Source organism: Moschus berezovskii, chromosome 1 (assembly GCF_049115385.1).
Source record: "Moschus berezovskii isolate FMDL1 chromosome 1, NW_MosBer_1.0, whole genome shotgun sequence".
NCBI classification, from domain to species: domain Eukaryota; kingdom Metazoa; phylum Chordata; class Mammalia; order Artiodactyla; family Moschidae; genus Moschus; species Moschus berezovskii.
The window spans coordinates 55,361,625-55,649,982 of NC_142460.1; positions in this window are offsets into that span (position 1 = coordinate 55,361,625).

The window sequence follows — 288,358 nt, forward strand, 5'->3', positions numbered from 1 at the left end:
ATGAGGTCATATGTGTAGGCCCTGATTTAATGGGACTGGTATCCTTATAAGAGGAGGAAGGAACATTTAGGTCACTCTCTGTGCATCTGTTGAGAAAGAGGCCACGTGAGCTCACAGAGAAAAGGTGGAAAAGCTACCAGCCAAGAAGAGAGGCTTTACCAGAAACTGATCATTCTAGCAATCCAACTGATCCTGGATTTCTAGCCTTCAGAACTGTGAGAAAGTGAATTTATGCTGTTTAAGCCATCCATTCTGTGGTTTTCATAAAGGAAACCTGAGGAGACAATTCCAGTGCTTCTCAAACTTCAGGTGTGTCAGTCTGTATCACTCAGAAGACATGCAAGAGTACAGAATGCTGAGATCCAGCCCACGCAGTTTATAATCCAGTAGAATCTGCCTTTCCAGCAAGTTCCCAAGTGATGCTGATGCTACTGGTAATCTTCTAGGATGCCATAGCAAAAAACACAGACTGGGAAAATTAAACTGCATTAATTTATATTCCCAGTAATTTCCAGGGTTTAGAAGTGCAAGATCAAGATGTTAGCAGCTGTGATTTCTCCTAAGGCCTCTTTCTTTTACTTGCACCTGGCTCTGCCCTCACGCGTTTCTTTCTGCATGCATGCACACTTGTGGTGTCTCTTCCTTTTGTAAGTCTTATTAGATGAGCATTCCACCCATATGACTTGGCTTGAAGATCTTTAATTTCTTCTTTGGAGGCCTTACCTCTAAATACAATCACATTCCATCAACAGCAGTCCAGACTTTCACCTAAATATCAACTAAATCATGTATGTGTGAAACTTAAAACATGATTCATCCCAGGACAAAATTCCTCTTTGACTGTGAACCTGTGAAACCAGACAAGTTATGTGCTTATAAAATTGGCTGATTCATGTCAATGTACGGCAAAACCACCCCAATGCTGCAAAGTAATTAGCCTCCGATTATAATAAATAAATTAATCTAAAAAAAACAGAAAAAAAATACAATGGTGAAACAAGCATAGGACAGACTTTCTCATTCCAAAGGGAGAATCAGAAAGAAAAAAGGGCATATGCCAAGCAAATCCAAAACCAAGCAAGGCAAATTCCAATAGACTTTTTTTTAATTTTAAGAAAGTTCTTTGTGGTAAAAAATGTGTAATACAAAATTTGTGATTTTAGCCATTTAAGTGTACAGTTCAGTAGCATTAATAACATTCACAATGTAGTACTGCCATCTTCACTACCTGTTTCTAAAACTTTAACATGATCTGAATCTTTAATATTTTTTGAATCTATATGTTTTGCTTTCCCTTTCTGTTCCCTTTTTGTTTTTCCTTAAAATTTATCTCTTGAAGAAAATCAAGTCATTTCTATTATATAGTTACCCACATTTTGGATTTTGATATTTTCCTAACCGTTTCATAAGCTTCCATGAGAAGGCATATAATGTCTGATTTTTTTCTCTTTTTGTAGTGTTAACAGTCATTTACGATCACTGTTTAGAACCTTTCATTTTTAGGAGTGCGAAATGGTGATGTTTGAATTCTATTATTGCTTTTTAATAACTGTAATACTTCAACAGAGGAACAGCTGCATAGTACTCCATTGTATGTTTTTTTTTTTTTTATTAGAGGATAATTGTTTTATAATGTTGTGCTGGTTGCTGCTATACAACAACGTGAATCAGCTATCCTACACATTTATCCTCTCCCCTTTGAGCCTCCCTCCCATCCTCTAGGTCATCACAGAGCACCAGGCTGGGTTCCCTGGTTAACATGGTAGTGTGTATATGTCAATTCTCTCCATTCATTCCACCCTCTCCTCCCCCTCTGTCTTTAAAGCGCTGGAATTATCCTCTTTGGCACAATTATCTGACCTCTGGGCCCACTGAGTTGATAGCCCCTTCTTGAATCCCTTTGGCCTCAGGTTCTGACTTTGCCTCTGATCCCTGCATTGCAGCCTTGTCACTTGTCACTGGGTGGCAAGTGTCTGACGCACTGAAACCGAGATGGGAAGAGCCTTGTCCCCTGGACCTGTAGCCTTTGGACCAGTGGTGGGAGTAGCATCTCTGCCTATCTCTTCAGGCTTCAGGGTCATTCTTCCCTTTTCCTCTTCAGAAAATACATGCTGGCCACCAGACAGCTCTAGTGTCCCACAAGTGCAGTGGTCTCCAATTTGCAATGTCACTGTTCCCAAGTTGGCAATATTCCTGCCAGTGTAACCTCACCTCTATTCCTGGCTTCTGCTGAGATGTCTCCTTACATCTGTGAATCATACCCATAATCTCTTTATCAAATGGGTTTCCAGCCACACCCTGGGTGTTCTCTCCAGAGCATTTCCTCTGTTTTAATATTGATAAGCTGGTCATTTTCCAAATCTTCAAGTTCCATTTTTTTTTTTTTTACCAAACAAGTTTCCTTAATGTATCTCTTCTCTTGCATTTTATAATGAGCTGCAAGAATGGTTTACTAAGAAATCTCCTCAGATAAATAACCAAATTCATCACTTTTGACTTCTACTTCAATAGAACACCAATTAGCCAAGTTTTTGCATTTTATAGCAATGATTCCCTTTCCTCCACTTTCCAATAATACGTTCCTCATCTCTGAGATCTCACCAACATCTCACCATATTTCTAACAATAGTCTCTTCAAGGCAGTGTAGGCTTTTTTTAGCCTGCACCTCAAAACTCTTTCAGCCTGCAACCATTACCCAGTTCCAAAGCCACTTTCAAATTTTCTTTATATTTGTTACAGCCGTACCTCACTTCACACTCCCAAAATCTGTGGTAGAGTTCTCCAGAGAAACAGAACACCAATTTGATACATAAAGAGAGAGAAAAAGATTTAATTTAGGGAATCAGTTCAAATCATAATTGAAGCTTGAGAGTATAAAATCTGCATGGTGAGTTGGCAGGCTGGAGAGCCAGGAAAGAGCCATTACTGCAATTCAAGTCTATAGACCAAAGAGCCAGTCTGATAGTTCAAGTTTGAAGACTGCTTCCTGCAGGATTTTCTCTTGCTTAGGGTAGATTAGACTTTTGTGCTACTCAGGCCTTCAACTGACTGGATAAGACTCATCTTCATCACAAAGGGGAATCTGCTTTGCTCCACGTCCAATTATTTAAATGTTGACATCATCTAAAAACACCCTCACAGAAACATCCAGAATGTTTTATAACATATCTGGACAACATGGGCTAATCAAGCTGACATATAAAACTAATCATCGTCATACACAAACATATCAAAATAAGGAAAGAATACTCATAACTCTTAGTCTTTGTTTCTGCAGCTGACCATGTGGTTGTAGTTGGTATTTAAAACTGTGTTCTCCCAACACCCATAACACCAATCAAATAAAAGGTTTTAGGAAGGAAATAAAAAAAAGACAGGACATATGTATACATGTAGCTGATTCACTTTGCTGTACAGTAGAAACTAACATTTTAAAGCAACTGTACTCCAATAAAAGTTTATTTTAAAAAATTAAAGTAAAAAATAGTTTTGGGGGAGGGTGACTTTGGTGCTGATTCATAAATATTTTTAAAATCTTATCCAGGTTATTTAGATGTATAACCAGGTTGAGAACCACTGAGAAAGAAGAGATTCATGGCATAGCCATTAACTGCTACCATTAATATTTGGCTTTACTTTGGGGAGATTATGGTAAAGAATTTATAAAGACTTATCTTCTCTTAAGGAAAAGTAGAATTTTCCTTCATTGCAAGAGGTAGGGAGGAATATGTCATTTTGAATAGGGTTATGTGTAGACAAAGATCACTTACTAAGGGTAGGGAGCAGGATGCTCAAACCTATAGCTTGGAGTGAAGGACATGCCTACAGGAGGCCCTCTCCTTGGGGATAGACTTCTGAGGCACAAGGGAAAGTCCTGGAGGCTGAATATATACCATCTTTCCTCCTACAGGTAAAAACCTCCTTTGTCTTCAGTCAAAAACATACGTGTGCCTGAAAAGTTGGTATTAATTCTGGCAATGGAGGGAGGAGGTTGGTTTTACGAAATGAGAGGTTCCAAGTAGTGTGCAGACGATGCCTTTAAACACCTTGTAACAATCAAGAGAACCAAAGTTTCCCGAGAAAGACCCGCGAAGCTATGGGTAAGTCTCCCTCCTTGAAAATGAAAGAAAGAAGAGAGAGAATAAAAGTAACACCAAATCCGTCTGTTGTTCTAGTCTAGATTACAGATATTGTCTGTTAGAAGGGGAAAGGGCACTGAAAATATATGTTATATTTTAGATTTGTTCAAATGCTTTTGTCCATAAAACTAAAAATATGTGATGAATCAGATATTAATTTTAAAATGATACTAAGTCAAAAAGGATTGTATATCATTTACTTTCCCAAGCTCATTTAAATTTTCACACTTTTTTTTTAATAAATTCACTCAGTGAGTTCACATTTTTAAATTCCATATATAAATACCATATGGTCTGTGTCTTTCTCTGTCTGACTTATTTCACATAACATATTGCCCTCGAGATTCATCCATGTTGTCACAAAAAGCGGTATTCCTTTCATTCCTATAACTGAAAATATTCCATTGTGTATACATATGTGTGTGTATGTGCTAAGTCCCTTCAGTCAGGTCCACTGTCCAGGCAAGAATACTGGAGTGAGTTGCTATGCCCTCCTCCAGGGGATCTTCCTGACCCAGGGATTGAACCTGTGTCTCTTATGTCTCATGCATTGCCAGGAGGGTTCTTTACCACTAGTGCTACCTGGGAAGTCCACATATACATCTTTTTTATCCTTTCATCCATTGACAGCTGCTTAGGTTGTTTGCTTATCTTGGCGATTATCAGTAACATGGAAGTGCAGATTTCTCATTGATGTCCTGTTTTTGTTTCTTCTGGATATATATCCGGAAGTGGGGTTGCTGGATCATATAGTTTTAATTTTAGTTTTAGTTAATTTCTAGTTTTAATTTTTTGAGGAATCTCTATATTGCCTTCTGTAATGGCTCTACCAATTTACATTTCCACCAAAAGTGTACTGAGTAGAATAGTGACCACCAGGCACTGAAGGGTGGGAGAAATGGTCAAGGATACAAACTTCCATTTAGGAGAATCAGTGATCTTGTGCACCTTATTGTGATTATAGTTAATATGTACTATATACTCCAAAGTTGCTAACAGAGTAGAACTGAAATGTTCTCACTGCATCAAAGAATTGGTAATTATGCGATATGATAGAGGTGTTGACTAATACCGCCATGGTGGCAACCACATGATAATGTATTGTTGATGTTTTTGTGGTTCAGTCGCTCAGTCGTGTCCAACTCTTTACAACCCTATGGATTGCAGCATGCAGACTTCCTTGTCCTTCACCATCTCCCAGAGTGCAATGTGTAAGTGGATCGAATCAATGTGTTGTAAGTGTTAAATTTACACAAGGTTATATATCATTTATAGCTCAATAAAGCCGTGGGAAAGAATTGGAGTGATGCATTTAACACTATATCATCATAATGAATGAAGCTGATGCATTACTTTCAATGGATTAGTAATTCTGAAGCTACTTTCTAAAGAATAGGTAAACAAAGAACACATATTTCCCTACTCTTCCTCTTTCCCTTCCTTATTCTTGAAGGTAATGTCCAAAAGTGACATTATTTCTAGGAGAGGTCTTTAGGGGAAACATATCAATTCAAACGCACTTAAACCTACAGTTTTTTAAGATTAAACATTTTTCATTGAACATGTGCAACTATCTTATCTCTATCATTCACAAAATTAAGTCCATATACATCCTAAGGCACCTTGAAATCTCTTTTCTCTTCAATACTGAAGGACACTTCTCCACTATTGTTTTTTGTCATTAATCTAACTAGACCAAGCTAAGAGGATGCTCAGTTCAGTCGTTCAGTCATATCCGACTCTTTGAGACCCCATGAATCACAGCACACCAGGCCTCCCTGTCCATCACCAATTCCCGGAGTTCACTCAAACTCATGTCCATTGAGTCGGTGATGCCATCCAGCCATCTCATTCTCTGTCATCCCCTTCTCCTCCTGCCCTCAATCCCTCCCAGCATCAGAGTCTTTTCCAGTGAGTCAACTCGTCGCATGAGGTGGCCAAAGTATTGGAGTTTCAGCTTTAGCATCAGTCCTTCCAATGAACACCCAGGATCAGTCTCTTTGAGAATGGACTGGTTGGATCTCCTTGCAGTCCAAGGGACTCTCAAGAGTCTTCTCTAGCACCACAGTTCAAAAGCATCAATTCTTTGGCACTCAGCTCAACACATATTCAAATTTTCATGATGAGTTTCACTACCATCCATCAGATTAAATGTTGGAAGAAGTTATTTGTCTCCATAATAATCACCCATTGTGCTTGGTTATTTTAATTTATTTAGAGATGGATTTATTAACCTGTCTTGAAATAAACTGTAGTTTATTTAGTGGCAAAGCATTCCCTGGTACAAGTACTCACGGGAGGGTTTCCTCAGCAGCAATGAGGTTATTAATAGCTTCTTGTGATTCCAGTCTCATAGTCATGGTAACCATCTGACAGTGCCACTCCTGGGCATGATTATAAAGTTCCAGTTGTTTCAGTGTGACAGTGGCTCAGTCATGTCTGACTCTTTGCGACCCCATGGGCTATACAGTCCGTGGGATTCTCCAGGCCAGAATATTGGAGTGTGTAACCTTTCCCTTCTCCAGGGGATCTTCCCAATCCAGGGATTGAACCCGGGTCTCCCACATTACAGTCAGGTCCTTTACCAGCTAAGCCACAAGGGAAGTCCAGAATTCAAGCAGAACTGGTATGAATTATGTTTCAATAAGAAAGGGTAACTCTAAGAATTAGCTTACGACTCACTTATCAGCTATTATGTGATGCTCACTTCCATGTTTCATTTTCTGAAACATAAATATCTTCCTGAAATCTTCACCACCTCAGTTCATTCTCTGGTAAAGACTCTTCACATTTTTGCATTGGATTAATATTTCATTCTTCTAATATTTTAATATGTATTTTATTAAATTGGCTGGATGGCATCACCGACTCGATGGACATGAGTTTGAGTGAACTCTGGGAGTTGGTGATGGACAGGGAGGCCTGGCGTGCTGTGATTCATGGGGTCACAAAGAGTTGGACACGACTGAGCGACTGAATTGAACTGAACTGAACATGAATTTTCATTTCCAGTGTTATTAGAGATGCTGTAGCAGCTGTAAAATATGAGTTTCATCTAGAGAAAATATTGTTTTAGTCATCTTTCAGTGAACTAATGTGGACTCTAAAAGCCAATATTAGTTTATAGAGATTGAAAGTTTTTCACACTCCTTTATCTCTGGAAATTAAGACTAACTGATGAATCTCTTGTTTATAGTTCAGTACATGCCAAAGTTTCTAAATTTATCTTTGAATCATATGAAGATCTTGAAGGCAAAAGAGCATTTTTACTCTGCTAATCTCTAAAAACATCATATTGCCAAGAAAATAGAATACAAATTTAGAGTAGTTGGGATTTTAACAGCTCTCCAAACCAATATAAATCATTCATTGATGCCCATGATTTTGCTATTAGCAGTTAAGCCTTGGGTCATTTCTTTTCTAAGGTGTGCCTTTTCAAAGACTAATGATGATTAGAGAGCAAATTAAGACTCTAACATCATAGACAGCATGTGTTTAGTCAGATACTATGCCCTCATAATCTAGGACCTAGACTAATTGTGCTCTTTGAGTCTCTGAAAAAAAAGAGAAAATGGGATTAGAAAGGGAAGATTGAAAATTGTCCATTCACAATTATCCCTGTATGTAAATATTGCCAAAAGTTAGCCTTTATCTTGGTCATATTTTCTCCCTCATGTATCATAAAACTATTTTCCTTTAAACAGTGTCATTCTCTTTATAGTTTTCAAAGTTCAGTGCAAGTAGTGTATGGGGTAACGATGGCCTGGAAGTCTGGGAAATGCAAATGACAACAGGAAAAATAAGTTGCCAGTTTCCTGGTCAAAGTGGAATCAAGAATGAGCTGATTTTTTCCATTAGAGATATAAGACTTATTTAGGCACACTAGGCCTGCACCTGTTTTCCATGGGTTGGTAACACTGGCTCAAAATTAGCCTTCCTAAGGCACATTATATGATTTATGTTGGTATGATGCATCTGTTTAAGTATAGTTTTAATTACCGAACACAACACACACAAACTTGACAAGTTCAAATTCACGTTGATGTGATCCAGGAAATTGAAGTATTACTTGTGTTTGAGAAGAAATTCTATTATTAGCCATTTTAAAGATATTGATCTATATTCCAGGCAGCAGTGAGTGTCTGTGGATATTATATGATACCTTAGATTCATTCTTATAAATTGTTGCCCCAGGAGAGCAAACAGAGACGAAAAAGGAAAACTGAAAGGGAAACAAAAATACAGCAAATAACTGATGTGTAGAGAGACTGCAGAGATTTTGATTAAACACAAGGAAGTGATGGGTATAGTGAAGAGGTGACCTTGTAACCACAATGTAGATAAATAACTGTTAGAATACAGACTACAAATTGAGTCCCCAAAGTCTGGAAGGTAAAAGACTATCTTCACCATGGGAACCTCTAACCTTACCATTGAAAAATAAGATCACATTAGGGCATTTAGGTTGTCTAAAATTGAGGATATTAAAATAAAAATTCCAAAACTCTTACTTTTTTTTTAAATTTCAATAAATAGAAGTAAAGTTGTATAACTTTAAACACTTCTCCATGATCACAGCCTGTTAATCAACACAACTTGAGGATGTTTTGAGGCGTCCCCAGGGCAGAGCAAGTGGACATTCATTTTAGTAAATTACAAGTTAATCAACAATGTAAGAATTCAGGTTTTCAAAAGGTATTGTGCTTTGCCAGTATTAGGGGATTAATACTTAATGTAACCATTTATTTTTTAATTGGAGTATCATTGCTTTACAATGTTGTGTTAGTTTCTGCTGTACAGTTAAGTGAATCAGGTATATGTGTGCATACATCCTTTCCCTCTTGGGTCTCTCTCCCCTACCGTCCCACCCATCTAGGCCATCACAAAGCACGAAGTTGAGCTTCCTTTGCTACAGCAGATTCCTGCTGTCTATTTTTCAGATGGTACTGAATGTTTGTCAGTCCTAACCTCCCAACTCGTCCCACCCTCCCCTTCCACCCGCTGCATCCACATGTCTGTTCTTTCTAAGGCTGTGTCTCTATTCCTGCCCTGGAAATAGGTTCATCTGTGCCATTTTTCTAGATTCCACATATATGAGTGAAGTCAGTCAGAAAGAGAAACACAAATATTGCATATTGATGCATATTGTAACCATTTTTGATTCTATGAAACTGTTATCCTGTACTTCAGGTCAGGTTCCCTGGAAAACACTCTTGTTCTGAGTTTAGTTGTGGAAAGCTTATGGCAGAGTGCTCTTCGGATTAACATCTGTGGAAGAAAAAGGATGGGAATGGAGTGCAGCCTACATGGATAAGCGGGAACTTGAATTCTGAAGCAGTTTTTTTTTTTTAATTGGAGTATAGTAGATGTTCAATGTTGTGTTAGTTTCTGCTGTACAGTTAAGTGAATCAGTTATACATATACCTATAACCACTCTTTTTTAGATCTTTTTTCCCATGTAGGTCATTATAGAGTATTGAGAAGAGTTCCCTGTGCTATACAATAGGTCCTTATTAGTTATCTGTTTTATATAAAGTAGTGTGTAGTCTTAACAGAAGCCTCCTGAAACCAATAGCGGGGTCTGAATCTAAGATGATCCTTCAGAGTTGATCTAAGTTCGAGCACGGGGGCCAGCACTTTAAGTGCATGCATGCTCAGTCTTTCAGTCATGTCTGACTCTTTGCCATGCCATGGACTGCAGCCTGCCAGGCTCCTCTGTCCATGGGGTATCCCAGGCAAGAATACTGGAGTGGGTTGCCATCTCCTTCTCTAGGGGATCATCCTGACCCATGGATCAAACCTGTGTCTCTTACATTGGCAGGCAGATTCTTTACCACTGCGACACTGGGAAGGTCAGCACTTACATCCTCATCTTAGTCAATTATTACATAATGGCTGTCCTGAAAGAGGGCATAACTAGAGAGAAGTGGATCTTCTGAGGTGAGGGAATCCCCTAGGGAACTGCAAGGAGCACTCTCAGCACAGAGAGTGTGGATAGGGAGGGAAAACCTCATTCCTGAAGGGGATTCCGTGTGATGGATCAAATCATCTACCAGATGTGGAATATGAAATGTGATTATGAAATAATTGTATTTGAGAGTAGATTTATTACACAAGTTCTCTACAGGAATTTCAATCACATTGAAATACCTAAAATACATATTTACTGTTGATTTAGCTTGAAATGCAATTAGGAGACAGGAGTAATCAGTATAAAATTGACTGCAGGTAACAAAACAGCCAACTGAAACTGGCTCAAACACTAAGGAACCGCAATAACTTGCACAACTGGAAATATAAATAAAGAGGGAGGTTCAGGACCAATGTAATCCAACAGCCCAATTCCATCTCCTGTTCTTCCCTTGGCTCTATTCTTCTTGGTGGAAGAGTTGTTTTTTGTTGTTGCTATGGCTTTGTCTTTTGATCTCTGTAGTAGTCTTGGCTTCACATTTATGAATAAAATCATCCCATGGGAGACTGTCTCATATCAAAGTTTATGGTTCATAGTGAAGGGTTTGGGCTTCTCTGGTGGCTCATTGGTAAATATTCTGCCTGCCAATGCAGAAGACACGAGTTTGATCCCTGGTCTGGGAAGATCCCCTGGAGAAGGAAATGGCAAGCCACTCCAGCATTCTTGCCTGGGAAATCCCATGGACAGAGGAGCCTGACAGTTTATAATCCATAGGCTGACAAAAGAGTCAGGCATGACTTGGCAACTAAATGACAACAGCAAAAGTGAACAGTTTGTGTTTGGATTTAGGCTAAATACAATGAGAGCCATCAAAGAGTCTTCTCCTTTAAAATAAACTTATTTAAGTGACTATATTAGCTTAATAACTAAATTAGTACACAGATAGGGATTTTAAATTTCAAACGTCCTCAAATAAGAACTGCACTGTGCTATGCTTAGTCACTCAGTCATGTCTGACTCTTAGTAGTAGCCTGCCAGACTCCTCTGTCCGTGGGGATTCTCCAGGCAAGAATACTAGAGTGGTTTGCCGTGCCCTCCTCCAGGGGATCTTCCCAAACCCAGGTACTCTGCATTGCAGGCAAATTCTTTACTGTCTGAGCCACCGGGGAAGCCCGAGAACTGCACTACGACTTGTTTTTCTTGCCTTCTCCTTCCTTGAGGTGAGGAAGCATATGGTTTTGACTTCATGATGGAAAAGCTAAACAGAAACATAGTTTATAGGGGAATTTAAAGAATACAGGTTAAATATTTTGGAAATGTTATCTCTATAACAGTTTCATTATCCCTAGTAAGAAAAAGTACATTCTACCTCAATGAAATATAAGAAATGTATACAAATTTTATGTATTTTGAATTTTTAAGAACTAAACATATGATTTATGTACATATTCCTATGGTTCCTAAACTTTTAAATTTTAAAGTATGAAATGTCTTGAATGTCTTAGAAATGTCAGAAAGTAAAATAATGAAAGTTAAGGTAAAGAAGCACTTGTTTAACAAGGTTATATAACAAGGTTATATTGTAAAAATTGCTATGAAAAATATTTTATTCACTAAAATAACCGGCAAATATACTATAAATATTATTCACTGTAGATATATTTTTCAAATGCAGTAATTAATATCCGTGGTTAAGTAAACCTCCAGAAATGATGGAAACCTATTTTTTATGCCAAAAAGTTACAAATGAAAGGAAAACTGTTTTGATATTGATATTGCCATATCCAGATCACAGTTTAAAGTCACTGTTCCTCCCTAAACACTTCCAACGAGGGCAATTACTGAGCAGAAGTTTAGAACACTTTTTCATTCCAATTCAGTTTCTTCAATGCCTTTGTAATGATCTTTCCAAATCATCACTCTGATCATGCCCTCATGCCTTTCCTTAGCGTGGCATTTTGTCTTTTTATAATTGTCTCAAACCCACATATCTCATTTTCATCTATTCCCACTTGCATCTATGCATCCTTACTTCATATACATCAATCTAGTTATATTAGATAACTACAAACCTTTTAGTTCCTTTCTTGAGCTGCCTCCCATAAGGCAGAGATCACCAAAGTACATTTCAGATACAATAACAAAGTTTAGATTTATATCATGGGTCATCTTACACTGGTTTAGTATAGGGGTATAAAGCTAAATGGGATTAATCAGGTGCTATCTTCTAGAAATTTGGATTGAGATTAAAAAAGACTAACTCCAGAATGTAGAAGGCATAAACCTGAGAATGATAGCATAAGCAACTTGCAACATCCTATGGGCCAAGAAGTTGAGATTGGGTCTTCAGCAAAAAAAAGGTGACAGAGATGCACTGAAAGCTTTAGAGATAAGAGAGCAATAAACCTTCAAAATTTATCTATCCCTGGTCCCAGTGTCTTTCCCACATTACTACATTTCTGAGCTTTGGTTTTGAAATACACTCTTAAACTCTCAAAAGTAAGCCTTGTTTTAAAGCTAACTTTAGATGATTTCTATTGCTTATAACCCTAAAATCTTCACAAACATATACCCTGATGAGGAATTAAATATGAAGACATTGACAATTTTGAAAGATAAGTTTTACATGTGTCTCAGGATTATCTCATTAATACATTTTCATAATTTATTTCCAATATGTTCCACAACTGTTTCTATTTTTCAAATCACACAGTCTAATCCTTACCACTACATTGTTGTTGCTATTGTTCAGTCACTCAGTCATGTCCAACTCTTTGCAACCTCATGGACTGCACACACCAGGCTACCCTGTCCTTCATCAACTCCCAGAGCTTGCTCAAACTCATGTCCATTTAATCAGTGATGCCATCCAACCATCGCATCCTCTGTGGTCCACTTCTCCTCCTGCCTTCAATCTTTCCCAACATCAGGGTCTTTTCTAATGAGTCAGTTCTTCACATTAGGTGGCCAAAGTATGGGAGCTTCAGTTTTAGCATCAGTTCTTCTAATGAATATTCAGGATTGATTTCCTTTAGTGTTGACTAGTTTGATCTCCTTGTAGTCCAAGGGACTCTGAAGAGTCTTCTCCAACATCACAGTTCAAAAGCATCAATTCTTTGCATTCAGCCTTCTTTATGGTCCAGCTCTCACATCCACTACATTGACATCTGTTTATGACTAGCCATTTTTCTGAGGTGAGTTGTGACAAGTTGATTTCTTATTTCCCAGAATCCCAGGATGAAGCTGCTTTTGCAAATAAATGTGAACAGAAATAACATGCATCACTTCCAGGATAGGAGCTATACGCAGCTAATAGAACTTTTCTATGTACTTTTCTATGTTTCTTTAATCTGCCTGACTACATGCAAAGGACCTCCTAGACATAAGGACTGGCAGAGTCACAAATTGCAAATGCCATGTGGTAGACCACTTGCCAAACCAGAAGTTTATGGGCAATACGTGAAAAGTGTGTCTATTATGTGAAGTATGTTAGTAGCTCAGTCATGTCTGACTCTTTTCGACCCCCACCCCGACTCCGCACCGCGCACTCCCCATCATGGACTGTAGCCTGCCAGGCTCTTCTGTCCATGGAATTTCTCCAGGCAAGAATATCAGAAAGAGTAGTCATTCCCTTCTCTAGAGGATCTTTCTGATCCAGAGATCGAACCCGTGTCTCCTGCACTGCAGGAGGATTCTTTACTGTCCTAGCCACCAAGTAAGCCCTATATGAAGTATAAGATAAATGAAACGTGAGAAGTCATATGCTATCATGAAATTCACTAGATTGTAGGCTTCACAGAGACTAGAATGCTGCAAGTCCATCAATTAGATCTTGGTCAAAGGATCTAATGACAAGCAGGTTATCATTAAATTTGATACTTGTTTTGAGAAAAACCCACCAAATGAACAAAAGTGGTTGGATACAAGTATTTTCTTTTGGATATATAGTGCAAGCTATACATAGATATGATCAAATTATTTTTCTGTGTATTCTTTATTGGGTATTGGGAACTGATATCCATGTTATTAATTATTCCCTCCTCATCAAAATACCATAAATTTTTACATGTATCTTGTTCCTGGTTTGGAAAAATAAAATGGAAGTAAATTTACATATTCTCCCTCTTAGCAATTTCATTTCTCAGTAAAGGGTTATAATCTTGATCTTGACATAGAAGCCATTAATAAATACTTTGAAAAGAATAGGAAATTAAATAGCAAAATTGGGATTACCAGATTAGCTCCATCATGGATTTTCTTTATGACAGGAGTCAAGGAATTTAATCTTTCTGATTCTCAGATTTTCCACCTGAAAATGGAGATAAATTTTCTATCACATATTAGGAATTATTATTAATATAAAACTAAAAAGACATATAAAAGCATTTTGAATATAACTATTGTTTATTCATTATGTTTCAAGATTTGGAGTAGATAAAATTTTCATTTGCTTCTCTTTATGAAAATGTCTCAGGAGTATAGATGAAGAAAAACAAAGAACAAGAGGCTCATAACTCCCATAAAGTCACCCCTTCATCAGAAGAGGGGGAAATACCTCCTGAAACACAACGTGCTGAAAGACTCTTTCTAAAGCTCTGTTTAGAATACCATCTGGTCCCAACATGCTTCATAAAACACAGACAGGATGATGGGGTTTGGCACATCTATAACTCTCTCCCAGAGTGAAGGAATGTTTGCTGTGATACCCTCTAATGGATGAAGGCAAAACACAGTACAGCAAGGGGGGCCCAGTCCATCCGCAATACCACCTAAATATAAATGATAAATAGCACATCAAAGACCAACCCTGTTTATGATCATCAGCATGCAGGCAATATCCCAAGGACCCACTAATGGGGTCTGAATAACAGATGCAAAGAAAAACAACAGTCCTGGAAGAGTGAACAGATTGCTGGGCTGCATTACCGTAGTGAGAGCCAAAAGTAAAATGCCAAAAATTCTTGGAACAGTCAGGAGTGTTGTGTTACCTGAGTTAACAGGGAGATGATACCAATATGCCCAAGTACATTTTCTGGAACTGGAATGACATTTTGGTTAGGAACAATTTTAAAAAATAGGTAAAATTAATTATCCTAAAGAATGATGTTAGTTTAATCTTCTCTTTAAGGAGATACTTTCTATAGAAGAATACCTCATCGTGCTAATCAGCTAGTACTGCTTCACTACTCAAAACCCTCCAACTGGACACATAGCAGATCATAATGGGACTGCCAGACTGCTTTATATTTGTATATGTGTTTCTCATCTTATTTTATTACTTCTTGTCAGTACCTTTACAAAATGAATTTCACTCTTTAGTAGAATTCTAGATTGCTAGTTTCCTAAATCCTTAGAGAAAATCTTCTGTCTTTCCACTCACTGTCATATCCAGGGTTAATCATATGTAGGAATACACGTATGTGTTGATCCACACTTGTACAGTATAGCTCAGGACAACCTAGGAAAAATTCTCACCGTCAGAGGCTATTGTGACACTTAGGAGGAAGGTGGAAAGTTTGTATGTTATAGGTTGTAGAATCTTTTGATGTCCCCAAAACAGTACTTTTCCATGATTTATTCTGTAATTAAAAGCAATTGAAAGGATATATGAGAAAATTAGAATATTTGGTAGAATACCCAGATGCAGCATTGAAAGCAAGATGTAGGAAGAGGAAGGACATAGTAATGATGCATATCTTCACTTACAGGAAAACTCACAGAGCAAAAATTTGCTGATAAAGGAAATGCAGTGAGTTATTACTTTTTTTGTTTTTGACAATGTACAAGTAATCAAAAGAATCCAAACTATGAGAGAGTCAAAATGTCAGATAGCTGCCTCATTAGACCTGAATAAGGAACTGTCTTTAACAACTACATCAAGTTATTTCTTCATGAGCTGGAGAGAGCAAGAAGAAATATATTTAAGTTTATTCTAACTATAAAAAACATGATGGATATTTGTAGTCCCTTAAATGGTCTTGGGTATTTTATTAACATCTTATTTGGCTCCATTCCACTCACTTTCTCCCTCCTCTCTTTTTCTTTTCCAACTCTCCTTTGGAGATACTAACCCAGGGAAAAAGGTAATTATGTGTCCTTTAGATTCAAAGGACACTCTGAATGTTATATGGTCAAGATAGGATAGGTTGTGCTCAATGAAAAATAATCTCCAAAGCTCAGTGACTCAACACATCTAACGTTTATTTATTCACACAAAGTCAGCAGCAGGTCTGGACAGACTCAGGATAGCAGCCCTCATGCAGCAACATTGACTCAGGGTACTTCCATGTTATGGACCCATCATCTTCACAATCACCACTGCCGAAAAAGACACGGGCAAACTGTTCATGAGTTCTTCACTGTTCCAGCAAAGGAGTGACAAACAGCCTGCACTTATTTCATAGCCCAGAATTAGTCAGGTCCTGTCTACCTACCACCCGGAGCTACCACCTACCAGGATGATACCAGAGAAGGGCTACCTTTTCTGTTCATGGAAGCAGAGGAGAACCAGATATTAGAAAAACCTCAAAATGGTTTACACACTATGGTTGCATGTTTTAAGACAGTGACATTGTTTTGTGAAATAACATTTATAACCTTAAAGAAGATGTGAACAAATAGAAAATAAAAGAAGGAATTGGCTCTTTTTCTATACCGTGAAGGACCCAAGGAAAACTTCAGAATTTTTGAGGGCAATTTGGCTAAATTTATAAATGATAACCAGAAAATTCAGACTGCAAAGATGCTTTCTAAATGCAATGGGGTCTATCAAATGACAAAAACAGTGGAAGGTAAATCAAAAAGTGTTTATTTCTTTAAACCTTATTTACCAAAATCTCTAATAATTTTTGCTCTCCTCTTGCAAATTTTCTATCCACTTTTATACATATTGCATAGACAAGGGCATACATTCTATATCATTTCTAAAATGTCTTCTCTGCTTAAACAAGCAGTTTATCTCTTGCTTTCTCACATTCCAAAATCAACTAAATAATATTATGAATAAAATTATTTTATTATTTGTACCTGGATTTTGCATTTTATGTATACTTTGCATTTTATAACCTGGTATTTATGCAACTAATAATGTCTTTATTTTCTTCTATATCAATTTAAAGTATGCTTTTGTAATACTCTTTACACATTTCTTATAAGGCTAACTCAGCAAATATGAACCATGAGTGAATTACTACATCCTTAATCTTTACACTTTGTGTATATTCAGCATATTAAACATCATTATTGAAGTCATACCAGTCTTGGACAGTTAATAAAAATAAACACCACATATTTAAGGGGTATCTAAAGTAAAGTACTTTATCACTTAAACTTTTACAAATGAGCTGATTCTATTATAAATATGGCAAATAGAAAATTAGAGAAATATTTGGGAAGACTGCTATATTGTTTCATAGTAAAATTCATATGAAAATACATAGTCCATTAACATGAAAATATTTAGTTCATAAGATGAAAACGGTTGTGACTATTATAAAGTTGAGTTCAGGGGCTCTAGTAAAGTCTCCTTCCAGAACCTATTCTACACAAAAGAGCTTCCTATCCTTAAGCACATTTCTGTCTTAGCCAACGGTCTTGAAAATACAGTATTAGTTTTCCTCATTTCCAATTCATTCCTGACACACTCGAATCTTTAATTGAAACTCCTCAGGCAATTGTCACCACTAACCTTCATATTTTTGTATCTACTGGACATTTTTCAGTCTTTCTCCTACAGTGATCTCATTAATTATTTCACAGTATTGATCATTTCTGACTTCTGGAAAACTACTGCCTTTTCTTCTGTGACATGCCATTTTCCTGGTTCTTCTCAAAATTCCTTGGATCTTTTTTCTTGTTTTCTTTGTGAACTTCTTTCTTCACTCTCTCATTATGTATTACTGATTTCTATGACTAATTTTTATTCATTGAATTTTCATATTTTAATCTACCTTTATTTTCTAGGTGATTGTATTTGCTATCATATTTTAATAAGGATTATATCTAGTAATGTTCATACCTACATATGTATAATTCTAATTCGGCACCTGGATTTTGTATTTTATATATACTTTGTATTTTATAAACTGATAGATATATATTTCTGGACATTGTCCAGATCTCTCCTTTTGAAAGAGTTCACCTCATCTGAACTGCCAGAATTTTACATCCTAAACCTCACCTCACATATTGGCACTACTCTCCACACTATTATGCAATGTAAGTAAGTCATCCTAGATGTGTTCCTTATTGTACAAAACAATAAATTCCTAAGGTCATATAATTCCACTTCCAGAACATTTCTCAAATCCAATATGTCTTCATTATTCAAAGTAAGAAGACCTTAGTTCTGGTCCTTATTTTTATCTTGCTTACTCCAATATCTCCTCACTAAATTCCCCAACTCCAGAATTGTTTCCTTCAGATGTATTCTCTCATTATTCTACTATTTTTGTTCAGTCACTAAGTCATGTCCAACTCTTTGTGACCCCATGGACTGCAGCCTGCCAGTCTCCTCTGTCCTCCACTATGTTCTGGAGTTTGCTCAAATTCATGTCCATTCAGTTAGTCTACCACAGTTCTAATAGTTGTTAGACAGTTCTAACTGCTGTTTCTTGACTTGCAAACAGGTTTCTCAAGAGACAGGAAAGGTGGCTTGGTACTCCCATCTCTTTAAGAATTTTCCACAGTTTGTAGTGATCCATACAGTCAAAGGCTTTAGTGTAGTCAATGAAGCAGAAGTTTTTTTCTGGAACTTTCTTGCTTTCTCCATGATCCAACAAAAGTTGTATATCTGATCTCTGGTTCTTTTGCCCTTTCTAAATCCAACTTGTACATCTGGAAGTTATCAGCTGACATACTGCTGAAGACTAGCTTGAAGGATTTTGATAATAACCTTGCTAGCATGCGAAATGCGAGGGATGTATGGTAGTTTGAACATGACTTGGCATTGCCCATCTTTTTTTTTTTTTATTTCTAAAAAAGAATTTTATTAAAAAAGCACAAATGCAAAGAAATGAACAGAGGAAAATTTATGCGTCGAACCTGGACTGGTCACTTATGATAATATACATGCTACAATTCCATTCTCTCCAATCATTCCACCTTCACCCTCTCCCACAGAGTCCCAAAGACTGTTCTAAATGCCTATGTCTCTTTTGCAGTCTCTTATACAGGTTTTAGGTTACCATTTTTCTAAATTCCATATATATGCGTTAATATACGGTATTGATGTTCTTCTTTCTGGCTTACTTCACTCTGTATAATTGGCTCCAATTTCATCCACCTCATTAAAACTGATTCAAATGCATTGCCCATCTTATGGGTTGAAATGAAACCTGACATTTTCCAGTGCTATGGCCATTGCTGATTTTTCCAAATTTTCTGACAAATTGAGTGTGGCAGTTTAACAGCATAATCTTTTAAGAATTTAAATAGTACAGCTAGAACCCCATTACCTCCACTAGCTTTTTTTGTAGTGATGCTTCCTAAGGTCCACTTGATGTCACACTCTAGGATGTTGGGCTCTGGGTGAATGACCACACCAACGTGGTTATCTGGATCATTAACACCTTTATTGTATAGTTCTGTGTATCCTTGCCACCTCTTCTTAATCTCTTCTGCTTTTGTTAGGTCCTCACCATTTCTATCCTTTATCATGCCCATCTTTGCATGAAATTATCCCTTGACATTTTTCTTGAAGAGATCTCTGCTGCTGCTGCTGCTGCTGCTAAGTCACTTCAGTCGTGTCCGACTCTGTGTGACCCCATAGACGGAAGCCCACCAGGCTCCCTCGTCCCTGGGATTCTCCAGGCAAGAACACTGGAGTGGGTTGCCATTTCCTTCTCCAATGTGTGAAAGTGGAAAGTGAAAGTGAAGTCGCTCAGTTGTGTCCGACCCTTAGCGACCCCATGGACTGCAGCCTACCAGGCTCCTCCATCCATGGGATTTTCTAGGCAAGAGTACTGGAGTGGCTTGCTATTGCCTTCTCCATCAAGAGATCTCTAGTCTTTCCCAAATCTAATGTTTTCCTCTATTTATTTGCATCAGGGGACGTTTAACTTTAAGGAATCCAATATGTTGCACTTTTCTTCCTTTGTGGGCCATTTCTCAAGGAGTCTCTGTTCCTTAGCAGTTCCTCTTCCAGAACGAGTAGAGCTGCATGCAATTCTCAGGATTGAGATCATGGGAAAGGGTACCTGCTTGGATTCGTTTCAGTGACTCCCTTCAGTGACTCTTTTCAGCGTCAGTGACTTTTTATGTATTAGACTATCCATTTTGTTGCAGCTGATGGAATTTCATTCTTTGTAATAGATGACCAATCATTTTACCAAAGATATATAAGCCTGCATTTCTGCTAATAAAATACCCTTGCTCCACTAGAGACCTGGGTCCCCCACAACCTTTCTGTCCTCATTCTCGTCAGAGCATGGAAACCTACCGAACTCACTTTCACGCCCGGGCTTTCAAGACCTACTTGAGAGGACGTCCTGTGCCTTCATGAGCAGTACAAGTCCTGTGATAGACTTCATTGGTTTTCCACGTAACCTGAGAGATACTGCTCTTTCTCTCGCTCTCCTTTTCCCTCTTTCTTTTCATCTACTCTGGTCCACCAGGCCCAGTCGGTAAAGAAGACCACAAGTGGCAACTGAACAGGGACCTGTAATTCATGGTATTCAGGATGGAGTGACTGGGACCTACTAAGGTCAGGTAAGTGCGGGGTTATGGGACAAATGGCTGGAAAGTCCCACCATTTTTCTACTTTATTTCATCAATTATTTAAAGTTCAAAGACCTTCGGTTTCACATCAGCAAATAGAGGCTTATCTCCAAATGGTGGGAAACTATCTTGACTGTAATAATTGTAGTCATCTTATTCCTGCTGTTTGCTTTTTATATCTGTAACTATATAATGAATTTTATATCTAAGAGGTTTGAGGCATTTAAGTTACAAATGATTAGTCAAGCTCCTATGATTGCCACAGGCTCTTCCAACTATTACTTGGGACCCCTAGATCAAAGATCTTCAATATGAGGATAAAGAAAATATATTGCCTTAACAAGTTAGGGTCTATACCCCTTTCCAACAGGAAAAAGTTATGGAATGATTTCTCCACCCCTTTCCCAGACAACCATATTCTCCTAAAAGCAGGAGGAAATGAAAGAGTTAAAGCTTAAGCAGACAGTTCAGTTCAGTTCAGTCGCTCAGTCAGTACAAAGCCCTATAAAGAGAAAGCAAACACTCTCACTCATGCTTTCCTTAAGCCTTGTGCAACAATGTATCTTGCTGGAAAACTGACCTTTCTTTCAGTTCAGTTCAGTTCAGTCGCTCAGTCATGTCCGACTCTTTGTGAATCCATGAATCACAGCACACCAGGCCTCCCTGTCCATCAACCAGCTCCCAGAGTTCACCCAAACTCATGTCCATTGCGTCGGTGATGCCATCCAGCCATCTCATTCTCTGTCGTCCCCTTCTCCTCCCGCCCCCAATCCCTTCCAGCATCAGAGTCTTTTCCAGTGAATCAGCTCTTCGCATGAGGTGGCCAAAGTATTGGAGTTTCAGCTTTAGTATCCAGAACTAATGATTGCACAGCACAATGTCTTACTAATAGAAATGCTTTTCTTAAGATCTATGTTAATGATTATAATTGTAACAAACCTTGCCTGAGTTATATCTCAAACCTTGTATCTCAAGATTTGTACCTATGATTACACAGCAACAGATTATCTTGCTCAGAGATGTTGTCTAGAACCTGTCCTCCCTGGCTAATCTTCTGCCAAAGTTATCTCAAAATATATGTCTTGGGAAAGGGCCTAATAAGCCTATGCAAATTTTCTAGCTAGACTAGAAACTGCTATTTCCCATAGTGTAATTAGAAAGGAAACTAGAACAACTGCTTACATATGAGAATGCAAATCAAGAATGTCAAAGGGCTATAACTCGAATACGTGAGACCAGGACTGTTATTGATTATTTGAAGGCTTGACACAATCTAGGGTCTCAGACACAGAAAATACAAATGTTAACTAAAACAATGGCTGCTGCTTTTAAAAAGGGAAATGAAGGGCACTTTGCTTATGGGGATTCAGTTCAGTTCAGTTCAGTCTGTCAGTCTTGTCCGACTCTTTGCGACCCCATGAATCACAGCACGCCAGGCCTCCCTGTCCATCACCAACTCCTGGAGTTCACTCAAACTCATGTCCATCGAGTCAAACTCATGTCCATCGAGTTGGTGATGCCATCCAGCCATCTCATTCTCTGTTGTCCCCTTCTCCTCCCACCCTCAATCCCTCCCAGCATCAGAATCTTTTCCAGTGAGTCAACTCGTCACATGAGGTGGCCAAAGTATTGGAATTTCAGTTTTAGCATCAGTCCTTCCAATGAACACCCAGGGTTGATCTCCTCTAGAATGGACTGGTTGGATCTCCTTGCAGTCCAAGGGACTCTGATTAGACCCATTTAAAAAAGGATTGCCCTAAGAAACAAGGAAAAAAATATTAAAACTAATAAAAAATTTCCAAAAATCTACCCTCGCTGTCATAAGGGGATACATTGGGTCAAAGACTGTCAATCTAAATCTGATAAGAGAGAAAACTTATTTTGAAAAACTTCAAACAAGGAACTCCCCAGGTCCCCTTCAACAAAGAACAGGGGCAAACTCCATATTTTCCCTCAAACAATCCCTGCTAGAATACCTGCTGGAATTTTTGAACCCCTACCTCCACAACAGAATAGTAAAGACTAGAGATCTCTTCAAGAAAATTAGAGATACCAAGGGAACATTTCATGCAAAGATGGGCTCGATAAAGGACAGAAATGGTATGGACCTAACAGAAGCAGAAGATATTAAAAACAGGTGCAAGAATACACAGAAGAACTATACAAAAAAGATCTTCACGACCAAGATAATCACAATGGTGTGATCACTCACCTAGAGCCAGACATCTTGGAATGTGAAGTCAAGTGGGCCTTAGAAAGCATCACTACGAACAAAGCTAGTGGAGGTGATGGAATTCCAGTTGAGCTATTTCACATCCTGAAAGATGATTCTGTAAAAGTGCTGCACTCAATATGCCAGCAAATTTGGAAAGCTCAGCAGTGGTCACAGGACTGGAAAAAGTCAGTTTTCATTCCAATCACAAGGAAAGGCAATGCCAAAGAATGCTCAAACTACTGCATAATTGCACTCATCTCACACACTAGTAGTCATGCTCAAAATTCTCCAAGCCAGACTTCAGCAATATGTGAACTGTGAACTTCCAGATGTTCAAGCTGGTTTTAGAAAAGGCAGAGGCACCAGAGATCAAATTGCCAACATCCACTGGATCATGGAGAAAGCAAGAGAGTTCCAGAAAAACATCTATTTCTGCTTCATTGCCTATGCCAAAGCCTTTGACTGTGAGGATCACAATAAATTGTGGAAAGTTCTGAAAGAGATGGGAATACCATACCACCTGACATGCCTCTTGAGAAACCTATATGCAGGTCAGGAAGCAACAGATAGAACTGGACATGGAACAACAGACTGGTTCCAGATAGGAAAAGGAACATGTCAAGACTGTATATTGTCACCCTGCTTATTTAACTTCTATGCAGAGTACATCAAGAGAAATGCTGGGCTGGAAGAAGCACAAGCTGGAATCAAGATTGCCAGGAGAAATATCAGTAACCTCAGATATGCAGATGACACCACCCTTATTTCAGAAAGTAAAGAGGAACTAAAAAGCCTCTTGATGAAAGTGAAAGAGGAGAGTGAAAAAGCTGGCTTGAAGCTCAACATTCAGAAAACTAAGATAATGGCATCTGGTCCCATCACTTCATGTGAAATAGATGGAGAAACAATGGAAACTGTGTCAGACTTTATTTTTTTGGGCTCCGAAATCACTGTGGATGCTGATTGCTGCCATGAAATTGAAAGACGCTTACTCCTTGGAAGGAAAGTTATGACCAACCTAGACAGCATATTAAAGAGCAGAGACATCTACGAAGGTCCGTCTAGTCAAGGCTATGGTTTTTCCAGTGGTCATGTATGGATCTGAGAGTTGGACTGTGAAGAAAGCTGAGTGCCGAAGAATTGATGCTTTTAAACTGTGGTGTTGGAGAAGACTCTTAAGAGTCCCTTGGACTTCAAGGAGATCCAACCAGTCCACTCTAAAGGAGATCAGTCCTGGTGTTCATTGGAAGGACTGATGCTAAAGCTGAAACTCCAACACTTTGGCCACCTCATGCAAAGAGCTGACTCACTGGAAAAGACTCTGTTGCTGGGAGGGATTGGGGGCAGGAGGAGAAGGAAATGACAGATAATGAGATGGCTGGATGGCATCACTGACTCAATGGAAGTGAGTTTGGGTGAACTCCGGGAGTTGGTGATGGACAGAGAGGCCTGGCGTGCTATGATTCATGGGGTCTCAAAGAGTCGGACACGACTGAGCGACTGAACTGAACCTCCACAAACCTTTAGCCTTTTATTTGGCTGATCTAGATTGACTTCTAAGGAAATTACTGTTCACCCTGGAATAATTGATTCAGATTATAAGGGAGAAATTCAAATTATCATGTCATCTGAGATACTATGGCAATTCAAGCAAAGAGACAAAATTGCCCAATTACTTCTTTTACTTTATATTTCTATTAACTCCTCTAATGATATACAGAGAAATGAATTAGAAATACAGATCAAAAACAATCCTTATGGACATCATTGGTTTCTGAATATGCCCAACCAAAATTAAATATCAAAATTAATGATAAAAGATTTTCTAATATCCTCGATACTGGATCAAATATCACTATTATTTCCAAACACTTATGGCCTAAATCTTGGCATATACTGAAAATTTCTTACCAAATTACAGAAATTTCTCAAACAAAAATATAAGAAGTCTATTGAAACATTCAAATTTATCCTTGTGATAGACCAGAAGGCCAGCCTACCACATTACAACCTTATATGATAGATGCACCCCTTAATCTAATAGGAAGGTATTTACTTATACTATGGCAAACTCAAATATACATTCCACATTTTTTTAGGGGCCACTGCTCATTTAACAAACAAAACAATTATTAAAATGATGAGCCTATTTGGACAGAGGAGTGGCCCCTTACTAAATGGCAACCCACTCCAGTATTCTTGCCTGGATAATCCCATGGATGGAGGAGCCTTGTGGGCTACAGTCCATGGGGTCACAAAGAGTCAGACACGACTGAGCAACTTCACTTTCACAAAGAACTTATAGATACACAATTAGAATTAAAACATATTGAGGAATCTTATTCCCCTTAAAACTCTCCCATTTTTGTTATAAAAAAAAATCTAACAAATGACATCTCTTAACAGACCTTTAAAAAGTTAATACATCTATGAAACCTATAAATACATTGCCACCAAGAATCCCATCACCTACTACTATTCCTCAAAACTGACATATTATTTTTATAGATTTACAGGATTGCTTTTTTAATATACCCTTGCACCCTCTAGATGGAGAGAAATTTGCTTTCTCTCTTCCTTATCTTAATCACACCGGGCCTCATAAATGATACCAATGGACTATACTACCTCAAAAAATGATAAATTATCCTACCATATGTCAATATTATGTAGCCAAAGCCCTTAAACCTATAAGAAAACAATTTCCTGACTTTCTTGTTATTCATTATATGGATGATGTATTGTTGTCAGATCCATCTGTTTTAGAAACTCAAAACATGTTTAATATAGCTCAACAATGCTTGAAAGACTCTGGATTAATCATTGTCCCTAAAAAAATCTAATCCTCTAAACCTTACCATTACTTAGGGTTTCTTATTAATAGACAACACATTACTCCTCAACTAACACAGATTCATACTGACAAATTATCAACCTTGAATAACTTTCAAAAACTTTTAGGAGATATAAATTAGATTAGATCTTCCTTAGACATTACGAATTATCAACTGACTAATTTATTTAATACTTTAAAAGGAGATCCCGATTTAAATAGCCCTCATTCATTTTCACAAGAGAAACAAGAACTCTGTTTAATACAAAATAAATTAAAACAGCAGTTTCTTACACAAATTAAACTTGATTTACCTCTAAAATTAATCATACTCCCCTCTCTCCATTCCCCCTTAGGACTTCTTGCCCTACTAGAACACCCAATAAAATAGATCTATACCCATTTTAGACGGACAAAATCACTTACACCCTATCTTGATTTAATCACTTTAATTGTTATCAATAGAAGAAATAGAACTAAGACTGGCTCTGATTCTCATAAAATTCTTATATCTGTTAATAAATCTCAATTCAAAAACACATTACAAAGATCTATCAATTTCCAAATAGCCTTTCTAAAATATTTTGGAGAAATTTCATTTCATTATCCTTCTAACAAGCTCTAAAATTTATTCAAAACTACTGAATTTATTATCTCCTACATCATCAGCTCACAACCTATACCTCAAACTGATGTTTTCTATATAGAGGGGACCCAAAACACCAAAGCCTCATTCTGGTCTCTTAAAGAATATAAAATTTTTTATTCTAGATTTCACTCTGCTCAACAAAACGAATTATATGCTCCCATTCAAGTTATTTACTTTCATCTTTACCCCATTAATATAGTCTCTGATTCCTTATATTCAGTTTTTGTATTAAAAAATATAGAAATCTCCACTTTAAACTCCAACCTGTTATTCAACAACTTTTTTCCGAACTACAATCTGTTATTAGAAAACGCACTTCTCCCATTTATATTACTCATATTTGAACACATTCTTTCCTTGCCGGCCCTATGACTCATGGTAATGAACAAGCTGATACTCTTGATTCTTTTTCTACTCCCAAAAAACAACATACTTTATTACACAATAATGCTGGTTCCTTACACCATATATAAAAAAATCCCATACCGCCAAGCTAAAGAAATCATTAATAATTGCTCTACTTGTAAACCCTTACACCTTCCACACATTGCACAAGGTACCAATCCTCTAGGATCACAACTTAACAAATTATGCAAATGGATGTGACTCATTTCCCTGAACTCTCTCCATCTTCTTTCTTACATGTCTGTATGGACACAAGCTCTTCTTTTATCTGGGCCACACGTCTTCAAGGTGAAACTACACAACACGTTATAAGTCGTCTATTAACTTGTTTTGCTATAATGAGAACTCCTAGTTCTATAAAAACAGACAATGGCCCTGCCATGCTGCTGCTGCTGCTGCGTTGCATCAGTTGTGCCCGACTCTGTGTGACCTCATAGACGGCAGCCCACCAGGCTCCCTCGTCCCTGGGATTCTCCAGGCAAGAACACTGGAGTGGGTTGCCATTTCCTTCTCCAATGCATGAAAGTGAAAAGTGAAAGTGAATTCACTCAGTCATGTCCGATTCTTCGCCACCCCATGGACTGCAGCCTACCAGGCTCCTCCGTCCATGGGATTTTCCAGGCAAGAGTACTGGAGTGGGTTGCCATTGCCTTCTCCACTGCCATACTTCTAGACAATTCAAACAATTTTTACAGTGTTTTTCTATTAAACATATTACAGACATTCCTTACAATCCACAAGCACAAGACATAATTAAACAAGCACATCACACACTTAAACTACAAATGAAAAAATAAAAAAGGGGGAATACATAGGAACACTTTTATCTTTCTTATCCAGAGCAGACTTCACTAGATTCCAACGCAATATATTCTTTAATCCTATAACTATTGTTAATACAGCTTTATTTGCTTTAAATTTTTTAAACTTACCACAAAAATATATTTTGACAAAAGCAGAAAAACATTTCCAGGCACCGAAGGATACCTCCCTTCCTCTGCCCATTTGGTATTAAGACAAGTTGACTAAACAATGGAAATCTGGGAAATTAATATTTCAGAGAAAGAAGTATGCTTGTATTTCTCCAGATTAATCCAGTGAACTCACTTGGCTTCCTCTTTGGAAGATCCTCCCAAGGGGAGTCACGGGCATTCAAGATAGAGAAGAAAGAGTGAAATCTCCAGGAGGAGGAGATTCCAGTACAAGCCACAGAGGCTTTAAAATTTTCCAAAAAATGCCACACTTGACATCATTGACCTTATGATCTCCTTACTTGGGGACAGATAAAAACTCTTACTAATCAAGCTGAAAATCTGGTTTCTCAACAGGGAATGCCTCGGAATCCAGAAAATATTTTTTTTTGCTATGCTTGCTTTGCTTGCTTTTGCTTCCCCTGCTCAAGCTAAATTAATGAATCATACTTACTGGGCTTGTATATCCAACGCCCCTTTACTGAAGATTGTAGAATGGAAAGAGAGAAGACCAATCATATGTACCAATGACTCAATACATATGCCTCCTCCTTCGAGCCTGGAGGGGCCCTCACACCCTGAGGAAGAAGGGAGACTAATTAATATTTTTCTAGGTTATGAAATCCTTCCTTTATGAATGGGCCCAGCAGAATTATGCATAAACGTTAGCCGACAAACTTGGGCCTTCATCCTGCCTCCAAAAAAGGACTTTCAGACATTGCTTAGATTATTTACTGCCCCCCCTTTTTTTTATGAGAACCATATCAACACAACTAAAACTCTAGGAAAAGGACAAGAAACATTATGCAAAGGGTTTACTTATAAGAACTTTAACTATACTCCTGTTCGTTGAGGCAGATGTCAAGCCAAATCAGGAAAATTAATGTTTGTGGCCAATTACACCATTGTCGATTGGGGATCCCATGGTATGTGGTTATCTGACTGTTCAGATGATATTAATAGTACTATATGTGATTATGCTACTCAAGTAGCATAGAAGATTACCAATATTATGATGGAAAATTACCGTGACAATGGACTTCTTGGCTGGCTTGATGGTGAAATGGCACCCCTTCGCCCTCAAATCATCCTCAATAAACTGATTGGGCCTGAACAATGGGACATTTGGAAGCTTCCCATGAGCACCGAAGAACTTGTATCTTGGGCTGGATATTTCACAAAGACTAGTCATGGTTCTAGTCATTATTCCTTTCATTATAATCATTCATATTTCAAACAAGCTTGTATTCCCCTTCATTTTGTTGTAGTTATAAAAAATTTGCAATTTAATAAGACTTTACATTCTATAACTTGTGTAAATTGCAAATTGTATACTTGTCTTAACTCCTCCATGTCTATAAAAAATGAATCCCTTCTGATTCTTCAATCTCAACGTAACCTATGGTTGCCAATAGATCTCCAACGACCCTGGGAGGAAGGTCCCATGGCCTGACTTGCTTCCTGGTTGCTTACTAAATTACTCCAAAGATCTAAACAATTCATTGGATGGCTAATTCTTGACATTTTGGGATTAACAGTCATTTGCACTACTGCTGCTGTTGCCAGCATTGCTTTACAAACCTCAATTTCAAACACACAATTTTATCCAAAATTGGACTAAAGATGCTCATACTATGTGGACCACTAGGGCTCAGATAAATGAAGAAGTTCAAGATAAAATACAGGAAATAAACATAGCCATCCAATGGGTCAGAGATCAATTAACAGATTTACAAAAATAAGTTATACTAAATGAGACTGAAATTCTACTCAATTTTATATTACCCCTGTTCAGTTCAACTATAGTGCCTACAATTAGAAACAAATCAAATTTCATTTACAAGACTTACAAGATAATGCTTCCTTAAATGTACAATTATTACAAAAAGAAATCTTTGAAGCCTTCTATAAGAATCTACCCTCTTCCAACAATCTGGAAACCTTAGTTGAACAACTAGCTGATCAATTATCCAGGCTAGCCCCTCAAAGATGGTTGCAAAGCATTGTACATAGTATTGGATCTGAAATTGTAACACTAATAATTCTCCTAATGTTTTTATGCATATTATACCGATGCTTTTCAACTCAAATTGTTCAAACTAAACAAACTCATTTGGTCAGGACCTTTTTCACTAAAATATCTATAGTCACTCCCAATTATAAAAAAGGGGGAATTATCAGGGGAGGTTTAACTTTAAGCAATCCAATATGTTGCACTTTTCTTCCTTTGTGGGCCATTTCTCAAGGAGTCTCTGTTCCTTATCAGTTCCTATTCTGGAACGAGTAGAGTTGCACGCAGTTCTCAGTACTGAGATCATGGGAAAGGGTACCTGCTTGGATTCCTTTCAGTAACTCCCTTCAGTGACTCTTTTCAGTGTCAGTGACCTTGTATGTATTAGACTATCCATTTTGTTGCAACTGATGGAATTTTATTCTTTGTAATAGCTGAGTAATCATTTTACTAAAGATATATAAGCCTGCATTTCTGCTGATAAAATACCCCTGCTCCACTAGAGACCTGGGTCCCTCGCATCCTTCTTTCTGTCTTTATTCTTGTCGGACCGTGGAAACCCACTTAGCTCACTTTCTCGCCAGGGCTTTCAAGACCTCCTTGAGAGGACACCCTGTGCCTTTGTGAGTGGTACAAGTCCTGTGCATGGGCTTTATTTGTTTTCCACATAACCCGAGAGATACTGCTCTCTGTCTCTCTCTCTCCTTTTCCCTCTTTCTTTTCGTTGACTCTGGTCCACCAGGCCCGGTCTGTAAAGAAGACCACACTTTGCATTGTTCATTTAAGAAGGCCCTCTTATCTCTCTTTACTGTTCTTTGGAACTCTGCATTCAGTTGAGTATATCTTTCCCTTTCTTCCCTTCCTTTCACTTCTTTTTTCTTCTCAGTTATTTATATTACTCTGCCTGAAACATCCTTTCCCCCTTTCTTTCCAAATTCTTTTCCATTGACTAGTACTCTTCCATTAAGATTCAGCCAGGTTATTCCCTGTCAGGGAAAATTTTTTGAATCACTTTTGTGTACACACAGGAAATCCTGTGTACACCAGTTCTGTTTATATATTCATTCCTTCAGTTCTCATGATGCTTACATTTTTGTATTTAACGTTTTTATAAAAAAAACTATCTCTCTCCTTTTAACTCAACTCATAACTCCTTGAGGGCAGAAATCGTTGGAGTACTAGTACTAGAACAGTATCATTCCGGTCTAGGTATTCAGAAAGTGTTAGTTGAACTGAAATAGCATCATTTCCAGTTTTTCTATTTTTGCTTCATCTCACTGTCTCTTTACTAACAAGTCTTTTGTTTCTTTATTTTTTCCTCTGGAGTGCTTCATTAACAATTATTAATTATTGCTTAAAGGAAGGAAGAAAACATACTAGAACTCATAGAAATCTGACATATCTCTGGTGGTAGCCATGCCTACAATTTTATCAACTTCAATTAGCCTACAGGTAAAAATGAGGTCAATAGGTATGAAATGTTGTAGAGAAAGAATGAGAAAGACCAGACTGGGTAGAAACAGTAGTACAGAAATAGTGAAGAAATTAGAATTAAATGTGCTTAATTAATAGGAGAAATGGAGGCTAAGTCCAAGTCCACATTCTTTAATTTTATAATGCATTTCCCCATACATGCTATTACTTTGATAATAGATTTTTTTCTCTAGGTACAAAATTTTGCCCTCCTCCTCCGGAGTTGGTGATGGACAGGGAAGCCTGGTGTGCTGTGATTCATGGGGTCGCAAAGAGTTGGACACTACTGAGCGACTGAAATGAACTGAACTGAACTGAAGATTAAAATTGGCCAATCCTATCTTCATGTCAACCACAGTTTCTACTATGTCCATTGTTCTGGGTCTTTTCATACCTATTAGGAATTGACAATTTTCATTTTTCTCTATGAGAACATAAAAATTCATGAGATATACTAACAGGAAAAATATATTTTATTTCTTTGAGGTTGTTTTCACTCCTCTTAAGTACTTTGTCAAAGTGCCTGCCTACCAATTTCTACTCAAGACTAACCTAGACAGCATATTAAAAAGTGAGATATTACTTTGCCTACAAAGGTCCATCTCTTCAAAGCTATAGTTTTTCCAGTAGTCATGTATGGATGTGAGAGTTGGACTATAAAAAAACCTGAGCACTGAAGAACTGATGCTTTTGAACTGTGATGTTGCAGAAGACTCTTGAGAGTCCCTTGGACTGCAAGGAGATAAAACCAGTCCATCCTAAAGGAAATCAGTCCTGAATATTCATTGGAAGAACTGATGCTGAAGTTGAAACTCCAATACTTTGGCCACCTGATGCAAAGAACTGACTTATTGGAAAAGACCCTGATGCTGGGAAAGATTGAAGGCAGGAGGAGAACGGAATGGCCGACTCAATGGACATGAGTTTGAGTAAACTCTAGGAGTTGGTGATGGACAGGGAAGCCTGGCATGTTGCAGTCCACGGGGTCGCAAGAGTTGGTCACGACTAAGTGACTGAACTGAACAACTGATAGTATGTCCTTTCTTTTAAAACGGTAATTAAAGTCTCATTTCGTCTGCAAGTCTCTTTGGTAATTTATGGGCTTTCCTCATAGCTCTGTTGGTAAAGAATTCACCTGCAATGTAGGAGACCCCAGCTCAATTCCTGGGTCGTGAAGATCCGCTGGAGAAGGGATAGGCTACCCACTCAGTATTCTTGGACCTCCCTTGTGGCTCAGATGGCAAAGAATCCTCCTGCAATGTGGGAGACCTGGATTTCATCCCTGGGTTGAGAGGATCCCCTGGAGAAGGAAAAGTCTACCCACTCCAGTATTCTGGCCTGGAGAATTCCATGGGGTCTCAACAAGTCAGACACGACTAAACGACTTTACCTCCCCTTCCCTTGGTGATTTATATTTCAATGGCAATTATATCCATAGCTCATCAGAGCTCTCAATACCAATACCAGGTTAATGTATTATTTCTTTTTCAAATCTATTATAGTGAATAGATAGCTAAATATTTATTACAACAAATGGTGTATACTTCTAGATTAAACAACAAAATATTCTAAATAATACAGCTTTATTCATGACATATTGATAAGTACATTGAAGCAATCGATATTCTATCTGTAGATATGGAATTTACACCTTCCACAAGATTCAAATCTGATCCTAAACATGAAACATATTTCTTTGACCAAGAAAAGGAGAAAGATTTTCTTAGAGAAATATTGCTTGAGAGTAATAAGAAATATTTATAAGATGGTATGTTTCTCATGAAACTCTAAAAATAATATTTAGGAATGTTCCATACAAGCTTTTTTTCTGTATATCATGCTCAAATATTGTTACCACTGCTCAGATACTCAGTCCTGTGTGTTCACATTTTATTTTATGAAGAAGGCTAACAGATGGAGCTGCTACTTTGTCCTAACAGAGATTTTTGTGATTTCACAAGAGGTAGCCAGAAAATATAGAGTGGAAAAATGTCTTTCTATACTCCCACTCAATGGTAGTTGTAAAATGCCAAAGTAAAAAAAAAAAAAAAAGCAATTCAAAAATGTTAACTTCTTGAATTCAAGCCCCATTTACCAAACGACTAACTTCACTTTTGGAGAAGGAAATGGCTACCCACTTCAGTATTCTTGCCAGTATAATCTCATGGACAGAGGAGCCTGGTGGGCCACACTCCATGGCAGACACAAAGAGTCAGACACAACTGAGGGACTAAAGAGCAACAACTTCACTTTGTTGCTACTCTTTAACTTTCTTTATCCCTGTTTATAAATATTAACTGATCAATTCATAAACTAAACAAAATTTCCAAAATATCTGCTCTGCAGACTCTCTCCTGTTTTGTTTTCATCTAACATTGATGACCTAATGCTCTAAATGAGAAGAATCTGTTTTTCTTTCTTCTGACTTGATGTTAGTGGTTATCTTACAGTTGGCTTCAGTTTTAACTTAATTCTTTATTAAAATTGTCTTAATTTCATAAGTACAAATTTCAAAATATAAAACTTAAAGTTAATTATTAAGTTTTCCTCTTTGTGAGAATACAGTATAATAACCATCTTCCCTGAATCTTGGGAAATTCATGTATGGAATGAAAATTATAGAACTAACTATTGGTAAGCAACTATTTCAAGTGGAATAGTGTATCATTTAAATCACTGTATGTGATATATATGATATATATATATAATTAAATCACTGTATGTGTCAATATCTTTAAAAAGCAAAAATAAATATTTCCCTTAAGAATATTGGAATAATTAATTGCATTGTTAAAAAAATAAACATAAGTAACGGTATCAATAAATGCAAATTTTATTTAGTGTAGTTTTTAACAATATAAGTAAAACAAAAATTACTTTGTAGGTAGCTAAGTGCACAAAATAATGAAATGAAATATTCAAGATAAAAATAAGATATATAAAAAGATTAAAACAGATAAAAAGTAGATAAGAGTTAATATCATACACCTGCTGAATTACCTAAAATAAGGAAAGAGTAGACATAATTTAAATTATAGCAGTGCTTTAATTACAGAAGTTCCTTTCTCCCTTAAATAAGTAATATTCTATCATAATGTAAGCATTTTAGAACCCGTAAGTCAACCCTTTTTTCAAAGCATTTGTCTCCTTCCAGTTCAAGTTTCCTCATTCCTATCAGGGTGGCCTTTGTTCCTATGACCCAAGTTGGTGGTTTCTGGATCCTTAAAGTAAGAGAGAACAAGGGAAGAAAAAACTGCCACAGTTATATGTGGCTTCCTTTTAAAGAAGGTTCCTACTACAGTCTGTTATACAGAGTGAAGTAAGTCAGAAAGAGAAAAGTATCATATATTAATGCATATATACAGAATCTAGAAATACAGTACTGATGAACCTATTTACAGGGAAGAAATGGAGACGCAGAGAACAGACTTGTGGACACAGCAGAGGAAGGAGACGGTAATCGAGAAAGTGGCATTGACATGTATACACTATCATGTGTAAAACAGATAGCTAGTGGGAAGCTGCTATATAACACAGGGAGTCCAGCCTGGAGCCCTGTGACAACCTAGAGGGGTGGGTGGGAGGGAGGCTCAGGAGGGGGTTATATATATATATATAATTATGGCTAATTCACATTGCTGTACAGTAGAAACAAACACAACATTATAAAGCAATTATCCTCTAATTTTTTAAAAAAAATTTTAATTAAAAATAAAGAAGGTTCCTAGAGATACCACATAAAACTTCTCTTTCAATCCCAACAGCTAGAAATCTGTCACATGGTCTGCTCTGGAAATGAAAGGAGTCTGAGAATGGTGTCTTTACACTGAGTGTCCATGACCTCAGATACAAACCACTAATTTCTACTACCCGTGGAGAGGAAAGAAGGAATAGTGGACATAATTTTTAAAGTTTATATTCTAGAATTTTCTCTCAGGCAATTTTTAACATTTCATGTTTCAGAAACTATGGAGGTAAAGAAAATATTTATCAAAATTACAGTTAAGAAATTTTTCACCAAGGTAAAGAAGCTTTTAAAGTGCACAGTTATATTCTGTGTGACAAACATCATGCTGTTTATTATTTGGTAAATGTATTGCCTGATATATATTATAGGGAAAACTTTAATGGAAAATCAACTTGGATGTTGATTAATGAAGTTTTCATCATTAAACATCTTGGGAGGGGAACATGAGATTATACCATGTTGTACCTTAATTTTGTGGAGTTAAAGATAATATAGGAGAATAAATTCCTCATTTTCCACTGGATATCAATTAGCAAAAGACTGCCTTATAGTCATTAGGGAATATTTAAGCTTCATTTATGAGTTCTGTAAAATATGAGTTTCACTGGGTTCACGTTAGTACTTTCTGTGACCATTTTGTTCAAGTGAAATATAGGGATATTCGACAATTTCACAATAACAGCAAACCTATGAACTACAGCAGGCCAGGCCTCCCTGTTGATCACCAACCCCTGGAGTCCACCCAAACCCATGTCCATTGAGTCAGTGATGCCATCCAACCATCTCATCCTCTGTCGTCCCCTTCTCCTCCTGCCCTCAATCTTTCCAGCATCAGGGTCTTTTCAAATGAGTCAGCTCTCTGCATTAGGTGGCCAAAGTATTGGAGTTTCAGCTTCAGCATCAGTCCTTCCAATGAACACTCAGGACTGATCTCCTTTAGGATGGACTGGATGGATCTCCTTGCAGCCCAAAGGACTCTCAAGAGTCTTCTCTAACACCATAGTTCAAAAGCATCCTTTCTTCCGCACTCAGCTTTCTTTATAGTCCAACTCTCACATACATACATGACAACTGGAAAAACCATAGCCTTGACCTGATGGACCTTTGTTAACAAAGTAATGTCTCTGCTTCTAAATATGCTGTCTAGGTTGGTCATAACTTCCCTTCCAAAGAGTAAGCATCTTCTAATTTCATGGCAGCAATCACCATCTGCAGTGACTTTGGAGCCCCAAAAAATAAAGTCAGCCACTGTTTCCACTGTTTCCCCATCTATTTGCCATGAATATAACCATTAGTAAGAGCTTAAGCAAAAAACATACCCTTAAGCAAGATGAGTTATTTTCTTGTTAATCAATAGGGCTTAAAGAAAGTTAGTCTTGGGCAAAATAGATTGCTGTCATAACAACTCAGAACTTAGGGGGAAAATGTATTATGTACTAATATGAAGGAATGTAGAAAAAAAAATTGTCCTTTTCTCCTCCTTGTGAGCCCTGGACCACTTTCTCTTCCTTGTGGGCCCTGGACTCGTTATCAACCTAACTAAGAATTAACTCTCTCACTAATACCTGTACTCTCCACCAAACCTGTCTCATGGCAACCACTACTATATTTTCTGCTTCTGTGAGTCTATTTTAGATATTCATATAAAGAGTATTTGTACTATTTGTCTTTCTGTAACTGTTTATTTCACTTAGCATAAATATTTCCCATGTTTATCTACATTTTCACATATGTCATGATCTCCTTCTTTTTAAAGGCTGCTGCTGCTAAGTCACTTCAGTTGTGTCCAACTCTGTGAGACCCCATAGACAGCAGCCCACCAGGCTCCTTCGTCCCTGGGATTCTCCAGGCAAGAACACTGGAGTGGGTTGCCATTTCCTTCTCCAATGCATGAAAGTGAAAAGTGAAAGTGAAGTCACTCAGTCGTGTCCAATTCTTAGCAACCCCATGGACTGCAGCCTACCAGGTTCCTCCATCCCTGGGATTTTCCAGGCAAAAGTACTGGAGTGGGGTTTAAAGACTGAATAACATTCTATTATATATATATATATGTTGGACTTCCTGGCTGCTCAGATGGTAAAGAATCTGCCTACAATGCAGGAGACAAAAGAGATGCTGGTTCCATCCCTGGGTCAGGAAGATCCCCTGGAGGAGAGCATGGCAACCCACTCTAGTATTCTTGCCTGGAGAATTCCATGGACAGATGATCCTGGCAAGCTACAGTCCATGGGGTCATAAAGAGTCAGACATGACTGAGTGACTAACACACACATATGTACATGCCACATTTTTAAAATCCATTATTTCTGGCAATGGATGAGTGGGTTATTTCCAATTCTTTATGTCCTAAAAAGTTGAATAACCTAGAAGAAATGGAAAAATCCCTAGATGCATACAATCTACCAAGACTGATTAATGAAGAAATTGAAAACCTGAGAAGACTAGTTACTAGTAAGAATATTAAATCAATAATCAAAAACTTTCTAACAAAAAAAGCCCAGGACCAAATGGCTTCACTACTAAATTCTACCAAAAATTAAAATAATTAATTCCAATTCGCAAATTCCTGCAAAAAAATGAAGAGGAAGGAAAGCTTTCAACTTATTTTATGAGGCCAACATCACACTGAATTCAAAGCCAGACAAAGATAATAGAGGGAAAAAAATTATAGACTAATATTCCTGATGAGCATAGAAACAAAAACCCTCAATAAAATACTAGCAAATTAAATTCGAAAGTACATTTAAAGAATCATTTTTTCACCAAGCTGAATCATTTTTTGACGTGCACAATTATACTCTATGGGGCAAATACCATATTGTTCATTATTTAGTAAATTTACTGCCTGTGAGTTCTGTACAAATGTTTCAATATATTAGTGCTTTCTGCTCAAGTGAAAAATAGGGATTTTCATCAACTTCATGACAATATCACTAAAATGTTTATGATTTAATTTGTTGTATACTTACAGCCACCGTTCTGCTGCTGCTGCTAAGTCACTTCAGTCGTGTCCGACTCTGTGTGACCCCATAGACGGCAGCCCACCAGGCTCCCCCATCCCTATATCCATTTTACAGAGAGGAACCTGAGGCTCAGCTCTGTTAAACAGTTAAATAATACATTGCAAGACCTAACTTGAAATCATGAACTGATGGGCCCCAAAGATGTTTTGCCAGTGTTGCTTCCAAAAGATATGAGTTTCTTTCACACTTCTATAGACTTCATCTACACTAGAACCAGAGTAAATTTTAACTCTGAGGAGTACTTTAACAAACTGTCTTATCTAACTTAGTGTCAAGTTATAGTTATGGTCTAAAGCATGACCAAGTGAGATTTATCCCTGGAATGTAAGGATGGCTCAACATACACAAATCCATAAGTGTGGTACATTATAGAAACATAAAGAAGGATAAAGATCTCATAATCACCTCAATACATGCAGAAAAAGTGTTTGAAAAAATTCAATACATTTTAATAACAAAAACACTTTAAAACATTCAACAAACTAGGTATAGAAGAACTGGACCCACAAAACGTCAGACATGACTTAGCAACTGAACAACAACAACTGCAAGAACAAGTCCACAGGAAACAAGACATTCAACAATGAAAAATTGAAAACTGTTCTCCAAAGATTAAGAACAAGACAAAGAATGTGCCTTTCACCAGTTCTATTCAATATGGTACTTGTATAGTGAAAACCACAAAATGTTAGTGAAAGAAATGAAAAGAGACACAGACAAATGTAAAGCCATCCCATGTTCATGAATTTTAAGACTTAATATTGTTAAATGTCCATACCACCCAAAGCAATCAAAATTTCAGTGTCAGTTTTTATATGAATATGAAAAACAATCCTCAAATTCATACGGAATCACAAAAGACCCAGAAGAGCTAAACTGATCATGAGAAATAAGAACAAAGCTGGAGGCAACACACTTACTGATTTTGAAAGAAGTTAGGGCTACAGTAATTAAGCAGTATGGTACCAGCATAAAACAGATAAATAGACCAAGGAAATAGGATGGAAAATCCAGAAATTAAGCTGTGCATATATGGTCAACTGATTTTTGACAAGAGTGCAAAGAACATACAATGGAGGAAAAATCAACTCAAAATCAACTAAAGTCTTAAACATGGGACATGAAACTATAAAATTCCTAGAAGAAAACATATGCAAAAATCTTCTTGACATCACTCTTGGCAATGATTTTTTAGATATGACACTAAATACATACATAAGCATACACATAAATACAAACATGAACAAGTGAGACTACATCAAACTAAAGAGCTTCTTTTCAGCAAAGGAAATAATCAACAGAAGGAAAAGGCAATGTAGAGAATGGGAGAAAATATATGCAAAGCATATATCTGATAAAATGAATTCTTATAACTCAGTAGCCAAAAAAGAAAAACCCAGTCTTATCTTTAAAAACTTGAAATGATGTTTCTCCAAAGATGCATAAATGGTCAACACTATTATTCAACAGTAAAATGCAAATTAGTACTACAATAAGATATTGCCTCAAAAAAAAAAAAAGATATTGCCTCATATATGTTAGGATGGTTGTTATCAAAGAAACAGAAGATGGTAAGTGTTGGTGAAGATATGCAGAAATTAGAATCTTTGTACACTGTTCGTGGGAATGTAAAATGGTACAATCTCTATGGAAAATAGTAATGGAGTTTCCCCTAAAAATTCAAAACAGAGCTATCATATTATCCAGCAATTCCACTTCTGGGTATATATTTCAAAAGAATTATAATCAGTATTTGTAGGAGATATTTGTGTTTCCATATTCACTGCAGCATTTACATTTCTTTAAACATCTCTTTCCTCTTGTGATTCAAAGCAAGTGGTGTGCCAGAACTGATTTGTACTGGTTTGCAAGAGACGATGGTTAAATTCTCAGAAAACTTGCAAACTGTTGGTTGTTAAAAATCAAACTCTATAAGTCTGCATCTAAATAAATTATATTAAAAACAAGGTAATGAGTACTCAAAACTTCTCCTTCTTAATTACTTTACTACATTTTACTCATATTTATGCTCTGAAGTGTATTGACTATGACTATATCTTTATGGTACAAATATTTATGAGATTTCTCATCTCTTTTCATCTCTGGCTTAATAATCATCTCATGTCAACTCAGCAGGGAAGCATGGTTTTGAAGCAACAGAAATAGGCAATTGCTACAAATCAACACAATCCCCCATGCCAAAAAAAAAAAAAAAGCGCAAGTTGTTAACTATCAGCACACCACTGTCCAGATGCATCTATTTACCTCAGAGAAGACTGAGATTTTTAAATTAGAATGCAAAGAGAAAGGAGGATTATCACAATGGTTTTTTGAATCCCCATCAAGTCAGGTGTTTTTGAGAGAAAAATGTATTTCCTCAATTCCTTACAGTCATATAAGCAAGTAAAAATCCAGGACTTGTGACCCTGAAGGTCCATCAGACCACACTGGAGGAGAGAATTCAGAATGTGATGGAAAGGAGCCCCTGTGATGCCAGGAAGGAAATGAGAAGATTTCTGTGTTGGTGGAGACAGAGATCTGGGTAAAGGAAGAGAAAAATTGAGGGAGTCAGGCTCAGTGTCCCAAATATGTTGATGGAACAGGCAGGGTGTAATTTCTATCAAAGCATTAAGTGAAGTGAAAGTGAAGTCGCTCAGTCGTGTCCGACTCGTAGTGACCCCATGGACTGCAGCCTACCAGGCTCCTCCGTCCATGGAATTTCCAGGCGAGTACTAAAGTGGGTTGCCATTTCCTTCTCCAGGGGATCTTCCCGACTCAGGGATCGAACCCGGGTCTCCCACATTGTAGACAGACGCTTTACCGTGTGAGCCACCAGGGAAGCATTAAGTAGGTATAAAATACTTCAAGACATCAGGGATAGTGGCCCATTGTCCCAGTGAACAGGCCATACAGTCCATGAATCCATCATGATACAAGAGCGATATAGCTGCCTGTTTGGGAGAGGTGTTTAAATATGCAGTATCAATTATGGTAATCACTAACATATGGCTTTTAAATTAAAATTAGGCAGACTAATCTGGGCTATAATTGTGAAATATATACTGTGTTAGGAATACTTAGTAAGAAAATATAAAGTGAGATATCTCATTATTAATCTTCTATATTGATTAGTATTGGTTTGATTGTATACACTAGAAAAAATAAAATATTTAACATTACCCGTTACTTTATAGTTTTTCTTATTGTGGCTACTAGAAAATTTAAAATACCATGTTAGTTTGTATTTGTGGGCTGCATTAAACTTTAATGACAAATGCTGATCTAGACAGTTAACCCAGAATGAGGAATCCCTCTCACAGGTGCTCTGTGTTTTTGTTGTTCAGTCACTCAGTCATGTCCGATTCTTTGCGATCCCATGGACTGCAGTCCACCAGGCTTCCCGGTCCTTCACAAGTTCCCAGAGTTTGCACAAACTCATGTCCACTGAGTCAGTGATGCCATCCCTCCATCTCATCCTCTGCTGTCCGCTTCTCCTGCCTTCAATCATAGGGGTCCAAAAATTCCTTCCAGGATTACACATTAATGAAACAGTTCAGTCCACTTCAGTCGCTCAGTCATGTCTAACTCTTTGTGAACCCATGGACGGCAGCACACCAGTTTCCCTGTCCATCAGAAACTCTCAGAGCTTGCTCAAACTCATGTCCGTCAAGTCAGTGATGCCATCCAACCATCTCATCCTCTGTTGTCCCCTTCTTCTCCCACCTTCAATCTTCCCTAGCATCAGGGTCTTCTCCAATGAATCAATTCTTTGCATCAAGTAGCCAAAGTATTGGAGTTTCGGCTTCAGCATCAGTCCTTCCAATGAATATTCAAGATTGCTTTCCTTTAGAATTGACTGGTTTGATCTCCTTGCAGTCCAAGAGACTCTCAAGAGTCTTCTCCAACACCACAGTTCAAAAGCATCAATTCTTCAACTCTCAGTTTTCTTTATAGTCCAACTCGCAAATCCATACCATACTATCAGAAAAAACATGGCTTTCACAAGATAGACATTTGTTGCCAAAGTAATGCCTCTGCTTTTTATTATGCTGTCTAGATTGGTCATACCTTTTCTTCCAAGGAGCAAGTGTCTTTTAACTTCATGGTTGCAGTCACCAACTGCAGTGATTTCGGAGCCCAAAAAAGTAAAGTCCGTCACTGCTTCCACTGATTCCCCAACCATTTGCCATGAAGTGATGGGACCAGATTCCATGATCTTAGTTTTCTGAATGTTGAGCTTTCAGCCAACTTTTTGACGCTCCTCTTTCACTTTCATCAGAGGATCTTTAGTTCTTCACTTTCTGCCATAAGGGTGGTGTCATCTGCATATCTGAGGTTATTGATATTTCTCCCAGCAACCTTGATTCCAGCTTGTGCTTCATCCAGCCTGGCATTTCGCATGATGTACTCTGCATATAAGTTTAAAAAGCAGGGTGACAATATACAGTCTTGATGTACTTCTTTCCTGATTTGGAAACAGTCTGTTCTTCCATGTCCAGTTCTAACTGTTGTTTCTTGACTGGCATACAGATTTCTCAAGAGGCAGGTCAGGTGGTCTGGTATTCCCATCTCTTTCAGAATTTTCCACAGTTTATTGTGATCCACACAGTCAAAGGCTTTGGCATAGTCAATGAGGCAGAAATAGATGTTTCTCTGGAACTCTCTTGCTTTTTTATGATCCAGCAGATGCTGACAATGTGATCTTTGGTTCCTCTGCCTTTTCTAAAACCAGCTTGAACATCTGGAAGTTCACAGTTCACGTACTGTTGAAGCCTGGCTTGGAGAATTTTCAGCATTACTTTACTAGCATGTGAGATGAGTACAATTGTGGAGTAGCTTAAACATTCTTTGGCATTGCCCTTCTTTGGGATTGGAATGAAAACTGATCATTTCCAGTCCTGCGGCCACTGCTAAGTTTTCCAAATTTGCTGACACATTGGGTGCAGCACTTTCACAGCATCACCTTTCAGGATTTGAAATAGCTCAACTAGAATTCTCTCACCTCCACTAGCTTTGCTTGCACTGATGCTTCCTAAGGTCCTTTAGACTCTGCATTCCAGGATGTCTGGCTTTAGGTGAGTGATCACACCATTGTGGTTATCTGGGTTATGAAGATCTTTTTGGTATAGTTCTTCTGTATATTCTTGCCACTTCTTCTTAATATCTTTTGCTTCTGTTAGGCCCATACCATTTCTGTCCTTTATTGTGCCCATCTTTGCATGAAATATTCCCTTGGTATCTCTAATTTTCTTGAAGAGTTCTCTAGCCTTTCCCATTCTGTGGTTTTCCTCTATTTCTTTGCATTGATCACTGAGGAATGCTTTCTTATTTCTCCTTGCTATTTTTTGGCACTCTGCATGCAAATGGGTATATCTTTCCTTTTCTCCTTTGCCTTTAGCTTCTCTTCTTTTCTCAGCTATTTGTAAGGCCTCCTCAGACAACCATTTTGCCTTTTTTGCATTACTTTTTCTTGAGGATGGTCTTGATCCCTGCCTCCTGTACAATGTCATGAAACTCCACCCATAGTTCTTTAGGCACTCTGTCTATCATATCTAATCCTTTGATACTATTGGTCACTTCCACTGTATAATCATAAAGGATTTGATTTGGGTCATACATGAATGGTCTAGTGGTTTACCCTACTTTCTTCAATTTAAGTCTGAATCTGGCAATAAGGGGTTCATGATCTGAGCCACAGTCAGCTCTTGGTCTTGTTTTTGCTGACTGTATAGAGCTTCTCCATCTTTGGCTGCAAAGAATATAATCAATCCGATTTTGGTGTTGGCCATCTGAGGATGTCCATATGTAGAGTCTTCTCTTGTGTCATTGGAAGAGGGTGATTCCTACGACCAGTGCATTCTCTTGGCAAAACTCTATTAGCCTTTGCTCTGCTTCATTCTGTACTCCAAGGCCAGATTTGCCTGTTACTCCAGGTAGCTCTTGACTTCCTACTTTTGCATTCCAGTCCCCTATAGTGAAAAGGAAATCGTTTTTCGGTGTTAGTTGTAGATGATCTTGTAGGTGTTCATAGAACCATTCAACTTCAACTTCTTCAGTATTACTGCTCAGAGCATATACTTGGATTACTGTGATATTGAATAGTTTGCTTTAGAAATGAACAGAGATCATTCTGTCGTTTTTGAAATTGCATCCAAGTGGGAAGGACTTATGCTAAAGCTGAAACTCCAATACTTTGGCCACCTCATGCGACGAGTTGACTCACTGGAAAAGACTCTGATGCTGGGAGTGATTGGGGGTAGGCGGAGACGGGGACGACAGAGAATGAGGTGGCTGGATGGCATCACCGACTCGATGGACATGAGTTTGAGTGAACTCCGGGTGTTGGTGATGGACAGGGAGGCCTGGCGTGCTGTGGTTCATGGGGTCACTAAGAGTCAGACATGACTGAGCGACTGAACTGAACTGAACTGAACTGCATTTCAGACTCTTCTGTTGACTATGATGGCTTACCATTTCTTCTAAGCTATTCTTGCCCACAGTAGAAGATATAATGTTCATCTGAATTTAACTCACCCATTCCAGTCCATTTTAGTTCACTGATTCCTAAAATGTCTATGTTCACTCTTGCCATCTCCTGTTTGACCATTTCCATTTTGCCTGATTCATGGACCTAAATTTCCTGGTTCATATGCAAAATTGCTCTTTACTTCCATCACCAGTCACATCCACAACTGGGTGTTGTTTTTGCTTTGGCTCCGTCTCTTTATTGTTTCTGGAATTATTTCTCAACTGATCTCCAGTGGCATACTTGGCACCTACCGACCTGGGGAGTTCATCTTTCAGTGTCCTATCTTTTTGCTATTTCATGCTGTTCATGGGTTTTCAAGGCAAGAATACTGAAGTGGTTTGCCATCCTTCTTCAGTGGACCATGTTTTGTCAGGACTCTCCACCATGACCTGTCGATCCTGGGTGACCCTACACGGCATGGCTCATAGTTCCATTGAGTTAGACAAGGCTGTGGTCCATGTAATCAGTTTGGTTAGTTTTCTGTGATTGTGGTTTTCATTCTGTCTGCCCTCTGATGGATATGCTTAAGAGGCTTATGAATGCTTCCTGATGGGACAGAATGAGGGGGGAACTGGGTCTTGTTCTGATGGGTGGGGCCATGCTCAGTAAATATTTAATCCAATTTTCTGTTGAAATAGTAATTGTATAATATTTGTGACCAAAGTTCAAGCATTGATTTGTATTTTGATGATTTCCACATATAAATTAATCATTTTATTACTAGAAATATCTTTATCTTTGAAAGAGAATATCTTTTTCTACACCTGACAAATATTAAATTTGTATCTCTATGCATTTTTTAAATCATCTGACAGAGAGGAGATTAATATACAATACTTAAAGCATAGTATTTTTTTTTCTTTTACCTGTTGAAGAAGGACATGATCTCTGAGCTTTGTTTCTTGTTTTTGAATAACAATACTGTTATTTTATATCCAAATGTATTGAAAATATATTAAAAAAAACAAAAATTAAGTTTATTTTAATCACCAACAAATGTGTCTTTGTCATGTAAATTTTAAAATAAAACAAATTGAGATATGAACCAAAGTAATTTAAATGACTCTGTGTAAAAATTCATACAGTTAATAAAGAAACCAAGTACCAGAGAGAGCAGTAAGTCATGAAATGGGGATTTTGTTAACTAGTTCGATCCCTGGGCTGGGAAGATCCTCTGGAGATCTGAAAGGCTACCCACTGCAGCATTCTCACCAAGAGAATTCCATGAACTGGATAGTTCAGGCGGTTGCAAAGAGTCGGATGCAACTGAGTGAGTTTCACTTTCACTTTCAATCTAAGTTTAATGGGGAAAAGATGACAGCATGAGCCAAATCAAAGTCATTTCATGGCAGCGTATTTAGCATTTATTCATGCAAATGTATTCTGCGTCATTTTGGCAAGGAATGAAATGTTTTGATGCCCTCGGCAAGGGACTACATTACTTATTATTCCTTGTATTTCTTCTACTGAATATCTATCACAAAACTTAAGGTACATTTTGGAGAAAGGAAATAGTAATTGATAAATCTTTGAAAATTTCATAAAGACTCCAAATTACTAATTAAAGTTTCAGAAGTGTATTCTGTAAAAATAAAAATTTAATGACAAAAAAATACTTCTCTTGTCATTGACTGAAATATTGTTTTAGTGAATAAGTGGGATTGTCAAACTACTGTCACAGGAATCAGGTCCCAGTGCTAACAACAGTGAGTACTTTTATATCACGGTTCTTGAATCCTAAATTTTGGGAGCAAATCTAAAATTTCATATTTAGAAGCTATGAATATATGAATACTATTTAAAATAATTTTAAGGCACTCTATCCTCACCAGCTCCCAACAAAGAAACATTTGATATAGGAATTTTTAATTTCTATTCCAATATATGTTGATATAAAATAAGCATACTAAGCTTTGGGAAGATAAAGTACTTCAAATTATTCCAAATTACAAATTATAAAGTGTTACATAGGTACTGTTCAATAATGCTCAGCAAATAGCTTCAGAAAACAAAGTTTTGAATTTTTTTTTTAATGAAAAATAATTGATATATAACATTAAGTTTAAGGTGTGCAATGTTTTGATTTGATACATTTATATATTGCAATATGACTACTATTATAGCATTGGTTAACATCTCTATTATGTCACATAATTATTTTTTGTGTATGATGGGAACAATTAAGGTTTGTTCTTTTAGAAACTCTGACATTTATAGTACGGCATTGTTGTCTATAGTCTATAGTCACTCTGCTGTGTATTAGGCCTCTAGAATATATTTATCTACTAGTTGCAAATTTGTGCCTTGAGCTTTTCCAATGTGGTATGGTCATGAGTAATTTGCTAAATAGTTTCTCTGAACCTAGATTCCTTCTAACCAATCTACTTCAATCTGTTGTGAATTACAAATGAGTAAACATATGTGGAAGATATTATAAATTTTATATTGTACCAATATTTGGTTATTGTTGCATCATGAACTTATATTGGTTTTTAAAGTTTTAACTGTTAGTGAGATTTTCAGGAAATAATCTCTGAAGGACTTAAGCCAGACCTTCCATGTGCCTAGGAACCTGGGATACATTAAGATGTGTTTCTCTCTTTTTTTTTTTTTCTTTTACTTTTTGGAAAGGAAACAGAACACAAGCAAATTTACTCAAATAGCAAATGTCATAAGGGGATTTCCTATATTGAAGGCATAATCTGAGTATGGCAAAATCATAAGAGAAATTAAAGAAAAGGTTGAATATTTGAAAAAAGATACAGATGTAGGAATAAACATGTTGTTCAAAAAGAGGAAGAAACACATTTAATGTAGAAAATAAAGAGAACTGATATTCTGGAAAAGACTAAATGAAAGATGCTACCCATCAGATTCTGTAAAATGACTCTGCTTTGGCTACTATGAGGAAATACAGACATTTCTTACTTAGCAAACAAACTGATATATAAAATTAATCACAAATGTCTAGACTTATCCTTTGGAATCAAAAGGTATCTAAGTTTGGAACTCTCAACAAACAAATTTAGGAGTAAATGGAAACTTTTATCTTTAAATTTTCTGGAAGTTAATTGTGCTATTAATTTATCTGTTCACTGGGTGGCAAAAAGTCAGATGTGACTGAAGCAACACGGCAAACATGCACACACTTTGTATTTACTTAGCATTGCTAGTTGCTCAGTCCTGTCCAACTCTTTGGGACCCCATGAACTGTAGCCCACTAGACTCCTCTGCCCATGGGGTTTCCCAGGCAAGAATACTGAAATGGGTTACCATTCCTTTTTCCAGGGAATCTTCCCGATCCAAGGATTGAACCCAGATCTCCCTCATTGCAGGATGTGAGCCACCAGGGAAGCCCCTTTAACTTAGGGTTAGACATCCATTTTCTCAAGATTACTATTTCTAGAATTAAATTGATCTCCTCTGCCTTTGCTACCCACTCCAATAAAACTCCAATTCCCTTTTCTGATTTCATATTCTTAAACTATAGTTTAGTTCCTTTAAGAATTCATGAATTAAAACTCAGAAGCATTGGTGATACTTTGCTCCCACACTTCCTTAACACAACCATTACATTGTCATGGGCTGATTTCTCTTTAACATATTTTAGTAGAGATTTTATTCCCTCATGCTTAGATTACGCAGTAGCCTGTGCTAATTATACTCTACATCTGTTTATTTCTCCAACTTCATGAACATCATTTTCAAACTATCATTTGCAAATCACATTTTCCACCTCACTCTCCCACTTGAAAAACTTCAGATTCTCATTGCCCATGAAATAGGACTTAAGCTCTATAACTCGATCCTTCCCAATTATGATAGATCTTTCTCCTTTTCAACATTCTGGTACACATTTTTTCATTCTAGTCTATTTTTTCTTTATATAAATACTATAGACTCATCTGGCACTTTCCTATTTTCATCTTTTATGATGTTCCCAAAGTTGTCTACTTTTTCTCCTTACCATGTTCCTCTTATTTTTCTGTTTAAACCATACCTCCTGATCAATGTGTCATTTAAAGAGCACTGACCTGGGAGTCAGAAGCTCTTTAATGTCGGCATTGCAGAAATTTTAAGAGGTAGCCATAGACCAGTAAAAGCAAAGAACTGGCTTCAAAGACAAGGTCAAATGTCCTCTGTGTGTGACATATTACTTGATGATACATTACATGATTTGGTCCTGTTTTGCTCATCTGTAAAATGTGAAAGTCAAATTAGACCATATCTGTCTTTGGCCTTATGTCTAATATTTTCTTAATCTGTGAATTAGATTCTCCTATAAGAATTTTTTTGATAATCCAACAGAATTAATGCTATCTTTACCAATATCTGCAAAACATTTAAATTCTTATAATAATGCCATAACGCCTTGTTCTAGCCACTTGTTTCAAACTTATGATGTACTTTTCTGAATTACTGTTCTTCAAGTTTGTCAGAGGACTGGTATAATGGCTACTACTAGTACCTGCACATATGCTAAGTCACTTCAGTTATGTCTGACTCTTCGCCAACCTATGGACTGTAGCCTGCAAACCTCCTTTGTCCACGGAATTCTCCAGGCAAGAATATAGGAGTGGGTTGCCATGCCCTCCTCCAGCATCTTGGGTTGGATCTTCCCAACCCAGGGATTGATCAAACCGTGTCTCCCGGGTCTCCTTTATTGCAGGTGTATTTTTTACTGCTAAGCTACCAGGGAAGTCCTACTATTAGCACATATATAGAGATTTTATACACACACACACACACACCACATAAATTTTAGAACTGTATCAGAAACTCAAAATCATGTTTTGTTTTGCTGGTATAATGTTTAGGGAAAGCAAGATGTCACTGATACTTTTTAAAAATATTCCTATGATGGAAAAAACAAAATGTCCGTGATATACTTTGAAGTCATTTCTATATGATTTAAAGAAGCATTGGAAAAGCTGGCTTGGCCAGTACTACAATTTCACCTTCTTGGTTTATGTCTCAAAACAACTACTGGTAATAGCAGAGCCGAGAATTTGTACATGGCATATTGTGTAGGAAATAGTGATGATTCTTTCTAACTTCAAAAAGCCACATGGTGTGGAAGGAAACGTAAGTTATAGATTGCCTTGGAATAATCTTTGTGAACTTAAAATCTTACATTGTAAAGGTGCCATAAATAGCAACAAGGGACAAACCAGTGTTGGCCATGGAGCATGACTGCACAATGATTTGCAAAATTAATGTTTAATAAAACTGGTTGGGAACAGGTTCATGGTCATACGTGCATGCTAAGTTGCTTCAGTTGTATCTCTTTGCCCGCTCTGGTCTGTAGCATGCCAGGCTCCTCTGTCCTTGGGGTTCTCCAGGCAAGAATACTGCAGTGGCTTGCTATGCCCTCCACGGGGGGATCTTCCTGACCCAGGAATCAAACCAGCATCTCTTATGTCTCCAGCATTGGCAGACTTGTTCTTTACCATTAGTGCCACCTGGGAAGTTACTGAGCATTTTAAATTTCTGAAAATGCTGTCTTATATTCTAACTTACTATGCTGTTACTATACTAATATTTACTATATTAGTTTCAGTTCAGTCACTCAGTCGTGTCTGACTCTTTGTGACCCCATGGGCTGCAGCATTCAAGGCTTCCCTGTCCATCACCAACTCCCAGACCTTGCTCAAACTCATGTTCATCGAGTTGGTGATGTCATCCAACCATCTCATCCTCTGTTGTTCCCTTCTCCTCCCGCCTTCAATCTTTCCCAGCATCAGGGTCTTTTCAAATAAGTCAGTTCTTCACATCAGGTGGCCAAAGTATTGGAGTTTCAGTTTCAGCATCAGTCCTTCCAATGAATATTCAGGGTTGACTTTCTTGAGGACTGACTGGTTTGATCTCCTTGCAGTGGAAGGGACTTTCAAGAGTTTTCTCCAACACAAAAGTTCAAAAGCATCAGTTTTTCGGTGCTCAGGTTTCTTCATAGTCCAACTGTCACATCCATACATGACTACTGGAAAAACCATAACTTTGACTATATGGACCTTTGTTGGCAGAGTAATGCCTCTGTTTTTTAGGTTAGGCATAATGTCTCTGCTGTCTAGGTTAGTCATAACTTTTCTTCCAAGGAGCAAGCATCTTTTAATGTCATGGCTGCTACTAATAAACTAATATACTCTTTTGCTATATTAGTATAGCAAAACATAAATCCCACATTATTCAGATGAGAGTGAAAAATGCCTAGGACATATGAAAGTGATTTTATCAGCAATTATTTATCAATAATTTAGAAGTCACTACTTACTTTTGTTGAATAACTTGCTCACCTTATCAGAATAATTTTCTACGGAAAATTAAGTACTGGCAAACGTGTAACACAGACATGAGAAACAACTCTAAACTTTAATAAATGCTGACCCAGTTTTATTTTCATGAACCTACAGAATACCTACAAAGAGTTAACAGAAATTCTGTAGAACAGCCACTCTGCATCACATGTTTTTAATTTTAGGAATATCCATAACCATTTAGGTCAATTTCAAATTATGGCAAAAGAGAATCCAAATGCATGACTGCTAGACTGAACTGTAATGATTAAATTTTGAAGACTTTCTTTGTTATTGTTATGTTTTAAAACAACTGTTTAATATAAGTATTCCCGTGATTCTTTCTTTTGCAATTTGAATAAAGATCATCATATGATTTAGAAACAAAGGCAAATTAATAATATTTCCACTTTCTCTGATAAGCGGTGTGAGCATAAAACACAAAGCATACAGATACATTATACTTTCATAAGGAACTTTTTATAGGTATGAAACTCTATCCAGATGTCTAACCCACCAAAATTGATGTGATAATAGGCTTTCCTCTATATATTCTTGAAATTACATATTGCAAGGTATTTTTCTATTTAACACAGCCCAGTTTTAAAACGTAAAATACCTGTTGAAGAAACAAATCAACAAAGGAAAAGTTAATAAGAAGATCAGGGTCTACAAATCTTGAGTGACTATGGAGTATGAAGACAAGAGCGGCTCCAGTAATGACTGTCAAATTGAAGGCTGAGGAAAAGGTTGGGTGCTTTAAAGAATGAAATAGTTCAAGACAAAAAGAGATAATGGTTCAGAATTATCCACAAGTTTAAGATGGGTGTGGGAATTATAATCATATAAGGGCGTCATTATTCCCCTTAACTAGCCTTATTTTAGATGTCATTTTTCTCCTCACAGCACTAAGGATTTAGTATATTCTCAACAAATGTTAACCAAATTGGATTTAACTAAAAACAGGTATTTTTACAAATGTCACTAGGAATGAAATCTTCAAGTGGAAAAGTAAGTCTGCAATTTGCAAAAGATTTAAATCTGTGGATCATTATTGTTTGGTTTTCTCTTATCACAAATTTGGTTTGCATCTCACTGAAAGGGTGTGAGGCTGAAGGTTCACAAAGGGAACTTGGACAAGATACATTTTCAGTACCTCAATATGCTTGATATGTCATTTATCTACCCAAGTTTCACTTCAGTAGAAATACATTAAAATCACAAAGTGCTCCAGATCAATATTGTTCACCCCCAAATTTAAAAGTAAACCAAGTCACTAAATTATTACTTAAAATTGAAATCTTATTATGATTTATTAAATAATGTTCATATAGCCTATCTTGTTAACATCCTTTCCAAAATACTATCTTTAAAGAACCAGTAAGTCTGCAGATAGGCTCTTCTCTCTTTAGGTAAAGTTCAAACATATATAACCAGAAGGGTTGTGGATTCATCATATAAGAAGTTACTGCTTATAGGATGCAGTGTATATGACAAATTCAAGGGAGACCATGCACTACTACATGTATCTATGGAAACAGATAACAGGGCTTTGTGATAGAAATTCCACTTTTGGCTATTAAATTGTTAAACATAATTTTAATACTAATGTTAAAATATTAAGCTTTAAGAGTAATGATTTTAGTTTGAGTCATTTTGTCTAAGCTTTGGTGTAATCCCATGGTTGAATTTATTCCAAATGATATAATGTAGCACAGATCTATGCCCTAAATATGCTAGGGAATTAAATAGATTTTTTGACTATTAGGTTTACTTTGTAAATTAAAAAAAAAAAAACTTTTGTGCAAATTAGAAGAATGTATGTCAGAAGAGCCAACAATAGGGCTGTATAACTAAGAGTAGCATCCTAGACTTTTCTTTTATAAAAGATTCACAGGGCATTAGAAATTCAAAATATTTAGTTTGTGATTCATTCTACAGGAGACTGAAAGCAAGTTTAAAGTCCTAACTAAATTTTAGAAGTAGCTTGTATCTTTAAATGATTATGCTTCCTCATAAAAAAAGAACTAATCAATATATTATTAAAATTTTAAAATATTCATATCCAGAGCTTATTTAAATATATATTCCAAATTTAAATTACTTTATGACATGAATATTATTTTATTAAAATATAAATTATACAAAACACTTCAAAGTAAAATGCTGTTCCACATACTCTTTCCATTTAAAAAGTATGTACTCATAGAAAATTAATTCAGGTAATTCTGCTTGATAAATTATTAACTGATTTTTAAATTAAAATTTAAAATTAACCACCATATTAAGATATTTGAGGTTATAATCACTAAGATACATTATTACTTTACTTCACATTAACAGAACATTGTAACTCCCAAGTGGCTTTCATACCTGTAGCCCATTTGAAGATAAACACTGAGTTTATTCCTTCTTATTATTTCTATTGCCGAGTCCATAACTTGGCAAATTATTCAGAAAATAATTATTGGATTCACATAAAAGAAAAAATGTGAAAACAACAAGCAATTCTTTGGCACAATATCTTGAGAGAAGGTCATTATTGGGTTGGCCAAAAAGTTAGTTTGGATTTTCCTAAAACATCTTATGGAAAAACCTGAAAGAACTCTTTTGGTCTATCCTATACTTGAATTCCTGTTTTACAGAAGGGAAATGGAAATACTGAGAAGCTGACTGATCTATTAAGTGTTTTAGTTTGAGGATGTAAATGGATTCCTTTCCAAGGTTCTATTGTCCAGCGAAAAAGATATCTGGTGATCTACTTGCATAAAGACAAGGAGGAGTCTTAGAAGGAAGTTATCCCAGGGAAATGGAGAATACATATCCATAAGTTGTGTACAAGAAAAATACGACCAACAATGACATAGCAATAGTGTATAAATTATTATATACTAGAGAAGGACAGTACTCTTGCCTGGAGAATCCCATGGACTGAGAAGCCTGGTAGGCTACAGTCCATGGGGTCACAAAGAGTCGGACACGACTGAGTGACTTCACTTCACTTCAGGCACAAGAATAATTACGAATTTCTCTTCATTCATTACGTACTTGGCACAAAATTATTTCTAAAGTGTATCCCTATAGAATCTTCATTACAGTTCTGTCAACTAGATCCCTACTGTACTTTGGGATGAAGTTAAAGAGATGTTTAAGACTAAAATCTGCCTTTCATTTCTTCCTCTACTAAAAGAATTTCAATTCTCTAGGATTTTCTCTCTCATTTCGGAGTTCAAATAGGTCTACTAGGCTGAAGTAATATATGTAGAGAATATATGTGATCAAAATAACTTGAAGGAATAAATGTGACATAAAATCTTAACATTGTTGAGTTAAAAGCCATTCTCCAATAGAGGATAAGGAAGAAAAGAAGTTTTGAAAAATTACCATTAAATCTTACAAGTAAAAGAAGAGATATTTTTGATGAAGTCTCCAGAAATGATCACATGTCTTTACTTAAGGTAACACTCTATAAATTCTTATTTTATTATAATATACTTTTATGGCAGGAACTGAACACTACACGTTACACAAATAAATTTATATATAGATGTAGAGATACAGATTTTCAAAAATTTTGATTGCTCTCCAAGAGCTTTAATACTACAATAATTAGAAAAATTTTATTGTACTTGGTAACTTTATGACATTCAGTTCAGTTCTCAGTCGTGTCCGACTCTTTGCGACCCCATGAATCACAGCACACCAGTCCATCACCAACTCCCGGAGTTCACTCAAACTCATGTCCATCGAGTTGGTGATGCCATCCAGCCATCTCATTCTCTGTCATCCCCTTCTCCTCTTGCCCCTAATCCCTCCCAGCATCAGAGTCTTTTCCAGTGAGTCAACTCATCTCATGTGGTGGCCAAAGTATTGGGAGTTTCAGCTTGCTGCTGCTGCTTCTGCCAAGTCGCTTCAGTCGTGTCCGACTCTGTGCGACCCCATAGACGGCAGCTGATCAGGCTCCGCCGTCCCTGGGATTCTCCAGGCAAGAACACTGGAGTGGGTTGCCATTTCCTTCTCCAATGTGTGAAAGTGAAAAGTGAAAGTGAAGCCGCTCAGTCGTGTCCGACTAGTCGACCCCATGAACTGCAGCCCACCAGGCTCCTCTGTCCATGCGATTTTCTAGGCAAGAGTACTGGAGTGGCTTGTCATTGCCTTCTCCGGGAGTTTCAGCTTCAGTTCAGTTCAGTTCAGTTGCTCAGTCGTGTCCGACTCTTTGCGATCCCATGAATCACAGCATGCCAGGCCTCCCTGTCCATCACCAACTCCCGGAGTTCACTCAAACTCGTGTCCACAGAGTCAGTGATGCCATCCAGCCATCTCATTCTCTGTCGTCCCCTTCTCCTCCCGCCCCCAACCTTTCCCAGCATCAGAGTCTTTTCCAGTGAGTCAACTCCTCGCATGAGGTGTCAGCTTCAGTTCAGTTCAGTTCAGTTCAGTCGCTCAGTCGTGTCCTCCAAAGTGGGCCTTCTCAATGGCACCAGCGGTAAAAAAAATTCTGCCTGCCAATGCAAGAGACATAAGAGACAGGGTTTCAATCACTGGGTCAGGAAGATCCCCTGGAGGAGGGCACGGCAACCCACTCCAATATTCTTGCCTGAAAAATCCCATGGACAGAGGAGCCTGGTAGGCTACAGTCTATGGGGTCACACAAAGTCACGACTAAAGCAACTTAGTTCAACAGCACAATGTGGCTGATAAAATGAGGAGCACTATTAGATAATGATAAATTTTGGTGGAAGACTCCAGGACCAAAAGTGTATTTTGTGGGAAGAAAAAACCCTTGTTTGATCTCTGTAGGGCAGAGTTTTAGGGAGGTGAATTGGGACTCTTTTTCTTCAAAGTGGGAAACTCTCTCAATTGGATTCCAGTTAGTTTTTATCTTCTTCAATATAAAATCTATGGTGTATCCAAATGATAATGATGTTTTCTTTACAGTTCAGTGCCAAAAGAATGACATGCATATTTACAAACTAAGATTAATCAGCTAAGTATATGACACAAAGAAAGCTTATAATTTTGGAACAAACAGACACTACTGGTGATGTAACACTATAAAGTGATAGTCACAATAATTAAATCACTTGTGCTGTGTTCATCTTCAATGAAAGAACGCGTAATCCTTTCTTCCAACTCATATAACATTGCAAGGAACACTTAAGCTGGCTAAGGATTGGTGGTAACACTGAACTCCTAGAGTGAGGAATAATTAAACTTTAGTAAATCACTCTAAAAGCTTATAAAAGCAAACACCAAAGGCTTACAACTTAGGACTGTGTACTACAAAAAGCAGGAAGTTTCTGGGGTTGATTTAAGAGCTGCTGAATTTCAATTAGAAGACTTATGATGGACATTTTATCTACTTTCTTAGTATTATTTTATCATGTAATTCCTTTAATCATTTTCAATTAATGTAAGTGTGTTGTGCTCCTCAAAGCAAATTTACTCACATAGGTTAATGTCTTTTTTAATGTGCACTAAAAACCTAAAAGCTTGCCTAAGAGACACCTTAAAATACCCAAAAAGGATGTTACTGGCACATCCAGAACTTCCTCAAAGTCTTCGTGCTTACTTCAGTACCTTCTGAGACATGTCCTTCCCCAAATTTTTGGAAATGAAATTACAGAGCAGGAGGGTGTGGGGTATTATATTCAGCTCAATCTGATCATTGACTTGAATATTCTTTGCTTGTTTTCAGCTTTGTAAGAATCATCTGTTAAGTATATTGAGAGTATTTATTTTTGGTAGTGAAATTTGGTTGAGGGGAACTGGAAAATTAATCATTTACATCTTAAAAGGTTTTGTATTATTTTAAAGTATACATTATTTCACAGTTGCCAATTTCAATAAAAAGGAAAACAAAAATAAGAAAGCAAAATATAGGTTAAATTTTGCGTTACATTAGTTCCTGGCTGGAGAGTGTGATGAACAGATGCTGAAGGACCTCCTCAGTGGTGAAGTAGATGCAGCTGAAATGGTACTTCACTCATCAGTGTAACTTATTCAAGTAGCTTTTCAGGTTAGTGTCAGAGCTTCAAGCTGAGTGGCACATGGAGGCATGAGTATCATCGATACTCACTACTTATGTTTTAGAAATCAAAAGATTAACTCAGAAGAGCAAATCATCAATCATAAACTTTTTGTATAGGTCAATTGAGCCTTGGTTTGGGGTCATGTCCTTACGTCTTCCTGAATTACAACACTCAACAACCTAATATAACATTAAAACATCTCACAGCAAAAGACAGTTTTGTAACCCTAAGAAATTTAGTATACCATAAAATTATGCCATTGCCTTAAAGGCAAAATTGGCTGTAGTCAGTTAGGTGTTAAATAGCATTTTCTTTCATCTGATGACTGGATAAAGTGTTACACAAGAAAGGACTTTGGATAAAAATCTGCCATATACCTATTACAATGTGCCCATACCCTCACATCCCAAAGACCCTACAGAAAGCAAAGAAAATATAGCTATTGGAAAGGTGATAGAAATTAAAATTAAAAATACATTAAACCAGCTTCCAAAACTCTGAAGTCTTTTTGGATCTATTTTTTTAAGTGTAATGTCACATTTTTTCATGAATAAAAATAAAAACAAAACATAATCAAAATCTGTACATTGCATGCCATGAAGAGAACTACCACAATAACAACAAATGGCAATACCTTTGAACCTCAAAATATTGTGTATTCAAACATTAACAGGCAAACATTTAAAGAATATAAAATCCATTCCACCTTGGTGATACAGAAGCACAGATCCCTTTCCTTCTCTCTGCTCCTCCCTGCTAGAAGCAAAGTGATAAAGGTTTAACAATAAGGATAAATAAATACACACACCTAAAACTATTTTCTTTAGCAACAGCCTTTCTTGCTTACCCAACCTCCTTTCTCCACATAGAGTCCATTTTTGTTAAACAGAAATTTTGATGAAACATAAAGTGTGATATCAGAGATCCAAAACACATGTTTAAATGACAATTGATGCTCCCTGGAAAAGTGATAATTGATGATTCCTGAGTGGGGCAAGGATCCTAAAAGCATATGACTTAACTGAGTATACAATGTAAGGGGAGAGCAAATCAGAAAGACTGAGGACCAGAGAAATGATCTTAGACTGGGACTGAGAGAAAGAAAGGAGACATGAGGTGGCTGGTGAACTTGAGAGAAAAATCCATGATCCTGAGAGAGCCTATTAAGTTTTGATAGTGGCACTATTTCCGATAACCAACCTAGATGTCCACTGACAGCTGAATGGATAAAGAAGCTGTGGTACATGTACACAAGGGAATATTCAGTTCAGTTCAGTTCAGTCGCTCAGTCATGTCCGACTCTTTGTGACCCCATGAATCGCAGCACGCCAGGCCTCCCTGTCCATCACTAACTCCTGGAGTTCACTCAGACTCATATGCATCGAGTCAGTGATGCCATTCAGTCATCTCATCCTCTGTACATGTTCATAGCACTATTTGAAAATTGTATTGGACTTATTTTGGCTTTTATATTCAGAAGGATATTCTTTTTATATTTATTTTTAATTAATTAATGATTGGTTTACAATATTGGTTTGATTTGTCATACATCAACATGAATTAACCATAGGTGTGCATTTGTCCCCTCTCTCTTGAATCTCCCTCTCACCTGTGAACTAGAATTTAGCCTCAATTCATTGACAGATTAATGCTGAAAAATCATGAAATTACATGATTTCAGTCTGAGTTTTCTCTTAATGGATTATTAAGTATCTATACTGAAACAAAGAATATGTGTGTATATATATATGCATACATATATACACACATATAGATGTATGTATATAGATATAAAGAGAGAATTAATTTCTTATAGACTTTGAAAATTATGTCCAAGATATTTTCATTACAGAAAATGTTGACACCTTTATACACTAAAATTCAACTCTGACTTAATATTTACTTCAGAAGCTCAAGAATAAAAATACACCATGTATGTAAATTTCATGGTTCTTTAAAATACACTTATGCTAAAAACATGATACAGAGTCAGTTTCCATTTCATTAGAAACTCCATGTTTTCAAGGACACTGCATTGAAACATAAGGTTGTTTATGTCAAGTATATATTCAAATCAAATGAAAGCTATGTTTTAACAGAAACTGACAACACCAAACGTCTGTGATTTGCATTCTATATTTATTTTAATTACTTTAAATGAGATTATCAAAAAATGCTTCACAAGATCGAAACTTAAAAGTTCAAAATCATAGAGGCTGGTGCAGTCCACCCACTATCATTCTGAAGCCAAGAAACATTAAATATCTTCCACAAGTTCACACAGAAAGAATGGAAATGCTGAGAACAAAAACTAAGTTTTCTGGTTTATAATCAGCTGCCTTTTTTTTTTTACCACATAAATTATCATATTAACCCACACATTTTTCCTGATGAGACAACTAATAATAAGCAATGTGGTATAAATTTAGTACACATCATAGCATCAGAACAGAAGTTAATCAGCACACTGTGGTGAGGGGTTTCAGGAGGTAGAGAAAATCTGAGTGTTCTCTAGAATCCAAGGGCAAGAGAGATTTAACTTTGAGATAAAGAAGATAGAGAAGATTCATGCTCAAATGTTTGCTTTTTTAAAAGGAAAAGAATTAAGGCTGGCTCTAGGCAATATTTTAAAGTATAATTCACCACTTAAGGTCATTTCTTATCTCACATAATTTGTTCTCATATTCTGTGATCTCTCTTATCAACACTTTTGCCAGCATCTTCTTTTAATGTTTCCTTGCCCCTCTTTATTAAACCTCCCATTTTTCAGAGTGAGTTTTTTTTTTCATAAAAAATCAATATTTATTTCATAAAAAATCAACATAGTTATGATATAACTGGTATCACTAGTTATAGTGATACCAGCTTTTCTTAAAACTTTTGGGACTTTTTTGTCCCAGTGAATCTCTATATGATGGTTTCTAAAGCAGTACTGGAGACAAAGAATAGGACATAATTTCTTTACTCAAATCATAATACCTGGTGTGTAAATACATGTAAATGTATATAAAATGGATCCAAGGCAAATAGAAAAATATGAAGAGTTGATAAGTCCTCTTCCCAGAGATAAACATATTGGTTACAAATATTTAAAGAACCATTTATAATATATGATTGCCATGAAGAATAAACTTCTCAGTATATTACTCTTTTTCTCATTTATTCGTTTAGAAAATATTTATTGAGTACTCAAAATGGCAAGAACTCTGCTAAATGCTCAAACAAATGGATGTCTGAGAGGAAGGCTGAGAGACTAACTTAAATGATTAACATTAAATCAAAATAATTATATATTTTAAATACAAAAGTAAACTGTGTTCATATATGTATCTGGTGTCTACTGATTTTTGTTCTCTGATGTCCTATGGTCATATTTATATAAATAACAATATAAACCATATCTCACAACTTTAAGGACTTTTAATTTTTCAAATGTTCTCCAAAAATAATTGATTAAAATTTTTGTGTTGAAACTCTAGGAAAATATTTGATACAAGTGTGTGAGTAGGGGGAATCTTTAGTCACCTAAGGCCCTGCTCTTTAAAGTGCTGGTTTTTCAACTAGTAACAACATCATCATCTGGGAACTTATTAGAAATTCAGAAATCCATCCTAGACTTACTGAATCAGAAACAAGATTTTATCCAAATTCCTCAGGTGACTAGTATCACATTCAAGTTGGAGAAGCACTCACTGATCTAAGACCAGATCTGGAATGGCCATATTTATCCCATATTTGCAAACATTTCCATGCAAGGTGCAAAACACACAAAATCAAGATTTATACTTTATTTATAACTTTATGAAAAAGTTATACTTTATTTTAATGTTAATAAAAATGTACCCTGAATTTCTACTAATTCAGTATAGTACATCCATTAATACTAAGACAGAATTTCAAGGGGCATTCAGGGTATTCTGGGAATTTAGACTTTATGACAGCCATCCATTTATGACTCCACACATTCATAAGTTTCCACATTTATCTTTGAATTAAAGACAACTGACCAGCCATTAAATTTACCACTTGTAGGTTTCAATTTCAGAAGTAAACCCTGATCTAGCCTAGATATATTCCTCAAAATTTCCTTACAAATATCCCTTATCATTTTTTCTTTTTTTTTCATATTTCAACGAAGGTCAATGTGTCATTTCTACACATACTCCTATGTTTTTGGTATAATTTTGTTTTTTCATCACCAGGAACTCAAACAGAAGAAAGAAAATTTTGGTAATGTTCTTCCCACTCATCTTCTCTATAAGATCTGAGTTTAAATATATAGATTCCTATATGCACTTCTCCAGATCACTTTTTGCCCCACCTAAACTACTGAATATGACTTTTCAGGGCAAGACCTTTTTTTCATTCCCCCAACCTTCTCTCCTCTTTCCATGTTTATCTTTTACTTTATTGCTGGCCAGGAAAAAAATGTAATAATATTGCTCATCTCTTCTGGCCACACGTAAGTCAGCAGTCACTTATCCTTGGAGGAAGAGGATGCAGTCACAGTATTAACACAATAAATGATCTTAATGAAGAACATTCAAACCAGCATGTAATTCTGTCATCTCTGCTTTTCTTAGACAGCATCTTTCTCCATCTGTTCTTAGTTTAGAGACAAAATGTGCTCTAGATAAATTTAGAATCTGTGGGAATGGATGTGTAGGAGTTCAAAGACCAGCCTCCTGGATGGATTGTCAGAAACTAGGAAATATGAAAAGCTCCTTCTTTTACACACCATAAGGGAAAACAAAGCAGAATCAAAAACTCTCATCTATGGGAACCCCATATGTGGCATCACAGAGTATATCACTCCAGAATTTCCTCTTCTTATCTTCTCTGAATCAAAGAGTGAGCCCCCAAATTTTACATCTTATTTTACTTCTCAAGAGCTTAGATCTCTCATTTCTCTTAAAATATAGCTGGGGAATCAGTTGCACTTTCCAAAGCACTCTTTCCATCACATTCCAACTCTGTTAATTGCTATTTCCAAAGACGCAGACTTTTTCAAATTAACGATTTTGCTATAAGTATCTATATGGAAATAGGAAATTCCAAATAAAAAAACATAAGAATGCTGTACTTTTTTTGTGTGTGTGTGATTCCTGGTCTATAGCTTCCTGTTCTTGTTGTTGCTATTGTTGTTCAGTTGCTAAGTCACGTCTGACTCTTTGAAACCCCATGGACTGCAGCACATCAGGCTTCCCTGTCCTTCACTATCTTCCAGAGTTTGCTCAAATTCATGTCCATCGAGTTGATGATGCCATCTAACTATCTCATCCTCTGCCACCCTCTTCTTCTTTTGCCTTCAATCTTTCCTAGCATCAGGTTCTTTTCCAACTCTTTGCAGCAGTTGGCCAAAGTACTGGAACTTCAGCTTCAGCGTTAGTCCTTCCAATGAATATTCAGGGTTGATTTCTTACAGGATTTACTGGTTTGATCTCCTCGTAATCCAAGGGGCTCTCAAGGGTTTTATACAACACCACAGTTCAAAAGCCTCAATCTTCAGTGCTCAGCCTTCCTTATGATCCAACTCTCACATCTGCACATCTACTGGAAGAACTGTAGCTTTGATTATATGGACCTTTGTCAGCAAAGTGATATCTTTGCTTCTTAATACACTCTCTAGGTTTATCATAGTTTTCCTACCAAAGAGCAAGCATCTTTTAATTCTATGGCTGCAGTTATCCTCCACAGTGATTTTGGAGCCCAAGAAAAGAAAATTGGTCACTACTTCCACTTTTTCCCCCTTCTATTTGCCATGAAGGATGGGACCGGATGCCATGATCTGAGTTGTTTAAAGGTTGAGTATAAATTCTTAGTCTCACCTAAACAGAAAATAAAGTCCTGCAGTATTTTACCCACCATTTTTATTCTCCTAACATAGATTCTTGATAAATGTTCCATTTCCTTATATGTTTACTCCATATTACATACATTACACATCCATAGTACTCTCTACCCATTCTAAGAATGCTATTGAAACAGGAAAATTGTCTTTCTATTATTTCCAATAAATAACCATTTGTGTTCTCTATAAACTAATTAGATTGAGTTTGCTAATCTCTGTCTTCAGTGTTGTTTTTGTCTGCCTACCTATCATGTCAAAGATGCATGAAATATGCTAAACACGACAATCATTAAAATTGCACCATGAGTTTTGAAGGATTTTGGTGGTAAATCCTCTTTTAATAAAGTTGAAAATATTAGGAAAATGCTAACAGATTGGAGTAAAAAATATAACCAATCTTTTTACATCATTAAGTCTTAAACAGACAACAAAGCATATTTAGTATCCACCATACACAAGACATTGCACTATGTAATGCAGGGATTTCAAAACAAATAAGACTGAGTTCTATAAAACATAATATGAAAAAAGAAATAAGGCACACAACAATTTTGATAGAAGACATCATTTGATAAAAGTACTAATAGGGTGTGACAAAAAAAAAAAAAAGACAAATGGAGGCCAAGGGCAGAGATCACTTCTAGCCAGATGGATTAAAAATGTCCCCAAAGACACAGTGAAGTCTTGAAGGGTGAGTAAAATTATGACAGAGAAAAATAGAGAGAATATATTTTATGAGTGACAAGGCAATAAAACATTGGCTTGTTCAGGAAAAGAGTTTTATAATTTGTTTGGTATATAGTTGTTCATAGTGTGTTTGGGTGATGATTACTTTCAAGTAAACGGATCACCATGGGCTTGACTGTGTCCCTCTAAAATTCTGTGAAGTCCAAACCCCAATACCTCAGAGTGTGATTATGCATTTTTGGAGACAGGACCTTAAAACAATAAGTTAAAACCGGCCCATTTAGACTTGATTTTAAGATCTAACTCAAACTTGCTGTGCTGTGCTTAGTCACTCAGTTGTGTCCGACACTTTGTGACCCCATGGACTGTCGCCTGCCAGGTTCCTCTGTACAGGGAATCTTCCAGGCAAGAATACTGGAGTGGTTGCCACTTCCTACTCCAGGAGATCTTCCCTACCCAGGAACTGAAACCCCATATCTCATGTCGTAATAAGTAAACGAAATACAAGCACACAGAAGAGACATTAGGGGTGCACGAGAACAGAGAAAAGTCTGAGTGAAGAAGTAAGAAGAAGGCGCCATCCTCAAGCCAAGGAAGGGGCCTCAGGAGAAAACAAACTTGCTGACACCTTATCTTGGACTTCCAGCCTCTAAAACTGGAAAAAAATAAATTTCTGTTGTTTAAGCCTCACAATCTGGGGCATTTTGTTATGGCAGTCCTAGAAGACTAATGTAGGAATGTAATGGAATAATAAAAATTGATGCACCTTTGATTCACCTTTGAAAATCATCACATATGTATACACTTTCTTTTAAAGCATTTGCCGTTACTGTATGTCTCAGCTGGTTATTACCATGAAAACCCCCAACACTGGCCCCTTGTCCTATCTGTAATTCATCACCTAATTTTCACCAAAACACTCCAAATATTCAGTTCAGTTCAGTGAAGTTCAGTTCAGTCGCTCAGTTGTATCCGACTCTTTGTGACCCATGAATCGCAGCACGCCAGGCCTCCCTGTCCATCACCAAATCCCAGAGTTCACTCAAACTCATGTCCATCGAGTCAGTGATGCCATCCAGCCATCTCATTCTCTCATTCTCTGTCGTTCCCTTCTCCTCCCGCCCCCAGTCCCTCCCAGCATCAGAGTCTTTTCCAGTGAGTCAACTCGTCGCATGAGGTGGCCAAAGTGTTGGAGCTTCAGCTTTAGCATCAGTACTTCCAATAAACACCCAGGACTGATCTCCTTTAGAATGGACTGGTTGGATCTCCTTGCTGTCCAAGAGACTCTCAAGAGTCTTCTCCAACACCACAGTTCAAAAGCATCGATTCTTCGGCGATCAGCTTTCTTCACAGTCCAACTCTCACATCCATACATGACCATGGGAAAAACCATAGACTTGACTAGACAGACCTTGGTTGGCAAATAATGTCTCTGCTTTTTAATATGCTATCTAGGTTGGTCATAACTTTCCTTCCAAGGAGTAAGCGTCTTTTAATTTCAAGGCTGCAAACACCATCTGTAGTGCTTTTAGAGCCCCTAAAGCACAAAATAAAGTCTGACACTGTTTCCACTGTTTCCCCATCTATTTCCCATGAAGTGATGGGACCAGATGCCATGATCTTTGTTTTCTGAATGTTGAGCTTCAAGCCAACTTTTTCACTCTCCTCTTTCACTTTCATCAAGAGGCTTTTGAGTTCCTCTTCACTTTCTGCCATAAGGGTGATGTCATCTGCATATCTGAGGTTATTGATATTTCTCCTGGCAATCTTGATTCCAGCTTGTGCTTCTTCCAGCCCAGCATATCTCATGATGTACTCTGCATAGAAGTTAAATAAGCAGGGTGACAATATACAGCCTTGACATACTCCTTTTCCTATTTGGAACCAGTCTGTTGTTCCATGTCCAGTTCTATCTGTTGCTTCCAGATCTACATATAGATTTCTCAAGAAGCTGGTCAGGTGGTCTGGTATTCCCATCTCTTTCATGGTTGGGAATTGGAATGAAAACTGACCTTTTCCAGTCCTGTGGCCACTGCTGAGTTTTCCAAATTTGCTGGCATATTGAGTGCAGCACTTTCACAGCATCATCTTTCAGGATTTGAAATAGCTCAATTGGAATTCCATCACCTCCACTAGCTTTGTTCATAGTGATGCTCTCTAAGGCCCACTTGACTTCACATTCCAAGATGTCTGGCTCCAGGTGAGTGATCATGCCATCGTGATTATCTTGGTCGTGAAGATTTTTTTTATACAGTTCTTCTGTGTATTCCTGCCACCTCTTCTTAATATCTTCTGCTTCTGTTAGGTCCATACAATTTTTGTCCTTTATCGAGCCCATTTTTGCATGAAATGTTCCCTTAGTATCTCCAATTTTCATGAAGAGATCTCTAGTCTTTCCCATTCTCTTGTTTTCTTCTATTTCTTTGCATTGATCACTGAGGAAGGCTTTCTTATCTCTCCTTGCTATTCTTTGGAACTCTGCATTCAGATGCTTATATCTTTCCTTTTCTCCTTTGCTTTTTGCTTCTCTTCTTTTCACAGCTGTTTGTAAGGCCTCCTCAGACAGCCATTTTGCCTTTTTGCATTTCTTTTCCATGAGGATGGTCTTGATCCCTGTCTCCTGTACAATGTCACAAACCTCCTTCCATAGTTCATCAGGCACTCTGTCTATCAGATCTAAAACCATCTAAACCTAGCATCATTCCAACCTCATCAGATCTACCATAAAAAGAGAAAAATAAATATCATAAAATAACACATGTAAAAGATTCTGCCTGCAATGTGGGAGACCTGGGTTTGATCCCTGGGTTGGGAAGATTACCCAGAGAAGGGAATGGCTACCCACTCCAGTATTCTTGCCTGGAGAATTCCATGGACAGCAGAGTCTGACAAGCTACAGTCCATGGGTCACAAAGAGTTGCACATTACTGAGCAACTTTCACTTTCATGGAATCTAGGAGGATACTGTAGATGTGAGAGTTGGAACATAAATAAGGCAGAGCAAGAAGAACGGATGCTTCTGAACTGTGGTGTTGGAGAAGAATCTTGAGAGTCCCTTGGACTGCAAGAAGATCAAATCAGTCAATAGTAAAGGAACTCAATCCTGAATGTGGATTTGAAGGACCGATGCTGAAGCTGAAGTCCCAAGCCAACTCATTAGAAAAAACTCTGATGCTGGGAAAGAATGAAGGCAGGAGGAGAAGGGGACGACAGAAGACAAGATGATTAGATGGCATCACCAACTCAATGGACATGAGTTTGAGCCAGCTCTGGGAGTTGGTGATGGACAGAGAAGTCTGGTGTGCTGCAGTCCATGGGGTTGCAAAGAGTCAGACACAACAACAAGAAAGATGGTACTGAAGAATCTGTTCACAGAGCAGCAGTGGAGACACAGACATAGAGGACAGACTTGTGGACAACGGTGGGGAGGAAGAAGGAGAGTGGGAGATAAATGCAGAGAGTAGCATGGATGTATATACATTAATATTTGTAAATAGATAGCCAGTGGGAATTTGCTGTATGACTCAGGAAACTCAAACTGGTGCTCTGTAATAATCTAGAGGGGTGGGAATGGGCAGGAGGTGGGAGGCAGATTCAAGAGGGAGGGGACACATGTACACCTATGGTTAATTCATGTTGATGTATGACAGAAATCAAACCAATATTGTAAAACAATCATAAAAAATATCTTCTAGCTCAAGAAAAGCTCACAATTATCTATACATAATGAGGATGACTTAATGGGACATATACAAAAATAAGAACAGACAATCTATTTATAGAATTATAACACAAAGCTTAATCCTAGAAGGGAAGATGAGGTCATAAGAACTCTTTACAATGTACTTGTTTGAAGGAGATTTATTAATAGTTTTGTTCTTGTTCTAGCTCCCCTACCTGCTATACCAGTTAAAGTTTCTAAAGAATAATCTGTACATTCAGCATACCTGGGGATAAGAGAGCAGCAGGGTATTAATCTATTAATACTATTCTTCTGTTGGCTTGAATTTATGTGCCATCTATTAAAAGCACATCATGCTAAAGTACAAAGAGTAGAGCATCCATGACATACAATTTAGTTTAGCCTTGGTTTCCAAAAACTCATCTGCTAATTTAATGTTCTTCTAACCTTCTAGTAGTTCTAATTTGCAAAAGCAATAACTGTATCAGAGTTGCCATGCTGACAAATATTCTTTATAAGAATTTTTTCTTTAATGGTGAGTGCATCCTTTCCCTATAAAAGGCTCCAAGTCACTTACTAAAGCTAGACCTCCTGTTTCGGTTTCATCTTCCATAGTAGCTTGGTATTCTACAAAGAGTGATATTGTATAAATATGAAAAATATAAACTATAGCCAGAAAGTATCAGAGATGTTCATTATACCATTATAAAAGCAAATGAAGAAGGAATAATTTAAAAAGGTCAAACATGGATCAATGATGAGAATGTGTCAGGGGGATGTTTCAAGCATACTTATAAACTGATGAGACTTAAACTCCTTATGATTCTAATAAAACAGCAAAGGAAGTATTTCAAGCTGTTGAATAGCAAGATGAGTGATGTTTCAAATTAGATATCAATTCTATCATATCATCTCTCATTCTTATATGTTACAGAATAAAGAAAAGTTTAAACAGTAAATCTTTTTTTTAAATGTAGATATACAAGACTGAAGACAAAGAAGACTTGGAGCACTGAATTGATAAAAGAACATTTTTATACTTCATATTACTCAATTTTCTTTCTTTTTACTGTGCAATGATTTGATGAAATCCATAAATTTTGCCTTTTATAGAAACGAAACTGACAGATATATTTGGCTACAGAAATGTTTCTGAACTAGTTCCAAAAGAGATATAGAAAAGAAAGATTTGGCTTATATATATATTTATCCTTACAGGGGTTTCAGAAACCAAATTTCTTGGCAAAGTTAAGTTTTCAAGTTAGAATTTTAAAATATCCCTCATGATACATGAATCTTCTTTTTACTAACAATATAGATATCTACTGTATTTAAGTACAGAATATTTACATTCTTACAGAGAAAAATTAAAAAGGTAAACACAAATTTTAAGCAATAAAGCTCATTAAATCATATTTTGGCAAATGCTGTTATAGTCATCAACAAACGTTTTTCAAAGAGTCACTGTAAGTGAAGCTAAGTATAAGTTTCTGGGTATATGAAGGCATCAGATTTAATATTTTAGAGTAAGACACATGAAGGAATTCCCTGTCAATCCAGTGGTTAGGACTCAGATTTCACTGCTGAGGGCGTAGGTTCTGTCCTGGTCAGGGAACTAAGATCCCCCAAGCCGCATAGCACAGCCAAAACAGAAGAGGAAAAAAAAATTTTTGAAAAAATAAGACATGTGTTCCCTATTTGCAGACAAGAGAATAATCAATTCTATCTAATTTGAGTACCAATGAATTTATTAAAGGCTGTTTAAAACCTCACAGTACTGTAGGAAGACTAACAGGTGAAATTCTAGAAATAATTTCCCAAACATCATTGCATAATCGGCCTGCTAAGAGAGAGAAGGCTGCTGCGGAGCACAGAGGTTCCCAGCTCCTGCCTCCACCCATGCCAGCAGCAAGAAGCAAGTCACACTAATGCCCCATGAATCTCAACTTCAATTCCAACTCTTGGATGCTTATGTCTGTTTTGTAAGACCTGAGTTATGCATCTTTCATTTTGTGTTATTATCTTGGGAAGGGTAATTAACTGTGAGAATATGAGGAACAATCAAAATATGGAAAAAAAAAACCCATTCGAAAAATTCTGAGTAGCCATTAATGGCAAGTGTCTACTTGTATACACAACCAACTTCCATTTCATCAGCATTGCTAGATTTTCTAAATATTTTCACTATGGTTTTATATATACATACACATATATACCCATCTAAAATTCTATAATAATTATCCATTCTGGTTTTAAGAAAACATGGGGGTTTTGAAACAGTTTAAAAAACTGGGGTACTAGGGAATGGTAGTAGAAGCCCTCATCTAGGGAAGGTCAAAATCACTTTTTCTATTAACTCTAGCTACAGTACATTATACAACCTTCCTCTCACCAACCAGTGTTAATAATGATTCCAAATATCTTAAGCTAAATAAGAGAATAATTTACTGAGTATTTTTTTAAGTAATCATTTCTATAATTTTCAATCCAGTAATAAAATATCTATGTAAATATGGCCAGTATCTGCTTTCTTACAAGTGAAGTGGCCATAATCTTTTCTTGTAAATTTTTAAATGCCTTTACCACCCACTTCTCTTGTCTACTTGTAATGATATGTACTCTGAGTCAGCTGAGATACAAATATTGATTTCAGTGGAGGAATCATTTGGAATATACTAAGAAACAAGATATGCTGGGTAATGAAAGGCAAATTTCAACTCTTCTCCCTGGACGTTGCTCTCCTAACAATATTGGTAGAGAATTATGGGAAAGTTTAAAAGATGACCACCTGCAGAAGTAGAGGATCGGCACACAGGAAATGCTCCCTAACTGCTTCTGCTTTAACTTTTCTCCTACTCAGTCCAATTCAGAAAATATTCATTGCCAGATTTTTCCTGTCAGGTGTTTGCTGGTGGTTGTGATGAGGAACCTCAGATCACTGCTCAAAAGCCATTTATGGAGGTAGAGTAAACATTTCCAAAACAGATGCTATTAGCCATGAAAGGATATATAAGCCCAGAAGTCCACTTACTGAAGAAGGAAGCAATCTTTTGCCTTCATGGAGGAGAGGGTACCTCAGCAGTGGCTTAAAGGTTAAGTAAGAGCTCAACAATTCAGAAACACATATTATATCAGGAAAATGTGATCTACTAATGTATTGTCCCTTCTAGGTAATAAAGCATAGAAAGCTTAGTAAAACATCCTGTCAACTACTGTCAACTATATAAATGCAAATCATTTTACATAGCTTTGGGCATTTCCAGCTCCTTTCCAAACACATCACACTGACTGAGATACTATTTGAGAAGCAGAAGCATAGTACTCTTAAACTACCATCAATGGGGAAAAAAGTCCTGCTTTTATCATTTATTAATAATGTGGTGGTGGCGGTTTAGTCCCTAAGTCAGGTTCAACTCTTGCGACCCCATGGACAGTAGCCAGCCAGGCTCCTCTATCCACAGGATTGCTCAGGCAAGAATACTGGAATGGGCTGTCATTTCCTTCTCCAAGGATCTTCCTGATCTAGGGATCTTCTGGACCCCAGTTGCCTGCATTTCAGGCAGTGTCCTGCATCGCAGGTGGATTCTTTACCAACTGAGCTACCAGAGAAGCCCATTTAATGTGGAAGAGAGTAAAATTTACATTGAAGAGATAACCACTCAGGGAAGAGTGACTTTCCTGCCATTCCTAGTGGTAAGTGGATAATAAGTAGATATTAAAAGTATATATTTCCTTATGCATTTTTATGATAATATATTTTCTGTATTTAATGTGATTAAAGTATGGGATGACATACAACACTGACTTGCAGGAGGCTCAGCCGTGAGGGTATAAGAATGGAAAGGTAAGAATTATTTCAAGGGAACAGTAAAAGAAATATACTACAGAAACCCAGAGACAGCAGGAAAAGTAACAGATTTTTTAATTAAGGGAATGAGAAATATAGATCATTTCTGAATGCAAAATGACAAGGTAAGCATACAGGGTTGCTTAGTATGCTTAGCATACTTAGTTGCTATGATAAGAGCAAAGTTGGGATTCCCTGGTGACTCAGTGGTAAATAATCTGCCTGCCAATGCAGGAGGCATGGGTTTGAGCCCTGGGTCAGGAAGACCCCCTGGAAAAGGGAAGGGCTACCCACTCCAGCATTTTTGCCTGGGAAACCCCATGGACCAGGGAACCTGGCGGACCAGTCCATGGGTTCACAAAAGAATCGGCACAACTGAGCAAATAACAAGTTCTTAGTGAGACTTCTTTTAAAACTAAAAAGTTGTCTCACCACTCTGAAATTTCTAGTGGTTCTGTGGTTCTGTCCTTTCTTTTACTACCCAAATTAAATATTTCAGACCCTTATCATACATGAAGTCATGTAATTCTCACAAATATTTTTTTTAGGATTTTCTTGAGTTGCTTTTGCTACTTGCCATGTCCAGTACTACCATATGTAATCCTGGGGATCCTATACTGTACAGGCCACAGGGCAGTACACACAAAGATCAGATGCTGGGCAATACCGGGAATAAATGCACACAATGGCCCTGCAGCCCCCATCTGGAAACTGCTCTGCCTGCTTCACTGTGACTCCCTGTGTGTATTGGCATGCAGCATCGCCGCACCTTCGGGTTTCTCTGGCCTACTTCCCTCCCAGACATGGACGTTCTACCTCCCCTCAGTCCTCTGGGTTCCACTAACCATTGCTGCAATCTTTAAAAATCTTGAATTTCATAGTATCCAAAGAGATCCCCCCTCCCTCCCTCTCCCACCACCCCACACACACTCATGCACACAAATACACAAAACTTAAAACTCCATACTGATAGCATGTCCAACCCCCAATGTTCCTATTGTTAACTTTTTGTTTGCTTTCCAAATAAGATTATGAAACTAACATTACAAATAAGCAAAAAAAAAAAAATTACAAATAAGCAAACTAAACAATTACAACATTATCCATAATAATGTAATAAATAATTCATGGTAGACATTGTTCCCAGAAAAGTACCTGGGCAACTCCAAAGCTACAAATTCAAGGGTTAGAATTATGTGCTATGAGTCCGTCATGATTCCATAAGATGCCAACAATATTTATTTATCCAGAATTCTAAGCCCACTGTCGTGTCCAAGATGGCATGTCAGATGATGAAATTGAGTTTCTGGGAGAAACCCAGCAATCCTGGGTAATCTCACCTTCAGTTCAGTTCAGTTCAATCACTCAGTCGTGTCCGACTCTTTGCGACCCCATGAATCACAGCACGCCAGGCCTCCCTGTCCATCACCAACTCCCGGAGTTCACTCAAACTCATGTCCAGTGAGTCGGTGATGCCATCCAGCCATCTCATTCTCTGCCGTCCCCTTCTCCTCCTGCCCACAAGCCCTCCCAGCATCAGAGTCTTTTCCAGTGAGTCAACTCATCGCATGAGGTGGCCAAAGTATAGAAGTTTCAGCTTTAGCATCAACCTTGGAGAAAACTCCAACAATTGGAGAAACAAAGGCATGTGGATACCAGCAGCCCCACTTATCTGGGTGGGCTTAACCATGAGCTTAGACTTCTGAAAAAATAAATATCGGGTGAATTTGCCAGCTTTTCTCCTTGAACTGAAGAAGACAAAGTCAAGGACACAGCCACAGTTCAGCTGGAGTGGCACAGTTGTGAGGGTGTCAACATTATGTTTGCATCTCCAGCTTGTCTGAGGCTAAGCTCAGATTTGGAAGCTGCCTGCCAAGGAGTCTGTGGTTCTAGATTCCAAACTCAATAGGAATAGATATCCTTAATTGATACTTGATAAGACTGCACTGGAGTAATTTATCAGTGTATAAAATACATAATGTACATTCATATGCTGCTCCTAAAATATTTACTGCCTCCATCAGATTTAACTAAAGAAATGCAAGTTGAAGGAATAAATGCCTACAGAAGAGAGAAGACTAAAACGATGGGTAAAGATGATCCTGGGAAGACGCCAAACCAATTCCCAAGTCAATTTGTACTTTCCAGTTGTAAATGGACACCCTTATCAGCCACCCTCACTGTGAAGGGGTCTGCTTCCCTCTGCTGGAAGCATCCAACAGCTGCACTTGCTCCAGAAATTTCTTTTCAATCACATCACCAAGGATAGTAACAGCTAACTTTAATTGAGTGCTCGCCCCATAAATCGATTTAGTACATGAAAGTGATAATAAAATGTCACTTTCCTCATGAGCATGACTAAATCTTGTTTATGACTCCTGCAGATGTGGCTTCAGTTCTGCCTGGGGTTCTCTTTGATCACAGCACATGTAATAACACACTCAAGCCAATGGAATAATAGGGTTGGATATTTAAAAAGAACTCTGTTGGCCTCTGGCCTATCTCAAATATGTGTCCACATGTTCCACTTACTCTCAAAACTTGCAATCATATGCAGAATCTCTACTTTATCAAAGGAGAAATTCTTACATTTTTTCCTTTAAATATCATATCATTTTTCTTCTTCCCATACCAATGCTTCAATAATTATTTTCTTCCATACAGAAAGGCCTTCAGGGTCTTATGGAGACCTCTTTCTTAACCAATCATATAATTACTTCCTTATAATACCTCCTATAATAATTGAAACATTGTAGCCTGATTCCTTCCATGTCTCTATGTATATATGTTTTATGTATAGATTAATTATTCACACAGATTATAAGCCAATAATAAAACATTTTTCCAAAACAAAATAATCTTATGGAGCCATCAAAATCAATTCATCGAGTTTCACATATATGATATACTATAATATTTTATGGGCCAGATTATGTAAATGTCACAATTTGAAACACAAGTTAATAAACATTCAGTGACCATGAACAGTTACTAAAGTTTCTGAATAAGTAACATATCATAATTAAGTCTGGTAGTCATTTGGATGTCTTCCACTTGTCATCAGGAAGTGAGGTGTATCCTCAGGAAGATAATTAAAAGGAAATTGTAGCACAATTTCCTAGTACAGTAATAAACACAGATAATGAATATCCAAGACAAATTGGTGCTTTGCAATTAATTTTGTTTTCCAAATAGAGACTGTGTGTCACTGAAAGCGGGTTCATTTTGGAGAGTGAAATTTCTAAGATGGAATCGATCTCTGTTGATTCACAGCAGATGGGAAAAACATGACCTTCTCAGTTATAAGATTTTCAAAGATTAATATCACATGGGGAACAGTTGATTAAAAACACAACGGTTTCAAATTTGAGAGGCCTGCCTGAGATAAATATGTGTGTGTTTGTACTCAGCCATGTCCAACTGTGTGTGACCCTATGGACTATAGCCTGCCAGACTCCTCTGGCAATTTTCCAGGCAAGAGTACTGGAGTGGGTTGTCATTTCCTTCTCCAGAAATGAATATGGACAATCTAAATAAAGCTGTGGTCCAACTTACAGAAAAGTTATGAGAATATTGTTTTGTCTCACCTGACTATTTCTTTGTCAAAACAAGCTGTTACCATTTTCTGTAAGTAACAATGCCTATTGGTGACCTTGAACTTGACTTCATTATTTTCATATTGGAACATATCAAATTTCATAGTCCACCAGGATTCAAAACAGACAAGGATTGAACCCTGGGAGATCAAAATTCAAAATGAAAAGATATCTAAAATTACTCTTACAGTCCCATCCAGAAGGCATGTGTTCTCCCTGTGAAATTTTCAGTTCTGCTATTATCTTAAAAAAGAACTATTACAACTGTAATCAAATCTTTATGTAAATAAACATAAATCATTTATAGGCTTTATACTGGCATAACTTGGCTGTTAAAATTGGCCCATGTATGCTGATACAAATAATTCTTAGAGAATCTAGAACTAAATTCTCTGAAGGAAGTTCTTTTTATTTATGATGATGGTAGTGATGGTTTAGTCACTAAGTCATGTCTGATTCTTGTGACCCCACGGACTCTAGCTAGTCAGGCTCCTCTGCCCATGGGATTCTCCAGGCAAGAATACTGGAGTGGGTTGCCATTTCCTTCTCCAATTTATGACCGTAGTATGTTATTGTTTTTCTTCTGAAGCAGTGAACTCAAGGACTATGATCTCAATATCTGGGAAATATTTAGAAATTTTTTTTCATTTTTGACAAATCTTTTAAACTTTTAATAAACTGGATTATGACAATTAAAAATGGTTTTAAAACAGCTAATAGGGAATGGAGGTTTAATATATGCACTATAGATAAATGAAGAAAAATGCATTTGGTATCTCTATTTGGAAAAATACATAACTCTTTTCTTCAACTATTTAAAATAAAAATAGAAATGCTATGAAAGAGTACATTTCTCCACTAAGTCAGTATTATTTATTTTTAAACTCAGGCTTTATTTGACTATTCGATGAATTTAAATGATGAAACCTCTTTATAAAAAGAAGTTATATATCTAGCACATTATGCACATTGTTAATGGCAAAGGAATATCTGTGTCCATAATTAAGTATCATTGTTAAAGGAAAACAGTAAGAAGAAGACTCAAATTAATACACAGTGTCTCACTTTCCAATTTGAAGTATTTTTAATAGGCTGAGATTAACAATGACTATAACCACATATGGCAGTTTGTTTGGTAAAGACTACCACAAATTGTGGCTGAATGAAAATTGTATAATTATATTCTCCTTACATTTGAGAATTAATTGAATTTTAATTAATATAACCATTTATGAAACAATCTCAAATATATGCTGCTTCTATTGCTCACTCCGCACACTCAATTAAGTGTGGGTTTCTTAAATATCCAGAAAACTTGACCCCTACTAAAATTTGACTATATTTCTTATCTATGCATGTTGCATAAATGCAGTACAAGTCTAATTATTTTAGAAAATTAAGAAATATTTCAAACATACAATGATTTTAAACAATAAGTTTCCCTTATCATCAAGAGTTAATGTGTGCTTCTATTTTGTCATTCTTTGCTTTAAATCACTTTTCTTTTTTTGGTTAAAGAAAGTAAAATTTTACCAATGTGGTTAAAAGTCATACCTAATATACCCATTACTGTCACCCTCTCTGTAGAAAGACCTAATACCTTGAAGTTATGTATAATCTACTGGTCTTTTTATAAACGTCCCATATATATGTATGTGTATCAGCTCAGTTCAGTTCAGTTCACTTGCTCAATCGTGTCCAACTCTTTGCGACCCCATGAATCACAGCACACCAGGCCTCCCTGTTCTATCACCAACTCCTGGAGTTCACTCAGACTCATGTCCATCAAGTTGGCGATGCCATCCAGCCATCTCATTCTCTGTCGTCCCCTTCTCCTCCTGCCCCCAATCCCTCCCAGCATCAGAGTCTTCTCCAGTGAGTCAACTCTTCACATGAGGTGGCCAAAGTATTGGAGTTTATATCTGTGTTTATAACAGCATGCAATATTAATTAACATATTTTATATTATAACATTCATATGAATAACACCTTACTGTACATGTCCCTTTTTTGCTTTCAATATTTCTATATTTCCAACTTGATATATGAAGGCCACATATTACAAGTTTCATTATATTCTACTTAATGTAAGTGCCATAATTTATTTCCTGAAAATGATTTCACAACATGGTCTTGTTGTAGCCTCTTACACATCCTTCAGTCTTATCTCCTTTACTTTCTGCATCTTGAGATAGTGCTAATTAATCTCTCTTTCTTGAAACACTTTTAATTTTCTGTATACCACTAGCTCCTGGGTTTCACCAGTCCCCGCTACTTTTTGTCTTAGGGCAAAGCTTTCTCCTGAACTTCAAACCTATAACTGGACATCCCACCTAGCTATCCCACTGACAGTCCAGCTGAAGACTGGATGTTCCTTGTCCAGACTCGAACCTTGTCTTGTGTTACCTGTGCCATGAACCTTGACTCTTCCATCATCCATACAACTATTCCATCACAAAATCGGTGTAAATACTTCCTATGTAAAACTTTCTATATAAAATCACTTTTCCGGCCTTTAGTCATCAAACTTTATCACCTATTTTCCACAATGAATTCTAAATGATCTTTCCAGATATCAATATGCAATTGCCTTGCCTAACGTAAGTGTTTCCATGTGACTCTTTGAATCAAGTAATCAAATCTTAACATAACTCACCAGGCCTACTAGCCTTTCAATTTCTTTACATATCTCATATTCATATTGACACAATTCTTCTCCCTCCATCAAAATATTTAAAGACGTAGAAAGTTGAAAATGGTAACTAAATATATTTGTCTTGATCTCTTAAATGTCTTTATTGAGGCCTTGGCATTCTATAACACATACAATAAAAAAAAATCTTAAAATGAGATAACCAAGTTGAATCTCATAAGCACTTAAAATGATAATGAAAGAAGATATTGAGAAATTTAATATAGCTTTTATTTTTAAATTACATTTTGTAAATTACAGAGTAAAAATCTTACTTAGAAACAAAACAGACAGGAAACACAGCATTACATGATTAATGTGTTTATGTATAACTTGTATTAATATATAAAAATCCTGCTTATTAAGTAGGTTCCTATTATATTCCTAAGAGGAACAGTGATTTTATATCACTAGAGAAAGAATTAGTGAACTGGCAGATAAAACTAAGAAAAATATCCAGAAAAGAAGCAAAAAAAGAAAGAATATGTGAAAGAGCTAGTGAGTCACTTGGAAGATAGGAGAATTCCAAAGTATATTTTATTGATCTTCTAGAAGAAGAATAAAGAAAAGTATGTAGAAAATAATACTTAGAGAGTTTTCTAGAAGTGAAAAAAACAAATATTTAGCTTGCAAAAGAACAAGTCCTGGGTAGAAAAATAAAAACAAATCCATACTACATGAATGTAGTTGAAATGCAGGATCAAAGATACAGGAAAACCTTACAATCTATGTGCGGAGGAGAGAGAAATCACCAAAATAGAAACAGCAGCTTGACAACTGGTAAAGAATCTGCCTGCAATGTAGGTGATATAGGTTCAGTCCCTGGGTCCAGAAGATCCCCTGGAGAAGGAACTGGCAACCCACTCCAGTATTCTTACCTGGAGAATTCCATGGACAGAGGAGCCTGGCAGGCTACAGTCCATGGGGTTGCAAACAGTCAGACACAACTGAGGGGCTAACACACACACACACACACACACACAGACACAGAAGATAATGAAATAATACCTTCAAAGTATATAGGAAAAATAATTCAGCAAAATAGTCTATATTCAGCTTAAATATGATTAAAGAATAATGGAAAGAAGGTAATTTTTAACATTTTAATTGCACTAATCTCTACTACAGGAACTATGAAGTGAACTGAAGTGCAGTCGCTCAATCGTGTCCGACTCTTTGCAACCCTGTGGACTGTAGCCCGCCAGGCTCCTCTGTCCATGGGATTTTCCAAGCAAGAGTACTGGAGTGGGCTGCCATTTCCTTCCCCAGGGGATCTTCCTAACCCAGGGATCGAACCGAGTTCTCCCGCATTGTAGGCAGACGCTTTATCGTCTGAGTCACTATAAAGGTATATATTAATATTTCATCATGGAATAAATTTCCTGAAGAAAACAGTGATAGTTAAGAAATGATGATGATAAAGAAATGAATAAAATTTGTGTATACCCAGTTGGACTGTGAAGAAAGCTGATCGCCGAAGAATTGATGGTTTTGAACTGTGGTGCTGGAGAAGACTCTTGAGAGTCCCTTGGACTGCAAGGAGATCCAACCAGTCCATTCTAGAGGAGATCAATCCTGGGTGTTCATTGGAAGGACTGATGCTAAAGCTGAAACTCCAATACTTTGGCCACCTCATGCGAAGAGCTGACTCAACTGGAAAAGACTCTGATGCTGGGAAGGATTGGGGGTGGGAGGAAACGGGGACGACAGAGAATGAGATGGCTGGATGGCATCACCAACTCGATGGACTTGAGTTTGAGTGAACTCCGGGAATTGGTGATGGACAGGGAGGCCTGGCGTGCTGTGATTCATGGGGTCGCAAAGAGTCAGACACAACTGAGTGACTGAACTGAAATAAGCATTGACAATAAAAGTAATAACAGTAATTTAAAATGGCAATGATAATAACAATACTAATGATGATTTACGTGCCTAATTAAATATCAAGGTGAAAGAAAAATACTCAAAATGATGAGGAATATGAAATAATAACAAAATATGAGAGCATCACAATAGAGGGTTTTAAAATACCTGGGGAGGAATATAAAGACTGATAAATTTGACCATATTTAAATTTAAAATTGCTCCAAACTCAACTCTTATATAAATAATTATATATGATATTAAGCACAACAAATATAGTTTTGGCATCATTTAAATGACGTTGCTCAATAGATGTTAAGCAGCATGAAATTTTACTTAACTTAGATGAATTTAAAATAAATCACAGTTTTCTGAATTATGATTAGAACAGTGCTTTGCTCATAGCATATAGTCAGTAAATATTTTAAGTGAATGAATATTTTAAAATGCCTTAAACAATCCATTTAATAGCAAAAATAATGAATAAAAAGTTATATCTTAAAATATAGATAACATTATCATTTTACTTTTTGTTTTTGTCCTTGATCCTTTTACTAACACTAATTATAAATATTACTTTTTGGAGCTTTCATTTTATACCAAATTTGTACATGCCATATTTTTTTATTGAAAACTGAGATATCTAAGTTTCACTTTAAGGAACTCTAGCTATTTTCAATTCCAGTGATAATTTCTGGCACCGGTTAAAACCAAAAATATTAATAAAAGAGATTCTGGTGATATTAGAGTAATGAATTATATTATGATTTTTAAAAGCAGTGGAATAAATCTGATGATACAATTGAAAAATTTTCAGCAAACAAAGCATACTGAAATGAAAAATGTGTGAATAAAATAAACAACAATATTATTACTCATTGCTGCTCAGTTTTCTAATAATGCTAAGCTAGATACCAAGTAATGAAACTTTACCTTTTTGGGAATCTAATAACTCTTACTGATCTAAAGCACAGATTTTTAAATGATCTCCATCATTTTTTATTGGCGTGATGAATTATGAAATAACTTTATTATAATGAGTTATTCTACTTCATCAGCATTTCTATCTTGAAGATAAAATTAAATATCTGCTTCTAGTATAGAGACATGGATTTATCAATCCTTTGCTTTTCAAATTAGTAAAGGTTTCTCTAAGTTAAATCTATTGCTATATTTTTCATTTACTTTCTTAATTTTTGTTATTTTTAAAGAGAAAATATGAATAAAATACTGGTAAAATGTTTGTGAATTACTAAATCCTATAAAATAAAATAGGAATTGACTTGATAAGGATGCATTCTTTCCTGCTCCTGTTTTATGGGCTGGAATATGTTAGATATCCCTCCAGAAATCATATATGCCTCACAAAATATTTGATTTTAAAACGCTATAGTTTAAAAACTTGAATGATTTTGAAAACTTTGTTTGAACCTAGTGACAGTTTCTTTGCTGGAAAACAGTCTCTCCTAAAATAATGCTGAATTCTTTAAATGTATGCTGCTACTACTGCTAAGTCGCTTCAGTTGTGTCCGATTCTGTGCGACCCAATAGACAGCAGCCCACCAGGCTCCCCAGTTCCTGGGATTCTCCAGACAAGAACACTGGAGTGGGTTGCCATTTCCTTCACCAATGCATGAAAGTGAAAAGTGAAAGTGAAGTCACTTTAAATGTATAGCTGTTCTAAAATTGGATCAAGGCTTCCCAGGTGGGCTAATGGTAAAGAACCTGCCTGCCAGTGCAGGAGGCACTAGAAATGGGGGTTCAAACCCTGGCTCAGGAAGATCCCCTTTAGGAGGGCATGGCAATCCACTCTAGTATTCTTGCCTGGAGAATCCCATGGTCAGAGGAGACTGGTAGGCTACAATCTATAGAGTTGCAAAGATTCAGACACGACTGAAGTGACTTAGCACACATGCAAATTGTATCAGAACTGGATTTCTGGCAAAACTAAGAAGTGTCTCTATAGATTTATTTTCACTTTTCAAAGAAAATGCAAACTTTTAGTCACTCACAAAGCAAATCATGTTAAAATGTACAACTATCAAAAAATATGGATGCAAATTCATCTGAGCTGGCATTCAAATCATATTAGCAGCAGCGCTTGATTCCTTTTATTGCTTTAGTTATCATTTTACTGGTCTAAAAAACTATTCATTAATTTGTCAAAACTTATGAAGTCTTAAAACATAAAATAACTTTAAATCTTTTTAAATAGGCAGAAAGTTATGACCAATCTAGACAACATATTAAAAAGCAGAGATATTGCCAACAAAGGTCCATCTAGTCAAGGCTATGGTTTTTCCAGTGGTCATGTATGGATGTGAGAGTTGTACTATAAAGAAAGCTGATCGCTGAAGAATTGATGCTTTTGAACTGTGGTGCTGGAGAAGACTCTTGAGAGTCCCTTGGACTGCAAGGAGATCCAATCAGTCCATCCTAAAGGAGATCAGTCCTGGATGTTCATTGGAAGGAATGATGTTGAAGCTGAAACTCCAATACTTTGGCCACCTGATCCAAAGAGCTGGCTCATTGGAAAAGACCCTGATACTGGGAAAGATTGAGAGCAGGAGAAGGGGACAACAGAGGATGAGATGGTTGGATGGCATCACCGACTCAATGGACATGGGTTTGGGTGGACTCTGGGAGTTGGTGATGGACAGAGAGTCCTGGCGTGCTGCGGTTCATAGGGTCATAAAATGTCGACATGACTGAGCAAGTGAACCAAACTGAAATAGGCAGATTCTTTACCGTCTGAACCACCAGGGAAGCCCAAAATAAACCTGAATGGTTAAAATCAGTTTTAAGTGATGCTTATTTTTTCCTTAGCTGTTCACTCAATAACCAGAAAGTTAATAAAAGAAAAATTACTTACTAAGTGCAATTTCTCTGATCTCTTTTAGCAAACATTTACAAAGAAAATGTGGCTGAAGCTTTCAGTATATGAACTGATTAAGTCAGTGTCTTGGCTTCCTCTATTAAGACTTAAGCTTCTTTCATAAAAAACATGTTTTATCTCATGAAAGATGAGTCAGATAAACTTTCTGAAGTTGATATTATCAGAAACCTCACATAGAGAAGCCAAAACATTAAAGGAAATCAAAAAACATCAGTTCAACAGTATTTATCTAAGACATATAGGAATATTTTCCAATCATAAATCACAGATTAAACCAGGATGATACTTTGCTAATTATCTCATAATTTCAAGTGTCTTTAAGCAGGAGAACAACTTTTATTTGAAATCTCAATCTATAAAGTAGTTACAAGTTCTGGAGCCCAATTGTGTCAGCCCATTTCATCCTTCACCCCTCCCCAAAGAACTGCCAAATTCTATGGCTTTCATGAATTCAGTTTGAAAACCACAGAATCCCATCATTTTATGAAGACATCAAAGTCACGGAATTAAATAATAGCAGGCTTAAGACTTGTACACCATCCTAAAACTTCATTCTCCTTCTTTCCAGTTATGAGACTGTCTCAGCTCAAAGAAGCAGTACATACAATATCAATGGCTGTAAGTATTGGCTTCAGAGGGGCTTCCCAATGGCTCAGCAGTAAAGAATCCACCTGCAATCCAGAAGCTGCAGGATGCACGTGTTGGATCCCTGAGTCGGGAAGATCCTCTGGAGGAGGGCATGGCAACCCACTCCAGTATTCTTGCCTGGAGAATTTCATGGACAGAGGAGCCTGGTGGGCTAAATCCATAGGGTTGCAAAGAGTCTGACATTACTGAAGTGACTTAGCATGCACTCACATATGTGTTTAAGAATTGAACAAATCTTAGTTCTCATTCTACCACTAATATTGCTAAAAGCAAGTTCTTAAACACTCTAAGTTTTATCTTCTCCATTTTGACGAGAATTAAATGAGATGGGTTATATGAAGGATTCACCACAGTAATTCTACATACCAAGTACTCAATAAATATTATCTCTGTGATTCATGGGGTCGCAAAGAGTCGGACACGACTGAGTGACTGAACTGAACTGAACTTACAACCATTAATTAAAAGTTTAACACACTGTACATAGGTACTCATAATTTTAAGTTACACAAATCTTTAAACAATTAAAAGGAAAGGAATAGGCCAGTGTATTATATAGACTAAATCAAAATGAAATGACTTCCTTACTCAAAAAAAAAAAAGTAAGGTAATGGAAGCCTTCCTAGGTTGCGCAATGGTAAGGGACCCGCCTGCCAGTGCAGAAGACGTAAGAGGTGCGAGTTCAATCCCTGGGTCGGTAAGATCTCTGGGAGTAGGAAATAGCAATCCACTCCAATATTCTTGCCTAGACAACTCCAGGGACAGAGGAACCTGGCAGGCTACAGTCCATGAGGTTCCAAAGAGTTGAACACATTTGAAGTGACTGAGCAAGCACCCACGCTAGTAGAAACACAGAGCAAAAGAAGAGAACTAGAACTTACAAGTATTTAAACAAATCAGGGCTCTTGATAATTTCAGGGCAAAATACACATCTTGGTCAGATCTAGGGCTCTCACTCTCTGGTATTCCTGTAAGTCTTATTCAACTTCACCAAAGTTCATTTCTAACCTTCATTTTATGTGTTAAAGCCATCCTGCCTTATCTCTCCTTACAGTTACCAAAGATCAAGAAAGGGAGAAATGTCTACCTGATGTGGTTCTATTTCAGGGATGAGGCTGTTCTTTTTGCTGAAGCAGTTCTTGACCCATTGCTCAAATGGTAATCCTGGTCTAATGATAGCATACACAATGGTGTTGACAATTCTGCAACAGGGGCATGTGGGGGGGTGCTCATTTTGGTAAAAAGTGATCCTGAAAAGGAGACCAGGGAGGCCTGACCTCTCAAAATCATTTTCTCAGTTCCTTTATCCAGATCCAGGTGTAATAGAGATATCCTGCTAGATATCAAAGCAATCCTCCTACATGAAGGAGCCTTAGATATCACAACTTTCAGAGATGACTAAATCACTACAAAATTCACAAACACTGCTATTTTCCAGGGCATAAAGTAAACTCAGGAGAGCTGAAGAATAATGTTAGGTATCTGCTCCCACACAAACCCTAACCCACTGTTCATCTCATTTTCTCTCTAGTTCAACACCATAGTTAGCAAATTGATTTGGATTTGTTTTACTTTTGTGGTTACAGATGTTTAATGTTCCACAGCCTTTTCCTACCAATGCACTTTGGAGGAGACCCTAGAGTTGAGGGGCCCTAGAGTTGAGTGATCCCAGCCAAAGCCCATTCAGGTAAAGGAAGGGTCCTCATCACTGACCTGCCCCCTGCCCATCTCCCATATCTAAGCAGTGCCTGCTGCAATTGCTGCGATGGGATCTTCTCACTCTTACAGAATCAAAAGCACTTGGCACCTTCTTATTAAAGCACTTCCAGCATCAGGCTGCTCATATACCTACATATCCATGTATAAAAATGGACAGGTACAAATATAGGGAAATATAAGGAAGGAATAATTATGATTGAATGTTGTTAATAATTCCAAAGAGAATTGATCATTAACCTGAATTTTGGCAACTTAGCATGGCATTATCAAGTAAATGATGAAATTATCATGCAAATAAAATAAAATAATTATTTTATTTTTTTGGAAAGCAACAAAGGTTGTTAACTATTTCAGAAAATCATAACATAAACTGTAATGCTGCACAGGGTATTTGAATCATTAATAACAAAAACAAACACCTGTTCATGTTTCACTTCTGGTGTAAACATCTGACTGCTTCTCTACATCTTCTACTGAAGTCTTGCTAAGACATTTAAATATTGAAACATTTATTACTTTATTACAAGTTAATAAAATTATTATAAATTAATCTTACTAATTAGATGATTCTAAAGACATGATATTGTATAATTTTGGTACAGAAAATATTGGAATAAAATAATTGGTATTTTATGAATTTATGTAGGTGGATTATATTATCTATATTTTTATTTCAGGATAGTAAAAGCGAGTGAGATTTGCTCTTATAAAATAATCTGATAAAGCTAAGGACTATTTTTCCAAAGCAAACCAGATACAATTACTGCTAAACAAACCTGATTGTAAAAGTGATAAAGGTTTTGTATTAGTTTTCTAGGGTTGCTGTAAAAAAGTACAACAAACTAGTACTTACACAAAAGAAATTTATTCTCAGACTTCTGGAGGTTAAAAGTCCTATTTCTATCCCCCTAGAAAACCCAGACTAACACAGAAGGCTAGGCAGCAGAAAAGTCAGTCAACATTATACCACAAGAACAGTGTGATTAAGGCACACTTTAAGAATTCTGAGCCTTAGGTGCGCACTTCCTGACCCACTGCTGACACCACATCAGCATTGACGTGTGCCATCCTCATCCCTGTGTTGTGACTCTGCCGTGGCCACAGTGAGTAATCCTCAGCTGTCATGACATCTTGATTTTATTCACTACAAATGCAAAGTCTCATGTGGAAGCATCCAGTTAACCAGTGCCAGCGGGTGGGGAGAAGAAATGCCCAACCCCCTATGCTGTTCATAGAGGAGTCAGGCTCAGCATCCCACCGAAGACTGCACACAGGACATCCCCTCAAATTATCAGGGAATTCAAATAGTCAGCAGAATAAATGCCAATGCCAACTACTATGACATTCAGAGCACCTGGTTAAGTTTTTTCATACTTGTTCTATATGCATATATATGGGGCTTCCCTGGTAGCACAGATGGTAAAGAATCTGCCTGCAATGCTGGAGACGCAGGTTCAATCCCTAGGTCAGAAAGATCCCCTAGAGAAAGGAATGGTAACCCATTCCATGCCACACACACTTACGGTATGTTTCAAATATGTGTTTAAAATATCTAGGTCACCAAGAAGCATCTGAAAGAATTCTTACATCAGCTTTGCTAAAAATAACATTTTAAGAACTAAAACTTGTCTGCCTTTGCTTCCCTTGTCTATTTTGGCTAATTATATCCTACCTGGAAGACCATATATATTCTAAGGATGTCATCATGAGTTTTATTTCCTACTAATTGAACTATATTGTGACTCTAGCATAAGCCCTTTTTCCTATTCTTTTGGAAATACTAACAATGAAAATTTTTTCCAATACTCAAGAGAAATCAGTTATGAACAAGTTTAAAAGAGAAAAGCAAGTAACCAAAGTCCTAGCAAAAATAATCAGTGTCACCAGTGTATAATATTGAAAGCTGTTATTTATAGGAAGTTGAATATTACAACAAAATGGAAAGTGTTACTGGGAAAATTCCAAGATTTAAAATAGTTTCTTCAATAAATGTCATAATAAACAAGGAAGGAAAAGTCAGATGTTTTTCATTCACACACTCCTTTCAGATTGCTAAGAGAAAAGTGACCTTCTCTATTGCTAAATTCAGGAAGTTATCTATCTGTAATAATATCTATGCTTCAAAAATGTTAAGAACTAAAAACAGAATTTAGTGAAAAGTCAAGAAATACACCCTTCAAAATAATATGTTCTATCAATTAGCTTAAAATATTTTACATTGTTATCTTTTAATACCTCCGAAGGTAAAAACAGAGGAGAGATTTCCTTCTCTATGAAGAAATAATAATTGTGGAGAATTCTCTATGTGCCAGGAACCATGGGCGATGTCTGCATCCATGCTATTTCATGTAATCAGCATAAGCCTATGGTCCAAGTATTGCAACTGATTAATTTTCTTCTATCTAGTGTCATATTTTCCATCTTTCCTGCTACGTGAAATTTATGTGTTGAAGAGAGAGGAATGTGCCCATAGTCTGGATTTCATTGACTGCATCAAATTTGCCTCGGTTTTTATTTTCTTTATTTTTACGAGACTACTTAAAAGGTAATGTAATTGTCTTTCACTCTGAGATACATAATATCTGGTTTTCTCTCTTTCTATGATGTTAGCAGCCATTCAGACATATTTGATTCTCCTTGTGCCAGTTTTCAAAGTAATGGATTAGTAATGGATTAGTTCACTGACATGGTCTAATTAGTTCACTGATATGGTCTAACTGTGAGCTATATTTTCAGAGAAGGCAACGGGCATCCCACTCCAGTACTCTTGCCTGGAAAATTACATGCACAGACAAACCTGGTAGGCTGCAGTCTGTGGGGTCACAAAGGGTCAGACATGACTGAGCGACTTCCCTTTCACTTTTCACTTTCATGCATTCGAGAAGGAAATGTCAACCCACTGCAGCGTTCTTGCCTGGAGAATCAAAGGGACGGAGAAGCCTGGTGGGCTGCCCTCTATGGGGTCGCACGGAGTTGGAAACAACTGAAGTGACTTAGCAGCAGCAGCAGTTAATATTTTAGTACCATTATAAACCCACCGATCTAAATATATTTGAAGTGATACAATCTTTTGTGGTCATTATCTATTTTGATGATATAATTGTCTGATTTTTAGTCAGTGAGAGCGTCTTCACATGAGCGTTTTGAGCAGTCCCTTTCTATTTGGTGTGACGTATTACCATCTCCTCTTGCACGTGTCCTGCCCAGCCCGAAAATCAGCACTTTCTCCAAAGGAAAGCTGGTTCCTCTTATTGAGATATTGTACTTAGGCTCAACATGGGCACTTGATGGCTTTGCTTTTTATGAACTGTAAAACAGCCCAAGCTTCTTTGATCAGGAATTTGACAAAGTGGAAAGCGTTTGCTTGTCATCAAAACTGTAGGATTATCAATCAAAGCTATTTTCAGATGATTTCCTTGTTAGTTTGTTAGATAATACAAGACTAAGTAAGGAATGCAATAAAATATGTTAGAAGCACTGTCAGCCAAGAAAGTGACCAACTCCCATAGTCTTTTTTTTCCTTCATATTATATATCAGCTTCTAAATGTATATAAAAACAGGTATTTGAAAGCTTTGGAATAATTACACACCTTTTTCAAGTACTATTACCTGCTGTATCTACATAGTGCTTTACTGGCATTCTGCCTCCCACTCCAGTGCTTTTTGTCACAGGGCTGTGCTGCCTACTGATGGCAGAAGAGATCTGCTTCAAATAGGCTCTACACTGGGTGAAAAGTCAGTCATATAGCAGAAAAGCCGCCTTCTTCTCAAGAAATAGAGCTTTTACATTGGAATTTCTCTTTTCAGATCTAACAAGAGGGACTACTTCACACTTGATGTGTCAACTACTTTAGTAGCAACATTTCCACGTGGAGTATTCCATTGCTAACATGGGATACATTTCTAAAATCCTTATGCGATTAAAATACTTCAGATCTTGTTTTAAAAAAAAAGACTTGGAATCTGAGGAGTGAAGCAATTAGAAAATTACATTTTTAAAAACTTTAACAAAAATAAAACAATGACCATAGCACACTGAATAAAGGAATCATCAACATATCCTAAAGTAGCCACTTCAATTCCTTTGAGGAATAGATGAGCTATAAATAAATAAGCAAATTAATAAAATATGTACTTTATAATAATGGAATTCTTATTTACTGAACACCTAAATTTTCCCATTTGTCATGAGATGTTTATAGTGGTTCTTGTTTTGTTGCTGATGGTAGAAATATTAAGAGGTATGTAATTATTTGTGTGTATGAGAGAAAGCCAAGAGAGTGAAGTTGGGAAAGAGAGATATGGAGATCTCTGGCCACATTCTCAATGCTTTCCTAATACAATGATTTGAGATTTCTTTTACCTAACTCTATGGCAGAAAGTGAAGAGGAACTAAAAAGCCTCTTGATGAAAGTAAAAGAGGAGAGTGAAAAGGTTGGTTTGAAGCTCAACATTCAGAAAACAAAGATCATGGCATCTGGTCCCATCACTTCTTGGGAAATAGATGGGGAAACAGTAGAATCAGTGTCACACTATTTTTTTGGGCTCCAAAATCACTGCATATGCTGATTGCAGCCATGAAATTAAAAGACGCTTACTCTTTGGAAGGAAAGTTATGACCAACCTTGATAGTATATTAAAAAGCAGAGACATTACTTTGCCAACAAAGGTCTGTCTAGTCAAGGCTATGGTTTTTCCCGTGGTCATGTATGGATGTGAGAGCTGAACTGTGAAGAAAGCTGATCGCCAAATAATTGATGCTTTTGAACTGTGGTGCTGAAGAAGACTCTTGAGAATCCCTTGGACTGCAAGGAGATCTAACCAGTCCATTCTAAAGGAGATCAATCCTGGGTGTTCATTGGAAGGACTGATGCTAAAGCTGAAACTCCAATACTTTCGCCACCTCATGTGACAAGTTGACTCACTGGAAAAGACTCTGATGCTGGGAAGGATTGGGGGCGGGAGGAGAAGGGGACGACAGAGAATGAGATGGCTGGATGGCATCACCAACTCGATGGTCATGAGTTTGAGTGAACTCCGGGAGTTGGTGATGGACAGGGAGGCCTGGCGTGCTGTGATTCATGGGGTCACAAAGAGTCGGACACGACTGAGCAACTGAACTGAACTGAACATTCAACCATCATCTCTAGAGGTAAATAATAATTGGAGTGCTTCAAAGGGCAAAAGCTCTGAGCAATCTTCATGGCACCCAGTCAGATAGACATTATTACATATAGACTTTCAAAATTGCATTTCCATTCACCACATCACCCACAAGGACTTCTTACCAACATGCTCCAAGCCCTTGGGAACTTTGGTCTGACTCTGTCACTCTCTCCTACATGTTGTCCTGCTTCTCTCCTAATAGCTACATGAGTACAGTTCTAAGGATCATGTTCATATGTTTTTCAGCATCTTTTATTCTCTCAAGATTGTATCAGTGGAACATCCTGTAATTTTACTCATTCTTCAGTTTTACCGGTTTTTTTAATTCCTGGTTCTATTTTTCTCTTTTAGATTGCAACTAATGAGTCATGACTGTAAACTTGTTTGCTTGCCAATAAATATTTTCATAGTTGAGTAAAAGATACACAGAAGGGAAATTAGAATATACTACAGTAAACCTGAAAAGTGAAGTCGTTCAGTCGTGTCCGACTCTTTATGACCCCATGGACTGTAGCCTGCCAGGCTCCTCGTCCATGAGATTTTCCAGGCAAGGATATTGGAGTGGTTGCCATTTACTTCTCCAGTAAAGCTGAAAAGTTGAGGGAAATTCACTGTTTATGAGAAGTATTAGTGTAATTAAACACCAAGTTATTCTGATGGTTCAGAGTATATAGGACATTAAGATTCTTAATGAGAAACCAGGAATTCTGACTCCTAATTAAATGCTTTTTACTGCCACCATTCTGTCTATCTTAAGGTTCTAAAGGATTTAAATAGATGTCTCCTAAACTTGTCACTCTTAGCGACATATGATGTCTCTGAATGTTAAAAAAGAAAATGAGGGCAATAAGTTGGGAGAGATTAATGTAGTCAATTTGCTACATTGTTGGGTTTTGTTAACTTTAATTGCATAACACAATAAAATTTCTTAATGTTATTGTTACAAGTAATTTTTTCTTTTCCATAATAATGTATTTTCCTTTATTTTGTCACATGAGGTTTTTGTTCCATGACCCACAAATTATTGTTATACATATGGAAGGTATTACTAGTTTTCTGAAATGCAAATAAAAAATGAAGATTGTGAAGTCAAGATATCCTTGCCTTCACAAGTTTCATAACACTTCTTAAATATTTCTTCAAACTTTTCTCTAACTTAGTAGTAAAACAAATTCTCTTCGTCCTACTCTACTTTCAGGTCAGATTCTTTCCTTCACTTTCAACGTGAAAGAAAGAATTAATTGCTCAGTCCTGTTGGACTCTTTGGGATCCAATGGACTATAGCCCACCAGTCTCCTCTGTCTATGGAATTCTCCAGGCAAGAATATTAGAGTGAAATGACATTCCCTTCTCCAGGGGATCTTCCTGACCTAGGGATCGAACCCAGGTCTCCTCCAATGCAGACAGATTCTTTACCAACTGAGCCACCAGGGAAGCCTCCCTCACTTTAGTATCACGTAATTAGGCAATATTATGATATATAGTGTTGTAGTTTTCTTTCTTGAGTCCAGCTAATGTTTGGTTCTCTTTGAGAGCTTGTAGTTATGTTTCAAAGAGAGTAGTCATGATCATAATATAGTTTGAACCAGTATTTTTAAAAGAAATTTTTTGTTTTTTCAAAAAACTTGGTGAATGCTTGTCCTCTACAGAGTTGCTTATAAATGAGAATTTATTTAAAAACAAAAAGGAATAACTTAGCTTGAACTGTATTATCGATATTTTAGTAAAGAATTTATAAGTTGAAGGTTGATTTGATGAGCTGGAATCAGTTTTGACTTATAGTTCATCAACATTAATGAAATTGTGATTCTCAATTTAATTTCTACTTTACAATGCTCTGATTTACTGAGACCTGTGAGTTCCACTTTTGGAGATGAAGAGTGAGGATAGGGATGTGGGCTTACATGGTTGATTTCATAAGTTCACCATACATACTTCATAGGAACATTGCAATGCCCATTATTTGAGTGATAATAGTGGCAACCCACTCCAGTATTCTTGCCCGGAGAATCCCAGGGATGGAGGAGCCTGTTGGGCTGCCGTCTATGGGGTCGCACAGAGTCGGACATGACAGCAGCAGCAGTCCCTTTTAAATGCAAAGACTTAAATGAATGAGTTCATCTTATTTTAGATTGATTTAGAGAGTTGAACTAGAATTAAGTTCTACTCTAATCACATATGTAAGTGGGCTTGAGGAGACAAAAGAAAATTCAGTGTGAGAGGATAGATCTAGATAGGGTTGGAGAAAATTAGCAAAACACTAAATGTTAGTGTGTTGAATGCTGGTTGAGATTGAAGGTGGGTCAGTGAAAATGGAAAAAAGAAAAAAGTAGAAATGAGGGACAAATTCAGAAAGAGGTAGGAGGAAGATAATAAGGAAATATATTAGCTCAAGATCTTGAAAACAATCAAAGTGGCAATGAGTGGCCTAGATAGATTCTAACTGAGGCTAGAGAGAGTACCTGCTGTGGGATGAACCTGCATTTTTGGTTGAAAGAAGAATAAGCAGATAAAACAGCTTTGCATCTTCATTACTTTCATAATGTTTCACTGTTTGACTTCCGTTTTAACTGAATGTTCACACTGCTTCCTTGAAGATTTTTTTAGCCACAGGTTTAAATCTCAACAGTACATAATTTCTAAACACTTTTTAAAGGGACCATAATTGAAGAACATGTTCAGGGAGGGCTATGCTGTCTATACTATGATCTGCTCCACACCTACACACCACATAGTTCAGCCAAGTTTTTGTGCCAATTTTTAAGATAAGATATCAGAATTGAACTTGTTCCTTTCAAGTCCAGGCTAAGATCCAAATTTTCCACTGCATCCTCAACTTTCCAGTGTAGGGAAGAAAAGAGCAAAAGAGAACAATTTCATCTCCTCAGCCTCTGTACCCTGCTTCTTAAACTCTAGCACCCTCCATTTGTCTCAGGATGGAACTAGCTGTTTTCCACCTTTTGATTTGTTCACAGGTAGCATTTTGGAGAGAACATGCAATACTTTTAAAATATATAAAAATCAATCAATTCTCCTGTATATTAAAAGGATACCACCCTTATGGCAGAAAACAAAGAAGAACTAAAGACTCTCTCGATGAAAGTGAAAGAAGAGAGTGAAAAAGGTGGCTTAAAGCTCAACATTCAGAAAACTAAGATCATGGCATCCAGTCCCATCACTTCATGGCAAATAGATTGGGAAACAATGGAAACAGTGAGAGACTTTATTTTGGGGGGGCTCCAAAATCAGTGTAGATGGTGACTGCAGCCATGAAATTAAAAGACACTGCTCCTTAGAAGAAAAGCTATGACCAACATAGACAGCGTATTAAAAAGCAGAGATGTTATTTTCCCAACAAATGTCCATCTCCTCAAAGCTTTGGTTTTTCCAGTAGTCACGTATGGATGTGCAAGTTGGACTGTAAAGAAAGCTGAGCACCGAAGAATTGATGCTTTTGAACTGTGGTGTTGGAGAAGACTCTGAGGAAAGACTGAAGGTGGGAGGAGAAGGGGACTACAGAGGATGAGATGGTTGAATGGCATCACCAACTCAATGGACATGAGTTTGAGCAAGCTCTGGGAGTTGGTGATGGACAAGGAAGCCTGGTGTACTGCAGTCCATGGGGCCACAAAAAGTCAGACACAACTGAGTAACTGAACTGACTGACTGATATTAAAAGACGAACCACCAAACCTATCATCCCATCTCCCCCAAAATTGATATTTTTCTATCAATCAATCAAGACTGTTGATTCTAGATTTAGTTCCATCTCTCACAAAATAGAATATATCTTAGGATAGACAGCATACATTTTTGTATTTTGCTCTCATAAGCTTTCAGCCTTTCATTTTAAAAATACACAATGCCATCACCCTAGTTCTGATGTGAGAGAAAAAATCTAATGTTGTTATAACTGATGATAAACCTGCCAAGTATCACTTTTAGGTGTTTTCATATTGAGGTTATTTCTGCCTGTCTCATGGGTATATTTTTATTGCAACCTAAGTGCCATGAACATTTTTGTTTTTTGTTAAAATATTTTTAAGTATCTGTATGACTGTAAATAGCAACATGGTTTTTACCCTTTGAAAATAAATTTTTGTAAAAAATACAATTGTTTAGTTGAAAGTCATATTTTTCTCACTTATAAAGGCAAATCTCCCCCTTGTCTAATTTTTAAGCAACCATTCTTAATGCATATTGACAACTCTGAGTTTGAGAAATAGGTAGTCTCACTCGAGCATTGTTTTCTATAAAAGCATGTCTTCAAACACATTTACCAAACTTTCCTGACTATCACCTGTCATGTCTCTGGGGAGTCAGAAAATTCTCAGGAAGGTAAGGATGATACTCTTTTTTCTTTTTATTCCCTCATTCATTTATTCAATCACCTCTTTACTTTTTTAAATTTATTTTAATTGGAGGCTAATTACTTTACAATATTGTGGTGGTTTTTTGCCATACATTGACATTCTAGCGTTGGTTTCTGTGGACTTCCAAAAAGAATTTAATTTTGCTTCGAGGACCTTCTCTGTTTCAAAAACAGAAGTTATAGATTAAATATTTTAAAGTATATGTATGCACATGAATGTGTGTTTTAGAACAAAGTATGAAACCATGAGTTTGAGCAAACTCAGAGAGATAGTGAAGGAAGGGAAGTCTGGCATGCTGCAGTCCATGGGGTCACAAGGAGTTGGACAAGACTGAGTGACAAATGACAATGTCATCATGGGAAAGAAAAAGGCAAAAAGGCAAAGACAGGATATTGAAGTGGATAAATGGTCTCGAAGCAGGAGGGGACAGCTAGAGGTTCTCTTCTCAGTGGCCCTATGCAAATCTATTTTTAAAATATTGCAAGTACTCTCCAAAATGCTACCTATGGATGAATAAAAAGGTTGAAAAATAGCTCATTCCATCCTGAGATAAACTGAGGGTGCTCGAGTTTGAGAAGCAGAGTACAGTTCAAGGTGCTGCTCAGACATCCCTTCACTTAGTCCTCAGAACAACCGTGTGAGGCCATTACTTTTTATGCACATTTTCAGAAGAGAGAACAGTACACACAGCCGATAATTAGCTTGCCTATGTTCTCAGGTTTAGTAAGTATAGGGATGGACTGAACACAGCAGTGTGGTGCCAGGGCCCAGCCTCTGCTCCCCTACGCCATGGAGCCTTCCATGTTAGGTATTTTATTGGTAAAAAGAAAACCCTAAAAGGAAATCACAGAATGTTTGAAATTAAATGACAATGAATAGCAAACTTGAAGTTTTAATTAAAACAAACTTGAACAAAATTAAAATTGTACTTAAAAATAAGTGGTATTCGGGGTATTAAAATGCAAGAAATGTTTGAAATAAAAGGACATATAATATATAATAGAGTTATATTATAAATCAATAATGGAATAAATTCCATCTTTGAGAGTAGAAAGGAGGAAATAATAAAAAATAAAAGCAGAAATTATTGAGTGAGAAATTAAGATCAGAGAATCTCAACAACACAGTTGAAGAAAAACTTTTTTATTTAAATTGGAGGCTAATTACTTTACAATATTGTGGTGGTTATTGCCATATACTAACATGAAACAGCCGTGGGTGTACATGTGTCCTCCCCATCCGGAACTCTCCTCCCACCTCCCTCTCCACACCATCCCTCCGGGTTGTCCCAGAGCACCGGCTTTGAGTGCCCTGTTTCATGCATCAAACTTGCACTGGTCATCTATTTTACATATGGCAAATTGTTTTCAAAGAGGCTAATAATAGAATTAACTAATCTCTAAAAAACAAAAAAGATCTTTTTATAATTAAAAAGACAAGAGGCTCAACAGTAGGATAAAAAAGGGACACAGTTAAAAAATAAATATTTTAATCTTTTATGTAGTTAAAATTTTATATCAATAAATTCAAACAATTATTTCAATGGACAATTTTCTAGAAAAACAAATTGCTACCACTGACCCAGGGTAAAATTTTAAAAATAAAAAGAGCAATAAGAGAAATTTAATTGTTAGCTAAAAGCCGTCTGTCTCCAAAGTCATGATAGTTCACTTTCTTATTGTGAAAGTTTTTAATGAGCAAAAACTCAGCATTTACACTTTGGTAGATCTTCTGGGGTGGCCACACATTTAAGGCAGAAAAAAGTGTGGAGACTGGAAAAACAGACCTCACTCATGCTCTCACTTCCCTCCAGGTCTTCCAGTACTGTAGTATTAAATATTCTCTCAGTTCAGTTCAATCACTCAGTCATGTCTGACTCTTTGTGACACCATGGACTGCAGCATGCCAGTTTTCCCCGTCCATCACCAACTCCCAGAGTTGACTCAAACTCATGTCCATTGATTCAGTGATGCCATCCAACCATTACATCCTCTGTCGTCCCCTTCTCCTCCCACCTTCAACCTTTCCCAGGATCAGGGTCTTTTCTAATGAGTCAGTTCTTCGCAGCAGGTGGCCAAAGTATTGGAGTTTCAGCTTCAGCATCAGTCCTTCCAATGAATATTCTGTACGTAGTGTTAAATGTTGTTATTGAATTTCCCCATTCACTTATTAAAAGCTATAAAATAAATGCACCATCATGGTAAGGATTTTTTTATATTTTTCCTCATAAAAACATTTTAGACCAAAAGAGTAACAGAATCATTTTTGAAGGATTTTTAATGCTATTATTTAAAACCATACATGTATTTAACTTTTATTTACTTTGGCTTATTATTATAATTCAAATACATTTATTTATTTATTATATCTTCAAATTAGCATGGCTATTAATTATATTTCTATGAATATGTAATTTAAATAAATGTCTCAATGTATATAATGAATTGGAAGAAATACATAAGTAGGGATAGGGATGAAAAAGGAGCAAAGACATTTCTTTGTTATTATATAACAATATTACAAGGAACAGAATTCGTCTAGTTGTAGTAGGGAGTGCAAGAAAAGAGTGAATGGTAGAAATGTGCTGACACAACTGATAAAATTATACAATGGATTCTCTGTGGTGAGATATGAAAGAAGAAAAGGGAGAAGTCAAAACATCCATTTGTAGAGGAAGGAGCAAAGAATATGAAATAATAAATTGATGCTCCTAGTTTAGACATGTTGAGCCTGAAATGATAGCTAGACTTCTTTAACTATCCATTTGGTTGAATACAATGGATATAAGACATTAGAACTCAGAAGTATGATCTAAATATAGTCTCAAGAGTTATCCTTATAAAGTTGACCATCTACCTAAAAGTTATGTGTGAAAGAGCAAAGACAAAGAGCAGGGAGCCAATTTTGACCAGTAGAATATACATTAGTCATATAGTATATCTAGACTATCCAGAAATGTGTACACACACACACATCCACTATTTCTCCAGTTTCTCCTTATTGCATCAGGCATCTGTTTAAAGTAGAAGAGACCAGGTCAACAGAACCAGGAGATATTTGTGTTGAAGTATATTTAAGTCTCAAAGATTCCAACTGTCTATCATGCTATTCCAGCTCAAAAGAGGGTGCATATGGCTTGAAGTATCTTTCATGGATCAATAAGATAGAATTCTTTAAAAGATTCTTTATAGGCGGGTGGCTTCATTGGCACTGTCCTCTAAGTGAAAAAAAAAAATTATTTGGAACTAATAGCCATTTAAATGGAAAGGCAAAATATTACTAACCCAGAATCTTACCAATACAGCCACAGGCTATGACTTACTCTACATTTTCTATCTTTCTGCTTCTGCTGCTGCTGCTGCTGCTAAGTCGCATCAGTCATGTCTGACTCTGTGCAATCCCATCGATGGCAGCCCAACAGGCTCCTCTGTCCCTGGGATTCTCCAGGCGAGAATACTGGAGTGGGTTGCCATTTCCTTCTCCAATGCATGAAAGTGAAAAGTGAAAGCCAAGTCACTCAGTCATGCTAATGTCCTATAATACAGTTTTCTCCAAAATGAAAAAAAAGTAATCTTAAAAACTATACTACCAACTTCAATTGATATACATTTATTCATTCCCTCAGGATTTTTGGAAAACTGTGAAGAAATTAAGATTAAATGTAAGAAGTAGTTCATTTTAATTTTATGCTTTATTATTTACATGTTAATTTGAATTTCTCATAATACTTTGTTTGATACAAGCATACAATTTGCATCTACATTTTCACTTTAGAACAGAGCTCCGGCAGTTGACCATAATAATGACTAATATGCCATAAAACAAGTCATAGACATAACCTCACCAATAACTAGACACACACTATTCAAGTTACCCCCCAAGTTCAGTGTGCAATTTCATGTCTAATTTCCTTTCCTCTTGCTTTTCCATTGTTTCCTGACAGTCTCTTTCAATGTGTTTTTAAAATTCATTTTTTAAATTTATGTCAGGAATATTCACTTTTTTTGTGCCCAATTCTATGAGTTTTGATACATGGATATAATTGTGTGATGAACATTGAACTCAACATCTAGAACAAGCCTATCACGCCCAGTTATTTTTCTCATGTTCTGGATTAATTTCCTACGGATTTCAAATGACCATAAATTACAAAAAAAAATTGCCATAAATTTGGTAGCTTAGAACAACAGAAATTTATTTTCCTACAGTCCTGGAGGATAGAAGTCCAAAACGAAGTGTCAATAAAACTGGTTCCTTCTGAAGAAATTGTTTCATGCTTCTCTTCTAGCTTCTGTTAGCAATCCCCGGCACTCTAGCTTGTGGGTACATCACTATAATCTTTACCTTTATCTTCACATGTGATTCTCCCTGTGCATCTGTGTATCAAAAATTTCTCACTCTCTCATAAAGACACCAGTCTTTGGAGTTAGGACCTACTGTAACCCAGAATGATCGAATCTGAAATAGATGACATCTGCAAAGACTGTGTTTCCAAATAAGGTCCCTTTCATAGACATTAGAGGGTAGAACTTGAACATATTTTTTGGAGAACACAGTTCAACCAACAGTGGTCTACTCTCTGGTCCCCCCAAATTCTTTTCTTTCTCACATGCAAAATGCATTCACCCACTCCTAACATTCCCCAAAATCTAACCTCATTCTAGCATCAACTCTAAATCCAAAATCTAATCTAAATATGATAAACTCAGTAAGTCCAAAGTCTTATCTTCTAACTCATCTAAATCAAGTATAGATGAGATTCTGCATGTGGTCCAACCTGGGGTAAACTTCTCTCCAGGGCAAACTCCTCATCTTTAACAATATGGGTAGGCTGAGAATTTTCCAAATCAATTGTTGGCTCCTTTTAGTTTAACAGTTCCTTCCTTACTTTACCTCCATTTCTCTTTAATTCTACCATAAGCAGCAAGGAAAAATTGGGCCATGCCTTCAACCCTTTGCTTAGGTACCTTCTTATCTAAGTATCCAAATTCATCACTTCACAAATTCTAATTAACAAAGTCAGAACACAATTTAGTATTCTGTCACTTAATAACAAAAATCATCTTATTTTTCCCCATGTATAATAACACATTCCTCATTTCCAACTGAGAAATTCACCAAAAGCACTTATAACATTAACATGTTTTAAGTAACCTAGTATATGGTATGGATGTGAGAGTTGGACTGTGAAGAAAGCTGATCACCGAAGAATTGATGCTTTTGAATTGTGGTGCTGGAGAAGACTCTTGAGAGTCCCTTGGACTGCAAGGAGATCCAACCAGTCCATTCTAAAGGAGATCAATCCTGGGTGTTCATTGGAAGGACTGATGCTAAAGCTGAAACTCCAATACTTTGGCCATCTCATGTGACGAGTTGACTCACTGGAAAAGACTCTGATGCTGGGAGCGATTGGGGGTAGGAGGAGACGGGGATGACAGAGAATGAGATGGCTGGATGGCATCACCGACTCGATGGACATGCGTTGAGTGAACTCCGGGAGTTGGTGATGGACAGGGAGGCCTGGCGTGCTGTGGTTCATGGGGTCGCTAAGAGTCGGACACGACTGAGCGACTGAACTGAACTGAACTGAAGCATATGGTAAGTTGTTACAGCAGCCCTAGGAAATGAATTACTCACCCCTTTGAAATCCATTCTTCTCTCCAGCCCTTGCTAACCCAACCACAAATCTGATTTCTGTCACAATAGTTTTGTCTCTTTCCCAAATGTCACACATAGAAGCCTACAGTATGTAGCCTTTTGAATATGGTTGCTTTCACTCCATAAAAACCTGTACCCAAATATCCCTCAACTAGTGAATATATAAACAATCTCTGATACATCTATACATTTGAATACTAATAAGAAGGGATGAACTACTGATACTCATAATAACATGAATGAATGAATTTCAAAAGCATTGTCCAATCTGTTTTTTCCTTTTATTTTTGGCCATACCACAAGGCTTATGACATCTTAGTTCCCCAACCAGGAATGATTGAACCTTAGCCCTCAGTTGGGAAAGATTGAAGGCAGGAGAAGAAGGGGACGACAGAGGATGAGAGGGTTAGATCGCATCACTGACTCAATGGCCATGAGTTTGAACAAGCTCTGGAGTTGGTGATGGACAAGGAAGCCTGGGGTTCTGCGCTCCATGGTGTCACAAAGAGTCGGACATGATTGAGTGACTGAACTGAACTGAGTATTCAGCAGTGAAAGCCCAGAGTCCTACCCACTGGACTGCCAGAGAATTCCCAATGTTCAATCTGTTTCCAACAAATGATTTTTCAAGAAATGCAATAGATAGACATTCTACTTTATACTGCTATATTTGATATCACTTCAGAATTTTTTGGTTTTCCCTAGTTTCAATAATTATTTTATGAGAAACTTCAGAATATTGTTTTATTTAAATTTACCGGCTCATTTCTACTATTCTGGATAAAAATAATTAAATAGAAATAAGAAATTAAGAAGTGTTCTCTTAGCTGAAATGAAAGATTATATTGCGATGAAAATCCCCCATCAAATATTATTTTTCTTTTTGAAATTATATTACTAACTAACAGCTAAACTTACTATTCATTCAACTGTATGTCTGTTTATGGTTCATATTATCTATCTGCTATCATATTGCTTTCCAAAAGACAGTGTCAACTATAATAGCATTACCACTATAAATTATAATCATTAATTGCAAACTGGACTTGTATTGGTAATAGGTTTCTTCTAAGAAAATATTTCATGTAATTTAGTGAGATTAAAATTATAATTAAACTCGTTATTTAATTACTATAAGAATGAATATTTCCTATCTGTTTCTTTAATTTTTCTTCTACAAATCTTTTTCAGTGCATAGTAGCATAAAAATTGGAAGTACATAAAACTGATTTGTTTTGTGTTTTCTTCTGTATAAATTTCTTTTTACAACTTTGGCTCCCTCATTTATTAGAATCTTGCCTTTTTTCTTATAAATCTTATTTAGCTCTTTATTTGTTGAAGCCACTTAGCCATTACGTGGAAATGGAAATACAACTTTTTCTAAGCTATTACAGTATTTCAATTTTTAGTGTTATATATGAATGTATATGTTTATGTCTATCATTTTTTTCCTTGCCATTTCTACTTTCTTCAAATAAACAAAGATATTCATCAACTGGTGAAATAAAATATTCTGTTTGACTTTTTATAGTTTTAAGATATCACATCTATTTAACATATCTGGAATTTATTTCAGTATACACTGTAAGAGATGTAGTAAAATAGTTTATGATAAACACTTCCATAATTGTTAAATATTTGTTCATGATCCTTTATTGTCACCTTGTTTTGAAGAGCTTGCTTTATAATGTTTTAGGTTAGTTACTGTAGAAGTCAGTATTTCTTCATTTTTATTTATTTGTTTATTCTATTTGATCTTATTTGTTTTTATCATTATATAGTGTGGTATGAATCAGCACAATTAAACCAGTGTCTTTGGAAATAATATACATATTTAGCTTGGGTAACTGCTGATCTTTTTTTCTTAATTTCCTAACTTTCTTAGGCAAAGACAAACTAATTGTGTTGAGAATATCACTGAGTATTTGTAGGTAGATGTACAGGGAGGCCTGGCATGCTGTGATTCATGGGGTCGCAAAGAGTCGGACACGACTGAGCGACTGAACTGAACTGAAGTGAATGCGCTTCCCTGGTGGCTCAGACAGTGAAAAATCCACCTGCAATGCAAGAGATCCCAGTTTGATTCCTGGGTCAGGAAGATCCCCTGGAGAAGGAAATGACTACCCACTCCAGTATTCTTTCTTGGAAAATTTCTTGGACAGAGGAACCTAGCAGGTTACAGTCCATAGCATCACTAAGAATCAGAGATGAGTGAACGACTTTCACTTTCAGTACATAGATAAATTAATCCTTAGTCACTTTGACAGAAACAAATTTAATAGCTTTAATTAACCAAGATGCTAATACATACAAAATTTTAGAAACTAATGTTAAAATCAAGTAATCTAAACAAAGAAGAATGAACAGCTTTTCCCTCCCTGCCATTCACACTTAGGGATTTGAGTTTAAGGCCTGACTGCCCAAAGACCTACATACAGACCTTCCTTTTGTTTCTTCTGCTGCTGCTAAGCCACTTCAGTCATGTCCAACTCTCTGGGACCCCATAGACGGCAGCCCACCAGGCTCCCCTGTCCCTGGGATTCTCTAGGCAAGAATACTGGAGTGGGTTGCCATTTCCTTCTCCAATGCATGAAAGTGAAAAGTGAAAGTGAAGTCGCTCAGTCATGTCCGACTCTTCGCGATCCCATGGACTGCAGCCTACCAGGCTCTTCCAGGGATTTTCCAGGCAAGAGTACTGGAGTGGATTGCCATTGCCTTCTCCGTTGTTCCTTCTACTAGTCTTATTCAGGGGAACTCAAATTTCAGTGTGCTTTAGGATCATCAGAAGAGCTTGTTAAACATGAATATCTGGCCCATCACAGAGTTACTGAAATAGAATCTCAACAGATGGAGTCCTGTCATCTGTATTTTAACAAGTTTTCCCAAGCGATTCAGGCGCATCCCAGGTCTGATTCTAACTAATTATTTTAGGGCATTTCTGCAATTTTCCTGCCCTTTTCCTTTTCTCCTGTATTACTTACATGTTATGGCTTTGGAAGGAAGCTAGATTGTTGAATATATGACATCAAGTAATTTATGATTTTCAAGAAACAAAATGCTGTCTTTGTTCCTAAAAGTATTAATCAATGAGAAAATATCCAGAGGTGCTCTCTACCATGGGTGCCACAAAAATGTGAGATGCCAAAATCCTCCTATATTGTTGAGCACTAATAAGAAATGGCTCCTGTAGGCTATTCAAATACAGGTTGAAGTGTACTTTTACAATGACTTTGGGACTTTGGGACTCTCTCCTATGAAAGTACTTGCCCTCATGAAAACATTTCTCTGAAAAAAGATTTATGTTTATATTTTCTGCTTTCCCAGCACTTTCAGAGTCTACTTTAAAAGGATCACAGACCTTTTAAATATGTTTATTTATAGTACTCTTGCCTGGAAAATCCCATGGGTGGAGGAGCCTGGTAGGCTGCAGTCCATGGGGTCACTAAGAGTTGGACACGACTGAGCAACTTCACTTTCACTTTTCACTTTCATGCATTGGAGAAGGAAATGGCAACCCACTACAGTGTTCTTCCTGGAGAATCCCAGGGATGGAGGAGCCTGGTGGGCTGCCATTTATGGGGTTGCACAGAGTTGGAAACGACTGAAGCGACTTAGCAGCAGCAGCAGCAGCATTTTATATATACACAGAGAGATACAGATACAGATATGGATATATATGCATATATATATATACATACATACATATACATGATTTAGGATTGCCTGGTAATTCTTAAAAGACAGAATCAAATTCTTGCTTCACTTTATTTCTCAACTCCTAGCACATTTTTCATCCAAAACGGGGTGATCATCTTTGTCTTAATACTTTACCTCGTTTGGATGGAATGGGACTAATTCTGGATTGTATGTGGTTGTTTCTGTGAGGACAGAACTCACTAGTTTTGATCATCAGGATCATCTATAGTAAGCAGTCTTCTGTGATGGGCAGCTGTATTAGCATGGTAAGTATAAAGTGGAATTTGCTGATATATGGATAATTTGAATATTTGTGGAAATAGGTTCAAGATGAGAGAATACTCATGAAATAATTGCAACATCAAGCATATTTTAAATTTAGAGATTTTTATGTCTCTAATACATGAAATTAATAAAGCCACAATGTATTAAAAGACTGATACCTTGTTCTGAGTTTATTTCATATATTCAGTTCAGTTCAGTCGCTCAGTCATGTCTGACTCTTTGCGACCCCATGAATCACAGCACGCCAGACTTCCCTGTCCATCACCAACTCCCGGAGTCCACCCAAACCAATGTCCATGAGTCGGTGATGCCATCCAACCATCTCATCCTCTGTTGTCCCCTTCTCCTCCTGCCCTCAATCTTTCCCAGCATCAGGGTCTTTTCAAATGAGTCATATATTTCATATATTAACTAATTTCATATATTTCATATATTTTCATATATTAACTTGCTTATTTTTCACAATAACCTTATTAAGGACCATTATCATATCCATTTTACAGATAAAGAAAGGAAATTACCAAAATTCATGTAATGTGGCCTAAGTTACATAGCTGGTAAGAAGTAGTGTTTATATTCAACATGTCTAAACAGAACTTATATGTTATGAAGGTTGACATTAATTTTAAGAGTATTATGGAAATGCAAAATGGAACTATCTATATAGTGTGGCTCAGGAAAACCATCAGTATTCCTCTTTGGAGAGTAATGTTTCTTTGGTGGGGTGTTAATAAATTGATGAGTGTCAGGCTAGTGAGTGGCATGCTGAGGTTACTTTGTAGGGAAAGCCAAAAGAATAGAAAAAAAAAATAATTGGGATCTTTTACATGATAACATAAAAGAAATACTGGGTAATATTTTTCACCCTCTGATTTTTTTTCTCTTAGGAGGTTTTATTGAGGAAAAAGGAAAGGAAGGAAATGATTGAAGAACAAGTGAAAAGTCAGAAAAATAATAGAAAGTTGGATTATTCCAAAGATAATGGGCTGAATAAAAAATCCCAGCAACAAGTGGCTTGAGACTTTTAAAAGTATGAAAATTAAATATGCCATTTTCTGTTTTACATTTGATCTGTTATTTTGTCTCTCTATATAACTTCTAAGTTTCAGTAAAGACTTGAACCTGATGCTGGGATAGATTGAAAGCAGGAGGTGAAGGGGACGACAGAGGATAAAATGTTTGGATGGTATCACCGACTCAATAGACATGGGTTTGGACATGGGACGTGGACTCAGGAGTTGGTGATGGACAAGGAGGCCTACTGTGCTACAGTCCATGGGGTTGCAAAGAGTCAGACATGACTGAGTGACTGGACTGATTATGCTTATAAATATTTGAATGAGAAAATGGTAGTATGACAAAACAGACTGATACAGTATAAAGCACAGGATATTTGTGTGGAGACAGGTGATAGAATGAGGTTGATAACTAATTATCTGAGTCAGGACAAAATCTTCAGGGCTGGTTTAGCCTCAAAAAAAGTGACCACTGATAAGTTAATACACTTTTTTTTGCATTCATTTTCTTACCTGCACATAAATTACATAGCGAATTTCACCAGTTTGTTTTACAGAGTAGATTTAAATTTTTGAATTAATTACTTTATTTTCTAGAGCAGTTTTATACTCAATAAAAATTTATCAGAAAGGACAGAGAATTCCAAAGTAACATACAGCATTGCCACTAGCAATAAATGAGAGTTCCTGTTGCTCTAGATTCTTGTCAGCGTTTGGTGGTGTTGGTGTATGGGATTTTCGCCATTCTAATAGGTAAGTCCAGTATCATAAGGTTGCTTAACTTGCAATCCCCTAATAACATTCTTGCCTAGAGAATCCCATGGATGGAGGAGCATGGTGGGCTACAGTCCATGGGGTCGCAAAGAGTTGGACACGACTGAGCGACACCCTATACCCCTATATAATAACATATGATGTGGACTATCTTTTCATTTGCTTATCTTCCATCTATATACCTTCTCTGGCAAAGATTCAGATCTGTTGTCAATTTTAAATCGGGTTGCTTATTTTCTTATTGTTCAGTATTAAGAGTTCTTTGTATATTCTGGTCCTTCATCAAATACGTCTTTTGCAAGTATTTTCTCCCAATCTGTGGCTTATCTTTTTATTCTCTGAGCAGTATCTTTTACAGATCAGAAGATTTCAATTTTGATGAAGTATAACCTTCAGTTTTTTCTTGCATAGACTGTGCTTTCACTTCAGTTCAGTTCAGTCGCTCAGTCATGTCTGACTCTTTGCGACCCCATGAATCACAGCACGCCAGACTTCCCTGTCCATCACCAACTCCCGGAGTTCATTCAAACTCATGTCCATCGAGTTGGTGATGCTATCCAGCCATCTCATTCTCTGTCGTCCCCTTCTCCTCCTGCGCTCAATCCCTCCCAGCATCAGAGTCTTTTCCAGTGAGTCAACTCGTCACATGAGATAGCCGAAGTATTGGAGTTTCAGCTTTAGCATCAGTCCTTCCAATGAACACCCAGGATTGATCTCCTTTAGAATGGACTGGTTGGATCTCCTTGCAGTCCAAGGGACTCTCAAGAGTCTTCTCCAGCACAACAGTTTAAAAGCATCAATTCTTCGGTGATCAGCTTTCTTCACAGTCCAACTCTCACATCCATACATGACCACGGGAAAAACCATAGCCTTGACTAGACCGATCTTGGTTGGCAAAGTAATGTCTCTGCTTTTTAATATGCTATCTAGGTTGGTCATAACTTTCCTTCCAAGGAGTAAGCGTCTTTTAATTTCATGGCTGCAATCAGCATCAGCAGTGATTTTGGAGCCCAAAAAAATAAAGTCTGACACTGTTTCCACTGTTTTTCCATCTATTTCCCATGAAGTGATGGGACCAGATGCCATGATCTTTGTTTTCTGAATGTTGAGCTTCAAGCCAACCTTTTCACTCTCCTCTTTCACTTTCATCAAGAGGCTTTTGAGTTCCTCTTCACTTTCTGCCATAAGGGTGGTGTCATCTGCATATCTGAGGTTATTGATATTTCTCCCGGCAATCTTGATTCCAGCTTGTGCTTCTTCCAGCCCAGCGTTCCTCATGATGTACTCTGCATATAAGTTAAATAAGCAGGGTGACAATATATAACCTTGACATACTCCTTTTCCTATTTGGAACCAGTCTGTTGTATCATGTCCAGTTCTAACTATTGCTTCCTGACCTGCATAAGTGTATCTAAAAACTCATTGCCAAACTCAAGACCACCTTGGTTTTTCCCTAAGTTATTGTCTGTAAGCTGTATAGTTTAGTGTTTTACACTTAAGTCTATGATCTATTTTGAGTTAGTTTTTGTGAAAGGTTTGTGTTTAGATTTACTTTTTATATAAGGACATCTACTTCTTCTAACACTATTCATTGAAACTATCCTTTCTCCATTGCATCACCTTTGCATTTTGTCAAAGATTAGTTGACTATCTTCTTGGATGTCTATATCTGGAAGCTTTGTTCTCCTCCATTTATCTATTTGTTTATTCTTTCAACAAGACCACGGTTTCCCCAGCAGGAGGAAGGAAGATTTTTATCTTTGCCCATCAACAGCCCAGCTAATTAGAAATCGCCAAAAGTGCCAAAGAGAAACTCTCACTTTCCTGCAATGGACTTTCCTTCAAAGTAGCCCCTCCCAACTCCTTCCTCATTCCTCTCCTGTGTTTTGCAGGTCAGTGGTCTGCCATGTCCAAGTAATTCCTCTGCCATTCCCAAATAAATACATTTGCTGGTAAAAATAACTTTAATTATAAGGTCAACTGTAAGACCCATTTCCCCATTTCCTTATTTCTAAGGCAGAATGTTTTACCACTGGGGAAAATCCAAGAATTTTATAAGGCTTCAGTTATCCAAAACAAGAATCACAGTCAGTGCCAATCACATCTTGGAAAGAAAATGGAAAAGTCTGGGCAGATTTGGCAGGCCTGTTGCTGCTCTGTTGTGGCTTTTGTTGCCACAAGCTAAATCACTTCAGTCGTGTTCAACTCTTTGTGACCTTCTGGACTGTAGCCTGCCAGGCTCCAATGTCCATGGGATTCTCCAGGCAAGAATACTGGAGTGGGTTGCCATGCCCTGCTCCAGGGGATCTTCCTGACCCAGGAATTGAACCCGTGTCTCTTATGTCTCCTGCATTGGCAGGCAGGTTCTTTGCCACTAGCGCCACCTGGGAAGCATGTTGATTCAATTCCACAGTCTCTATTGTCTACTGTTGTGACATGCCTTCACACTAGTGTAAGGTAGGAAAAGAGGAATTCTATCTTCTTGGGCTATTATGTTTAATATTATGTTTAATAATTGCTGAGTCCTAATAAGCTTGGCCTTGAGCCCCAGGTGACACAGATTATATTTTTATACACACAGGAATCTATGTAACACTTCCTGCTAAACTTTCACTTCAAAACACACACAGATTAAGCCAGGATAAGCTCCCTAGATCAGGAACATACAAGCTGTAAATAAATTCTCTTTTAGGTCACCTAGACCCTTGTACTGTACCCATGTGCCTGGTGAATTTCCCCTCTCATGGAGCTGGGTGGATGGGAGTTGTATTGAATCAGTCAGGGGGTACATCAAATCATCATAATTGTTCCTATTTCAGTAAATTTCAGAGGAAAATGAATAAAGGCTTTAATTTTGCACCTCTGACCTCCTAGATGTAAATTTACCTCCTCTGTAAATTTGTTTCTTTTTCTCTCCAACAAAAATTAAAACACAAAACAAGGAGAAACATGTAGAGAAACCAACACTTGTCCTATTATACATAACTTTTCCCCATTATAATGAATACACACTTGCCAGAAACTAACAATTTTCACCTTGCCCAAAGCTTATCTAACCAACCTCTGTTCTATGAATGTCCTCAGTTTCTTACTAAAAGAAAAACATACTTTTGAGCCTTTCACAGTAATTAATTTAATACTACTGCTAGAAAAATGAATACAAACTAAAGCTCACAGCAGGTGAAACATCCCAAGGGAAAATTTACTATATATTTCAAAAGTAACCTGACTGAAGTATCACATTCTATTAGTATAACATACTATAGCATTTGGAAATTTGGCAATTGATCACATAAATATTACACTAACGTGGTTTTATAATACACTAACATGGCTTTATAATATTTTGAAATAGTTTCCCTATTTTCTCCTGGTTTGGGGGGCAGTGGTTGTTATTATTGTTTTTGTTTGGGTCTCACTCAAGCAAGCAGCCCAACCCTTATTTCAGTGCCTTGGGAAATTTGTAGGAGAATATAATGTAGAAGTGGTCTAAAGTGTTTGTTTTTACCTGCCCTAAACCCTAAGAAGAATTTGGGGTAAAAAATAATAATAATGAAAAATGAAAGGGATCTCTGGGCAAAGATTGTGTTTCCTGGCAAAACAGGAAAGTAAGTGGGATTATTACTCTAAAGATTAAAACAAAAACTTCAATCGGTGAAGCCAAGAGATGTCCCGATACTATCAGAGCAAGGGAACCTGTGCTCTGTTTGCCATCAACACCTCAAGGAAGATAAGTAGACAAATATCAAAGAGAAATGTTTGCATTGTGTATACATAGATGGGAACAAAGGTAAGAAACCTCACTGATCATTTCTGTTCTAAAAAATCAAAAGAAATATGTGAAGAGTCATGAGGACTGGAATCAGGCATTTTATCAACTTAAACGAACCTGATACTGAGAATAAGATACACTTGATGCAATTGCATGTGTTATACAAAGAAAGTACAATTTTACAGAGAAGAACAGTGTCAGGAATAATTGAGGGGAAGTTTTATCCTGGCTGAGGAATGGGTATTAGAGTTAGAAAGTAATTTGATTTATGGAAAAGGAAGTAAAGTTTGTTGTTTACATAGGTCTGTTAATGGAGACTTTTACAACTTATATCTTACAAAAATAATCAATGACATAGGAATTTGACAACATCTAAAATGGCACCCCACTCCAGTCCTCTTGCCTGGAAAAATCCCTCGGGCGGAAGAGCCTGATGGGCTGCAGTCCATGGGGTCGGGAAGAGTCGGACACGACTGAGCGACTTCACTTTCACTTTTCACTTTCATGCATTGGAGAAGGAAATGGCAACACACTCCAGTGTTCTTGCCTGGAGAATCCCAGGGACGGGGGAGCCTGGTAAGCTGCCGTCTATGGGGTCACACAGAGTCAGACACGACTGAAGTGACTTAGCAGCAGCAGCAGCAGCAAAGTTGCATGTGGCAAATTTGCAACCACCTAAAAATTGAAGGTGAAAAAATTCCTTGGAAGGAAAGTTATGACCAACCTTGATAGTATATTAAAAAGCAGAGACATTACTTTGCCAACAAAGGTCCGTCTAGTCAAGGCTATGGTTTTTCCAGTGGTCATGTATGGATGTGAGAGTTGGACTATGAAGAAAGCTGATCGCCGAAGAATTGATGCTTTTGAACCGTGGTGTTGGAGAAGACTCTTGAGAGTCCCTTGGACTGCAAGGAGATCCAACCAGTCCATTCGAAAGGAGATCAATCCTGGGGGTTCATTGGAAGGACTGATGCTAAAGCTGAAACTTCAATATTTTGGCCACCTCATGCGACGAGTTGACTCACTGGAAAAGACTCTGATGCTAGGAAAGGTTGGGGGCGGGAGAAGAAGGGGGCGACAGAGAATGAGATGGCTGGATGGCATCACCGACTCTGTGGACATGAGTTTGAGTGAACTCCGGGAGTTGGTGATGAACAGGGAGGCCTGGCGTGCTGTGATTCATGGGGTTGCGGAGAGTCGGACACGACTGAGCAACTGAACTGAACTGAACTGAACTGAAAAACTGAAGAAAAATCTAATCTTTTGGCATACATTTGTCAGACTGAGCTAGGAATCTTGGACTTGGTGCAATAATGAGCTTAAAGAAAGTTTCCGATAGCAGAAACATGAGCAATAAAATGTGATCAAGAGAGTTGATAGATTTCCAGTTTCCTTGAAACAATTACACAAAAATAATATATTTTATGAAAATAATTGTAGTTAAATTAAAATGGGAAAAAATGGGGAGTAATTTAAATTGACCACACAGGAAATGAAGCAATTAAATTTGTTAAATATAGCCTATTTTAGAAAATGCTTTCCAGATGAAAAAGTATTAATATTAGCATAGTCCTGATATTAAAATGTTTATTTATTAATTCAATAAAAATATCATTAGGATCAAAGCTAAATTCAAGATGAGATCATCCAGAGATACTTTGCTCTGAATTGCCTATATAAACTCTTCAAATTATTGTTTTAAAAAGGAAGATATAGCCCATGATGATTTTCTATTTCTATTTTTGAATACAAACTTATTATTGGTTGTTTATAAACACTGAAAAATCAGACAGGAAAAATAGGAAAAGAGAAGGCGGAGAGGAACTTTGGAGCTTCAAATTATGAATATTCAAATAATAAATTTCCCCCCATTTTTTTTCTCTTCTCTACAGTCATTTTCATTGATTTCAAGTATTTATATGTCAGTGTTTATAATATGCACTTTTGGTTGGCCTTTGCTACATTTTTAATCAAGAATTGTCAATCCCACTTTGTTTCATAAGTTGAGCTGCTAGTTTATTCTAAATAATCTTTAAATGGAATTCTTGAGTTTTAAATAAAATTTCCTCTTAGGTGTCTTTCAATTTCTAGCATAATTTGAAAATTACCAATTAAACAAATTTGAGTCTGCACATCAAGAATAGTTCAGTTGCCAACAAAAGATGTGAAGGCAACCAGAAATGAAGGTACTTTGTACTTATATTTCATTTTGTTTCCCTGGAAAGAAATAAGATTTTAATGGGAATCAGTATAATGTAATAATTAAGATCATAGACTCGGGAAACAGACTTTTTTTCAAAATCTGGGCTCAGTAATAATTAGATGTGTAATTCTGGACAAATTACTTAATATCTTTCAGACTCAGTTTCCTAATATATAAAATAAAGATAACAGTACCCACCTGATATAGTATCTGTGAGAATTAAATGAGGTTAAATATATTTAAATGCTTAAGTTGGTTCCTGTTATAAATATGCATTATATCAGGCTTTTTTTTATTATTATTTCCCTTCTTCAGTTCAGTTCAGTCCAGTTCAGTTCCGTTGCTCAGTCGTGTCTGACTCTTTGCGACCCCATGAATCACAGCACGCCAGGCCTCCCTGTCCATCACCAACTCCCAGAGTTCACTCAAACTCATGTCCATCAAGTCGGTGATGCCATCCAGCCATCTCATTCTCTGTCATCTCCTTCTCCTCCCTCCCCCAACCTTTCCCAGCATCAGAGTCTTTTCCAGTGAGTCAGCTCTTCACATGAGGTGGCCAAAGTATTGGAGTTTCAGCTTTAGCATCAGTCCTTCCAATGAACACCCAGGATTGATCCCCTTTAGAATGGACTGGTTGGATCTCCTTTCAGTCCAAGGAACTCTCAAGAGTCTTCTCCAGCACCACAGTTCAAAAGCATCAATTCTTCAGCGATCAGCTTTCTTCACAGTCCAACTCTCACATCCATACATGACCACTGGAAAAACCATAGCTTTAACTAGATGGACCTTTGTTGGCAAAGTAATGTCTCTGCTTTTTAATATACTATCTAGGTTGGTCATAACTTTCCTTCCAAGGAGTAAGCGCCTTTTTATTTCATGGCTGCAATATTGTGCTTTGGGAAAATCAGAAAAAGAGAAAACCGTGTGTTTCTGGGATTTGGGGTTTTCTTGTATCATATGTGATGCTGAATGTGACTGTTACTGCTTTAGTCAAGTTTGGGCTGATCCCCAAAAGACTGAAAGCAATATACAGAATCCCAAATATCCTAAAATCTAAGACATTACAGAGATTATGAAGCAAATTCTGCCACTGCATTACTCATTTCTAAGTTACATTAAGTGAAAGAACTGCAAGTCTGGGGCTCGAGTCTGATAGAGAATTTTCTTTGGGCAAAGTTGTTGGGATAGAATTTTGGTGTCTCTTCACCACAGGTGAAAATGAAAGGAACCAGCCAATAACTGGAGTAAAACAGTTGCCATGATAAATCTAAAGAAAAAAAAAAAAAACTGACCGAAATCTGGACACAAAGAAAGGGCTGCTTTGGGAATTCCCTACATATTCATCAACATAAAAATATGTGATGCTGTGAGACTAGTCATGAACTCATCGAGAAACCCACTTTGAGTCATCTTAAAAAGCAGACGATCTAATATAATCACTTGGTAAGGCAAAGGGCCCCCAACAGTGGGTTGATTGGAGGAATCCCAGAGACTGGATTGGAGTAAAAAGTAGCCAAGCAAAGACAGCATGGCACTCATCAAAGAAGCTATACCCACAGATTCCCAGTAGGCAGATCTCTGGGGAAACCCACAAAAATATCCTATAAGTGAAAGAGTGAGTGTTGGCACTGTCACACTTAACAGACGTCAGGGAAAGATTCAAGTGGCACAACGAAGGTAAGATTTTCCTGTTCTTTGTCTTGTCTGTGTTTCTCTATCCCAGTTCTAGAATAACCAGATGCAATTTAAGGGCTGATTAAAAAGGAGTAAAAAATAAAGTTGGGTGATTTCCAGAGCAGAGAAGCTCCTACCAATAGAAGGGACAGTTTAAACTGAGTGATATGTTCAGTTGGTTATTAGACTCTATACTTACATGCAGCTTAATTAAGTAAATACAAATGATTCAAACTTATAAAGAAAAACTGAACCTCACTCAGATTAACACCCTTGCAAATTAAGACCATAAAAGACTTTATTTTCACTTATTAAGTTAGCAAAGACAAAAAATATTTGACAGTATGCTAGAAGTGATGTGTGAAGGAGATACAGCTACATATGAACGGTGGGTGGGTAACTGGAACAGGTATGTGTATAAAGAAATTAATGTAGAAATATCTTCACGGCAACATGATTTGTTATATAAAGTATCGGAAATCACCTTAATGTCCAATTGGCTAAAACCCTGGGTAAAGATATTTAATGTAACCTCATATAAAGGAACACTATGTCATCATTAAAAGTATTAAAGAAAATCTACATGGATAAATATGAAAAATAATCCAAGATACATCATTAAATAAAGTAAGGCAAGGTGCAGAACAGCATACATACTACTCAATCACTGGTGAAAAAATATATCTATATCTATTTTATATGTATGAATCCATTTATGTACAAATGCTTTTAATATCTTTAGATATTACAGAAAAGTAGTGGTTATATCTGCTGAAAATTGAGTGTGAGGGACAGGGGAAAGAGAGAAGCTGTAATATTCAGTATACATACTTTAAAATTCTGTACCTTGATTATTTGCTACCTATTTATATAATAATACCACAAAAACTACCAAAAAGATATTATCTGAATGGAAAAAAATTGGATACTTTACTTAAAATATTAAGTAAAGTATCAACTGCAATACAAATCAGATTTCTGTAGTATTCTTAACAACTCACCAAATAAAAATAACATCAAAGACAATATTTTTTATCTGAAAAAGTACATGCACAATAAGGCATATTTGGAGACATCTGGGATTGCCAACCTATACCTTTAGAACATCTAGAACTAAACAAATATAATCATAGTTCTGATATATTTTGTCCAAAAAAGATGACATGACAACAACAACAAATAAAAACTGTGACATTATTTCATTTCATGCTATTCATAAATATTTTTAGTTTATTGACAGCCTAATAGACCAACTCATTATAATAATCCCAGAGTGGATAAAGAACAAGTTCACCCACTTCTTTATGGGAGAAACACTTCATTGTAGGAGGGAAACAACTCCTTTTACATCTTCAAATCTTGTGATGATCTGATCTCGAGCTGGTCATGAACCACTTCAGGAATCACCAAGCTGAGAGCTTTAAATGAATCAGAAATGTACACACAGTACACAGTGGATAAGAAAGGTCAATAAATAAAGCTGAAAAAATAGGGAAAGGGAGAGAAGGGAAAATTAGGAATATGGGATTAAGAAATACAAACTACTGTGTATAAAATAAACAACAGGATATACTGTATAGTGCAGAGAATTAAAGCTATTATATTGTAATTTTAATGGGCATAATCTGTAAAAAAAAAATTGAATTACAATGTTGTACATCTGAGACTAATATTTTTTAAATATAGGTAAAAATACATTAAGTCAATTGTAAATACAACATAAGGGGCTTTACTAATAGTTGATACAAAAATCCTCCACATCTTCAAATTTGAAATTATCTGTGTATTTTGATATAATTTATAAATTTTCCAAGAATTTCTTTTAGGTATAGTAGGAAGCAGTCAGAAATGGAATTGATGAAGGTGAAAGAGGACAGTGAAAATGCTGGCTTAAAACTCAACATTCAAAAAACTAAGACCATGATATACAGTCCTAACATTTTATGATACACAGATGGTGAAAAAATGGAAACAGTGGCAGATTTTATTTTCTCGTGCTCCAAAATCACTGAGGACAGTGACAGTAGCCGTGAAATTATAAGACATTTGCTGTTCAGAAGAAAAGCTACGACAAACATAGATAGTGTATTAAAAAGCAGAGATATCGCTTTGCCAAAAAGGTTCATATAGTCAAAGTTATGGTTTTTCCAGTAGTCATGTATGGATGTGAGAGGTGGACCATAAGAAGGCTGAGTGCCGAAGAACTGATACTTGTGAACTGTGGTGTTGGAGAAGACTCTTGAGAGTCTCTTGGACTGCAAGGAGATCAAACCAGTCAATCCTAAAGGAAAGCAATCTTGAATATTCATTGGAAGGACTGGAGTTCCTTCCAATGCTGGATGTTGAAGTTGAAGCTCCAACATGCTGAAGCTGAAGCTCCAGAGATGCTGAAGTTGAAGCTCTGATACTTTGGCCACCTGATGCAAAGAGCCAACTCATTGGAAAAGACCCTAATGCTGGGAAAGATTGAGGGCAGGAGGAGAAGGGGCAACACAGGATTAGATGTTTGGATGGCATCACTAACTCAATGGACATGAGTTTGAGCAAGTTCCTGGTGATAGTGAAGGACAGGAAGCCTGGCATGTTGTAGTCCATAAGGTTGCAAAGAATCAGACGCAACTGAACAACAACAGGCTATTTCTTACTATTCAGGAATCACTTAAATATTCTTTGTAGAATCTGGTTTTTTTTTTAAGTCGTGATTTCAAAAACTCCCACCTCTTATAAGATTGATAAGAATGTGTTTGTCTCAATACATTTTTTTCCACAATGAAGCTTATATTATTGAGAGGCTTGACACAGACTCCTTTGAAAAAATGTTTCTTATGTATTAAAAACAACTTTAATACTAACTGAAGAAAATTGGAAGTGGTTATCTTTAGCAAAGGGTGGGAAGCAAGATGAAAATCCTCTATCACCAAGAAAGACCATAAACAAATATAAAATTATCAACAATGCTCCAGCTTGTTCACTTGGTAACAACACCCTGCACTGAGGCGTCTCCCTAACTGTCTCTCACAGATGGGCAGTAGTGACTCTGCTCTAGAAAACATATGCCCTTCACTTCCACCCACCTGAGGGACTTCTCTCAAGCACCATAAGGTTGAAAACTACCATGCTCAGGATAATGAGACATTTTATCTTTGCTGAAACTATATTCTCTCTTTTTGCTTCACAGATTGTTATTGATGTTTTATTTTTACTACTTTGATGTCAGGGAAGGTTGGCAAATTTAGTACCACTTTCCAATGACTAAAGAACATAAAATCACTTTCTTACTGATATTTTTAAAAGCTCTGTTTAGATTCAAATAATTGGAATAGGTCACATTGGTATTTTAAAATAATTTGTCACACAAAATAGTAGACTTTTCAACCTGTCTAGTGTGGAGATTTGAACAAGCCAGCTTAATTATTATGAAAGCTAATACTAAGCCATATTTTAGTTAAAATAGACTATTTGGTTTCAAAATTTATATAACTAAGGGTAAAGAATGGCCAAGACAATCTTAAATAATAAAATTGAGGGCTTATCCTATCATGGCTCAGTAGTAAAGAATCTGCCTGCAATGCAGGAGACCTGGGTTCCATCCCTGGGTTGAGAAGATCCCCTGGAGAGGGAATGGCTACCTACTCTAGTATTCTTGCCTGGAAAATTTCATGGACAGAGGAGCCTGGCAGGCAACAGTCCATGGGGTCGCAAAGAGTTGGACATGACCAAGCAACTAACACTTTATCCTATCAGATGTCAAAGGTTTTATATAAGCTGCAATTAAAACAAGGATTAAAAAAATAGAAAACTTAAACAGAACTGAGACTCCAGAATGATCCACAGAGATATGTTTACCTAATTCATGACAAATGTGCAACTACACACAAGTGAGAAAAAGAGGGCTTAAGAATAAATTCTGTTTGTACTAACGGATATCCATACGGAGGAAAAATGAATGTTGACACCTAAATGATACAGAGAGCAACTGTACATAGATTTTACACATACATGTAAAAGTAAATGATAAAGCTTTGAAAAATAAAAGGACATATTCTTAACTCTAGGTTGTGCAGAGAATTCTAAACAGATCAAAAAAAGCACTAAATACAAAGAAGACAAGTGATAAACTGAACTTTACTAAAATGAGGAACTCACTCATCAAAAGACATCATTAAAATAGTGAAAAATCAGGACAGAGTTAAATATTTTCATACATTCAGTGAAAGATTTATATTCATAATATATAAAGAATTTCTACAAAGTAATAAGAGATGAAGAATGAAGACACAAAATGAAATAAGCACTTTCAAAAAGAAGATATCCACACAAATATGGCCAATTTATTTCCATAAAAGTGCCTAGGTAATTGAAGGAAAAGGATAGTCTTTCCAAAAATAGTGCTAAAACAAATGAACATTTATATTTCACAAACTCATTTATTTTATTTCTTCATAATTCAACTGAGGTCAGTTCAACTAAAAAAACAATTTTGAACCCTCACTACATACCAGTGACTGCTTATGAGGTGCAACTAAGGCGGAAATTTTTTAAATGACTTCTGAAAATTACTAAGTGAAAAAATTCTCAATAAAGCTTAACTTTGTGAAATCATCTTAACAAGGTGCATTATTCAAATATACAAGTCAGTTGAGATATGAAATGAAAATATAATTGTAAGTATTGAGAGGAAATGAAGACTGGAGACCTATAAAGGGCTGTTCTTCAAAGGGGGAGGATTCTAGCAAGCCTTCTGCAAGAATGGCATTCTATTCAAAAACAATATAAAGCCTCTGTCCAGAAGAACCTAAAACAAGGACTCTGATATTAGTATCATAATATATAGCCCAAGCATCAGCTTTTAATCAAATGAGCATGACACAATCTGGCAAGAAGTATTTCCCTCTCATTTAAAAAAGGAAAAATATAAAATCCCTATTTCAAAACAAGAACTGCAATAGCAGACAGGGTCACCATGATTTAAAAAAACACAAGGAAAACCATACATAAAATGAATACATAGATTTTTAGAGCTTTAAGATCTTTGAGCTTCAGTTAGTGTAAATCTCTTATTTTACAGTTAAAAAAATGAGATCTGCAATGATTTTTCAGCTTCAGATGTAAGCCGGGAATCTATAGTTTCTGACTGCCAGTCTATGTTGAAAGGATGCCTTTTAAAGCAAAATACGTCAAATAAGTTAAACAATTTTTCTAGCCTCAATGATGTGATGCTTATATATTTTCATAGATGATTATGAAGAAACAATGCAAACAGCATATACTATCAGTGTTGGTGTACCTAAGCTTAAAAAAAGAAAAACGGTAGATTTCCTAGAGCATTCTAGCAAGACAAAGCAATTTAGTAAAATAACAGGAAGAAATTTCCTCTAAAAGCTTCATTATTCTTTCAAAGATACTAGAGAGCATGCCTAAAACCACAGAGCACAGACTATGGAGCAATTCTGATTTCTCCAACATATTTTATTGACAACCAAAATAGAATAAAAATACATGTGAAAAACCCTTTTGGCTTAAAAATACCATTTTTTAAAAACTTATTCTCATAATAAGATGCTAGTTTTACTATGAACAAATTCAGTGCATTACAAACAATAAGTTCTGGAATATAATACTAAATTTATAAAAGGATCTTATTTTAAAGCTATATTCTAAATTATATAAAATATTTAATATACTCTAATAAATATGATTTATTTAAATCCTGAAATTACCATTCTGCTTTGAAAATAATAGAATTCATGCTTTAAATACATGCTTACCATTTATAGAGAGACAAGAGAGCTTTGGATCTATAGCTAGAAAAGATAGATTTAATTTACACATATGTTATTAAATTGCTATGAACTTTAGCAAATTAAATCTCTATAAAATCTGGGTTTTTGTTTCCTTTTCTAGCAAAAGAAAATAATATCATCTTCAGGGGCATTGTTAAGTTTAAATTAAATATGTATATAAAAGTTTATCAAAAATTTGTATTTGTTTAAATCCCTATTCTATTAACATGTACATTCTTAGTTTATATTGTCTATAAAGAGAGGGGATTAATGAATGAGGCTCTCTAGGCCATTTGAATAAAACAGTCCAGTTTGGCATATGTACCAGGATAAGAGTCACAAACTATTATATCACCATATCGCTGAAAATTTTCACAAAAGAAATTCAGTGATTATTATTACAGATGCATAAAGAGAAAATAAAATAGTACAATTTAAATACGGTAAAATATTTAATTATTTAATGCTTCTGCTTTATTGATTACACCAAAGCATTTGACTGTGTGGATCACAACAAACTGGAAAATTCTGAAAGAGATGGGAATACCAGACCAACTGAACTGCCTTCTGAGAAATCTGTGTGCAGGTCAAGAAGCAACAGTAAGACCTGGACATGGAACAACAGACTGGTTCAAAATTGGGAAAGGAGTACATCAAGGCTAAGTATTGTCACCCTGTTTATTTAATTTATATGCAGAGTACACCATGAGAAATGCTGGGCTAGATGAAGCACAAGCTGGAATCAAGATTGCCGGGAGAAATATCAATAACCTCAGATATGCAGATGACACCACCCTTATGGCAGAAAGCGTGGAAGAACTAAAGAGCCTCTTGATGAAAGTGAACGAGGAGAGTGAAAAAATTGGCTTAAAACTCAGAATTCAGAAAACTAAGATCATGGCATCCAGTCCAATCACTTCATGGCAACTAGATGGGGAAACAGTGGAAAAAGTGAAATACTTTATTTTGGGATGTGAGAGTTGGACTGTGCAGAAAGCTGAGTGCAGAATTGATGCTTTTGAACTGTGGTGTTGGAGAAGACTCTTGAGAGTCCCTTGTACTGCAAGGAGATCCAACCAGTCCATTCTAAAGGAGATCAATCCTGGGTGTTCATCGGAAGGACTGATGCTAAAGCTGAAACTCCAATACTTTGGCCACCTCATGCGAAGAGTTGACTCATTGGAAAAGACTCTGATGCTGGGAGGGATTGGGGGCAGGAGGAGAAGGGGACGACAGAGAATGAGATGGCTGGATGGCATCACCAACTCAATGGACATGAGTTTGAGTGAACTCCGGGAGTTCGTGATGGACAGGGAGGCCTGGCGTGCTGCAATTCATGAGGTCACAAAGAGTCAGACATGACTGAGCAACTGACCTGAACTGAACTGAACTGGAAATCACTGCAGATGGTGACTGCAGTCTTGAAATTAAAAGACACTTGCTTCCTGGAAGCAAAGCTATGACCAACCTAGACAGCATATTAAAAAGCAGAGACATTACTTAGGTAACAAAGGTTCGTCTAGTCAAAGCTATGGCTTTTCCAGTAGTCATGTACAGATGTGAGAATTGAACTATAAAGAAAGCTGAGTGCCGAAGAATTGATGCTTTTGAACTCTGGTGCTGGAGAAGACTCTTGAGAGTCCCTTGGACTTCAAGGAGATCCAACCAGTCCATCCTAAAGAAAATCCTTAATATTCATTGGAAGGACTGATGCTGAAGCTGAATCTCCAATACTGTGACCACCTGATGCAAGGAACTGACTCATTTGAAAAGACCCTGATGCTGGGAAAGATTGAGGGCAGGAGGAGAAGGGGACAACAGAGGGCAAGATGGTTGGATGGCCTCACCGACTCAATGGGCATGAATTTGAGCAAACTCTGGGAGATGGTGAAGGACGCGGAAGCCTGGCGTGCTGCAGTCCATAGGGTCACAAAGAGTCAGAGAGGAATGAGCGACTGAACAACAGCAAGTATATCTCTCAGAGAAATAAGGACAAAATTTTGTCAAAAATAAGTTGAAAAGTCATCATAGAAATTATAACAGCCCCAAGCTAAAAACACACTAAATGTTCATCATAAACATGAGTAATTGAGGTTATACAGTAAGATACTACAGTGTAATAAAGGATCAAAAATAAGTTCACATGTGAAAAAATTGGATGAATCTCACAGATACTACATTGAGCAAAACAAGTCAGTCACTATAGTATTCATACTGTATCATCACATTTATATGTAGTTTCAAAAAAAAATGGGTAAAACTCTATTTAGTGATTAAGCTAAAATCACTACTGCAAGCATAATTCTGATATACAAGAAAACTAAGACACGTCATGGTTTTTGACACTGGGTATGGAGAAGGAAATGGCAACCCACTCCAGTATTCTTGCCTGGAGAATCCCAGGGACCGGGGAGCCTGGTGGGCTGCCGTCTATGGGGTCGCACAGAGTCGGACACGACTGAAGTGACTTAGCAGCAGCAGCAGCAGCAGCAGACAGAAGCAGAAAGGTCTAGAAGAGAGTATTAGCAAAAGCTGGAAAGAAAGAGGAAAATTTTATTGGAATTGGGAGAAAATGTGATTCAATGTAATGTACTTGGAAAGGACATGGAAAGCTCTCTAGGATGAACATTCTATATCTTTGTAGAGCCATGGTTGCTTTGGTATAAACATTTGTTAAAACTGTACTCTTATAGTCAGTACTTTGTGTTGTAAATAAATTAGACCTAAATCTTTTTAAACTAAAAAAAGATACCTTAAAAATTTATTAAAGAATACATTTTAAAAGATTTTTAAAATTATTTTCCAATATAAAATACTGCTATGTGTTGTAGTTTACAAGTTGTGAAAAACACAAATCACTATGGATTTACCATATGTTATGGTTTTTCAAATAGCATGAGGCCCTCACAGCTCTAGTTTATAAAAATCACACTGAGATTTTTCACTTTTCTCAGTGCTGGCCATCAACCTCCTTGAATCATCCATGTTTTTCTATAGTTTCTAATGTCAGAATGCTAAGAAAGTTCATGCACACATCTGTAACAAATGTACATGAATCATGTTAGTAAAGCATAATCCTAAAAAGCTTCTCAAATTTTGTTGCTTTGTTTTAAGCTGTGTATTTAATTTTTTATTTCATTTTTAATTGGAATATAATTTCTTTACAAGATTGTGCTGATTTGTGCCATACGACAGCATGAATCAGCTATATGTGTACATATATCCCCTCCCTCTTGAACCTCTCTCCTACCCCCTACCTCAGCTCACCCCTCTAGGTTGTCACAGAGCTCCAGGTTGAGCACGCTGTGTAATATAACAACTTCCCACCAGCTATCTGCTTTCCACATGGTAATGTACATATTTCAATGCTACTCTCTCAGTTTCTCCCACATTTTCCTTCCCCAACTGTATCCACAAGTCTGTTCTCTATGCTTGCATCCCTATTCCTGCCCTGCAAATAGGTTCATTGATACTTTCTGTTTTTTAGTTTGGGCTATTGAGTTAACACTGTTGAGTTTTCACATAGAATGAAGAGGCTGGTTAGTCAAAAACATCCAGTGAAAAACTTTCAAGTGTCAGGATATATACTGAATTGACAGACAATTATCTAGACTTGGAAATACATTTTGACACACATTTGTGTGAGTACTGCTTCTCAAGCAGAAAGATGACACAATTATCCTATGTTAACAATGCCAATCACCTTGAAGTTGTTTTTTTTTTTGACCCTTCTGTGATCCAAATGTACATTCCAGATATAGCAAATAGCAGTGTTCTGTGTTTTAAACAGCAGACATTTGAGTGTGCTTGAATAGTGTTCTTTCCACATATTATAGACTGAACTGTGTCCTCCTCAGATTCATATGTTGAAGTACTAACTAATTCCCTGTACCTCCCAATAGGACTGTGCTTAGACAGGGTCTTTAAAGAGGTAGCTAAAATGAGGTCCTTAGGGTGGGACCTAGCCCAATCTCACTGGTGTCCTTGTAAGAAATTAGGACACAGCTGTGCACATGTACAGAGACCATGTGAAGATACAGGGAGAAGGTGGTAAACCAGAAGCCAAGAGAGAGACATCAACACCTTGACAACACCCTGTCCTAAGATTTCTAGCCTCCTTAGGGTTGTGAGAAAATCAATTTCTCTTGTTTAAGTCACCATTTCATTGTACATTTTTACACCAGCCCTACAAAACTAATACACCACCACATTACAAAAGAATATATTTGAAAGTAAAAGACTGACTCTCTCTGTCTCTCTTTTGGTAAATCTGTCATTTCATGTATCATATAATTTGGGATGAACCAGACTGATGTGACGGAAATCTTAGATGACTGAACCAACAGATGACTCTCCACAGTGCAATATTTAGAAAAGGACCCAGAGACCTCCTCTTCCTATAGGTTCACTCAAAATTCCACTCATCTGGCAAGTACTTGAACACCCTCACATACTCAGCTCAAAAATATTTTTAACTTTGTCAAAGGCTTAGTAAATAATCTCAGGTCTTCTACTTTAATGGTCTATTCTTGTCTGGAGAATCTCATGGACAGAGGAGCTTGTCCATGGAAGTCTCCAGGCAAGAATACTGGAGTGGGTGGCCATTCCCTTCTCCAGGGGATCTTCCTGACTCAGGAATGGAACCCGGGTCTCTTGCATTAGCAGGCAGATTCTTTACCACTGTGCCACCTGGGAAGACCCCTAAAAATATTGGCATAATATATTTTATAATATTGGTAGAATTTAGAAACTGTGTAAGGTAGGTGGAATGGGAAGAACACTGGACCCAGAAATCAGACTTCCTAGTCCTTCTTAAGACTAAGTGCCTCGGGTTAGACAATTTGCTTGTTTGGGATAGTTATTCTTTTCCTTATTTATTTTTTGTTTTAGGCCATGGAATCTTAGTTTCCTGACCAAGAACCAACCCTGGTCCCCTGGAATGGAAGCACAGAGTCTTAACCACTGGACCACCAGGGAAATCCTGGGGTAGTTCTTCACAGCAGTGATTCACAAGATGACCTGAATTCAGTATGCTCTGGAGGGCTTAGTAAAGAGCCCAACTGCCAATTCAGGAGACACAAGAGATGCAGGTTTGATTCCTGATTTGGGAAGATCCCTTAGAGAAGGAAACGGCAACTGACTCCAGTATTCTTGCCTGGAGAATCCCATGGATGTAGGAGCCTGATGGGCTACAGTCCATGGGGTTGCAAAGAGTCAGACATGACTGAAACAGCCTAGTACATAGCATAGAGGTCTTTTTAAACAGTCAAATATATGGGACCTACACCTACACCACACTCTCTGACTTGTCTGGATATTGGAATTATCTGGAAGACTAAAAATTATTATATCTAAATTCTGTCCTTCAGAGATTCTGATTTAATTGGTTTAACTGGTTTGAAATGTGGCCCTGGCACTGGGATTTTTAAAAGCTCCCTCCTTCAAACATGGCATCCACTGCTCTGGCAAGTGTGACTTAATCGGTCTGGGGAGAGCCTGGGAACTGGTATGCTTTAATTCACCAGGTGATTGCAGTGCACATGAACTCCTTTGATGTTTTCCAATCACAAGCATGTGATGCCAAGACAAAATAATGCTTCTTTCACTTTAAATTTAGCAATTTTTTTGACTTTTTATGAGATGCATGGTACTAATGAGACATTTCAAAGCAAACTTTTTTAAAAAAAAAAAATTTAAGCATAGTTGTTTACTCAGAGGCTCATTAACAAAGTGTGTAATTAGAGAGTATGAAGTTTTAGATCTCCTATGAGTCAAACACCTTTTGAGTGTTTCCCAAATGTGCTTATGTCAGGAAAGAGGCTCTGTAAGAAATCAGGATGGAAACTGTGTTACCATCCCAATCCCAGCTGTGTAATGGATGCAGTTATTTCAGGAAGGAACATGTGCAAAGATGAAGGCACAGAACATAATTGCTTCCATGACAGTAGTTTCCTAGGGTAGCGATTCAAACCAGCATCTCCCATTAGTCTGAGAACGATTATATAGTTTTCCTTTTCATTCATTTCTTTTAGGCTTTTCCTGTATTTGAAGCTTTCCAAAGGGTATTTGAATGATCTAACATTAACCACCTTCATACTGTATTTACCATTATTATTAGCACAGCGGACGATCTTTACAACTTAGCAAGACTCCAAGAAGCATTATTACTGATTTTCTTTAAAAGTGGTTCTAAATCATTTGCCATTTCTTTTTATTTATATCCCAGTCAGAATTATTTTCAAGTGATTTTTTAGGGTCTTCAACCTTAAGTTTAAAAATGACTACAACTAATGACATGATGAAAGCGAATCCTGAACTTTTGAAGTGTTACATTTCAGTTTGCACAATAGAAAGATTAAAAGACAGATTAATCAGAAAGATTAAAATACTGTGACAAGGCCAAAGATAACCGTGGAATAAGACCCCACTTTGAGGTCCCGCAAACAACTATGTGAGTATCAGAAGGGAATTAAGTGGAGGAAGAGGAGGGGACTGGTTTATAAGTATTAATGAGAAAAGTTGTTAGTTTTTGATTGAATGAAGGATATGTAAATGTCCATATATAACCTCTATAAGAGTGAATTTGGTTTTAGCCTGTCTTAAGAGAAATGTCCAGAACTGAGGCAGTAATTATTCTGCTCAATATATTACTTACCAAATCAATCTTATAGTATTACATTAAATTCTAAAAAAGACTTCACCATGTTATTAAACACACATCATTATGTTAGATAATAGTAACCAAACAAAACAAATCAAGAGAGGAGTAACCAACCACACCACATGTGGAAAAGTTGAAAGAAAAGTAGACAGAGAAGTATGCTGTGTGATCAAAATGACAAACAAAAAGACCTAAATGTAATTAGTAGAAGGCATGCTGCTCCTAAGTCACTTCAGTCATGTCCGACTCTGTGTGACCCCATAGATGGCAGCCCACCAGGCTCCCCCATCCCTGGGATTCTCTAGGCAAGAACACTGGAGTGGGTTGCCATTTCCTTCTCCAATGCATGAACATGAAAAGTGAAAGTGAAGTCACTCAGTCGTGTCTGACTCTTCACGACCCCATGGACTGCAGCCTACCAGGCTTCTCTGTCCATGGGATTTTCCAGGCAAGAGGACTGGAGTGGGGTGCCATCACCTTCTCCAAGTAGAAGGCATACTGTGAACCAAAATAAAGGGAAGCTTCTAAGAGTCTGCATTTGAGAATTCAAGAAGGCCCCAGCACTAATCACTGGAGTTATTTATGCACAGGCTGAAAGACATATGACAGGGAAAACACAGAAGAGATATATGGAGACACAGGGTTAGGCTAGTGACAGGTATATAAACATTATCAAACTTCTGCGATTTTACAATCTAATGAAAAAGCAATTCTGTTTTTTAAATTATCAGGATAAAAAAAACCACATGCTACCCTAGAATCTCTTTCTGAGTGCTCAGAATTCTCAAAATATAAATATTTAAGTTTCCTTTATAACATTAAAATATCTGCTCTTGCTTTTTTTAAGGCCCTTGAAATGTAACTGACCAAGTGATTTTTGTGAGAAAGGAATCATTTTAATATCAACCCTGCTATTAGCAGTAGAATGTTGTTAAAATAACTTGTTTAACGTATCACCTCATTTTAAAGACAAAGGGTTTCTCCTCCTAAACTTCAAAGAACGATTATTCAGAAGGTGAAAAAATACTGTTTACTGTGACAGATCTTCTAGAACATACAATGGGGAAATATTGAATTTTCCTATACCAATTCATTAGATAGATTTTAGCACCTTTAAGTATGCATAAGACTAGACGCCTTCCTACTTTCCCCAAATCTCCAGACCTGGAGAGAGAAAATTAAAACAATACAGATTTCTAAAGAATTAGTCCTAAGCTCTATTCCTCTTTTACTTTAGAAAAATCATGGCTTTTTTTTTTTTTTTTAACAGTTCTGGTTTACCATGTATTGATAGCAGTTGCTTCATATTATTATTCTTCCCTCTATAGGAAGATACTTCATCTCTTCAGAGGAATTCTGCAATCTTCCTATGCCAATCTAGGTGTCTTGAGAAAAAAGATCAGAAGAAATTAAAACAGCCTTTTCTCACCCTGCCTTCCTCAAACAATCAATCTTTCTCAGGTTTTTTGACATGTCTAGACATACTGGATGAAAAAATAAGAGTTTTGGGGACAAATTTCCCTCTATGATTAAAACCTAAGTAAACAGGGGAAAGAGAAAAAAAATGAAAATATTTTAATAAAATAATATGCCACCTGTCCTCATTCCTACTTAATTCAGTGGTTATATATTTAAATTATGTTTTAAAGATTTTAACTGAGATTATGTTAATATGTGGAAGTTAAGCACTCCATGGCTTAACCTTTTAGAATATGACAGAAGTTCTGTAGACTATTTTTAAAAATATGATCAACTTAGGGCCATTTTTATGTATGTGATCATTTGCTTTTCATTGACCAGCCCTGTCTAACTAATTCCCTACAACACCCCTTTCCATCCCCTAAGTCTCTTTGTCACTCCTGCTTTTGTTTTCCCATTTACAGAACCACTGCTGCCACAGTAATTTTTCTAAAATATATATCATAATGGGAGTAGGAGAAAAACAGCCTGGTACAAATGAAGTCAGATTTCTTTGTCATCAAAATCTGTTCCTCATGTATATCCATATATTTCTAGTCTTTTCAATGTGTACCCTAGCCAAAGAAATTACTTGTTATTTTTGGAGTATATGTCATTTATATCAATCTCTCTGTCCAAAAGGACTTCCTCAAAGTCTTTGTCTAGAGAATTCTTCTTCGAAGGCACAGAATAGCTTAAATACCTCTAATCTTTCTCATTTTATTCACTGAAAACAAAAGGTTACATTTCTCCCTTCTGTTCTCACAGCACTTTCTACATGTCTCTAAAACTTGCATTACTTTATCATAGTATCGATACATTGCATCTTAATCCCAGGCAATAGGGCAATTATTAATATTTCATAGCCTATCACCACCTTTCCTTAATTCCGCCCATCCTCTTAACCCCAACAGTATTATCACCGAGGCTCTTTTAGTCCCAGGACTTTGTTGAGTGTCTATTACACATTAGCTATTTGCTGAATGTTAATGTAAATTCATAATTTATTTTGATATTGATAAGATCATAATGAGTGACATATTTTTATTAAAACTAATTGTCATAAAATGTTAGAAAAGTCCTGAGAGATTATTTTATCCAATTTTTATATTGTGTAGAAAAGTTCAACTAATTTAACAAATATTTATTGTATAGACACTATTCTAAGCCTAGTTTATGTGCCAGAGATAAGTTATTTGTTTTAACAAGTATTTAAATTAATTGTATTTGTGCAGCCTACATTTTGTGAGGGCTTCCCTAGTGGCTCAGCTGGTAAAGAATCCACCTGCAATGTGGGAGGCCTGGGTTTGATTGCTGGGTTGGGAAGATCCCCTGGAGAAGGTAATGGCTACCCACTCCAGTATTCTGACCTGGAGAATTCCATGGACTATAGACAATAAACAAACAAGTAAATGCTTGGTATGTTACTATGTAATATTTGATAGTGATAATTATCATAAATAAGATTAGCTAAATCATTTGCTCAAGTTCACACTGGTTGCAAACCTGAACTTGAGACATGGTCTCCTGTGTCTTAGTCTAGTGTTGTGTTAACCAACAGTTACATTCTATCTCTAAATCAAGCACAGTTTTTATAGGACTAAATTGAAATTATTATCCAAAGTAGCAATTGAGCAACAGTCTGTATGTGTGCGTGTTCAGTTGTTTCAGTCATGTTGGACACTTTGCAACCTTATGTACTATAGCCTGCCAGGCTCCTCTGTCCATGAAATTCTCCAGGCAAGAATACTGGAGTCAACTGCCATGCGCTCCTCAAGGGGATCTTTCTGACCCAGGGATTGAATCTGTGTCTCTTGTGTTTACTGCATTGGCAGACAGGTTCTTTACCACTAGCACCACCTGGGAAGTGTATACAGTCTGTATACGTGAAGGTAAATTGTTCGTTGTTGTAAAAAAGGTATCCCCAAATGACAGTAACTTGAGATAGAAATTTATTTCTCACAAATAGTACCAAAGTTAAGAGTCTATGTTTCTGGGGAGGCTTACATGTGCCTCTGTGTGCTCTTCCACCTCTTTCCTCAATATTTTGAGGACAAGAACTGGAAATGGTCACAATGGTTTGTGCTCACTTTCCACTGGCTTTCAACTTGATAAAGCACACCAGGATGCAAGAAAATCTGGAAAACAAGAGTCTTCAGCTGGACAACTCAGCTCAAACTCTGGAGAGACCAGTGGTAGTTCTAGCAGTTCAGGAAGAAGAGAAACATTTAGTCACCTCTGTCTCACTGGGCCACTATTATTTACTTCTGCTTGGTCTTAGAAAAGAAACCAAGAACATAGGTAAATAATGAGGTCAGAACTGTTACCCCAAGGACAAAGTTATCAAAAACAATGAAGCATTTGATGTAAAGAACCTGTTGACATTATTTTGGTGAGTAGTGGCCCAGCTCCTACTGCCTGAGAAACTCAATGCTAAGTTTAAAGAATATCCTTACTTAACTCCCCAAGAAAGATGTATGAAAAGAGTGAAAAGAAAACAAACATACACATTATAAATAGCATGTGTTTGGGCAGCCAAATTGATTTAGGTGAGTAATACAGCCCAAAGATAACCTATAACTATAATTTAAACTGCCTGTTCCATGCAGCACTCTAACTCACTTTATAGACCCAGAAGATTGCTTGCAATAACTGAGGTTACATTTTATCTTGCCACGGAATCGGCAGGGAGGGCAACTGCGTAAAACTGGTAATTTAACACTCCTCTAGCCATTCAAACAAAGTTGCTGAATCACAGAGATGTGAATGGTAATTGCCTGGGGTCAACTGATTCAACTTCCCTTGTTTGTCAGAAGGAAGTGCATTTAGTGCTTTCAACAGACACTTCTTTATAAAGAACTTCCTGACACAGCTGTCCATCTTTGAGCCACATCTGAGAAAACACTTAACTCAGGTAGTAACTATTCAAATAGACAATGATATTCACAACATCACATCTCTTTATTTCTCTTCCCATTTTCTCCTCTGGTAAATTCACTCTTAGATGAAGGAAGGAATTAGTCAAATTCTGTCTCCTCTAATGGGAAAAGATCATTATAAGGCTCATGACAGATCTGATGACATTAGAGCTGAGGCTAGAAGTTCAACCAGATCATGAACTATCTTAGGAAAGAATAAAGAGTTCTCTCATCTTAGCCAAAAAAAAAAAAATTGCAATGCAGGGAATGTTCAAGGTTAGTAAAGATATTTCAAGGCTACAAGAAAAGCACATAGCTGGAAAATAGCCTGAATATTTTATAATAGAATTAGTTAATAGGTGAAGCACTCAGAATTCAGAGAAGCATGATCAAGACTCAATAAATACTACCTAGAATTAGATACTTAGAGCTAGGAAGAGGACAAAGAAAAATCTAATAAGACAGTTAAATTCTCTTGACAAAAATAAATTTTCATGCCAAGGAGGTCAAACATTATATTTTTATTGAGTGTTGATTAAGTACTTGTATATACCCCAGGAACTGCTATGAACATCCTTTCAAGCTGAATAAGATATAGCTCATGCACCCCAGTTTACAGGGTAGTTTATTTCAATATAGGCATTTCTCCCATAATGCAATAAACTAGGGGATACAATATTTTTATTTATGGACTTCTATTGGTGGTCTTGCAACAGAGCAGCTTTGTGAAGATTAATAATCTATCATAGCAACAGGAAATAGAGACAATAAGGATGTCTAAAATACAAAAGAGCTGGAGAGGACTTGAAAGATAGGTCATTTATTTGAAACAGTAACTACAAATAAACACATGAGTTTTTCTCATACAAGTAGGTTTTAGGGATACGTATCTATGAAAGAAAGTGGAAGTTGCTCAGTCATGTCCAAATCTTTGTGACCCCATGGACTGTAGCCTGCCAGGCTCCTGCGTCCATGAAATTCTCCAGGTCAGAATACTGGAGTGGGTAGACATTCCTTTCTCCAGGGGGATCTTCCCAACCCAGGGATTGAACCCAGGTCTCCCACATTGCAGGCAAATTCTTTACCCTCTGAGGCACCAGGGAAGCCCAATACATTTATATCTAATAGCCCGCCTTTTGTACAGAAGTACCATTAATTGAAACAGTAATAAACTTTGTTTCTGTTAGTCTATAATTCTAATTGATTCCCTACCCATTTAATTCATATAATAACTTTATGAGGTAGGTTCCATTAACATTCACAGTCTCAGATAAGAAAGATATGTCACAGAGAGGTTAGGTGACTTGCCAAGGCTCAAAGCAATATAGATGTAATAGTCCAGAAATCTCTTCTAGTAGTTCTGATAAAATCACATAATTTTCCAAGATCAATAAAACAATTGTACTATTTCTTTGGAATCTAAAAATCTTTTAATTTTAAGCTTTTAAAAAAGTTTTAAGCTTTTTTTAATGAAATAGTATAGCTAAAAATTTTTTTAAAATCTTCCCAAGTGAAAGTTGCTCTAGCTATCTTGAAATAAAGCATAATTCTTCCTGGAAAATACTTTTTTTCTTCACTTCAAAATCCTCTTTTTAAAATTATAGGGAAGGCAAACCGTTTCATATGATCAGTAGTATACATTATAGATAATAATTTTATATAAACAAATACTGAGGATTGTCTTTTCTTTCTTTTGTGTTACTCTTTACTTCTTTGTTCACCAGTCTGTTAAAAAACAAAACTCAACTGGATGAATTTCAGACAAACTGTTCTATTAAATAAGTCATGAATCGGACAGCACCCCATCTAGCAAAAATAAAGGAGCTCTGAGGAGCTGTACAAAATGGGAGACTTTGTAGACAGAATGGGGCAGTAACAGGAAGGAGCGAAGTGTCTGTATTCAGGAGATGAAAGGGGTAATCAGATGGATTACATCGCTGGTGCTGTCCGGGAAATTCCAGATGGACTGATTTAAGATTACATTCCTGAGAGTGGTTGAAACTACAATCAGGTTAGGCATTAAATCTTGGTTTGCTGACCTCCAGCTTAGCACGAGTGACTTCAATTTGATCCTTCTGTCCGTCTTCAACAAGTTTAACAACTTGGTTTCTTTTAACAACTTAATTTTCTGTTGCTATCATAGCAAATTTCCACATATTTAGGTTTTAAACCAACTCCTGTAACTCACAATTCTGTTCATCAGCAATCTAAGTACAATGTAATTTAACTGTGTCTTCTGTTTAAAGTATCACAAAGCCTAAGAATTGATGCTTTCAAATTGTGGTGCTGGAGAAGACTCTTGAGCGTCCCTTGGACAGCAAGGAGATCAAATCAGTCAGTCCTGAAGGAAATGAACCTTGAATATTCACTGGAAGGACTGATGCTGAAGCTCCAATACTGTGGCAACCTGATGCAAAGCACCAATTTTTTGGAAAAGACCCTGATGCTGGAAAAGACTGAAGACAAAACGAGAAGAGGGCAGCAGAGGATGAGATGGTTAGATAGCACCACCGATTCAGTGCACGTGAATCTGAGCAAACTCTGGGAAATAGTGGAGGACTGAAAAGCTTGGCATGTTAAAATCCATGGGGTAGCAGAGTTGTACAACACAACAATTCACCAACAATAACAACAAAGGCGAAATGAAGATGTCAGCAATACTGCTGAAGGCTCTAGGAATACATCTACCTCCAAGTTCATTCAAGTTGTTCCCTAGATTTAGTTACTTGTGTTTATATCACTGAGGCCCTGCTTCCCGGCTGGTTGTCTGCTGGATACAGGGGTGCAGGGGGGGCAGTCTTCTCTTCCAGAGTTTGCCTGAAGTCCTCTCTTGCTTCCCATGTGGCCACCCCACTAACAATGGTGAGTTCAGTCCCTTCCATACTTCAAATCCCTCTGACTCCAGCCAAAAGAAATACAGCGCTTTATAGTTTCTGCCTTTTTGTTTCCATTCCGTTCCGTCGCTCAGTCGTGTCCGACTCTTTGCGACCCCTTGGACTGTAGCCTTTTTGTTTATTGGCTTTCTATTTAAAATTAGGAAACGTTCATTTGTTTGTTTTATTGGGGAAGAAGGCTATTTTTAATTTTTTTAATTATGAGAAAGCTCATAAAGATGTGATAAAACATTGAATATTAGGCTGACAGATTTTATAATAATCTTTTAAAAATTCAACACTAAAGTTATATTTCTACTTCATATTCCTATTTCTCACTACACTTCAAACAATTTTTCACATGTTACCCAAATAACTAAGGCAAACATTTCCTGAGCAGTATAGATCAACCAAAAATATCCTTCATCGTCTTCACTTTCCAAGGAGATGGGAATGCAGTCTAGAATGCCAATAAATGAAGATGCATTTGCTGGAGAAAGTCACTCAAAATACTAAGAATATATTAAACCAAACATTTCAGGGCTTTCTTAGAATGTAGAATTTCTGCATTAAAATGTTAAACTCATAATAACTTGGTTGGTTCCTTCTTGGTTTGAAGTTGTTTTTCTCTGTCTGCACATTATTATTAATATATCCTTACTTATAGTCTAAATAATCTATTCTACTTAGTCAAGAAAGAAAATATGAGTCCACTTCTTTGTTTGCTAAGACAAACTCTAATGTCATTATTATTTCTCTTTTTTGTTCATACCTTCCATCCAATTCATCCTGTTGCCTCTAACTGGAAAAAATTATCCTAAATCCCACCTTATTAGTAATCTCAGTGCAAAATCCTAGCTCAAGTTAACCTCACTCCCCATAGAAGTACTGACAACTACTTCAATCATCTCCTGTCTGTTCTGCTAGCTTTAATTCTTGCTGCCCTAAATCCAACCCCCTCTGAGTCAGGAAGACATTTCTAAAATGTGATCTGGGTCATGTCACTTTCTTGCTTAAATCTTTCAGTGACAAAATCAACAAGTGTATTGATTTCTTAATCAATAATTCCTCAACAATTCCTTAATGATGATGGTCTCCAAAATTTTCTATGACACATCCCCACCTACTGATCATTATGTGTCTTTCATGACTCCCTCACCTTCTTTTCTAATCAAAGAGGCAACATTCCAAATGTCTTTAAATCATTTCTGCAGGTAATTTTTATTTTTTCAAGAAAGTGCCCTTCAAGGGAAGGAGTTCATTATTGCTCTGAGTTTATCCCATATTGTTTCAGTCATGCAGCTCATTTTTGTTCTTCTCCCCTTTCTCTTAAAAGTGATGCCAAAACTGTGTTAGTGGCTTGGATACTGAAACAGTTGTCATCCTGACTTGCTGTAGAAAAGCATTTATGAAAGATTTGGTCTTCATCTAAGATATTGCAACATCTTAAGCATAGAGAAAAAATAGCATTTAAAAAAAGATGTAGGTTCTCTTGTCAAACATAAATCTAAAGAATCTAAAGCAATGACATTTAATATTCAAAAGTCAAAACTATTTATATGCTTGCCCTTTAACAGATTTATGACAAAACATATGTAGAGCTGATAGCAGAGGGTGGTATGAAAGGGGGAAAAAACTAAATTAAATAAGCTTTATCAGCAGGTAATTGCTTAACAGGACAACATAAGAAAATAAAACTATGAAAAGGATTATTCAAGAACATCTAGCTTTTTTTCCCAAGAAAATGGCATGTCATTTTTTGAATATTAAAACTTTGTTTTATCTCTTATACATTCTAAGAAATCTCCCTAAAAAGTAGTATTAAAAGAGACAACAGGCCCAAAACGGATTCAAATGCTAAATCCATATCATCAGACCCAAGGCAATACCTAAACTAACTGCCCTGTTAGCTTGCCCCAGGGATGTAATCTTGTCAGTCCGGAATTTTCTGGTCAGCACCAGTGAAGTAATATACTGATACTTTTTGTCCCCTAAAGGAAGGTGACCTTGCCTGAAACAATCCACTTTTTCCTTGTCCTTCACCCATTTCTGCCTATCAAAATCTTCCACTTGGACAGTTCTTTGGAGCTCCTTTCTATTTGCTAGAAGGGATAATACTCAATTTATGAATCATTGAATAAAGCCAATTAGATCTTTAAATTTATTCCACTGAATTTGGCATTTTCACAGTAGCTTTCATAAAAAATACAACTGATGTATTTTAATGGATATCTATTTATATTAACCTGAATGAAAACATGAAATTCCTACATCAAGGCATATTTTTTTTACTTACTTACAGCAATAACAACACAATAGTCCTCATACCCCAGTTATTCCCCTTCTGGAGTAAAGCTACTTAAGCACATGCACAATAGTGGGGTTCTTGTACCACAAGGTTAAGAATTGGAACTGTATTTCCCCAAACTCATACATTGTAGTTCTAAACTTCAGTGTTTTAAAATGTGACCCTATTTGAAAATACCATCATTGCAGATGTAATTAGTTAGGTGAAGATGAAGTTTTCACTGGAAGAGAGTAGGTCTCTAGTCCAATCTAACAAGTGAAGTGAAAGTCTGATTTTTTGCAAACCCATGGACTGTAGCCTGCCAGGCTTCTCTGTCCATGGAATTCTCCAGGCAAGAATACAGGAGTGGGTATCCATTCCCTTCTCCAGGGGATCTTTCCAATCAGGCAAATTTTTTACTATCTGAGCCACCAGGGAAGCTCAATCTAACAAAATTCCTTACAAAAATGGGAAAATTTGGAGACACATCCATAGAGGGAAGACTCTGTGTGTACTAAGTTGCTCAGTCACGTCTGACTCTTTGTGGCCCATAGACTGTAGCCCATTCAGTTCAGTTCAGTTCAGTTCAGTCACTCAGTCATGTCCAACTCTTTGCGACCCCATGAATCACAGCACGCCAGGCCTCCCTGTCCATCACCAACTCCAGGAGTTCACTCAAACTCATGTCCATCGAGTCGGTGATGCCATCCAACCATCTCATTCTCTGTTGACCCCTTCTCCTCCTGCCCCCAATCCTTCCCAGCATCAGAGTCTTTTCCAGTGAGTCAATTTGTCACATGAGGTGGCCAAAGTATTGGAGTTTCAGCTTTAGCATCAGTCCTTCCGATGAACACCCAGGATTGATCTCCTTTATAATGGACTGGTTGGATCTCCTTGCAGTCCAAGGGACTCTCAAGAGTCTTCTCCAGCACCACAGTTTAAAAGCATCAATTCTTTGGCGATCAACCTTCTTCACATTCCAACTCTCACATCCATACATGACCACTTTAGGCTCCTCTGTCCATGAAATTCCCAAACAAGAATACTGGAGCAGGTTACCGTCTCCAATTCCAGGGGGGTCTTGCCAACCACTGCAATGACAGGTTGAGTTCTTTACCACTAGCACCACCTGAGAAGCCCCAGGGGGAAGACTAGGTGAAGAGGAACAGGGAGATGGCCAATTATAAGCCAAAGAAAGAGGTCTGAAACAGATCCTTCACTCAGAGAGTTTATCAGAAGGAATCAACCCTGTCAACACCCTCATTTTGGGCTTCTAGGTTCTGGAACTATGAGACAAAAAGTTTCTGTTGTATAAGCCACCCAGTCTGTGATACTTTGATAATGCAGCCCTAGAAAACAAATGCAACAATTATCTATAATAGAAATCAATGATGAGTACACTATAAATAAAACCGTAAAAGAATATTGCCGAAGTAGCACCAAGAGTCCTTAGTCTAGAGTTCATGTATGTAAAGATATGGATTTTGTAATTACTGTATTTATTAGAAAGATTGAGGGGAAAGGAATCAAGTTTTTAAAATCCAGAGAAAAAGCAAAAAAAAATTTTTTTAAGAAATATAGAGGAATTTTTCAGCAGAAAATAAAATAGCAATTTAAAAAGTAAATTTTAATGAAATTTTTAAAAATATTTATTTATTTAGCTGCACTGGGTCTTAGTCGTGGCATGTAGGATCTTTAGTTGCAGCATTCTGGATATATCAGTTGTAGAGAGATGCTACAAAGTCTAGAGATAGACTGCAAGATCTCAGTGGTGACTTGTGGGATCTAGTTCTCTGACCAGGGATGGAGCCCTGTCCCTCTGCACTGGGAACTCGGAGTCTAAGCCACTGGACCACTAGGAAAATCTTAAAAAGTAAATTTTAAAATCTGGATCTTTACCAGTATCCCAAGGCAAAAGAAATAAAAGCAAAAATTTTTTAAATGAGACCTAATCAAACTTAAAGGCTTAAACACAGCAAAGAAAACCATAAACAAAATGAAAAGACAAATACAGACTGAGAGGAAATATTTGCAACTGATGCAACTGATAAGGGATTAATTTCTAAAATATACAAACAGCTCATACAACTCAATATTTTTAAAAAAATTCAAAAAATGGGCAGAAGGCCAAAATAGATACTTTTCCAAAGAAAATATATAGATGGCCTCCCTGGTGGCTCAGACGGTAAAGCGTCTGCCTGCAGTGCGGGAGACCTGGGTTCGATCCCTGGGTCAGGAAGATCTCTTGGAGAAGGAAATGACAACCCGCTCCAGTACTCTTGCCTGGAAGATCCCATGGATGGAGGAGCCTGGTGGGCTACAGTCGATGGTGTCCCAGAGTCAGACACAACTGAGCGACTTCACTTTCACTTTCGTTTAACAGGTAAATGGAAAGATGTTCAACATCACTAGTTATTAGAGAAATGCAAATCAAAACTAAAATGAGTTATCACCTCACACCAGTCAGAATGTCCATCATCAAAATGTCTACAAAAAGAAATACTGGAAAGGGTGTGGAGAAAAGGGAACCCTCCTACACTGACAGTGGGGATGTAAATTGGTGCAGCCACTATGGAAAACAATATAGTTACCACATGATTGTTACCAGCAATCCCACTCCTGGGTGTATATCTGGAAAACTTCCTTCTAAAAGAAAAATTAAATATATATATATATATATATATATATATATATATATATATATATATAAGTCCTGGCTCAGGAATCTTCCTTAACTCCTTCTACAAATGTCCTCATATTATGAACATTATAAAACTCAATAAGGTGCCTGGGTGGGAAAAAACATTTTTGTTTAGATTCATTTGCATCAGTCACTTAAAGATTATTTTTAAGTCTCTGGGTAAATTATAATAAGTAGTGCTTTCCTAAGACTAAATCCAAGACTATTATAACAACTTTTCTGAGAAACATTAGAGAAATATAAGAGAGACTAAACAGGTGATGCATACTGAAGCTTAAAAATTGATGGTAATTTTTAAGGCCTATTTATATTTAAAGGGCCATAAGAAAAAAATCATCATTGGAAAATAAAATAAAAAGCAACTGAGTTGTGCAGGAAACTCTGAGAAGAAAGGATGAAGAGGTAGCTAATTAGTTTTCTAGTCAACTCATGTAAACGAGCGTTTACTCAGTTCAGTTCAGTTAAGTTCAGTCGCTCAGTTGTGTCCGACTCTCTGCGACCCCATGAAACACAGCACGCCAGGCCTCCCTGTCCATCACCAACTCCCGGAGTTCACTCAAACTCATGTCCACAGAGTCAGTGATGCCATCCAGCCATCTTATTCTCGGTCGTCCCCTTCTCCTCCCGCCCCCAACCTTTCCCAGCATCAGAGTCTTTTCCAGTGAGTCAACTCATTGCATGAGGTGGCCAAAGTATTGGAGTTTCAGCTTTAGCATCAGTCCTTCCAATGAACACCCAGGATTGATCTCCTTTAGAATGGACTGGTTGGATCTCTTTGCAGTCCAAGGGACTCTCAAGAGTCTTCTCCAACACCACAGTTCAAAACATCAATTCTTCGGCAAACAGCTTTCTTCAATACAAGAAGAATATCCAGTAATATTCTTCTTTAGCCCCTGAATTAGGAAACTACAAGCCCCACAGTTCAGAAATCCACTCAGATCATCATGGTTACTGTAAGTCTTATGTCCTTCTGTGGCATTGTAAGCTTCTTATCCTGTATGATAATGATGGAACTGTGTATATTTCATGGTCATGGTGCTACTTACTGAGCATGAGTCACCAGGAGCTCACTGCCAAAAGTAACTTGAGACTATGACAGCAATATAATTATTCATTTACTCTTGATTTGTAGGATATTATAAAACTGGCAAAAAAAAAAAAGATGAAGAATAGAAATCTGTTCTAGAACTGTCACTTCTCAAGGGCATGGTAGGGCAGGGACAATAAAAATATCAATCAAGATAATAAGGAATTATTAGAAAATCATACTGAGAAGCTCCCGTATGAGAAATGGTTGAAAAATTAGGACATAAGGGATATTCCAAAGCTGATAACATAAGTAGGGAATGGGAAATATTGGAAATGGCTTGAGAAGACAGTGTGGAATTGTCACTTCATCTGAAGTTTCAGAGCATAAACAGAGTTGACTCTTCTTAATAAGAGGTTAGATATGAAAACTGTAGATGTTAAATATGATTCCATGTATGTTTGATGTAAATTATTTAATAAAATTACTGGGCTGCTGTGGACAATTTAAATTAGAGATAAGTAGGTGCTGATTGCAGCCATGAAATTAAAAGACGCTTACTCCTTGGAAGGAAAGTTATGACCAACCTGGATAGCATATTAAAAAGCAGAGGCATTACTTTGCCAACCAAGGTCCGTCTAGTCAAGGCTATGGTTTTTCCAGTGGTCATGTATGGATGTGACAGTTGGACTGTAAAGAAAGCTGATCACCGAAGAATTGATGCTTTTGAACTGTGGTGTTGGAGAAGACTCTTGAGAGTCCCTTGGACTGCAAAGAGATCCAACCAGTCCATTCTAAAGGAGATCAATCCTGGGTGTTCATTGGAAGGACTGATGCTAAAGCTGAAACTGCAATACTTTGGCCACCTCATGCAATGAGTTGACTCACTGGAAAAGAGTCTGATGCTAGGAGGGATTGGGGGTGGGAGGAGACGGGGACGATGGAGAATGAGATGGCTGGATGGCATCACCGACTCTGTGGACATGAGTTTGAGTGAACTCTGGGAGTTGGTGATGGACAGGGTGGCCTGGCGTGCTGTGATTCATGGGGTCGCAAAGAGTCGGACACGACAGCGACTGAACTGAATGATATACAATTCTTTTAAAAATATTAAGATATACCACTAAATATGTATTCTAATTAAGGATTATATGTCTAATTATATGATAAATATATTGAAATTTAGACAGAAATAAATATTTAAATCATATGTGTGTTAGTCGCTCAGCTGTGTTCAACTCTTTGCAACCCCATGGACTGTAGCCTGCCAGGCTCCTCTGTCCGTGGAATTCTCCATGCAAGAATACTGGAGTGGGTTGCCATTCCCCTCTGCATGGGATCTTCTCAACCCAGAGATGGAACAGGAGTATCCTACTTCTTTTGCACTCAGATTTTTTTACTGAGCCAACAGCATGAGCCCAAAGGGTGTGTTGCCTCCCTGTCTGGAAATCAAATCCCAGTCTCCAGGGTGACAGGCAGGAATAGTCACCACTATACTAACAAGGATGGCTTAAATAGTATAGGACGACAAAAAAAAGGAGGCACCACATACAAAACAGATTACAAGGAACATAAACTCTGATGGAGTTCAGAAGAAGAAATCATTTACTTCTACACAAGCAGACAACAGTGCTGTTGTTTTTCAGTCACCAAGTTGTGTCCGACTCTTTGTGACCCCATGGACTGCATGCAGTATGCCAGACTTCCCTGTCCTTCACTATCTCCCAGAGTTTGTTCAAATTCATGTCCATTAAGTCAGTGATGCCATCCAACCATCTCAACCTCTGCTGCCCTCCTCTCTTCTTGCCTTCAATCTTTCCCAGAATCAGGGTCTTTTCCAATGAGTAGATCCTTCCATCTTGGGTGGCCCTAAATGGCATGGCTCATAGTTTCATTGAGTTAGACAAGGTTGTAGTCCATGTGATAAGTTAGGTTAGTTTTCTGTGATTGTGGTTTTCATTCTGTCTGCCCTTCTGATGGATAAATATAAGAGGCTGATGGAAGTTTCCTGATGGGAGAGACTACAGGGGAAACTGCATCTTATTCTGATGGGTGGGGCCATGCTCAGTAATCTTTAATCTAGTTTTCTGTTGATGGGCATGGCTGTGTTCCCTCCCAGTTGTTTGGCCTGAGGCCAAACTCTGCACCCATGCCTCCCCCTAGATTCCTGCACACTCACTGGCAAGTCTGGGTCAGTCTCTTGTGGGGTCACTGCTCTTTTCTCCGCTCCTGGTGTGCACAAGGTTTTGTTTGGACCCTCCAAGAGTCTGTTTCCCAGTCCTTTGAAAATTCTGGGACAAGGGCTTCCCTTGAGGCTCATCTGGTAAAGAATCCATCAGCAATGCAGGACACCTGGGTTTGATCCCTGGGTTGAGAAGATCCCCTGGAAAAGGGAAAGGCTACCCACCCCAGTATTCTGGCCTGGAGAATTCCATGGACTATACAGTCCATGGGGTCACAAAGAGTCAGACATGACTGAGAGACTTACACTTTCACTTTAACTTGGAAGTTCTGTAATCAAATCCCACCAGCCTCCAAAGTCAAATTCTCTGGCGGTTTTTCAGTCCCTTTGCTGGATCCTCAGGTTAGGAAATAGGTTGTGGGTCCTAGAACGTTCTTAACAGTGAAAGAATCTCTTTGGTGTAATTGTTCTGCAGTTTGTGGGTCATCTGCACAGCAGCCTATGGTGGGGTTAATGTTGACCTCCTGGAAGAGGGCTTATGCCACACATTGGGTGATCCAGGTCTGCTGTGGCCAGAGTCCCTATCCCCATGGGATAGTCCCTATGGCACTCTAGGAGACAGTCACACACTCAAAAGCAGGTCTGACTCAGGTGTGACTACACCAAAGCTTTTGACTGTGTGGATCACAAAAAACTGTTCAGTTCAGTTGCTCAGTTGTGTCCAACTCTTTGTGACCCCATGGACTGCAGCACGCCAGGCTTCCCTGTCCATCACCAACTCCCAGACCTTGCTCAAATTCATGTACATCAAGTTAGTGATGCCATCCAACCATCTCATCCACTGTTGTCCCCTTCTCCTCTCCCCTTCAATCTTTCCCAGCATCAGGGTCTTCTCTAATGAGTCAGCTCTTCACACAAGGTGGCCAAAGTATTGGAGCTTCAGCTTCAGCATCAGTCCTTCCAATGAATATTCAGGATTGATTTCCTTTAGGATGGACTGGCTTGATCTTCTTGCAGCCCAAGGGACTCTCAAAAGTCTTCTCCAACACCACAGTTCAAAAGCATCAATTCTTTGGCGCTCAGCTTTCTTTATAGTCCAACTCTCACATCCATACATGACTACTGGAAAAACCATAGCTTTGACTAGATGGACCTTTGTTGACAAAGGTCATAGCTTTTCTTCCAAGGGACAAGTATCTTTTAATTTTTTAAGATTTATTTTAGCCAATGGGAGTTTGCTCTATGACTCAGGGAACTCAAACCAGGACTCTGTAACAACCTAGAGGGGTGGGAATTGATGGGAGGTAGGAGAGATGTTCAAGAGGGAGGGATATATGTACACCTATTACTGATTCATGTTGAAGTATGGCAGAAACCAATGCAATATTGTAAAGTAATTATCTTTCAATTAAAAATAAATTTTAAAAAATAATCAAAGAACAAAAATAGAAAAAGATTAGAACTATTTTATAACTATATCAGTAGTCACAGAGCTTAATCAACAAAATTCCAAATTAGACCCAATTTTATGACTCCAGCGTATTACATCTCTGACAAGAGACACTCAAGGAATTGAATGTGTTGTCCTAACTAGATCATATCTGACTATGTCAAAACTCTATAACCAGTTTTTTGTATAGATTTTCTCTTTCTACCTTCATCTAAAGGACATTTCATTTGGGCTTCTACCTTTCAGGTATCTTAACCAATATTGGTAAAAAGCAATGCTCTTACAGAAAGCCAAATAACACTAAGAGTTTTCCACTCTCCACATAAATCTCTGTGCAACATTATGTATGGAGGTACAACAAGCGTGGGATAATTGTAAGTTGTGCATACAATGTCAGAAGACTATTATTGTCACATTCTGAAGCAAGTGTTTTCAAAGCATTTTTTTTTATAAAGTCAGTACAAGTTAAAATAGAACTCCAGCTTGGTTCCACATAAATTATGGAGTTGGTCAGTCATGGAGATAAAATTACATTTAGAGTTCCCACTGGCATGTAAGAAGTGAAACTGAAAAGGTATTTTCATATTGAATAACAGGTGTTCCAGATTCTTAATGTTGTTTTCTGAATTCAACCCAAGTCATGAGTTTAAAATAAGCCCTCTCAGAAGCCTGAGAGAGTTACTGCAGTTGGTTAATAAGCTTCATATTTTCTACTAGGGAGCAACCATGGTTTGACAGAATCTGGCTCATTAAGGAATAATTATATTTTCTGTGATCTAATTTTAGCTCTAAACTCATGTCTGCATTTGGTTTCAATATTTTTTATCTTAATTTAATACATCTTGCATCCATACTGGCTGTGAGGTGAATTTGCATCATATTTGGCATTTTCTTTAATTTTCTCTCAAGATATATATACCTTCAACCAGAAATCATACACATACTGAAAATAATGTCTTTTTAACCATGAAGCTTCTAATTTATTCGAGCTAGGTTCAGATCTCACTCAGGCATTACCAACTTTTAAGAAAATTAAAGAATTATTCAGTTATTACTGGAGATGCTGACATCAACCGTTGACTTACAGTGTGGAGATCAGTTTTTCTTATAATCAAAACAAATTACAACAAAATTACAGGGCAACATTTATCCACACTGCAAAGAGAAATTACCAGAAAAGTAATTAACTTCGAACCAGAACCAAGAAGAATCATGTGGTTATAGTCTAAAATGTGTCTTAAGAAATATTAATTTTATACCATTTCTGCTCTCATTATGTCACTTTATCAAAAGGAAATACTTTAAATAGAAGATTAAAGTTTACCTCCAAAGCATTACAAATCTATAACTCTTTTTCACAGGAAAGAGCAGATAAAATTCATTGACCTATTCCAAGAATAAAAGAAGAAAGGAGTAAGAATTAGAAAAGGAATTTCTGATTCTCAACTAACAAGTGAAAAATCTGCCATTTGTTTCTAAAGTTATTTTTTCTTGTTAGAATAAGCAATCACATCAAAAATGATTATTAAAATAGACAGGAAGAAGAAAATATAGAAAGTATAAAGAATAAGATTGTAGGGCAGGTAAAGTGCCATTTTAATGACTAACACAAAAGTCAGTTCATCTACTTCAACAGGTAATTGGTGATCAGAATGTTTTTCATTCAAAATCTTAAGCAGGCAGCACATTTATTCATTTTCCTAGGCAAAGACTTTGAACACAACTGAATTTATTATAGGTATACATTTAATCTATCTATCTTCTTAATTAACCTTCAGAGCAGAGATAATGTTTCCAAACAAAACATTAAACGTTAACAGTCCCTAAAATCAAATCCAGAAAATGCCAATTCTTCAAATGGAATTAAAGCAATACTAACTAGGAGTAGAAAGGAACAATAAGAGTTGCAGAGACGGTTCAACTTCCTTGATGCCTAATCACTAGAAAGAGAGTGCAAGAATATCCTCTTTCCTGTACATATTTGCACAGTCTAGAGAATTATCTTCACATCATCCAGAAGAGCTGTACTTTGTGTTACAAAACCAAGATCACATATTCTAACATGCATGTGGCCATTAGATACAGCAGCAGTAAATATTTTTATTTATTTCACAGATCCTTTAGAGCTGTTATTAGAATATTATATTCTCTCCCCATTTTTTCCTTATTCCAGAAAGACTATACCTGGGTTTACCTCTGTTTTGGGGTTGTTTTTTTAAGTACCTGACAACTGCAGAAGAAATTAAAAGAGAGAAACAAATTCTCTAATCATCCTCCCTTATGAGACAATCTACCTAGGCTCTGGAAGCCAATAAAATTGCCTGTAAAGTTGTTTTTCTACTCTCAATCTTAAAAAGGGTGGTTAAGAAAGAGTACCAAGGTCTTTGTCATGCTTAATCTAACTAAAATACTTAGCACAAAGATATCTAAAGTATTTCAACCTGTAACTTACAAATCTGATTGGCCCACGTCCTGCTCAATGTATTAATCTCTCCAGCATTCCTGTCTTGAGACCTACGAAAACATTTCTCATGACACAGAAAGGTTAATGGAGTAAGATTACACTACTGTTTCCAAATATTCATATCCCATCTTGTATTTGCATAAATTTCCCCTACCCACTGTCAAACTGCTTTGACCAATAAAATGTGATCAAGAAATATATGCCACATCCTTTCAAACAGAGGTTTTGCAAATAATTTCATGTTCAGTTCAATCTCTTTAGCTTCTGTCTTCTTCCATGACAACAGCTTAACCAAAAAAGAGAGCTGCTGCTGTAGCATGGACTTTTGAATGAGAAGATATGTGGAGCTGACCTCTGTCCTCATATAGGGAAAGCAAGAAAGAAATGTTCATGTTTAAAAGACCTTGAGATTTTGGAGTTGGTTCTCACCACAGCAAAAACCATAGAACTGATATGTAACATTGGAATTTTGCTATTAAATGCACACATACACACACACCTGGTATGGGTTGCAGGCTGTATTTGGAGTGTATGAGAAAAATGGCTTCCCTGGTGGCTCAGATTAAGAATCTGTCTGCAATGCAGGAGACCTGGGTTTGATCCCTGGGTCAGGAAGATCCCCTGGAGAAAGGAATGGCTACCTACTCCAGTATTCTTGCCTGGAGAATCCTACGGACAGAGGAGCCTGGCAGACTACAGTCCATAGGGTCACACAGAGTTAGACATGACTGAAGTGACTAACACTTTCACTATAATAAAGTATGAGTCTTCCCTATCCCAGTTTGGAAGGCAGAAGATGCACTTGATAAAATTTTGACTTTGGGCAAAGAAGTTAAAAATAGAATATTACTAGTATGGATTGCTATTTTCACAACTGACAAACACAGAACGGAATCACCCATTATCAAGTAGACATGAAAGCAAAAATAAGTAGGACAGTTTCTCATCTACTGTCAGAGAGAAATGTAAAACAGAGACATGCTTTGGGCTGTTAAAACTGGTTCAGACTTATCCCAAGTAAAACACAGGCTCAGGGAAAAAATTTTTTTGTCAAAAATATCTGATTGCTTTAAGGTGGCCCCAGGGAAGTTTTCAGTTGGATAAAGTATTTCAGGGGGGAAAGATGAAGGGCCTGGTCCCCCAGAAATCCACAGTTAGAAGCTGGGTAATTTCATAGTATATCTCATAAAAAGAAAATAATAATATTGGATTATTCTTGGGTTTTGGTTCCCTTGTGCACATACAACTTTATATATCATATTGTACTTTTGTCTACCATCCCTTTTTAAATTTTTACCATTCTTATGGATAAACTTTTGCCTATTCACATCAGTATAGTTCAGTTCAGTTCAGTCGCTCAGTCGTGTCCGACTCTCCGCGACCCCATGAATCACAGCACGCCAGGCCTCCCTGTCCATCACCAACTCCCGGAGTTCACTCAAACTCATATCCACAGAGTCGGTGATGCCATCCAGCCATCTCATCCTCTGTCGTCCCCTTCTCCTCCCGCCCCCAACCTTTCCCAGCATCAGAGTCTTTTCCAGTGAGTCAACTCGTCGCATGAGGTGGCCAAAGTATTGCAGTTATAGTTAGTTAATTTTAACTTACTTCACAAATTTTTCCTTCCTGATGTTGATATGTATGATATGCAATATAATTAATGAAGAAAATAGCATGTTAGCTTTTACATTCCATACATATTATTTAAATATTAAAATTAATATTTGATTTTAATAAAGAAGATACAAAATACAGTAAACATTTTTGTATATAAAGTTCTCAATTTAGACCCAATCAGATGTGAGAAAATTTAAATTGTGTGGAAAGATGTCTTGAGCCTTGCAAACAAGGAACTAGAGAACAAAGTTTTTAGCTGAAATCTTTGTAAGCTCTTGTCTCCAGGTCCCGTAAACTGTGAGGGTTTCACTCAATAGGCACAGTATAGTGAGGCCTTAATCACTAGTGAGAATGAAAGTCGCTCAGTCACGTCTCACTCTTTGAGACCCATGCCAGAATACAGGAGTAGGTAGCCTTTCCCTTCTCCAGGGGATTTTCCAACTCAGGGATTGAACCCAGGTCTCCCACATTGGAGGAAGATTCTTTACCAGCTGAGCCACCAGGGAAGCCCAATACTGGAGTAGGTAGCCTATCCCTTCTCCAGTGGATCTTCCTGACCCAGGAATGAAACCAGGATCTCCTGCATTGCAGACGGATTCTTTACCAACTGATTGAGCTATCAGGGAATCATTAGGTTTAGCTGTATAAAAGAATTTTTCTTATAAACTTTATAATTATAAATAAAATACTTATGGAATAGTCACTATATACCAGGCACTGTGCCATGAAGAACACATAAATTTTTTATTCCTCAAATCAATCTTATTATAATATAGCTACTATGATTAAACCATTTTACAACACATATGGGGAAAACGTGACTTTTAAAAGATTCAGCATCTTGCCCAACTGCAGAGACTAGAAGAGGCAAAATTGAGAGCACAGTAGTCTCTTCAGCATAGTAATTTTGATTCAAATATTAAAAAATAAAATTTTAAGAAAGGACCGTATATTTCTAAAATCACACCAAGTATGAAGGCACCTGTAGTCCACATCAAGGTTTTCTCCTCCACTGTTTACTCTGATTCTATTAATAGTTCTTTCTTAGGGACCACTTTCAGTTCAGTTCAGTTTAGTTCAGTTGTTCAGTCATGTCCGACTCTTTGCGACCCCATGAATCACAGCATGCCAGGCCTCCCTGTCCATCACCAACTCCCGGAGTTCACTCAAACTCACGTCCATCGAGTCGGTGATGCCATCCAGCCATCTCATTCTCTGTCATCCCCGTCTCCTCCTGCCCCCAATCCCTCCCAGCATCAGAGTCTTTTCCAGTGGGTCAGCTCTTTGCATGAGGTGGCCACTGAAGCTTTAGCATCAGTCCTTCCAATGAACACCCAGGACTGATCTCCTTTAGCGTGGAGGTTTTCTCCTCCACTGTTTACTCTGATTCTATTAATAGCACTTTCTTAGGGACCACTTTAGGGCACCCTAATTTTTCTGTGAAAACGTCCTGTTTATTTGCCAGCAGTTTTCAAAGCCTCTCTTCCTAGGAGCAGTCATCCCCATTTTTCTCTTGGAAGCTGTTTCTCATCCTCTCACTCTTCAGGAGGTCAGTTTCTGGTGTGCTTTTATTTGTTAATGCCTTTCAATGAGGCAATAAGAGTTAAAAGTAGGAAACATTAAAGGCATCAAGATAAAGAACGTAGTCCTTGGGAAGGGGTGGGTGTCAACAAAAATGAATTAAAGAAAGGGACTGACAGACTGATAGAGGACAGAAAGCGATCACAAACAAAACCGTACTTTAATTATTGGTTTAGTGTTGGTTAGTTTAAGTTAGTCTAGTATTGGTTAGTTTAAGCCAATGATGCTTAAAATTAGTTTTATGCTTTCATCTGTTGATCCCTGAATCACACACAGAATACAATTCTTTATGTGGCTGAATCTGAGGTTACCAGAGGCTTTTAAACCTGAAGCTCAAACGAGTTTTCTTTCCCTCAGGCTTACTGCCTGGAAGATTGTCTTTGTTTGTTTAGCTTAACATTCTTTAATGTTTTACAGTATTTTACTAACTTATTTATATCTTTTGTGTTTAATGTAAAATTATGAAAGCATTTGAAGCTCGTTATTCTTTGCAACCAAAGATGGAGAAGCTGTATACAGTTAGCGAAAACAAGACCAGGAGCTGACTGTGGCTCAGATCATGAACTCCTTATTGCAAAATTCAGACTTAAATTGAAGAAAGTAGGAAAAACCACTAGACCATTCAGATATGACCTCAATCAAATCCCTTATGATTATACAGTGGAAGTAAGAAATAGATTTAAGGGACTAGATCTGATTGATAGAGTGCCTGATGAACTCTGGACGGAGGTTCGTGACCTTGTACAGGAGACAGGGACCAAGACCATCCCCATGGAAAAGAAATGCAAAAGAGCGAAATGGCTGTCTGAGGAGGCCTTACAAATAGCTGTGAAAAGAAGAGAGGCGAAAAGCAAAGGAGAAAAAGAAAGATATAAACATCTGAATGCAGAGTTCCAAAGAATAGCAAGGAGAGATAAGAAAGACTTCCTCAGTGATCAATGCAAAGAAATAGAGGAAAACAACAGAATAGAAAAACAAGAGACCTCTTCAAGAAAATTAGAGATTCCAAGGGAACATTTCATGCAAAGATGGGCTCGATAAAGGACAGAAATGGTATGGACCTAACAGAAGCAGAAGATATTAAGAAGAGGTGGCAGGAATACACAGAAGAACTGTACAAAAAAGATCTTCACGACCAAGATAGTCACGATAACGTGATCACTGACCTAGAGCCAGACATCTTAGAATGTGAAGTCAAGTGGGCCTTAGAAAGCATCACTACTAACAAAGCTAGTGGAGGTGATGGAATTCCAGTTGAGCTATTACAAGTCTTGAAAGATGATGCTGTGAAAGTGCTGCACTCAATAGCCAGCAGATTTGGAAAACTCAGCGCTGGCCACAGGACTGGAAGAGGTCAGTCTTCATTCCAATCCCAAAGAAAGGCAATGCCAAAGAATGCTCAAACTACCACACAATTGCACTCATCTCACATGCTAGTAAAGTCATGCTCAAAATTCTCCAAGCCAGGCTTCAGCAGTATATAAACCGTGAAATCCCAGATGTTCAAGCAGGTTTTAGAAAAAGCAGAGGCACCAGAGATCAAATTGCCAACATCCGCTGGATCATGGAGAAAGCAAGAGAGTTTCAGAAAAACATCTATTTCTGCTTCATTGACTATGCCAAAGCCTTTGACTGTGTCGATCACAATAAACTGTGGAACATTCTGAAAGAGATGGGAATCCCAGACCACCTGACCTGCCTCTTGAGAAACCTGTATGCAGGTCAGGAAGCAACAGTTAGAACTGGACATGGAACAACAGACTGGTTCCAAATAGGAAAAGGTGTACTTCAAGGTTGTATATTGTCACCTTGCTTATTTAACTTATATGCAGAGTACATCATGAGGAACGCTGGGCTGGAAGAAGCACAAGCTGGAATCAAGATTGCTGGAAGAAATATCAATAACCTCAGATATGCAGATGACACTACCCTTATGGCAGAAAGTGAAGAGGAACTAAAGAGCCTCTTGATGAAAGTGAAAGAGGAGAGTGAAAAGGTTGGCTTGAAGCTCAACATTCAGAAAACAAAGATCATGGCATCTGGTCCCATCACTTCATGGGAAATAGATGGAAAAATAGTGGAAACAGTGTCAGACTTTATTTTTTTGGGCTCCAAAATCACTGCTGATGCTGATTGCAGCCATGAAATGAAAAGATGCTTACTCCTTGGAAGGAAAGTTATGACCAACCTTGATAGTATTTTAAAAAGCAGAGACATTACTTTGCCAACCAAGGTCCGTCTAGTCAAGGCAATGGTTTTTCCCGTGGTCATGTATGGATGTGAGAGTTGGACTGTGAAGAAAGCTGATTGCCGAAGAATTGATGCTTTTGAACTGTGGTGTTGGAGAAGACTCTTGAGAGTCCCTTATACTGCAAGGAGATCCAACCAGTCCATTCTACAGGAGATCAATCCTGGGTGTTCATTGGAGGGACTGATGCTAAAGCTGAAACTGCAATACTTTGGCCACCTCATGCGACGAGTTGACTCACTGGAAAAGACTCTGATGCTGGGAAAGGTTGGGGGCGGGAGGAGAAGGGGACGACGGAGAATGAGATGGCTGGATGGCATCACCGACTCTGTGGACATGAGTTTGAGTGTACTCCGGGAGTTGGTGATGGATAGGGAGGCCTGGCGTGCTGTAATTCATGGGGTCACAGAGAGTCGGACACGACTGAGCGACTGAACTGAACTGAACTTGAAGCTCGTTACTTGAAAATGCAAGCCCTTGCAGAAGAATTCTATAACTAACTACACGTTGATCTTCCTATTTTAAAAGAACAGGTAAATATTACAAAAATCTTTTTTTTTGGTCATTTCAATCTAACTTCATTCATTTCATCAAGGATGGAGTCTCAATTGTTTCTTAATATTTTATATTTCACTTTGTTTATTGTCTTAATTAGGCTTCCAGGTGGCGCTAATGGTAAGGAGCCTGACTGCCAATGCAGGAGACTTAAGAGACATGGGTTCAAACTCTGGGTCAGGAGGATCCCCTAGAGGAAGAAATGGTAACCCACTCCAGTGTTCTTGCCTGGAAAATTCCATGAACAGAGGAGCCTGGCAGGCTATAGTCCATAGGGTCGCACAGAGTTGGGCACAGCTGAAGTGACTTAGCACGCATGCACAGTTTTAACTATTAACTTATTTTTCCATGCCTTCAATATTACAAAATAAGGTAGATTTGAATTGCTATAGTATACAATGTGCATGTGGGAGCAGCAGAGGTTTTAGCATCCCAGAACCATGAGAAGGAGTTACTAAACCCTGTGATTTATGGAGGTGGCTCAGTGGTAATGAAGCCACCTGCCAATGTAGGAGACACAGGTTTGATCTCAGGATCAGAAAGATCCCCTCGAGGAGGAAATGGTAATCCATTCCAGTATTCCGCCTGGAAAATTCCATGGACAGAGCAGCCTGGCAGGCTACAGTCCATGGGGTTGTAAAGAGTCAGACAGGACTGAACATGCACACATGCACGCATATGGTATTCAGAGATATCTAGCTAGCTAAAGGTTCAGTTCAGTCGCTCAGTCGTGTCCGACTCTTTGCGACCCCATGAATCACAGCACACCAGACTTCCCTGTCCATCACCAACTCCCGGAGTTCACCCAAACTCATGTGCATTGAGTCGGTGATGCCATCCAAAAAATGTTTATGATTGATATTCTCTAGGCATCAGAATTTTAGTGATTTTTAGAATGTCAGGTAATTGAGCAGTAACCATGAGCTGTTAAACATGTGGGATTGTTCTTTCAATTAAAAATTTAAGGAACCCTTTATTCCAGATGCTGAACCAGTGGAGAAATAGAGATGACTAAGAAATTATTCTTATCCACAAAGTCTAATGTAGACAACATCAACAAGTTTAGTCCAATTTGGTAATTGCATTGAGTACATTCCAAGATGCCTTGGGATCAAGGACAAAAGATCCCTAATCCAGTATGCATGTTTTAGGGGGAGGTGAGGTTGGACAGGGTCCACTGTGAGTAATGTATGTGTACCCAACAATACAAGTAAATTTGATTGTAAGCTTCATGTGTATAATACCTGGTAAGTTTTTGTTTTGTTTTGTTTGGTCTGTTTTGTTTGCTACTTTATCAGCAGTACACATACAGTGTCTACCTGTAATAATACTTAGCATGTATCAGTTGCTCAAAAATATATTTGGTGGGGAAAATTACTTTTCTCCTTGATACTACACTAGTTATTCATTTATATAACTTATAAACTTTGGGATCTAATATAGTTGTTTATTTCGATGGGGGATGCTGGGAAAGGTTGGGGGCGGGAGGAGAAGGGGACGACGGAGAATGAGATGGCTGGATGGCATCACCGACTCTGTGGACATGAGTTTGAGTGAACTCCGGGAGTTGGTGATGGACAGGGAGGCCTGGCGTGCTGTGATTCATGGGGTCGCAAAGAGTCGGACACGACTGAGCGACTGAACTGAACTGAACTGAAGCAACCATAACTTTTAGAAATATTATCTCATCAAGTAGAAAATATACTCGAGCTATTATTACTTTAGTCACATATAAGAATAGACTAATAAATTATTAATTCAAAGCTAGAACTGCATAGGTTCATTGGTATTTATAGATAACAGATTAACTAGAATTAGGACAAAAACAACCAAGAGCTCCCCTTGCAACTAAAAGGATTCCCTTGCAACTAAGTGACTGCTTGTCACTTCAGTCGTGTCTAACTCTGAGACCCCATGGACTGTACACCTTTCAGGCTCCTCTGTCCATGGGATTATCTCAGCAAGAAAACTGGAGTCAGCTGCCACACCTTCCTCCAAGGGATCTACCTGTCCCAGGGATCAAAGCTGGATTGTCTGCATCTCCTTCATTCATGCAGATTCTTTACCTCTGAGCCACTGGGGAAGCCGTATAGAGGATCAGAGAGGTTTTGAAAGCAAAAGAAAGGAATAGGCTTTAGCCACTCAATTTGCTGCTGCGTAGTAGTTGTTGTTGAATTGTTTAGTTGGTTGTTTCTTTGTTAGGTGTTAGTATACATTACAATAGAAAAGGTATTTTTGAAAATTTGCAAGAACTTTTCCCCTAATGTTGCCAAACTCAGGTCTGGCTGATCAAAATCAATACATGAGATGTACTGTTGGGAGAAAGGAAAGTTTCTTTTTATCAGAATGCTGGAAATCTGGGGAGATTGTGAACTCAGAATCCCCAGAAATAGCAACTCCCAAGATTCTGCTCAGTCATGAAATCTTTTAAAGGAAAAAATAGTAAATAATTTCAGTTAATCATTGAGATAATTCAGAGTCATCACCATCCCCTCACCGTGTGCAGGCTTGTGGACTTCTTGTGGTTTTTCTTTACATGCTATCTTGTTCACACAGTTTCTTCATGAGATTATTAAAAGGGAAGCTTTAGTAAAAGAGGTATGGTTATCTGTAAATTACTTATTCTTCATTTCTACTTCTTTGATCTATGGAAAGAACAAGCAAATCAAGCAGGGTATTGTGTGATCAAAAGATGTGAAAGGTGTGCTAGATCCATGAGTAGGGCATAAGAGTGCCTGGTTTAAGGTTAGTTGCAATATAACTCTCTGCTAAAGGAACCAGAGATCAAATTGCCAACATCCATTGGATGATAGAAAAAGCAAGAGAGTTTCAGAAAAACATCTACCTTTGCTTTACTGACTACACCACAGCCTTTGACTGTGTGGGTCACAACAAAATGTGGAAAATTCTTCAAGAGATGGGAATACCAGACCACCTGACATGCCTCCTGAGAAATCTGTATGCAGGTCAAGAAGCAACAGTTAGAACCAGACATGGGACAACAGACTGGTTTCAAATCAGGAAAGGAGTATGTCAGGGCTGTATACTGTCACCGTGCTTATTTAATTTATATGCAGAGTGCATCATGCAAAATGCCAGGCTGGATGAATCACATGCTGCAGTCAAGATTGCCAGGAGAAATATCAATAACCTCAGATATGTAGATGACACCATCTTTATGGCAGAAAGTGAAGAAGAAAGAACTAAAGAGCTTCATGATGAAAGTGAAAGAGGAGAGTTAAAAAGTTGGCTTAAAATTCAACATTCAGAAAAATAAGATCAAGGCATCCAGTCCCATCACTTCATCACAAATAGATGGGGAAACAGTGAGAGACTTTATTTTTCTGGGCTCCAAAATCACTACAGATGGTGAAATTATTATTATTATTTTTTAATGGAGTAACTTTGGTTTCACGAGCAGCAAGCAAAATACAGAAGCAAAAATGCATTACAGGAGCATTAGGTTCTACATTAGGTCACAGCGTCTAATCTGAACTCACACCCATAATATCATTTTTCAGGATGAAAGATACTTGCTCTTGAAAGAAAAGCTATGACCAACCTAGACAGCATATTAAAAAGCAGAGACATTACTTTGCCAACAAAGGTCTGTCTAATCAAAGCTATGGTTTTTCCAGTAGTCATGTATGGATGTGAGAGTTGGACTATAAAGAAAGCTGAGCGCCAAAGAATTGATGCTTTTGAACTGTGGTGTTGGAGAAGACTTTTGAGAGTCCCTTGGGCTGCAAGAAGATCAAGCCAGTCCATCCTAAAGGAAATCAGTCCTGAATATTCATTGGAAGGACTGATGCTGAAGGTGAAGCTCCAATACTTTGGCCACCTTGTGTGAAGAGCTGACTCATTAGAGAAGACCCTGATGCTGGGAAAGATTGAAGGCGGGAGAAGAAGGGGATGACAGAGGATGAGATGGTTGGATGGTATCACTCAATGTATATTAGTTTGAGCAAGGTCTGGGAGTTGGTGATGAACAGGGAAGCTTGGTGTGCTGCACTCCATGGGGTCGCAGAGTCAGACACAACTGAGCGACTGAACTGAACTGAAAGTGCCAAGACAAAGAGGTTTCCTGCTGAGGGCAGCTTCCTGCAAACAGCTGCTTATGCTAAATGATAGGACAATAAATGATTACTGGATACTCTTCTGGTCCTTACTGAAACTAAACTTTCCTAACTGAAATATAGGAGCCGTCAGTCAAGCTGAGGTTGCAGAAATAAAAAGAAATATGAAATTGTTGGAAAGCAGGAAAAGGCAACATGATCAAATAGCCTTTTCCCTAATAGATTCCTTGTATTTAGTTTCAGTGGAAAATAATATGTTTTAAGACTCGATTCCTGTCTTAGCTGTCATCGTGGCCTTATAAAAACTGATTTTTTTTTTTTTGAGTTTAGAAATTTCTAAAGTTCCTCCTTGACTACTTATGAATTCACCTATCATTTTCCCTGACTACCCCATTTTTATTCAAGACTTAAACATTCACTTTAGAAAGTATCACACAAAACTGATAGCTGCCTTTTAGATAATATTTTCTAATTAAATGTTGAAATAGAATCTAAGGTAAAAGATATTTATCCAACTTGCTTAGATATTGTGTATGCTCTTGGCACTTTTAAAATCGAAGCTAAAATAACTGCAGTAGCTTATCAGTCTTGTGCTTGGTAGCACTGTCTAGTATGCTAATTTAAAGAAAATGAGCATAATAAAATCTCTTTAACATGTGCATATATTGCTCTCCACATGGAGGAAAAACTTTCATATTTGCATATGTTACACTAAACCACTGGTTCATTACATGACATCCTAAGGGGTATAAAAGCATGATGAATGAAATTTGGGTTCACATTTTATTACATTAAAATTCAGCTTTCCTGATTGCAAAGATGTCAATAATTATTGCTTTAAAAGAAAATCCTGGAGTTAAAGAATCATATATTTCATCTTAACCAAAAAAACAAAAATTACACTATACATGTTATGACCTTAGTCAACCTGTAATTCTGTCCTAAAAATTCTTCAGTGAGTCATTTAAATCCTTTCCTCTCAGATTCCATTTCACCATCTAATTAGGGAAGTCCTAATAGGGGATCCCACCCAGGACAATAAAAATGGTTTTCAGCCTTCTGCGGTTTGCAAAGACATTTTTTCAGTCCTTTATTAAACCACATTTTCTAAGCAAGCAAACAATTTGTGTTGATTCTAAGGTTGCTAATGAGTTTCCATTTGTATCAAAAGTTGTAAGTGTACAGAATGAACTTTCTCTTAAAGCATGCAAACTTTCCAATCAAGAATACGGCTGGTCTTGATCTTATAGCCCATAGAAAAAGCTCTCTGTTGGGTTTCAGGTTAGGCCAGAGTAACCTCAAAAGGAATGAGGTTGTCGAGAGCTAAATCCTTGAAACAGCTCCTGGCCTTTGACTTGTCTTTGATTCTTTTATACCCAAAGAACACATTTTTTTTATAACCAAGTCAGCTGGGAATTAGAATTGATGAAGGGTTACTTTTATCGTCACCTGCCTCCAAGTTTCTATGCATTTCTCCTATGTATCTCTCTGACTCACTGGGTCAGGGTGACCCCTAGCAACTCTAGCTAAAGCAAGGTTTTTTGCTCTGAGTACTGTCTTCTTACATGATTTGATAATTCATACCTAGATAAGTATGTTATTAAAAGTACAAGTTAAAAAAATATTCACTTTCTCCACAAATTTTACATTTTTTTTTCTGTCTTATATGTGGAAACTGACAAAGTTATAACTTTAAGGCAGAAGCAGACACATGAATCATGATTAAACTTATTAATCCATTTAACTTACTAGTATATGGCAATATTTGTTCTGGAAAAGAGTTTGTTTAGAAATAAAATACTTTATTGAATCACCACTTTTATTAAAGAAAAATAGAATTTGGAATCAAAGCACCCTATCCCAGTTCAGTTGAGTTGCTCAGTCGTGTCTGACTCGTTCCGACCCTTAGACTGCAGCTTCCCTGTCCATCACCAACTCCCAGACCTTGCTCAAACTCATGTCCATTGAGTCAGTGATACCATCCAACCATATCATCTTCTATTATCCCCTTCTCCTCCTGCCATCAATCTTTCCCAACATCAGGGTCTTTTCTAATGAGTCAGCTCTTTGCATCTGGTAGCCAAAAGTATTGGAGCTTCAGCTTCAGCATCAGTCCTTACAATGAATATTCAGGACTGATTTCCTTTAGGATTGACTGGTTTGATCTAGTTGTAGGCCAAGGGACTCTCAAGAGTCTTCTCCAACACCACAGTTCAAAGGCATCAATTCTTCGACACTAAGCTTTCTTTATAGTCCAACTCTCACATCCATATATGACTACTGGAAACACCATAGCCTTAAATAGACGGACTTTGTTAGCAAAGTAATGTCTCTGCTTTTTAACATGCTGTCTAGGTTGGTCATACCTTTTCTTCCAAGGAGCAAGCATCTTTTAATTTCATGGCTGCAGTGATTTTGGAGCCCCCAAAAATAAAGTCTCTCAGTATTTCCACTGTTTCCCAATCTATTTGCCATGAAGTGATGGGACCAGATTCCATGATCTTAGTTTTCTGAATGATGAGCTTTAAGCCAACTTTTTAACTCTCCTCTTTCACTTTCATCAAGATCCTCTTTAGTCCTTCGCTTTCTGCCATAAGGGTGGTGTCATCTACATATCTGAGGTTATTGATATTTCTCCCAGCAATCTTGATTCCAGCTTGTGCTTCATCCAGCCCAGTATTTCACATGATATACTCTGCATAGACGTTAAATAAGCAGGGTGATGATATACAGCCTTGATGTACTCCTTTCCCAGTTTGGTACCAGTCTGTTGTTCCATGTCCGATTCTACCTGTTGCTTCTTGACCTGCATAGAGATTTCTCAGTGGGTAGGTCAGGTGGTCTGGTATTCCTATCTCTTTAAGAACTCTCCACAATTTTTTGTGATCCACACAGTCAAATGCTTTGGCGTAGTCAACAAAGCAGAAGTAGATGTTTTTCTGGACCTCTTGCTTTTTCAATGATCCAGCAGATGTTGGCAGTTTGATCTCTGGTTCCTCTGTCTTTTCTAAAACCAGCTTGAACATCCAGAAGTTCTCGAGTCAAGTAGCTTTGAACACTGGATTGGAGAATTTTGAGCATTACTTTGCTAGTGTGTGAGATGAGTACAACTGTGCAAGAGTTTGAACATTCTTTGGTATTTCCTTTCTTTGGTATTGGAAAGAAAACTGACCTTTTCGAGTCCTGTGGCCAGTGCTGAAAATTGTGCTATAATATGCATAGACATTTAACACACAGTGAGAGAGAAAGTGTCTTAACCTGTGGAAATACTGACATGGAAAATGTAACCTTTAAGGAACAAGTATACTGGAATCATCATTTAGGAGATTAAGCTGAAATAAATTAAAAAGAACTAATAACTCATGTATTTCTCTCCATAGCAGGAGTTAAATGCTGATTCCATAGTCTTCCTACAGTAGAGATTGTAGTCTACACTTCTCTGTTTCTCATACCTTCAACACATATATATCAGAACAACAACCTCTAACAATGTGATTACCTTCTATTCATCTACTACAAGAAGACAGGAGTTCATATAATTTGCTCACCTATTGATTTAATTTTGTTAGGAAGCTTTCTTTGTAAGACTGTTTAAGAAATAGGAATAAAAAATTTAAGGAAAATATTAAGGTTCATTTGAACTTTCCCAAATTCAGATTTTCCGTTATTTGACTCTTAATTATAGTGTTAGTAACTCACTGCCTCTCATATTCATTTTAAAATCTAATAAGAAATTCATGTAAAGACCATAGTGCTTTATTACCATGATTCTTTTATCTACTGTGGTATGCCACTTGATAGAATAGTGCCCAGCGAATTTTTGTCTATCTATTGAATTAAATAATTTATCAGATTTGACAGACATTCCTTTAGAGGAATCCAGTGATTATACCGTAATTTCACATTATTTTTATAACAAGTTATACCTGTTCATTTTATCATGCTATATTTAAAAAGCACTATTGTCAATGTCTTAGATATAGAAATGTGAAGTCTGAGTGGATCCATTTTAAGCAACTAAAGAAATGACACATATAAAGCAAGTTTTCCAGCAAGAAGGGACATAAGAGTATTTAGTTTTTATTTTAGAAGAACATATATATATATATATATATATATACACACATTTTTAACATTCAAGCAGACCTTGAGGAAAGATCAGAACATTTTGCACAGGGTGGGCATTTTGAGGTAATTCTCTGATGTTTGTGGAGGCAGCCTATGCTGTGAGCACCACTGACTAAGATGGATGAGGCCTGGGAGACTCTGCTTCATCTACTTAATCTTTCATCCAAACAGTTAAATCTCAAAAGTGATAATATTGTACTTCTGAAACAGAAACTAAAATTGAAAAACTTATAAAGGATTTTAAACTTAAAACTTACATTTAAAATATTTTCAAGGTGCTATGATCAATAAGGGCTTAACCCAATGGTTTTACATGGATTTAAAAGCTGAAATCAAATTTATTTTACAAATAGAAAGTAGACTTTGTGAAAGTGAAAGTCACTCAGTCTTGTCTGACTCTTTGGGATCCCTTGAACTATACAGTCCATGGAATTCTCCAGGCCAGAATACTGGAATAGGTAGTCTTTCCCTTCTCCAGGGGATCTTCAAAATTCAGGGATCGAACCCAGGTCTCCTACATTGCAGGCAAACTCTTTACCAGCTGAGCTACAAGGGAAGCCTAAGAATACTAGAGTGGGTAGCCTATCCCTTCTCCAGAGGATCTTCCTGACCTAGGAATTGAGCCAGAGTCTCCTGCATTGCAGGCAGATTCTTTACTAACTGAGCTATCAGGGAAGCCCAACTTTATATAAGTACTGCTGCTGCTGCTAAGTCACTTCAGTCGTGTCCGACTCTGTGTGACCCCATAGACGGAAGCCCACCAGGCTCCCCCATCCCTGGGATTCTCCAGGCACGAACACTGGAGTGGGTTGCCATTTCCTTCTCCAGTGTGTGAAAGTGAAAAGTGAAAGTGAAGTCGCTCAGTCGTGTCCGACCCTTAGTGACCCCATGGACTGCAGCCTACCAGGCTCCTCCATCCATGGGATTCTCCAGTCAAGAGTACTAGAGTGGCTTGCCATTGCCTTCTCCATGTACTTATATAAGTACATGGGCTCTCAATTCAAAAGTTCAAATAAAGCTCACTATCTGAAAAACAGATACAAATTTCACAAGAATTCCTTTGGTAAAAACATTTGCCCTCTTCTATTTGTAAATGTGCATTCATTTGCCCTCTGTTCTTAAAGATTTTTCCTTGAGAATCATATGTTTTTATCTCTTCAAAAGTCACTTCCTTCCTAATCAGTCTCAGTCAATTTACTGATCTAAATTGCAGTTTTGGAGATGTAAATGCTAAATATTCTGTTCTGCTTTTTCCATTTGACTCCTCATTATCTCAAATGCAGGCCATCTAAAATTGTCATCTACTCCCTTTTCTAATGTTTTTCTCCATAGAGGCCTCGTAAGCACTCTCTCGTAATGTTAGCGCCATTTGTAAATCAAATCACCGCTCAGTACCCAATCTACAAACCATTTCTGGTGATTCCTCTTTCAAAAGTTCTCGCAATCAGTTCTTCAACTTCCTGACTTAGGCTGATGTTCCCAGAAGCAGAAGCTGAGAGAGATTTGGGCACACGTGATTTATGGTAGCAGTGCTCTCAGGAGAAAGGGAACAAAGGAAGCAGACACAGCTGGGTAAGGAGCTAAGCAAGGATGAATTTCAGCTGGTGGCCAGCTTCAGGCTGATCCCCTGCAGCCTCTGGCACATAAATTATGACACAGAATTGACTCCACCTCGAGGCAAGGGACCTACCATCTATATCTCCATGCCAGTCATTGGTTGTATGAAAGGGCACATAACCTTCTGGGCAAGTAAGCGCCCATTCTGCCAAGAGGAATTCTCTAGAGAGGGCAGCAGCTGTGAGTCATTAGCAACCAACACTTCTAACAAGCTGGTGGACGGGTGTTCCCTGGATAGGGCACCAACACGGCCCCCTACCACACTAAAGGAAAATTGGGGGATATAACATAATAAACTTGATGCAAAACTTTGTCATTTATTAACACTGAAGAAATTCTAAAAAATAGTCATCATTTTAGAGTCCTAATATTCTTCCATATTCAAAGTTCATTTCAACGAATATTTATAAAATCTATTTTCCCACTATGTTATATACGTCTCCTTGTAACTCTTCTAAGAAAGTGCTGTGGACCAACCATATCCCTTCAGCGCTCCTTGTGAACAGTGCCAAATGGCCTGATATCTCATGGTTACATTGCTTACATTGCTTCTTTCTTTGCCTCACTTCCCTTTCACCCTATCCTCACTGCCCCGGATGTCCTTTTCCCAAACAAAGTATGAAAATTTTATCCTTGCTGCAACTTCTGCTTCTTTTTTCCCTACTATTCCAAGTTAGTCCATTTAAGTATTAGAATGGAAGTAAATGCACTGTTTCCTTCTTTGAGAAACTCATACTATATTTTTTAAATAACTGAAATAAATAATGTCTATGATATGATTGATTTACATTGACACAAGTGCCTTATCCCACTGCAGATTGGTAACACATACCAACTGTTAACAGTCTGTGGGTTACCTTTGGAGAAGTACTGATTCAGAGGATGAAGGCTGACACACACAGCGTATGAGATGACCCCAAACATGCCAAAATCTTGTCAAACTTCCAAACCAGAAATAGCTTTATTGGAAAACTCACATATTATATGTACCTTTCAAACAGAATCCAAAGAGGTTAACATATTTCATGCTTCTAATAACTAAAGAATCACAACTAAAGAATACAAGCTGCTGCTTATTATCCCATATAATCTTTCTTTATTTTCCTGATTCATTTTTCTTATCTGTGTCTACCATGATGCTTCAGGGACAAGTTTATTCTATACCTTTTATTGTAGAATTGTAAAGTACAGAGCTTTGACATACAGTTACATAGAAATTATTCAGATAGCAAATTAAGAAAATAAAGTGGTGCTAGTTTACCTATTTTCCAATTTTTAAAAAAACAGACATAAAACAGTAATTTAAAAATTATCAATACCGTTAAAAAAGGACTGAAATTTATCATATCAAAAGAAAGTTCTTCAGCTGGAGTTACAAGGACGCCTAATTTTTAAGATATCAGTGGTTGTAGCATAATTTTCCCCCTGAGTCAATACCACTTTTCACTTTTAAAACAGAAAATTATAATAGATAATATAACAATATTGGTGTGCTAGCCAGACAGAATAAAGTACCTTTTGTCAGACTAATCAAAATGTTTTTACAATTACTGGTGCAGTTGTAACTTCAATTTTTTCTATATAGTCTATTCCTTCTCTTTCTTCTATATGAACATTAACAAAATTTAGATTTCCATACAAAGAGGTTTGTACATCTGTGTTACATGTTTACTTCCATAGTAACAAATACTGTTGTATCATATATAAGGCAAAAATTAGGTAATTTATTTACTGTAAATATTTTTCCACAAATAGCCTTTTATATTCAATCTCTGTTTTAAATACTCATCACACATTTATCAAATGTATTTGTTTTAAAATCTAGGTTAACATCTCATCAAATGAAGAGACTAATTTTTTAATATACTCCCTCATTGATAAGGCATTGAATTATTTTCATTTTTTCCCTATTGTAAACAAATACAGTATAAAGCATCCCTACCTGTGTTCCTTGCAAGATTCATTTAAGATATATCTTGCTTCACTTTAAAACTAATCAAATATTGCCAAATTGCTTTATGAAGTCAACCTCCATTTAAAACTTATCCTAGTCAAAGGTCAATTCATTAATTCACAATATTTAAGCTTTTATTTGTGTAATGTAGTAATATAAATTGTTTTCAGTCATTAATCTTAGTTCTTTCAATCAGTTCATACATATAACTTATTAACTTTTATAAAGATTATACCATTTTATTTTTAATGTTCTCATGTGAAAAAGACCTGATCGCTATCAAAGGAACAAATAACTGATTAGTTTGAGAGCCCCCTTCATTTTACATGTTATGTCCACAAATTCCACGTTAAGTTTATTATGACAAGTTTTTCCAATGGTCAAACTGCCACGCGTTGCTTTTGGAATGTCCCTTGTCAAAATGTGAAGCTGCTCTAATAATTGTAGAGATTATCAGTCAGTTCAGTTGTTCAGTCGTGTCCGACTCTTTGCGACCCCATGGACTGAAACATGCCAGGCTTCCCAGTCCATCACCAACTCCCAGAGGTTACTCAAACTCATGTCCATTGAGTCGGTGATGCCATCCAACCATCTCATACTTTGTCATCCCTTTCTCCTCCCATATTCAATCTTTCCCAGCATTGGGGTCTTTTCAAATGAGTCAGCTCTTCACATCAGGTGGCCAAAGTATTGGAGTTTCAGCTTCAACATCAGTCCTTCCAATGAACATTCAGGACTGATTTCCTTTAGGATGGACTGGTTGGATCTCCTTGCAGTCCAAGGGACTCTCAAGAGTCTCTCCAACACCACAGTTCAAAAGCATCAGTTCTATGGTGCTCAGCTTTCTTTACAGTCCAACTCTCACATCATACATGACTACTGGAAAAAACATAGCCTTGACTAAACAGACCTTTGTTGACAAAGTAATGTCTCTGCTTTTTAATATGCTGTCTTTTCAATTCACTTCAGTTCAGTTCAGTTCAGTCTCTCAGTCGTGTCCGATTCTTTGCGACCCCATGAATCACAGCACGCCAGGCCTCCCTGTCCATCACCAACTCCCGGAGTTCACTCAAACTCATGTCCACAGAGTCGGGATACCATCCAGCCATCTCATTCTCGGTCGTCCCCTACTCCTCCCTCCCCCAAACTTTCCCAGCATCAGAGTCTTTTCCAGTGAGTCAACTCGTCGCATGAGGTGGCCAAAGTATTGCAGTTTCAGCTTTAGCATCAGTCCCTCCAATGAACATCCAGGATTGATCTCCTTTAGAATGGACTGGTTGGATCTCCTTGCAGTATAAGGGACTCTCAAGAGTCTTCTCCAACACCACAGTTCAAAAGCATCAATTCTTCAGCGATCAGCTTTCTTCACAGTCCAACTCTCACATCCATACATGACCATGGGAAAGACCATAGCCTTGACTAGACGGACCTTGGTTGGCAAAGTAATGTCTCTGCTTTTTAATATATTATCAAGGTTGGTCATAACTTTCCTTCCAAGGAGTAAGCGTCTTTTAATTTCATGGCTGCAATCAGCATCTGCAGTGATTTTGGAGCCCCAAAAAATAAAGTCTGACACTGTTTCCACTGTTTTTCCATCTATTTCCCATGAAGTGATGGGACCAGATGCCATGATCTTTGTTTTCTGAATGTTGAGCTTCAAACCAACCTTTTCACTCTCCTCTTTCACTTTCATCAAGAGGCTTTTGAGTTCCTCTTCACTTTCTGCCATAAGGGTAGTGTCATCTGCATATCTGAGATTATTGATATTTCTCCCATCAATCTTGATTCCAGCTTGTGCTTCTTCCAGCCCAGCGTTCCTCATGATGTACTCCACATATAAGTTAAATAAGCAGGGTGACAATATACAGCCTTGACGCACTCCTTTTCCTATTTGGAACCAGTCGGTTGTTCCATGTACAGTTTTGACTGTTGCTTCCTGACCTGCATACAGGTTTCTCAAGAGGCAGGTCAGGTGGTATGGTATTCCCATCTCTTTCAGAATTTTCCAGTTTATTGTGATCCACACAGTCAAAGGCTTTGGCATAGTCAATGAAGCAGAAATAGATGTTTTTCTGGAACTCTCTTGCTTTCTCCATGATCCAGCGGATGTTGGCAATTTGATCTCTGGTGCCTCTGCCTTTTCTAAAACCTGCTTGAACATCTGGGAGTTCATGGTTCACATATTGCTGAAGCCTGGCTTGGAGAATTTTGAGCATGACTTTACTAGCGTGTGAGATGAGTGCAATTGTGCGGTAGTTTGAGCATTCTTTGTCATTGCCTTTCTTTGGGATTGGAATGAAGACTGACCTTTTCCAGTCCTGTGGCCACTTCTGAGTTTTCCAAATTTCCTGGCATATTGAGTGCAACACTTTCACAGCATCATCTTTCAAGATTTGAAATAGCTCAACTGGAATTCCATCACCACCACTAGCTTTGTTCGTAGCGATGCTTTCTAAGGCCCACTTGACCTCACATTCCAAGATGTCTGGCTCTAGGTCAGTGATCACATTATCGTGACTATCTTGCTCGTGAAGATCTTTTTTGTACAGTTCTTCTGTGTATTCTTGCCACCTCTTCTTAATATCTTCTGCTTCTGTTAGATCCATACCATTTCTGTCCTTTATCAAGCCCATCTTTGCATGAAATGTTCCCTTGATATCTCTAATTTTCTTGAAGATATCTCTTGTTTTTCCTATTCTGTTGTTTTCCTCTATTTCTTTGCATTGATCACTGAGGAAGGCTTTCTTATCTCTCCTTGCTATTCTTTGGAACTCTGTATTCAGATGCTTATATCTTTCCTTTTCTCCTTTGCTTTTCGCTTCTCTTCTTTTCACAGCTATTTGTAAGGCCTCCTCAGACAGCCATTTTGCTTGTTTGCATTTCTTTTCCATGGGGATGGTCTTGGTCCCTGTCTCCTGTACAATGTCACGAACCTCCATCCAGAGTTCATCAGGCACTCTATCTATCAGATCTAGACCCTTAAATCTATTCCTCACTTCCACTGTATAATCATAAGGGATTTGATTTAGGTCATACCTGAATGGTCTAGTGGTTTTCCCTACTTTCTTCAATTTAAGTCTGAACTTGGCAATAAGGAGTTCATGATCTGAGCCACAGTCAGCTCCTGGTCTCGTTTTTGCTAACTGTATAGAGCTTCTCCATCTTTGGCTGCAAAGAATATAATCAATCTGATTTCGGTGTTGACCATCTGGTGATGTCCACGTGTAGAGTCTTCTCTTGTGTTGTTGGAAGAGGGTGTTTGCTATGACCAGTGCATTCTCTTGACAAAACTCTATTAGCCGTTGCCCTGCTTCATTCTGTGCTGCAAGGCCAAATTTGCCTGTTACTCCAGGTGTTTCTTGACTTCCTACTTTTGCATTCCAGTCCCCTATAATGAAAAGGACATCTTTTTTGGGTGTTAGTTCTAAAAGGTCTTGTAGGTCTTCATAGAACCGTTCAACTTCGGCTTCTTCAGCATTACTGGTTGGGGCATAGACTTGGATTACTGTAATATTGAATGGTTTGCCTTGGAAACGAACAGAAATCATTCTGTCGTTTTTAAGATTGCATCCGAGTACTGCATTTCGGACTCTTTTGTTGACCATGATGGCTACTCCATTTCTTCTAAGGGATTCCTGCCCACAGTAGTAGATATAATGGCCATCTGAGTTAAATTCACCCATTCCAGTCCATTTTAATTCACTGATTCCTAGAATGTTGACTAGAATGCTGTCTAGGTAGGTCATAACTTTCCTTCCAAGGAGTAAGCATCTTTTAATTTCAAGGCTACAATCACCATCTGCAGTGATTTTGGAGCCCAGAAATAAAGTCTGCCATTCTTTCCACTGTTTCCCCCTCTATTTGCCATGAAGTGATGCGACCAGATGCCATGATCTTAGTTTTCTGAATGTTTAAATTTAAACCAACTTTTTCACTTTCCTCTTTCACTTTAATCAAGAGGCTCTTTAGTTCTTCTTCACTTTCTGCTTTAAGGATGGTATCATCTGCATATCTGAGGTTACTGATATTTCTCCCATTAATCTTGATTCCAGCTTATGTTTCATCCATAATTAAGTCTAATTATTACATTTCAATAAATAGATTAAATTTTCTCACCAATTGAAAACACAAATTATTTAAACTTCCTTCTGGAATCTGAGAGTTTTTTTTTTTTACATTAAAAGTTCTTATTATAACAATTGACATGAATAATTAAAAAGTTCAAGTTGGACTATAGTCCAAAATATACTAAAGAATATTTTATAACTACTATTATCTTGAAATACTAATGATAATTTTCATTGAGGGCTTCTTACATTTTAAAAACCCTGTGCTAAATATTCTGTAAATCAGATTGCCTTTTCTTCAGATAGCAATCATATTATCTCCCTTCCCATATTCCCTTATGCCCTTTTACAATACACTGTAAATCCCCTACCAACTGTTAGTGTCTACTTGCCTTCCCCTTCCCCTTGAATCTGGAAAGATTTATAATGGTGTAGACAAATATAGTTGGGAAGAGGTGATGCTATGCAGCTTTCCAAGTCTGGCTCATATAAGCTCTTGCCTTGCTTGGAAGTCATGTGCTCTGGATTATCAAAACAATGCCGTAGTGAGCATCCCTACACATGGATTCTTCAAAAAATTATTCAAGATACAGTTGAAATGGGATCCCTATGGCATAGGGTATATGCATTTTTAACTTAAACACTGCCTAGACTTCCAGTCTAGACGATAGTCCTAGATAACCAGTCACCCAGCTCAGGTGCTAATTTTGTAATTGAACAAGTCTTCGGATGATTCCACCTTTTGTCATAGAGTCATCCCCAGACTGGGTCTCCCCAGCCCCAGTCATTGTGAAGCAAATACCAGTCTTTCCAGCAATGCCCTGTTCAAATTCCTGACCATGGAATCTGTGAGCCTAACAACAATGTTGTTTTAAGCTATTAAATTGTAGCTTGTTGTATTACAATGATAACTGAAACACATGTGAGAACTTTTCAAAGTTCTAACCATTTTTTACTGAGATTACTAATCCTATTATATCAATGCATAAAGAAAGGTTATCAGTGGTCTCTATTAACAAGTAAACTAAAAATTATACAAGTTAATAGTCTCAAGGAAATAAGGCTATAAACGTTTCCATTATATTCATGGCCCTCTACTAGGGGTTGGCTGGTGGGAGGGATGGGAGAAAGATTTACTTACTCAAAAATGTTAATGAAAAGTACCCCACAGCTAATTTTATATTCTACTGAGAAATTCATAATTCTATCAGTTTCTCTCAGAGAAAACTGATAAAAAAACACAAAAAGGACATTTGGGAAAGGTCAATATTTTCTGAACTAATTAACACCTTCATATCTCAAACAATTTACATTCAACTTACTGGACCATGTCTTGGATTAGATGATTCTTGTTCAAACTGACACTTAAGAAGATAAAATCATTATTCTAAGTCTGTCCTTTAGGGTAAATTACACATTTTATTACTTTTTTTTCCTATTAGAAAAACAGATTAAAATCTACTTTTAGTCAAATCTAAAATATTGGTAAATGACATTTAATCTCCAGACACTGATATACAAATGATCACCCCCAACCACAGGTATACTTTTATCTTGTCAATAGGTGAAGTAAAGTCTATAAATGGTACTGCAAAAAGATTTACAGTTGACATATCATTAAGTGCATGGAGAGTTCACTATGGGAAAAAGACCTACCTTCACGTACCCTTGGGCTGAGTCCCTTGGACTGCGAGGAGATCCAACCAGTCCATCTTAAAGGAAATCAGTCCTGAATATTCATTGGAAGGACTGATGCTGAGGCTGAAACTCCAATACTTTGGCCACCTGATGTGAAGAACTGACTCATTTGAAAAGACCCTGATGCTAGAAAGATTGAAGGTGGGAGGAGAAGGGGACAACAGAGGATGAGATGGCTGGATGGCATCACCAACTCAATGGACACGAGTTTGAGTAAACTCCAGGATTTGGTGATGGACAGGGAGGCCTGGCGTGCTGCAGTCCATGGCGTCACAAGGAGTCAGACATGACTAGAGTGACTGAACTGAACTTCACCTACCAAGATCTGAGAAGTTCTTAACATTTCTATTGTAATCACCATATTTCAAACCATTGGCACATTCCTGAATTAATTAAACAACCTTTGAATTAATCTTCCTGTCTCAATTATTGCCTCCTTAATATTATCCCATCAAAAGACTAGGATTTTTAAAGCATATTGCTTTAAACTTCCCAATAAAACTCTAAGAAAATAGAAAAATTTCAACTTTTACCCTTTTCCTAAGTCTTGATCTCAGAATTCTCCCCTTCTCTCACTACGTCCCAGGCACACTTGCTGTTCTTCTGTCTCATGTGCTTACCAAGCTTATGCTGTCTTCAGGACTTTTCCAGTGTTGGTCCTTCTATCCAAAGATACTGTCCCAAACATTCAGGTCAGTGGCTCCTTCCTGTCAAATCATTTTTCTATTGAAATGTCAGTTTTCATTTCAGAGAAGCTTTCCCAGGTATCACAATCTAATATTGCTGTATGCACTCCCACCTCAATTCATTCTCTATCAACCCTCACTTTTTATTCTTCCCTGGTTCTAAATTGCTATCTCCAATAACATTATCAATTAGTTTATTTCCTGTTTATTTTTATCACAAGAGCAAGGTCCATATATGCCTTTCCTTTCCCCAGTAGCAAATAATCATTAGTTCAATGAATGAAAATACAAAATAAACAAATAAATAAATAAAAACCTGATCACAGATAAAAGCAGTGTGGATATCACTATGCAGAAAATGGCTGAATTATAAGCCAAACAGGGTTGTAATGATGACACGGACATAGCAAGAGAATATTTTCTTCCCATGAAAAGAACTAAAACTTGATTGTATATCAGTCTAAAATAATCAGAACATTTAAATTGTCTTTTGTAAATTCAGGACTTTTACACATGCTTTAGTCTTATTCCTATATTTCCAACTATAAAGAAGAAGCAGTATTGTGCAAAAAAGAAAATATTTAAGAAAGTTATTAAAATTACATATATATGTACAAAAGTATTATGGGTTGAATTCTGGCCCCCCAAAAGATATAGGTAAGTCACAACTCTTAGAACTATGAATATGACTTTAACAGTTAATTTTATATGGCAAGTTCACTAGATCACAGCCTTAGATATGCAGTTAAACATTATTCTGGATATTCCTTGAGAGAGTATTTTTGGATGAGGGTATCATTTAAATTAGTAGAGTTTAAGTAGATACCCTTGAGATTTAGGGTGGGTCTCATCTAATCAGTTGACAGCTAGAATTTTTTTTTTTTTTTACAGAGAGTCTGAACTCTCCCCAAATAAGAGGAAATTCTGTCAACAAACAACTTTATAACTACAGCATCAGCTTCTGGTCTGCAACCTGCTGACCCACCCTGTAACTTTTGGACTTACCAGGCATAATCACATGGGCTGACTCTTTAAAATAAACATACACATATAAGTCCCATTGGCTCTGCTTCTCTGGAAAACTCTGATCAATATATTTATAAATAGAGTCTTTGCAGATATAATCAAGTTAATAAGAAGTCATACTGGATTAAGGTATAAGTTCTTAATCTAAGAACTGATGTCTTGATTTAAAAAAAAAAGAGGAAAATTTGAACATAGAGACACAGGGAAAACATCATGCAACAATGGAGGCAGAGTTTGCAGTGATGCATGTACATACCAGTAACACAAAGGATCGTTGGCAACCGCCAGAAACTAGGAGAGAGATGGATAATTTCTCCATCAGAACTTTCAGAAAAACACAGCCTTGCCAACACCGTAATTTCAGATCTGTAGCTCCCAGACTGTGGAAGAACACATTTCTGTTGTTTTAAGCCAATCATTTCATGGTCATTTGTTATAGCAGCCCTAGGAAACTAATACAATAATTTTTAAAATGTCTCAAAAGAAAGATTTATGAGATACTGTCTGAACAGCACCAAAAAAATAAACAAATCATACTGAATTTAGAACTGAAAAGATCAGGTCCAATAGTAACAACTCATTAGGCTCTATTCTCTGTGTTATTGTTTGGCAAAGATGATTTCACGAAAATGAAACCCAATGTAAAATGCATTTTTATTTGCTTTGAATGTTAGACCTATTTTCATAACCTGACTATTCACGTGCTTTTTCATGCCAAACTTTCATAACTACTTCAGCATAATCTTTGTTTTAGAGAATTCCTGTTCCTGAAAATTCCCTCATGACCCCTCAGCCCATCTCTCAGCAATACAGGAACCACAGTTAGGACATAAAAGGAAAATCCCCAGTAGCAGAAACTGTCTTTCACTCACAACCAGCTTAAGTGAGATCATAACACAATTACACATTTGTCATAGTAATTCTTTAGATAATATGTGAATGATTCTTATTTGTTCAAATCGCTCTGGTTTTTCTACTGCCCATGTGATACTTTTTCAACTGCTATCTTGGCCACAGATACTTAAACATTTGTCTGAAGAGCTTAGTGCATTATTTTTTATGGCTGCTGTAATGAATTACTACAAACTTGGTCACTTTAAAAACACAAACTTATTTTCTCACAGCTGTGGAAGCCAAAAGTGTGAAATAAAGGTGTTGGCAGGACTTCACTCCCTTGGGGGATATAGGGGAAATTCTTTCCTTGTCTCTCTCAATTTCTAGTGGCGGTTCATATCCCTTGATGTGCGGGCAAATCATTTCAGTGTTTGTCTCTGCGATCACATGGCCTCCTCCTCCAAATACACCTCTTATAAGAATCCTTATCATTGGATTGAGGGCTCATCTTCATAGAACAGGAGTTATGCACTCTTTGGTGTAAGGAGTTATACCCTCAACTCAAAATCCTTAATTGTATGTACAAAGATCTCTTTTTCATTCACAGGTTCCAGGAAATAGAACACAGATAGGGGCTTTCCTCGTGGCCCAGATGGTAAAGAATCCACCTTCCAATACAGGAGACTCAGGTTCAATCCCTGGGTCAGAAAGATCCCCTGGAGAAGGAAATGGCTACCCACTCTTGCCTGGAGAATTCCATGGACAGAGGAGGCTGGCAGGCTACAGTCCATGGGGCTGCAAAGAGTAGGACATGACCTAGAGACAAACATTTTCTTTCACTTCTCATGGTTGTGGGAAGGTCACCACTCAGCCGAAAAGTTTTACTCATGAATTTCTCTTTAATTTGTCAGCCAGACCTGGTAATATTTATTCATTTTACTAATATGTTATTTCTTGAACAAAAATATTTTGCACCTGTATCATTTTTATATGCTCAATTAGCAACAGCTGTTTTGTTTTTCAACCCTAATTAGGAAATGGTCAGAAACAGATATTATCAATGAAATCAGTAGTGAAGACAATACCCGAAATAAAATACCTTCAGCATAGCAGTTACTATCTCAATGTTATTTTACACAGAGAGTCTGTGAGCAACTGAGATTCCCAATATAAAAATTTACATAGGAACACACACCTCCATTATAGTTGACCATTGAACAATTCTGGGGTTGGGGCGTCCACCTTCTGAACAGTGGGAAACCCATATGTAATTTATACCTGGCCCTCCATATCCACAGTTCTACATCCACAGATACAACAAACTCCAAACTGTGAAGTATTGTAGTATTTAATATTGGGGAAAAAATCTGCTTTACTGAACACTTTTCAAAACACAAATCCACCCATGTCATCCTGACTTTGTCTAAAATTCCTAGAGTTCCATACTCATAGGTGGAAGTCCAAATTATTCTTTATTACATATTCATCTGTCCATAATGTGTTCCAGTAATTTCCAACAGTCTCTGATTCCCATTGTTTCCACGTAAACGGAAATTTACACTGATTCTCAAGAATCATAGACTCTGACTCATGGGTTTTCAACTTGGAATAAAACAGCACTATCTGCTATTCTTTTTCCTTGTTTAATGGCCTAGTCCTATTCATCTTTCAATAAACCAAATATCTCTCATACCTCTATGTCTGCCTCCATCAGTTCTTAGTGAATTTTTACAGAACAAAAATAGAATTGAGGACAACTTGAAATTACAATGGAGTAATAAAAGTTCAGACAAACAAAAATGGAGTTGAGTGGCCATTGAGGATCTGGTCTCAGACACACCCTTGCACCATTGAGAACCTGAACTTTGTATAAACCATACCAGACCCAATGACACCACCAGTTATATTCAGAAAATCACCTGCCAGCTGCTACCTTATGGTATCAAGGTCTTATAGGTCTTATAACCTGTAACTATGCAAACATCTTGGACCCCAAATAATACTTTCTTAACAACCATCCTTATTTCTTGCCGGCTCCAAACAATTCTTCATGAACAACCCTTGTAACTAACTGTGGCCTTGCCGCTTTTCTGCCATCATAAGCCCTTTCATTTTGTAGTCCATCAGAAGACAATTCAAGTGCTTCTTGAATCTGTGTCTCCCAGGCTTCAGCCCTCACAAACCCCAAATATGCTCTATTTCTGAAGTCTGGGTTAACAGGCCTAACATTCCCACATTACTAAACTGTTGGTTCAAAATGCCGAGAGTTCCATGAGTGAAATCCCAAACAGGATCCCCTGTACGGAGGGCAAGAAGAGACAGAAGATAGACACCAATCACTCCAGATTTCTGGGTGGCAGTTTTAACAAGCAAACTTTCTTACTTGGGCGCCTCAAAACAGTGGCTCTCTGCATCCACTCCCCAGAATCTTAGGAGTTTTTAAAGATGACTTAATGGGGCTCAGTCACATGCAGTACAGCCCGGATAGTCTCAGTAACACTTTATTTCCTCTCTCAAGCCTTGCTGTTTTGAAATGGTTCCCGCTAAGGAAGCCAGGAACAGAAAGGAGCAGCGAAGACTGATCCCGCGTCAGGGTCAACCTGCGGTCACGCCCTCGAGATGACCTCCTCCATCACCTGCATGGCCTATTGTTAAAATGTTGAAATAGTTCCATTCTGGCTTTTTAATTATGTAATCAGTGTCCTAGGTCCTCAAGTATCTTAAAAAAGACCACAATTGCCACTGTTCTTCCTTGCAGCATCTGATCACTCCATAATCAAGCAACTAAGAGAAACATCTGAAACTTCAGGAGAGCTGCAGGGCTTTTCCCCAGCACTTGTGTATTTGAGCTTCCATGGTGGTTCCGTGGTGGTTGGATCCCTGGGTCGGGAGGATGCCTTGGAGTAGGATAACGGCAACCCACTCCAGTCTTCTTGCCTGGAAAATTCAATGGACAGAGGAGCCTGGCGAGATACAGTCCATGGGGTCTCAGTCACACGACTGAGCCAGTGAAACTTTCATCAATTCAGTTCAGTTCCGTCGCTCAGTTGTGTCCGACTCTTTGCAACCCCATGAATCACAGCACGCCAGGCCTCCCTATCCATCACCAACTCCCGGAGTTCACTCAAACTCATGTCCATCGAGTCGGTGATGCCATCCAGCCATCTCATTCTCTGTCATCCTCTTCTCCTCCTGCCCCCAATCCCTCCCAGCACCAGAGTCTTTTCCAGTGAGTCAACTCGTCGCATGAGGTGGCCAAAGTATTGGAGTTTCAGCTTTAGCATCAGTCCTTTCAATGAACACCCCGGACTGATCTCCTTTAGGATGGACTGGTTGGATCTCCTTGCAGTCCAAGGGACTCTCAAGAGTCTTCTCCAACACCACTGTTCAAAAGCATCAATTCTTCGGTGGTCAGCTTTCTTCCCAGTCCAACTCTCACATCCATACATGACCACTGGAAAAGCCATAGCCTTGACTAGATGGACCTTTGTTGGCAAAGTAATGTCTCTGCTTTTTAATATGCTGCCTAGGTTGGTCATAACTTTCAAGGAGTAAGCATCTTTTAATTTCATGGTCAGCCCTCAATTCTGATTTGTTGATACCTGTGGTTTGTTCACTTTCTAAGAATTTTAACACTGCTACTGACTAAGAAAGAAATCGAGGAATCGTTACTCTGAAGTTATTATTTAGAGTGTCTCCCATGAGTAGGAAAATATGCAATCATGCTAGAAACTGAAGGAATAATAGGAAGTCTTTAAAGTGTCTATAGCTAGGAAGAAAAAAATAATACATTTACACACTTAAACTAACACAAGATATCTTACATAACTGAGCCATGCGTGATAACTATGTGTTATAAAAGAGAAAGAAATCACTGCTGGTTGAAAGAGAGGCAGAACCTGAGAAATGCACAAGATTGAGTAAACGAAGAAATGAATGTGAAGCCATCCCAGATCAGTGTGAGTATTTGGTGCAAGCAATGAACTGAGAGTGTAGAATGTGAACAATTATTTTGTGATTAAATCAGTTTAACTAGAACAGTTGGTATATATAAGGAAACAGGGAAACAAGCTAGGGGCTAGCATGAGACATTTTGAGTGGGAGACCAAGAAATGTCCATTTATTCCAACAGGAGAATATTTATTGCACTATTTCTTAATTGTGGCAGAAAAGAAAAATAGTTCATTGACTATTAATAGATTAATGGTTAAAACACATTATGGAAGTTTGACACAAATAGCGGTAGATCCACATAACAAGAAGAAATTCACTAAGACATGAATTTATAATTGCAAATGCATAGCATCGTCCTTTTTCTTTTTCTGTCTCTCTCATCTCTCTTTCCTCAATCTCTTTTTACCACAAAAGTACCCATAACTTGTTTGAGAAATTTTGGAAGCTAATAAGACAATTATATCTACTATGTATTAGGTTTATATAAATGTTACATTCTATAAGATAGAAAAAGATTGAAATAAGCATTATTCTTCATCTCCTCCCCTAAAAGACCAAAAGAAGGCATTGAAGGTATTTAACCATAGAAACCATATAATAGGACCTGTTTTTGTGCAGAGAAAAAATTTTAATCCCTAAAAAGTTGAATAAGTTTCAATATTTGAGAAGTATCTGTTTTTTAATAATATTATTGTATTAGAGTATAATTTATTTAGTTTTTATCAAGAAAGTTTGTGTTTTCCCCATTGATACTGGTTTTGGAGGAGAGAAACCAAATTTGTAGATATGAAAGTACATTTCTTGTTTACTCAGAAATAATTTAGTGGCTTCTCTTAAACTTTTCTAGAAACATAGAAGATTACTCACTTCTATAATTACTTGCTTCCTAGGGGAAGAGTTCTTCAAAACCATAATACACAGGATGTAATAAATAAACCTCCTGTTCTCAAATATGGCATCTCTATAAGAAATAATTGAAAATAAAATTATTCTTTGTGGAATTCATGCCATAAATTGAACTGTTTCTTCAACACATAACTATGGACCCCACTTAAAAGACCATTTGATGTCACAAAAATAGATTTGAGGGAGAAAATAAAGGCTGAAAAGAGAAAGATTAAATTTTTTATTCCCCACACCCCAAGAATATTTATGGAAACAAAAGAAAGAGAAAGAGCTATCTTTTGATGTCAAGATCTACACTACAGAATTACTTAGTGCATTTTATTGTTTTATTTGGCTATTTAAATATAAAAGTTCCTCTTTTCTTCTTTTCCTCAAAGCTCTTGCCAACCTGCTGTTACCTGTTAAAGATAAATGCAACAACTGCTGTGTTATAACTAGTAGTCTGCAGACCTGGAGAGGACTTCAAAAGCATACCAAGTACACTGAAAAAATTCTTTACGAAAATACTTCATTTTCAACTTTGAGTTTAAACAAGAAATCAGAGGAATCTAAGTTTGGTAGGATCCTAGAAAACTGGAAATTTAATATTGTATCACTTAAAGGAAATAAAGCCAGTTTTTTTCTTATGTGGTCATACAAGAAATAATGAAATTAGAATATTGAGAAAGATGTGTTCATGTATTCTAAAGCCAGCAGGTTTTTATGTTTAATGTTATGATTTGAATTTTCTCTGTATAATCTTGCATATATTCAAAAGAATAATTAACACTTGATATAACTAAAAATGAAAGAAAAAATATCCTTGGCTTAAAAATAATATGTATTATTATCTAACTGTCTTTACATGTATAGTTTTATGAAATATATTGATACACATATATTCATTTCCTGAAATTTAAAACTAAGGTTGTTTTATAAAAGCTAAAATGTTCTAAAGAGACCAAATTTCTAAACTGATTACAAAATTATTCCCACAGTATTCTAAAGTACAAAGTCTTAACACATTAATTATGTAACACTCCTTTATAGATGTTATAATAAAGTGATACATATAAAAGAACAAGATATCAATTCTTCTATCTTGCTTTTGTTGTTATGTCACTGTGTCCAACTCTTTTGCAAAAGCCTCCTGGCTCTTCTGTTCATGGAATTTCCCAGGCAAGAATAAAGAATACTAGAGTGGGCTACCATTTCCTTCTCCAGGGGATCTTCCTGACCCAGGGGCCAAACCAGCATCTCCTGCATTGGCAGGAAAGCCACTAGGGAAGCCCTTGATTCTTTTTTATGGTATGAAATTGTTGCCAACCCTCCCAAGTCGGTCTGCAACAAGTATCCTTCTCCCTGGTGTTGCTGCTGCTGCTAAGTCACTTCAGTCATGTCCAACTCTGCACGACCGCATAGATGGCAGCCCACCAGTCTCCCCCATCCCTGGGATCCTCCAGGCAAGAATACTAGAGTGGGTTGCCATTTCCTTCTCCATCTCCCTGGTTACTTATACCTATAAAAGGAGACTGAGTTGGGTTCAGAAACAAAGGACAGATTTAATCTCTAATCAGAGAGTCAAGAGGTGCAAGCTCACACTCTAGAGCCCACACGGCACACATTCTCCCAATAGGCCATGGTCAGGGCTGCTTTATAAGGATCTCAGGTGGGAGTGCGGGGGTTCTCGCCGAGCCCATGCCAGCTGTGCTATTCATGCTCCAGATCACTGTGCAAGGTGCTGCATCTCTGCATACAGCCCTTCCCATCACCACCAGCTTGAATTGCTCTGTTGTGCTTGTGGCTTCTGCACATGGTCTGAGCTGAGGTGTCAGGTTAGCTGTTTGTTTCACAAAGGAACTCTGGGGTCAAGCGTGAGCTCTCTGCACACATGGCACCCTATGAGCAAGTGAAACTAGACTAAGCACACAGGAGAAGGAAAAGGTTAAACTTTATTTTATTGTTGTTGTTGTTCAGTCACTAAATTGTGTGCAACTCTTTGTGACCCCATGAACTGAAGCACACCATGCTTCCCTGTCCTTCACTGTCTCCTGGTGTTTGCTCAGACTCATGTCCACTGAGTCGGTGATATGATCCATTCATCTCATCCTGTTGCCTCCTTCTTCTCTTGCCCCCAATCTTTCCCAACATCAGGGTCTTTTCCAATGAGTCAGCTCTTCACATCAGGTGGTCAGAGTATTGGAACTTATTACCCAGATTCTGTTTTTATTTTCCAAGAATTGTTAATGGGCTTTGCTGGTGATGAAATGGTACAATATTTATAGAAATATGTGACTAGATGTAAAGTCTTCATTCTCAGAACCATTTTGAAAGAAATAAACAAGTAAGCAACATCTTTTGGAGATTTAGTTCAATTTAGTTTGCTTTTTATAAAGAAATATTAGTTGTATACTAATACGAAAAAGAGTACATCAAGGCTGTATATTGTCACCCTGCTTATTTAACTTATATGCAGAGTACATCATGAGGAACGCTGGGCTGGAAGAAGCACAAGTTGGAATCAAGATTGTCGGGAGAAATACCAATAACCTCATATATGCAGATGACACCACCCTTATGGCAGAAAGTGAAGAGGAACTAAAAAGCCTCTTAATGAAAGTGAAGGAGGAGAGTGAAAAAGTTGGCTTGAAGCTCAACATTAAGAAAACTAAGATCATGGCATCTGGTCCCATCACTTCATGGCAATAGATGGGGAAACAGTGGAAACAGTGTCAGACTTTATTTTTCTGGGCTCCAAAATCACTGCAGATGGTGATTATCACTATGAAATTAAAAGATGCTTACTCCTTGAAGGAAAGTTATGACCAATCTAGATAGCATATTAAAAAGCAGAGATATTACTTTGCCAACAAAGGTCTATCTAGTCAAGGCTATGGTTTTTCCAGTGTTCATGTTTGGATGTGAGAGTGGGACTGTGAAGAAAGCTGATCACTGAAGAATTGATGCTTTTGAACTGTGGTGCTGGAGAAGACTCTTGAGATTCCCTTGGACTGCAAGGAGATCCAACCAGTCCATCCGAAAGGAGACCAGTCCTAGGTGTTCATTGGAAGGACTGATGCTGAGGTTGAAACTCCAATACTTTGGCCACCTCATGCAAAGAGTTAGTTGACTTATTGGAAAAGACACTGATGCTGCGAGGGATTGGGGGCAGGAGGAGAAGGGGATGACAGAGGATGAGATGGCTGGATGGCATCACCGACTTGATGCACATGAGTTTGAGTGAACTCCAGGAGCTGGTGATGGACAGGGAGGCCTGGCGTGCTATGATTCATGGGGTCGCAAAGAGTTGGACATGACTGAGCAACTGAACTGAACTGAACTGAATATCAGATTTTAGTAAGTATTAGGTAGTATTTATGTAAGTTAAGAGGAATTTCCTTCTTCTCTTGTTATTCATGGAACAATTGATTGTGTGGCAATAAATGGACAATACTGAACTGATTATAAAACAATCACCATAGCAAATAGCTATTTCAGAGATAAGTTGAGAAAACAGAAAAAAAAAATGCACTTTAAGGTCATGGAAATTGTCAAGATTTTCTTTTCAAAGAAACATTCTACCTTGAATATGTTCATTCAATTTGCAGTATGAATAGATGTGGATATGTAGTTCATTTTGGCTTTCGTAACTGATATCCGTCAGTTCAGTTCAGTCATTCAGTCGTGTCCGACTCTTTGCAACCCCATGAACCACAGCATACCAGGCCTCCCTGTCTATCACCAACTCCCAGAGTTTACCTAAACTCATGTCCACTGAGTTGGTGATACCATCTAACCATCTCATCCTCTGTCATCCCCTTCTCCTTCTGCCTTCAATCTTACCCAACATCAGAGTCTTTTCAAATGAGTCAGCTCTTCGCATCAGGTGGCCAAAATATTGGAGTTTCAGCTTCAACGTTCGTCCTTCCAATGAACACCCAGGACTGATTTCCTTTAGGATGGACTGGTTGGATCTCCTTGCATACATACACACTCACACAAAGACACACATATACTCATACACAGTTTGATCAATTTACATGGAAAAAGAAGACTCTTTTTTGATTTAACTGTATGTGACAAAGCCTCCTCAAAATTCATTTAAACATCTCCCCCAAAACATTAACTTAATTTTTGATGATCAAATAACATATGCAATATTGACTTCTCTGCATTCTCCATGTCAAAGAGAAAGTGGTAGTTGTTCAGTCGTGTCCATCTCTTTGCGACCCTGTGGACCATAGCCCATCAGGCTCCTCTGTCCATGAAATTTTCCAGGCAAGGATACTGGAATGGGTAGCCATTCCCTTCTCCAGGGAATCTTTACAGCTCAGGGATTGAACGCTGGTCTCCTACACTGTAGGCAGAGTCTTTACCACCTCATAAGAATGCTTTTATAGTCTATCCCATATGACCTCTCTAGCTTCATATTGTGTCAGTTGCCCAAACTTGGCCAACAAGTCCTATTGAACTCCTTGCAAACCTCACACATACCACTGCTTTGCACCTCCATATCACTGTATGCTGCTGCTGCTGAGTCACTTCAGTCGTGTCCGACTCTGTGTGACCCCATAGACAGAAGCCCACCAGGCTCCCCCGTCCCTGGGATTCTCCAGGCAAGAACACTGGAGTGGGTTGCCATTTCCTTCTCCAAATATCACTGTATTCTCTACCTAAAAATATCTCTCCCTGATAAAAACCCTCAGTGACTATCAACCATCTCTGTGAAGATTATCTCCTAAATCCTGCTTTCTCTGCTCCTCAATCATTTTGCTCACCTGCCTTTTTAAACCTATTATTTGTAAGTGCTCATATTATTAACATACTGGTGTTCCTCTCTTGTCAGTGAATCCCTTGGAATAGGAAATGTAGTTTGGCCTTGGCTTTATTGATATTTGTTGAATTAATAGCAATGGAATACATGTAAACTGGAATGTTTAAATGCTTGCTAAAAATTGGAACCATTTTCTTTTTCTAAAATGAGATATTATACTATTAGAATTTGAGTTAAAAAAAAAACAGCTGAAAAACTTTCAAGTTTACTCCTACATGGTGCAGAACTAATGTCTAAAAATGGGAAAATGATGCACGTGATGGGAGGGTAAGAACTGTGGTGGTAGGGATGTCAGAGAAATTGGGCTGAACCTAAAGCCTCAACAAATACTTTCTGCACACGATCCTATGGCTGCTTTCAAAAGTGGAATCCAGAACCATATACTCCATTGCCGTCATTAAAAAATATGAGCGCTATTTAAAACTGAAATAGTTTGATTATTTAGTAAAGGCATGATAAACTAAACAATATCTATCCTCATGTGATGAATATTAAACAAGCCTATCTCTCAATGTGCGTATTTCTGTTGTCTTAATTATACAGTTTATGATTTATCAAGAACCATGCTCTGGGTTACAAATAGCACCTCATCAACTGTGCATTTCATCTGCCATTCACCCATTATTTTTTGGTGACAGCACAATATCTACCTGTGGTAATTGTAGGCTGATAATTTATTTTTAATATTGCTCAGCTAGTTTGGCTGGAATTTTAAAATAGATAATAACAGCACTGGGTCTTACAACAATGTGATTTTCCCCTTTATTAGATACAAAATGACTACCTTTTGCGAAATAGAGAAATAGCAAAAAGAATTTTCTAAGAAAAAAAAAAAAGAATTTTCTAAGAGACCTAAGCATAATAAAAAAAAAAAGACATTTAATAAATCATTAGATTTTGAGTGCTGAATCTGTCATCTAATTGTTTCATGAATGCATATCTTATTATTTCTTCCTTCTAAGTTCAGTATCATTTTTGCCTATCTTGTCAAATAAATGAAATTTTAAATAATGATAATTTTCTATAAAACTAAAATCAACCCATTTTAACTCCTAATGGCCTTTTAATTATTTTGGTTGTCTTTCTAATACATAATGGTTTGTGCTAATCAGGAGGAAAAGGTAAAAATAAAGAGAAATGATCAGGTTAAACTGTTAAGTGTGTTTGTAAGAGGCATAAGCATGTGATTCTCTATTTTAAGGATGTTTTATGGGTACCATTAACAAAAACAAAACATATTAAATAAATCAGAGTTAGATGGATTAGCTAGATGTATAAGAACTAGACAAAATATAAAAAATATTCCAGCACTTTTCTGACTGCATAGAGCCTGAGCTGACCAGGCATCATCTTGAACATCTTCCTCTTAACCAATTTTTTTCTTGATCAGTACATTTATATCTTCAGTAAAGACCTCTCTCTCTACATCTCCAGAATATTTGTGTAAATGCCTGCTGACATCCTCACTTAGGTGTCAGAGGCATCTCCACTTACACAAACACATCTTAATCAGTTATCCTTCTTCTCCTCTCTTATTTGGTAAATGATAACCCCATCCACAGAACAGCTTGCACCAAAAGCCAGACATTATATTGACACCTTCCTCTAAACCAATCATTGTATTATCAATTCTATTTTATAAATAATTTGCTCATTCTATTCTCTTATCTCTCTTTTTACTCTAACACTTTTATCCAAAACACGATATTCTCTCTACTTCAGGAACATTCTAATCATTTTTAGTTCTTAACTCTTACCCCTTTTCAATACATAAGTTTGAGTATGAATTTTTAAAATTCAAATCTGATCATTTTTTCCAAATATACTTTGGTAACTTCCAAATGTCTTTATTTTTTTTTTATGTAGTTAATTTATTTTTTATTGGAGGCAAATTATTTTACAATATTATATTGGTTGGTTTTGCCATATATTGATATGAATTTGCCCCGGGTTTACATAAGTTCCCCCTCCTGAACCCCCCTCCCACCTCCCCCTTCCCTTTATCCTCCCTCTGGGTCATCCCCGCATGCCAGCCCCGAGCATCCTATAACATGCATCGACCCTGAACTAGTGATTCGTTTCACATATGACAACATACGTGTTTCAATGCCATTCTCCCAAATCATCCCACCCTCACCCTCTCCCATAGAGTCCCAAAGACTGTTCTATACATCTGTGTCTCTTTTGCTGTCTTGTATACAGGGTTATCATTTGCATCTTTCTAAATTCCATATATATGTGTTAGTATACTGTATTGGTGTTTTTCTTTCTGGCTTACTTCACTCTGTATAATAGGCTCCAGTTTCATCCACCTCATTAGAACTGATTCAAATGTATTCTTTTTAATGGCTGAATAATACTCCATTGTGTATATGTACCAAAGCTTTCTTATCCATTCGTCTGCAGATGGACATCTAGGTTGCTTCCATGTCCTGGCTATTATAAACAGTGCTGCAATGAACATTGGAGTACACGTGTCTCTTTCAATTCTGGTTTCCTCGGTGTGTATGCCCAGGAGTGCGATTGCTGGATCATATGGCAATTCTATTTCCAATTTATTGAGGAATCTCCACACTGTTCTCCATAGTGGCTGTACTAGTTTGCATTCCCACCAACAGTGTAAGAGGGTTCCTTTCTCTCCACATCCTCTCCAGCATTTATTGCATGTAGACTTTTGGATAGCAGCCATTCTGACTGGTGTGAAATGGTATCTCATTGTGGTTTTGATTTGCATCTCTCTGATTATGAGGGATGTTGAGCATTTTTTCATGTGTTTGTTAGCCATCTTTATGTCTTCTTTGGAGAAATTTCTGTTTAGTTCTTTGGCCCATTTTTTGATTGGGTCACTTATTTTTCTGGAATTGAGCTGCAGCTGACTAATAGATGGAGAAATATACCATGTTCATGGATTGGAAGAATAAATATTGTGAAAATGAGTATACTACCCAAAATAATTTATACATTCAATGCAATCCCTATCAAGCTACCAAAGATATTTTTCACAGAACTAGAACAAATAATCTCACAATTTGTATGGAAATACAAAAAACCTCGAATAGCCAAAGCAATCTTGAGGAAGAAAAATGGAACTGGGGGAATTAACCTACCGGACTTCAGGCTCTACTACAAAGCCACAGTCATCAAGACAGTATGGTACTGGCATAAAGACAGAAATATAGATCAATGGAACAAAATAGAAAGCCCAGAGATAAATCCACGCATCTATGGACACCTCATCTTTGACAAAGGAGGCAAGAATATAAAATGGAGAAAAGACAGTCTCTTTAACAAGTGGTGCTGGGAAAACTGGTCAGCCACTTGTAAAAGAATGAAACTAGAACACTTCCTAACACCATACACCAAAATAAACTCAAAATGGATTAGAGAGCTAAATGTAAGACCAGAAACTATAAAACTCCTAGAGGAGAACGTAGGCAAAACACTCTCCGACATAAATCACAGCAGGATCCTCCAAGACCCACCTCCCAGAATATTGGAAATAAAAGCAAAAATAAACAAATGGGACCTAATTAAAATCAAAAGCTTCTGCACAGCAAAGGAAACTATAAGTAAGGTGAAAAGACAGCCTTCAGAATGGGAGAAAATAATAGCAAATGAACCAAATGTCTTTAATATGGTTTCTAAAATTCCTACCAGAACTCACAAGATATTCAGTTTAAAACCTATTTACACTGTAACCTTTACAATCTATCCATGTCCTTTTTCTATCCCTTAAATAACTCAAGTTTAATGTCTTCTGTCACCCCCCTTCACCTAAATAAATTTCTACTAAATTTTTAAGTACCAGTTTTCATATTACTCTTTCAGGAAGAACTTCCCTAAATATTCCAAACTATCTCTTTATTTTACTTTCTTCCTTTTCAATGCTAAATACCTACCTCTTCTACTAGGCTGCCATTTTCATAATGACAGATAAATGTTTTAGTCAACAATAAATATAGCCTTGATATTAAGCTGTCATGGCTGATTCAATTTCTACTTCTCCCACTCTGTGAGAATCTCTGGTCAGTGAACTTGGTAATGAGAACTTCAAACAGCTGACTGACTGGAAAGATGGTTTAGTCTAATAACCATTTTCATGTGGACAATTCCTAATTCTTTTTAGTTCCAGATCCATATGTTTAGCTAGCTGATTCCTGGATATTCCAACTGGACATTTTCAGTGACTCAAAATCATATATATTAAACAAGTACAACTCTTAGAACTTGTATGAAGGGTCACTTCTCTGTACCCTTGAAATGTAGGGGTTCCATGTACTAAAAATACACTAGAAGTAAATTTGCTGAAGAACATGAATCCTCTAACTCAGGATTGGCACTCCACACGAACACACAGAGCCGCTTCCCTGGCGGCTCAGCTGGTAAAGCGTCTGCCTGCAATGCAGGAGACCTGGGTTCAACCCCTGGGTCAGGAAGACCCCCTGGAGAAGGGAATGGCAACCCACTCCAGTACTCTTGCTGGAGAATCCCATGGACAGAGAAAACTGGCGAGCTACAGTCCATGGGGTCACAAAGAGTCAGGTTTAACTGACCAACTAATACACACACACCAACACAGAACAGCCCACACACTTAAACAGTTACTCTCGTGCTAACTAACTCTGTTTAGGCCCCAGGGAAATCGCTTTTCACATCACTCACCCTGTGTCCTTGAAACTAAATGCGACTGTGACCAAACGCAATGGCAGTTTGAGGATTTTGCTGCTGCTGACTTCTGAATGGAAACTACTTCACAGGGTGAGTCCAGTTTTGAACAGTGGCAAAGAAAGAACAAACAAATTTGTCAGATTCTTCCTCTCAGCAAGATTTCAGGGCAATCTTTTTAAAGAAAGTACTGTTCACCAGTGGTATCAAGTCTCTGTTACTTGTTTTCCTTTATCTTTCAGTCTGTGATTCTGGAAGTCCTCAAAGTTGATCATGGTATTCACAAGGGTTGCACGCATGAGATGAAGAAAACTGACAGTGTTAAGAAATCCACATTATCCATTAATACATTAATTCCATAACTTAAGCCTTCTTACATAGGGTACCAGAAGACTGAGATCTTATTTCCTAGTTCTGTGATCATGATTTCTGAGATTTTCTTCAAAGCAGCACTTCTGATGAGTAGAAGAGTCAATGAAGCATCAAACCTATGCAACTACAGAATTTATTTCCAAAGTCCACAGGATCAGAGAACTTGTCAGAGAATCAGCACTGTAGGCCCCAGGAGGGGTGTGTGTGTGTGTGTGTGTGTGTGTGTGTGTGTGTGTGTGTAAAGCTGAACATGATTCATTCTTGTATAATTTAGCATGCTCTCTAACTGTGAGCATATTCTTTGAAGCTATTTGTCTGTATTTCCCTTCTTTATTTCAGGAAGAGACTTACCATAGATATTAAAGTTACTGGTTACCCTCATAGTATTGTTTGAGCCAGGTCTTATAAGTTGTAATATGTGCTATTGCACTTTCCATTTATTTCCATTTTTTATATTTCTACACTTGTTATCTTTTTGTTGTTTTACTTTCTTATATATCTAGGATCATATCTCTTTTCTCCTTCCTAATATTAAGGTTTTTCCTTTACTCTTTGATCAAAATTTTCATGGATTTTCCTGTATGATACTCCTAAAAGGATCCATTTTTCTATCCACAAATTCCACTAGGGAGAGAGATAGTTATTGTGTTGCTGCACCATATTTAAAATTCTGAGTTCTTCTTCTAGATTACTTCATTATATCTTACTAATTTAGTTGTCTTCTTCTAATCTTGAGTTGAAATCCTTTGGTTATTTAAAATTATTTTTTGTTTAATTATAAAAAGAGATAAAAGCTATGATCTCTTACTATGGATTAAACTAAATAAAAGTTTTCTACATATATTGTAGTTTTAGTTTTGAGTTTCTGTTTAACAAGAAAGCTGTAAAATTTCTTATGCTCTTCAAAGTATTTTTTATATTTTGTTAAATTTCCTGAGAGACCTTTAAATTTTTAACACATGATTTTTTCCAGTGCCATGTTTAAAGAAATAGAGTACAGAGAAGTCATTTTGCTAAAGGTCATACAGCCAGCTTATGCCAAGCCTTTGCATTCCCAGGTCTTTGTATCTTTCATTCAACTGTAGTTCAGTTCAATTCAGTTCAGTTCAGTCGCTCAGTCGTGTCCGACTCTCCGCGACCCCATGAATCACAGCACGCCAGGCCTCCCTGTCCATCACCAACTCCCGGAGTACACTCAAACTCATGTCCATAGAGTCGGGGATGCCATCCAGCCGTCTCATTCTCTGTCGTCCCCGTCTCCTCCTACCCCCAATCCCTCCCAGCATCAGAGTCTTTTCCAGTGAGTCAACTCATCCCATGAGGTGGCCAAAGTATTGGAGTTTCAGCTTTAGCATAAGTCCTTCCAATGAACACCCAGGATTGATCTCCTCTAGAATGGACTGGTTGGATTTCCTTGCAGTCCAAGGGACTCTCAAGAGTCTTCTCCAGCACCACAGTTCAAAAGCATCAATTCTTTGGTGCTCAGCTTTCTTCACAGTCCAACTCTCACATCCATACATAACCACGGGAAAAACCATAGCCTTGACTAGATGGACCTTGGTTGGCAAAGTAATGTCTCTACTTTTTAGTATACTATCTAGGCTGGTCATAACTTTCCTTCCCAGGAGTAAGCGTCTTTTAATTTCATGGCTGCAATCAGCATCAGCAGTGATTTTGGAGCCCCAAAAAATAAAGCCTGACACTGTTTCCACTGTTTCCCCATCTATTTCCATGAAGTGATGGGACCAGATGCCATGATCTTTGTTTTCTGAATGTTGAGCTTCAAGCCAACCTTTTCACTCTCCTCTTTCACTTTCATCAAGAGGCTTTTGAGTTCCTCTTCACTTTCTGCCATAAGGGTAGTGTCATCTGCATATCTGAGGTTACTGATATTTCTCTTGGCAGTCTTGATTCCAGCTTGTGCTTCTTCCAGCCCAGCATTCCTCATGATGTACTCTGCATATAAGTTAAATAAGCAGGGTGACAATATACAACCTTGACGTACTCCTTTTCCTATTTGGAACCAGTCTGTTGTTCCATGTCCAGTTCTAACTGTTGCTTCCTGACCTGCATACAGGTTTCTCAAGAGGTAGGTCAGGTGGTCTGGGATTCCCATCTCTTTCAGAATGTTCCACAGATTATTGTGATCCACACAGTCAAAGGCTTTGGCATAGTCAATGAAGCAGAAATAGATGTTTTTCTGGAACTCTCTTGCTTTCTCCATGATCCAGCGGATGTTGGCAATTTGATCTCTGGTGCCTCTGTCTTTTCTAAAACCTTCTTGAACATCTGTAGTTCACGATTCATATATTGCTGAAGCCTAGCTTGGAGAATTTTGAGCATGACTTTACTAGCATGTGAGATGAGTGCAATTGTGTGGTAGTTTGAGCATTCTTTGGCATTGCCTTTCTTTGGGATTGGAATGAAGACTGACCTTTTCCAGTCCTGTGGCCACTGCTGAGTTTTCTAAATTTCCTGGCATATTGAGTGCAGCACTTTCACAGCATCATCCTTCAGGATTTGAAATAGCTCAATTGGAATTCCATCACCTCCACTAGCTTTGTTCATCATGATGCTCTCTAAGGCCCATTTGACTTCACATTCCAAGATGTCTGGTTCCAGGTGAGTGATCATGCCATCATGATTATCTTCGTCGTGAAGATCTTTTTTGTACAGTTCTTCTGTGTATTCTTTCCATCTCTTCTTAATATCTTCTGCTTCTGTTAGGTCCATACCATTTCTTTCCTTTATTGAGCCCATCTTTGTATGAAATATTCCCTTGATATCTCTAATTTTCTTGAAAAGATCTCTTGTTTTTCCTATTCTGTTGTTTTCCTCTATTTCTTTGCATTGATCGCTGAGGAAGTCTTTCTTATCTCTCCTTGCTATTCTTTGGAACTCTGCATTCAAGAGTATCTGTTTATTTCTTTTAGCATCTATTCTTTGTAGTTATGTTTTGCCAGGTTTTAATTTTCCTAGTTAAATGCCTATTTTACTAACAGTGTCTCCTACAGTGTCAATATTATAGTTATCTCTTATGAGTTTAATGTTGAAATAATTGATACTTTACAAAGTTAATATCTTTCCCCGGAACCACAGACACACACTTACTTATCACAGTTTCATCCTTAGACCACCAAGTCTTTGCCAAAATTATGTCTATTTGCTTAAAAACAAATAGCAAACACCCTCCCCGCAGGTTTTATTTTCTCTTAGATGCTTCAATAGCACTGATTCTTAACAGAGATCCTCTACTGAATTCTAAGATAATTTGTTAGGTACCCAAGTGGGATCAGAATAAAACGATACCTAAAATATCAATCTTTAAGGTCTCCAAAAATAAGCCTTTTATCTAGTGGCACATACTTTGAAAATTCATTCAATGCCCTACACATTGTAAACATTTTCTGGCTTTCTTTGACAAAAGGGAAAACATTTACATGGAGAATAAGTGTATTTCCATTCAGTATTTTTCCAAATCATAGTTGAATTGTTTCATTGTTGTTGTTGTTATTTTCATATGCCTTCCTAACAAATCCAACTGCAGAAGCTCCAACTGCACAGGAAACTGCTTTTTCACAGCTGTCAGTATCAGTAGAAACAATTGAGGCCACTGGGAAAAAATAAGCCCATTCACTCCGAGCTTTCAGAGACAGATTTTTGAATAGACAGAGAGGAAGCCAGTTATGACGTAAGAATAGAGGAGCACTAGATAATCATTTTTGTCTCTAAATTTACTCAATTTTGATAGAGGCTTTTCACTTTAGAGTGAAGAGAAAAATATTCTATAATACTACTCATCATGTTAAATCCCAGTTATCTATTCACCTCTTAGAAAACTTGGTTCAGCAAGCAGTTCCTGCCATTGACGAGAGCAGAGAGGCAAGTCCACGACATGAGAAAGCTTCCAAGAGAAAAGTGGCCAAACATAGAAAGAACTGAGTCAGGCGCCCTTGGCACTCTGAGACCCCCGTAGGCAGATTGCCACATGCTTAGAAAGGAGAGAATGAAAAGATAGGGGGAACAAAACACACTGGACTTCTTCAGTTATTTTGCCAAGGGTTCTGACGTGTTCTCATTCCTAGTTGAATAATACATGCACCTTAGTACCACATAAAGTGACAGTCGCTCAGTCGTGTCGGATTCTTTGTGACCCTATGGACTATACAGTTCATGGAATTCTCCAGGCCAGAATACTGGAGTGGGTAGCCTTTTTCTTCCTTCTCCAGGGGATCTTCCCAACCCAGGGATCAAACCCAAGTCTCCTGAATTGCAGGTGGATTCTTTACCAGCTGAGCCACAAGGGAAGCCCAAGAATACTAAAGGGGGTAGCCTATCCCTTCTCCAAGGGAACTTTCCAACCCAGGAATCAAACAGGGGTTTTCTACATTGCAGACAGATTCTTTACCAGCTGAGCTACCAGGGAAGTCCCACATTCACCTTAGAATCTTTTAAAAAAATACCAGTGTCTGTGTCTCATCTCAGATATATTAAATCGGTATCTTTGGAAGTGAGCCTCAGCCATCAGTATTTTTAAAAGCTCTTCAGGTGGAACAAAAATGCAAGTCTGCTTAAGAATTCCTGAGCTCAGTTCTGGTCCTGTCACCCTCAGAGATTTGTTCTTGATGGTTTAAGTGCAACAATAGTCAGCACTAGAAACTGAATAATTGTGTCTCCACATCTCTTTAGTCTGCTATTGGTTTGTTTCTTAGAAAAGCAAACTTTGACTTGGACGCGACGCGAGAGACCCCGGCCCCGGCGCAATGAACCACACAAAGAGGTGCGGCCGTGAGGAGCTACCGCACGCCTGAGGCCAGGGCCGGCGGCCGAGAGGAGCTACCCCACGTCCAACAGGCGGTGGCTGCGCGGGCGCAGGAGGGCCGAGAGGAGCTACTCCACGTTCAAGGTCAGGAGGGGCGGCCTTGAGGAGATACCCCTCGTCCAAGGTAAGGTACAGCAGCTGCACTTTGCTGGGGCGGCTGTGAAGAGATTTTCCACGACCAAGGTAAGAGAAACCCAAATAAGACGGTAGGTATTGCTAGGGGGCACCAGAGGGCAGACAAACTGAAATCATAATCACAGGAAACTAGCCGATCTGATCACATGGACCACAGCCGAATGTGGTCCACTGGAGAAGGGAATGGCAAACCACTTCAGTATACTTGCCTTGAGAACCCCATGAACAGTGACAAAGGGCAAAATGATAGGATACTGAATGAGGAATTCCCCAGGTCGGTAGGTGCCCAGTATGCTACTGGAGCTCAGTGGAGAAATAACTCCAGAAAGAATGAAGGGATGAAGCCAAAGCAAAACAAATACCCAGTTGTGGATGTGACCGGTGATAGAAGCAAGGTCCGGTGCTGTAAAGAGCAATATTGCATAGGAACCTGGAATGTTAGGTCCATGAATCAAGGCAAATTGGAAGTGGTCAAACAGGAGATGGCAAGAGTGAACGTCGACATTCTAGGAATCAGTGAACTAAAATGGACTGGAATGGGTGAATTTAACTCAGATGACCATTATATCTACTACTGTGGGCAGGAATCCCTTAGAAGAAATGGAGTAGCCATTATGGTGAACAAAAGAGTCCGAAATGCAGTGCTTGGATGCAATCTTAAAAATGACAGGATGATTTCTGTTCGTTTCCAAGGCAAACCATTCAGTATTACAGTAATCCAGGCCTATGCCCCAACCAGTAATGCTGAAGAAGCTGAAGTTAATCGGTTCTATGAAGACCTACAAGACCTTTTAGAACTAACACCCAAAAAAGATGTCCTTTTCATTATAGGGGACTGGAATGCAAAAGTAGGAAGTCAAGAAACACCTGGAGTAACAGGCAAATTTGGCCTTGGAGCATGGAATGAAGCAGGGCAAAGGCTAATAGAGTTTTGTCAAGAGAATTCACTGGTCATAGCAAACACCCTCTTCCAACAACACAAGAGAAGACTCTACACGTGGACATCACCAGATGGTCAACACCGAAATCAGATTGATTATATTCTTTGCAGCCAAAGATGGAGAAGCTGTATACAGTTAGCAAAAACAAGACCAGGAGCTGACTGTGGCTCAGATCATGAACTCCTTATTGCGAAGTTCAGACTTAAATTGAAGAAAGTAGGGAAAACCACTAGACCATTCAGATATGACCTCAATCAAATCCCTTATGATTATACAGTGGAAGTGAGAAATAGATTTAAGGGACTAGATCTGATAGATAGAGTGCCTGATGAACTCTGGACGGAGGTTCGTGACATTGTACAGGAGACAGGGAACAAGACCATCCCCATGGAAAAGAAATGCAAAAGAGCGAAATGGCTGCCTGAGGAGGCCTTACAAATAGCTGTGAAAAGAAGAGAAGCGAAAAGCAAAGGAGAAAAGGAAAGATATAAGCATCTGAATGCAGAGTTTCAAAGAATAGCAAGGAGAGATAAGAAAGACTTCCTCAGCGATCAATGCAAAGAAATAGAGGAAAACAACAGAATAGGAAAAACAAGAGACCTCTTCAAGAAAATTAGAGATTCCAAGGGAACATTTCATGCAAAGATGGGCTCGATAAAGGACAGAAATGGTATGGACCTAACAGAAGCAGAAGATATGAAGAAGAGGTGGCAAGAATACACAGAAGAACTGTACAAAAAAGATCTTCCCGACCAAGATAGTCACGATAACGTGATCACTGACCTAGAGCCAGACGTCTTGGAATGTGAAGTCAAGTGGGCCTTAGAAAGCATCACTACTAACAAAGCTAGTGGAGGTGATGGAATTCCAGTTGAGCTATTACAAGTCTTGAAAGATGATGCTGTGAAAGTGCTGCACTCAATATGCCAGCAGATTTGGAAAACTCAGCAGTGGCCACAGGACTGGAAGAGGTCAGTCTTCATTCCAATCCCAAAGAAAGGCAATGCCAAAGAATGCTCAAACTACCGGACAATTGCCCTCATCTCACACGCTAGCAAAGTCATGCTCAAAATTCTCCAAGCCAGGCTTCAGCAATATGTAAACCGTGAACTCCCAGATGTTCAAGCAGGTTTTAGAAAAGGCAGAGGCACCAGAGATCAAATTGCCAACATCCGCTGGATCATGGAGAAAGCAAGAGAGTTTCAGAAAAACATCTATTTCTGCTTCATTGACTATGCCAAGGCCTTTGACTGTGTCGATCACAATAAACTGTGGAACATTCTGAAAGAGATGGGAATCCCAGACCACCTGACCTGCCTCTTGAGAAACCTGTATGCAGGTCAGGAAGCAACAGTTAGAACTGGACATGGAACAACAGACTGGTTCCAAATAGGAAAAGGTGTACGTCAAGGTTGTATATTGTCACCTTGCTTATTTAACTTATATTCAGAGTACATCATGAGGAATGCTGGGCTGGAAGAAGCACAAGCTGGAATCAAGATTGCTGGGAGAAATATCAATAACCTCAGATATGCAGATGACACTACCCTTATGGCAGAAAGTGAAGAGGAACTCAAAAGCCTCTTGATGAAAGTGAAAGAGGAGAGTGAAAAGGTTGGTTTGAAGCTCAACATTCAGAAAACAAAGATCATGGCATCTGGTCCCATCACTTCATGGGAAATAGATGGAAAAATAGTGGAAACAGTGTCAGACTTTGTTTTTTTGGGCTCCAAAATCACTGCAGATGCTGATTGCAGCCATGAAATTAAAAGACGCTTGCTCCTTGGAAGGAAAGTTATGACCAACCTTGATAGTATATTAAAAAGCAGAGACATTACTTTGCCAACCAAGGTCCGTCTAGTCAAGGCAATGGTTTTTCCCGTGGTCATGTATGGTTGTGAGAGTTGGACTGTGAAGAAGGCTGATCGCCGAAGAATCGATGCTTTTGAACTGTGGTGTTGGAGAAGACTCTTGAGAGTCCCTTATACTGCAAGGAGATCCAACCAGTCCATTCTAAAGGAGATCAATCCTGGATGTTCATTGGAGGGACTGATGCTAAAGCTGAAACTGCAATACTTTGGCCACCTCATGCGACGAGTTGACTCACTGGAAAAGACTCTGATGCTGGGAAAGGTTGGGGGCGGGAGGAGAAGGGGACGACGGAGAATGAGATGGCTGGATGGCATCACCGACTCTGTGGACATGAGTTTGAGTGTACTCCGGGAGTTGGTGATGGACAGGGAGGCCTGGCGTGCTGTGATTCATGGGGTCGCGGAGAGTTGGACACGACTGAGCGACTGAACTGAACTGAACTGAACTGACTTGGAACTGCAGATCAGGGCTTTCTTAATTTTTCTAATATGAGTTTGGCTTTTTTCAATATTTTATCTGACTATACGGTACTTACATTTCATCCCTTTAAAAATATGTAATAGATCCATTTGGGGCATAAACTTTCACCATTCAGCTTTCTGACTATACTTTCTAGTATTTTCTGAAATTGAAGCTAGTAAGAGAGGATGCTGTTTTCTTGATTTCCAGTCACTCAGTTGTGTCCGACTTTTTGAGAACCTATGGATTGCAGCACATTGGGCTTTACTGTCCTTCACCATCTTCCAGAGTTTGCTCAAACTCATGTCCATTGAGTTGTTGATCTCATCCAACCATCTCATCCTCTGTTGTCCCCTTCTACTCCTGCCTTCAATCTCTTCCAGCATCAGGGTCTTTTCTAATGAATCAGCTGTTCACATCAGGTGGCCAAAGTATTGGAACTTCAGCTTCAGCATCAGTCCTTCCAATAAATATCTAGGGTTGATTTGCTGTTACATCTGTAAATTCACTAGTTAGAAAAGTTATGGACCAAATAGTGGACACTACAGGGCAGAGGACATATGTGTGAAATCTCAGGGTTGGTTTGAACTAAAAGTGGAAATCCAACGAGATAAGTATAAGTCAGTGTCCAAGGGGATTTGAAAAGTCAGAGGCACCAGAGATCAAATTGCCAACATCCGCTGGATCATGGAGAAAGCAAGAGAGTTCCAGAAAAACATCTATTTCTGCTTCATTGACTATGCCAAAGCCTTTGACTGTGTGGATCACAATAAACTGTGGAACATTCTGAAAGAGATGGGAATCCCAGACCACCTGACCTGCCTCTTGAGAAACCTGTATGCAGGTCAGGAAGCAACAGTGAGAACTGGATATGATACAACAGACTGGTTCCCAATAGGAAAGGAGTACGTCAAGGCTGTATATTGTCACCTTGCTTATTTAACTTATGTGCAGAGTACATCATGAGGAACGCTGGGCTGGAAAAAGTACAAGCTGGAATCAAGATTGCTGGGAGAAATATCAATAACCTCAGATATGCAGATGACACTACCCTTATAGCAGAAAGTGAAGAGGAACTCAAAGACCTCTTGATGGAAGTGAAAGAGGAGAGTGAAAAGGTTGGCTTGAAGCTCAACATTTCAGAAAACAAAGATCATGGCATCTGGTCCCATCACTTCATGGGAAATAGATGGAAAAACAGTGGAAACAGTGTCAGACTTTATTTTTTGGGGGGCTCCAAAATCACTGCGGATGCTGATTGCAGCCATGAAATTAAAAGATGCTTACTCCTTGGAAGGAAAGTTATGACCAACCTTGATACTATATTAAAAAGCAGAGACATTACTTTGCCAACCAAGGTCCGTCTAGTCAAGGCAATGGTTTTTCCCGTGGTCATGTATGGATGTGAGAGTTGGACTGTGAAGAAAGCTGATCGCCAAAGAATTGATGCTTTTGAACTGTGGTGTTGGAGAAGACTCTTGAGAGTCCCTTGGACTGCAAGGAGATCCAACCAGTCCATTCTAGAGGAGATCAATCCTGGGTGTTCATTGGAAGGACTGATGCTAAAGCTGAAACTCCAATACTTTGGCCACCTCATGTGAAGAGTTGACTCACTGGAAAAGACTCTGATGCTGAGAAAGGTTGGGGGCGGGAGGAGAAGGGGACGACCGAGAATGAGATGGCTGGATGGCATCACCGACTCTGTGGACATGAGTTTGAGTGAACTCCGGGAGTTGGTGATGGACAGGGAGGCCTGGCGTGCTGTGATTCATGGGGTTGCGGAGAGTCGGACACGACTGAGCGACTGAACTGAAATGAACTGAACTGAAAGATAAAAACTATCCAAGTAGACGTTTAGTGGCAATGATCTAAGATAAAAGGATGAGGTACTGCAAAGAAGAGCACAGAATGTAGAGAAAAATAGTGGAGGAGTTAGGAGTATGATATCTGGAATCCAAATATAAAGTTTATAGTGGAAATAATGTGTAAGCTTAGCAGATGCCAAGCACCAGGGCTACACAAGACAAACACTGGGTCTGGGAACTATTTCTAGAAGACGAGTGTTATTAAAATAGGTCTTTAGAGTTGGCAAAGAGAGAGATGTGGGGGCACAGAAACCATGTCAATTAGAATAAAATCTAGAAGATTGAAAAATACCACTAAAAACGTAGCTTCGACCATTCAGTAGATTTGGCCTTTTATGCAGCACTTAGTGTAGAACTTAAAAGTGCAATCTATAGAGTCCACACACCAGAATTTGAATTCTAGAACTACTATTTAGTTAGGGTAACTTCACTCCTTTTTGGCATATTTCATATCAGCAAAATTAGGGAAATTGCAACCTATCCTTTTTATTCTTATATGAATAAAATTGTTAAATTTAAGAATATCTGAGAATTAAAGTGGTAAAAAGACATAGTTATAATCTCCTGTTATCACCATGAACATGTCCTGCATCTGTTCTTTCTTTGGGGATGAAGGCCAAAAATAAAAAAGAGAAAACTTTTTAAAAATTGCTACCAAGTTTGAGATTCACTAAGCTAATGTCCAATTCAGGACTCTAAGACATTAAAGACACTTTCGGTTGCTGTGGGCCTTTTATCTGCAGGCAGGGTCTCTAGGGAATACATCTTCAGGTTTTATTATTTCTTGGGGGAAAAAATGTAGGCTCAGTCTTTAATGTCTAACTTTACCATAGACCTGTATACATCTTACAGTAAATACATAAAGAATACTTTAGATAGAAGAGCAATTAGCTATCATGTTATTTTGCTCAAACTAAAAACAAAAAATTATATATAGTGGATAAGTGGTTAAAAAAAAAGCCACTAGAAAAGTTCCATTCTAGTCCTGTCAGGATAACAACCTACTATGTATATCCATTGGATCATCGAAAAAGCACGAGAGTTCCAGCAAAACATCTACTTCTGCTTTACTGACTATGTCAAAGCCTTTGACTGTGTGGATCACGACAAACTGTGGAAAATTCTTAAAGAGATGGGAATACCAGACCACCTGAACTGCCTCCTGAAAATGTCTGCAGGTCAGGAAGCAACCGTTAGAACCAGACATGGAACAACAGTTCAGTCGCTGAGTCATGTCCCACTCTTTGTGACCCCATGGGCTGCAGCACACCAGGCCTTCCTTTCCATCACCAACTCTTGGAGTTTTACTGAAACTCATGTCCATCGAGTCAGTGATGCCATCCAAACATCTCATCCTCTGTCATCCCCTTCTCCCACCTTCAGTCTTTCCCAGGATCAGGGTCTTTTCAAATAAGTCAATTCTTCACATTAGGTGGCCAAAGTACTGGAGTTTCAGTTTCAGCATCAGTCCTTCTAATGAATATTCAGGACTAATTTCCTTTAGGATGGACTGGTTGATTCTCCACACAGTAGAGTTTTCTCCAACATCAGAGGTCAAAAGCATCAATTCTTTGGCACTCAACTTTTTTTATAGTCCAACTCTCACATCTATACATAACTACTGGAAAAAACATAGTTTTGACTAGATGGACCTTTGTTGACAAACTAATGTCTCTGCTTTTTAATATGCTGTCTAGATTGGTCACAACATTTCTTCCAAGGAGGAAGTGTCTTTTAGTTTCATAGCTACAGTCACAATCTGCAATGACTTTGGAGCCTCAAAAAAACAAAGTCTCTCACTGTTTCCACTGTTTCCCCATCTATTTGTGATGAGGTAATGGGACCGGATGCCACAATCTTTGTTTTCTGAATGTTGAATTTTAAGTCAACTTTTTCACTCTCCCCTTTCACTTTCATCAAGAGGCTCTTTAGTTCTTCACTTTCTGCCATAAGGGTGGTGTCATCTGCATATCTGAGGTTATTGATATTTCTCCTGAAAATCTTGATTCCAGCTTGTCCTTCATCCAGTCCAGTGTTTCTCATGCTGTACTCTGCATGTAACCTAAATAAACAGGGTGACAATAAAAAGCCTTGACGTACTCCTTTCCTGATTTGGAACCAGTCTACAGTTCCACATCCAGTTCTAACTATAGCTTCCTGACCTACATACAGGTTTCTCAAGAGACAGGTCAGGTGGTCTGGTATTCCCATCTCTTTCAGAATTTTCCACAGTTTATTGTGATCCACACAGTCAAAGGCTTTGACATAGTCAATAAAGCAGAAGTCAGTGTTTTTCTGGAATTCTTTTGCTTTTTCAATGATCCAGCGAATGTTGGCAATTTGATCTCTGGTTCCTCTGCCTTTTCTAAAACCAGCTTGAACATCTGGGAGTTCACGGTTCATGTATTGCTGAAGCCTGGCTTGGAGAATTTTGAGCATGACTTTACTAGTGTATGAGATGAGTGCAATTGTGCGGTAGTTTGAGCATTCTTTGGCATTGCCTTTCTTTGGGATTGGAATGAAAATTGACCTTTTCCAGTCCTGAGTTTTCCAAATTTGCTGGCTTATTGACTGCAGATCTTTCACAGCATCATCTTTTAGGATTTGAAATAGCTTATCTGGAAATCCATCACCTCCACTAGCTTTGTTCGTAGTGATGCTTCCTAAGGCCCACTTGACTTTGCATTTCAGGATGTCTGGCTCTAAGTGAGTGATCATACCAACATGATTATCTGGGTTGTGAAGATCTTCTTTGTATAGTTCTTCTGTGTATTCTTGGGTTCCAAATTGGGAAAAGAGTACATCAAGTCTGTAAATCTGTCATCCAGCTTATTTAACTTATATGCACAGTACATCATGTGAAATGTAAGGCTGGATGAAGCACAAGCTGGAATCAAGATTGCCAGGAGAAATATCAATAACTTGACATATGCAGATGAAACCACCCTTATGGCAGAAAGTGAAGAACTAAAGATCCTCCTGATGAAAGTGAAAGAGGAGAGTGAAAAAGTTGGCTTAAAGCTCAACATTCAGAATACTAAGATCATGGCATCTGGTCCCATCACTTCATGACAAATAGATGGGGAAGCAATGGAATCAGTCTGAGACAATTTTGGGTGATCCAAAACCACTGCAGATGGTGACTGCAGCTATGAAATTAAAAGACACTTCCTTCTTGGAAGAAAAGCTATGACCAACCTAGACAGCATATTAAAAAGCAGAGACATTACTTTGTCAACAAAGGTCCGTTAGTCAAAGCTATGGTTTTTTCAGTAGTCACATATGGATGTGAGAGTTGGACTAGAAAGAAAGCTGAGTGCTGAAGAATTGATGCTTTTGAACTGTGGTGTTGGAGAAGACTCTTCAGAGTCCCTTGAACTGCAAGGAGATCCAGCCAGTCAATCCTAAAGGAAATCAGTCCTGAATATTCATTGGAAGGACCAATGCTGATGCTGAAACTCCAATACTCTGGCCACCTGATGCAAAGAACTGACTCATTTGAAAAGAGCCTGGTGCCAGGAAAGATGAAGGTGGGAGGAGAATGGGGCAACAGAGGATGAGATGGTTGGATGGCATCACTGACTCAATGGACATGAGTTTGAGTAAACTCCAGGAGTTGGTGATGGACAGGAAGGCCTGGTGTGCTGCAGTCCATGGGGTCGCAAAGAGTAGGACATGACTGAGCGACTGAACTGACTGATGGACTGAATAGGTCATAGCCCCTTTCTCTAAACATTGTTGTTGTTTAGTCACTAAGTCGTGTCTGACTCTTTGCCACCTCATGGACTGTAGCACGCCAGGCTTCCCTGTGCATCACCAACTCCAGGAGCCTACTCAAACTCCTGTCTGTTGTGTCGGTGATGCCATCCAAGCAACTCATCCTCTGTCGTCCCCTTCTTCTCCCACCCTCAATCTTTCCCAACATCAGGGTCTTTTCAAATGAGTCAATTCTTTGCATCAGGTGACCAATGTATTGGAGCCTCAGCTTCAGCATCAGTCCTTCCAGTGAATATTCAGTGTTGATTTCCTATAGGATTGACTGGTTTGATCTCCTTGCTGTTCAAAGGACTCTCAAGAGTCTTGACCCAGAGGAAGGATAAAGGGAGGAGGGAGGTGGGAGGGGGGTTCAGGAGGGGGAACTTATGTAAACCCGGGGCAAATTCATGTCAATGTATGGCAAAACCAACCAATATAATATTGTAAAATAATTTGCCTCCAATAAAAAATAAATTAATTACAAAAAAAAAAGAGTCTTTTGAGAGCACCACAACTTGAAAGCATCAATTCTTCAGCACTCAGCCTTCTTTATGGTCCAACTCTCACATCCATACATGGCTACTGGAAAAAAAATAAATTATCTCATTTGCAAGAGGAGGAGGCATAGCGTTATGCTAGATCTCAGTTATCCTTCCTGAGTTCAAAGTTCCATTCCCCTATCTAGAAAATTATCTCCCAATAAATTCTTATCTCACTCAAAATTTTTAATTTTTATGGTATCTTCAATATCAGAAATATGGGAGGGTCTTTCTATTATGATAATAGATCCTACAGTTTATTCATCAGTCACACTTGATGATCAGAAGTACAGGCAGAACATTCTATTCTGCAAACACAAATGGCCTATATCACCTTGTATAGAACAACTTTGGGTGGGAAATTGTCATCCATTTTTCACAGGCACTGGGGCCTTTTTCTTAAAATCTGAGAATAAAATCTAAAGAATCTAGCCATATAATCCTGTACTGTAAATTTTCAAAACTTCATATTTTCTTCATGCCTCAACATCTCCACAAACAGGCTATAAGTACCCATCCAGGTGACTATGTCCACCAGTGTGATAAGGCTGGTCCCTGCCACAAGTCCCCCTTCATGCCCTCCCCTGACTATGACCCAGTAACATCCAATCACACAATGAAATTCCTTCACTGCTTTTGCTTGTCCCTTCCACCCTGACCCAGCCCTCCATTACAATACTTGCCAAGGGGTCCCCACTCTCTCTCAGCTCTCTGGAAGCTCCTTCCATGTGTCTCCCTATGTGACACCTTACATCTCCCTCTTCTGGAACCTGTGAGCATAATAAATCCCTTTCACTTCCATAGCCTCTCTGTGGTGGTACTCCATGTTAGAATGAAATTGATCAAACAAAAACCCTTATGTTACTTAAAGTAGCATAATTATTCCTCATAACACAGATTCTCCCCTCGCCAGCATCATCAGGGAGCTGGGTCCAGCTGGTCAACATCCCCTTTCTCACCTCTTTCCCATGGGTTCCTCTATCTGTTCAGCCCTTCAGCCCACTGCCCCCACTCCACCATGTCCAGATTGCTGGTGGCCCAAGAAATAAGGGAAAGTGACAGTGGTCAGATTGACCAGGCTGGCTTCAAGATTAATATCTACAGAATCTATTTCACTCTGTATAAGATTATTCTTTATTGCATGATTATTGTATATTATTATGCTAAATAATTTTTTTTCTAGCCTGGTTAGTGCTCCAGTCAGAAAAGAAAAATATAAACTCTGGCCTGCCACATAAAGCACAGGATGTAATCATTTACCTATTTATTTTTGTTAGAACACAATAACTAATGAAATAGTCTTATTTATCCCCTTTTGCATCATGCCATAAGTGAACTACAATAGTGCAAATTCCAAGGAGTTTTAGATTAACCTAGAAACATGAAAACCAACTTATGATTTTAATACTTCAGTGGTTAGATGGTGATTTTTCTCCATTACTAAAATACCATAGTATTTAGGCAGAAATTACTTCTGTAATTTTAATATATTGACAGATTGAGCTCATTAAGAAAATGCTTCGTACTCTGAAATCATGTTTTCATCAAAAATAAATGTACAAATATAATAATATAAAAGCAAAACCATGGGGGTACATTTAGATATGAAGAGTTATTTAATAGTACATCAGAGTTCAGTGTTAACATGTTTTGCTTCCTTCTTCTATGAGAAAATATGGAAGAAAAGTTGGCAAATAAACAGTTGTTTATCTTTTTTAAAAAATAGAAGGGGAGAAGGCTAGAAGTTCATTTTAGAAGAAATAGCACTTTTCAGTATACCTTGTCTTATCTTAAGAAAAGTCACTGCTAGAAAGATGTTTTATAACAAGCCATATTCTGTAGTCTTCATTTAATCTAATAAACTAGATTAACTCTTTTATCCATTCGATGAACATTTATAAAGCATCTGCTAATATATGCCTGGTATTAAACACTTTAGTGATGTATTGTTTTACCTCGATCTGCTGACTGGGGCTAACCCAGATAATTGGAGATTGATAGATAAATCCAAATTACAATCAGTAATTTGAAATGAGGTAAAAGATCAAGCACTTTTACAGGCCTGTTAGCATCATTCTTTCCAGATGGGCAAACTGACAGAATCCAACCATATAGACCCCAAAAAGTCTGCCATTGCCTGTCAAAGTCCTCCTATTGAATGTGGGACAAAGCTACATACACAGTCTTTATTTTAAGCTCAAATTGATTCTTTCAAACCATATATTTGGGGAGAAAAACAGGGAATGATTCATCTACTTCAAATCACTTTTCCTACCCACTTGTAAAAATGCACAGTTTTGCAAAATATTCCTCTGTGATCTTTTCCTTTTCTTTTATTCTGTGGCCATATGCACCCCTTTCTGATGCACTTACTCCTATGCACTATTTTGTATTTCAAATGGGTCTTCATCCTAGGAACCATTCCATTTTTGTAAGATGAATTTTCAATTGCTATTCTGAACTATTATTTGTTTATTTTTTATTATATGTCTCAGATATTTTTAAGTTATGGGAAGGATTCATAGTGAGGCATATATAATTTATTTTTGCTCTACCTACAAGCTCTATTTTATAAATATGGTAACTGAGAATCACAAATCAAAGAAACCTTAGGACTAGCTCATCAATGTTAGTAAATTCCTGATAGGAATCAGAATAAAAATAACCTTACCTAGAATCTAATGATTTCCCTTTACCTCTTGATACTTCTTCCACATTATGGTGGATATGTGAAATCCACAAAAAAGAAGATGGTGTCTAGAGATGAGAAAAAAACCCAAACAGAATGGCAATGAGTCCTCCCAATCTTCTAGCAGCATAAGCCATCCCAGACCAGGGTACCTGCTGACCAGGAGTAAGAGATCAAAGACATCCTATCTTTTTTTGGCCTGCAGACTCATAAGATTGTTCCACAAGAGAACCTACATTTCTTTTCAGACATGTGTGTGTGTCAGTCACTCAGTTGTGTCCAACTCTTTGTGACCCAATGGACCGTGGCCCGACAGGCTCCTTTGTCCATGGAATTCTCCAAGCAATATACTGGACTAGGTTGTTTTTTCCTTCTCCAGGGGATCTTCCCAAACCAGGGATCAAACCCAGGTCTCCTGTATTGCAGGCAGATTCTTTACTGTCTGTACTACCAAGGAAGCCCTCAGGCATATGGGTTATTCTAATTCAACATCTGCAGGGGCTTTTCTCAAAGTATTGAAGCTTTTAGAAACCTGATAACCCCATTGCCAATTTGATGATTTGGCAAGTTCTGAATGAGAACTGGCTGTTTCCTGACAATTTACCAATCATGTATACTAACAGCACACCTTATGCTAAAAGTAGGACAATAAAAAATAAATCAGAAAATAAATTACCAAGACCATATTCTGCTTACTGGAAATATATGCTATACTCACTACAAATATGTTTTTAAAAAAAAGATTTATAACCACTTTGTATCTTTTAGAAAATTCCAAAGAAATATTATGATGCAAAATCAAATTTAACACTGATTTGCTTTCAATAATTTTATTTATTCTCAAATTATAGCTTTAATTTTTTAATAGTATGTTTTGTGCTATAATTTTGTTTTGCAATATTCTTATCTGTGAACAAAGATGTTATTTATTGCCAATAAAATAAAGTGAAATAGAGAAAGATTGTTTAGTCATAACTATTATAGTTATCCAAAGAAAGTGCAATTTAATTTTTAAGTTGAAATATTTTTGTCTGTGAATTACTAACAGTCACTATTTTGCAGAGCTGATGCTACATTACAGATATAGGAGTAATAAGAGATGGTTGAGCCAGATTAGCAAAGTTCGGTTTTAGTTCTGGAGTAAGACTACCTGTGTTTGAATCCCAGCTCTTCAACTGCCTCTTTAGAAAGCAATTAATTGACCTTTTCAGACTTCAATTTTACAGCTGATAAAGTTCTTCTCTTCTAAGACTGTTATGAGGATTTAATGAGGATTATCCATGCAAACCTTAAGCACAGCACTTCTTTAGGTATGCACTACTATTAATTTCCTAACAACTCTTGGTCAACTTGTTTCTTTTCAAGATTCATCAATCAATATTATCATTCACCTACTAACCTAACAATGACTAGAAACATCCACTCTAAATATGAGACAATGTTAATTTGAGTTTTTATTAATGCGATATGGTATCACAGGGTTTTCCTGGTGGTTCAGTGGTAAAGAATCTGCCTGCCAATGCAGAAGAAGCAGGTTCCATCTGGCTTGGGAAGATCCTCTGGAGTAGGAAATGGCAACCCACTCCAGTCTTCTTGCCTGGGAAATCCCACGGACAGAGGAGCCTGGTAAGCTACAGTTTATGGGGTTGCAAAAGAGTCGGACATAACTTAGCGACTAAACAATAACAACAGTGGTATCACAGCACATCTTCTGTTCTTTAGATTTCAGCAGGATATCTCTGCTTTATTTTTTCCTAAAAAGGAACTCTGACTTATAATAGAAATAAACATTACCCAAATACAGCAATTTATCAGTGATTTCAATTATGTGATTTGTAGTTTTAGATAAATTATAAATCATGTATAGAAATTATGAGACTTTTAAAACATAAATATAACAAATATTGTAAATCACTCACCTTTGTCCCATATCATGTTCATTTAAGAAAAAGAAAGGAAAGGAATAATGGGGAAGAAAAGTGGGAGATGAAATTAAAAATAAACTATGATAGATTAAAAACAGAGTGGAGGAGAAAGAGAAATGGAAGAGAAAAAATAGATGAGGAGGATCTTTAAGGGAGAACCATGTTTGAGCAGAAAAACATAAACACTACTGCAAGAAAAATCATAATGCTTTCAGGTACCCAAGCCAGGGCAGGTATATAGATACAAGAGGAGCTATAGGTCTTCTTACCCTGGTCCATCAAAGAAGCCCAGTATCCTTCGCATGTTACCCATGAACATCTCCTGACTCTAGGCCAGATTCCTTCAATTTCTGAGTCCAGACATGTTTCTTGAGATTCCTTTGTTTCCTGTTTGCCAAATTGCTCATTGGCTATCCATTGATGATCATCCATCAAGCTAAGGAGTCAAACAGACTCTCTCCATCTTTTATTTGTTATAACCCTGAGGATTATAACACCATAAGCCACTCCACTGCTTCTGCCACCACCAGGTTGATAAAACTGATTCCTAAGAGAACACCTTACAATTATTAGCTTTTTCTCATCTATGCAACCTACTGAGCGGAGAAGGCAATGGCAAGCCACTCCAGTACTCTTGCCTGGAAAATTCCATGGATGGAGGAGCCTGGTAGGCTGCAGTCCGTGGGGTCGCTAAGGGTCGGACACGACTGAGCGACTTCACTTTCACTTTTCACTTTCACACATTGGAGAAGGAAATGGCAACCCACTCCAGTGTTCTTGCCTGGAGAATCCCAGGGACAAGGGAGCCTGGTGGGCTTCTGTCTATGGGGGTCACACAGAGTTGGACACGACTGAAGTGACTTAGCAGCAGCAGCAACCTACTGAGAGCATTAGATTCATACTGGGACCTTTCTATCATCAGTGAATGTTTTCTATCATCAGTGAATGTGTAGATCATTAAAGTAGGATCACCTTCAATGACTTTGTTTCTGAAAACTCCCAATGGTACTAGAATATAGTTCAAGACTTTGGGATTGTACAGATTTGAGATTGCTTGGAGGAGGAAATATGAAGAGTAAGCATATAAGAATAAAACTCCCTTAAGATGGCAAAAATGGTTGACTTTTTAACTGAATCTTGCAAATACTTTCTCCTGGTCTATTGTCTGCCTTTTAACTTTGCTTATGGAATTTTCAGCTATTCACAACCAGCCTTTGATTTTAATATCACAGTAGTGCCAGATTAGGGGTAAAAATAACCATATCTTTGTGATTTGTTTGGTTTTGGAACAAATGGCCCATGAGCTTTTATAATTCAGTTTATCACTCTCCACAGCCCAATAGGATCCTGGCCTCTCTGAGACTGTAGGTACCAGTAATCAGGTTTTTAACAGCTTTTGCATAAAATCAATCACATAGAAGGCTGAATTATAGTCACACAGATGTAGAAAACAAAATTATATTTACCAAATGGTAAAGGGGAGGAGGGATAAACTGGGAATTTGGGATTAACAATCACACACTACTACACATAAAATAAACAACAAGGACCTGCTGTATACCATAGGAAACTATAGTCAATAACTTGTAATAACCTATAATGGACAAGAATCTAAGAAGAATATATACATGAAAGTGAAAGTGTTAGCCGCTCAGTTGTGTGACACTCTTTGCCACCCCATAGACTGTAGCCTGCCAGGCTCCTCTGTCCATGGGATTTTCCAGGCAAGAATACTGGAGTGGGTCGCCGTTCCCATCTCCAGGGTATGTTCTCAACCCAGGGATTGGACCCAGGTCTCCTGCATTGCAGGCAGGTTCTTTACCATCTGAGCCACCAGGGAAGCCATATATATTTATATATAACTGAATCACTTTGCTGTATACCTGAATCAGTGTAAATTAACTACACAATTTTTTTGTAAAAATTGATATTTGTCAGAAACTAATACAATTCTATAGAGCAATTATGTTTCAATTTAAAAATAAATTTAAAAGTAAAAATAAAAAGAAGAGTAAGCATAGATTTTTATCAACAGTTTTTCCCAGTAAGATATTTTCTTTTTAAGGGTGCATATTTGTCATTTAACTCTCTTCTTCACTGGCATCCACAACTATAGGCAGAGTCTCAAATACTTAACATGGCCTTCTGGGCTCTCGATGATCTATCTGGCCACCCACTGGCTTCCCAGACCATCTCAGTGATCCACACCCATCTTTGTTCTTCATTTCTGCTCAAGGTCTGTTCACTGTACCCACCACATGAAAATTCATCCCAACTTTTGCCACATTCTCCAGAGTCCTATTTAAATATCACTTTTATTGAGTTAAAATATCATTTATCCCAGTTATCCCTGCCCAGATTAGACAGGCTTTCTTTATGATATGTTCTGATAGCACCATCTACTTTTCCTTCATAGCATTTAGCACAGTGTTGTATGTTCATGTCTGCACATGAGAGATTATTTGTTAATGATAAGTTCCATGAAAAAATAAATCAAGTCTGAAATCTCCCTTGTCTACTCTTTCTTTCTTGGGTATAATTCACTTGTGTGGTAGGTAGATACTAAGAATAACTATACTATGACTAGAAGAGAAGCATTGCTCTCACTTTCAATTCCTTTTAAATGATTATTTAGCACCAAACAAAAAAAAAGAAAAAAAGAAAAAAAAAGTCTTAGCAAAGAGAGAGTTTTAAAACTAAACTTCAGATAGCTTAACAAAAAATTCACTTATGTATTTTATCCTAACTAGAAAAATCTAAATTATGTACTTGAAACTATTCTAAGATCTATCTTTTCTCTGCACTTAGAGATTGATTGTCTCAGATACAAAATACACTCCTTGTGAAATTGGCTTTAACTGTCTTGAAATGGCAAAGAAATCAGTTTTCATGAATACAAGATCCTGCTTCCTAGTGATAAGATCCATGTTAAGAAAGGGTCCCCTCAATTTCTAGCAGTAGGCAAAATTAGCTTGGACTTTCTATTGAAAGAAATTGTGCAAACATCTATTTTTTCCTATTGTGTCCACGATATCCCTCAGTTCAGTTCAGTCACACAGTCGTGTCCAATTCTTTGTGACCCCATGAATCACAGCATGCCAAGCTTCCCTGTTCATCACCAACTTCTGGAGTTTACCCAAACTCTTGACCATCAAGTCGGTGGTGCCATCCAGCCATCTCATCCTCTGTCGTCCCCTTGTCCTTCTGCCTCCAATCCCTCCCAATATCAGGGTCTTTTCCAATGAGTCAACTCTTTGCATGAGGTGGCCAAAGTATTGGAGTTTCAGCTTTAGCATCAGTCCTTCCAATGAACACCCAGGACTAATCTCCTTTAGGATGGACTGGTTGGATCTCCTTGGAGTCCAAGGGACTCTCAAGAGTCTTCTCCAACACCACAGTTCAAAAGCATCAATTCTTCGGAGCTCAGCTTTCTTCACAGTCCAACTCTCACATCCATACATGACCACTGGAAAAACCACAGCTTTGACTAGACAGACCTTTGTTGGCAAAGTAATGTCTCTGCTTTTTAACATGCTGTCTAGGTTGGTCATAACTTTCCTCCCAAGGAGTAAGCGTCTTTTAATTACATGGCTGCAATCAGCATCAGCAGTGATTTTGGAGCCCAAAAAAATAAAGTCTGACACTGTTTCCCCATCTATTTCCCATGAAGTGATGGGACCAGATGCCATGATCTTCGTTTTCTGAATGTTGAGCTTTAAGCCAACTTTTTCACTCTCCACTTTCACTTTCATCAAGAGGCTTTTTAGTTTCTGCCATAAGGGTGGTGTCATCTGCATATCTGAGGTTATTGATATTTCTCTCGGCAGTCTTGATTCCAGCTTGTGCTTCTTCCAGCCCAGCGTTTTTCATGAGGTACTCTGAATATAAGTTAAATAAGTAGGGTGACAATATACAGCCTTGTACTCCTTTTCCTATTTGGAACCAGTCTGTTGTTCCATGTCCAGTTCTAACTGTTGCTTCCTGACCTGCATACAGGTTTCTCAAGAGGCAGGTCAGGTAGTCTGGCACTCCTCTCTCCTGAAGAATTTTCCACGGTTTGTTGTGATCCACACAGTCAAAGGCTTTGGCATAGTCAATAAAGCAGAAATAGATGTTTTTCTGGAACTCTCTTGCTTTTTTGATGATCCATCAGATGTTGGCAATTTGATCTCTGGTGCCTCTGCCTTTTCTAAAACCAGCTTGAACATCTAGAAGTTCACAGTTCATTTATTGCTGAAGCCTGGCTTGGAGAATTTTGAGCATGACTTTATTAGCATGTGAGATGAGTGCAATTGTGTGGTAGTTTGAGCATTCTTTGGCATTGCCTTTCTTTGGGATTGGAATGAAAACTGACCTTTTCCAGTCCTGTGGCCCCTGCTGAGTTTTCCAAATTTGCTGGCATATTGAGTGCAGCACTTTCACAAAGCCGTAGGTGTATCTTATTTGTCACTTGATACCAAAAGTTATAATTTGTGTTGATTGATTGATTGATTTGTCTTTTGATTGTCAGTGAAATGTGATAGAGGTTGGAGAACCGAGATGTTGTGGATCCTCAAGTGTGGATTTCTGCAGGAAAATTAAAGTTTTAAGTGTTTAAAGATTGAACATGGCATTAGGAATTGGGAAGTCATATGCCAGTCTGTAGGCCCCGAGAAAATGACAAAAACATGTTTATGATGCAATTTTCCAGCTATTATTACCATGTATCTTTTGTTTTTCTACTGTCATGAAGCAAACTGAACATCTGATGCTTTGAGCCAACTAGCACCACTTGCAATGATGTAATTAAATTTTTATTGAAATATCTGTCTGTCATGGTCAAAAAGTTTCCGACATCATATTAGGAAATATCATATAACATCATAAAGTTACAAGTAAACAGGAAAATATAAACTATACACACACAGTTGAAAATATGACAGGCCATTTGTTATATTTAAATATTGCTATATCCAAATAAAGAGCTTCCCAGTTGACTTAGTGGTAAAGAATCCACTTGCCAATGCAGGAGACACAGATTCAATATCTGGGTGGGGAAGAGCTCCTGGAGGAGGAAATGGCACCCATTCCAGCATTCTTGGCTAGGAAATCCTATGGACAGAAAAGACTTGTGTGCTACAGTCCATGGGGTCACAAAGAGTTGACATGACTATATAACTGAGCATGCACACACATGCCAAAGGAAAACAGAACATTAATCAAATAATCTATCTTGCCTACCTCAGAAATGTTACTTTATTTTGGGCTTAGCTGTAACATTTTCAGAAGATTGATTATACTTTTAGATAATTAAAAAAGGATGTGAAAGACAACTAATTTAGAATACTCTTTTCTTAAATATCCAGACATAATATCTATCACAGTGTGAGTAGCTCAGCACTATTTGGGGCTAAAAAGAATCAAGATAAATAATTCTAAAATCTGTCCATATCACATAAAAGTGTCTATAACCTGTTTGGATGTTGCACCTCCATGAACAGATAATTATTTTTAATAGGAGTGGCCCCATGGACAGGAGTGAGCTGACAATTGTGACAGCAGTGCTCCAACAACCTGCCCTCAAATTTATGTTAGATTTCTGTATGAGCAGTATTTCCCTCTTTGAGGATTTAATATTTGTTTCATGTACTGAAGCTATAGGTTTTGTTTTTAACTTTTGTTTCATATTCTGCGTGAATTTAGTCATAAGAGGTTTCATTAAAAAAAAAAAAGAGCCAAAAAGAATACAGTGGTTTAAGTAACATACATATGAGATAGTATTATTCAGATCATTAGAAATCCTGCCTTGAATAACTAAAGGATCAGTCACAACAAACTATATTCACTGATTGTGGTTGATATTCATTTCTTTTTTGTCATCTTTGTGTTCTCATCATACATCTTTGGATCTAAATCCTGAAGTAGGTTGAAGTATTTAATGATGGAGGTTAAGAATCCATATATTTATCAGTAAATGCACAGAAAATCTGGCTGGCTACCTTCCCTGAGGCTATGGTAGGGAAGGCGAGAACATCTCAAAGAAAATACAGCAACCTGTTGTATCCTGCAGTTATCTGAAACTCCACGTGCTTTTTTTTTTCTTTTTCAAACAGAAATGCTGCAGCAAAGACAGGGATACACAGTCAATCCATCTGCACCTTTCTGGAAACTGTGCCCAAAACAAAAATATCTGTTTATGTACCTGCTAGGAACTTTCCTGGTGGTTCAAAGGGTAAAGAGTTTGTCCACAATGCAGGAGACCTGGGTTTGATCCCTGGGTTGGGAAGATCCCCTAGAGATGGCAACCACTCTGGTATTCTTGCCTGGAGAATTCCATGGACAGAAGAGCCTGGCGGGCTACAGACCATGGGGCTGCAACGAGTTGGACACAGCTGAGCTACTAACATATTCACTTTCTTTTTTTTTTTTTTTTCTAGGAATTTTTATTTTTATTTTATTTTTTTTATTTTACAATATTATATTGGTTGGTTTTGCCATACATTGACATGAATTCGCCCCGGGTTTACATAAGTTCCCCCTCCTGAACCCCCCTCCCACCTCCCTCCTCCCTTTATCCTCCCTCTGGGTTTGGGAGAATGGCATATTCACTTTCAAGTAGATGCTCAACACTAGGAAAACCACTTTGATGTTTACCTGCGATGTGGGGGTTAGCAAGTTTTTACTCTGGTGAATCAGACTTTGCTTGGGCATCATTATAATATCCTCTGTGAGAGTCTATACATCCTACACTATCATCATACAGAGAAAAACTAGAAACTTGTGACAAGCAACAATTGATTGAATTCTTTCAAACCTAGACTCTCAAAAAATTAAAACAGGAAAGGAAGTAATTTGAAGAGAGTAAGTCAATAAAGTAATGACCCTGATATCTCTTGGGAAAAATGAGCAACAGTAAGTTCAAGAGAGTTAGTCTAAAATCTGAAACTGTGATTGGCAATGTGATTATATGGGTGGACTGACCTGGTTTCACAAGAATAAATAGAATTCAATGCCAGATAATTATAACCATCCTAGTGTTATCCCTGCTTTGTCAGTTACTGTGCCAGAGCAGGAATTACCATAATGGTCAAGACAGACATGATCCTGACCTCAAATTTTTACAGAATGCACAAGACAATGGAAAGTTACAGATTGCCACGGAAAAGAATAACAGAAGGCCTAAGGGGAGGAAGGCTGGTGCTCAAGAAGTACTATTCTGGCTGAGAACTGATGGATATGTAGATATTAACTTGATCAATGAGGTGGGAATGGCTGGGAAAGCATCCAAACAATGCGAAGAGCATGGATGAAAGCTGGAAGTGAAAAAGAACTCTTAATTGTGTATAAGCAGAAGGATTTCTTTTACTCTGAACGGGTCTGGCCTTGAAGCAAAATTCTGTAAAATGTGTTTGAATTTTGCTCCTTACGTTTTTGTTTCCTCTCCATCTATTTCAGTATGTTTGATGTTATGAGTTTACCATGCTATCTTTTCCATGAGTAATTGCAATTAAAAGGAGGACTTCTGCATGAAGTAATAATTGATTGAATTCTTTCAAACCTTGACTCTCAAAAAATTAAATAGGAAAAGAAGTAATCACTTGAGACTATTGTATAATCCACAAAAGACTACCTTATTGATGGAGATATACCATACATTGAGGACTTGGCAGGGTATAGGATGAGTCATGTATTGTTTTGGATGCTAGAATCTCACTGAGTTCTTACAGGACATTTTTAGAAAAGCCTACTCCTCCAGTATTCTTGCCTGGGAAATCCCATGGACAGAGGAGTCTGGCAGGCTGCAGTACATGGGGTCGCAAGAATCATACATGACAGTGACTACACCACCACCACCACCACCTCTACTCTTTATTATAAGAAAGCCAGATAAATTGGGGATGTAGCTTACAAGTTAACAGTTGCAAAACTATTGATGCAGAGGTGGCATCTTCTTCACACAAATATGTCATAGTTTGTCATTCAATGTCCACAAGCAAAAAAATGCTTTTCATTTTCCCAATATGTCATTACTGTGAAGTGAGTAGTTGCAGACTATGAGGAAAGAGGCTGGACAGGTTTGATTTTGCTCTCTGCCTCATCAGAGTTGCTATAGGTTGGCCTCAAAGTCAGACTGACTGCTTTTCAGTGCCATCTAATTCACTCCCATCAAAGAAAAACTCTAGGGAGGCCAGTCAAATGAAAAAAGAACATAGAAGGCCTTACTTGTCTAGATAGCTAGGGAACAACCAATTGTTTAGCAATGTCCATCAATACAATGAACGTGGCCTTTGCAAAAATGTAATCAAATAATTGATAATTATTAACACCTACTATTTGCAAGGTTGTTTATGATGCCCTGTGGAGAATAAAAAGACATATAAACATACCTATTCTCAAGAAAGTTGACACCCACTGGGGGAAATAGTACACATTTACACTAACCAAATAACTACTAATAGAAGGTGACTTGTGACAAAAGTGAAAATAATCAATGGGCTAGAAAATAAGTACAATGAGTAAATATTCAATATTAAGTATAGAATATTAAAATAATTCTATTCAGGACATGCTTATAACATTTATATTTCATTCTAAATAATCATTTAATCTTCAAATTGGTATTTAGTCTGCACCTCAGAGTGTAAATATAGCATATTTTAAACTAAATATGCTGCTACATGACTATAGTGAGATAAACTCTAACATTTCCAAAAGTTAAAATGTACTTACAAAACATTTATCAATTGTATCCTGCTCCCACAAACATATTTGAATATTACAAAATAAAACAGAAAAGGAGCCTAATGGCATTCTGCAAAGAATATGGAAGAGAGAGGCTAAACATATTCAGTACTGCAGAGAAAGAAAAGACAAATAAAATGCTAACAGACTTTCTGATGACAACTACAGTAACAATCTAATGAAAACTTGCCAAAATTAGAATTTCAACAAATGACTATGGAATTAAGAATTATGTTGCTGAGGAAAAGTTAGAACACTAAACTATTAACTATTTTTGGAGAAAGATGAAAAAAAATTTAAAGTGATCATTAAAAAGATTAAAGTAAAATTTATTGTGTTTAAACATTTAAATAGTTATAGTTAAAAGATGCTAAACAAAATATTTAAGAATAATAAAGAATATAATGCTATAAGAGTGAAACACAATATTCTGAAGAACAGCAGGAATACATTCAAAAGATGTCAAAAATAAGCAATTAAAATAACACTACCAGAGTTAACTATGTTCTAACTTTTTCAGTACTTTTTAGAAAAATAATAAATTTCATTTCTTTATAAAAGCATAGATATTATCATATAGATTTGATCTTATATTAATTAGAGATAGAGGTAGATTAGATATATCTGTGGACATGAGTTTGAGTGAACTCAGGGAGTTGGTGATGGATAGGGAGGCCTGGCGTGCTGTGATTCACGGGGTCGCGGAGAGTCAGACACGACTGAGCGACTGAACTGAACTGAACTGAACCTCTAGAGTATGATTTTTTTTCTTTGAAAGCAAGATTTGTTCTTTTATTATGTATTATTTGCACCTTTACCTCTCACAACTGAGGCATACTTGAAAATATTCTTGCTATAATTATGAACACTCTTGGAAACAGACGACTGGCTAGTTTTCCTTTCTGAAGTCAACATTTTGAATCATAAATATCCCAACTTCTTTTGATTGATATTCTTTCAAATTCTATTTATTATTTCTCCTTATTTCATTTTTTAGGAAAACCAGAAACTAATTAACCTATTCCACAAATTAGCACTTCCATTTTAGTTGGCTTGACTTTGAAAGGCATATTTACTCTACTCTTTAGAGATTAGACTTATTCTTCTTAGAGGGATTTTTGCTTTGTTTTTAATAAAGTTTTCATCATTCTCATTCTAATCTAAAGATCCTTTATCATTTATCTATAAGCATATAGCAACTTTTCCACTCCAGTTCCTTTTATTTGCCCTTCTCTGGTACTACATTGTTACCAAGCTATCTAAGCAAAATAGTTAAAATACAAACATTTTAATAAAGAGTAGGGCATAATTTTTGATCCAATATTCTTCTTGATTATTCCCAAATGTTGTTGGGGAATTACATATGTAAAGGCATTCCATGAATAACAAGTGAAATGTGAATCTGGTTTTAAATATTGTGATCAAAAGCCCAGAGATAAACCCACGCTCCTATGGACACCTTATCTTCGACAAAGGAGGCAAGAATATAAAATGGAGAAAAGACAGTCTCTTTAACAAGTGGTGCTGGGAAAACTGGTCAGCCACTTGTAAAAGAATGAAACTAGAACACTTCCTAACACCATACACCAAAATAAACTCAAAATGGATTAAAGATCTAAATGTAAGACCAGAAACTATAAAACTCCTAGAGGAGAACGTAGGCAAAACACTCTCCGACATAAATCACAGCAGGATCCTCCAAGACCCACCTCCCAGAATATTGGAAATAAAAGCAAAAATAAACAAATGGGACCTAATTAAAATCAAAAGCTTCTGCACAGCAAAGGAAACTCTAAGCAAGGTGAGAAGACAACCTTCAGAATGGGAGACAATAATTGCAAATGAAGCAACTGATAAAGGACTAATCTCCAAATTATACAAGCAGCTCCTGCAGCTTAATTCCAGAAAACTAAGTGACCCAATCAAAAAATGGGCCAAAGAACTAAACAGACATTTCTCCAAAGAAGACATAAAGATGGCTAATAAACACATGAAAAAATGCTCAACATCCCTCATCATCAGAGAAATGCAAATCAAAACCACAATGAGATACCATTTCACACCAGTCAGAATGGCTGCTATCCAAAAGTCTACATGCAATAAGTGCTGGAGAGGGTGTGGAGAGAAGGGAACCCTCTTACACTGTTGGTGGGAATGCAAACTAGTACAGCCACTATGGAGAACAGTGTGGAGATTCCTCAGAAAACTGGAAGTAGAACTGCCATATGATCCAGTGATCACACTCCTGGGCATACACACCGAGGAAACCAGAATTGAAAGAGACACATGTACTCCAATGTTCATTGCAGCACTGTTTATAATAGCGAGGACATGGAAGCAACCTAGATGTCCATCTGCAGATGAATGGATAAGAAAGCTTTGGTACATATACACAATGGAGTATTTCTCAGCCATCAAAAAGAATGCATTTGAATCAGTTTTAATGAGGTGGATGAAATTGGAGCCAATTATACAGAGTGAAGTAAGCCAGAAAGAAGAACATCAATACCGTATATTAACGCATATATATGGAATTTAGAAAAATGGTAACCTGAACCCTGTATAAGAGACTGCAAAAGAGACATAGGCATTTAGAACAGTCTTTGGGACTCTGTGGGAGAGGGTGAAGGTGGAATGATTGGAGAGAATGGAATTGTAGCATGTATATTATCATAAGTGACCAGTCCAGGTTCGACGCATAAATTTTCCTCTGTTCATTTCTTTGCATTTGTGCTTTTTTAATAAAATTCTTTTAAAAAAAAAATAAAAAATAAAAAAATAAATATTGTGATCAAAGAATTATGAAGGCATAAAAAAGAAAGAATTTAGAAAGTTTCATGGGGAAAGTGGATACTCAATGGAGGTTTTGATGATATAAGTAGTATGCATGGTGTTTAAAGCTTTAGTTTTGTAAAATGAAGATAATATCTACATCATAGACTTATTCTTAGGATTACATAAGATCTGTGGAATGCTTAGCTCACTGCCTAGCCCGTTGGTCTTTCAGACAGTGCCTGGCAAATCCATGGCAGCTATCAGACAATTATGTTTGCAACAGTGGTAAAAGTAATAGATTTGAGAAAGAGTATTCCATATGTCAGAGAAGGCAATGGCAGCCCACTCCAGTACTCTCGCCTGGAAAATCCCATGGACAGAGGAGCCTGGTAGGCTGCAGTCCATGGGGTCACTAAGAGTTGGGCACGACTGAGCAACTTCACTTTCACTTTTCACTTTCATGCATTGGAGAAGGAAATGGCAACCCATTCCAGTATTCTTGCCTGGAGAATCCCAGGAACAGAGGAACCTAGTGAGAAACATTTTGAAAGCAAGAAAGTGTTTAGGTTAAGAAACAAAGAACATCCTGCTGCAACTAGAACACATTGTAGAACAAATTTACTCATTCAATAGATTAGAATTTTCCCCTGAGTAGACTTTAACTACCACCATAATTAGTAATAACATCACATTATAATGCTTCCTACTTATGAAAAGATAAATAAATATCCAAAGAAAAGAAAAGTTATTGTGATCATACTTAAATCTACGACAAAATAGCAGTGTAAATATCTTGGTTGCAGTCCACAGACAACCATTTATTTTCTTCATAAATCAGTTAAAAATTATTTATCCAACCTGTTAAGCTACAAACACCACTGTGTATACAGAAAGGTGTTCACTATGACACAAAAGAAACTGTGTATCTGTATGTGTGTGTGTGTACATTCTGCAAAACAGGGATAATCATAACTACTATTTGATACATTATCTAAAAGCTAACTATGTGAAAACTATAAAGTGCTCAGAATAGTGTTAGAGACTGTAAGTTTTTCAATAAACATTTGCTGTTATTATTGGTTCAGTTCAGTTGCTCAGTCGTGTCCGACTCTGCGACCCCATGGATTGCAGCACACCAGGTTTCCCTGTCATAACCAACTCCCAGAACTTGCTCAAACTCACGTCCATTGAGTCAGTGATGCCATCCAACCATCTCATCCTCTGTCATCCCCTTCTCCTCCCATCTTCAGTCTTTCCCAGAATCACGGTCTTTTCCAATGTATCAGTTCTTCACATCAGGTGGCCAAAGTATTGGAGTTTCAGTTTCAGCATCAGTCCTTTCAATGAATATTCAGGATGGATTTACTTTACGATTGATTCATCCAATAGATCCCAATTTTCACATTATACACAAATAAGCAACTATATAGACTTTTTATTGAAATATGTACAGCTATTTCATGGTCTGTTGGTATCATAGACAGAATTTTAGCTTTGTTTTTCATACTGTGGGTATTTATATATTTGGCTTCATTGAGACATGATTTTTACCTATTTAAACTCCACAAATCCTTCAAGGTGCACCTATAAGGTACCTTTTCCTTAACGTTTTCTGTTTCCAACCCTAACATCTATCTTGACCACTGTCAGTAGCAATGTCATTCCTACCCCTTTGGGTGGAAAAAAACCTATTCACTCAACAGTCTCATTCAGTTTTCCCTTTTTCTCCTAACTTCATTAGAAAATTCTTTAAGGTCAAGGATTATCATGTAGCTCATCTTTGTTTGCCTTATATTAATCAGTAAACTTTGTACACTAAAGGTACGCAAGAAGACTGTTTTATGCCTAGTGTAACTAATACAATTGACATCGTGGAATATTAACTGAAATAACACCCAAATTAAATTTTCACTGGCAAGGAGCGAGAAGGTTTTAATAAGAAAAAAAATACATGGTAGGCCATCTGTTATGGTCTCAATTTTGTGCCCCCAGAAGTCCTAACACTCGGTACCTTAGAATGTAATTTTATTTGTTGATAGAACAAAGAGGTAATTAGGTTAAATGAGACCACAGGAGTGGCTCTGACCCAGTATGACTGGTGTCCTTGTAAGTGAAGAAGGTACTGGGATTTGTGCACACAGAAGGACCACAAGGGAGGACAAAGCAGCTGGAGGGCATATCTATAAGTCCAGGAGGGATGCCTCAGAGGAAACCAGGCCTGCCAGCACCTTGATCCTAGACCTCCAACCCCCAGAACGGTGAGACGATTAACTTCTATTGTTTAAACCATCTAGTCTATGAATAGACCATCTAAATCATCTTTTCATTAGATCTGCAAAATCAGTCAGTGTGCTTAAGTGAAAGAGATTAAATAAGTAAAGCTTACAAAAAGCATGCCTTACTTTTATAGTTTGAGTTATGCCCCCTTCCCTAATCTATATCTTGAAGTCCTAAGCCCCAGTACCCTCAAATATAACCTTATTTGGAAATAAAATCACTGCAGATGTAAATAGTTAAGATGTACCCGTATAAAGTGATCCTCTAATCCAATGCGATATCATCTTTGTAAACTAAGAGTTGTAATGTAGATATTCCTCTGCCCTCACTTTAAACCTCTTAGCTTGTCTTAATACCGCTGAAAGTATATTTTGAGAACTAATAAATGTGGTCATATGAAATAAGAAAAAAGGAAAAGCAAAATCCACTGGTCACATGACTTCTCACTGGCATTTACTGAGCATTTTCAAAGGGCCCTATTGCAACTGCTTGTGAAAACTACATAATAATTCAACCTAATCTTAGAGAGGCATTTGCCTGCTCATTGACAGAACATTGAACTAATGGATGAATAAGTAAATATCTATCCATTAAATGTATTTATGGAATCAGGCTGACTAACCATGACCATCAAAAAACATTTTGATTTTTCTCTCTGAATCAAGAATTATTTTTTCTATGGAATCAGGAATTTTTATATGTTCTACCCACTTCCTGCAAAAAGCTCCTTAGCATCAGTCCCTTACAAGAGGCCCTAGTAGTATGTTCCCATAGTCAAATGCTTTCTGTAATATTTTTGGAAATATAAATTGTATTCTTTTTCCTTAAAAGAGACCTTCAAAATTCTGAAAGTTTCTGAACCCACCTCTGTCTCTGACAGCAACATTCATACTCCCTGTCAAGAGCAAGGGCTTGAAACTACTTGGTTGTAGCTTCAGGGGAGTGTAGGTGCAGAAGCTAGCTAGGCTAAGCTAAATTTACCCCATTAAATGCTGGTGGGCTCATTCATGGGTGGCAGAGAGCTAAAAGAAGTGCCAGTGTTTCAAATACTGTCCCATAAATTGACAGTGGACTCTATGATACTATTAAAATTTGTTTCACATCAAGGCCAAATACTCCTTCCCTTAGACTGGTCACACTTCAACTAAACAGAAAGTATATGACAGAGAAATCCAATTGAGGATAGAGAAATAGATTGGATGAGAGAGAGAAAGAATTTTTAAAGCGTGGCAATAATATGGAATAAATTTTTTTACAGGTAAAAATCAAGTGATCTTTATCTTAAAGAAACATAATTGGCATTCAAAACTTAATTGTTTTTTAAAATGTATTCCCTTTCAGAAAAGCTTAAGAATTAATTTAAAAACATGTTTAGAAGCTAGGAAAACTAAAGAATAAAAATATTCTCAATATGAATGACACAGAGTAAAGCAGAGACAGTGATGAAAGAAAAACTTTAAACTCCTGTTTTAATCCTCATGTCCCTAAGTCAAGTGAAGCCATTAAAAGTGAAACTAAAATTATCTTACTTGATATTCCTTTTTTCATTTCAGTAAGTTATGCAAAATGTTGAAAAGTACTCTATTTTTTTTTAATGTGACCAATTGTCCTACTATCTGAAAACTATTATCTGCTGACCTACTATCTGAAGGTGATAATTCATCTGCCATCAATGTGATAAATTAACTTTGTTTAATCTAGATATGGTAGTTACTGACTGTTATGAAATGTTGCTGAACTTGAGCCAAATGCTTATCAGAACATGTTTTAAATAAACTTAACACCAGGATTTAATTACTGATAATATTTTAATTAAAAAACTTAAATCTCACAATAAAAATCTGGAAAATTCAACACAGTCAAGGCATTCCACAATAATTGGTAGATTTTGGACTATAAGTATCAAGTTGAAAAATCATTTTAAATATGTTTCTAAATCTTACTCCAACCCCAAATCCAGAGATCTATATTTGCTTTCCAGTTCTTTCCCAATTTTCAAAAAGGAATACAATGACATTAGATGATGTATCTTTCCTTAAATATTTAATACAATGTCTTTCAAAGTAGTCTTTGGGGATAAGTCTACTTTTCTTGGATCTGAAGCATATTTTTTTCTGATGAATCATTGCAGTTTAAACTGAGTATTTATCTGTTATATTTAAGTGTCCATAATTCCCAAAAGAAGTTCCAAAAGAGCTCCTAGGCATATGATCTAATTTGACAGTCACTCAGAAATTTGTCTTTTTGAGTGGTAACCCTCCTGCAGTGAACAATAAAACAGTCTATTGGATTTATTGCTTTTGATTTTACAAACTGAAAAGAAAGTCTGTTTAATAAGCTACATAATTTAAATAACTCGTTTTTCAATAGTATGCTAACTGGTATGTATAAGTACACCAAATTCACCAAATTCAACTAATGCCTGATATTAATGAAAAATCTAATAATAGTCTTGCTTAAATCTCAGTTACTGACATTCATGTGCAACAAAATAAATCTAACTATTAAAAGATATTCTTACTGCGGATGCTGATTGCAGCCATGAAATTAAAAGACGCTTACTCCTTGGAAGGAAAGTTATGACCAACCTAGATAGCATATTAAAAAGCAGAGACATTACTTTGCCAACAAAGGTCCTTCTAGTCAAGGCTATGGTTTTTCCCGTGGTCACCTATGGATGTGGGAGTTGGACTGTGAAGAAAGCTGATCGCCGAAGAATTGATGCTTTTGAACTGTGGTGCTGGAGAAGACTCTTGAGAGTCCCTTGGACTGCAAGGAGATCCAACCTCTCTAAAGGAGATCAGTCCTGGGTGTTCACTGGAAGGACTGATGCTGAAGCTGAAACTCCAATACTTTGGCCACCTCATACGAAGAGTTGACTCACTGGAAAAGACCCTGATGCTGGGAGGGATTGGGGGCAGGAGGAGAAGGGCATGACAGAGGATGAGGTGGCTGGATGGCATCACCGACTTGATGGACATGAGTCTAAGTGAACTCCGGGAGTTGGTGATGGACAGGGAGGCCTGGCGTGCTGTGATTTATGGGGTCGCAAAGAGTCGGACACGACTGAGTGACTGAACTGACTGACTGACATATACAATAAAAAAAGCAAAATGTTTTCTTTCAATGGGTTGCAGCTTTCTTTGTCAGGAATAACTGATAACTAGGGAAGTGCCAGGAGAAGGAAATGGCAACCCACTCCAGTGTTCTTGCCTGGAGAATCCCAGGGACGGGGGAGCCGGGTGGGCTGCCGTCAACACGACTGAAGCGACTTAGCAGCAGCAGCAGCAGGGAAGTGCCAGAAGAAGGACTCAGGTTTCAGGAAGTTGCACCTGTGATTTCAGCTGCTGCAGGTCAATGGCAGATACTCAAGCTGAAATTGCAGAAGCTATAAAACTGCTGACAGCAGAAATCAATTTTATTGCCCTCACATTCCAGAGTGAGCACATCAAGAATACAGTTAACCAGCTGCATACCAATCTATAGACAACCAGATGGAGCCATAATATTTTGATACTCCTTTTAAATTTTGTCATTAGTTTTACTTGAATAATAATATTTGCTTTTTATTGAGTACCTACTGTGTGTCAGGCAGCATACTAGAGGTTATTTCTAGTTCACAGACGAAGTAAATGAGGTTCCCAGGGAATAAATAATCTGCGCAAAACCTCAAGCCCCTTCCTCATCTACAGAGTGATTTTAATTGGCATATTAGATTGGAAACCACATGACACTATTATGATTCTCCACATAAGATGGTCCCTGAACCAAAAAGCAGGACTAGACTTACAAGTAAGTCTCAGACACCATCCTGGATCTGCTGAATCAAACTTTCATTTTAACAATATCCTTACATGAGTCATACACACAATGAATTCACAAAGCACTGTACAATGCTCTGTTTTATTGAAACAATCAAGAGACCCTTATGGATATCTTTATCTTGCCAGCAAATTAAAATCAATGACTTACTTGTAAACATTTACAAAAGTTTCAGCAGTCACACTTTCAGGTGTATAAGTAATATATGAATTAAGAGAAAGAATTGAGGAAAGCAGCATTTTAAAAAAAGTTGCTAAGTACAGCACATCATATTTGTTCTAAACTCAAAGATGTTTCATAATTTAATGTCCAAATCTCAACAGTATGCATTTTCCCAGCAGAAATAATTCTATAACAGTCATATATTTTATTTAAAAATCAACTATATTTATTCTTTTGTTTACCCATTCATCAATTCAACAAGTGTTTGCTGAATGTGTACAAGCCTGGGTCCCAACTTTTGCCAGTATCGGAATCAACTGGACAGCTTGTTAAAAGGCAAGTTTTAGGCCCCAGCCCTAGAGGTTCTGACTCAGTGCCTTTCTAACAAGGACCAAATGATGCTGATGCTATTAGTCCAGGGCCTACACTTTGTAGATGATAGGCATTGTACTAGGTATTTGGAAGATTATAATGATGAATTAGGTACTCTTTCCTCTAGAAATCTACACTCATGTTGGTCAGCTATAATAACCACACAAATATGTGAAAGGTAGAAGGTGATCGTCAAAACGAAGTTGCAAAATAAGTACTACCAGTATCAAAACACAGAAGGGTACGTAATTTCAGATGAAAGACTGAAATGGAATTTAGGGAAAAGTTGACACTGTGCTTGCAACAAACTGTGGGTAGAATTTGTTCTACTAGAATTTAATGGGAAAGACATTCTTGGGATAAAGAATAATTGAATATAAACTAAGACAGAGAAATATAAGACTATAAAATAGAAGTGAATAGTGAGTCGATCCATCACAGTTTTTGAGAATGAGAAAAAAAAGATGCAAAATAGAAAAAAAAATTAGATATCAGAGAGCAAAGGGTGAAACTAAGGGCACTGGACATTTATTATAGTAAATGGTATGATAGTATTTTAAAATAATAGAAATATAATCATTTCTGTGTTTTAGGAAGTTTAATCTAGAAACTTGCCTTAATTCCTACAGCTCACATGTCCCAGAAGTAGCATTCTAAACACTGGTCTTCTTGAGTCCCAAATTTTCATTTTCCATTCCTTTATTTTCCAAATGTTTTAGGGAAAAGAGTGATAAAATGGTAACTAAATGTAGCAAGTTCAAGGGCAACATGGATCAAGATGATGGATAGATAAGAAGATACAGGAGATTGTGTTTCTAAACAGGAGGGAGAATGAAAAGGAAAATTCAGAGAGAAACTTGAGGTGTAATATTTTAAGAGGCAGGAAGAAGATCAGTGGCTGGCCAAGCTATGGAAAGGAAGGTAGCTTATCCTCCCACTCTAATGGGAGGAAAGCGGAAGTCAATAAGCAAAGATATAGATCATCTTTTCCATGTAGCAGATACAAATGAAAAAGGTACAGAGGACTTCCAATAAGATTGTGTATCTGAGGAGGTCTTTTATTCTTTTTTTTTTTTTTTTAGGTCTTTTATTCTTAACAAAGTACAACAGCAAGGCATTTGGAAAGGGTAAAGAGAAAAAATGTAAAGACTGAACAATTGAGAAATTTAGAGAATTTAAAATAGACATCTTTCCAATAGAAGACTAACCAGAACTTTTTTGTGTTTTTTAAATTCCAAACAAGAAGTTGTGTTCTTATAGTTCAGTGTTAGTTTAAAATATCACCTTCTAAAATACCACATTCCATACCCATCACTGCATCTCCCTGATTTCCATCACCCTGTTTTAACATACTCTGTACTTAAAATTATTTTGTTTACTCACTTGTTTGTTTCTTGTTTACCATTATTAATTTATATAATCAGGGAATATAGATACTTTATCTGTCTTTCCCAGAACATACCTTAGTGCCTAAATGATGTTCAGTACATGTTAGGAAAGCAAACAAACAATATTTGTTAAATGAATAAATGTTACTTTATGAATTTGCCATATGACTGAGAAATCCTAGCAAACATTCTCAAAAGTTGGAGATTGGAATAATACAGGACGAGAAAGTTGTGGAGAATATAACTAATGCCAGAAAAAAAGTGGATATTTAGAGTATAAAAGGTATCGGATTGCCTGATTATGAAGCAGATTCAGTCAGATAAGAGATGCTGCTTCTGCTGCTGCTGCTGCTGCTAAGTCACTTCAGTCATGTCCGACTCTGTGCAACCCCATAGTTGGCAGCCCACCGGCTCCCCCGTCCCTGGGATTCTCCAGGCAAGAGCACTGGAGTGGGTTGCCATTTCCTTCTCCAGTTCATGAAAGTGAAAAGTGAAAGTGAAGTCGCTCAGTCGTGTCCTACCCTTAGCGACCCCACGGACTGCAGCCTCCTGCTAGGAGAGTACAAATCTGAAAGCTACTTTTGGAGTAAGTAGTTCTCAAAGTGTAGTCCAGGGCAAGCAAGACCAGCATCTCTCCAGTAGTCGTTCAGTCACTAAGTCGTTTCTGACCCTTTGAAACCCCATATACTGCAGCACGCCAGGCCTTTTCGTCCATCACCAACTCCCAGAGCTCACTCAAATTCATGTCCATCGAGTGGCTGATGCTATCCGACCATCTCATCCTCTGACATCCCCTTCTAAAAGAACTCTGAAAACAAAAAAAGAAATATAACTCCAAGCATTCTAACAAGCATTAAATGTTCGTGGTGGTGGTGGTTTTAGTCACTAAGTCGTGTCTGACTCTTTGCAACCCCTTGGACTGTAGCCTGCCAGGCTCCTCAGTCCATGGGATTCTCCAGGCAAGAATACTGGAGTGGGTTGCTATTTTCTTCTCCAGGGGATCTTCCTCACCCAGGAATCAAACACGGGTCTCCTGCATTGCAGGCAGATGATTTACTGACCGAGCTATGAGGCAAGCCTTAAATGTTCACTGGGTTACTAAGCTCTCAAAATATACTTCAAATTCATTGTGTGTTCTCAAAATCTGGAGATTGGGATAACACAGGACTAGAGAGTTGTGGAGAATATAACTCATGCAAAAGAAAAAAGTACTTGTTAGGAATTTAAATTATCTGACCCACCTGAGAACTGCTACTCCGTATAGTTTAACATGGCTTTCAGGTGGTCTGTTGCAAAGTAAAGCTTGAGAACCGTGGCTTTAGCTGTGAGGACACTGCCTAATGATAAAATTACACATAAAATTAATTAATCTACATAGATCATGAATAACATAAATAAAATTACACTTAAAAGATAGTTTTACAGATATCAGGAATAATATTCAATCAAAGTATATATTTCACAATTTTTCCTCTGCTCAGGCTACTCTGGTTCACACATCTATAAAGGCTCAGATCCTGTCATTATTGAATTAACCTCACAATCTTGAAAATCAGCAATTCTCAAGCTTTTACTCTAAATTTAGTCTGCTGTAGACAAATCCTTAAAATGGAACGTTTTTTCAAATCTGCTCTCTTTACTCCAAAAGTGTTCATTGCTCTGCAAATTGCAGTCATCTCCATTAGCTAAGACTCACAACTGAGAAGTTAAACTAAATTCATTTTAATGTATTTGATTGTCACAGACATCATTTATCTCTATAAATTATCTAGTTCTTTCCAAGGAAAATTTGTGAGGTGTCTCTGATTTTTTTTTCACCTAAAAATTGCCAGAACAACAATCCTGTAATGTTCCATGAGGAAAGAATGAAATGGAATTAAAGGAACACAGGAATATCAACCCACTACCTAGAAATCAGACATACATTCTCAGGACCTTATCTAACATGTATTGAAAGTTTGATTAGGATTTCCTGCCAATAGAATATGGCTTTACTATTAAAAAAAATTTTTAAAGTCTGTTTAGGATCCTTAACAACTTTCCAAATGATTTACATTGCCACTACAGATGAAATACCTCTGTCAACCACATCAGACTGATTGGAAAAAAACCATAAACAAGTGCCAAATTGCATTTCTAATGAATTCCCTTAGCAGATAAACCCAGGGAGAGCAGCAAATTGAAAATTAAATTGGTGCCATGACTGAGGCAGATAACTAGGGGGATGGGAATTAGACGTTGGAAGTGTCAAATAGGGGTTAGAAATAGAGTGACTACTCTAATGCATGATCTTATAAGAAGTAGTCAGACTGATCATAGAAAAGTAGCCCAAAACTTGTTTCATTCGGTGTAAATAGTTGGGACACGTAGGTAGTTAAAGTTTCACAGTTCTAATCGGGTTGTTATGTCAACTTGCTTGTGGCAAAATTGTATGCTCCTAAAAGACTGTGGTTATAGTAGGTCAGGTTTACAAACTACAAATAATCCAAAGCATCTGGGACTTCCTCTCTCTGTGTTTGAGGAGAGAACTACTTCCTCTCATTCTGTTTGATGATGATCGGATTGACTCTCACAAGAGAGGATTCGAGCTCACCAGAGATGATACCATAGTCATTGTCTAGGATGTGTGAACAATTTAAAACAATAAGGCCTTTAGAATATGCTGGCCTGAACTGGAGAGGGTAAAATGTAAGATACACTATTGTGTACTCTGGTGTCTACTACATAAACCTGACTTTCGCATACCTTTGTAAGAAGGTATCAGTTCAGTTCAGTTGCTCAGTCGTGTCTGACTCTTTGCGACCCCATGAACCACAGCATGCCAGGTATAATAAGGTAAGAAGGTATAATAGACATTAATTATTAACTTATGATTCCACCAGCGTGGTATCTATGATAGATCGTTCAGCTATGTAGTAGGCTGAAAAACAATACATTCTATGTATGCTTTCCACACTTTTTAAAATGAAGATTTGCTCATCACTGTCACTAACCATGAGGTTTGCAATGTACTTCAAATGCTCTGTGTCCTACACCCACACACAATGGGCTTCTTCATTAACTTTGCTTTCAGTTTACCCATCTATGATAAAAAATGTGACTGCCTTTCCACTATAACTTTCTTCCACTCCTTCAAATTCATCTCTCAGAAAACTAAAAGCATCTGAGACTTGGTGTTAAATGCTAATATTTTGTTGTCTTTATAAAACATTCTCTTTCACATGTTAAAGCCACAACTTCTATGAAAAGTCCTCAGTGCTTGCCTATTCTAAGATGGAGAGAGAAGAAAATTCTAGATGCTGAATCTGTTTGGTGGGCTTACAATGGCCACAGAATTGACGCTAATAATGTAGCAGTACAGCATGGTAAATCATTTAAGTGAATTTATTTACTAAGTAAAATTAAGTGCACTTCTCTAGTGACGTAGTGATTGAACAGTTTTCCTATTTCCTCTTATGCTCTTTCTCTTTCAAGGCCGAGCAATAAGCCAGTACCTTTTGAATAACACTGTGTTTATTGTTGGTAAAGTATTCCTGAAATAAATAGAATTTCTGGAATCCTAACTACCCAAAGCAATTGAGTTTTGAACTTATCAGTATAATTTTTCATCATTTTGGTTTTTTTTTTATGTAACTTTGTCCTTATCTCAAAAGTAATGTATATACTTCCTTGGAAAAGTTAGAGGCAAAGCATAAAGAATGAACTGTTAACATTTTAATAAAAATTAATAAAATAATCGTAATTCCTTATAGAGAGAAAACAATTGCTTAATCACCTCTGTCCTGGCACTTCCTGATAATTAGCTTGGAGATTTCTGGGAAGAAAAATGTTTATTAGACTGAAAAACTGAGTTGGACAGCAAATAATGTGTCTGGTTACTAAAAATCAAACTTTAGTGCATAAAGTCCTCTTATATCAATTGTCATATTGCATTAGACAATATCTATAAAATTTCTCAAATTATTAGTCAGATGTAGAGCTTGTAATTTCTGGTAACATGTGATTCTAGGTAGATAAATCACTACAAATTTCTTATTTATAAATTATACTATATTTCATAAAAGTTAAAAGATTGACCACTTCAAAAAAAAAAGATCACAAGCAAATATGGACCTAGAATAAGCAGTTGTGTTAGTATACTATACACACGAGAAGTGTAATAACGTTCCTGAGGTACATTCTGGAGAAAAATATATCAAGCATGCCATGGCAGTTGACACAGGTTAAAAAGGATAAATATAGAACAGAAAGACAAGTCATGCCTCAATACCTTCTCTCTTGTCTTTATTATCTGTTTCTGCAATTTACACACCTGGATTAATGTAGACTGGGATACTTGGAGCAGATTTCCTCAGAGTGTCACAACCACTATATTTGTTTGCGAAGGAGAGAGAAGGAAGTGACTACTATGTGCATCCTAAGATAGCCTCAATATTTAAGTAAAAGTTTAAATAGTATAGCTGCACAAGCAGCAGCTCAGTGAAAAGTTTTGTAGGATTAGTTGCAAATTTTTTTCTTCTACATACTTTAGGATAATTTGTCCTTCTTTTTCTAACTTTTTATTGTAGAAGCTTAGAATATTGATTTTAGATCTTTCATATTCTCTATATAAGGACTTAGACTTTAATTTCTCCCAATGTTTTCTCTGTAAAATTTTTGCAAGTATTTCATTAGATTACCTGGTAAGCAGTTGGTAATTTTCTTATGTTACTATCTTTTAACACTTAAGGCTTAAACTTTTTTATGCTGGGAAAACAACTTTCAACAATTACATATCCCAATATTTCATTCTTCTTGCTATAATTCTAGGAAGAGTCTTCTAATAAATATTCATAGGCAATTATGAAATTTATATAAAAGAACAGATTCCTTTAGCATAACTGGACTTCCTCAACCTATTCATAAAGATGATCAGTTCAGTTCAGTTCAGTCGCTCAGTTGTGTCTGACTGTTTGCAACCCCATGAATCACAGCACACCAGGCCTCCCTGTCCATCACCAACTCCTGGAGTTCACTCAAACTCATGTCCACAGAGTCGGTGATACCATCCAGCCATCTCATTCTCTGTCGTCCCCGTCTCCTCCCGCCCCCAATCCCTCCCAGCATCAGACTCTTTTCCAGTTGAGTCAACTCTTCACATGAGGTGGCCAAAGTATTGGAGTTTCAGCTTTAGCATCAGTCCTTCCATGAAGACCCAGGACTGATCTCCTTTAGAATGGACTGGTTGGATCTCCTTGCAGTCCAAGGGACTCTCAAGAGTCTTCTCCAGCACCACAGTTCAAAAGCATCAATCCTTTGGCAATCAACTTTCTTCACAGTCCAACTCTCACATCCATACATGACCACTAGAAAAATCATAGCCTTGACTAGATGGACCTTGGTTGGCAAAGTAATGTCTCTGCTTTTTAATATGCTATCTAGGTTGGTCATAACTTTAAGTTATCTTTTAATTTCACAGCTGCAATCACCATCTGCAGTGATTTTGGAGCCCCCAAAAATAAAGTCTGACACTATTTCCACTGTTTCCCCATCTATTTCCCATGAAGTGATAGGACCAGATGCCAGCAAATTTGGAAAACTCAGCAGTGGCCACAGGACTGGAAAAGGTCAGTCTTCATTCCAATCCCAGAGAAAGGAATGCCAAAGAATGCTCAAACTACCACACAACTGCACTCATCTCACATGCTAGTAAAGTCATGCTCAAAATTCTCCAAGCCAGGCTTCAGCAATATGTGAACCATGAACTTCCAGATGTTCAATCTGGTTTTAGAAAAGGCAGAAGAACCAGAGATCAAATTGCAAACATCCACTGGATCATGGAAAAAGCAAGAGAGTTCCAGAAAAACATCTATTTCTGCTTTATTGACTAAGCCAAAGCCTTTGACTGTATGGATCACAATAAACTGTGGAAAATTCTGAAAGAGATGGGAATACCAGACCACCTGGCCTGCCTCTTGAGAAACTTGTGTGCAGGTCAGGAAGCAACAGTTGGAACTGGACATGGAACAACAAACTGGTTACAAAAAGGAGTACGTCAAGGTTGTATATTGTCACCCTGCTTAATTAACTTATATGCAGAGTACATCATGAGGAATGCTGGGCTGGAGGAAGCATAAGCTGGAATCAAGATTTCCAGGAGAAATATCAATAACCTCAGATATGCAGGTGACATAAAGATGATAAGCAATTCAAATTTCACTAGTTCTTCCCTCCACCTAATGTTATGAGAATTTCAGCAACTTGAAAATAGATCATAGCACATTCCCTTCCAGAGTTCATTTCTTCTGCGGTGACCAGAAAGGCTCACAATTAATACAGAATACAGTTGTTTCCCGCTAGGTGCTTCCATTACTCTTGCAGATTGTGCAACAAACCTACAGGGACATCTGATACCATCAGAGAACCCACAGAAGATTTTGTGTGCAGGAAGAGAACTGTTATTCTCTCTAAGAATAATAAGAGTTATATGATTTCTGATAACAGGGACTCTAGGTAGATAAAGCACTACAAATTGCTTATTTCTAAATTATGTAGAGAACTTGGTAGGACTCCTCTCTGGCTTAGATCTGCCACTTTGCTAAGAGGATCTCAAAACTTTGATGCCTATGCATCTCAATTTTTGGAAAGCTTTTATTACAACTCCCCTGGACTATATAGGACTCAACTGGAGCTGAATCAGTAGACAAATCTAAATAATAAAAACTATAACATTCCCAGTTTACTATTGAGAGAGACAGATCTTAATAATTACTCATAATTTCCCCTACACTTTTCCAATGGCATAGGCAGATTTTATATAAACGAATATGATATGGTATATGCCCTGTGCTTGTGTATATCAGACATGGTATCTCATGAGACTAACATAAGCAGATTTAAAAAGCAACAACAACAAATTTGTATCATTATCCAAAAGTCCATACAAGTAGAAAGAAAACTATCCCACTTAGGCAGAAATGTATGTACATACACATATACACACATACAAAACAGATGGTCTTATAAAAAGACAGGGTCCATTGTCACTTGTATTCTATAATTTGAAAGATATTGATATGACTTTCACAATTTCCCTCAAACTGATGTCTGAAGTCTGAGCATTTAGATTTATTTTACAGCTCATGTTACACTGAACATGAAATGATTAATTAGAAGCACCCTGAACTACGTGACCAGGAAGAATATTTTAAAGATTTACAGAGGAAAAGTGCTATCAGTCCTATGTTAGATCAAAGAGGGATTCTTTTGCCCTGCAAAGCTGAGTCAGAAGATATTCTCCATGCAAGGTGATAGAACACAGTCCTATTTAAAGACACAGTATGGGCAAAATGCAGAGGTAGTGACTAGGGATGGCCAAGGGCTTACAGTAAGTGAAAAAAGCACATTCTCTGTATATACATAAACAGAGATAAAAATCAACTCCGTGAAACATGCAGCAGGCATTTTTCAGAGTAAATTGGAAGGAGCAAATGTCCTCTATAGTTCCCCAGATAAAATTCTGGCATTTAAATTGAACTTTTTGAATTTTTGCACTAAATGGCAATATAATGTCACTTCTTCCTGAAAATCCAATAAATCTATAGTAAAGGGATTTTAAAGACATTATCCAATAAGCATGGAAGAACAGCAAAGTATACAACAGAAGATTAATGAAAGAACAGGTGATAAATACAGAATATCAAGGAAACTAAACCTTAATTCAGCAAGTGAAGTTTGAGAAACAGGGTGGTTTATACCACAGAATGTTCACGTGTTTTATGGACATACAGCACCAGATACCTCTATAAGCAGGGTGGCAAGGAAGCAGAAATGTCAGAATGATTGTGTTAAAGTTGCTTGAGTAGCTTTTAGATTGTCATTTTATACTCCTGGATAAAGCCCTACCCCACCAATCCCTTTACCCCTACTGCTTTTTACTAGATATATATTTCCATTAAGAAAGAAAAAAAAGTGAAGTGGCTCAGTTGTGTCCAACTCTTTGCAACCCCATGGACCGTAGCCTGCTAGGTTCCTCTGTCCATGGGATTCTCCAGGATCTCATTAATATTTCCATTAAGGAGGATATAATGGAGAGTCTTTCTGGTAGAATACACTAGATCCAGTTGAGGATCTGGCTCTATACTGAAAATAGGGGGATTCGTGAACACATGCATTCTGAATGGTAAGTGCTGAGTACCACATATCCTTTCTACAATATAACACCCAAAAATCTGATGGCCAAACTACTAGTCTCCACACAAAATAATGGAAAGTTTTTATCTGGGAAATCTGACAAGCCTAAGAGAAAAAGACCTGGCAATACAGACAAGGAAAGTTTCCAACAAGTTTCTCACCTAAATTACCTTAGAAAAATGTTTCTCAATAATGGCTATTATCTCCTTTCCCCCAAAAAAGTAACAAGGGCTCACGTATTGGTAAGGATATGGAGAAATTAGAAACATTATATACCATTAGTGAGAGTATAAATGATGCAACCATTATGAAAAACAGGGTGAAGTTTCCTCACAAAAATTAAAAATAAAATTGCACAAGATCTGGCCATCCCAATTCCGTGTATCTTATAACACAAAGAATAATATTCCATTGTATGTAGATGGCCCACATTTCTGTTTTTTGATTCATTAATTGGTGGAAAAAATAGAAAAATATTAACAAAGTAGTTAGATATTAAGGAATACTATCTTAACTGCTGCTGCTACTGCTGCTGCTAAGTCTCTTCAGTCGTGTCCGACTCTGTGTGACCCCATAGACGGAAGCCCACCAGGCTCCCCCGTCCCTGGGATTCTCCAGGCAAGAACACTGGAGTGGGTTGCCATTTCCTTCTCCAACGTGTGAAAGTGAAAAGTGAAACAGCCCACATTAAAAAGAAAACTTTAAACTGATACCCTGATTTATCTATAAAGAAAGGGCTACTCAAGAAACAAAAACCAAAACAACTAAGAATAAACATAGGTCAAGATGCTCAAGCTTGATATTAAACATAGGTCAAGATGCTCAAGCTTGCTATTATTCATGGAGAAGCAAATTAAAGCAACAAATGCACATATTTCAGTCATCAGTTTAGAAAAATAAAAGTACAATTGCTTTTAATGCTGAGAAATGAGTGGGACAAACATTTTCTCATGCCTTACTGGTGGGATTCCAAATTGATACAACTTTTTCAGAGAATACACAGTATCCTTGAGCCCAACAACTCAGAAATGTAAACTAATATTTAAGAATAAATTTACAGAGCTGTTTCTATAAACATTAAAAAATATACATCTTGAAAGGGCATCAATTAGAGAATAATTAAATAAATTACATCATTCTATGCAACATTATAGGATTTGGAAAAATAACTTTGAAAAAAAAGAACATTTCCTTTGAAACAGAGGAATAGTGATTCTGGTCCATAAAGCTGACAGTCATAAAGGTGGATCTAAAACAGGGCAGTTCAAGAATAGTCTGGGACCCACACCAAGTGAAGTGGAACTCCATGAGGAAGGTCAGAAACACACAAGCTTTTGACTTAACAGTGGTAGCAAGCGTTTCCTACAGAAACCAAGAACATTTCCCACAAAGCCAAATACTATACCTGGACTAGTTGAACAAGGATATGGGGAATGATAGAGCAGTTTCAAGCCCAGCTGCTGATTCAGGCCACCAGAGAGAATCGGTAAATCAGTAGCAGTGGGTGTGAGCCACAGAATGACTGTTGCTTCTCTTTTATCCTCAAATTTCCCAAGAATCTTCCTTGTAACCCTCTTAAATGGAAGGGAATTCTGAAAAATGTAATTTGATTTAGCTATTTTGCCACACTACAAAGCCACCACAGAAAATATGTAGTATTAGTTAAAAGCATGAACTCAGGAGAGAAATTACCTCTTTTGAATCCCATAACCATCAGTCACTAATTATGTGAATTAAGAAAGTGACAATTTTCTCTGCCTCAATTTTCTCAACTGAAAAATCATATTTCTTCCTACTTTATGGTGATTGAGCTAGCAGAATCTGTGAAGTGCTCAGAGATACAGCTATATCAGCTGTATTTATTAATATTACGTTATTGTTCAGTTGCTCAGTCGTGTTCTACTCTTTGTGACCCCATGGACTGCATCATGCCAAGCTTCCCAGTCCTTCACCATCTGCTGGAGCTTGATCAAACCCATGTCCATGGAGTCAGTGATGTCATCCAACCATTTCATCTTCTGTCATCCCCTTCTTCTCCAACCTTCGATCTTTCCCAGAATCTGGGTCTTTTCTAAATAGTCAGCTCTTCACGTCAGATGACCATAGTATTGGAGGTTCAGCATCAGTCCTTCCAATAAATTTTAAGGATTGATTTCCTTTAGACCTGACTGGTTTCATCTCCTTGCAGTCCAAGGGACTGTCAAGAGTCTTCTCCAACACCACAGTTTAAAAGCAACAATCCTTCCATGCTCAGCCTTCTTTATTGTCCAATTCTTACATCCATACATGACTGCTGGAAAAACCATAGCCTTGACTAGATGGAGCTTTGTCAGCAAAATTATGTCTCTGCTTTTTAATGCTGTCTAGGTTGGTAATAGCTTTGTTTCCAGGGGGCAAGCATCTTTTGTTTCATGGCTGCATTCCCATCTGCAGTGATTTTGGAGACCAAGAAAATAAAATCTGTCACTGTTTCTATTGTTTCCCTATTGGCCATGAAGTGATGGGACCAGACGCCATGAACTTCGTTTTTTTAATGTTGAGTTATAAGACAATTTTTTGACTCTCCTCTTTCACTTTCATCAAGAGGCTCTTTAGTTCTTCTTCACCACCTGCCATAAGGGTGGTGTCATCTTCATATCTGAGGTTATTGATATTTCTCCCGGCAATCCTGATTCCAGTTTATGCTTCATCCAGCCCAGCTTTTCGCTTGATGTACTCTGCATATAAGTTAAATAAGCAGGGTGACAGTATAAAGCCTTGACGTACTCCTTTCCCAATTTTGAACCAGTCTGTTATTCCATGTCCGGTTCTAACTGTTGTTTCTTGACCTGCATACAGGTTTCTCAGGAGGCAGATAAGGTTGTCTGGTATTCCCATCTCTTTAAGAATTTTCCACAATTTGCTGTGATCCACACAGTCAAAGGCTTTAGCGTAGTCAATAAAACAGACATAGCTAATTTTCTGGAATTCTCTTGTTTCTTTGATGATCCAGTGGATGTTGGCAATTTGATCTCTGGTTCCTCTGCCTTTTCTAAATCAAGCTTGAACATTTGGAAATTCTTGGTTCACGTCCTACAAAGCCTCACTTGGAGAATTTTGAGCATTAATTGCTAGCATGTGGAGTGTATGCAATTGTGTGGTAGTTTGAACATTTTTTGGCTTTGCCTTCCTTTGGGATTGAAATGAAAACTGACCTTTTATTACATACTATAATTTAAAATCACTTTCAGTAAATGGCCTTTGAATACTCCTTTCAAGTTTTCTTAGAAAAAAGTCTCAATAATATGGTTTTAATTAACATGAAACTTTCTCATTAGTTTTATTTCTCATTAGATTTTCCAGTTGTCTCGCCTTTGAAAGAAGAGATGTAATATTCTAAGCAGTAGACTATTAACCTATGGCCCATGGACCATCTATATCATGGGGCCTATTGTTTTCGGCTCACAAGCTAATATGATTTTTATGTACGGTTGCCCCTTGAACAGTACAGGCTTGAATTGCATGTGTCCACCTATACGTGGATATTTTAAAATAGTAAATACTACAGTACTATATGATCTGTGATTGGTTGAATCCATGGATTCTGAGAAATCACAGGTACAGTGGGCCAACTATAAGTTATACTCAAATTAATACCTGTGTTGTTCAAGGGTCCACTGTATTTGAAAAATTGTTTAAAAAATAAAAGGAAAAAAATGTGACAGTAACTGAAAAGGCCATAAAGCCTAATATATTACTCTTTACAGGAAACTTCAGTCAAGTTCTAAAAATCAACATTTATGACTAGAAATAGGACATGAGCCATAAATGAGTTATGTATGCATTTCTAAATTTTCTAGTTTGCGGGTCGACGGGAAGATGGCGGAGGAATAGGACAGGGCGGCCACTTTCCCCCCAACAAAATCAACAAAAGAACATTTGAACGCTGAGTAAATCCCACAAAAAATCTTCTGAATACCGACAGAGGACATCAGGCACTCAGAAAAGCAGCCCATAGTCGTCAAAAGGAGGTAGGAAATAGATAAAAAGAAAAAGATAAAAAGACAAAAGAGGGAGGGACGGAGCTCCCTCCCGGGAAGGGAGGCTTAAAAAAAAAAAAAAAGAGAGAGAAGTTTCCAAACACCTGGAAACACTGGCGAGTGGATCCTCAGAGGGCCGCATAACTGGGAGACAAAAGACATAAATAATTAAAACTCACAGACTAAGTGCCCAGAGGAAACTCTCAGCGGAGAAGCGGCGCAGACTCCCGCGCCCCTCACTAGCAGGCGGGGGCTGGGCAGGGAGGCGCCGGCAGCAGCGCTCAGAGGGAGAGCCAGCGGCGGCGGCGCTTAGAGGGAGAGCCGGCGCCCGCGCTTGGAGGGAGAACCGGGCTTGGGCGCCCCAGCCCCCGCCGACGCGGGCGGGGAGGGCAGCCAGCGCCGGGGCGGGGGCAGCCGCGGCCCCAGAGAGGCTTCCCGTACCAAGCTGCAGGCAAGCTTCCTTGCTGGCCAGGACTTCTTGGGTTCGGGCCGGTCGATATCCACCTGAGAAACTGCACCGGTTGTACTCCCAGAAAACCGAGCGGCGGGGACCGGGAAGGCGATAAGTCGCAGCGACTGCGCTCGCCAAACGCCTGGTCACCTGAGCTGCTAGGACCGGGGAAGGCACAAAACGCAGGCCCAGCCAAGTCTGCCTTTGTCGAGTACCCGAGGACCTGAACCTGAGCCAATCAGACCTGGGAAGTGCATGCAACCCAGCGCCAGCCGCGGACAGCTTGCAGCAGAGCAAACTAAAGCCTAAGCAGCATAAACAGGGAAAGCACACACGCCTGGAGCGGGAGCATTCCCAGTGTAGCCGAGACACCGCGAGCACTCCCCACAGACGCCAGGGGTATTTGTTAGTTGTTCCTCCCTCCCTACAGCAGGACTGAATAGGAGAGCCTAGGGAAAAAAAAAAAAGTGTCCACCACCGCATCCTGGAGTCAGGACGGTAATTAGACACTGAGGAGACCAGAAAACAGAAGAGGGAGAAGCCTTGAGCCTCCTGCAAGAATAAGACTGAAAACCAGAGGCAGAGGCTTAAGGCCAAATCCTGAGAACACCAGAGATCTCCGGTTCCAGAGAACATTAATTGATAGGTACTCATCAAAGGCCTCCATACATACACTGAAACCAGGCACCACCCAAGGGTCAACAAGTTCCAGTGAAAGACATACTACGCAAGCTATCCAGCAACACAGGAGAATAGCACTGAACTTCAATATACAGGCTGCCCAAAGCCACCCCAAACCCACGGACATCTCAAACTCATTATTGGACACTTCCTTGCACTCCAGAGAGAAGAAATCCAGTTCCACCCACCAGAACATCTACTCAAGCTTCCCTAACCAGGGAACCTTGGCAAGTCACCCATCCAACCCCACACATAACGAGGCAACTACATAATAAAGAGAACTCCACAGACTGTCAGAAGACAGAAAGGCCACCCGAACACAGCAATATAAGCAAGATGAAGAGGCAGAGAAATACCCAAGTAAAGGAACAGGATAAATGCCCACCAACACAAACAAAAGAGGAAGATATAGGGAACCTACCCGATAAAGAATTTCGAATTTTAATTGTGAAAATGATTCAAAATCTGGAAAGCAAAATGGAGTTACAGATAAATAAACTGGAGAAAAGGATGGAGAAGATGGAAGAAATGTTCAATAAAGAATTAGAGGAAATAAAAGAGTCAATATACAATGAATAATACAATAGACGAGATCAAAAACACTCTCGAGGGCACAAACAGTAGAATAACGGAGGCAGAAGACAGGATAAGCGAGCTAGAAGATAGAATTGTAGAAATAAATGAAACAGAGACGGAAAAAGAAAATGAATTAAAAGAAATGAGCACAATATTAGAGACATATGGGACAATATTAAACGCCCCAACATTCGAATCATAGGAGTCCCAGAAGAAGAAGACAAAAAGAAAGACCATGAGAGAATACTCGAGGAGATAATAGTTGAAAATTTCCCTAAAATGGGGAAGGAAATAATCACCCAAGTCCAAGAAACACAGAGAGTCCCTAACAGGATAAACCCAAGGCGAAATACCCCAAGGCACATATTAATCAAATTAACAAAGATCAAACACAAAGAAAAAATATTACAAGCAGCAAGGGAAAAACAACAAATAACACACAAGGGGATCCCCATAAGGATAACAGCTGATCTTTTAGCAGAAACTCTTCAGGCCAGGAGGGAATGGCAAGACATACTTAAAGTGATGAAAGAAAATAACCTACAGCCCAGACTACTGTACCCAGCAAGGATCTCATTCAAATATGAAGGAGAAATCAGAAGCTTTACAGACAAGCAAAAGCTGAGAGAATTCAGCATTACCAAACCAGCTCTCCAACAAATGCTAAAGGATCTTTTCTAGACAGGAAACACAGAAAGGGTGTATAAACTCGAACCCAAAGCAATAAAGAAAATGGCTACGGGATCGTACTTATCAATAATTACCTTAAACGTAAATGGGTTGAATGCCCCAACCAAAAGACAAAGGCTGGCTGAATGGATACAAAAACAAGACCCCCATATATGTTGTCTGCAAGAGACCCACCTCAAAACGAGGGACACATACAGACTGAAAGTGAAGAGCTGGAAAAAGATATTCCATGCAAATAGAGACCAAAAGAAAGCAGGAGTAGCAATACTCATATCAGATAAAATAGACTTTAAAACAAAGGCTGTGAAAAGAGACAAAGAAGGAAACTACATAATGATCAAAGGATCAATCCAAGATGAAGATATAACAATTATAAATATTTATGCACCCGACATAGAAGCACCGCAATATGTAAGACAATTACTAACAAGTATGAAAGGGGAAATTAACAACAATGCAATAATAGTGGGAGATTTTAATACCCCACTTACATCTATGGATAGATCAACTAAACAGAAAATTAACAAGGAAACACAATCTTTAAATGATACAATAGACCAGTTAGACCTAATTGATATCTATAGGACATTTCACCCCAAAACAATGAATTTCACCTTTTTCTCAAGTGCACACGGAACCTTTTCCAGGATAGATCACATCCTGGGCCATAAATCTAGCCTTGGTAAATTCAAAAAAGTTGAAATCATTCCATGAATCATTTCTGACCACAATGCAGTAAAATTAGATCTCAATTATGGGAGAAAAACTATTAAACATGCCAACATATGGAGGCTGAACAACACGCTGCTGAACAACGAACAAATCATAGAAGAAATCAAAAGAGAAATCAAAATATGCATAGAAATGAATGAAAATGAAAACACAACAACCCAAAACCTCTGGGACACTGTAAAAGCAGTGCTAAGGGGGAAGTTCATAGCAATACAGGCACACCTCAAGAAACAAGAAAAAAGTCAACTAAATAACCTAACTCTACATCTAAAGCAACTAGAAAAGGAAGAAATGAAGAACCCCAGGGTCAGTAGAAGGAAAGAAATTGTAAAAATTAGGGCAGAGATAAATGCAAAAGAAACAAAAGAGACTATAGCAAAAGTCAACAAAGCCAAAAGCTGGTTCTTTGAGAAGGTAAATAAAATTGACAAACCACTAGCCAGACTTATCAAGAAACAAAGGGAGAAGAACCAAATCAATAAAATTAGAAATGAAAATGGAGAGATCACAACTGACAACACAGAAATACAAAGGATTATTAGAAAATACTATCAGGAATTATATGGCAATAAAATGAATAACCTGGAAGAAATGGACAAATTCCTAGAAAAATACAACTTTCCAAAACCGAACCAGGAAGAAATAGAAAATCTGAACAGACCCATCACAAGCACGGAAATTGAAACTGTAATCAAAAATCTCCCAGCAAACAAAAGCCCAGGTCCAGACGGCTTCACAGCTGAATTCTACCAAAAATTTAGAGAAGAGCTAACACCTATTCTACTCAAACTCTTCCAGAAAATTGCTGAGGAAGGGAAACTTCCAAACTCATTCTATGAGGCCACCATCACCCTAATCCCAAAACCTGGTAAAGATCCCACAAAAAAAGAAAACTACAGGTCAATATCACTGATGAACATAGATGCAAAAATCCTTAACAAAATTCTAGCAATCAGAATCCAACAGCATATTAAGAAGATCATACATCATGACCAAGTGGGCTTTATCCCAGGAATGCAAGGATTCTTCAATATCCGCAAATCAGTCAACGTAATACACCACATTAACAAACTGAAAAATAAAAATCATATGATTATCTCAATAGATGCAGAGAAAGCCTTCGACAAAATTCAACATCCATTTATGATAAAAACCCTCCAGAAAGTGGGAATAGAAGGGACATACCTCAACATAATAAAAGCTATATATGACAAACCCACAGCAAACATTATCCTCAATGGTGAAAAACTGAAAGCATTTCCCCTAAAGTCAGGAACAAGAGAAGGGTGCCCACTCTCACCACTACTATTCAACATAGTTCTGGAAGTTTTGGCTACAGCAATCAGAGCAGAAAAAGACATAAAAGGAATCCAAATTGGAAAAGAAGAAGTAAAACTTTCACTGTTCGCTGATGACATGATCCTCTACACAGAAAACCCTAGAGACTCTACCAGAAAACTACTAGAGCTGATCAATGATTACAGTAATGTTGCAGGATATAAAATCAACACACAGAAATCCCTTGCATTCCTATACACTAATAATGAGAAAATAGAAAGAGAAATTAAGGAAACTATTCCATTCACTGTTGCAACGAAAAGAATTAAATACTTAGGAATATATCTACCTAAAGAAACAAAAGACTTGTACATAGAAAACTATAAAACACTACTGAAAGCAATCAAAGAGGACACTAATAGATGGAGAAATATACCATGTTCGTGGATTGGAAGAATAAATGTTGTAAAAATGAGTATACTACCCAAGGTAATTTATATTCAATGCAATCCCTATCAAGCTACCAAAGATATTTTTCACAGAACTAGAACAAATAATCTCACAATTTGTATGGAAATACAAAAAACCTGGAATAGCCAAAGCAATCTTGAGGAAGAAAAATGGAACTGGGGGAATTAACCTGCCGGACTTCAGGCTCTACTACAAAGCCACAGTCATCAAGACAGTATGGTACTGGCATAAAGACAGAAATATAGATCAATGGAACAAAATAGAAAGCCCAGAGATAAATCCACGCATCTATGGACACCTCATCTTTGACAAAGGAGGCAAGAATATAAAATGGAGAAAAGACAGTCTCTTTAACAAGTGGTGCTGGGAAAACTGGTCAGCCACTTGTAAAAGAATGAAACTAGAACACTTCCTAACACCATACTCCAAAATAAACTCAAAATGGATTAGAGAGCTAAATGCAAGACCAGAAACTATAAAACTCCTAGAGGAGAACGTAGGCAAAACACTCTCCGACATAAAACACAGCAGGATCCTCCATGACCCACCTCCCAGAATATTGGAAATAAAAGCAAAAATAAACAAATGGGACCTAATTAAAATCAAAAGCTTCTGCACAGCAAAGGAAACTATAAGTAAGGTGAAAAGACAGCCTTCAGAATGGGAGAAAATAATAGCAAATGAAGCAACTGATAAAGGATTAATCTCCAAATTATACAAGCAGCTCCTGCAGCTCAATTCCAGAAAAATAAATGACCCAATCAAAAAATGGGCCAAAGAACTAAACAGACATTTCTCCAAAGAAGACATAAAGATGGCTAACAAACACATGAAAAAATGCTCAACATCCCTCATAATCAGAGAGATGCAAATCAAAACCACAATGAGATACCATTTCACACCAGTCAGAATGGCTGCTATCCAAAAGTCTACATACAATAAATGCTGGAGAGGGTGTGGAGAGAAAGGAACCCTCTTACACTGTTGGTGGGAATGCAAACTAGTACAGCCACTATGGAGAACAGTATGTAGATTCCTCAAAAAATTGGAAATAGAACTGCCATATGATCCAGCAGTCGCACTCCTGGGCATACACACCGAGGAAACCAGAATTGAAAGAGACACGTGTACTCCAATGTTCATCACAGCACTGTTTATAATAGCCAGGACATGGAAGCAACCTAGATGTCCATCTGCAGACGAATGGATAAGAAAGCTTTGGTACATATACACAATGGAGTATTATTCAGCCATTAAAAAGAATACATTTGAATCAGTTCTAATGAGGTGGATGAAACTGGAGCCTATTATACAGAGTGAAGTAAGCCAGAAAGAAAAACACCAATACAGTATACTAACGCATATATATGGAATTTAGAAAGATGCAAATGATAACCCTGTATACGAGACAGCAAAAGAGACACAGATGTATAGAACAGTCTTTGGGACTCTGTGGGAGAGGGTGAGGGTGGGATGATTTGGGAGAATGGCATTGAAACACGTATGTTGTCATATGTGAAACGAATCACTAGTTCAGGGTCGATGCATGTTATAGGATGCTCGGGGCTGGCATGCGGGGATGACCCAGAGGGAGGATAAAGGGAGGAGGGAGGTGGGAGGGGGGTTCAGGAGGGGGAACTTATGTAAACCCGGGGCAAATTCATATCAATGTATGGCAAAACCAACCAATATAATATTGTAAAATAATTTGCCTCCAATAAAAAATAAATTAATTACCTAAAAAAAAAAGAATTATAGGGTAAAAAATAGAATCAAAGAAATGAATGGAGAGCATCAGTGATCTGTAAGACAACTTCAAGAAGCATAATATGAGTGTAATTGAAGTCCCCAATAAATCTGGGGAGAGGGAAGGCTGAGACATGAAAAAAAATTTAAGTGAAAAATGCACAATATTTTCCCAAATTTACTTAAACTAAAAATCCACATATCCAAGAAGTATAGTAAACTTCAACGGAAAATAAATATGAAGAAAACTAAAGCAAAGCATATCATACTCAGTTTGCTGAAAACCAGTAAGACAGAGAAAAACAAAAGCAGCCAGAGAAATAGACAAGTTGAAACATTTCTTATTAGAAGCAATTCAAGCAAGAAGCCGTCTTCAAAGTACTAAAAGAAAAGAATATTGGCAACCTAGAATTCTCCAATAATAATAACTTTCTAAGACAAAAGCTCAGTAAAGACTTTCCAGATACACAAAATCTGAGAGCAGAACTTTCCTACAAGATATATCTAAGACAGTTCTTCAGGCAATGGGAAAATGATAAAAGATGGAGATACTTCTTTACACAAAAATACAAAGAACACTAGAAATGGTACCTACATGAGTCAATACATAAGATTTTTTTCCCCTATCATTTGAGTCTTTTTAAACTATAATTGTTTAAAATATAATGACCCTGTATTGTGTGGATTACAACACATGGTAAGTACATATGTGACAACCAGAGCATAAAGCCTAGGAGAGACTATATGTGAATAGTTACAGCACTTGAGACTTGAGACTGTAAGTCAAATAATATCCTAAAAGCAAACTCTAAAATAGAGCAAAGATATAGAGCTGGCAATACAGCTATGATTTGCTAGAAAAACTCACAGAATTGAGAAAATTACTATACACATAGTTATTGTGTGTTACAGTGAAAAAAATCCAGATTAAAATCAACGAAGGGAAGAGGCACCTAGAGTAGTATCTCAGAGACTTCAGGCATGAGCTTCCTACTGTTCTCTCCCACTGGAGTCAAAAGGACAGTGCTTACTGCTCTCCCAGAAATGTTGTGTAGCCATCCATATGGAGTATTGTCAGCCAGAGAAATTCATCTGAGCACTGGTGTCCAAGGACTTTATTGGAGGTTATCACGTAGGCATCAATGACCGCCCACACATTTGTCCTAAATCTTTAACCCCTCCAGAGGTCAAGCTACTACTGTATGGTCCAAAACCTTCCCAATACTCATGTTGTAAGCATGGAGGATCTGGCATGGCCCAAGACCCCAAGTAAATAAAGACAATCTTATCAGCCAGGATATTTCAAGGGCTTAGAAGATACTTTTCAGCAACCAGGGGCAAGGGCCAATCCTTTAATGTGAAAAGTGTGGACCATAAAGAATAGCTGACTAAGAAAAAAGTTTTTACTGTAAGAGATCAATGTCCAATATATAGTAATTTCATAGAGAGTTCACTTTATATAAGAAATGTCAACTAGCAAGTTTTAAGGTATCTAATACATGAAAACCTTTTGGGGACTTAGAAAAAAATATCAAAATATTTTCCTGTCTTGTTTGATTTTAGGAAAGTTAAATAAATTATCTACTCAAATTTCTCAAATCAAAGTAAATTTTTAAGAAATTCCTCAAGTAGATTCTTATAAAAACTACACTGATCTGTTTCACTAGGTTATATGAATAAATTAGTAAACGGGTTAAATGGACACAATAAAGGACAGAAATGGTATGTACCTAACAGAAGCAGAAGATGTTAAGAAGAGGTGGCAAGAATACACAGAAGAACTATACCAAAAAGATCTTCATGACCCAGATAACCATGATGGTGTGATCACTCACCTAGGCCAGACATCCTGGAATGTGAAGTCAAGTGGGCCTTAGGAAGTATCACTATGAACAAAGCTAGTGGAGGTGATGGAATTCCAGAAGAGCTATTTCAAACCCTAAAAGATGATGCTGTGAAAGTGCTGTACTCAACATGCCACCAAATTTGGAAAACTCAGCAGTGGCCACAGAACTGGAAAATGTCAGTTTTCATTCCAATCCCAAAGAAACGCAATGCTGAAGAATGTTCAAACTACCACACAAATGCACTCATCTCACACGCTAGCAAAGTAATGCTCAAAATTCTCCAAGTCAGGTTTCAACAGCACATGAACCATGAAATTCCATATGATCAAGCTGGATTTAGAAAAGACAGAAGAACCAGAGATCAAATTGTCAACATCTGCTGGATCATAGGAAAAGCAAGAGAGTTCCAGAGAAACATCTAGTTTATTGACAATGCCAAAGCCTCTGACTGTGTGGATCACAACAAACTGTGGAAAATTCTTTAAGAGGTAGGAATACCAGACCACCTGACCTGCCTCCTGAGAGGTACCTGTGTATGCAGGTCAAGAAGCAACAGTTAGAACCGGACATGGAACAACAGACTGGCTCAAAATCAGGAAAGGAGTACATCAAGGCTGTATACTGTCAACCTGTTTATTTAACTTATATGCACAGTATATCACGTGAATTGCTGGGCTGGATGAAGTACAAGCTGGAATCAAGATTGCCGGGAGAAATATCAATAACCTCAGATATGCAGATGACACCATCCTTATGCCAGAAACTGAAGAAGAACTAAAGAGCCTCTTGATGAAAGTGAAAGAGGAGAGTGAAAACGTTGGCTTAAAACTCAACATTCAGAAAACTAAGATCATGTCATCTGGTTCCATCACTTCATGGCAAATAGATGGGGAAACAATGGAAACAGTGAGATATTTTATTCTGGGTGGCTCCAAATCACTGCATATGGTGACTGCGGTCATGAAATTAAAAGATGCTTGCTCTTTGAAAGAAAAGTTATAACCAACCTAGACAGCATATTAAAAAACTGAGACATTACTTTGCCAACAAAGTTCTGTCTAGTCAAAGCTATGTTTTTTCCAAAAGTCATGTATGGATGTGAGAGTTGGGCTATAAAGAAAGCTAAGCACCAAAGAATTGATGTTTTTGAACTGTGGTGTTGGAAAAGATTCTCGAGAGTCCCTTGGCCTTCAAGGAGATCCAGCCAGTCAATTCTAAAGGAGATCAGTCCTGAATATTCATTGGAAGGACTGATGCTGAAGCTGAAGCTCCAATAGCACCTGATGCAAAGAACTGACTCATTGGAAAAGACCTTGATGCTGGAAAAGATTGAAGGTGGGAGGAGAAGGGGACGACAGAGGATGAGATGGTTAGATGGCACCACCGACTCAATGGACACGAGTTTGAGTAAACTCCGGGAGCTGGTGATCAACCTGAAAGCCTGGCGTGCTACAGTTCATGGGGTCACAAAGAGTCAGACACGACTGAGTGACTGAACTGACTAACTGAAATGGGTTAAATATTAATACTACTATAAATTAGAATGGCACACAGTAATAAAGAGACACCAATAAGATGAAGACAGAATAAAACAGAATTTCTTCAGCAAACAGAACAAGCAGAAGAGAGGTTCAGAAGGAACAAAGATTATATTCTATCCACTGCTTTTTGAAAGAACACTTGATACCACTTAGTTTTTATGAAAGACCTACATGAGTACTCGCTTTCACTAACTGAAAAAGCAAATTCAAATAGTCTTTTCATTTTTCAGAAAAAAGGCAAGATGTGCAAACATTTCCACGTCTGTTTTGCGGGGAGTCTCATAGAGGCATCATGCACCCAGCAGCAAGACTGGCACTGGCAATTCCTTGTCTGATAACTACACTCAGCATCTCAGCATCAAACTGCCATAGAGTTAAGCTGGATCTGTGAGCATCTGTGCTTTATCTTGCACCAGTTAGCAAGATGTTTCCTAAGGTGATCACTTCTTTGCTTTTATGTCATTTAGGCTTACAAATGGCTTCCTAGTCTACTTTCAGATAGCAAGAAAAGCTTGTAATTATGGATATATCACTGTATGTATGCTGAATCGCAAGTCAAAACAATTTCATCAGATGATTTCTTTTAAAAGGTCCTTAAGATATTGCAGGAGTGATAAAGGTCATTGTCCTGTGGGTTTTGCATTTATGTCCCCAATTTACACTTCTTGAAATTGTTTTTTATTTCTTAGAGCGGCCTTGAAAGTTTTAGTTCTGAAAGGGAGATCAGTGATATCTTCAGGAACTCACTTCTTTATGATAAAATTGCATTTAAGATTATATTTTTAAAAATACACACACAATTTCTCCTCTCATTTCAGTAAATTTATTAATTTCTTCCCTGGTTTGGTCTCAGTATTGCAAGTCCTTAGATCTGTGAATATTTTCCTGTGTTTACCCAACTCTAATAAAAAAATGAAAACTCTGGTTGTTTGTTATTATAAAATATTTGGAATGCATCTGCAAGCAATCTTTAACCTGAAAAGATTAGTTAGTCCAGAAATTTCCCCAGCCACTAAATTATTTCTTAAAAATAATAAAATAGGTTTAAGACTGTTGCTGATAATTATTTGTTAATATGGGAACAGAACAATCAGTCTTTCTAGGACTATAAGTAACCATCAGAACACATCTTAATCTTAAATCCATATAATCAGTCAGCAGCAGGCATACTCCAGCAAACCTGAATCTGAAAACAACCAATTAACATTCTCTTCTAAGTTTCCATACTTCTAAAGTTTATAAATTCCTGAATACCATGCTTCTCTCAAAGCCCTATATAAGATTAGTTCCTTGCTCTGCTTGAAAATATTGTTCCAGACTCCCACAGAATGTCTTACTTAAAAGTAAGCATCTTAAGTTAATTCATCTTTGTGTTTTTGCATTGGTTGTTGAATGGTTGTCTCATCCTTTGATACTCTTATGTTTTGACAACAGTGCTAGCCTTGACTCGTCTCTCTTCCCACAGTTTTCTTAAACATAATCTTTATTTCTGCAATATTATCTTATTATGCCTTGTCTATATATTTTCCTTTTGTTTCTTGAAAAGTTTATAATGACTCTCTTTTACTCAGGTAATCAGTAAAGTTGTGTTAAGTGTTAGTCGCTCAGTCATGTCCAACTCTTTGCAACCCCATGGACTCTAGCCTGCCAGGCTCCTCTGTCCATGGAATTTTTCAGGCAAGAATACTGGAGTGGGTTGCCATGCCCTTCTCCAGGGGATCCTCCAGAGTCAGAGATTGAACCCGGGTCTCCTGCATTGAAGGCAGATTCTTTACCTGAGCCTTCCCTGTATACTTTGGCCAGTCATATCTCCATATAGCCTAATTTTCATATTCGTAACTTGCTAGGTCAACCAACTAGAATCAGTGCTTTCAATTAAAACTAAAAATATTTCACTTTTACAGAATTCATTTATTACCATTCATGTCAGAGTTGATTTGCAGTTGTACAACCACTACATGCAGAAAACAATCACATCCCAGAACAACACTGACTAAATTTTTGTTGAACACTTATTCAACTGAATTGAATATAGTAGTTCAATTGAATTTAATAAAATGTATTAAAATATTTTATTTCATCCAAAATTTTCAAGAATTGATCTTGTAAATGAGGAGGGGAAAAGCAGATTTGATAATCACCTGATTTGATAATCAAGTTATTGCTGCTTAACTTCTCACTCTTTGAAATGACTTTTTAAACTATGTCTCCAAAATAAAGTTTTGAAAATGATGAAAATGTTCTTTGGTACAGTTAATACTGAACTATTAGTGAAATAGAATGGCAAAATGAAAAGATCATTTATTCATCTGTATATCAGGAAAAACAAAATTAATGTTTCCCTCAGTACTGCAGTTAGAAGCAAGAGGGATTCTTGGCTTGAATCCTCTGGCTTCTAAGAGTCCCACATGTTATACATGTCATTTATTAAGGGAAACATGGCTTCTGCCTCACATAACTTCACACTCAATCCTGATAAGCCCTGTAGCATTAAATACCAGTTTTCACAACTAACAATTCTTCAGGCCCCTGGAAATGGCTTCTAACATCTTTTGCCCTATGTCCTCCAAAACAAAAGGTGATTACATACAAATGCCAGGAAAGTTTGTAGATTGTGTGCCTGACTGCCTCAGTGGACACAGAAATAGTGAGAAGAGGGGCACTTATACAGGAAAAGAAGAAAATATGAAGACTAGTCGACTCCTTCCTGTCAGTATGAATGCAAAAATTCTTACACGGCAAAGAATTTCCCTTTAGTCCATAAAACCTCAACAGTTGAAGAAGGTATCTGGGATAAATTTACTATGTTAAACAAATTTTACTACTCATAAATTAGTAGATATGTGGGTATAGACAATGTGATTTTGATACTTGATTTAATATCAGGTGTGAATTGAATGCTACAGTTGAAGAAAGTTTTATAAAAATATTTAACGGACTTTCAGTTCAGTTCAGTTCAGTCGCTTAGTCGTGTCCGATTCTTTGCGACCCCATGAATCACAGCACGCCAGGCCTCCCTGTCCATCACCAACTCCCGGAGTTCACTCAAACTCATGTCCATCGAGTCGGTGATGCCATCCAGCCATCTCATTCTCCGTCGTCCCCTTCTCCTCCCGCCCCCAACCTTTCCCAGCATCAGAGTCTTTTCCAGTGAGTCAACTCGTCGCATGAGGTGGCCAAAGTATTGCAGTTTCAGCTTTAGCATCAGTCCTTCCAATGAACACCCAGGATTGATCTCCTCTAGAATGGACTGGTTGGATCTCCTTGCAGTCCGAGGGACTCTCAAGAGTCTTCTCCAGCACCACAGTTTAAAAGCATCAATTCTTTGGTGCTCAGATTTCTTCACAGTCCAACTCTCACATCCATACATGACCACGGGAAAAACCATAGCCTTGACTAGACGGACCTTGGTTGGCAAAGTAACAGACTTTATCAATGTCCAAAACCACTTAATTAAGAATTTCAGTTTTATTAAAATAATTTTGAGCTAACTTTTTTAGTTATTTATAAATGATATTTTACATTTTAGTTTCAAGAAAAATCTTTTGAAAACAAATGTGAAAATAATTTTATTTTTTATTTTCACTTTAATAGAGTTTGACTTAAATATATTTCGTTTATTATACTTGGAAAACAATTAAATGTATTAGATGATTAAGCATGAGTTCAAGTCAGAGTCATGATAAAATATGCAAAAGTGGAGCTCAAAATAAGAGCTGGAAAAAATGGGGAAAGTCTTCATAGAGGTAGTTTGTTTACATATTTTAAAAACTAAAAAAAATTAAAATGATTATTTTTATCTAAGCATAACCAACCTAAATTAAGCATACAAGATACTACAAGTGATTAATTTAATGAAGATTTAATTTCTTATGAAGATGAGAAGAAAACTATCTCATCAAATGCAAAAGTTGTACAGGTCAAATGGAAACCCTGTAATTTTGTTTAATCATTCTTGATTAAAGCAACATGAAGCGTATCCCTTGCATACAAAAAAAGAACATGTGCAATTCATAGAACCAAAAGAAGGATAAACAAATAAATAGCAATTAATGGTGTATAACAATTACTAGAAAATGCCAATAAAGAATATTGGCTTGAAGTTATTTAAAGAATAAAATTACAAATGCATTATTTATCAACTGTAACAGTGCTTTTATATACAATATTTATAGAAAACACTAGAAAATATCTAAGTATAGTTAAAATGACTTCAAAATGTGATACCAGAGGGACTAAACATGTACATCAGATATAAATAATGAAATAATCACTTTCATGTCAATGTATGGCAAAACCAACCAATATAATATTGTAAAATAATTAGCCTCCAATAAAAAAAATAACAAATTAAAAAATTTTTAAAAATAGAATGAAAATTTATAAATGAGATAAATCATTAAGTTTTAAAAAGAAAGAAGAAACCAAAATAAAGTAGAAGTAATTGAAAATTAATTGATTCCACTAGAGCACTTAGAACAAGAGTCATATTGAATAAGAAATATTTGTACATGTTGTTGAACTACTCAAAGAAGAAAACAAGAGATCAAAATTAATAAATGTTTTAAAGATTTTACACTAATTTTATAAGCACTGGTTTTGATTCGAGTGGCAAACTGAAGAAACAAAATTCAATATTCGACCTTAATTTAAAAGTGAAAGGAGCGGTACACGATGGAGGCATAAGAAGATGGAAAACTTACCTCTTCCCACAGATACATGAATCTATACCTACCTATCCAGCAGTTCCTCCTGAGGAAGAACTGAGAGCTGATCAAACAACCTCTGCACAACATACGACCAAAGGACCACAAAAGGATGGGGAGAAGACAAGGAGACACAGTATCCATGAGAACGCCACGCCCAATCTGGTGGCCAGCAGTAAGGAAGAATAACCCTGAGAGGCCCAAGTACAGACTTGCCCACCCTGCGGCACAGTGAACAAAACAGCAGTTAAGCAGCACCAAGATTATCCATAAATCCATTTATTAACCCTAGAAAGTGAAAGTGAAGTCACTTAGTAGTGTCTGACTCTTTGCGACCCCAAGGACTATAGCCTATGAGGCTCCTCAGTCCATGGAATTTTCCAGGCAAGAGTACTGGAATGGGTTGCCATTTACTTCTCCATGGGATCTTCCCGACCCAGGGATTGAACCCAGGTCTCCCTCATTGCAGGCAGACGCTTTTACCATCTGAGTCACCAGGGAAGTTCTATTAACCCTAGAGCATCTGTCAAATCGAGTGGAGAACTGCTGAAACTGTCTCTGAGGTTAGGAGAATCAGAGAATGCCATTACTTTCTTCCCTCCCCATCTTATTACCCAGTAGTAAAATAGGTGATCAGCCAGTCTGCTAAGGTTGTCCCAGTGCACCCCCACTGCCAGCTACAGTCATCCTAAGGCATCCCTGGCATACCTGTCCAAGCTCCAGCCATTCCACCAAGATGACCCAGGTGAAATGCACCATGGGAACCCTGTCTTAGTATAATCTGAAGAGACATTTTTTCAAAGCAAACATAGATGGTCAATAGGCACATGAAAAGATGCTCAACGTCATTAATCATCAGAGAAATGCAAATCTAAACCACAATGAGATATCACCTCACACTTGTTAAAAAGACTGTTTAAAAAACAATGAATACATTTTATCGAGGATGTGGAGAAAAGGGAACCCTCCTGCACTGTTGGCGTGTGTGCTTATTTACTCAGTCGTGTCCAACTCTTTGTGACCCCATGGACTATAGCCCGTCAGGCTCCTCTGTCCATGGGGATTCTCCAAGCAAGAATATTGTAGTGAGTTGCCATACCCTCTTCCAGGGGACCCTCCCAACCCAGGGATCGAACCTGGGTCCCCTGCGCTACAGGCAGATTCTTTACCATCTGAGCCACCAGGGAAGCCCAAGAATACTGGAGTGGGTAACCTATCCCTTCTCCAGGGGAACCTCCCCACCCAGGAATCAAACTGGGGTCTCCTGCATTGCAGGTAGATTCTTCACGAGCAGAAATTTAAATTGTACATAGTACAGCCACTATGGAAAACCATATGGAGATTCCTCAAAAAATTCCTTAAAATTAGAAACTACCACATGACTGAGCAATTTCACTTCTGGGTACCTATCTGGAAAAAAAAAAAAACCCTCCAATTTGAAAATGTATATGTGCCTCAGTGTTTATTGCAGCATTATTACAATAGTTAAGATTTGCAAGCAGTCTAAGGGTCCACTGATAGATGAACTGACTTTTAAAAAAGAAGTAGGATGAGATGGTTGGATGGCATCACCGACTCAATGGACATGAGTTTGAGCAAGCTCCAGGAGTTGGTGATGGACAGGGAAGCCTGACATGCTGCAGTCTATGAGGTCATAAAGAGTCGGACACGACTGAGTGACTGAACTGAACTGATTCACACACACACACACACACAAAAACACAATGGAATATTATTCAGCCATAAAAAATAATGTGTGGTCATTTGCAAAAACCTGGATAGACGTAGAAAGTATTATGCTAAGTGAAATAAATCAGAGAGAGAAAGGCAAATGCCTTGTGTTTTTATTAATATTTGCAATTTGAAAACAAAACACACAAGCATTACAAAACAGAAACATAGATACAGAGAATAACCTAGTGGTTGCCAGAGCAGAGAGGAGTGGGTATTTGTGAAAAAGAGATAGTGATTAAGAAATACATTCCCAGTTATAAAGTAAATATGCCATAAGGATACAATACACAACATTACAGTGTATATATTACAGGGAATATAGTCAAGAACATTTTACATTTTAATACCTTTGTATGGTAACAGATGATGACTTACCGTGGTGATAATTTTTTAATGTATAAAAATATCAAATCACTGTGTGCTACACTTGAAACTAGTGTAATACTGTAAGTCAACTATACTTCAACAAAAAATAAAGTGGACCTGCAATATCATCTACAAATATAAACTAGTAATAAAGTAGATCATTTCTACTCAGGATAGGTGGAGAGAGGAAGTAAATCTAGAACAGCTGTGAAAGTTCACAGGTTTGTGGATGTAAGGGTGGCACTGGAGAATAAGGGTGGGAGTTAAAGGGAAAATTAAATTCACTGAGTAGCACAGGGCCACTAGTTCATGTTCAAAATGATGAAAGAAATTTTTAAATATTTATTTAAAAATTAGTCTGTGATATGATTGAGAGAACAGTTATTTTCTCCTTAGCTTCTTCCTCAGAAGCTACTCATAAGACTTTTTTTTTTCTACTCTAGAATGTAGAGAGCAGAAAGAAACACCACTCTCATGCTCACAATAAAAAATTGTTGACTAACTTTACATTCACAAATTTTTAAAAACCTATCACAGGACTGAGGTCAAGTAACAACCAACCAGCCCCAAATCTAAGGAGGAACATACAGGCACACACACAGATGGCGTGAGGAGAAACATAAATGCTCATTTACCTGGTGTAATAACACCTCTGACTCAAGGGATAGTAGCTAAATCCGGATAAAGTTCTGAGCCTTGGAGCCATGTGTGGGTTCACAACCATCAATTCCTTCAGCATGTCAGATCAGCTATATTTGGCAACCCCTCACCAAAGAGAGGCCCCAACAATATTCTTGGACTCTTTAGGCATTGAGGCAGTTTGTACCCAGCTTGAAATTCCTACTTGATTCCAGTGATTGACCGTAATACAAATCAGCTTGTTTTGAGCTGTATCCTAATTAAAAGTCCCATTGGAAACTTTCCTGAAGATTATACAATATGCTCTCTACCTTTAAGTGTGACAATCCTAATGACCCTTTTGAACCACAAATATCACTTTGCCTATTGAAGTTCCCAGCAATTGAAGGTAGCCTCTCATTGGAGCTCCCTCTCAATGTTTTAGAATTGTTTCCCTGAAACAGCTACTAAATATAGCATTTTTGATAAATAGTCATTAGCATACTATTGGCCTTGGTCTGAAGCCAAACACTTATCCAGAAACGCCTCATAAACCTCTGACATAACATCCTATTTGGAGTCAGTTCAGAGTCCACGACCAACAAGATAAAGCATACTCAAAAAGTCTTACTTGTCAAGTAGAAATGGTATATTCATCCAACTCCAGCAGCAATCTTAGCTTTACATGAGAAACTGGCAGCTAACTTTTGAGGGGTACTTTATTCCCCTCTCCACAGACTGAAGAGAAGCTGCCTGCTCAATGGGTCCTCTTGTTGCTGAGATTCCCCAAAATGCATGGCCCCATTTACTGACTGCTCTGCTAAACTGAAACGTGATGGTGTGACAGGGCTTCTGCAGGCTCAGTCTCAGACCAGCTGGGCCAGACTGAAAAGCACTATGTTGATTCTCTACTGTGGGCAAATCTCAAACTGTTCTCATAGCTCAGACAAATACTTCTCATAGGATTTCTGTTACATTTTCATTGATTTTGAGCTGTTGCAAAAAGCCTACAGGTTTGGTCAGCCACATGGAAAACTACAAACTGTCAGATTAAAGACGCCTTTCTTTGGGGCCATGAAGCATCACAATGAGGCTTCAAATCAAACTATCTGGGACACATGTACAGATGGCCACAAAAAAGATTCATTCTCTGATGAGGCCAACTGGACTTATACTGCCGACTGAGCCTGCGCTGCCCAGATTGTCAAGAGTTACCGTATAGATTCATCACTATGTGAGAGATGGCAATCCACCCACCATCATATCCTGGACACAGGGGAAAGGATTCTGTTTCTAATGAAGAGGCTACCACCACATGCCAGACTCTTGCTGAAGGTGGCCCTGTTGTCTCAAGGTGGGAGAAACCAAATTCCTTGGGACTTGGCCCCCACCTAGTGCTTACAGACTAATTACATTAGCTCTCTGATCCCCTTATCCAGGCAATTAATTGTGCCTCAGTGTTGTCAGCGGAGAAGGCACTGGCGACCCACTCCGGTATTCTTGCCTGGACAATCCCAGGGATGGGGGAGCCTGGTTGGCTGCCGTCTATGGGGTTGCACAGAGTCAGACACGACTGATGTGACTTAGCAGCAGCAGCAGTGTTGTCAGTACATTTTCAGGTTATGGAATTGCTTCCCACCCCAGACAACTGACTCCAGTCACCCTGTTGTGGTCCTTAAAACTTAATCTCTATTATGTGTTTGTTTCTGGACCACTTGCAGTCTGACTGTGGTGCTCCTTTTATCACAAGTCATTAGACAATGTCCACAATGCCCTGATGGGTATTTGATGGCACTTCCACACTGCCTACCATCCCCAGGCATCCAGTATTTTTGAGTATTGGAAAATTTTCTAAACACCAGCTCAAAAAGATTTCTCAGTCTACTTTCCTCCCTGCCTCCTAATCCACACACCTGATTATGGCAGTTTAGTCATTAAATGAGCATCTAATAATCAGGATGAATGTTGTGGGAGGATGTGTAGACCTATGTTGAAAATTAGGGACTCCAGTCTGACCAATCCTGAGCATTAGGCTTCTTTCTTTCCCTTAACAGAAAACTGAGACTGGAAGAGGTAGTGCATTCTCCTAGTTACAACTGAACCAAAAGAAGTTTTAGAGGATTTGAATTGAATTCTGGCCCCGTCACCTGTATTCTCTGGTTGAATGTCCACAGTTTTAGAACATAATAATAATGACTCTTTGGTTGAACACACTAGACAACAAACCCACAAGGCTAAAATAGGGAGTTTCCTAGGTCTCTGAAGACTTGATAAAAACCCTAAAACCCTGTCACTCTTGTACCAGATCCCTTCAGATGATAGCAGAGGATGGTTTAAAAAAATAAAAGATAACTTTTCAAAAACTGTGACAGCATGTATAGATTTTAGAGTAGCAGAAAGAATGCAACGAACCTGGCACCTTAGGAAGGAATACCTTAGACCTGAGAGGTGTTAGAGAGGGAGGGATCTTATGATCATTTACATTTCAGAACTGCCCTTGAAAGCTTCTCTGTAAAAGATAGTGCCCTGTCACCAGTCTCCCAGCTGTTTGTGAGCAACTTGAATTTAACTGACTCCTGGGTTTAATATCCATACCAGAGATCTTTGATGATTCTTTACTCATTATTCCACTTAACCATGCACGAAGTCAATTGGAAATAGCAGGAAAAGGTCCCATATCCCACAGATCCCTCATAAAATGCTTGTCGGTACTTCTGGATCATTCCTACCCTTATTTTTTGTAGCTGTTCCTCTAATGCTTCGTAAGGCACAGATATCCCCCAACTGATGGCATGCAAGAACCAAACAGATCAGCCAAACTGCCTCTAGGGAGTGTCTCCAAAACCAAGAATTAGACTCAACCATTCAGAATGAACTGGAAGCTACATCATATGACTGGGATATGCTCTGAGAGACACTGTCAACTTGTGTCTCCTGGCCAACATAGGTCTTACTGAGGGATTCTTACAATTATAAACAACACTTTGTTTCCAAGCTTACTTCCCACTCCATGGTACTTCTCAAACAAAAGCCACCGTTAACTTTCTTCTCTCCTTCAAGTGTCTAAGGGAACTCCTTCTGTAATTGATACAGCTTTCGGAAGACTGTGGCGATCTCCCCAAAATGGCTACCCTCAATACTTAGAGGAGCTTCCCAAAGGGATAGCTGACTCATGTTTCACAAGTGCTAAGGGGATGGTTTTACCTCCTATGAGAATCATTCCTTCAGAAAACATGGTATAGACTTTTAAGATTAAACTGCCAGATGTAGGGTTGTTCATATCTCCTCATAACCAGTCAGCAAAGTCACCACTGACTGTGTTCTTTTGTGAGTATAGGCTTGGCAATCAGATGGTCTCTTTGAAAGACATGGTATAAATCCAGATGTGCCACTTAAAAATGAAATGATCTTAAGAAAATCAGATCACTTCAGTCTTCTGAAATTTTTATACCTCTGGAAATGTGAAAAATATTACCAAAACTGACAAGGTCATGAATTCTTCTGGCACATTCACTGGCTCAAATAAATGATGGTTCTTTTCTTTTCTTTGCTTCACTTAAAACTTTTAATGATACAAGTGAAATATTTTTTCATTATTTTTCTTTGGACATTTATTGTTTGAGACTTTAAGCTTCTGACTTTCCTAAAGAGAAAAAATATCTTGTCTATACTATGTGATGTGCTGAAAGAAAAACTGGACTTTGCAATCAACGAATCTAGTTATAAATTGAGGTCCCATCACTTTTTTAAAAATTAATTTATTTATTTTAATTGGAGGCTAAGTACAATATTGTGGTAGTTGTTGCCATGCATTGACATGAATTAGCCAAGGGTGTACATGGGTCTCACCGTCCTGAAACCCCTCTCACCTCCCTCCCCATCCCATCCCTCTGGGTTGTCCCAGTGCACCAGCTCTGAGTGCTCTGCTTCATGCATCAAACTTGCACTGGTCATCTATTTCAGATACGGTAATATACATGTTTCAATGTTATTCTCTAAAATCATCCCACCCTCACCTTCTCCCACAGAGTCCAAAAGTCTATTCTTTACATCTGTGTCTCTTTTGCTGTCTTTCATATAAGGCCGTCGTTACCATCTTTCTAAATTCCACATATATGCATTAATACCGTATTAGTGTTTTCCTTTCTGACTTATTTCACTGTGTATAAGAGGCTCGTTTCATCCACCTTATTCACTTCAGTTCAGCTAAGTTCAGTCACTCAGTCATGTTAGACTCTTTGCGACCCCATGAATCACAGCACTCCAGGCCTCCCTGTCCATCACCAACTCCCAGAGTTCACTCAAACTCATATCCATCGAGTCAGTGATGCCATCCACCCATCTCATTCTCTGTCATCCCCTTCTCCTCCTGCCAGCAATCCCTCCCAGAATCAGAGTCTTTTCCAATGAGTCAACTCTTGGAGATGACCAAAGTATTGGAATTTCAGCTTTAGCATCAGACCTTCCAATGAACTCCCAGGACTAATCTCCTTTAGGATGGACTGGTTGGATCTCCTTGCAGTACAAGGGACTCTCAAGCATCTTCTCCAACACTACACTTCAAAAGCATCAATTCTTCAGCGCTCAGCTTTCCTCACAGTCCAACTCTTACATCAGTACATTACCACTGGAAAAACCATAGCCTTGACTAGACGGACCTTTACTGACAAAGTAATGTCTCTGCTTTTTAATATATTATCAAGGTTGGTCATAACTTTCCTTCCAAGGAGTAAGGGTCTTTTAATTTCATGGCTGCAATCACCATCTGCAGTGACTTTGAAGCACAAAAAAAAATTAAGTCTGACACTGTTTCCTCTGTTTCTCCATCTATTTCCCATGAAGTGATGGGACTGGATGCCATGATCTTAGTTTTCTGAATGTTGAGCTTTAAGCCAACTTTTTCACTTTCATCAAGAGGCTTTTGAGTTCCTCTTCACTTTCTGCCATAAGGGTGGTGTCATCTGCATATCTGAGCTTATTGATATTTCTCCTGGCAATCTTGATTCCAGCTTGTGCTTCTTCCAGCCCAGTGTTCCTCATGATGTACTCTGCATATAAATTAAATAAGCAGGGCGAAAATATACAGCCTTGATGTACTCCTTTTCCTATTTGGAACCAGTCGGTTGTTCCATGTCCAGCTCTAACTGTTGCTTCCTGACCTGCATAGAACTGACTCAAATGTGTTGTTTTTTATAGCTGAGTAATATTCCATTGTGTATATGTACCACAGCTTTCTTATCCATTCATCTGTTGATGGACATCTAGGATGCTTCATGTCCTAGCTATTGTAACCAGTGTTGCAATGAACACTGGGGTACCCATGTCTCTTTCAATTCTGGTTTCTTTGGTGTCTATGCCCAGCAGTGGTATTGCTGGGTTATATGGCAGTTCTATTTCTAGGTTTTTAAGGAATCTCCACACTGTTCTCCATAGTGGCTTTACTAGTTTGCATTCCCACCAACAGTGTTAGAGGGTTCCCTTTTCTTCACACCCTCTCCAGCATTTATTGTTTGTAGACTTTTTGATGGCAACCATTCTGACTGGCATGATATGGTACCTCGTTGTGGTTTTGATTTGCCTTTCTCTGATAATAAGTGATGTTGAGCATCTTTTCATGTGTTTGTTAGCCATCTGTATGTCTTCTTTAGAAGAAGACATTTCTTCTAAACAGGAGAAATGTCTGTTTAGTTCTTTGGCCCATTTTTTGATTGGGTCATTTATTTTTCTGGTATTGAGCTACATGAGCTTCTTGTATATTTTGGAGATTAATTCTTTATTGGTTTTTTCATTTGCTATTATTTTCTCCCATTCTGAAGGCTGCCTTTTCACCTTGCTTATAGTTTCCTTCATTGTGCAAAAGCTTTTAAGTTTGATTTGGTACAATTTGTTTATTTTTGCTTTTATTTCCATTACTCTGGGAGGTGGGTCATAGAGGATCTTGCTGTGATTGATGTCAGAGAGCAATCATTCTTTGTCAGTGTAAACTTAAGAAAGTTTATTAAACTTAGGGACTCAAAAAAATGGGGGGGTTGAACTAAATGATCATTATGGTGCTACAAATTTCTAAGAGAATGTCTTTTGAGCATGGTGTAAAATCCTAAAGTATCTTTTTAGAAGTCTTGAGATCTATTTTAAAGAATTTTAAACTGCCATCTTTTAAAAATGCATTACATATATTCTTCAGTTCAGTTCAGTTCAGTCGCTCAGTCGTGTCCGACTCTTTGCGACCCCATGAATCACAGCACGCCAGGCCTCCCTGTCCATCACCAACTCCCAGAGTTCACTCAAACTCATGTCCATAGAGTCAGTGATGCCATCCAGCCATCTCATTCTCTGTCATCCCCGTCTTTCCCACCCCCAATCCCTCCCAGCATCAGAGTCTTTTCCAGTGAGTCAACTCGTCGCATGAGGTGGCCAAAGTATTGGAGTTTCAGTTTTACCATCAGTCCTTCCAATGAACACCCAGGATTGATCTCCTCTAGAATGGACTGGTTGGATCTCCTTGCAGTCCAAGGGACTCTCAAGAGTTTTCTCCAGCACCACAGTTCAAAAGCATCAATTCTTCGGCGATCAGCTTTCTTCACAGTCCAACTCTCACATCCATACATGACCACGGGAAAAACCATAGCCTTGACTAGACGGACCTTGGTTGGCAAAGTAATGTCTCTACTTTTTAATATGCTATCTAGGTTGGTCATAACTTTCCTTCCAAGGAGTAAGTGTCTTTTAATTTCCTGGCTGCAATCAGCATCTGCAGTGATTTTGGAGCCAAAAAAAAATAAGATCTGACACTGTTTCCACTGTTTCCCCATCTATTTCCCATGAAGTGATGGGACCAGATGCCATGATCTTTGTTTTCTGAATGTTGAGCTTCAAGCCAACCTTTTCACTCTCCTCTTTCACTTTCATCAAGAGGCTTTTGAGTTCCTCTTCACTTTCTGCCATAAGGGTGGTGTCATCTTCATATCTGAGGTTATTGATATTTCTCCCAGCAATCTTGATTCCAGCTTGTGCTTCTTCCAGCCCAGCATTCCTCATGATGTACTCTGCATATAAGTTAAATAAGCAAGGTGACAATATACAACCTTGACGTACTCCTTTTCTTATTTGGAACCAGTCTGTTGTATCATATCCAGTTCTAACTGTTGCTTCCTGACCTGCATACAGGTTTCTCAAGAGGAAGATCAGGTGCTCTCTTTAAAAAAGTACTCCAAATACACTTAGCTATTTATTCATTAATAGTGATTACTGTTATGGTCATTAAATATTATTATGAGCTATAGATACTGAACAATCTCTACATCATTATTTTTAGATTTAGAGTCAGATATGTGGGCTCTTCCAAAATCTGAGATACATAAAAAAGTTAGAATGGTAGTTGGTCAAATTTTATTTTTCTTTTCAAGTGCAAATTAAGTAAGACAGAGAATTTGTTTATCCTAGGTGATCTATACCTTTAATAAGATTTCCTATATTATTAAATTTTCATATAGAAACAGTTCACATTTCACATCTTTATTGAACATAACCTAGGTATTTTAAATACATACAGGAAATGATGGAATTCTTGTTGCCAGAGCTCTAAGACATCAGGACTATATGACATTCTGAAGGTGTTGGGTCCCTGTCAGTGAAGTGAATGTACTCGAAGCACTATTTCAGCTCACTGCCAGCTCAGGCCCCATGCACAGATTTTCACAAATTAATTCTGGCAGTTATTTTCAGATACACAAATGGGGAGAGAAATTAGAGTCCAGAGGCTATGTTGGAGCTTTGGAAAAAAAGATGAATATTGTGTGCTACTATATCATCAGCCCATTTTCTCATGGTTTACTTTTTTATTGTTCAGATTCATTCAGAAGCAGATAATCACATTTCCTAAAACAAAACATCTAATTGCCAAGAGAGCGACATTTGAGAGACTATTGAGGATGGTGAAACCTTTTGCAGATATTAACAATGACATGAAATCTGCTTTAATTCCTATTTCAAGAGATGTTGATAGGAGTGAAGCTTGAAATACTAAAGGGAAATAGACTTGGCAAAGAGGAGACAAAATAATATTAAACATCTTGATTAATTCAACATTAACATGTTCTATCCAAAGACAAAATGGCATCTTTGGATAGAACATGTTAATGTTGAATTAATCAAGATGTTAAATATTATTTTTGAGATATTAATAAGATAATATTCTTATATAGATGCTTATTAATGATCTCTACTTATGCAATGTCTCTTTTCAAAAAATGCAGTATAGTGTATTTACAACATTGTGTCAGTTTCAGGTACACAACATTGTGATTCAGATATTGAGCATAGTCCCTGTGTTATAGAGTAGGTCCCTGTTGGTCATATATTTAATATATAGTAAATGTGTATACAGAATGTGGTCCATTGGAGAAGGGAATGGCAAACAACTTCAGTATACTTGCCTTGAGAACCCCCTGAACAGTATCAAAAGGCAAAATGATAGGATACTGAAAGAGGAACTCCCCAGGTCAGTAGGTGCCCACTATGCTACTGGAGATCAGTGGAGAAATAACTCCAGAAAGAATGAAGGGATGAAGCCAAAGCAAAACAAATACCCAGTTGTGGATGTGACTGGTGATAGAAGCAAGGTCCGATGCTGTAAAGAGCAATATTGCATAGGAAGCTGGAATGTTAGGTCCGTGAATCAAGGCAAATTTTAAGTGGTCAAACAGGAGATGACAAGACTGAACGTAGACATTCTAGGAATCAGTGAACTAAAATGGACTGGAATGGGTGAATTTAACTCAGATGACCATTATATCTACTACTGTGGGCAGGAATCCCTTAGAAGAAATGGAGTAGCCTTCATGGTCAACAAAAGAGTCCGAAATTCAGTACTCGGATGCAATCTTAAAAACGAAAGAATGATTTCTGTTCGTTTCCAAGGCAAACCATTCAATATTACAGTAATCCAAGCCTATGCTCCAACCAGTAATGCTAAAGAAGCTGAAGTTGAACGGTTCTATGAAGACCTACAAGACCTTTTAGAACTAACACCCAAAAAAGATGTCCTTTTCATTATAGGGGACTGGAATGCAAAAGTAGGAAGTCAAGAAACACCTGGAGTAACAGGCAAATTTGGCCTTGGAGCATGGAATGAAGCAGGGCAAAGGCTAATAGAGTTTTGCCAAGAGAATGCACTGGTCATAGCAAACACCCTCTTCCAACAAAAAAAGAGAAGACTCTACACATGGGCATCACAAGATGGTCAACACCAAAATCAGATTGATTATATTCTTAGCAGCTAAAGATGGAGAAGCTCCATACAGTTAGCAAAAACAAGACCAGGAGCTGACTGTGGTTCAGATCATGAACTCCTTATTGCCAATTCAGACTTAAATTGAAGAAAGTAGGGGAAACCACTAGACTATTCAGATATGACTTAAATCAAATCCCTTATGATTATACAGTGGAAGTGAGAAATAGATTTAAGGGACTAGATCTGATTGATAGAGTGCCTGATGAACTCTGGACGGAGGTTCATGACATTGTACAGGAGACAGGGACCAAGACCATCCCCATGGAAAAGAAATGCAAAAAAGCAAAATGGCTGTCTGAGGAGGCATTACAAATAGCTGTGAAAAGAGAAGTGAAAAGCAAAGGAGAAAAGGAAAGATATAAGCATCTGAATGCAGAGTTCCAAAGAATAGCAAGGAGTGATAAGAAAGCCTTCCTCAGTGATCAATGCAAAGAAATAGAGGAAAACTACAGACTAGGAAAAACAAGAGATCTCTTCAAGAAAATTAGAGTTTCCAAGGGAACATTTCATGCAAGGATGGGCTCAATAAAGGACAGAAATGGTATGGACCTAACAGAAGCAGAAGATATTAAGAAGAGGTGGCAAGAATACACAGAAGAACTGTACAAAAAAGATCTTCATGACCAAGATAATCATGATAGCATGATCACTCAACTGGAGCCAGACATCATGGAATGTGAAGTCAAGTGGGCCTTAGAGAGCATCACTATGAACAAAGCTAGTGGAGGTGAGGGAATTCCAGTTGAGCTATTTCAAATCCTGAAAGATGATGCTGTGAAAGTGCTGCATTCAATATGCCAGCAAATTTGGAAAACTCAGCAGTGGCCACAGGACTGAAAAAGGTCAGTCTTCATTCCAATCCCAAAGAAAGGCAATGCCAAAGAATTCTCCAACTACTGCACAATTGCACTCATCTCACACTCTAGTAAAGTCATGCTCAGAATTCTCCAAGCCAGGCTTCATCAACATGTGAACCGTAAACTTCCAGATATTTAATCAGGTTTTAGAAAAGGCAGAGGCACCAGAGATCAAATTGCCAACATCCGCTGGATCATGGAGAAAGCAAGAGAGTTCCAGAAAAACATCTATTTCTGCTTCATTGACTATGCCAAAGCCTTTGACTGTGTGGATCACAATAAACTGGAAAATTCTTCAAGAGACGGGAATACCAGACCACCTGACATGCCTCTTGAGAAACCTGTATGCAGGTCAGGAAGCAACAGTTAGAACTGGACATGGAACAACAGACTGGTTCCAAATAGGAAAGGGAGTACGTCAAGGTTGTATATTGTCACCCTGCTTATTTATCTTATATGCAGAGTACATCATGAGGAAGGCTGGGCTGGAAGAAGCACAAGCTGGAATCAAGATTGATGGGAAAAGTACCAATAACCTCAGATATGCAGATGACACCACCCTTATGGCAGAAAGTGAAGAGGAACTCAAAAGCCTCCTGATGAAAGTAAAAGAGGAGAGTGAAAAGGTTGGCTTGAAGCTCAACATTCAGAAAACAAAGATCATGGCATCTGGTCCCATCACTTCATGGGAAATAGATGGAAAAACAGTGGAAGCAGTATCAGATTTTATTTTTTTGGGCTCCAAAATCACTGCAGATGCTGATTGCAATCATGAAATTAAAAGACACTTACTCCTTTGAAGGAAAGTTATGACCAACCTAGATAGCATATTACAAAGCAGAGACATTACTTTGTCAGTAAAGGTCCGTCTAGTCAAGGCTATGGTTTTTCCCATGGTCATGTATGGATGTGAGAGTTGTACTGTGAAGAAGGCTGATCGCCGAAGAATTGATGCTTTTGAACTGTGGTGCTGGAGAAAACTCTTGAGAGTCCCTTGGACTGCAAGGAGATCCAGCCAGTCCATTCTAAAGGAGATCAGTCCTGGGTGTTCATTGGAAGGACTGATGCTAAAGCTGAAACTCCATACTTTGGCCACCTCATGCGACAAGATGACTCACTGGAAAAGACTCTGATGCTGGGAGGGATTGGGGGTGAGACGAGAATGGGACAACAGAGAATGAGATGGCTGGATGGCATCACCGACTCGATGGACATGAGTTTGAGTGAACTCCGGGAGTTGGTGATGGACAGGGAGGCCTGGCATGCTGTGCTTCATTGGGTTGCAAAGAGTCGGACACGACTGAGCGACTGAACTGAACTGAACTGAAATGTGTTACAGTAATTCCAAATTCCTAATTTGTGCTTCTCCCTCTCTTCCCCTTTGGTAACTATCAGTTTGTTTTCTATGTCTGTGGGTCTGTTTGGGTTTTGTATATAAGTTCATTTGTAACACTTTTTTAGATTCCATTTATAAGTGAAATCACACTATATTTGTTTTTCTCTGCCTGGCTTACTTAGTGTGCTCATCACTAGGTCCATCCATGTTGTTGTAAATGTCATATTTCATTCTTTTTATAGCTTAGTAATATTCCATTGTACACATATACCACATCTTCTTCATCTTCACCTGTCAATGGGCATTTAGGTTGCTTCCATGTCTTGGCTATTGTGAATAGTACTGTTTTCAATGTTAGGTTGCATAATTCTTTTCAAAGTATGGTTTTCTCTGGATATATACCCAAGGGTAGGATTGCAGCATCACATGGTAGTTCAGTTTTTAGTTTTCTAAGGGCCCTCCATACTGCTTTCCATGCTGGCTGCATCAATTTAAATTCCCACCAACAGTGTAGGAGGTTCCTTTACCTCCACATTCTCTCTAGCATCAATTATTTGTAGACTTTCTGATGATATGGCCATTTTGATTGGTGTGAGATGACACTTCATTATAGTTTTAATTTGCTTTTCTTGAATGATTAGCAATGTTCGGCATTTTTTCATGTGTGTTGTATCGTTTTTTTTCAGAGCTCAAAACAGTCTGTTGTTCACATCTCCTTAGTCAAGTAGAGTCACTGAAGGAATCGTATATTTTAATAGTTTAAATCTGATCTTCTTTATTGAGAACTATGGGCTTCCCTGATAGCTCAGTTGGTAAAGAATCTGCCTGCAATGCAGGAGACCCCGGTTCCACTTCTGGGTTGGGAAGATCCGCTGGAGAAGGGATAGGCTACCCACTCCCGTATTCTTGGGCAACCCTTGTGGCTTAGCTTGTCAATAACCCCCCTGCAATGTGTGAGTCTTGGGTTCAATCCCTGGGTGGGGAAGATACCTTGGAGAAGGGAAAGGCTACCCACTCCAGTATTCTGGCCTGGAGATTTCCGTGGCCTGTAGAGACCGTGGGATCTCAAAGAGTCACACACGACTGAGTAACTTTCATTTTACTTTTCACTTTTCATTGAGAACTATAATTATGTCTTCCCAGTTCCCCATCTGTATGAAGTAGAACTATTTCTTTGTCTCAGGCAAATATTGCAGTTATTTTTCCAGTCTTATATCTGCAAAGAATACCTGATTTAATTCTGGAAGCTCAAGGTATTTTCTTATCATTTTGCTGAAAGATATCCACCTAAAATATCAAAGAAGGCGTGTAACAAAAAACATTTTAAAAAGAACTGATCGATGCTTTACATTCTTTGTTTTCTATATGAACGCTCACTAAAGGCTATTTGGAGAGTGATTATATATATGCCAATTGTGTTGGTAGTTTTATTTATTGTACATAGAAACTGCATTTCAATAAGGAGTAAGATAATAAGAACATAAAGGAAGTGCTCTAAACTTCCTAGCTTTCCAAAATTCTCAAACATCCTAGAAAATGGATATATTATTTTCCCTAGGAAAAATTCTAAGGTAGTATTCTCTTTATGTAAGTAAGGGAAGGGTTTCAGTGAATTAAGAAAGTTATTGATAAGGCATTTATTACATTCTTTCCTTTAAAGTCTGACCACTACCTCAGAGTCCCGGCTACTTTCTCTACTTGTGGCTCCTAAGACATTTCTGAATCCATCTTCCCTTTCATAATTTACTTTCTCTGCAGAATGACTCCTTTATACCTTCACTGTTCCTTTGTAAAGCTTTGTTTGTCAAGTGCAAACATGAGAGACATTTCTAAGGAAGAATAAATAGGATTTAGTGGCTTATTTGATATTGGGGACAAAGGAGATGATGGCATTTAGATAAAGAGAATCTGAAGACTGTACCAGCAGAAATAGAGGTAAGATATTTATTTATTCTCACAAGTGAGAAATGTCTGCTGCACTGCTGCTTTACTAAAAAGTTTTGGGCCAGCTTGGGTTCTGGGACATTTACCAAGGTTTCTGCTTCTTTCCCCAAACAGTCAAGAAACAATGAGAAATCACAACTTTCCTAACCATCCATTCCAAGTTTCCATCTATTTTAGACTGATTTTTATCTCTATTTGCCAAAAAATGTTTATATTTTTCTGTGTACTGCCTAACCTGAAAGTTCTTTTCTTCCAGACCCTGACTATACTTTTGAAACTTGAATATCATGTTGATATATGGTAAAAAAAAAAAAAATCACAATATTGTAAAGTAATTATCTTCCAATTAAAATAGATTAATTTTAAAAAAGAAAAGTTTTCACTGGAAAATATATTCCCCTTTGAAATATGTCTTTTCCTAAAGTGTTAGAGAAAGTGGCATTTCTTGTCCTTGACTTTAATGAGCCTTATCCATTGCCAGACTTGTATAAGTATTAAGGATTACAAGGCAACTGAGAAAACTCCCCTGACTCAAAAGGCTTAAAATTTAAACATATAAAAAATAAATGCCATGCCATTCAGCGAGTGTGTGGTAAAACTGGGGGAGAAGTTCACAGGGAATTAAAAAATTCTTCCTAGGGAATGTGGCATCACAAATAGCTTCATAGAGGTGAGGGTCTTCACCCAGTTTTAAACAAGGAATAGGAGTTTCCCTTTCATGCAGAGAGAGCAGATGAGTATAGACACAGATGCAGGAAACTGACTGGTGTGCTCAGAGAATGGCAAGCAGATCTATATGCATAAAACCACAATACAGACAAGCATTTCACAAGAGATAAAAATGGATAGGCCAGAAGGTCACTTTACAGAACTGTGTCATCTCTGGGGCACAGTGATCATCTGTCTTATGCTCACCCACTCTATCCACATTATGTGGCTGCTCTACGTGTGGGATCACCCCACTCCAAACTCAGGGGTGGATCGTGATTGATCTCAACTATCATGGTATTCCTGCTTCCCTTGCCGTGGTTGTTTCAGCAAGAGACACTAACCAAGGCCTAAATGAATCAGCATGCTGCAACTCCTTGTCCAAAAGAAATTGTTCAAAGGCGGCCCAGTTATTAATAGCATGAAGCTCAAGACCATTTTTAAATGGTTGTGAAAACTGATTGGAAGTGCCCTTCTTCTGGGAACAGAAGATAGTTATCCCATTTGCAACTGAACAAAGAGAATGAAGCTAATGAAATGGTGGGGAGAGTAAAAGAAAAGCAGGAAAAAATGCATGAGGTTCACCCTGTATTTTAATAGGATGATCCAGTTCATTTACTTTTAGACATAGTACTAAATTTTCTCTCTTTTAATAAAAGCATTATTATTATTTTTGTTGAAGTATAGTTGATGTATAATACTGTATATTACAGGTATACTATATCAGTTCAGTTCAGGTGCTCTGTCGTGTCAATTTCTAAAGATTATGTTCTATTTACAGTTATTATAAAATATTGGCTATATTCCCCATGTTGTCCAACATATCCTTGTAGTTTAATAGTTTGCACCTCTGTGTTCTCTTTTCCTATGTCCACCCGCCTTCCCTCTCCCCATTGATAACTACTAGTTTGTTCTCTATAGCTGTGAGTCTGCTTCTTTTTTGTTATATTCATCAGTTAGTTTCAGTTTTTTAGGTGCCACATAATATAAGTGATATCATAGTTTTTTTTTTTCCTTTCTCTGTCTGATTCATTTCACTTAGCATCATGTTTTTGCTAACAGTAAAATTTCATTCTTTTTATGTATGGTTAATGTGCTGGAGAAGACTCTTGAGAGTCCCTTGGACTGCAAGGAGATCCAACCAGTCCATTCTAAAGGAGATCAATCCTGGGTGTTCATTGGAAGGACTGATGCTAAAGCTGAAGCTCCAATACTTTGGCCACCTCATGCAAAGAGTTGACTCACTGGAAAAGACTCTGATGCTGGGAGGGATTGGGGGCGGGAGGAGAAGGGGACGACAGAGAATGAGATGGCTGGATGGCATCACCAGCTCGATGGACAGGAGTCTGAGTGAACTCCAGGAGTTGGTGATGGACAGGGAGGCCTGGCGTGCTGTGATTCATGGGGTCGCAAAGAGTCGGACACGACTGAGTGACTGAAATTAACTGAACTGAACTGAACTGAATATTCTATTGTGCATATGTTTACCACTTTTTCTTTATCTATTTATCTGTTGATGGACACTTAGGTTGGTCCATATCTTGGCAGTTGTAAATAATGCTACTGTGAATATTGAGGTACATTTATCTTTTAAAATTAGTGTTTTGGGATTTTCTCTGGTATATACTCAGGAGTGGAATTTCTGGGTCATAGCGTACTTCTATTTTTAGTTTTTTGAGAAACCTTCAGCCTTCCATAGTGGCTGCACCCACTTACATACACACCGACAGTACACAAGACTTGCCTTTTCTCCACATCCTTGACAATATTTGTTATTTGTGTTCATTTTGATGACAGCCATTCTGACAGGTGTGAGGCGTTATCTCATTGTGGTTTTGACTTGCATTTCCCTGATGATTAGTGATGAGAATCTTTTCATAGTATTAAATTTTCTGATACAGTATCCTAAAGCAGCCATTGAAATATTTTAGTTAGAAGTGTAATAACACTAGTTTTATACTTTAGAAAGACCATTAAGATACAGGTGTAGAAAGAATTCAAGAAGCACATCATTGAACTTAGAAAACTCTTAAAAATCCACATTCGTAGCCATATTAGAAGCTATTCAATATGAGAGATTCAAGAGTCAGGTATCAGACATAATAAGAACATAGAGCCTGCAAGACTTAGTGTCTTTTGGCCTGGGGAGAGGGGTGAGGAAAGAAGATTATTTTATAGTGATTACTAGATTTCTGAGTCTAGGATACACTGTCTCTTATTTTACAGGAAATTCTGGAGGTGGAATAATTTTTCAAGAAGATTTCACTATGTTGATAGGAGCAAACGTAGCAAGTAAAAACAGATGTGTCAAATAAGCCCCGGACATGCTCAAAGTAATTTTTTATAGCAATACAAATTTGAGGACCACAAACAGCTTTGGGGAATACATTGAGTGTGAAGAAAAAATAATAAAACATAGCATTCAGAAAGAAGACTAATATTTCATATTGATCCAGTAGAGGAAGTATAGAAAATGTCCAGGAAAGCAATATGAGAACAGAGACAGTGGTGTACCAGAAACTAAGGAGGGCAAGAATGGCCTAAAGAAAATGAGGATGATATTGAAAATACTGCAGGAAGATAGAAAAGATATCACTCATTAATCCACAGACATTTATCACTGCTCCGACATTGTGCCAGGTAAGGCTGTGCAGGTTGCAATACACTATGCAGGAGGCAGACAGAGTGCATATCTCACGGAGCTTGCCATCTACATGGGTCATTTCCCACTGCAGACAAAGCAGTTTCAGTGCAGCAGTCAGAACAGAACCCGAATTACAAGTATGGGAAAATGAGTGGAATGAAACGAAGTGCAGTTTTCACCAGTAGGCAGAAGTGTTGAGAGGCATGCTGGTGAAACTGGGAATTGTTGGGGAGTGGCCTATGATGGGCCACCTTTAATATTTTTCAGATGAGAATGAGCATGTTTAGCCTGTGTGAGAAAGAACTTAGAAACATTTGAAAATATAGATGAGAAAGGAAACAACAAATGTTGCTCAAAAGGTCCTAGAAGAGGTGAGGTGAGTTTGAGTCTAGAGCACAAATGGAGAGGGAGAAGGCAATGGCAAGCCACTCCAGTACTATTGCCTAGAAAATCCCATGGATGGAGGAGCCTGGTAGGCTGCAGTCCGTGGGGTCGCTAAGGGTCGCACACGACTGAGCGACTTCACTTTCACTTTTCACTTTCACACATTGGAGAAGGAAATGGCAACCCACTCCAGTGTTCTTGCCTGGAGAATCCCAGGGACGGGGGAGCCTGGTGGGCTGCCGTCTATGGGGTCACACAGAGTTGGACACGACTGAAGTGACTTAGCAGCAGCAGCAAGCCTTGGATATGACAGAAGATGGAAAAGCAGAGAAGTGGTTGGCCATCCTTGCCCCCACTCACTCCCCCATGCAGTGAGGGACTCTGCTCTGTGATGTTACAGAGCAATCCACATATATCTGTATTATCGATTGGTGTGCTTATTTTTAAGTGCTTTTCTCCCCAATAAGCTGAGTCCCATGAAACCAGCAGTGGTGTATACCACTTGTTTGCCCAGTGAGAAGAGCACTGCCTCGGATATATCACATGCTTAACAAGCATGTGTTAATAACAGAATGCTTCCAGAGTTGAAGTGAACATTCTCGACTTAAAAAGACTGCATTCCAAAGGTAAAGAAATTTCCAAATAACTTCAGTTAGCTCTCACTTTGTTTTGATGAGGCCTCAGGCATCAGTAACATAAATAAAATAAAACACTTCAACATTATAGTGGGATTTTCTTTTGCGTTCTTCTTGGATTTTGTTACCATCATAGCTATAAATAACATCTACAAACATCTCCATATGACTTCAACCTATACTCAGAACAATTGTCATCTACTTTCACTGAATAAAGCCCCTCCAAATGATAACAGCTTATTTGCAGTTAACTCTTTCAAACATGTAGAAACTGCTGTTATGGGACCTCAGAATTAACACTACTACTTAATGCTGTAAACTACTAGTTTTGCTAAAGCATAAATAAATATAGACATTTCATAGTGTTCTTTGTATTGATAATAAAATCAGAACTAGTTTTTAGTTAAGTGAGGGTTTTCTAGTAACTCCTGTGTTTCTTTGTTGGCTCACACGGTAAAGAATCTTCCTAAGTGCAGGAGACCTGGGTTCAATTCCTGTGTTGGAAAGAGTCCCTGGAGAAGGGAATGGCTACTTATTCCAGTATTCTTACCTGAAGAATTCCATGGACAGAGGAGCCTGATGGACTACAGTCCATGAGGTTGCAAACAGTCGGACATGACTGAGAGACTAATACTTTCACTTTCCCTAAAAACTCACATAACCAATATTCTCTATGAAGGAATGGGATTAAAAACACTAACTGGAGATTTATTTTTATACAACTAAGCATACATCTGCAATCACTATGCTTGCCCTGTCTCCTTCCCAAATTGTCTCTAATCTTATAAACAAAGGACCATATTTCATGATTCAGTAAACAAGAATAAAATGCTGTACTTTTGAAAATTCTGTTTCAGAGAGACTTTCAATACCTTCAAAGTTTTTTCTTTATCCTCATATGACAAAATCATTTTTAGTTCTGAAAGAAAGGACAGTAGGAAATAAAATGTTAATGTGTAGCCACCATCACTGATCTCCACAGAAGAGATTATACTCTCTATTAAAAATAAATTCTTGACATTTTGTACCACATTTCAAACCCAATTAAAACCAAAAATTAATATGACAATGATTTCCAAGCTCTTACCAATGATTCACTTAATTCACATGAATGTTAGGAATACAAAATTTGTCCTGTACCACTGGCTTTAATTTATGTTAGTCTGTTACATCCCTATTGATTCTTTTGTATATGTGTATCTATAAAGAATTTGTTCCACTGTTACAGTTAACCTAGTTTGTAACGACTTACACTAGTAGGGCTTTATTTTTCTCACATAATGAGAAGTTGGAAGGTAGAAGGTGGCTATAGTCAGTTCAGTTGCTCAATAACATCTCAAGGAATAGCTCTTTCTACCTTTCTGCTGCACCATCTTTAGCGTGTTAATGTGTTTCTCATGAAACCCAGATTATGATCACAATATGTCTGCTACAGGTCCACAACCTGTCTGCTTTCTGTGCAAAAAAAAAATAAGAACAATTGATTCTGACCTGTCAGTTCAGTTCAGTTCAGTCGCTCGGTCGTGTCCGACCCTTTGTGACCCCATGAATCACAGCACGCCAGGCCTCCCTGTCCATCACCAACTCCCAGAGTTCACTCAAACTCATGTCCATCGAGTCGGTAATGCCATCCAGCCATCTCATTCTCTGTCATCTCCTTTTCCTCCTGCCCCCAATCCCTCCCAGCATAGTGTTCCCTATTTCAAGGGAGGAAAAGCCTTTGCAGAAACATGTCCATGTGTTATCATTTTGGTCTCATTGGCACTCTAAGATGCAAGAGAGATCAGGAAAACAGAGGACAGAATTTTAAGAACTGGATTAAACAGACAGTATGCATTGCCCAAGGCTGTGCATCTTGTTCCTAACAAAATAAGAGAACATTTATAGCTAAAAAGGGAAGAGAGAGATTTTCATAGACAACTAGTAATGTCTACCTGTGTACATAATAAAGTCTCTCTTATCTAAATTATTCACAGAATACAATTTTACTTTTTATTACATTTTCTAGTTAAAAAAAAGATACTAATAGCTCTATTATAAGATCCGCAAGAGCTGTGATTGTGATTTTTTATTACTTTGTTACCATAGATATAACTGAAATATAGCAGATATCCAATAAACATTTGTGGATGGATGTATAAACATATGTGAATTATTGATTTTCAAAAAAATTGAATGCCATAACCTCATTCAGGACTAAAACTATACTGAATAGTAGATGCTTTATGATGTATCATAGTTGTGATCCTCTCATGTTTTTAATACATTTTCTTTTTAAATTAAATTTTCCAGATTTATTGAGTTGACATAAAACACTGTATAAGTTGTGCAACATGTTGATTTGATACACTTATATATGGAAAAATGATTATCACTCTAGTGTTAGTTCACACTCTATCACATAACATAAATATGACTTCATTTTTGTGTGAGAATATTTAAAGAAACACTCTCATAACAACACCCAAGTATATACTAAGTATTATTAATTATAGTAACTGGGCTGTGTGTTAGATCCATAGAACGTATTCAACTCATAATTGGAATTTTTGTTTTTTGACCAGTATCTCCTCATTTTCCCCATCCCAACCCCTGGTAACCACTATTCTACTCTCTGTTTATGTGAACTCAGCTCTTCTCAATTCCACATACAAGATATCATAGTGTTTCTCTGTCTGACTTATTTTACTTACCATAATGCCCTCAAAGTCCACTCAAGTTATCATAAATGACAGGATTTTTTAATGGCTGAATAAAATTCTATTGTGTATGTATACTACATCTTCTTTACCCATTCAACTATTAATGAACATTTACATTGTTTCTATATCTTGGGTATTGTGAACCATGCTGCAATGAATGCTTAGGAGTACAATATATCTCTTTGAGATTTTATTTTCATTTCCTTTAGATATATACACCCAGATGTGAGAATGGATCCTCTGGTAATGCTATTTTTAATTTTTTGAGAAACCACCATACTGTTTTCCACAGTGTCTATACCAGTTTACATTCCCAACAACAAAACACATTCCTTTTTCTCCACATTCTCACCAAAATTCTCTCCTTATTTCTTGCCTTTTGTGATGAAAGCCATTCTAATAGCTGTGAGGTGACATCTCATTGTGGATTTGATTAGCATTTCCCTGATGATTAATGATGTTGAGCATCTTTTCATGCACCTGTTAGCCATTTGTATATCTTCTTTGGAAAAATATCTATTCAGTTAGCCTGCCCACTCCTTCATCAGATTGTTTTTTTGCTATTGATTTTTATGAGTTCCTATATGCTAGACCATTCAGGTATGACCTAAATCAAATCCCTTATGATTATACAGTGGAAGTGAGAAATAGATTTAAGGGACTAGATCTGATAGATAGAGTGCCTGATGAACTCTGGATGGAGGTTCGTGACATTGTACAGGAGACAGGGACCAAGACCATCTCCATGGAAAAGAAATGCAAAAAAGCAAAATGGCTGTCTGAGGAGGCATTTCAAATAGCTGTGAAAAGAAGAGAAATGAAAAGCAAAGGAGAAAAGGAAAGATATAAGCATCTGAATGCAGAGTTCCAAAGAATAGCAAGGAGAGATAAGAAAGCCTTCCTCAGTGATCAGTGCAAAGAAATAGAGGAAAAAAACAGACTAGGAAAAACAAGAGATCTCTTCAAGAAAATAAGAGATTCCAAGGGAACATTTCATGCAAAGATGGGCTCGATAAAGGACAGAAGTGGTATGGACCTAATAGAAGCAGAAGATATTAAGAAGAGGTGGCAAGAATACAGAGAAGAACTGTACAAAAAAGATCTTCATGACCAAGATAATCACGATGGCAGGATCACTGACCTAGAGCCAGACATCTTGGAATGTGAAGTCAAGTGGGCCTTAGAAAGCATCACTATGAACAAAGCTAGTGGAGGTGATGGAATTCCAGTTGAGCTATTTCAAATCCTGAAAGATGATGCTGTGAAAGTGCTGCACACAATATGCCAGCAAATTTGGAAAACTCAGCAGTGGCCACAGGACTGGAAAAGGTCAGTCTTCATTCCAATCCCAAAGAAAGGGAATGCCAAAGAATGCTCAAACTACCGCACAGTTGCACTCATCTCACATGCTAGTAGGGTCATGCTCAAAATTCTCCAAGCCAGGCTTCAGCAATATGTGAACTGTGAACTCCCAGATGTTCAAGCAGGTTTTAGACGGGGCAGAGGCACCAGAGATCAAATTGCCAACATCCGCTGGATCATGGAGAAAGCAAGAAAGTTCCAGAAAAGCATCTATTTCTGCTTCACTGACTATGCCAAAGCCTTTGACTGTGTGGATCACAATAAACTGTGGAACATTCTGAAAGAGATGGGAATACCAGTCCACCTGACCTGCCTCTTGAGAAACCTGTATGCAGGTCAGGAAGCAACAGTTTGAACTGGATATGGAACAAAGACTGGTTCCAAATAGAAAAAGGAGTACATCAAGGTTGTATATTGTTACCCTGCTTATTTAACTTCTATGCAGAGTACATCATGAGGAACGCTGGGCTGGAAGAAGCACAAGCTGGAATCAAGATTGATGGGAGAAATATCAATAGCCTCAGATATGCAGATGACACCACCCTTATGGCAGAAAGTGAAGAGGAACTCAAAAGCCTCTTGATGAAAGTGAAAGAGGAGAGTGAAAAGGTTGGCTTGAAGCTCAACATTCAGAAAACGAAGATCATGGCATCTGGTCCCATCACTTCATGGGAAATAGATAGGGAAACAGTGGAAACAGTGTCAGACTTTATTTTTCTGGGCTCCAAAATCACTGTAGATGCTGATTGCAGCCATGAAATTAAAAGATGCTTACTCCTTGGAAGGAAAGTTATGACCAACGTAGATAGTATATTAAAAAACAGAGACATTACTTTGCCAACCAAGGTCGGTCTAGTCAAGGCTATGGTTTTTCCCGTGGTCATGTATGGATGTGAGAGTTGGACTGTGAAGAAGGCTGATCACCAAAGAATTGATGCTTTTGAACTGTGGTGATGGAGAAGACTCTTGAGAGTCCCTTGGACTGCAAGGAGTTCCAACCAGTCCATTCTAAAGGAGATCAATCCTGGGTGTTCATTGGAGGGACTGATGCTAAAGCTGAAACTCCAGTACTTTGGCCACCTCATGCAATGAGTTGACTCACTGGTAAAGACTCTGATGCTGGGAAGGATTGGGGCAGGTGGAGAAGGGGATGACAGAGAATGAGATGGCTGGATGGCATCACTGGCTCGATGGACATGAGTTTGAGTGAACTCCGGGAGTTAGTGATGGACAGGGAGGCCTGGCGTGCTGTGATTCATGGGTCGCAAAAAGTTGGACAAGACTGAGCGACTGAATTGAACTGAACTTAACTGATATACTTTGGATATGCTATGCTATGCTATGCTTAGTCACTCAGTCATGTCTGAATCTTTGCTACCCCATGGGCTATAGCCCAGCAGGCCCCTCTGTCCATGGGGATTCTCCAGGCAAGAATACTGAGGGGGCTGTCATGCCCTCTGCCAGGGAATCGTCCCAATCCAGGGATCAAACCCAGGTCTCCCACGCTGCAGGCCGATTCTTTACCATTTGAGCCACCAGGGAAGCCCCATACTTTGGATATCAACCCCTGCTGCTGCTGCTGCTGCTAAGTCGCTTCAGTCGTGTCTGAATCTATGCGACCCCATAGACGGCAACCTACCAGGCTCTGCAATCCCTGAGATTCTCCAGGCAAGAACACTGGAGTTGGTTGCCGTTTCCTTCTCCAGTGCATGAAAGTGAAAAGTGAAGGTGAAGTCGCTCAGTCATGTCCGACTCTTAGCAACCCCGCTGACTGCATCCCACTAGGCTCCTCTGTCCAAGCGATCCCCCAGGCAAGAGCACTGGAGTGGGCTGCCCTTGCCTTCTCCGTATCAACCCCTTATCATATACAATTTACAAATATTTTCTCCCAGTCTGTAAGTTCCTTTTAATTTTTTGATGATTTATTTGCTGTGTAGAAGGTTTTAGTTTGATGGAGTCCTGCTTGCTGATATTTGCATTTGTTGCCTTTGCTTTTGGTGTCAAATCTTAAAAATCATTGTCATGACCAAAGTCAAGGAATTTTTCTCCCTGTGATTTCCTCTAGGAGTTTAATGGTTTCACATTTTACATTCAAGTCTTTAACCCATTTTGAGTTGAGTTTTCTATATGATGTAGGACAGGGGTCCAGTTATTGATTTTCATGTGCCTGTCCAGTTTTCCCAACACCATTTATTGAAAAGACTACCTTTTCTCCCATTGCTTGTTCTTGGCTCCTTCATCATAAATTAATCCGATCTTTGTCATTTCTTCCTTTTGCTAACTTGGAGTTTAGTTTGTTCATCTTTTAAGTTTTTAACTTTTGCCAAGCCTTATGAAATTTAAAGGCAGTTTCCTTTCTACAAAGAGAGATGTTGTATTTACCTATTAAGTGTATTAAGGATAAAAAATAGAGTAAATGTCCATAGTAATTAGGAAGAAGGAAAGAAGGGACAAGGGAAGGAGGCAAGGAAGAAGCAAGAGAAAAAAAGAGAACAGGTAGGAAAGGAAATGGAAGAAACAAGCTATCGAATGATTGTCAAGGTTTGGCTAGCAGTTAGAGGTCCAAGAGTAAAATGCTGCACCATCCAACATCCTGGAAAAGATAAAAAGTGTAGGTTGATTCAGCTGTGTCTTCCTAAGTCCAAAGAGCTTCCCTGATGGCTCAGACAGTAAAGCATTTGCCCGCAATGTGGGAGACTCGGGTTCGAACCTTGGGTCGGGAAGATCCTGTGGAGAAGGAAATGGCAACCCACTCCAGTACTCTTGCCTGGAAAATTCCATGGACTGAGGAGCCTTGATAGGCTACAGTCCATGGGGTCGTAAAGAGTCGGACATGACTGAGTGACTTCACTTTCACTTTTCACTTTCCTAAATCCAAAATGAAAACTGGGATTAGATTAAATTGTCTTTGATAAAAAATAAAATAAAAAAGACTCAGTTATAATGGGACATTAGAATCTCTTCAGATAATACTCACAGTGATGCTTCTCTCTTCTTAAATAGTATTATATAGCATGAGAAAAGCAAGAATTCTCCTTTCCCTGTAAACCCTTTCTCTATTGTCTAACCCTCTTCTCAACTTTCTGCTTTTGGCAAAAAAAAAGAGTCATGGTTGGATAGAGAAGATCCTCCTAGATTGCCCAGTACCAAATGAAGAAAATCACAACAGGAAAGGTAAAGAAAATTTCACACCATTTTCGGACTCCATGATAGATAGCCTTTGATTGATAGATAATTATAGGCACATTTTCTTTCTGGAAACAAACAATTTACCTAACCTTGTAGATGGTTCAAATGAGAAGCTACCATTTTTGCAGTTATGTTTCTGATATTTTTAACTTTTTATACACACAGAAAAATTGAAAAGTATTCAATAATCTAAAACACAACTACACATGAAAAAAACTCATTAGACTGACGGGACTGTGCCATCCTAGTGAGAGGTTATGTTAATGCAAGGAAAATATGTAGGAGTAAACATACAGCATCATAAATATCATAACTCTATACAAATACAAACCAGCCAAGTAGTGACAAATTCAATGAAAGCATAAAAATTAAACCAGGGTAAGATCTTGGAAAACAATGAATCCAACTTCATATTCAATGAAGAATAAACTAATATTTAAACCTGTATAAGTGGATGACAAAGGTCAAACTAAACCCAAATATAAAATGGCAAGTGATTAACCCATGCTACAAACTTTTGGAAAGTATTAATATATGACTGTCTTTTGACTAAGTTTATCATTATGATCATCAGATATGCAAGCAAATTTATATGTAAATAGTTCATGTCAATCCAAAAACCAGTTGGACAGATTTTCATTGACTACCTTGATTTGCCCAATGGCTGACAAGATTATGAACTTTTAAATTGTCCATATTAAATGGGTGTTCTTGGCTTTTGCTATGCATGAATTATTATGCATATGAAATTATGGAAGCTTCTACATATACTTGCCTATAAAATTCAAATATACATTTAATAGGAAAGGAAGTCTAGCAGAGTTATGCGCCAGAGCTATGCTGCAGCTGGTGAATGCCATAGATAAGACTATTTGCCTTCAAGTTAATTGCAAATAACTTTTATCTGAAATGAAAAAGTGTTGCAGTTTTACATTTACTTAAAATCAGCTGAAATTGTATATGTGGTTGCCATGGACTAGGAAAAAAAGTTAGTGTTTTCATTGAAATGATGTGTGCTAGCCATCTCAAATGGTATGGGCTGATCACAGATATTGTCATATGATGCCAGCTTCACTAATTGTGTATCAAATGTTTCCTTAATTAAATGCTATTATATGAAGGATGACACAGTAAATATCATGGCCATGTTTTTACTTAATTCAGTTGAATTCAGTTCAGTCGCTCAGTCGTGTCTGACTCTTTGCGATCCCATGAATCACAGCACGCCAGGCCTCCCTGTCCATCACCAACTCCCGGAGTTCACTCAAACTCATGTCCATCGAGTCGGTGATGCCATCCAGCCATCTCATTCTCTGTCGTCCCCTTCTCCTCCCGCCCCCAACCTTTCCCAGCATCAGAGTCTTTTCCAGTGAGTCAACTCGACTCATGAGGTGGCCAAAGTATTGGAGCTTCAGCTTTAGCATCAGTCCTTCCAATGAAAACCCAGGATTGATCTCCTTATTTAGTAGTATTAAATTTACTGGAAACTAGGGTTGTTTTTGGCTCTTTTTAAGGGTATTTCTGAATGTTTTATTCAGAAAGTTGGCTGAAGGTTATTTTATTCAAATGTCAAAGAAAGACTGATGTATTTTATTCTAATGGAATAGAACTATTTTTTGTGAAGTTGTAATCATGTTTTCTAAAGTTTTAACATCAAATACTTTTATATTATCATATGTGAAAGTCGCTCAGATGTTCCAGCTCTTTGCGACCCCATGGACTATTCAGTCCATGGAATTCTCTAGGTCAGAATACTGGAGTGGGTAGGTAGCCTTTCCCTTCTCCAGGGGATCCTCCCAATCGAGGGATCGAACCCAGGTCTCCTGCATTGCAGATTCTTTACCAGCTGAGCCCCAAGGGAAGCTCTAATATTATCATATATGCTATTCTAAAATTTAATAATTAGTGTCTTAAACAATAATAATTTACTTATTTTAATTATTTTTCTGTTTCAAAGATCAGTTAAATATTCATTTTGAATGAGAAGGCAGGAAGGTATGTTCTATACTCAGCTGCCTTCAAGGTAGAAAGAGAAAAAATCCATGGTGGTTGCATTTGGTAGAGGAAGTTGCAGCATAGAGATGCATTGAGCAGACCTAGATCATGTTAGCAGGGAGAGAACAGAGAGCACGTATTCGGAGAGGAAAATGAGAGAATACAATGGAGAAAAGAAGGAGCAAAGTAAATACAGAGAGTGGCACAAACAAGGCAAACAGGGCTAGCTTTTTAAATCAAGGGTCAGTTTTATGACAAAGGAAAACAAATTTCAGTTCTGAGCATTGTGTGCTGGGAAGAACAGGGAGATAAGAAGTGACAAGTGTCCTGGAACTAGCCAGAGCAAGGGGGCAGAGTAGGAAGGTCTTGAGCTCACCACCTCCTGCAGACATACCAAAGCTACAGCGACACACAGGGCAACTGTCTCTGAGGGTAACTGAAGACTGGCAGACAGATATTCTACAACCAAAGACATAAAGAAAAGACCAATCTGAGACGCATAGGAGGGGCAGAGACGTGGTCTAGTCTGAACCCACACCTCCAGTGTGGCAACTCACAAGTGGGAGAGCTATCCCAACTGTGGAAGTCTCCCAGAGAAACGAGTACTGTGAGCCTCGCATCAGGTCCCCAGCCTAGGAAACCTAGCAGGGCTTCGACCCAGGACTGAAGGACTCGTGCACAAACTCACTCATCCCCAGGCCCAGATCAGAGGCAAAATCTTATACAGTGCCTGGGCCATATGGACTAATATCAGGGTCTGTGCTGAGGGACAGGGATCTGGTGGAAGTTTCTCTGAGGATGGAAGCAATGGCATCATCACTTTCTTTTACTCTTTTCCCTCCATATAGCTAGCTGGTGTGGGCTGATACCATTTCTTTCATTCTCCCTCAGCTTAGCTAATACAAAGCAACCCATTCCACCTATCCCCTGAGGACCCACCCTGCACAACTTGCCCACTACAGCTGGCTCCTCCAAAGTAGCTCCCACCTCCCGCATCTGGCAGGCCACCCCAGCTAACACTAATATCTCTCCAAGGTGACTCTTACTCTGGGGGGCCAGCCCTGCCTACTAGGGCCATTGCAGCAGTCACAGCTGAGCCATGTCTAGCTAGTCAGTGATGCTTACTAGGATTCTGGCAGCTACTGTGACTAAGCCTTGAAGCCAATAAGCCTGGGAACTGACTCTGCCTGCCTATGTACCTGCAGTAATCACGGCCCAACCACAGTCAGAAGATGCATGCCGCCCACACAGGAAATACTCCTGGAGCATCTAGCTCTGGTGACCAGGGTACATTGCGCCACTGGACTCCAAGAGACAATTTCTTTTTAAGGCCATTCTTTCAAGACTGGGGGATGTAACTGACAAACCTAGACATAAAAGCAAACACAGAGAGTTAGGTAAAATGAGAAGACAAGTGAACACCTTCCAAATGAAAGAAGAAGACAAAACTTAGGAAAATAACTAAATGAAATAGAGAAGCAATTTATCAGATGAAGGGTTTAAAGTAACAGTCATAAAGATACTCACCAAATTCAGGAGAAGAATGCATGAACTCAGAGTGTCAAAAAAAAGGATATAAGATATAAAAAAAAATCAATCAAAGCTGAAGAATATGGTAAGTAAAATGAAAAATGCCTTAGAGGGAATCAATAGGCTACAGATGTGGAAAAATTAATCAGTGATCCAAAAGATAAAGTAGTAAAAATCATCCAATCATAAGAGAAAAAAGAAAAAAGAATTTTTAGAAATTAGTTTAAGAGACCTCTGGAACAACAAATAAACTATCATTTGTATTAATGGATCACAGAGGGAGGAGAATGGGAAAAAGGTAAAGGAAAACTATTTGCAAAAACAGTGGCTGAAAACTTCACTAATCTGATGAAGGAAATAGATATCCAAGATTCAGAATCCCAAATAAAATGAATCAAAAGAGATCCACTGCAAGACATATTACAATTAAAATGTCAAAATAAGAGACAACCTTAAAAGGTAACAAAGAACCTTAAAAGCAGCAAGATAAAAATAACTAGTTACAGATAGAAGAGCATCTCTAAGACTAGTCGTAGTGTAGTTGCTCAGTTGTGTTTGATTCTTTGTGATCCTATGGACTGTAGCCTACCAGGCTCCTCCATCCATGGGATTCTCCAGGCAAGAATACTGGAGTAGGTTGCCATTCCCTTTTCCAGAGGATCTTCCCGACCAAGGGATCAAACCCGGGTCTCCTGCATTGCAGATGGACTCTTTACCATCTTAGCTACAGCAGAAATTTTACAGGCCAAAAGGGATACATTTATCCCTTGCTATATTTAAAACGTGGAACATTTTGAAATGACGTATTTAATATATACTTAAAATGTGGAACATTTCTCAGCCATAAAAAACGAAATTTTGTCATTTTCAACAACATGGATGGACCTATAGGGCATTATGCTAAGTGAAATAAGTCAGATAGAGAAATACAAACATTGTATGATTTCACTTATATGTGGAATCCAAAAAACAGAACAAATGAACAAACAAAACAAGACAGAAGCAGACTCATAGATACAGAGAACAAATTGGTGGTCGACAAAGAGGAGGGAAATAGGGGTTTCACAAAATCAGGAAAGGGATTAAAAGGTTGAAACTTCCCATTAACAAGTAAACATGTCCAACTCTTTGTGACCCCATAGACTACATACAGCACACCAGGCTCCCCTGTAGTGATCAGTTCGTATGATACAAATGTCAAATCATATGTTGTATACCTGAACTTAATATATTAATGCAGTTCTATTATACTTCAATTTTACTCATATATTTGTAATTCTTGGACTAATTTCCAATTCTTCAGACTCTATTCATCATTGCATTATAGTCACTTGTGAAATGACTGACAAAGAGCTGGTCCTCAATAAATATTTTATGGATGAATGAGTAAGTCTGAGTGTGAGTGCTAATCACAAAGGTAAAGGATCACTTTGTTACACAAAATGTGGTCCTGTGACCAATAGCAACTTTGTTGTGCTTGGTAGAAAGTTATGATATCAGACCCTATGACAAACTGACAGAATTAAAATCTATTTTTAACTAGGTCTCAAATTTAGTTAGAGTGAACAAATCTCTCAGTGATTTCTATGAATTTTTAATTGAGCTAAAATTGGTATTTAAATAACATTATATTAGTTGCAGGTCTTCAACATGATAATTCAGTCTTTGTACGCTCTACAAAGACATCACCATAATAAATCTTAGTCACATTTTAAAGTTTAAGATTCACTGGGCTAGATTTTACATATCATCCAGATTTAGATAGGCAGATTTAAAAGAGTTCATCAAAAATAACAAACATAAGTTTATGACACGAACCTCTAAGAGAGTTTAAAGCAACAAATGAAAGTTGGGGAGCTGTAAGAAGTGAAAATTTAATTGTACAAATAATCCTGATGATAAATGAGTGTGTGGTACGTAACAAAAAGCAAAAGTAATACTAAAATGATGTTTGACAAGTTCTCTGGAGTTGAGGTTCTTAAAACAACAAGTATAATGCCTAATATTTAATGGGGAATTTGTATATACCAGATGTTTTCATATACTAGGATCTTTATATAAATTATTTCTCCTTTATATAATAATTAATATAATTCATGTAGTAATTGCATCTCAAAAAAGCTGTTAAAAAAAAACTATAACTAGGGTATGAGAAACTGTGACTAGGGTTAAACTATAAAACTAGGATGAGTGAAAGAGCAAAGAAACAGGGAAAGGATAGAAAGGAGAGAAGAGTCCTAGGGAGAGGTCTGAACAACAAAGTACAGGCTGAAATTGGAGTTGGTAGGCTGATCCTAGAGATTCACAAAAACAAAAACTCAGACTTTGAAGTGTATGCTACACAACACCACGTAATTATTCTTAATAATATGTTTGGTTTTTAAATTAAAATATAAAGAAAACTTTATAATAAAAAAATATTGAGAAACTTTTATCTTTGAAAATTGCAAACTTTATGGGTGAACTCTATTAAAAAAAAACTACTCATCCAATGTACTTGGTAGGACTCCTCTTATACAATAGTAGGCTTAATTAAGCAAGCTCCGTTTTAGGCTCTCATTTTCAGCTTTGGACTATGACTATGATGACACTTTAAATCATTACATAATTGGCAAAGAGCTTTGGACAAATTATATTAAAATCCTGTGGGGATTGCCCTTAATAAGCAATAATAATTTATCAAAAGCTTTACTAAGCTGTTAGTCTCATTCCACATTCATAAGAAGAAACAAAAGTATAAAGATATAATAAACATATCATTTAAAAAATAATCACAATTTTTTCTCCATCAAGGACACAAATTAATCAATCTTAAATATTAATGTTTTGAGATAATTTTATTCAATTATAACACTTGGAGTCTACTTTTTGTCCTAGTAAATTTCCATTAATAACAGTAGAGCCTGTTTGATATATGTTATTAAACACTGGCAAAGATTCAGGTGTAGCGTTTATGTTGATTTTTTTCAAAGGCATCCTTATTTTCATTGACATTGTTTGTATAACTACAACTATGTAGAAATAACCACAGGACATAGGGCAAGAAACAGAGACTGTTTATTTTAAGTACATACTGATTTTTTGGATGTTCCCATTTTATATTCCAATTGGTTGAGTACTCACTGGTACAAAGGCAAGCAAGACACCCTACCTGGATGTTCAGAAGCTGTTTAGTTGCAAATTACATTTGTATGAGGTATCTTTAAAATTTAGCTTGTATGTGTTGACAAGATTTCAATCAAATGATTTGCAACCTTGACAATACTTTATTGTGTCAAACCTAATTGTTTTATTCTGATTGCTTTGCTTTCTTCACATAAGTTTGATTATATGTTGTGTAATTGTTTACACTCTCAATGGAAGTTCATATAATATGTATCCCAGTATATTCAGGGTAACTGTTGGAGAAAGAAATAGTTGGGATTATTTACATATGTAATTTTAGAAAGATGAAATTGGAAAAAAAATTAGATACCTTCTTTAAGTTACCAAACTAGTTAATGGTTAGATGAAATTAAGACTCAAATTAATTCAATTCTAATGCAAGTCTCCCTCATGATCCTCATGGCTAGTTTACTCATGAATGCAGAGAGATAACTGTGGTAACTGCAGTTTTCTTGTTGCCTTACCAAATACAGGATAAAGGAGAAATTGTTAAATGGTATTGAAAATATTAAAACTTATATAAACAATGGTTGTAGGTAGAACACAATTATAACAAAACATAATCAAAGTTTTAAGTAATGTGAATTTATTGACATTGATTATTTCTTGAGTTCACTCAAGTTTTTAGCTATAGTTTGATAATATAGTAGTTTAATGTTGTTCATATCTGTTTAAATGAATTTGATCATCAGGTTTTTTCCTTTCATCATAATAGGCTTATTAACTATCCATTGTTACAATCACATATTCTTCAACACTTTTGCCTAGCTATATTACACAGTATAGTGTGCAAAACACCATGCTGCCATTCTTTCAGTTGTGAGAACAAAGAACAACGTGGCAACAGATGAGAATATCATTTAAGTGTTTGTGTGTATTTTGTTCACTACTCCTCAATCCAGTTTTAGAGATTAAGTAACTGCAGCCCAATTCACAATTTCATAGTGACAGACCTGGTTGTTTGTAGTTAAGTGGTCTATCCACGTCATCATTTTGCCCATGTCTAAAAATAATTTATGGATTTAGCTAGCTAGAATGGGAATTTTAATGATTTATATAAAAGAACCATCCTAAATTATGAACCCAATTTTCCCATTGATAGTTTAGTTATGATAGTATTCTCTAGAGATTAGCTTAGGCATATCTTATACCTATAAGAAAATAATCATTATTTTGTAACAGGGGTTATCTCATGTATTATGGAATTATTAAATTATATTTATTAAACCTCTTCATACTTTTGCATTTGACTTCCTTCCAAAAGAACTGAACAATCATCTGATGAATTTAATAAATGAATGAAGTCAATCTGAATTATTACAAAAAATAAAATTCTTTCCCATAAACTTAGGGAGAGGTTGCTTATTTTATTGATTTGCTTTGCATTATGAATTTTCATTTTACTCTGCAGTCTTTTTTCCAAAATGAAAAAAGTTATTTAAAATAATGCTTTTAAAAAGTGACCTTTTAATGTCATAGAATGAGTCAGTGTATCTTACTTGTGAGGTTTATGAGGTCAAGTTAATCTTCTGTAGTTAGCCAAATAATTCAAGGAAAACATAGCCATTAAGTCAAGGTTACATTATTTAGGTCTGCACTACTTGTGTCCTTCTACACTATTTACATTCTTTTACAACTTCCCAGCTTTTTCATTCATTTTGCACCTTATGACTGAGTTTTACAATTATCTTAGTGCAGTCAGTTTAATTGAAAGAAACAAGAGAACATCAACTTAGTCTTCACTAGGATAGATATTATTATCAAAATAGTGCCATTTAATGAAAACTTTCTGGCCAAAGATCAAGCAATAGATTATTAGTGTCTTATCTATTAATATACGTAGTATCCCTACATATTTAAGTTAAAAATAAACAAGACCTTTAAGCACTGACACTTTCTGGATCTTTCAACTAAGCTTTTGAAAGAATTTGTTTGTGATGACTTAATTCAGGAAGCGACAGTCAGAACTGTACATGGAACAACAGACTGGTTCCAAATAGGAAAAGGAGTACGTCAAGGCTGTATATTGTCACCTTGCTTATTTAACTTATATGCAGAGTACATCATGAGGAACACTGGGCTGGAAGAAGCACAAGCTGGAATCAAGATTGATGGGAGAAATATCAATAACCTCAGATATGCAGATGACACCACCCTTATGGCAAAAAGTGAAGAGGAACTCAAAAGCCTCTTAATGAAAGTGAAAGAGGAGAGTGAAAAGGTTGGCTTGAAGCTCAACATTCAGTAAACAAAGATCATGGCATCTGGTCCCATCACTTCATGGGAAATAGATAGGGAAACAGTGGTAACAGTGTCAGACTTTATTTTTTTGGGCTCCAAAATCACTGTGGATGCTGATTGCAGCCATTAAAAGACACTTACTCCTTGGAAGGAAAGTTATGACCAACCTAGATAGTGTATTAAAAAGCAGAGACATTACTTTGCCAACAAAGGTCCGTCTAGTCAAGGCTATGGTTTTTCCCGTGGTCATGTATGGATGTGAGAGTTGGATTGTGAAGAAAGCTGATCGCGGAAGAATTGATGCTTTTGAACTGTGGTGCTGGAGAAGACTCTTGAGAGTCCCTTGGACTGCAAGGAGATCCAACCAGTCCATTCTAAAGGAGATCAATCCTGGGTGTTCATTGGAAGGACTTATGCTAAAGCTGAAACTCCAATACTTTGGCCACCTCATGTGACGAGTTGACTCACTGGAAAAGGCTCTGATGCTGGGAAAGGTTGGGGGTGGGAGGAGAAGGGGACGACAGAGAATGAGATGGCTGGATGGCATCACCGACTCTGTGGACATGAGTTTGAGTGA